Raw genomic sequence first — 243052 nt, 5'->3', positions numbered from 1 at the left:
ATAATATATATTATATATAATACAAAAGACAGTTCCCACCAACGCCATCAGTGATTGGTTAAGTTGGTTTATCACAGGCTGAAATGGTGTGTTTATCCGCACACTGAGAATAAGCCCCTATGTGGCATTAGCTAAACATCAATTTAGAAATCAATATCCTTTGAGCCCTAAGAAATCATCCTCTGGATGGACAGCTTCTGCAATAACACAAATAGCATGATATACCCTATAATATAAGCCTCTAAAATAATATGTAAGTACTTAAACTTGACCCTAAATGAGGCTGTTTCTCAAACAGGATATTAGTTTGCTTAAGGGCTCTGGTACACGGGGAGATTAGTCGCCCGCGGCAAAACTCCCTGCTCGCGGGCGACTAATCTCCCCGAGTTGCCTTCCCCCTGCCATCCCACCGGCGAACATGTAAGTCGCCGGCGGGATGGCAGACGCGGCGGGGCGATTTCGGGAAATCGCAGAAAAAGCCTCACGAGTCTTTTTCGGCGATTTGCGCAGAATCGCGCCGCCGCGTCTGCCATCCCGCCGGCGACTTACATGTTCGCCGGTGGGATGGCAGGGGGAAGGCAACTCGGGGAGATTAGTCGCCCGCGAGCAGGGAGTTTTGCCGCGGGCGTCTAATCTCCCCGTGTACCAGAGCCCTAAAGGAACAGTAACACCAAAAAATTTATATATTTCAAAGAAATTAAACTATAATGTACTGCTGCCCTGCACTGGTAAAAGTTTTGTTTTGTGTTTGCTTCATAAACATTAGTAAAGTTTATATAAACCCTGCTGTGTAACCATGGGGGCAGCCATTAAAAAGAAGAAAAGGCACAGGTTATATAGCAGCTAACAGATAAACCCTATAGAATACAATGGTGTCTTATCTGTTATCTGCTATGTAACCTGTGCCTTTTCTCCTTTTTTCCTTGAATGGCTGCCCCCATGGCTACACAGCAGCTTATTTATATAAACTATAGTAGTGTTCCTGAAGCAATCACCCCAGTTTTACCAGTGCAGGACCACAGTACATTATAGTTCAATTACTTTAAAACACTTTCATATTTTGGTGTTACTGTTCCTTTAAGTTAGTTGGTAAAAGTTCTGGCTACTTGCCTGTGTCTATTCATTTCAGAATTAGTTGCAAACAGTACTGTTTAGTCAACTAAAGAGTTTAGCATAGGGCAGCATTGGACTGGAAGGTCCCTGGCCACCAGGGCTGCCACCTCAGGGGCCCCTGCACCCCCATGGGTCCTCTGCCTCCAGGGTCGGATGGGCCGCCAGGAAGGTGGCGGGGGCAACAGACAGGTGGCGGGGGCCCCTGCAGGGGGTTAGGGAGGACGACGGTGGAGGCCCCTGTGAGGGAGTGCATGTGACTTGGCCGGCAGGGGTGCGGGGTCCACGGGGCGGTAGTCCCAGTGGGCCCTGCACCCCCCAGTCTAACCCTGCCCACCTCATTCTTGAATTTCACCCTGGGTTTCAGGCAAGGAGCTGGTGTGGGTTGAGGGGGCCCATTGTAAAGAAGCAATACAAACTTACTGTGCCATGGTTCTGCCCAATAGCAGGATAACATGATATCATTAGTTTTATTGGAGTTGCCATCCAAAAATGTGTAACTGACCTAACAGGCCTTACATGGCACTATTAATAGTAGAGATCTCCAAACTGTCTAGGTTTTCAGATAGTCTGTACAGGTACATACCATAACATAAGGTATGTCTATCTGACATAGACATTCCCCTGTTTTAAGTACAATTTTTTCAAGCAATCCAAAGCCCTGTCCAATCTTTACATATCACAGATCAACTTCCACGGGATGATACATTACTAAAAGGAATATAATTGCAACATTTAAATAGAGCCAAGATGTAGCCAAAATAAATTGCTTTTAGCACTAAGTATTTAATGTGCTGTTAAGTCATAGCTGGAAAGAGAAGTAACACGTGTGGACATGTACAAGATAAATTGTTAGGAAGTGACACAACTCTCTGCAAAACCTCAGACACTAATTAAACCAGATAAATTGCCCTATGAAATGCAGCAGAGAAGTCACTACTCCTTTGGCACTGGCAGAAATACATTACAAGGATCACAGAGAGATACCGCAGGGCAAGGAGAGGTTCCTGGCGTGGCAGCTGTTCGCTGTAGAAGGAACATGGTATACAGACTGAACAAGCAGATCCTATGTTATCTTTGATGTAAATGCTGTGCGTCAGGGTACAAGTGGGAACAGGTTTGATGTTGGCAGATGCCAAGAACAGGGCACCTCATAAAGATCTGATAATATAATACGTAAACACATGGAAATTCAGAGTCTTTCTTGCCACAGTGTATATTTGCTTTTTGCACCAAACATTAAATGACATAACATTATGGTCACTATTACACAGGGGGCTCGCTACTGGCATATTTGCTATATGTTCTGGGTACTTAGAGATCTCTAGATCAAGTACAGAATGATTTTTAGTTGGCTTCTCAACAACCTGTGACATAAATTTATTTATGAACTTGTTCTTAATAACAATCTTGGCAGTGCTATTGCTCCAGTCAATATTTGGATAATTAAAATCTCCCATTATCATTACTTGCCCTAAACAAACAGCCTTTTATGTTTGCAACAGGAGTTGAGCCTCTTCACTTAAATTAGGGGGTCTATAGTATACCCCTACCATTAATTTTCTGTCTCTTTACTATCCGTGAAGCTCCACCTATAAGGCTTCAGCTCCCTTATTTACCATCATCACTTCCGCATTAATACTGGCTTTAAAATCCTGCTTAACAAACAGATGAACCCCATCTCAATTTCTTTTACCACTGTCCCTATGAAACAAGGTACTGTATATCCTCCTTTAATTACTGCCCAGTCATGTGACTCATTTAGCCATGTTACAGCAATGCCAATTACATTGTATCTCTCCTCCAGGGCCAGTAACTCCAGCTCTCTCATTTTACCAGGCTCCTTGCATTTGTAAACATACATTTAATGGTGGTACCAGCTGGTACATTTTGCATATACAACTTGTGGTCCTCTCTGCCATTATTGATACCTTAAAGCAAGTCTTCACCCCCATTTTCCCATACTATGCCCTCTACCTCATCTAATCAATCTTTCACCAAACTACTCACTGGACCCCCCCCCCCATGCCTAATTTAAAATCTTCTCCATCCCACTAGCCTTTCTCTCCCCCAAAGCAGTTGCACCATTGTCACTGAGGTGCAGTTCATCCCTGGCAAAGAGCTTGTAGCCTAGTTTTCCAGAAACCCAAAGCCCTCCTTTCCTACACCTTTGCAGCCACACATTAAGCTCCCCAAGCTCCTGCTGCCTTCTTAACATTGCTTGTAGCACAGGTAATATCAGTGAGATAGTTACCTTGGAGGGCTTCGCCCTAAACTTTTTGCCTAAATCCAAACAATTGGATTGCAATGTAGGAATCGTTGTGTCAAGGACATCATCAATATGCCAATGTGACCCTGGATCAGACAAAAAAAGAAAACCTGCCCAATCTAAATCTGTAGGTCCATCTTAGGGCCCCATACATTGGAAAGTAATCTGAAGGGCCTGAAGTGGCATCTTAAATCTGCCCATGCATGGCCACCTTTACACTGGGTGCTTACTGCAGTCTCCCAAGAGCTATACAGGATCAGGTTTGCAATTCTTACATTAATACATTGCTCGTTAGTACATTGATGCAGTGCTGTGTGTCCCTGTGGACTCAATGGATAATCTGTCCATGGATAATCAGACCGATTTGGCAGCTTATCTGCCCACGTATGGGCACCCCCGACGGGCCTACCTAACTGACATCTGACCTAAACTTGGCCAGACTTTGATCGGATAGTTTGATTTTCTCATCAGACTGGGGACCTTATTGGCTCATTGATGCGGTCCTCAGTGCCATGGCCCATATAATTAATTAGGTGGGCATATTGGAAGAAGATCTACTCATTTGGTGACCTTGCCAAACGAGTGGATCTTAACATGTATGTCCACCATTAGTGTTACCATGAAATGGTTTAAGTTTTTTATTGATCAAATGAAATGGAGAAATGGAAAGATAAATGATGTATGTATGATTAAGTCACAGATAAACAGAGCATTAAGCCGGCGTGCACATTTACATTTTGTTATTTTACTTAGTAATCACTCCTACCGCACATCACAATGACCTCCTTTCCTCTTTGCCTCAAGGTGATTACGTAATGCCTAAATGACTGGCAAGACATGCTCTAATCCCTGATTTGTGCTTTGATTAGGAGACGTAATTGTTTTTTTTTTCATTTTCATTCATGTAAAAGGCACAATAGAACGGATAGGCTGCTTTCCAGCTGCACCACAAGCCCCCAGCCACCATCTCTAGCTGCAGCTGGATAGTCACAACTTGGTTATATGGCCGGACAATCTATTGTAGAGTCTAATTTATGGCTCTTTTCATGAGTTCAGGTATGGGGTTTTTCATATGAGGGGTCTTTCCTTGACTCTGCTAAAAAATCATTTAAACAACATTGTGCCAAATAATTAAACTAATCCAAATATAGAAGGACCGTGTTTTAAAAAGTAGTGTTTCTAGTTAATTTATTAAAAATGTATCCAAATCCCCCACTAGTTCCACCCATCGGTTCCACTTCCTGCTGCCTCCTTTCCCAGGCTGTGCAGGGGGGGCCTAAGATAGGTACCAATCAGCAGCTAGGCTGACCTGATAGGGAACTACAGCCTGTCTTCTGGCAGGGACCTTTAGGACACGCCCACCCCTCACAGACTGGGACCATAGCAGATCTATAGGGGCCTCCAAAAATGGGGGCCATTTTTGCAACCAGCACCATATATTAATTATTATTGTCTACTGGATTAGAGATTTTTTCTATTTATCCTATATGTGTCCTTTAAAGATGAATCAAAGGCAACAGGATCATTTTTAGGGATGCGCCTAATCCAGGATTTGGTTTGGGATTTGGCCAAAATTCTGCTTTTTTTTTGGCAGGATTTGGAATCCATGTGCCTGGCCAAATTGAATCCGAATCCTTAAAATCTTGTGATTTTGTAACATCAACAAGGAAGCTGAAAATGTTTCACCGCACACAAAGCGAGTGATTTTCTTTAACCCTTCCACTACCTTATTTGCAAATATAAGATTTGGATTTAATTCAGTATTTGGCTGAATTTTTCATAAAGGATTTGGGGTTTGGCTGAATCCAGAAATAGTGTATTGCAGTGGCAAAACTCCATTGTTTGCCAACAATATTGTAAGCTAATGCTTCTGCCCAAGCATAATGTACTGTTTGTAGATGCCTTTTATTATTATTTATAAATACAGATGGATGTATATAGAACATACAGATTATATACAAATATTGACAAATACAGACGATAAAGAGGCCTTGCTCAATAGAGTTTATAAAGGGAGAGAGTCACAAGGTGTGGGGGTGCCCAATCTGGGCTGACAAATAAAGGCTTATTTAGCAGTGCAAATCTTTTTTCTATTTATAAAAAAAAATATAATAAAACTAGATCAAATTAAACTGTGAAGCAAACTTGAATGCATTGAATTCATTTTCTGCTCCTCATTTTCAATGTATCTAATGTATCTATGTATGGATTTGTTTTGCACTTCATAAATATTTTGATAGAGTTTTTGAAACCATATAACTTGAATTAATAAGTTCTAGAGCAAAACAATTGGAATTGCAAAACTTGAATATGAGTGTTGATAAATCACCCCATATGGTATCATGAATGCTTGGCTAGATGAGGGGAAGAAATGTGTTTTAAGAGATTGATTAAAACCAGGGATATTGGGAGAAATGTGGGATTGAATTCAATCACTGTCCATGTCAAATTCTGTAAGCACTCGAATAAATACAACTTAATATCTGTATACCTTTTTGCCACTGAAGAAGGACATAATCTTAATGTTACAAACACACAGCACTTAACCCTGGCCAGCTGTGACTGAGTGAGATTTGGTGAGATTTATAGATCTAAATTGACAGCAATGATCACAGTAGTAGACGTTGAGTAAATATTTACTACTCCTCAGCAGATGCAAACTTGCATTGCAATGGAAGATCAGTAATTCATATTGCACTAAACCCTTTGTTTTTTTTTACTAATAACTCAAGGCAGCCGACCGCTATCAAAGGCACCTGGCTTCCTAATACTGTAAGCAGCACAAATCCTAGTTACAATAACTCTGTAAAGAGAGACATTTGGTAAAGGATAATATCATTGTTGGGCCGGGGTTCAAGTTCCCGTTCCTTCCAAAATACAACATTAGAAATTGCTGTAAAAAGCGGACTGATTATATATATATATATATATATATACAGTATATGAGGGGCTTTGTTACGTGCAAAAAAAGGTCTTTAGACTTCAAAGGGTGGTTCACCTTTAAGTTAACTTTTAGTATGTTATAGAACTGCCTATTCTAAGCAACTTTTTAATTGGTCTTTGTTATTTATTTCTTATAGTTTTTGCTCTATTTGCCTTTTTTGCAGATTTCAAATGGGGGTCACTGATCCCAGCAGCCAGAAAACTATTGTTCTGTGAGGCTACAGTTTTATTGTTATTGTTACTTTTAATAACTTGTTTTTCTATTCAGGTCCCTCTCCTGTTCATTTACCAGCCTTTCATTCAAACTGCTCCCTTGTTGCTAAGGTAATTTGGATCCTAGCAACCAAACAGCTGCTGAAACTCCAAACTGGAGAGCTGCTGAACAAAAACCGAAATAGCTAAAAAACTACAAATTATAATAAATGAAGACCATTGCAAACTGTCTCAGAATATAAACAACCCCTTTAATGAAATGCCTGCATAAATGAAGAATAATATAGAGCACACAGAAGCAATTAAGACAGCAGCTTTGAATGCTAAGAATGTAGAATAATTAAAAGCTAGAGCTGGACTAAACTGGCCAATATACTAGGAGCAATTGAACAGACACAGTGAGAAAGAAATCCTCACTCAGGTGTTGAGTCATGTAGGTGGAATGTGCCTGGGGTGGCGGGAGAGGTGTTCAGTACAATTGCACTATGTACCCAGCCATGCTGAGCAATTGAATCATACACCCTGCCCAGTGCCAGGATACAAGCCTTCCCATTGGCATCACACCTCTTTTTATTTTGTTAAAATGCTGGAATAGCTGCTGTCTGAATCCTATTAACAATATGTGTATGTGCTCATGTGTGTGTCTAAATGTAAGAAAATAGAGAAGGAAATGGCTGTGTCTTTATGTGAAATAAATGTAAAGATAAAAATCTATGTATACAATTATCAGCAGGGCTACATATACAAGAATATAGTCAAATGATTAATGATTAAGCACTGAGCCAGTTTAGTTGAAGCTATGGCTATTCTGAACCGGTATTTAAGCTTTGCCTGCAGGTATATTTATATAAAACGATTGGAATTGTTTATTAAATTATCCCGTTTCTTGTTGATCATTGTAAGATTACAGTTTGTCATGCACCATTAACTAGAATGTTTGTTTGTTTGCCTATAACCAGTTACTGTACAGAAGAAATATTTGCAATAATGTTTTTGCATTGTATATAGTGGTCAGGTTTTACGTGTAGAGGCACATTACTTTGGCTTGGAGGAATTACAATATAACCAGAGCCAAGTTAAGAGTACATATAAAAGGACATGGCCGCAGGCCAGCTACTGGTCATGGAACACCTAAGGAGCCTTCTAATATCTTGATATTTTAAAGCAGAAGTACATTATTTCTAATAATACACAAATACATGGAGAGACAGAGCCACCATAACTGGCTTTTCCTTTTACTGTGCTCCTCTGTGGGAGTGTAAAGCTGAAGCCTCTAGGCAAATTAAAGGAAGAAAAACACAATTTGCTGTGCTTCCAGTATATTCTCTTTTAACAGGTAATTCTAGTATGAGATGTGACTATTGTATTGTCCCATTCTGTGCTACACATATTGTAGACATTGGAAATGTGAGAGTGGATACCCCAGGGCCGCTCCTGCCAAGAGGCAAGGTGAGAACCTCAGGCGGCAAAAAGCCAGCTCTGCTAGTGCAGAGAGAGCAATAGCACACACTGCACCAGCAATGCGGCCCCTCTGGACCCCCTCTAACGCTAAAGTTCTAAGCATGGAGAGGGGAAGCAGCAGCCCCAGAATCACTACTGGGATACCCACATGGGTATTTGGAGTCCCCACATAATATTGCCTTAGAAAGGGTGTAGTGCTTTTAGATCAGGGATCCCCAACCTTTCTTACTCGTGAGCCACAGTCAAATGTAAAAAGACTTGGAGAGCAACCGAAGCACCATAAAAGTTCATGGAGGTGCCAAATAAGGACTAATATTGGCTATTAGGCGCCTCTATGCACACTATCGGCTTACAGGGGGCTTTATTTGGTAGGAAATCTTGTTTTTATTCAACCAAAACTTGCCCCCAAGTCAGAAATTTTAATTTGAAAATAACTCCCTGGTTTGGGGGCACTGAGAGCAACATCCAAGGGGCTGGGGAGCAACATGTTGCTCATGTGCCAATGGTTGGGAATCACTGTTTTAGATGGTATTTTACATTTGATTTTTGGGATTTTTTGCACTTAATAAATATCAGACATTTGAGAGTTTGAACCATAATTTGAGTTTTTTAGCGCCAGAAAAAGCTAAAATCCTGAAAAAAAAATCAAACTCGAACGTCGATAAACCCCACCCCCCCTTAGTCTGACAATTTTGGTCAAGCTTCTTTTCTGTCCATAACACATTTAGATCAATGGCACAGAGGGTCACATTGACCCCCTTGCAAACACTTGTCATTTGGTTGTCACTTGAAACTGACAGATGGGAGATCTGCTACTACCCCCACCAAAGCTGTTTAAAATGGATGAGGACAAATTGCCTGAATTCTGCTCTGCGCTCCATTCCCTTTAGTCTGGAAGTTCATTGACACAGAGGCCAATTCACTTGCAGTTCTTTATGATTTTCACTTCACTGGTTGTACAAACCAAGTATAAAAATTATATATATATAGGAACCGTGCGGAAGAGCAATATATGTGCTACAGTACCAGCAGCACTCACTGCTCTAGCAGCTTAAATAACATAGAAGAGGACAAGGGACAGGCAGCTCTAGGTTTCAAGAATTTATCGTAAATGTAAACAAAAAAGTTTGCATTAATTTCTGTAATCAATGTGGTTATTTTACATCCCATGCCCCTGTCCCACACAGGCCATGCCCTATTTCTGGCAGGCCCTCAGTGGGAACTTGGAACCCTTCTGTTAAGCAAACAGAGAATTATTTTTTTTCCATTCAAAAGTTATTTTATTACACAGAAGACAAACATATTGGAATACAGTGTGTACAGCAGTTTGTATAAAACTTACAATAGCATAGTAAAAGACAACATTGTATGTAACACACTTTTAAGTATTAAATCCCTAAGCTGTGTCTTGCTACCATCCTGAATGATGAATTACAGGTTTTTTTTTACAAAAATATTTTTTATAACCACAAGGCACATATAGAGGCAGTGCAGCACACTGCCACACACATACTTCATTACATTATACTGCTATTTTTTTTATTTTTTTTCATTTTTTTCAATTTTTCATCAGGCCCGGATTGGCAATCTGTGGATTCTGGCTGCTATAAGATGCCATAGACACTATTTATTGGTCCTGTTGGGGGCTGATTTGGCCTGTTTGTAATTAAAATGTTAGAAACTATTTTGAACCAGAAATTCAGTAGAATCTGATAACGGTGCTGGATAGGGTTCAGATAATCTTTATTCTGTAGAGTGAATAAACCTTGCATAAAGGGATATTTTACACAATCTCAATTCTGCTGAAATTTCTTCACTAATTAGAGGTATAGTTACGGTGGTATCATGAACATAATATATACTTTCCTGATCTGTTGAACTATCAGTTTGTCTTTTGTTTTCTTATGGCATATTGTTCAGCTTCATATAATTACATGATCTGAATATCTAGTACAAATAAATTTAAAGCATTGTTTGGTAATCATACTGGAAACCCAGTATCCATTACCATAGTGATTACCAAACAAGTCCAGTTGCTTTAGATTTATTTATACTAGATATACCATGACCTGGATGAATGAAAATCTTCATAGACATACATGATCTGAATGAATATGAGGTAGGCGCTCAAACTTTGTTAAAGGTTACTTTTAGGGCTCTGGCACACGGGGGAGATTAGTCGCCCGCGATAAAACTCCCTGTTCGCGGGCGACTAATCTCCCCGAGTTGCCTACCCCTCCCATCCCACGGCGAACATGTAAGTTGCCGGCGGGATGGCAGACGCGGCGGGGCGATTTCCGGAAATCGCCGAAAAAGCCTTGCGAGTCTTTTGCGGCGATTTGTGCGAAATCGCGCCGCCGCGTCTGCCATCCCGCCGGCGACTTACATGTTCACCGGTGGGATGGCAGGGGTAGGCAACTCGGGGAGATTAGTCGCCCGCGAACAGGGAGTTAATCGCGGGCGACTAATCTCCCCCGTGTGCCAGAGCCCTTATGGTGAGAGGTTTCAATGCTAATAGAGCAGATTTGAGCACATGAGAACAACAAATATCTATTATCCATTATAATGGACAAGCTAGAGGTTTAGAAACAAACACCAGCATCAAAACGAGATTTACCATTTCCTCCCAGAACAACTGTATTTTTGTGGTGGTGGGGTGTACAAAATCTCCAAAGAAACTTTCCGTTTTGTTTCACCTTTCCCAGCCATTTCAAACAACCCTTACATCACTGCCTACCAGTTTATTTGCCTGATTATCATCAAATATCACAGGCAGGGTTGGCCTGGGGGGGGCAGGGCCCAAGGGGGCTTCTGCCTATGCCTTCACCCCCCCCCTCCCCGCAGGGGCCGCCAACACCCGTCTGCCCCCCTTACCTGAGCATGCCTAAATTAAACTTACCTGAAACGCATCAGGGGAGGGAGACTGGTGGTTTGGGGGATTGCCCTGTGGGGATTGTGTCTAGGCCGCTGGGGCCCACCGGGTTTTTCCCTGTGCCCCGGCTAGTCCGACGTTGATCACAGGACACAGATATAAAATCTAAATACCACGTGGCACAATAACATGAAGGTGAACAGTCTTTTTGGAGTGTGGGGCAAATTCTCAACCTGCATTTATCCACAGAATTTGCCCCATGTAGCAGTGCCCTAAATCTTTGTGATATAAAAAAAACATGTTGGATTTTGGCATTACAACCAAGTAGACTTTTAGGATGCTCCCCAATCAGGTCTGGACTGGGATTCAAAATAGGCTCTGGCATTTGAAGCAGACATAGATCCAATCTATAGTCCCCACCAGCCCACTAAATAGTGACTGTCTGTTGCATCTTACAACAGCCCCTCTGGCATTTGCCAATTCACGGATTGCCAGCCTGGGCCTGTTCCCAACACAACTTTCATTTTTACTTGAATACTGTTTTGACATGTTATCCTGTAGTCGGAGCCGTAACTACTCTGCACCAGGCCCCCCATGTGTTATCCCTACGCGTCACCCCTACGCTGTGACATGTTCCCCACCCCTCCTGCTCTCACCAGCGTGGAGCAGGGAGTTACATGAAAAATGGAGGAAGCAGACCCCTCAGTCCGGGCTCCAGGGTCTACTTCCTCGATTAATATTTAGCAAAACTACATTCTATCAAACATATACTAAGGGTGGCCATACACGGGCAGATTTAAGCTGTCGATTCAAGTCCTTTAAACCATTTCGGCAGCTTATCTGCCTGTGTATGGGACCCCAACAGGCCCCCCTGATCAATATCTGGACGAATATTGGCCAGGTGTCCATCAGAAGGATTTGATTTTTCTGCTGGGTCAGGGACCGCATTGGCTCATTGATGCAGTCCTCAGTCTGATGGCTCCTATAGCTGTTGTTGTAGGGCCAAATGATTGAATTTGCCCTATGTCAAAAAAAAATTTTAGGGGAAAATTTGCTCTTTGGTGACCTTGCCAAACCAGCAAATCTTAGGGGCACATTTACTAATCCACGAACGTCCAAAAAGCGTCCGAATGCGTTTTTTTCGTAATGATCGGTATTTTGCGACTTTTTTGAGCGCTCAATACAAAAAAGTTGCGACAATTCGCGCAAGTTGTAACGGCTACGAAAAAGTCGCAAAAAATATGAAAAAGACGCAAAATGTTCGTTTTCCAATCTGAATTTTTCCCATTCGGATTCGTGGATTAGTAAATCAGCCCCTAAGTATGGCCAACTTTACTCTTACTAAAATTCTACACCTACATCTAAATGTGCCTAGTGGTTTTGCACGCATTACATGTCGAGGGTTTGGGTTTTTACTCTGTACACCTGACAGATGGTTTACAGGAGGCATTTTAGTGAGGTGGGCAATTTTTTTTACCACCCAGGAAGGAAAAGTAATAGGTCATTAACATTAGGTACAGGAAAACTGAAGATGCTTACACATTTGTGTGGCTGATATCCCTGTGTATCTTTACATTCGCAAACCTTAGTTTGTCCTTAGTTCTTGCAAAATATGCTCTGCAGGGAGAATAGTGATTTAAAGTGCTATATTTCCAAACCACGTCCAATTTGTAATTAGCTACATCAAGTAAATTTGCCCCTAGCCTTCTGAGGTATAACACACAAGCCATGACTGATAGGGGCCTTTGTAAATTTTACTTCACCTAAAAAATAAAGAATGGCGTGTGAATGATCTACAGTGTGATGCCAGCAGGGATTGGGCACTCCATAACTGGCAGAATAAAAACCCAGTATCCATGGAATAGTATGTTTACTAAACAAAATGCCACTGATTGCACCTTTAAGAGCCTTTTGTTGATCCCTCCTTCATTGCATTCTTGCTGGTTTCCTTAGAAGGATAAAGCTCTGAAGCTCCCTCCTCTCTCCACCCCCTCCTTCTGTCTCAGAGCTTCTGGTTATTCTAGCTGCTGCCAAACCAAGCTTAGGGCAGTGCAGGGGAAGGAGCTGGAGCCGGCTGCTTATAAGGTAAGAGTGCTTCCAACAGTGGCATGCCTCATAGCTTGCCTGGCATCCTGTTGTAGGGCACTTGTACCTCACAGGGAAGGAGGCAGCACTTTCTGACTGTGCTATAGACACAAGAGACTCTAAGGGACTTTGAGCAGTGATCCAATTGGGACCTGTTGCACTTATTGCAATTCCTATGCTGTTTGCGTTGCTCTGTTTATTTTGCAAATATCGTGGTCAAATGAGAGGTGATTACAGAAGTGTGGAGATCAGTGAGTTTGCGGCCAGGGTGTTTAATATTAACGGCGTGTTTTTCACGCCAGCATTTTTATCTGTGTTCTCAGCAGCACCTACATAAAACAAACATAATTGTCTATAATAATGTGTCAGACTGGAGCGAGCAAAGAAAGCATTTTTTGCAGGTTCCTACTTACATCTGATCTATATTAATTTGACTTTTCTTTGTATGTATGCTTCAACTTACATAATAGGGTGGCACAGTTATCCTCACAGGTCAATGCATTGGACACCCAATGCATGTGTACCCCCTCCATCAACATATTTGCAGAAAATTACAGTAACATTAGTGGAACAAAAATACACATTCTGGGATATTAGACAGAATAGATATAAAAGGGAAAGTGGAGAGAGACTTTAAATCCATTGGCCAATAGACAGTAATATTTAAAGCCCCCCCTTTCCCCTCAAGTGTACTCATAATAATATTTGAAAAAAGAAGCTCATTAAAATCATGGGATACCAAAACCGCTAAATTCATTCAACTATATTCTACCTGAGAAATATTTTCAATAGGAGAACAGTTCAGTTGATCCATGTTACTTACCTATCTTTTTGTATGATAGAACTTATATACAATATTATCAATGTGTTTTTTCTATTATGATTTCTATAATGATGTCCACAGCGCTCTGTATTAATAGACCCTCATTGTTCTTCCTCTAGCTCTTTGTCAGTGTTTCCTGTCATTTTTGCAGATTGCGTATCTAATATTTTAGCAATATTATACAGCATGTGTCTGGGGTGGTTAGATCCAAGCGCTCAATTATGCATCTTACTTGCTTGGAAATATTCACTACACTTGGCACTGACTTCTCTTCTAATGAGGTGATGAGAATAAAAATGGATTTATTAAGAACATAAAAGAGATAAAAGATTGGGAAAGGTTGGTTAGAAGGGAAAGGGGGTGAGAGGAGATGTATCCTGATAGATAAAAGCTGGAGGGAAGGACAAAGGATAGAATTTAGAGAGAGAACATGATAAAAGAAGAACATGTGTTTGTGGGCAATGTTACCTTATGGCCTGATACAAAGCGCCTATGGAAATGATGTTTAATGTTAGTATCTATGGCAATGCCTTTTCCACTCTCTGTAGTATAAAGTAAAACCACAGGAGAGGGCAACATGGGTCGGAGACTCAAAAGACTGGAGTAAATGGTCTGTGGGAAGCAGTTTTAAGACTGCTTACATTTATTTGATCTTATTTTAGTTGTGTTTTGAGATTCCTTAAAAAATCACATTTGCAAATAGTCTTTGCATGGAAACATCTGAGATCCAAATGTTCCTATGAGAAAAGTGATGACCTGTAATGTAGAATAGCAAGGCAGGAGGAATCACACTCTGGCGAGAATCATTTACTCTGTTATAAACTAGATCAGACCAATAACATTCTGTTATCATATATCTCTGCAACTCTGGGTACAGAAACGGAAGGAATATGTATAAGGATATCAAATATGAAAAAGATATTCTTGGCAACATTTAGTTTGGAAAGTGGGGCTAATAACTTATATATATATATAAATATTCCTACTATGTTCCTTCCTTCTTTCCTTGCCAAAAATAATATTAATACAGTTATGGAATCTATTATTGGGAATGCTTGGGACCTGGATTTTTCAGACAAGAAGTCTCTCTCTGTAATTTAGAGCACCATTCCTTAAGGCTACTAAAAACATTTAAACATACAAAACCCTAAAAGGCTTATTTAGGTTTAGTTACCATGACATACAAAGCACTGTTTTGTTATAAAGAGAAATTATATGAATTGTCTGCTTTAAGTAGGTTATAGAATGGCAATTTCTAAGCAACTTTTCAACTGACCTTCATTATTTATTTTTTATAGTTTTTGAATTATTTGCCTTCTTCTTGTGACTCTCTCCATCTTTCAAATGGGGGTCACTGACCCCAGCAGCCAAATACCTATTGCTCTGTAAGGCAACAATTGTATTGTTACTTTTTATTACTAATCTTTCTATTGAGGCGCTCTCCTATTCATATTTCAGTCTCTACTTCAAACCACTCACTAGTTGCTAAGGTAATTTGGACCCTAGCAGCCAGATAGCTGCTGAAAATCCAAACTGGAGAGTTGCTGAACAAAAAGTAAAATAATTAAAAAAAAAACACAAAAACAAAGACCATTTTTAAATTGTGTAAGAAAATTACTCTCTGCATCAAACTAAAATTTAACTCATAGGTGAGCAACTCCTTTTAACAAGATTCTGTGGAAAATGGCATCCTATATTTTCAAGCTTTCTGTATAATAGATTTCCTGATACTAGATTTCATGCCTGTAATAATTTCTGGTCAGTGTATAAATAGGCTGTAGCCATACTGTATAAGAGAACAGTGTTGCATGATTTATGACAAAATAAATGAATATATATAAAATTGTACTGAATGTACTGCTTATATCTAAAGCACCACATTAGTGAAAGGTCTTAGTAAATTCAGTAGAAGTGAGGGATAAAAAGCAGGGTAAACACATATATATAACTGATATTAGTATAGGAAAATGAGGCCTCTTGTAATAAGAACTAATACAGAACTCTATGCATAGTTTGGTTCAACATAAAGTGAAATTAAATTTGAATTCAGGTAATGAAACTGTCTGATTTAGTTTACACATTACTAAGCAGCACAAAACAGTTATATGCATGGGAGGTTTGCAAAAAAAAAAAAAAGATCAAGAGAACAAAAAAGCTTGAATAGATTGTACTAGAAAAGTTGACAACTCAAATAAACATTAAAGATCTTTCCCAGAACACGGATAATCCCAAAATAGCTTAGTATAATATCACATTTCATTTTATTAAACAATGTAGCCAAGCTAGTTAAGGCTGCGGAGCAAAGCCTCTAGCACAGACACCCTTAAGCACCCTGAGCTGTGAAATTCCCAAACATTTCCTTACTGTCGGTCCTCATCTGAATTACTGGTCTGTTACTGCTGCTGCTTATACTGGAGAGACTTATGGGGCAATCAGGAATAATGCATCCTGCCTATCTCAAAAACCAATTTTGTTACTAGCATATTAATACAGGTATAGGACCTGTTATCCAGAATGCTCGGGACCAAGGGGTCTTTCCGTAATTTGGATCTTCATACCTTAAGTCTACTAAAAAATCAATAAAACATTAATTAAACCCAATAGGATTATTTTACATCCAATAAGGATTAATTAAATCTTAATTGGAATCAAATACAAAGCACTGTTTTATTTTTACAGAGAAAAAGGAAATCAATTTTAAAAATCTGAATTATTTGATTAAAATGGGGTCTATGGGAGACAGGCTTTCCGGATAAGGGATCCCATATCTGTATATGAATTATTTCATCTGGGTTGTTATTGGTGCAAGGTGTACAGGAGTATATAAAAGTGTTGCTCTGTTGCTGACTGTGTTGTTTATATAATCCATTTGATCTCTTTCTAAAGCCTATCCTAAAGCCTATCTTTAGGTAAACAAAGGTTTTGTGAAGGCTGGTGGCATTTTGGCATTCTCTCCCTGAAGATGTTGTACTGGCAGATATATATATATATAGCTTCAAGAATGGGATGGATAGCAAGTAATTAATGGAGTTGTAGTCATCAAACCCATTGTTATGAGCTAAGGGGGATCAGCCAAAAGTATGACCATTAAGGGGGTCTGAAGGAAAAAAGTATCTGCTTCATGCACTGTTCCGAATAACATTTTGAACCTGGAGCGTGGAATATTTTCATTTTACACAATGAAGATATGTGTTTGAATTGTTTTCCACTGGATCAGCATGCATCTAAATAGGAACTATCTTATTAAAGGGTTGAACTTTATAGATGTGTGTCTTTTTTTCAACCTCAACTACTAGGTTTCTGGCAAGCTTAGATAAAGGAATACTGTCATGGGAAAACATGTTTTTTTCAAAATGCATCAGTTAATAGAGCTTCTCCAGTATAATCCTGCATTGAAATCTGTTTTCAAAAACACAAACAGATTTTTTTATTTTTAATTTTGAAATTTCACATGTGGCTAGCCATATTCTTCATTTCCCAAATGAGACTTGTGCTCTGATAAACTTCAATCAAACTTTACTGCTGAGCTGCAAGTTGGATTGATATCCCCCCCCCCCTTTCCACCTTCAGCAGCTGATCAGCAGAACGATGGGAAAGTTGCAAGATTGCAGCTCCCAGTAGGTATCAGAATAGCACTCAATAGTAAGAAATCCTTACTATTGAAGAGTCCAAGTCTGACTTGGGACTCTTCCAGTTACATAGGAGTAGGATAAACAATAGCTTATCAGAAAGCAGTTCTAATGTGTAGTACTGGCTCCTTCTGAAAGCTTAGACTCAGGCACAATGCACTGAGATGGCACCTACACACCAATATTACAGCTAAAAAATACATTTGTTGGTTCAAGAATAAAAATTTAAATGGTAGAGTGAATTATTTTCTATGTAGACAGAATCCCTTTAAATTAGTAAATTATGTTTCAGTACAATGACTTAGGGCAGTGCTGTCCAACTTCTGCGGTGCCGAGGGCCGTAATTTCTCTAGCATATATGGTGGAGGGCCGCTAATGGAAGCCAGTTTTGACCACTCCCCCTTTTTAAACCACACCCATTTTATCACAATGGTAGTAGTGCTGCAAAAACCCAAATGCTTGGTCCTCACTGAGGGGATATCAACCGTTATTCATATGTGAAATAATTATATTATGTCAAATTAAGACACCCTTAAATCCATATGCTTCTTCCTCCCCTGTGGACAGCACAGCAACCCCCAGCACATAATTACACACCTATGCTGCCTGTGTGTGCCATACTTTGCCTGCCCTATGCTGCCTGTGTGTGCCATACTTTGCCTGCCCTATGCTGCCTGTGTGTGCCATACTTTGCCTGCCCTATGCTGCCTGTGTGTGTCATACTTTGCCTGCCCTATGCTGCCTGTGTGTGCCATACACTGCCTGCCCTACCTGCCTGTGTGTGCCATACTTTGCCTGCCCTATGCTGCCTGTGTGTTCCATACTCTGCCTGCCCTATGCTGCCTGTGTGTCCCATACTCTGCCTGCCCTACCTGTGTGTGCCATACTCTGCCTGCCCTATGCTGCCTGTGTGTGCCATACTCTGCCTGCCCTATGCTGCCTGTGTGTGCCATACACTGCCTGCCCTACCCTGCCTGTGTGTGCCATACCCTCCCTGCCCTATGCTGCCTATGTGCCATACTCTTTCTGCCCTATGCTGCCTGTGTGTGCCATACAAGGCAGAGTATGGCACACACAGGTAGGGCAGGCAGAGTATGGCACACACAGGCAGGGTAGGCCTGCCTATGTGTCCCATACTCTGCCTGCCCTACCTGTGTGTGCCATACTCTGCCTGCCCTATGCTGCCTGTGTGTGCCATACCCTCCCTGCCCTATGCTGCCTATGGGCCATACTCTTTCTGCCCTATGCTGCCTGTGTGTGCCATACAATGTCTGAGGTGTGAACAGGTGACCAATGTGGGTGATTACAGCCTGAGCTTGAGGTGTGAACACTGCAGGGGGTGAACAATGCAGAGATTAAAAGGTGTGAACAGTACAGGGGATTACATATTTAAACAATACAGGGGGATTACAGCCTGAATCTGAGGTGAGAACCATGCAGGGGGCCAGTAAATCTCAGTACTGACTTAGGGGATGATTTAATGCAGGGCTGTCCAGCTGGAGGCCCACAGGCTGGATGTGGCCCTTCAAAGGATTTTGGGGCGGCCTGACCTATGGGACACAGAGATTTTAAATCTGGCCCTGTCCACACCACAAATTTTGTGTGTGTGTGTGCAATTTGCCTTTACCTGCTGTGAATCTGACCTCACCCAGATGCCATGTAGCAGTGATCCCCAACCAGTGGCTCAGGGGCAACATGTTGCTGCCCAAACCATTGGATGTTGCTCCCTGTGGCCTCAAAGCAGGTGCTCATCCTTGAATTTCTGGCTTGGATGCAAGTGTTGGTTGCATAAACCCCGGTATAATGCCAAACAGAGTCTTCTATAGGTTACCAGTCCACATAGGGGCTACCAAATAGCCAACTATAGCTCTTATATGCACCCCCAGGAACTTTTTCCATGCTTCTGTTACTCCCCAACACGTTTACCATTTGAATGTGGCTTATAAAAGGTTGGGGATCCCTGCCAACCAAACTGTCTGTCCAGATACATATATTGGACCACCAGATTTTCAGTTAGGGTATCTTGTTTTAAGTAATAATGTCTCTGATTTTTCACACAATTTCAGAACAAAATTGTTGAGGTAAAGAAAGCTTATCACAGAAACATATATTAATATTAGCAGATCTCCACTGACCTGTATCAAACCCTAATTAGTTATGTTATCCTTTTTTCAATTGTTTTAGGTTTGGAAATGCCATTCTGCAGCCTCAGGTGTCTCTACCCCAGCTCATAAACCCACTCTATCTCCCAAGGCGAGGAACTGCCCTGTTGTGCTGTTTGGAATGGGGCTCACTCTATAAACCAAGGGCACCTGACCTCTATATTTAGGATGGAGATGCTGCGACGTTCTTCAGTATTTGCTGCTGAAGTTTTTGAGGTATTTGACAGATCTCCAACTGATAAGGAGTTGGTTTCCCAGGGCAAGGCCATCTGCAGGGACTTTATTCAGGCACGACTTCAGCGAGCTGGACTTGGATGGAGCAAACCAGAACATGGGAAGTCAAATGCATCGGCTGGTCGTTTAGCAGAGATATCCACCACCTTTTTGAGGCTAGGTTAGTATCTTGGCTTCTGCAAATGGCTGTACTTTCTTCTAGAATAGCCCAATGCACTCACCAGCAAATTTAACACACTATGGTATATGCAAAAGCGAGAAAATGCTTTAATATATTTAAAACATGTATATATCAATATAGCTACATTACAAACAATTGCATATATATATATATATATATATATATATACATATATATATATATACATATACATATATATATATATATACATATACATATATATATATATATATATACATATATATATATATATATATATACATATATATATATATATATATATATATCACTAGTGTTCATAGTGCAAATTAGCAAATGTGTTAAAGCAGATACACGTAAAAAGATGAGAAACCCCTGACTAATCTTTGTTACAGCTGGCACTGCCTATCTGCCAGATCTGATGAGAATATTAGACGATAATAAGCACCTGATTAGTGCAAAGCAAATACCTTGACATATAATTTTACTATTATGAAAACTGCTACCTATATTACCTATATATTTTGACCTATATATATATTGCAGTTTAGTAATAGACCAATTAATATGTTATAAGTTACATTGGTTGGTTAAGTATTCTTTCTAGGGCTACAGTTTTCCTTTTCCAATACAATTGGTTTACTCAGTCCATGGTCTCCATTAATGCATATAAAGAAATTCCTTACTGGAGGTTACAGTGCAGTAGCTGATTGAAAACAAAAAATGCTGCCAGAATTCTTATTTACTCATTATCATATCTCGCCTGGACTACTGTAACTCCCTATTAATTGGCCTTCCCCTCCAAAGACTGTCCCCTCTCCAGTCCATAATGAATACTGCTGCCAGGCTCATACACCTCTCCAACCTCTCCTCCTCTGCCATGCCACTCTGCCAATCCCTGCACTGGCTTCCCCTACCATCCAGGATAAAATTCAAACTAATGACTCTCACATTCAAAGCAGTCCATAACTCTGCCCCACCCTACATCTCTGAACTCATCTCTAGGTACCATCCAACCCGCTTGTTACGCTCCTCTACTGACCTGCTCCTCAACTCCTCTCTCTTTCCCTCCTCACACACTCGCATTCAAGACTTTGCAAGGGCTGCACCTCTTCTCTAGAATTCGCTCCCACAATCTGTCTGACTTTCTCCCAATCTCTCTGCCTTCAAAAGATCTCTAAAAACATGTTTATTTAGAGAAGCTTACCCTCATTTAGTTAAACATAACCTTAGTAGGCTGCTAAAAGCAATAACCTGTGCCACACCTCTCACATTGCTTAATTCTGATCTTGCCCATTCCCACACCTTGTGTCTCAACACTTTCTCCTTATAAATTGTAAGCTCTTTTGGGCAGGGCCCTCTTCACCTTTTGTATTAGTTGCTTTATATGTACAGTAACTCTGTATGTCCAATGTATGAAACCCACTTATTGTACAGCGCTGTGAAATATGTTGGTGCTTTATAAATGTTAATAATAATAATAATAATATTTAAAGGCAGCTGTATTTTTGTGTGCAGGCGGGAATGGGGAAACACCTTGCAAACAGGAAAGTGCCAGTGGGACACAATTTACACGTTAATAATGAGACTAACTTCTGATAAGAGAAGTGGTGCTTGTGTTAATAGCAGCTGTCAGGTTGCTGATAACAGGGTAGGAAGTGGGACGTGTGTGCATTTGCCAGTTTCTACATGGGAATGAGCCCTGTATATTGTCAGCGGAAGAGCTTGGTTTACCCTGGGTTCATGAGTTGGTGGAAAGGTTGATAATAGTCAGAGAAGATACACCCAGTTACAGCAAGATTTTAAATTCTGATACCCAGAATCTGCTTTCATGCCATTTTATATATGTATGTATATCTTTATTTATAAAGAGCTACTTATGTACTACTTGTGTCAAAGACACAAGAGGATGGAGGTCCCTGCCCCGTAGAGCTTACAATCTATATGGGAGGGTAACTTACAGTGTAACATATATATATATATATATAGGAACAGGTGAAAACAGGCACTCACGTATAATGAAGTAATAATTTGCCTGGGTGCAGTATAAAGTGAGCATACAAAATTAGAAAGAATATGCCGCACACTCAGGTCTTAGATGCAAAAAACAAAAAATTTTTTATTTGGATCAAGGACTGACGTTTCGGCCACACAAGCAGCCTTTCTCAAAGTGCAGATGTGGCAATCAAACCCCCCTGATAAACCCAGCAGTGGCAAGCCTTGATGACATCATAGAGTGGGTGTGTCTAAACACCAGACACTGTACAGACACAATTTGAATAAAACAATTACAAAGGAAACCAAAAATGAGTAGAAAGTGCAAGAGAAGTGAATCACCCTGTGTAAAAGGAGCGGGAAATCCCAGTGAAATAAATAAAATGCAACAAGTGTGCAAAGAAAGGGCACTTGAATCACTGTGTGGCTGAACTGCAACTCCCAGTACCCGCTCTGATTCGAAGGACGCTGTGGTTATTTGTATATGTTTGTCCATACTGTTAAGTAATACGCTCATACACATAGGTAGGCTGGCGGCTTGGGGCACAAGGAAGCGATAAGAGCACCGTAAGCACAATATTGTGCTGCAGAGGGTGGCAATGTATCAAGAAAGGGAACCATGTAGTTCACATAGCGCTCCTCAGAGCGTCTAAGTATACTTATACCTCGGCATATAGCGGAGTGTACTGACATGAGTGTCATAATTGGCGCTGTGAGACAGTGCTCATTAGCGGTTTGTTGAGGTGCCTGCGGCTAGCTGCGTGCATGACCAGGAGTCCGATGTTGGGGGACCCTATTGTCAATGCGACGCAGCAGCAGATACCGACAGGCTAGGAGCGTGTAGTGCTGGTAAAAGCATAAAGCAGACTGTATAAGTCCATTCAGAAATCCTGGGGAATGCCTTGTAGAGTTATAGCGCCCAGTGATCTGGGTTAGCACCCAACTTATTGTCAGTGAGCCTCCAATAGCCAGCCAGGGGTACCAAATACTGGACCTGATATATACAGAGTAATTGAGCTGGGTAGTATAAGGGAGAAAGTGCCTACAGTCACAGGATAGCGATGTTTGAAGAAACTCCCAAGGTAGAGGGAAAAGCAGACTAGAGAGACTATAAGTCAAGTTTCAAGACAATAGTATATACATCCGAGGCACAGTGTGAAATAGAAAACAGAGTATATAACACAGAAACACATTCGTAACAGACAGAGATGCTTAATAGTAGTAGGATACAAAGTTGCAACATAGATATTATGACATTGTATTGCACAGCATATAAGGCAAAGTAAATAGCATCAAATTGATACTTAATAGTAGTAAGTACACAATTGTTATTTTAGAAGTTAGAACACTGTGTTGTACAGTGTATAAGGCAATATAGAGCATGTTGATTATTGTACACGCATAGTGAATAAAGCACATCATCTATTGGTAAAGGGGAAGTCAAAATTAGATAGAAACAGTTCATACTATTCACTTTAAGTAGAAAGGGGCATATGAGATCAGTTCATTCAGTCCATATGGGCTTAGAGTGTTCAGTCTGTGTATCCATTTAAGTTCACAGCGTAGGAGCAGTTTTTCCCGATCACCACCCCTAATTGGTGGGGGAATGAAATCAATCACCATACATCTGAGGCTCGCAAGGGAGTGTCCTTGGGACAAGAAATGGGCGGCCACAGGGGTGTCAGCTTCACCGGTGGCCAATGCTGCCCGTATTGCCGACCTATGGTTCGCCATTCGGTCACGAAATGACGTGATTGTTTTTTGCATCTAAGACCTGAGTGTGCGGCATATTCTTTCTAATTTTATATATATATATATATATATATATATATATAACTAGAAAGAGAGAAAGGATGGAGAGTATATATTATATATCATTTTGTATTCCAGACACTTATGCAAAGTGGTACCAGCCATTGTGGCTTGCTGGGCTCTTGCCCAGAATGACCTGCCTTGCATGAGCACTGATAAGGCTGTAGAAAGTTCTTCTCTGCTTTTCAGTGCTTTGCTCCTCTGCAAATAAGATAAATATTGTGCTCCATTGCTTCCCAGGGCTAATTGCTTTCTTTCTGTCTTCGCTGCATTGCAGGGGATGAGCTGGAATACATGAGACCGACTGTGTACAGGAACATTGCCCGGCAGCTGAATATATCTCTGACCTCTGAGACTATTTTATCAGATGCTTTTCTTGCAGTCGCAGCAGAAATATTCACAGCAGGTTGGACTTGTTTTTTGCTACTATATTTCAGGTTTCTTCTGCACCATAATTACTGACCCTGTTGCTTTTGGGTTTTGCACTCACTGGCTGTGGTAAAGTCCACTGTATTTAGGATGAATACAATACTGAAGTGGCTGTGGTACTTATTAAACCTGGCTTTACCCAATAATATAAATACTTGTCTGGATGGGGGCATTTTGACTGCTGCTATTTTCTGCAGAAGGGCAGCTGCAGTGCAAATGCTCAATGTACCATTAGCTTTACATCTTTTCCATGTCTGGTTCTGTTCTCTAGACCAAGACTTTTTATGCTGTGGCCCAGTTATCTGCCCTTTCACAAGTTTAGGTGACCTATTTTTTTTATAAAATAATGATGACATACAAAGAGGTATGTGGAAAACTGGCAGGCTAAGGGCAATATACAGTGGAGGAAATAATTATTTGACCCCTCACTGATTTTGTAAGTTTGTCCAATGACAAAGAAATGAAAAGTCTCAGAACAGTATCATTTCAATGGTAGGTTTATTTTAACAGTGGCAGATAGAAAGAGCTTCCTATTTCCCATTAGTTCCTTATAGTTACTCATTTAACTCTCTTTTTACTTTTTCCAATACCTATATTTTGCTCCCTTTCTTGAAACAGAAGAACTTACTGTAACTCCATTATCACTACCTTCTTTTTACCGGAATCTTGGTTTCCATTTACATAGAGAAACATTTTATCCCTGTTACTAAACGAAACCTCTTTTAAAATAGTGCACTCAACTTGTGTATCACTCAACTTTCCTGCAGTCATTTTACCTTTCCATTGTTGTTGTAGTTTCTCTCCACCTGCTCCAAACACCATGTACCAGGAGTAAATACAGCCTTTAAGTTTAACTGTAAACTAGTATTATCCGTATTCTCACACTAAGTGCTATTGTCTCTGTAGGTATTACGTGGGGTAAGGTGGTATCATTATATGCAGTGGCAGCTGGTCTAGCAGTGGACTGTGTGAAGCAGTCTCAGCCAGCCCTAGTTCTGACAATTGTGGATTGTTTGGGAGAATTTATTCGGAAGACTCTTGTGACATGGTTAAAAAGGAGAGGAGGATGGGTAAGTATCTGTTCTAGCTTGCACTGCATAATTATGCAATTTAATGTGCTGTTATACCAGTATTTCCAGCACACCAATTCAAATTGCATAATTTACCGTTCAAATGTTACCACCTTTATATTCCCTATTTATTGCTAATCCTTGCCTACTCCTACTATAACCACATACTGATTTTGAGTCTTCCCTGATGCCTACAGACAGTGTAACTTGCTCTATCACTGCCTAGAAAACTCACTTTAGAGGGACTATATACTGTACTAATATATATAGCTAGTCCTTATGTACTAAAGCAGTTACAATAAAAGGGGTGATGGGAGGGGGGTTTATACAGAGCTTATTATCACTAAATAAACTACTTAAGCTAATTACAGGGGTAATAAGTGTAAAATACAAAAAAAACAAAAACAAAAATAAAAAATATATATATATTATATAACAAAGCTGCACTGCAATGCCTCACATCTCACATTATAGCACCGATGTGATCCCAATATCCTGGTCACCCTGCAGTCCATTACTTTGTCCTGCACAGATGTTTCTGTCACATGAAAGCAGGGGGAATGCAGAATTACAGCATATTGAATAGACCTCAAAGATCAAATAAATGTTAAGCAGGATTAAAGAGCTGCTGACGTTGTTTAAATACAAAGAATGCAATGGTAACAGCTTTCTTTCTTGATAACAAAAAAAAAAGATTACTTGGTTCCTTTTACCAAGTTAAGGTCACCCAGGGACTGTTAAGAGGTGCACCAACAGGGCTGAATGCATGCTTTTTTTGCATGGACTTTGTGTTGTATAAACACCCTCCAGTGAATTTTGTCCTGGCTATACAAAAATCCAGAGTAACCATGGTCCACTATGCTATCAACATAGCATACACTTTATGCTCTTTTACATCTAAGTGCTTGCTTACAGGGATAGAGGTATTTACCTTAAGCCACCATTAAAAAACCCTTTACTGGATCACAAAACTAATCAAAACTTTTGACATTTTGCCTTTTTTCATTCATGTTTTACCTTTTTCCACCATTTATGATAAAGCAACACACTTTCAGAGAGAAGGTCTTTGCCATAGCAAAGTGAAAATACACCCTTTTTACATATAACCCTTCCACCATTATTGCTCATTATGAGCACATAGAGCTCAGTGGCAGCAGTTTGCAGCAGCTACTAGGTGTTTGGTTGGAGAATACCTGTTACAATGAGTTGGTTGGGAATAATCCGATTGCATGCAACCTCAACGTCTAGATATAAATGATTTGTTTAAGTTATATACCACAGGAAATTAGGGAAATATTCCTAAAAAGAAAACTGGCAAATAATTATTGAACATGTGGTGGCACAAAGACAGTTGGTTAACGCTTTTATAGCTCCCTTTGCATAAGCAAACTAAGGGCAGAAGAAGCAAAGGTTTCCCCCCTTGCAATGCACCTTTCTGGCGTGACACAGGCAATATTAGGCTAACAATATAAACAGCAAGGCACATATAAATATGTATTTAGTAACTAGGTACATTTCTGTAGGGGATACAATTTCTGAATACTTACTTGTGGTTCCTTTACTTTGCAGGCAGATATCATGAAATGTGTTGTCACCACGGATCCTGGCCTCCGGGCTCATTGGTTGGTTTCCAGTGCCTGCAACTTTGGTCACTTTTTGAAGGCAGTGTTTTTTTTCATTCTCCGTGAGCGGTAACCTCTGCCATCTTGGGAAACGGGCTTGGATTACGCAAAATGGATGCAAAGGGGACATCATTCGTAAAAAAGATACAACTGTCAGGCGGCTTTTCTTATCCTCCATGTTTATTCTGGCCAAGACCGGCAAAAAAAGTCATTGTAGAACTCTCCTGAATCATTTGAAACCAAAAACTATGACTCATAATAACATGCAGTGAGACAACGGTTTTAAACTACTGATTTTCCTGTGTGGACTATGTGTTCTTGTTATTACTTTGCCTTTGTTTTGTCAGTATTATATACTTGTGACTCTGGTCATTAATGTATAAATCCTACAGCATTATCACAGTATTGCCACATGCATTGGCTGGGATGCCTTCTGAAGGGATATTTATTGTGCCTTTTTATTTGCTTTGAATATGGCACCTGAAACATATTAGAAGCTTAGTAGTCTGCATGCAGATTCCTGACACCTAGGGGCCCATTCATTAAACCACAATTTTTTGTGGTTAAAATCACGATATGCAAAAAATTCAGAGTAACCATGATATCGTGGTTGCATTCCAAAAGTCACAAATTTTTCAGATCAGAATGTTTGTAAACGGCGGAAAACCTTTCTGGCTTTGAAATCTTCAGTGTATAATTTTGGAAGCCTTCCATAGGACTCAATGGCACTCTACAGGTCCAACCTGGCCAAAATATAGTTATGATACCAAAGCTTGAATGAATTCCAAAAAGGTTGTAGTCATTGCAAAAAATACAACTTTTTTGTAGAAGTTAACGAAAACCACGAAAAAGTAGTGGAATTTTAACAAAATTATCGTGAACATTACGAAAAGTTCTATAAGTTAGAAAAAATACAAATTTTTCTCAAAAAAACAAAATCATGGTTTAATGAATGGGCCCCTAGGTTTTCTTAGAATGTTTTGGGGTGAATGTACAAGAATTTCACAGGAGTAGATAGAACAAAACGGACCCCTTTTGCACTCTGTAACACTGTAGCATATTTACAATATGGTTACTAGTGAGGCATTTTCTAGCACACTGTCCATTGCTAGGTACCATGCATAACCGTGCATAACCACCCCTAGATGCAAAGGCATCAATATGCAAGCAATGGGGAGATAATTAAGGGACTGCACACACTAAATAGTGAAAGGATGCTTAACCAATTAATTTTTCAGCCACAGAATGTGAAACACAGTTTATGATTTTGGGGGATTAGCCACCCTTCCTCGTCTTTGCTGATGGAGAGTAGATAGCCCCTGAAATGTTACTCTGAAGGGAATATTTATTACAGTGTGTGTAAGCCAACGTCAAAAGTGATGTTGACCATAGCAATCAATCAGCAATTAGAATTTAACTGTCACCTACAAGTCTTTTGTATAGTAAAGTGATAGTTTTAAGCTGTAGGGCTTTTTGTTATTATGTGATTATACATTGCGATAAGGCCATAGTCACACATGGGGGCACATTTACTTACTCACGAATGTTCCGACGGCGTCCGATTGCGTTTTTTTCATAATGATCGGTATTTTGCGATTTTTCGGAAAATTGAAGCGACTTTTTCGTTGCCATTCCGAATGTTGCACAAAATCTGGCGATTTTTTCGTAGCATTAAAACTTGCGCGAAAAGTCGCGACTTTTTCGTAGCCTTCGCGCCGAGTAAGAAAGATTCGGATTCATTCAAGCTTCAGTATGGTGACTTTTCTTGGCCAAAGTTGGAGCTGCAGGGTGCCATTGAGTCCTATGGGAGGCTTCCAAAATCATGCTAAGTCTGAAAGTTTCGCCCGCCGCTTACGAGCGCTCAATACGAAAAAGTTGCGACAAGATATGAGCGCATTGTAATGGCTATGAAAAACTCGCGTTTTTTCGCGCAAATCGTATTGGTAACGAAAAAGTCGCAACAATTTCCGAAAAGTCGTAAAGGTGCCGAAAAAATCACAAAAAATACGAAAAAGTCGCAAAATGTTCGTTTTCCAATTCGGTTCGGATTCATGGGTTAGTAAATGTGCCCCATGGTGTAACATCTGCTTCTCTTCGTCTTTGTGTTGTATGTGAGGGAGAGAGTAGATCTGCTTTCAGCCTCAGTTCCACGTAGCTGCACTGTTGGCCTGAGAGTACATGGAGCAGAGATTAGGCCAAAAGACGCAAAAGTGTGACATTTTAGGCTGTTCTCCAGTCCATGTAGCTGTGGTTGACCCTGTGCCTGTCAGTGCAGCTGCAGATGAAAGCAGATATGCTTCTTTCTGCTTGCCTACAAAACGCAGGTTGAAAGAAGAGGATTGTACACATGGGGGTATATTAATCATGCTGTGTAAAAAGTGGAGTAAAGCATTATCGGTGATGTTGCCCAGGGCAACCAATGAGCACTTAGATTTCAACAGTTAGAAAACCAAATCAAAGCATCTGATTGGCTGCTATGAGCAACATCACCAGTGATGTTTTACTCCACTTCTTACACAGCATGATAAATATACCCCCATGTGTGAATGTGGACTTATGGTTACAACCAACTTTGATTTTCCATTGGCTGTTCCTTCTGCTTCACATGTGGGTTTCATGAATGTCACTTGCAGTATGCCTGATATAACTTACAACTTTTAACAAGGAAATATAATTGCAAGTTAAGATCATTGCAGAATATGGAATTTGTTTGTAGCAGTCAGTAAAGGAATAGAAAATATAATTGCGTGGGAGATACTTAGGGGAAAATGGGATAGCTTTATTTACCCATGTAGGTGCATGAGAGTTGGTGTCAGTTTTCTTTAAATTAGGTTTCTATTGCAAGGCTTCTACCACCCTCATATCATGGTATCACCCATTTTATAACTCAATCTCCCATTCTGACCTTTAATTCTGTTGAACAGGTCACATGGTATATCTCACAAAAGGCATGACAGTGATGACACCACATGAAGAATATATCTTTTATGCACTGGTGTCTGGAAATAGAGCACATTTGTTGTTATTATTGGTATGTGTTTGTAGGCTTTGGGAAGCCAGTTCAAAAGTTTTTATATAAGTGGTATTGCTGTTAACTCACATTGTAAAATGTAGAACACGCATGCTAATTGTACATTGCGATTACTCAAGTCTATGCCTTGTGTAGCTGATGCAGTAATTTAAAACACATCATATTTATAACTATTGATTATCTAGTGTTTTATTTGCCATTTAAGAGACAAAATGGGCCATACACATGGCCAAACAAATGACTTTTAGGGGAAGTTGTTCAGGGTCCACTGACACTCCAGATATGGCATATCAAACCATCTGGTATCATGTCCTTTAGTCAATAAGATTTTAAAGGGACCAGTGTGAAAAGGGCATCAGGGAGGTGGCCCGTGGTAAAGCAGAATCCCATAACAACTGCACAACCCCATTAGTTAGTACACTATCTGCTAGGGTGTCTGCAACTCAGTCTTCTCTCTTTTCTCCACAATTGAAGGCCAAGAAGTTAGGTCCTTCTGTACGTTGCCTTTGGCTAGGACTGAGCCACTTAAATAGGATATGTTATATGTCCAGAAGAAAAAACATAGTTTATTTTATAGGAAGGAAATGAATGATACAAGAAAGCTTGACCTGCTTTACAGATGACTGCCCTGGCAAGTATTCAGAAAGAATGTACTTGCCCTGAGCAATAATTGTGCAGCGCTATTGCTACTTTAAAAGGAGGAAGTATAAAGAATAACGCTTAGTCAATGTAAGAAAAATGATGTAAAATAACTGTGAGGAAACAGGCCTTCGGCTACAGAGAGCCCGATATACCATGTGGCCAGCTCAAATGACATTGGAACACACTGTTATGTTTACAGTATCCCTAACAGGTCATTACATTATTATCAGGAGAATATGTAAGCAGAGTGACATGATCATATAAAGATCTTTAGACTTTATTTACAAACATAGCTGGAAAACTGTGCAAGGGGTGATTTACAACCACACAGTGCAGTTGCAGTCATGCAGCTTTAGGTGCAAGTGTTGTGCAAAAAATACAACATTTTTAAAAAGATACTTGCACACAATTGTGCTTGGTACCACTACTTCAGTCCCACCCTCTTTTGTGCATCGCACAGTCCTTCTATTGACAGAGGAGAACCCTGGAGCTACCACCACCCTTGAAGGTGGAGGTAGCTCTAGGGTTCCCACAGCATCTAGCATCACTTTGACACTGAGTGCTAGAAATGACCACATGCAATTGCTTCTGATTTGGGTCAAAGTGCATGTGCAGCTGGGCTCATTTTAACACATCAGATGTAATTTCGTCAAAAGAATCAACCCCCGCAAGGCCACAATAATTCGGGGATTATGGCAAAAAATGCTGCATTATTAGCATTTGCAACAAGAGCTTTGTTGTCTTCTGCAACTATGTTTTTGAATTGTATGCTACACAGTGGAAAGTGTGAGACAGGTTGTTATAGGTGCAGGGTGCTTTGTGATTAATGCATCAGCAAAAACATTCAGGGGTGCAGCACCAGCTACAGAGGTTACAGGGGATGCGACTGCAAGGTAATACACATGTGAATGGACTAAGAAGCTGGACAAAAAGATGGGCATTAAATAACTGGTGGTCACTGGGAACAGAGGTGTGTGGTGATGGTGAGGAGGGTCCCTACACCAAATTCTGCACTGGGCATCTGGTATTCTATCTACAACCCTGACTGTATTACTTGTCCTTACTTCTCTTTATCAGGTGTAGGATTACATCTACACCTGATTTACAAGATTTTCAAGATTTAGTTGGATTTACAAGAGAAAATGCCATGTTCTTGCCTCCTGATTACCCTGTTGTTTTAATAGCAGAGGGCTAAGAAAATAAAGAAACATAACCTAAAATTATTTGCATTTTCAAACACTTGTTAATTTCTACATGTCTAAAATTAAGTATTTATGAAAAATATGTAGGAGATCCATGATTTGTGACTGTCCTATATGGGTGGCTGAAATGTCATTGTTGAATGAGTACCCATTCAGTTCCATTCTCATATAATATAAGGGATATTTGCAATATACCAACAAACATTCCAGTGTCATTCCCATTATCCGATATCCTTGCATTATAGGTTTTTCTTTAAAACAGAGGGTTTTAAGGAGGTAAATAAGCCTTCTACCGGGTCTGATTCAGTAAGGACACCTAGGATGTTTCACCTTGTCCAAATAAAGCTCTTAGTTTCCAGAGCTCAGAAATTCATTAATGCCTGGCAAAATTTCTACAATGAAACACATTCTTACCTGTTAGCTTTTCAAACCTGTGGGGTTGGCCTTTTATACAGGGTATAAAACTCTGAGGTGACTTCTGATATCCTCATTTTTCACAACGGGGGTACATTATACAACACACATTTTAGTCATGGCAAAGAAATAACACCACTAAAGCACTATTTATTTGCATATAATTTAAAGAATATTCCCGACTCCTGTGCACTTTATATACTATACTTTATATACTGGATAAAATAATCTTATTAAATGCATGGCTATGAGAATATTCATTTTATAAGGTGATCTTATCCAATATAAGTTTTAAAGACTTAGTCGGTGTGCCCTACATGCTATGTCTTTCTTTGGTTATTGTATAATCATATACACATTATATTATTATTAATGGTAAAGCAATTCTCCTGTTCTTATTCTTTTCTTTTTTCTTTTAAATAAACCTCTGCTTACCAGTATTTTGATATTTTTGCCCAGACAAACTATCATATCTTGTGTGTTAAAACCTTGTAAAAACCAATTATACGCCTATAATAAAGAGAATCTATAAGTAACCTGTACATTACTGTACATCACAGTACACAAGCTGTACAATATATCCTTACAAAGGATGCTTAGCTATGTCACGTGTGCCATATGGGTCACTAAAACTTGATGTAAAATATGACAATATTAGAACTTACCTTGCACTACTAAAACTCTATAAAAAATAGAAAGTGAGAGGAATACTTGTACATAGGACCTTGTGTCATTCAAATGACTGCTGTTTAATTTCCCTTTATGGACTACACAGAGCATTCATTCACCATATATTATATAAATGGGAGATGCCATTTTGCTTGCTTCAGCCTAAAAGACTGATATACAAACACAAAGTATATGGTTTCGAGATTATGGGACAGGTTTATCAAAATGTGAGTTCACAGCTTATTACATAAATACTTGCCCACATTCTAATCATTCCTATTGGATTTTAAGAAGCATATTTAACAATTGGTGAATTCTAACTTTCACCCATTTAGTACTCTACTTTTTTTTTATTTATAGGTTTTTATTTATGCTTTTACCCATTTAGTACTTTAGCACCGCTTGTAAAAAGCAAGTACTTTACTTTAGCACCACTTGATAAATAACACTAATAGTCTTATATGCACTATATCGCTTATTATTTCTCTAAGGGTTACTAAACAGAATAAAAGAAATAAATAAAACTCTACTTATATGGTTTAATATTTAATGAAATAATTCATGAAATCAACAAGCAAGTTAGTATGACAATTTGCCACTTGTAGTGTATTTGTATAGAGTACCGTGTAAGCACTTTCTAAAGTTTCAAGTGATACTGACAAGACAGTATTGAATTTTTTACTAAAGCATACATGCCAGGGCCCAATCAAATAATTATCTAGCAATGGTAGTTGAGACACATGGTTGGTGAATGGTCACTATATCTGTCACTGCCAGTGTGGCATAGGCAGAGTGCTTCCCATTCTTTTGAATGGATTATGACAACTGGTGGAAAAAAGGTAATATTCTTTCTGAAAGCACTGTCTTCTGTGCCATAGCACTAATATTATTATAGTAAGAGCAAGTAGGTTGTCCACTAAATTAGTCTAATAAAGAGAAAAAAAAATTGGCACAAAATGTGCGTTTCTGAGTAAATGATTAACTGAAATATACTGCTTCATGCAAAGATTAAAATTCTGTCTTCTCTGCCAAGAAGTCTTGCCAGGAAAAGGAATAAACTTACTTGAACTGAATATCTGAATAACTCTACAGAATAACAATACAGATTCCTTATCCACAAACTTCCATCAAAGAAATTGGTATTTCCTGTAACTTGATGAGAATGCAAAGATGATGTTATACATGCACAGAGGGGAGGGATAGTGCGGGAGAATAGATAAATAGGGCAGAAAACTGGCTAGATGGAAGCTAAGGAAAGAGAAAGAATGACTATGGCTTGAGAAATGTAATGGGAAATGCACCATGGTGCTTCCAGCCCCGAACCCGTAGCCTGGGGAGCAAATTCCAATCCAAAACGAATGTGACTTTAGTCAGCACACCGAACGACCATGGTCTTAAAACATCAACCTTTATTTATTCCCTTTAAAAACACTAGGCCTGACGCGTTTCGTGCGCATGGGCACTTAATCATACATATGCAAAAGGGCTCCAAATGCACCGGACACAGCGGCTTGCTTAAAACTCGATTTTTATTACTCCATTTAAAAACAATACTCCTGACGCGTTTCGTGTAAATATACACTTAATCATAGGCCTATGATTAAGTGTATATTTACACGAAACGCGTCAGGCGTATTGTTTTTAAATGGAGTAATAAAAATCGAGTTTTAAGCAAGCCGCTGTGTCCGGTGCATTTGGAGCCCTTTTGCATATGCGTGATTTCGCCTTCCCCAGCTACAGGTTCGGGGCTCTGAGCACCTGAACCACTTCTGAACAACGGTGAGTTCTTTGCATTTAGGATTTCACATTGTGAGAGCTGATATGATGGTGTTGGGAATTTGACCTGGATCAACTGTGAGACAGATCCGGGGTTTATACACCCGGATCTCTCTTTTGTATTTGGTACGTTTTATTTACTTGATTTCCTGACATTTGAGACATTTAGGTTAAATTAATTGAGCCATTTCTAAGTTTTGGTTACTACCATTTCTTAGTTTGTAGTTTATTGGCACTTAATCATAAGCATACACTGAGCAAACAAAGCAGGATTTAAATAGTCCATTAATTAATGACATCACACAATTAAAACCAATTAGAAAAAGGGAAAGAAAAGGAGAAGCACAAATAAAGGCAAAACGATCAATTTACCATGGCAAGCTCACTTAGAGGGAACGTAACAGTTAATGTAAAAAAAAACCATTCGGATGGCGAGTGCCTAACAAAAAAATCCATTTCACTTCCACTCTTAAAAGTCTGGTCCACATATCACTACCTCTCTCATCTGGAAAAATTCTGTCTATTACTTGAATTCGCAACAAAGAATCATCCCCATTGCAACAATTTAGAAAGTGTCTTGAAACTGGGCTATTTTCATTTCTTGCAACTATGTGTCCAATATGCTCTCGCATACTACACTTCAGTGAGCGAATTGTACAACCTACATACTGGATGGAGCAGCGGGCACAAGTTAGTAAATAGACTACATGGTGGGTATTACAATTAGCGTAAAAACGCATTTTGAAAGATCTTTGAGTAACTGAACTAATAAACTCTACGGAGCGATTAATACGGGTGCATGTAATGCATTTCCGCGCACCACAAGGGTAAGTTCCACAAGTCGTGAGCCAAGTAGGTTTGGCTAAGTCTGGCTTTAATACTGTCGGAGACAAAAAACTGCCTAAAGTTGGGGCCCTGCGTGAGACAAACTTGCACCCATTCTTCAAAATAGAAGCTAGTTGGAAATCATTATATAAAACAGGTAAAAAGCTCCGTATCACATTTTTTATTTCATAAAACTGTCTACTGTAGGTCGTTACAAAAATTGGAATATTAGATTACAAATTGTTTTTTAGCCTGATTTTTTGGTCTCTTCTTTAACAACTCAGAACGATCCTTTTGTAGGGATTTTGCAAATTCTGGAACGAGAAGATTCATCGTATAGCCACGCTCTAAAAAGCGGTCTCTCAAAAGGCACGCTTGTTTAATAAAGGCCTCTTCAGTGCTGCAGTTCCTCCGCAGTCTATAGAATTGGCCTAAGGGAATTCCCCTAAAGAGGTGACTGGGATGACATGAATCCGCCCTTAAGAGGGAATTCCCTGAACAGGGTTTCCTAAAGGTGTCGGTTTCAATAAAGTTACCAACCCCTCTCAGCTCAAGATCCAGAAACGTAACATTCGTGAAACTAAAATTACTAGTGAATTTCAAATTCAAATCATTATCATTCAAAAAATCTACAAACTGTGAAAACGCATATTCGGTATCCTTCCAAATAAAAATAAGATCATCCGCATACCTTTTGTATAGCACTATATGTGATAAGAAGGGCGAGTCACCTCCAAAGATGTGGGACTCCTCCCACCAACCCATGTAGAGGTTGGCATAAGAGGGTGCAAACTTGGCACCCATTGACGTCCCACACCTTTGGAGGTAAAAATTGCCATCAAACTTGAAGAAATTATGTGTTATTGTCCTCTTAGCCACACAGGTATGTTCTCCCAGCATCCATTTTTAACCCTCCTTATAAGAACAGTTTGTCTCTAGATGTAGGCAGGGAGGTTCCCAGGACATGGGGCAGGATTTACCTAGTGGGAATGGTTGAAATGAGATGAGGAGGGTGTGTGACTATGGCTTAGTAGCACAGGACAGTAATAGAAGCATCCCGCTGGCATTAAACCGGGACCAATAGGAAAAAAGCTGGGGTGAAAGCTGGGGACAATGGTCCCGACTTGACAAACTCTCTCTCTCTTTATCAAACACACAGCATTCCTCCCTTGAAGCCTCCAGGACCCCTAGCATGTAGGAATGCACAGGCAGAGTGCCGTTAGCTGTTCCAAGGGGTTCTCCCCTCTTTATAAACCTCCACCCCTTTCTTTTTGGTGTCCTCACATACAATGCCCAAGCTCAGGGCCAGAACTAGGGGAAGGCAGAATAGGCACCTGCCTAGGGTGCAACAGAGAAGGGGGTGCTACTAGACATGTACCTCCTCAGCTCTCTGCCTACCCCTAGCTCTGGGCAGCTGAAAGAGTTGCAATGTGATACACTCCCCACTTGTGACAATCGTGCATACCATCACCCCCGCCACTCGTCAGCCCCCCTTCTTTCCGCTCCTCACCTCTAGGTGGGGGAAAGTGGGGGGGGGGGGGGGGCGACGGTGATCCAGGACAGGGGATGTGCCTTGGGCAAGGCCCTGCCCAAGTTTTTCCCTGAGGTTTTCTACTCACCAATACCTTACATGAGGAGCTCTTACATTCAGCTCCCTAGTCTACCAATCCTGTCAAAGCCCTGCTCCCTCCTGGTCTGGCTCAGTATGTCTGCACTCACTGTAAATGGTAATAGGCCAAAGAGGAAGTGCTCTGCTATGCACCTCCTTAAAGGAGAAGGAAAGGCTAATAAAGAGTTAATCTCAAGCTGCAGGCATACCATCAGTTCTCTCAATAGTGCCCTTAAGTCTCCCCATATATCTCCCGTTCAGATGATCAGAAGCTTCATAGGAAAAAAAAATGCTGAGCTCTGTAAAGAAAGTTCCCACAATGCCTCACTCCTTCACCAAGACCAAGATCGATGTACATGTGCAGTTGGTAAGACTATGGGGCACATTTACAAATGCACGAACGCTTGGAGCGTTCATTCGAACGATCTGAGCGTATTAGCGCCAAATTTTTCGCCTGCGTGACTTTTTTGTACGCTTGCGCAAAGAAAACGGAAAGGTTTTCCCGCTGTTTTCAATAGTTCGTAACGAAAATTTAGTGACTTTAGGATCACCAATACGATATTATCGTGACGAATACAATTTTTTCGTAAGCATTTTCGTGATATTTGCGATCTTCAGAAATTTTCATATCCAATCCGAATTTATCCCATTTGGGATTCGAACTCGTGATTTGCTAAATCTGTCCCTATGAGTAAGCTTCCTGCTGATTGGCTCAGATCACACATTCCTGGGGGGGGGGGGGGAGTGAGTTGTTAGCATTCTTGAGGGAGGGTGGAGCAGGAGAGGGGAAAGAGGAATGAGCTGCGTGTCTCTAGCACAGGAAAACAAACAGACAAGAAATCCTGTATCTTTTGGAAGAGAAGTCAGTGCAGCGTTTCTGTGAGTGCTTATGGCTGTATTTACATAGACCTTTCTGATAAAGCTTACTTAGTTTTTATCTTTCCTTCTCCTTTAAATAGGCTCCTGAAGGGAACTCTTCCCACAGGCCAACCATAATGGCTGGTGCCATCACGTGGAAAAACCCCAATATAGCTGTAATTAGCTAAATTATACAATAAATTCTCATTTCACCTTACAAGTCAACAGGGAATCTACTGCAGGCCTCATCAGCTGAATAGAATCTAAATCCTATGTAAAAATATCAATATAGGTAAACCTGCAGCAAGTAGTGATGCAGATGTGAAGCAAGATGTGATATAAGCAGCACCCCGGAGTGCCATGCATAAATTTGTTCTGTGTTACAGTTTGGACTGGGGAATCCAGAACGATTCTCAATTTGATCAGTTTTGCAGTTTCTCAAAACTTTCAGGAATATTTTCCAGCAAGTCAGCCCCTTAGTTAGTGTAAAACTTCTAAGTAATGTAATTTGTAATTCAGGTCCTGTTTTAAAGAAACCAGTTAACAGGTTTAAATTCAGTCAATGCACAATTCATCTCACGAGGTTTGAGTAAATAACAAATCTAATTCAAGAACTAGCATATTCAAGTATGAACACAATCGCTAAAACTAAATTACGTGTCCAGAAATCCATGGGGTTTTAAGGGTTTGGATTCCATTCAGATGACCACTAAGTATTTGGCTGAATCTCGGGTCTTGCAAAAAGTGATGGGATTCAGCCAAATCCTAAATGGAATCTTGGCTTTGGTGCCTTTGGATTTTAGTACATTCGTAGCTAATAATTATACACTTGGCAAAGGAGTTTTTGGAAAAATATACCATTTTATTTGGATATGGAAATTCTGACATAGGTTTGCAATCAGCACAGTACAGATGTTCCTGCAGCATCATGGCCCTGAACCTTAAGATGTCACCTTCCTGTATGTTACATGCAAGTGGGGAGCCAATGACTGTGAAGCGGTGGCCATAAATACAGTCTGCTCCAGTTTGCCCTCTGGGGTCAGGCGGAACTTACGGGATATCTAAAATTTAATGAAAAAGATGGAGGAATAAATGTCAGTACCATTTCGCATAGGTTTGCATTTATATTATGTCACAAGTCTGCATGCTGAAATGTAGTGGTTGTGCAATACAAACATTTACCCCAATATGTAATAAAAGGCACTAAATTTGCCCAGGAACATTAACCCATAGCAACCAATAAGATGTTTGTTTTTTAAACAGGTGACCAATAAATGCTTCCTGCTGATCAGATGCTATGGGTTACTGCTCCTGGGCAAACATTTTATTACATAAATGTTATCAGCTAACTGAAATGAATAGGTAACATTACTGTAAACCATCCCATCCAATCCTTTTAATCACTGTTTTCCATTCTGCTTCTGTGCTTTCTTTCCAAAGTTATACCTCAGCATGGAAAGAGCTACTGCTGTGGGTATAAAGGCAATTAAAATTATGAAATGATGTGAATACTTTGTAGTTAGCACCTAACCAGCTAAACCAAGGCCATACTAAGGCTGCTTTGGCCACCCATGTGCCCCTTCCACCCAAAATATGATTATAATTGTCAGGCCTGGATTGGGATTCAAAATAGTCCATGACATTTCAAGGACACAGAAGCTGAAACAGCCCCCACCAGCCCAATAAATAGGGACTGTCTATGGCATCTTACAGCAGCCTCTCTGGCATTTGCCAGAATCCACAGATTGCCAGTCCAGGTCTGGTAATTGTTGTAGTATATCATGAAATTCCATGACCAGTAGTGACTTTGTTTCAATTAAAATATGCATAGACATCCCCAGTACCACTGGACCCTAAGGTGTGCCTACTGGCCATCCTTGAACACCTATATCCAAACACATACAAAAGAACAGCAATAACTGAACTCCTCCACATAGCCCGCAAACACATAACGAGTAAATGGCTATCAACTGAATCCCCAACCCTAAACGGCTGGAGGACACTCGTAAACCAAGCACTCCCCTATAGAGAAATTACCTATAAAAATAGAGGACACCCAGACAAATACGACAAAGTCTGGGGCCCATGGCTCGAAAATCCCCGAACAACAACACACTGAGAACTACCATGCACAAACACCCACTATATAGAAGCCAAACCTCTCCGAACGACCACGGTGTCTTGCATTACCAACCTATGTTACATTACATTTTTATGAAACATGTATAAAACTTTGTGCAAATACAAAAAACATAGCAATGTGCCTTGAAAATACGAACAATTTTTACATTGTATAAACAGAACAAACTCAGATGTCAACCCAGTTTATGTTGCTTTTATTTGTAAACTCAATAAAGTATTGAATCAAAAAAAAAAAATATGCATAGACCTTGAGATGGTCACCACAACAATATAGCAGATATTGCTGGGTGCACTGCCAGCTCCTTTACCTTACCTGTGTGACATGAGGCTCCTTGGCAAAGCTAATTCTGCTGACTGAATTTGAAGTTAGACTGAGCTGCTCTCCTTCAACTTCCCCTTCTTCCACCTCTACAACACCTTGAGACAGGAAAGGGATAAGAGGAATCCTTAGGACCAGATTTAATAAGTGTCAAATTAGAGCTCACTACAGTGAAATTCCACCACTCTCAAATACACTTCTAAAAATTCCATAGGAATGAATAAAAAGTGGGTGCATTTTTCTGAGGGGCGCTCTAATCTTCCATTTTGATAAGGCTGCCCCTTAGTGTTCTGAGAAACCAATTCTGAGCCCTTAAACGGAAAATATTCTTCACATTGTGGCTGCACCTACAAGCATTGAATCCTAATCTTGCATTTGTTGGCGGATACTAGCTGAGCGTGCCTGTACCAAGGCAAATTAAATGCTTATAAGCAGGCAGACAAACCGCCTCATGGGGTCCTACCCTAAAGCTAAGGTCCCATGGAGTGAGTTAGTGCCTGCAGGAACAAACTTTGCACAACTTTGGAAAGCTGAAGCAATGTGTTGGCCTTTCAACTGGCGACTTCTATTGTTGCCGGTGGAAAGGCATTTTGGAGCAGTTAGTCACCCCCAGAGATCTATCGCAGGCAACTAAATTACTCCATGGTCATTAGCCTAAGGGCTCTGGCACACGGGGAGATTAGTCGCCCGCGGCAAAACTCCCTGTTCGCGGGCGACTAATCTCCCCGAGTTGCCTACCCCTGCCATCCCACTTGTGAGTCTTTTTCGGCGATTTGCCCGAAATCGCGCCGCCGCGTCTGCCATCCCGCCGGCGACTTACATGTTCGCCGGTGGGATGGCAGGGGTAGGCAACTCGGGGAGATTAGTCGCCAGCGAACAGGGAGTTTTGCCACGGGCGACTAATCTCCCCGTGTGCCAGAGCCCTAAAGCACTGGACAGCTGAAGATACCAATTTCTTTAGATAAGGCACTTTTTGTTTAATTATGTTCCAATTTGCATATGCAAATGTAAGGGTTGGATTTAGTTCATTATTTGGCCAAATCACTGGCGGTAAATTTGGCACCAGCCAAATCTAAAACTTTTGGATTCAGTGCATACAGAGTTGCAGAATATGTTTGTAAATTATAAATACATGTAGAATAACATACATAATAATTCCTAGTGTGCATAATATGGAGATGCAATATCATCAGTTTTTAGGAATATCCAGAAGGCCCTAATAAAATATATATGTTGTAGAACTGGTTACCAACAAGCAAACACTTATAAAACACTTATTCAGTAAATCAATACAAAAAAACTGGTGTAAAATGCAGGAAACAAGGTATAAATTCCAGAAAAAGCACTCACTGTCATGGACTGAAATCAGTGGGACTGAACAAAAAAGTGTAATATGAAGAAGCTTAAATTTGGGGTTTGACTGTATATGGATAAAATGAAAGCTTTACAGTTTTCTTACCCTCTTGCAAAGCTTTATAATACATATACTCTTGCTGTTCCTACCTATTACTCTGTATGTACAATACAAACTTCGTATTGTTAGCATGGGTTATACCTGTATTCTGAGCACTAATGAAGGCCACGTGATTGGTACCAGGTTTGATACGGATGAACCCACACTCTCTGTGCATTGGCTTCCCAGTCTCAGCATTAGAAGCACAGAACCTGAGGGACAAAAGAACATAAGATTAAAATATTGCATTGCAAGTGTTTCAGCACAGTTTGTTATACTTGTTATTTATTACCAACCTTTTGTGTACTTCGGCAAACTTAAGGCTGAGCATGTGTATAAAAAAATAAATGCATTCTAGGGCCATGTTGTATGTCCTTATCTATATCCAATCTCTGAATGATTAAATGCTGGAGATTATTTCCATTGTCTGGGTAAGCCGCACATTTCATTTATCATCAGAAAATTGCTTTAGGTGCCGGTATCTGGAAACCTGTCATGGAAATGGCACACACAAAACATGCCCTAATTATTCCCAATAGCAGGGATCCCCAACCATGAGCCACACTCATGTAAAAAGTCTTAGGGAGCCACACAAGCATGAAAAAGTTCCTTAAGGATGACAAATAAAGGCTGTTATTGGCAATTTGGTAGCCCAATGTGGATTGCTAGCCTGCAGGAGGCTCTGCTTGGAGTAAAATTGTGTCTCTGTGCTTCCAAAACTTGTCTCCAAGCCCGAAATGTAAAAATGGGCACCTACTTTGAGGCCGCTGGAAGCAACATCAAAGGGGGTGGTGAGCAACATGTTGCTCCCGAGCCACTGGTTGGGGGTTTTCAAAACATTGATATATACAGATTAATATTTTAGAAAAACCTAGAGAACTAAAGGAGACAAAAAAATATAATGGCAAAATGGAGCATAGGTTTTTTTAGAACTGTGTCTTCATGTGACATGGCCTTTTATCAGTCTAGGGTGTTTTCTCATTTGTATTTTCTCAAGGTGAGCCTATCAGCTCAATATTTTAACACAATATTTAGGATGACCAACAATTTAGAGAATTCTTTCTGCACCTGCTATAATGCTACAATACGAAAAGCATATGTTGTAACTTCCACATGACTTCTCTTTGTGCTTATATTTCCTGCCTGGTCACTTCCTTATCTGCCCTACACATTACACTCCAACTTCCTGAGTAGGAATACTGGAGTACAAGGTAGCTTCTTTCCCACGCAGGGCTGGAACATCCCCTTTAAATCTGCCTCTACCTAACATTATTATTATTAATTATCTATAAATGTTACATAATAAATGCTGTGTTGCTCAGGTTGCTATGCTGCACAGTACACTCACATAAAGTTTAGCATTGGCTGTCCCACGTGAGTGATGGTTGCTTCCTCCATGTAGCGGAAAGGTGGAATGGTGGGGAATTGCCCCTCACCAGCAGGTTCAGACACCCAGGTACCCAACATCCAAGCAAGCTGAGAAACCACAGGATTCAGAGGAGGGGAAGCTGTAAGAGAAAAGGTTTATGAAACCATTACCTAAGAAAGTGTTGGGTATGTTTACAGGAGAACTGTTCCTAAGAACTGTAAAATATGAGGAACTTATTTATCCACAGATGATAAAATCTGGCAATATGCTCAGCACTAAATATTAAGGCGCAAGAGCCGGGGTTTAAAACAGGGCCCCTCTGGCATTTGCCAGAATCCATGGATTGCCAGTCCAGGCCTGGATTTGATGCAGTCCAACGGATGCCGTGCTGAAATTTACTCTGCTTGTTGCCTGGCATCCTTACTGCTGTGACAATTCCTCAGAGCTTAATCACAGCAACACACACTGTAGCGGAATATAAATGCTCTGCATGATTTCAAGGCAAGTCTAACAAAGCAAGTGTCCCCAGTGCCCAAGCTAAAACCTGTATGCAGCTTGAGCAGTTGGAAAGACATCACTTGTAAAATGCAGATTATAATTAATGCCTACAATAATGATCAGAAAGCTGCTAAATATGGAATACAGGTATGGGATCCCTTATCCGGAAACCCACTATCCAGAAAGCTCCAAATTATGGAAAGCCCGTCTCCCATAGACTCCATTTTAATCAAATAATTCAGAATTTTAAAACTGATTTCCTTTTTCTCTGTAGAAATAAAACAGTACCTTGTAATTGATCTCAACTAAGATATAAATAATCCTAATTCGATGCAAAACAATCCTATTAGGTTTAATTAATGTTTTATTGATTTTTCAGTAGACCTAAGGTATGAAGATCCAAATTACGGAAAGACCCCTTATCAGGCATATCCTTGGACCCGAGCATTCTGGATAACGGGTCCTACACCTGTATTATGTTAAAGGGGACCTGTCACCCACACATAAAAATCTGTATAATTAAAATCCTTTGCAAATTAAGCATGAAACCTAAACCTGAAACCTTTTTTTTTTTTTTTTTAAATTAAAACATCTAGATGGCACAGTATAATTGTGCAGACTATTGTGCATCAGGCCCCCCATTCTGGTGCACATGCAAAAAATGGTGCCTGCCTGCTTGCTCTTATTCTGAGTTCCAAGACTGAAGAGAACTAAATCATTTATACAGTGTAAGTAAAGTTTATTTTGCTCAACTAACATGATATAAACAGATTTTGAATTATTTCTTAATAATTAAGAAATAATTATATAACATAAGTACAGGGAGTGTGGAAAACTAGGCCACACATGGATTATGCACTGGCAACCAATTTGTATTAGGGCTGCCACCTTACATACTGGGATGTGTATATATCAAATGGGACACACACAAGCACATGTAATAGTACATGCAGAATATAATCTTATCGTAGATGCTGCCCTTTTAAAGGTTTCCAAACCATGTTTTGCATGCACATCACCACATGCTGTGATATGAATGATTAGAATTAACTTGAAATATGTAGATTAAACCCTAAGCCGTCTGTAACAAACACTTCTTCATGTAGAATGCATATAAAGCCAGTATTAGCTTGGATAAGGAAGCTACCACAAGGGGAATACATGTTATAAATGTATTTTTGTAATAAATAGCATGAAAATATTACAGCAAAACTTCCTGAATTTCCATTAAGACAGATACCTTTATGTTACTTTGGCTGTCCTGTACAGAGCTTCCTTATCAACTGCTTAAAACCAGATATTTAAATTTACATTGTTGCAGACTGCACAGATTTCTGCACAGATATGCAGTATGCATTTTAATTAATTGACAGTAATCAATTCAGCATATGATTTTTTTCATGTTTTTAATATTCTTTATTTTGGTTTATTTACTATAGACCAGGTATAAAATAAAGAAGGAATGGTCAAAAGAAAACGAATGGGAAACAAAGGGCTACAGAAGGATTGGCATACAATGAACTCTATATTACATGCATGGGGTTGTTGGGGGATGTTCATGGTCTCTAATGAGGGAATAAAGTCTAGATTGGTAAAGTGGAAACAATAGCTCCATGATATGAGTATTACAACAGAACACACACAAAATGTACAACACATTAGGAGTCTGAGATTCCAGAAAAGCCCTCCACAATGTATCAATTAGATTGATCCCTATATAAAGAGGAAATTTGTGGGATATGATTACCGGAAAACAAAACATATTTATAAAATTGAAATGGATCCTAATGAAACTTACCATAGTGTAAGTAAATGTGATATGGATCTTGCTATCCTACCTAGAATGTAACAGGTATCTCTGGCATCACTGTTGTGAACTGATAAATGATACAATTTCATTTAAAAACTTATATTACTGCCTACATTGGCATTATTATTATTATTTATAACTGACCTTGCAGTTTTGCTGCAGTAACTAATCAGAGTCTTTTACAGCAAATATGGCTCTATGGCTCCCCCTGATGGTTGCTTTTACTTTTTCAAACATTCTGCTGGTTTCAGGGTCACTGATCAACTGTTTGCTCATAAACACGGCAAGGCGGCTCTTTTGCCACACATTAACCAGTATTTGTTTAAACTGCACTAACCAGCCGAGTATGTAATAAGCCATTTGGAATATTAACACTTAGACCACAGCTGCGCTTGCCCAACACACATTCATATCATGGCCCCAAGGAACAACTCCACAGGAGCAATTGGGAAACTGCAATTCCCTTAACTCTTGCTGTGCCTCTGAAGACATGCTATCTAATGTTTAATGACTATTTACTGCTTCAAATTACATCTGTTACTTGCAACAGTGAATCAACAGTGCACCTCAAGGTGATTTGAAAAATAAAATAAAAATATTGTACCTGCTGCATTTGGCAAACCTGCCATACTGGTTCCCTTACTAGACAGGATGTGAGGTCATACAAAAGCAATGCATGATGGAAGATAAGAGATTCCTATTACAGAGCACTGCTGGACAGGTGCCAAGATTTAACCTGATACTTATTTCTACTCTCTGCCTGTTAGGTACCATGGATAAAAGTACAGTTCCCTGTGCCTGTCTAACTCCAATAAGCCTACAAACGCAACTGTTTTGTACATTGAGACAACCAGGCATAAGACAATCTCTGCACAGTACTATTAACTGATCTGATACTGTATATACCAACCTCTAAGTTACACAATTTTTTCTGCAAAAAACACTATTCTGTATACATGGAATCCGATTGATATGAAAATAAATAACATTTATTTAAAAAAAAAACTACAGTTCCCAGAAGTGTCTGAGAAGACAAAGATTCACTGCTAGAATCTCTGCAGCCCCATATTAGGTGTACATTTTATAACCCTTACTTTTCTATTTTTTTTCTATTATACTGTTAAATATATAAGCATAGGTTAATCTGCAAGTGAGCCTTTACCTGCACAACTGTATACATTAAAGGGGAACTCCAGCGTTCGAACCAACACCATCAGAATGTAAGCATAAGCAGTCTGCATTGATTTGTATGAACACAATTACCCATAAAAAAAAATCTGTAAACGGTGCACTGGGTGATGGGGGAGGTTGTGGCCTCAGTCTGATAGAAGAAAATCACGTAATCAGGGATGTCCTCAGTGTGTCCCATGATACTGAAAACATTACACACGTTTTTCAGGGATGCTAATGCAGCTGGAAAAAATGCAAGCTAGGGCAGCAGGATGAGGTTAGATGGATGTACTCTGCCTAATTGTGAGCTTGTAGGGCAATTTATATCAGAGCAGCACCATGGCAATGTGTAGGAAGTGTGTACTACATCTCAGATGCAACCTCCTACCAAGAATTGAGGGCACTTGGCTGGTGCTTAGGAGTTGCAACTCAACAAAACTGAACAACTATATGAAAATAAACGCTGCTTAAATGCTATCACACATTACAGAATATAAATATAGCACATCTCTCCCCAATGCTAAATTTGGCAAAATAGCAGCACACAGTTTAGAGTTTGCTGCAGCTGTTGTGTAAAAACTGTATCAGATGTCAATACTATTTTTTCTAGCTCCCCTGCCAGCTCTGGATGGGATTTTATATGCCACCAGTAGTGACTATACTCGCATATGCATCAAAGATATGCAGAGGGCATAAGCGCTCACATACAATACAGATTTTTCTGGGAACATATATGAACATATATTGGAACTCACTTGGAAACACTCAGCATCTGAGGACTATAGGATCTATCTTGAGCAGCTTGGACCTGCTAGACCTGGGTCTAAATATCTTACACTGGTGGCATTTAAAGCTATATAATGAAATAAGCATTCATTTGTGCAGGCAGATAAGGACAACATAGAGAAAGATCTGAATACAGGTGAATGTGTGGCACAATGCAATGGCATTATATGTCACAAACCAGGTATGTAGTATAAGTAATGTTTGTCTTGCTCAACTAACATGATAGAAAAGGATTTGGAATTATATCTTAGGGTGACAGATCCCCTTTAATTAGGAATATCGATACTTACACTGCAGTTCCAAAAAGGACTGGGTACAGCAATAATGATCACCTCTGTCTTTCATATTTCTCCCCTTCTTTTTTAGATGATTTCTACGTCCTGAAAGTGGTTTTGATTGAAAGCAGTAAGAATGAAGGGAATGTATGTCTTGGTAAAGGGCAGAGTAATTTTCTGGCTGAATAGGGCAGATTTGCATATCTGATTGTGAACTGGGGTCCTCTGTCTCTACTGTGGATGACTCTTTGTTTTCACAGTGAGTGTCCTCCATTGAGACTGGATGTTGTGCAGTGACAGTGTGAATAATCTGAGATCCTTTATCATTACTAAATTCTACACGACACAGATGGCTGTTGTCTGAATCTTTGTCATCAGATGGGGTAACACCACTGGTTGCATAGGGCAAGACCTCACTGGTTGGTGTATGAGATGGTTTGATGACATCCATTATTTGAGAAAAAAGGTTCACTTTGGTGCCATTCTGGGAAAGAGGTGGCTTAGCTGAACTGCTATAGGAGTGTAAGCAGGAAATAAATTTACACGCGCTGGAACTATTAGGTGACACATCATGGGTAAGGAAGCAGCCAGCGTCTTTGAAATCATCAGTAATAATAATACTGTTCTGGCTTTCAGCACAAATATTTCCACTAGGCAATTCAACAGAATTATTCCCCTGAATAAGGACTGGTCTTATTTTTGGGGCCTTTTTCTTCCTTCTTACTCCCGAGACACGAAGCACCGTTCCTCTCTTTCTCCTTCCACAAGAGTTCTTAAAGAGGGAGGGCACAGCATTTGATGTAAGAAGTGGGGTTTGGTCTGGCATACGCCGGACAAAGCTCTCTGGACTAAAGTGGTCACTGCAGAGAAAAGAATATGGTCCAGGGGTCCAATTATCACGTTGTAATGCATCTGTCCAGAGAGATAGACGAACATGATCCTTCAGAGGAAACCTGTAACAGTGAAGACCATTTAACGTATAAATGGAACAGAAATCTTTTCACTTCCTACTATATGTGGACACTGGCATAGGTTATGATTGGAAGTATGACACACATGGCCTCATTTAGTCTATGGAGGAGGTGGCAATTAAGCAGTTATTAAATGAGGGAGCTAAATTACCCAGTAGCTTGACCTTTCCCTACCTCAGTGCACTTGCTTATTCAGTAAAGAGGTTGCAGCCAGGTCTAAACTGGAATTCAAAATAGGCACTGGCAATTTAAGTACAGAGGCCCAAAGAGCCCACTGCCAGCCCACTAAATAGTGACTGTCTATGGCATCTTACAGAAGCCCCCCTGGCATTTGCCAGAACCCACAGATTGGCAGTCTAGGCCTAGCTGCAACATTAAACTAGATCGGCTTTATCACTGAGAAGCAAATTTGAGAAAATGTAATAACAGGTGCAGAATCTGTTACAGTTCTAGTAACCCACAGAAACTCATCAGCAGATAGCATTTACTGGCCTGTTTGAAAGAAAGGGTCTGGCTGATTGCTGTGGGTTACTGGACTGGGCAGATATGACACCTTTCATTACATTGCCCCGTCAGTGTGGCTGAGGCTGACTGTCAATAAAGCTGCCCTCTGGATGGTATTTTACCACTAAGAACACCTACAATAATAGTTGATATTAATATCATTAATAGGTGAAAAAGACATTAAGGGTGGCATCATTTACAGCAACTCTCCAGGTTTGTTAACTATGATGTTACTGGGTGTAGCCAAAAAGAATGAAAATACCATCCTTTCATTGTTTTTCATTATATAATACTGGCCTCAAAAGCCATTTTTGGCAACTATGCCAGTAACATATCAGATCAAAATACCAATCAGATGAGCAAATTGCTACAGATAAGAGTGAACTCAGTTCTGCTTTGTAGGACACAATTTTAAAATTGCGCTGCTTCCCACAAACATATACAACTAAATTCGTGTGATTGGATTCCGTGCAACAAACCATATTATTAATAGCTGCCTATATTGCCTTCAGGGGATAACAATAACGTTCTATTTTTAAACCTCTGCGTCATTATTTGTTCTTGAACACCAGCTCCCATACAGATGCTTATAAACTCAATGATTAAGCGGTGTTTAAGTTTTGCTCTATTCTGATTTGTCAGTTCTGACATCAATCTTCTAACTCCGCCCTTTTCAATACCCTCCCACGCCCATTAACCAGTTGCGATAGTTCCAGGTGAATTCTACTATGAGAGAATAACAACAAGCCTACCTGTGAAAGGATACGTCTCCCTTTTTTCCCTTCCCTTGGCGATTGGTACAACTCGGAGCAGCACAGCATATCACCATGACTAGCCTAATCCGTACAACAAGATGTCGTCACCCACCGAGCCGGAAACAGGCTACCTGTACGGAACACAACTGTGTAGCTGTCTAGATAGCCGAAATTAAAAAAAATAACGCGAGTTAATCCTGAAGTATTTTGTTATGATTACTTCATTATACAGTTTAAAGCTTAGTTTTTTAAACTAGCGGATGTGTTTCATACATAAGTATGGACCCTTCGTACACGCACAGCACTTCCGTCTTGTTTGCTAACATAGGTGTCAAATTGCAAGGCTGCTTCTGATTGGATCCTTTCGTATAAGCTGCCACAGCAGCAGTAAACAGGATAGGTTGATACTTTCTATATGAGTGGGTGAAGTGAAAGGAATGATGGACGCAGGTGAGTCTAGCGAGACACAGTCATAGCTTGTCTGGCCGCAACTTACCTTTTGGTGTCACCTGTAGTGAAGCGTTCTGTGGTGCTGGGTGGGTCTCATTAAATAATATTTGGTAGCTCACTCTGGTGTGCCTGGCGGGCCTCTGTAACTCCCAGCACTGCCTTATAAACAGCACTATGATGTGAGTTTATATCCTGAGTGAGATTGCTCAACATCTCGGCTGGCCACTGCTTCCAGTCATATGATGGTGAATGGTGGTCGCTTGTGAAAATATTTCTCTGGTTATTGGACTGAACTGTCTTCGTGGGAGCTTTTGTTGGATGTCATTGCACTGAGAGATTCCATCCTACAAAGGGGATGTAGCTGCATGTCTAAAAAATAGTACATTATAAATCTAATTAGTGTATAATAATAAAATAACTTATACAATGCATTAATACTTGTCACATGACTGTTGGATGGGAACCCCGCATGGTGCATTTTTATTAGACAAAATAAAGTTACTGAGAGTTTCTTACTGAAATAAAACTGTTGCGTGCAGTTGCAGGACAAGATTTTGTGGGACAAATAAGTCTGTCCAACCAAAGTCTCTTGTGTCGTTAAGCCCTAGGTCCCTAGATGTTGCTGGGCTACTAATACCCGCAATTCAGAAACATAGGAGTGTAGTCCAGCCAGATATGAAGTGCCAAGGTTAAGAAATAGGGCCTTATGGCAATGGTACATGAGATGATTTAAAACGTTTTGTAACTCAAAAATGTCCCCCTGAAATCGTCCAAATCTTGATAGGGCAGGTTTTATTTTTCCGTCGGAATGGGGATGGCATCATCAAGCCACTGTGGTCCCTGTTCTGATGGAAAATCAAACCTGCCTGATCGAGATCTGCCAACGGCTGCCATTTTACTTATATCTTTTGGCCCTAGGGCCAAATGATTGAATTAGCCGATATCACCCGCTGGTAGGTAGGCATATCAGGAGAAGATCCGCTTGTTTGGTGACCTCGCCAAACAAGCACATGTTACAGTGTATGGCCACCTTTACTCTGATGAACAGTTAAAAGCACAGGTGCTCTATGTTGACGGGGGATCTATGTTGACAGGGGATCAGCAATCTTATTCATTTCTGAGTGATAAATACTTGTCAAGATTACTTTTCATTGCTGTTAATGGGGGTGATTTTAAATACTTTGTCCCCTACCAATGGAACATCAGATGTATTGGTATTGTCAGGTGCGCCATTGCCCTTATAAGATCAGTTCTGCCCAGGTCTGTCCTATGACTATTGAACATCAACTCGGCATACACAGACAGGCAGGGGTTGTTCACCTTCAGGATAACTTTTATTATGTTATAGAATGGCCTATTCTTAGCAACAATTGGTCTTCATTTTTTATTTGTTATAACTTTTATATGATTAGCCTTCCACTTCTTACTCTTTCCAGCTTTCAAATGGGGGTCACTGACCCCAGCAGCCGAAAACTATTGCTCTGTGAGGCTACATTTTTAATGTTGTTGTTAATTTTTATTACTTATCTTTCTGTTTAGGCCCTCCTGTATTTATATCCCAATCTATCTTTCAAACCACTGCCTGGTTACTATTGTAAATTGGACTCTAGCAACCAGATAGCCCCTGAAATCCCAAACTGGAGCACTGTTGAACAGAAAAACTAAACCGATTGAAAATTGTCTCAAAATAGCACTCTCTACATCATACTAAAATTTAATATAAAGGTGAACAGCCCCTTTAACTACAGCTAGAAGGCTGCAGGATGATATTTTTGTCTACATTATTAAGGGGCACCTGCATTCGGCACTTACATGCATAGAGCCCCTTTAGAAATAATGGGATGTGTCCCTGTTTGTAACCAGAGATAGCCAGCCCTCCAGGGAAAACCACAATAAAAAGGGATTTTTGTTTCAGCATGATGTTTATTTTGAAGAGCAAATAGAATGACTCCAGCATGGACATAGTCCATTTTAGCAGGAATACATTTTTTGTCTCAGATTACATTATTGTTACCTTGCAAAAACACTTATAAAAAGTAGTAACTTCCAGGGTACATTCCAGGAAGTTTTCCCTTGTTGGGGGATTCTCAATGTCTCTGAACAAAGATGTAGTCTTGTTTAAAGTGTTCATCCACCCAAAAACTATTTTTGTATAGTGAAAGAAAATGTAAGTTTTAGCAACTTTCCAATATATGTTAATTACAATTTTTTTAACTTATTATAAAAGCTATTTGTAAATGTAGTTGCTAGTAAAAGTAGTACCTGTCTGTGATATTTATATATTTTTTGCATTCCTTGCTCTGACATTGTTTCAAGGAACTGTTGTTCAAGGTGTTTGTCTAAGAAATTTCACAAATCACATTCAGACTGAATAGCTACCCCCATGGCTACGCAGCAGCTTTTTTTTTTAAAAACAACAGTATTGTTTCTTAAGCAAGCATGCCAATTGTACCAGTGCAGGGCAACAGTACATTATATTTTAATTACTTTAAAACACATTATTTGGGTGAAGACACAAAGCTACTTAGTAGCAGCTACTTGTCACGGCTACTAAAGGCCAAAAAATACCCTGCCATAAACAATACTGAGAACTGTCTCTGGTAAACACACATAGAGACAATTATCAGTAAATGATCAGCATTATCTATTTTTGTAGCCATGACAAGTAGCTGCTACTAGTAGGTCCATCTGTCTTCACCCTTATTCTTTGGTGGTACAGGTATTGGATCCATTATCCAGAATGCTCAGGACCTGGGGTTTTCCGGATAAGGGGTCTTTCCGTAATTTGGATCTCCTACCTTAAGTCTACAAAAAAAATTATTTAAATAGTATTTAAACCCAATAGTATTGTTTTGGCTCTAATAAGCATTAATTATCTTAGTTAGGGTCAAGTACAAGGTACTGTTTTATTATTACAGAGAAAAAGGAAATAATTTTTAAAAATGTGAACTATTTGATTAAAATTGAGTCTATGGGAGATGGGCTTTCTGTAATTTGGAACTTTCTGGATAATGGGTTTTCCAGGTATTCACTATTCATTGAAATGCAATACTGACAGAGCTGATGGTCTCCATTCATGTATTTCAATGGCATTCACAGGAGTCCCTCTCATGTACACAGTTCATTCTGTTTGGGAGGAATTTTCACAGACCTTATCAGACCTCTTGGATTCAAGCCTCACTTGTAACAAAGTTACATATAATACTTGTGGCATTTGTGACCTCTGTGGTGCTCACAGGGAAAAGCAAAGCAAACACCCTTAATTGCCTATTGCTAGTTCCCATTAAAACTATAGAAAATGTTTCATCTATGGCATTGACAGTTGGGCACTGCTTGAGAAAGCATTTACAGATGACCCAGGGCATCTAGACTACCTTAGTTTTTCATGAGTGCAATATGGTGGTTAAAATTGTCGCAGAACTGTTTTTGGTATTAAAAAAACATCCTATCACTTGCTTATTTTATTCCCAGCTACACTCACTTATGATACCCTGCGCTTTGCCGATACTCCCGACTTTCCTGAAACAGCGGAGCCAGTTTGGGTGCTGGGAAGGAAATACAGTGCATTGACAGGTACTTGCTACACTGCTACATTGTTTTATTGTATTTTAATCTGTGTACCTGACTACACTCTTTCATATGCCCTGTTTATCCAAATATGGTTAGTTTAACTGTAATCCCTTTATTAGTTGGTAACTGTACGGTTCTGTGTGTGCAACCATAATCACTAGTGAGGAATTCACTCCCGTGAAATAATTGTCTTGTAGAATGCTCGTTTACTATTACCAGTTCAATACTTTCAAACCCAGTGCTTCCCAGATATAGTATTGGAACTGGTTTACTCAGCAAAAAAAACTATAATCAATCTTTATTGTTCTAGTCAATAATGCTCAACAGTCAAACTAGCCCTTAGGCTGAGAAGCAGCCTGACCGATCTCCTCCCCTCCCCTCCCCTCCCCTCTGCAATATTTCTGTGGAGCAGATTCAGCATGAAAATGCTATAGAATGCAGTTTTACAGTGAAATCTGCCCTGTGGGTCTGCATCCATAGGTTAAGAAACAGCTATGTTTGGCTTTAGCCTTACAGTAACCTGTGCTGGGTTAAGGTAGCCATACACCATAAGAATTGGCATGCGTATTGGGTTACAACGATGGCAATAGGAACCATTGAAGCAAGGACCTCATCAATGAGCTGATGCGGTCCTCGATCTGATGGAAAAAGAAAGCTTGCCCGGTCGACATCTGACAGAGTAAACTTAAATTTTATTAGGAAAAATTATTGGAGTTAAATTGAAGTCAAAATAACTGGTTCACAATCTGTTTGTGAATAGTTCTGTAAATTGTGGAGTTTAACTGTTGTTCCAGAACATGACTTCACTATTGAATTTAAAGTACCAAATTTCTTCTGAAAGATCTGACGTAAAAGTGTTTTTGGGGTTAACTTCAATTTCAGAAAGATAATAATACCACTACTACTAATATTGACTCGTTCCTTAGGGCAATGACTTTTATAGCCAGTTACTTGTCATGGGTACCAAATAGACAATAATTATCTCTACATGTGTTTTAGCAGAGACAGTTCTCAGTATTGTCTATGGCAGGGTATTTTCTTGTAGCCGCATTTGGCAATGAGTAGTACCGTGTGTCATAGCCCTTAATATGTCAGTACCACTTTAATGACCCTATCGACCAGGCAGCAGTTTAGAAATGTGTAAGTAAGATGAATAGTAGAGGGCCCAAAAAAGAAAGATAAACAATAAATATTAAAATAACAATAAGGCTAACACTATGTAAGTTTATTTTTGTTACTTTGAAATAGGCAACACAGGAATTTATTTAAACTGAACCAAGAAGACAGACTTGTTCAGAAAGGTCCATGTATAATATGCTAAAAGTTAATTCCAGTTTAATAAATGTGCTGCCTGGGCATGTGGAACCCAATGGAGTAAATGTTCTTCCCTTGCAGAGAAAGAGCAGCTCTTGAATGACATCACTTCCAGGCTCTGGTTTACCTACAGAAGGAACTTTCCAGCAATAGGTAAGAAACATCAAACACACAACCACTAAATGCAGCCCCTTGGTTGTAATCTCTGGCAGTTTTCACTATTCAGCTCTTTAAAAGAAAACAACTTATTAAACACCTTATACAACACCTATGGATTATTGCTAAATTACTAATTTCCCATGATTCTTTGTGGGCACTAAGGTTCAGATTTATTCATTTTTGCTGAACTATTAAAATTGTTCTGAATTGCTATTTACAGAGATGATACATCATTCACATTAGTCCTTGCTTACTATCTAAGGTCCCTATCACTTTCACACTATCTAGGGCCAATTTTATTAGGAGCCAGTTAACTTGTCCGTATGTGGAAAGAAACTGGAGTAGACGGAACAAAATGAGAGAAGTGGACCCTTCTGCTTCCCTGTGTGTATCTGCACTGAAAAGAACAGATTTCCGTCTGAGTGCAGGTACACAGAGAGGAATAGAGGTGAGCCTGCAAATCCACTTTTTTTCCAGCTAACATCCTCTCAATGTACCTGCACTCAAACGGATGCTGCACTTTTCAGCTCAGGTACACAAGGATGTGGAAAGGAGCAGATCCACTTATCTCAACCTGCCAAAAATTCAGTCTGCGAGAAACCATTTGGCCATGGCAACGTCAGAAAGTGCCTTGAGCCACTGGCTTAAAACAGATCTTTAATATGCTAAGGAAATTAATAATATAAGAATAGTGTTTAAATTCTCATAAATAGAACAGTTAATGATTTACCATCAAACAATGAATTATACCTTGGATGTTAAAAATATTAATCAAATATAGAATATCTTCTCTGTGTATTGCCATCTTCTCAGGGGGCACAGGGCCCACGTCTGACACGGGCTGGGGCTGTATGCTACGATGTGGCCAGATGATCTTTGCTCAGGCTTTGCTCTGTAGACACATAGGAAGAGGTAAGATGTAGTAAAATTACTGGCTTTAAAGCATTTTAGAAATGTGTTTTATCTATGTGAGGGGGATTCTAATCTTCAGTTTCAAATTAAACATGCAAACTTATTAAATGGGATCATAGGTCAGCAGTATAGAAAAGGAATTGAACTGGCTCCACTTATTCTGCTAGACAGGGAGACCAGTCTGGGGAATTACTCTGTGACCCAAAGTTAGCTTTAAAATCAATTTTGTATGTCCTTTTTTTGTCTTGATAATTGTCTGTTTATAGAAAAGGAATTTTACTTTATTAAAGTGGATTATGATGACCCATTCCAATCAGCATTGCAACCGATTCTGATTCCCAGTCCACAAGTCCTTTTCTACCAGGCTTTACATTTAGTGAACAACATGAAGGAATCTTACTAATAGTAAAAAAGGAAACATGTTGTGTGCGACAGCTCTAAAAACACTGTTGTTTCCTGAGAGAGACTTTTACATTGTATTGTTTTAGTACATCGCAAACTGTTTTTTTGGTCTGTTTTATTTTTAGACTGGAGATGGGACAAACAGAAATCCCAAGGAGAATATCTGAACATCCTTACAGCTTTTCTGGACAAAAAAGATAGTTATTATTCCATCCACCAAATTGGTAAGAGTTTCCTTGCATACAAACATAGCAGACTGATATTGTTACATTAGCAGGGTATGGCTTATGTATGGCAATATATACTGACATAAATGTATGTACAGGGAATAGCTGATTTCTTTTTAATTTATGTGAAACACCTATATGTTTAAAATGGCCAAAGGAAAGTACTTTGACCCCCTTTCTTAGTTTGCAGAAGCAAAATGACCTTATGAATATCAGAAATAAAGTGTTTGCCAGAGATCAAAGGGGCAGAGGAAATGTTACTGATATCTATGGAACATGCTAATGTTTATCATACAGGCGTTCACTGCTTGCAGGGTGGTTATTGCCATACATTCCCTTGTGTGACAGCTAAACAAGTGCACTTATAGACATGCAAAATAAGTTACCTTTTACATGTGCAATTTACCATTAAAAGTTGAAGGTATGTATAGATCTAAAAATAATTATTGGTGTGCACTTAACAATATTAAACTAGTTTTAAAAATAAGACTTAAAGTTGCATGCATATTTGACCATATTACCACATAATCTGACAACTATCTTTTTAGGAAGAGTTTGGGTCTAGCTACCTTAACAACATTCACAAATATTTATAGAATTGTTATCATAAATTACTTTTGAAATACCGTTGTTGTTCATTGTAAGACTTAAGTCAGGTAATCAAGCTGAAAGATCTCGGGTATATGTTTTGTACAATAATAGTTAAATAGGTAGGTTGGGAGGCACATGGTATAATATGGGAAGATGTTCCCTGTCTAAAAAGGGTGTGAGCAAATTGTGGCTACTGGGACACAGCAATTCCATTGTTGCAAAGTCTCATGCTGCCCATATATGTGTTGTTCATACGTCTGGACTGAGACTCAAAATAGGCCCAGGCATTTGAAGTACACAAAGGCCCAAACAGCCCCCACAGGCCCAATATAAATAACGCGTTTAGTGCAGCTTACAACAGCCCCTCTGATTGCCAATTTGGTCCTAGTTAAGCAAGGACCCTAAACTCAAACTTTAAATACAAATAACCACATTTTTTAACCCAATCATTCTGTTACAAGACAAAGGGAAAACCCCACAAAAGGAATATTATACAGTGGCTTGCAAAAGTATTCGGCCCCCTTGAACTTTTTCACATTTTGTCACATTACAGCCACAAACATGAATCAATTTTATTGGAATTCCACGTGAAAGACCAATACAAAGTGGTGTAGACGTGAGAAGTGGAACAAAAATCATACATGATTCCAAACATTTTTTACAAATAAATAACTGCAAAGTGGGGTGTGCGTAATTATTCAGCCCCCTGAGTCAATACTTTGTAGAACCACCTTTTGCTGCAATTACAGCTGCCAGGCTTTTAGGGTATGTCTCTACCAGCTTTGCACATCTAGAGACTGAAATCCTTGCCCATTTTTCTTTGCAAAACAGCTCCAGCTCAGTCAGATTAGATGGACAGCGTTTGTGAACAGCAGTTTTCAGATCTTGCCACAGATTCTCCATTGGATTTAGATCTGGACTTTGACTGGGCCATTCTAACACATGGATATGTTTTGTTTTAAACCATTCCATTGTTGCCCTGGCTTTATGTTTAGGGTCGTTGTCCTGCTGGAAGGTGAACCTCCGCCCCAGTCTCAAGTCTTTTGCAGACTCCAAGAGGTTTTCTTCCAAGATTGCCCTGTATTTGGCTCCATCCATCTTCCCATCAACTCTGACCAGCTTCCCTGTCCCTGCTGAAGAGAAGCACCCCCAGAGCATTATGCTGCCACCACCATATTTGACAGTGGGGATGGTGTGTTCAGAGTGATGTGCAGTGTTAGTTTTCCGCCACACATAGCGTTTTGCATTTTGGCCAAAAAGTTCCATTTTGGTCTCATCTGACCAGAGCACCTTCTTCCACATGTTTGCTTTGTCCCCCACATGGCTTGTGGCAAACTGCAAACGGGACTTCTTATGGTTTTCTGTTAACAGTGGCTTTCTTCTTGCCACTCTTCAATAAAGGCCAACTTTGTGCAGTGCACGACTAATAGTTGTCCTATGGACAGATTCCCCCACCTGAGCTGTAGATCTCTGCAGCTCGTCCAGAGTCACCATTGGCCTCTTGGCTGCATTTCTGATCAGCGCTCTCCTTGTTCGGCCTGTGAGTTTAGGGGGACGGCCTTGTCTTGGTAGGTTTACAGTTGTGCCATACTCCTTCCATTTCTGAATGATCGCTTGAACAGTGCTCCGTGGGATGTTCAAGGCTTTGGAAATCTTTTTGTAGCCTAAGCCTGCTTTAAATTTCTCAATAACTTTATCCCTGACCTGTCTAGTGTGTTCTTTGGACTTCATGGTGTTGTTGCTCCCAATATTCTCTTAGACAACCTCTGAGGCCGTCACAGAGCAGCTGTATTTGTACTGACATTAGATTACACACAGGTGCACTCTATTTAGTCATTAGCACTCATCAGGCAATGTCTATGGGCAACTGACTGCACTCAGACCAAAGGGGGCTGAATAATTACGCACACCCCACTTTGCAGTTATTTATTTGTAAAAAATGTTTGGAATCATGTATGATTTTCGTTCCACTTCTCACATGTACACCACTTTGTATTGGTCTTTCACGTGGAATTCCAATAAAATTGATTCATGTTTGTGGCTGTAATGTGACAAAATGTGAAAAAGTTCAAGGGGGCCGAATACTTTTGCAAGCCACTGTACCTTTTTTCCCACTAGACAGATCAAAATGGAAACATGAACACATGGAAGACATTAAACTTTTGGACAATGTTCTTTGCGAACCATGTTCCACTACGTATCTTGCTTGTTTTGTAATTTGGTTTAATGTGGATGCATTTAAAAGGTAAAATCTGTAATTTGTTTGTTTGTGCAGCACAAATGGGAGTTGGAGAAGGCAAATGCATTGGCCAGTGGTATGGTCCAAACACAGTGGCGCAGGTCCTGAGGTATGGAAAGAATAGTGGGAGTTGTAAAATCTGACTTTTGCTACCCAAACAATTACACATGCATATATTTACCTTAGTATATTGTGATGCAGGGGTAATTCCAGGCACTGAAAGTGCTGAGCTTCTAACTAGCACAAAAACATGGCAGTTAAGCACCCAAAACTGTCCCCATTAAGTTGTATGTGCATCACCTATAAGCCCTTTTGATGTTTTTCAAGGTCATTATCAAAGTGCACTTACATGCAAGCCATTTTTGGTGGTTTTGGTGCTTTGGCAATACATTTTTGTGCTACCTAAACACGCAACACACGATAAGTGCTCATCAAAACCCAATGTGCCATCATTGCCTTTGAAGAGATAATGAATCGGAATCCCTTTCCACATTCAACCTATTTCCCCTAAGCTCACATTTCAAGTGTTTGAGTAAATAGCAAGGGAAACTTACAATATGCCCACCTCTCCTTCCCTTTTCGGCAATGGCAAGTCTACTTGCCGTTACCAATTTAACTTGTATATCCTTTATGTTTATTTTGTCAGTTTTCACCTCAGAATAAAGGACTTCTTAAATAAAAAAAAAAAAAAAGTATGCGTGATTTTCTCATGTCACATCTTTCTCCATTTGTACTTTCTCTCTGAAGGAAACTTGCGGTTTTTGACCAGTGGAGCTCTATTGCTGTTCATATAGCTATGGATAACACAGTTGTGATGGATGAGATACGTAAGTGAATGGAAAGAGGTAAAATAGCCATTTCTTTTACCCCTGTGCCAGAATTATTGTTATTCCAAGCCATTTGTGCCAGAACCCTCATTAAAAAGTGACTTTATTGCAAACATGAGTGTTTTTCTGCAGCACATGAGCTTTTAGGGCTGTTTTGTTACTGCCTAAAGAGAAAAGTGCACCAAGTGGCACAACTAAAGAGGAAACAGACCCCGGCCCCCAAACAATACACCACTGGCTTCACTTTTAGTACCTTGGTACTATGTATTGGGATTTCAATACCTTTTCATTTGTATTTATTTGTGTTAATAAATCAAGGGTTGGTATATTTGTGACTTTGGTGTTTTTAAAAGGGACCTGTCACCAAAATATAAAAAGTTTCAAATAAAACTTGAAACCCAAATAGTTATTGGCTGTCAGCTGTATATTGTGTTTTTCTGTCTCAATGCCACTGGCTAGCAATCTATTTACATGCTGCATCTGACATTGCCACCTCCCTCATTTTGACCACTGCTGTTAGCGGTTGACAAAATGCTCCAGCCCACTTGGCACTTCTCTGAATTTTGTTAAATGGAGAGCTTGAATTTTTAAAATTTCCTATGTGTGACTGGCCTTATTGTGTGGGTTTTGCCTTTTGTGTATGTCTTGCTTAGTGTCACACAAGGCTGTTTCTGCCCCTGGGTGTGAAATTGTGAATTTTAATGCTTTTTAACAGATGCTGGAGAGATCTGCACTTTATCTCAAAACAGTGAAGGGTTGTTTATGTGCTCTTCCCTGACAGGCCGCTATACGAGCTGTATGAATCATGGAAGAATATTTTCTTTTCTTTAGGCAGATTATGCAGAGCTGGAACCAATGAGAGCTCCGAGGCTGGGGCCCTTTGTAATGGCTATACAGGCGTCTCTGACCCCAGCTGCTCCCTATGGAAGCCTCTTGTGCTACTCATACCTCTTCGGCTGGGACTAAGTGATATCAATGAAGCCTATATTGAAACACTAAAGGTACATGTTTAAAGGTTTTCTTAAAAACTTCATTATAGCAAACAAGTCCGTAAGATCTCAACTCAGGGCTACCTTGCAAACATAGGTGCTAAATTGCACCAGTGCCACAGATCAGATGTTTGCTTTCATATTTCTAACTTGGTGTACATGTCCCAGAGCCAATTGCTGACTGGATGTGATTGGCAATTGCACTTGTGCAGTTTTACACTTTAACATGATTTTTATGGTATACTTTTTATTTCTAAATGACACTGTTTACCCTGGGAAATGAAGAATATGGCTAGCCCCATGTGACATTTCAAAATTAAATATAGAAAAAATTTGTTTGTGTTTTTGAAAAATGTATTTCAATTCAGGATTCTGTTGGGGAAGCTCTATTAACTGCTGCAATTTGAAAAAAAACATATTTTCCCATGGCAGTATTCCTTTAAATCAGCCCCAGGGGGTGAACTATGACTTGAGAAATGTCAAATGTAACACTAGCCTAAGATTTATGTATTTTTTGTTTTAAAGTTATTTGTACATTTCTCTTGAGCTTAGGTTTCTTTAGAATGTTCCTATTTGGTAGCCAGTCAGAGAATTAAAAACGTACACTTTCTTATGCAGTAATGTGTATTCTCAGTATAGGGAGAAATGCATCTATTTATGAATATTTTCCTTGGGAAAAAAATGTCTTCTAATTGATGTCTTTGCCCACCTCACAGCACTGCTTTATGGTACCTCAGTCCCTGGGGGTTATTGGTGGCCGACCCAACAGTGCTCATTACTTCATAGGATATGTAGGTAAGGGTGCTCTGCCACTAACAGCAACACACATTTATGAAAACTCCACCACATTATCAGTACTATTAATACTGTAATTGGCAGAAAGATATGAATGAATATTCATATCCAAAAGGTGCACCCCAACTGTTTGCTTGCTTGAAGGGGCAGTAGATATACAAAATGTAGCTCCAAGGATTTTAGTTTGACTTTTGCTATACTATGGTCAGGAATCTTTAGATGTACATTTGATAGGCTCTTGAACACCATCTTTGAAAAGTTGTCAAACCCTTTGATCTTTTTACGTTGACATACCAACGTACCTAGCCAGGGGTGCCTGCTAACTAAATACATTTCAGCCCTGATATATTTAGGCCTTTCAGAGAAAATAATCTTTCAACTTCTTAGTTATTGAAAAAGGTAAAGGGCTTTTCTCATCTGAGCATCATAGATACACTTTTGCATGGCCCAGAGAGAATCCTTAACTAAAAGCTATTTTACTGCTAACAGAGAGAACAACAGGGTAGTAGCTATTATGAAAACTAATATATAATTGTGGTGAAGTGTAACAAGCTACAGTAGGACACAGCCATGCAGTGGAAAAGGAAGGAGCAGACAGCTTTATACAGTTGTTTGTATCACTCTAAACAGAAACTTGAAATATACTAACCCTCTAACATATCCCTGATGTATTAGTGTGCTTAATTTGGGGAATCTCTGGTATCCATTTTATGCTGTTTTTGACATTTTTCTTAGACATAAAAGTGGAATTTTGGTTAAGTCTTGGGAATTTTGTCATTCGAAATAGGGCCACAAGTTTATTACACTCACTGCAATGTTTAGCTGTCTCTTTTAGGGGATGAGCTGATCTACCTGGACCCTCACACTACACAGCTTGCGGTGGAGCCCAGTGACTGCTGTTTTGTAGAAGACGAAAGTTTCCACTGTCAGCACCCTCCATGTCGAATGCATGTATCCGAGATTGACCCTTCTATCGCTGTGGTGAGTACCAGGAGACCAAGAGCAGGTGTTAGCTCCAGCAAATGCAATTTCATAGAAGTGATTTCAATTTATGAAGCCTTCACACAGTATGTATATGTCTGCGAAATACACAATTCTGCTAGAAAACAGTAGCATGTTAGAAGCCAGTATCCATCTCTAACATTTAAGCTTTAAATTAATTTATTTCTTCCCAGGGCTTTTTCTGTAGATCTCAAGAAGACTTTGAGGATTGGTGCCAACAAATTAAAAAGGTTGGTGCAATTTGAGAAAATATTAACCCACATTTAATTCCTAGGATTATTGTTTTGTTTTTATAATAAATTATATATCACTTTATAAATGTAATGGGTTTTTTTTTATAACTTTGTTTTTATTTTCATGTCATCAAACATTTCTATTACAGCATTTGTGGTGATATGTTATCTTGCATTTGTATCTTGTGAGTAATGTAATGTTTTTTAAATAAAGGAATAAAATCATGTGCAGAAAATATTTATAGACATTTTTCTAGTCCCATTAGAAAAATATATAAATAAACATATATACAGATCATCATGGCTGACTATGACAACCCAAGTGGAGGCCCCTATACAGGCCAATAAGCTGCTGATTTAGTCTGGAGGGACTGAATGGGCTACTGTTCTTAGAGGGACAATATCAAGGCCCAGTTTAAAAATTGCTGGGCTGCTGGTTGCATTTGCTGTCTTTTGATGTCTGCCCAAACTGCAGCAGCTGCACTTTCTTGGAAACTTTGGTGCTCCTGCTGCCCCTTTTAGGCCAGGGCTACAAAGTCAACTAAATTGCCCATGGTTACCAGATCTGTTGTAGTTACACTGGTTTAGGTTATTAGGCTAGCATTTGGTAGCCTGTAACATTATATCCTGAAAGTTATCATGCTTCAGTGACAAATGATGTGTTTAAGCAGTACTTGGCCATTTTGAAAAGACAACACACAGTACAGCAGTACTAGAACTCCATGTATGAATGGTCAAACAGGAAGTAAGTCTGCAGGTACCACATAGTGGGCCTTTCTGCCATCAAAAGGTTGTTATTAAGTTCACAAATCAAGGCACCTTGTAGTACATAAATGGTATGGTAGCCTCCACAAATGTTTTTACTGGTGATATTACACTCTGAAAACTGTAACTCTATTTGCACAGCTGTCTCTTTCTGGAGGAGCCCTGCCGATGTTTGAAGTGGTAGATCAGTTACCTTTACATTTATCCAATCCAGATGTGCTAAACCTCACGCCAGGTAATGCATTCTTACTCTGACATTTGTGCACCATTAATAACAATAAAACTTATAAATCTGAAAAATGTTTGCTTTGAAGTGGACATGTCTGAGTTTCTTATTGCAGTGTATTTACTTATCTGCTCTGACAGAATTCAGAATTCATTGGTATCAGCTCCCACCCTTTTAATTATTGCTTATGCAGTAATGAATAATTATAACAGGGTTTAAACATGGTATAAAATTGTGTGAAAAGTAAAAGGCAAATGTAAAATAACATGTTCCTTAGAAATGATGCAGAGATTTCCTCTAGCAGTTGCCAGTTACTCAGTAGGTAGCACTGCTGCCTGGCAGCATCCTCATCTGAACTTGAGTCTGACCTAGGCACAGGCCCAGGTGTTTGAATGTTCTCCCATGTATGTGTGGGTTCACACAACTCCATTTTCCTGGTAGCATTCAAAGACATGGACCCTATTCAGCAGCAGCTGAAAAGTCACTGCTTGGCCACTGATGCTTTTATGCCACTATGGGTTATAAGAATCACCACAGGTAATTCACTCAAATAGGACGATCTAGTGAAAATACAAAAGGTCAATTTCGCACATTTACTTGACTTGAGCGTTTATCTGTGGCGATTCTCAGTACCAATGATGGCAAGGACCAGATGTGGGAGACAAAACATACATTTAATTGCCCTTATACTTCAGTACAAATTGCTTTATTGTAGCAGTTTTTTTTTTTAGTTTCCTTTAACTTATTCCCTCCAACATTTCTCCTTTGCCTTTAGATTCATCAGATGCTGACAGACTTGACAGGTTCTTTGATTCTGAAGATGAAGAATTTGAAATTTTATCACTATGAAAAGTCTGAAGAATAAAATTACCTATGGATTAGGAACACATTATATTCTACAGCCAGGCAATAGGAGAGCAGTCACCACTGTGGGCTACAGACTGCTGGATTACTTACACAGTTCCCTGCTCCTTGGGTTTGATGATGAGTTTTCCAGTTACAGATACTTCCTGCTGCATTGGGGAAATGCTGCCTATATTTTTGGTGTGGCCCCTTCAGCTGTCACTCCTGGATCTAGCTGGGATGTCAAATAACTTCATGCTTATGTTCTGTTACATTCCATAGACAGGAAAACACCACTGCTTACATCAAGAATTAGTGACAAGGACAGAAAAAGATACGTCAGGGCTCAGCATTAGGGTATGGCATGAGAACTGGGTAGAAAGGATAGGTTTTCTTAAGTAAGTGTGCAGGAATTTTGCACTCAGAATAAGGGAAAACCCAGGATGGCCTATCTATTGGTCTCTACTTGCATAAAGCAGGCATAGGAAGCTCCTGAGACATCAGTGGGTAGTTATTGTAAAGGGCATATTGTAAAGATGGGCCAACAAGCAGTGGTGTTGATCTGCTGTTCCTAAAACCATGCTGGACGTGTGCAAGTTTATGTAGGCAGACTGGAATTGTACACATTGTAGACAAATGCTTTCACATTTTTTAAGTGCAAGTCCCCCAAATACATTAAAGACAGTATGCATTTGTTTTGTTTCCTCTTTTGAAAGCAGCACTATGAGCTGAGGATGGATTCCAAAAGTCATGTATATTTACAGATAAACATGAGAAGTGGTCAGCTTCATAATGCTGTGATTTTATTTAAGCTTGACTTTTAAAAATGATCTCTGAACTACTTCAATAAAAGCAAGTCATCAAGTACCAAGCCAACCAATGTTCTCGGGAGTAAAAGGGAAATGTCTGAGGTATTCTTTGGGTATAAAAAATGTTTTTCTTTCCCAGCCTGTTGGGAGTAGGACCCAGTACGGGGGAGTATTGCTACCTCCCGCATGTGCCAGGACATTAAAGAGTTAACTGGGGTCCACCCCCTAGAGAGATAGCACCTGAATAGGAAGTGTCACTTCTATTTACCTATCCTCCTTCTAAAGATGAAGACACCTGGGACCTGCCATCTCCTATAACTAATCTTTCTTCATTCAGCTACTAACCAAACACCATTGGATGTAGGGACAGATTGTGTACTGAGCATTAATTATATGTAAACCCTTACGTGGACTGCCAAGGTGGGTGCCGGACCAGACACAGTTGCCTTTTTTTGAATGTGGTGGTGACTTTTAGGAATACCTTCAGGGAATGGGTAATAAACGGTAATGAAAGACCATCATAGGAGATTACCTATACAAAGACTTTTTTTCTCGTACGTGTATTGGGGGACACAGGAACTACTGGGTTAAGCTCCTCCTATCCGGAGGCAGGATGCTGAAGGAACAAAAACTGCTCCACCCCTTCCACCTATATATCTTCTGTGCTTAACCCCCTGTGTCCTCACATTGAAGGTTGGATCCTTCTAGCAGGAGGGAGGTACTGGAGCAACAGAGCTCCTCTTTGATGTGCAGCCGGTAGGGGTACAGTAGGTTAGTGAGTGGAGCACTATTTAGGGGCTTTCTTAGCACAACAAGGAGCATGTTTACCAGGGAAGGGAAGGCTAAGACTCCAGCTTTAGTCACGTCCCTTACATGTGCCACGCGCAACGCAAAGCTACCCAAGGGCCAAGGAGAGCCCATATTTTTATTGAAGTCTGAGCGTGCTTCATTACACCCAAGTGCAAAAACAGTGCCACAAAATAAAGTGCAACACATAGTGCAGGAGGGTGCCTGTGACTTAGTCTCTAAAGAGACTTAGTCCAATAAAAACCCCGAGGACACCGGCCAAAAGGCGCAAGTGAAAAAGGAGTCTTCAGACTCACCTTCGCCCGAAGGCTAGGGTGAGCCCCTTTATCCCCAACCTCCTCGGCCAAAAGGCACTGCAGGAGGCAAGGGTCTTCGAACTCCCTTCGCCGCAAGGCTAGGGGAGTCCCTTTATCCATCCCCCTCCCAACCGAGGCAGAGAAGGGGTCCGGACATCAATGGATCTCCGAGGAGGTCCCATTTAGAATTTGCGCCTGCTCCAGGGGCCGGTTTCAGGGAGGGAAGGAGCCGAATGGCCACACATCCCTCCCCTAGATCAGTGCATCCCCGAAGGGTAAGCACCCAATCCAAGAAAAACTGCATAAGTGCTATTAAAAAATAAATAGGGGTGGGGTAGAATTCATAAAAGGTGCAGTGTCCTGCCCCAGCCTAATGGCCAGAATTATAAAAATTGTATGCCTCAGCCAAAAGGCCAGGGACATAAGAGTGGAGAGCAAGTGAAGTGAGGATACGCTCAACCCATCTACCCATGTTTCTTCGTCACCTGCAGTAGGGCACCACAGGTTTGCAAGGCTGGGGCGCTGTCAACTCAGGCTTCAAAAGCAATCCAGCCCTTTGGCCAGAGGACCAAGTGCCTCTCTGCCCAGCAGTAGGGAGGGCCCTGATCATGCATCCCTTAGCTAGGATGCAACCCCCCCATGCCAAGAACAGATGATCTTATTATGCTCCACATGCACAGTTGTTGGGGAGCTGTCTTCCTTCTCCACTGCGCCTACATATAGCTCAGGGAACATTCCTCCAGCTACCACCTCGCTCAGGGAGACTTCAGGGGCCCATATGCTTGCTATATCATCCTCTAGCGAAGTAGCCACTCTGGGCAATGCATCTGTCCTAGTCCCTGGCAAGCCTTGAGGGGATCACCAATCTGTCTTCATCTCTAGACAGACTCTTCAGTCAGTTATCTGACAGGCTCTCTGGTATGGTTGGGGGCGGCCATTTAAATGTCAGCTCAAACATGCAGTTGAATTCCCTTTTCACGAACAGTTGGAGGACATCATCCAACAGGGGTGGGACTCCCGGAGAAGAAGTTACAACCGTCTCAACAATTTTCATGTTCCTATCACTTTCCCAAGGACTTGGTAGAGAAATGGAGCATCCCTTCCAAGGTTGATGCCCCGTTGTCACAGCAATGAATACAGCACTTCTGGTTCCTAATGCAGCGGGCTATAAGGATCCCACTGACAAAAGACTAGGATTCTTGAGGCAATATTCACTTCCTCAGGATCAACCGTCTGGCCAATAATTGCCAGAGTATAGGCGAGTAGGGTGGTGTCCGCCTGGTCCCAATCTCTGCTGGATGGTCTGAGGGACAACACCCAGAGAAGAGATATGTTCTCTGGTTTCTAAGATAGTGGATTCCTAATGCATTCCTGATGGATGAAGTACTACAGGCTACAGCTAGAACATCAGCATTTTCAGTGGCAGCTTGTCGGGTCCTGTCGTGAGGGACTGGTCCATGGACCAGAGTTCAAAAACTGCTTACTAAAGAGACAGAAAAATACCTTAGATGACCTCTCTCTTTCCTGATATTGGTTTGTAGGCAGCCATCTCAGTGCTTAGGGCAGTGGTGATTCTGGGCCTGCTGCCACCTGCGGCAGTAGCCCCATTGCCACCCCCTTAACTTTAGTGTTGGGGCGGGTCCAGAGGGGCCATATCTCTAGTGCAGGAAGCACTTATGCACACTCTACACTAGCACAGACAAATTTTCATTTTAAAAAAACTAAAATTACGGTAGTCTCTTAAAGTTACCAGCTTTTTTTTGCCACCTTAGTATCTGGCTGTTCAGCATGAGTTCTGCCATGTGTCAAGGTTCTCACCAGAGTGGCCCCATCTCAGGTCATTGTGCCTATTCCTGAGCTTTTAGAGAGCCAGCACTTTACAATGGAAATGCTATTGTCAGATTAGCTATTGTTTCTCCTACATAATGTCACTGGAGGACTTGATTTACAATTTAGTACTGTTCCCATATCTATAAAATTGCAAATGTAGAGGGCAACTTATTAAAAACAATTTTGACGGTTTACATATCCTTTAAGGTAAACACAATTGGTTTGCAATCAGTGCAGCCCAGCAGCTCACATTTATTAGAAGCATCTGATTTCAAGTGAACAAGAAACTGAGAAAATAATACAAATGCAGAAATTAGGGTACAAAATAATGTGTATATCCCAGTAGGTACATCGCTGGTTTAATTATCAAGAAGTGGAAGCTATACAAACCCAGACACTGCTAGTAAAGATCTTCCTCAAAAGTTTCTATGCATACAAGAAAGAAACCTCCACTTTAATGGGGCTAAGGGTGAAGATACATGGGGCGAATAGGCGCCGCGACTTTTAAAAATGTTGGCCACAGTGACTAATGTCGGCAACTTTGCCAGCACTGAGTAATGTACAAGTCGCTGTGACTAATTGCACCCGGTTTTTCGTTGTGTGGATTAGTCACCATGACGTTCTAAAAAGTTGCGGCGACTAATTGCCACGTGCATCTTCGCCTGTTCAGCAGCCACTGTGACTGGAGTAAAAGTACACCACAGTGTGAGTGAGGCAATGTTCTACATAATACATTTATTTTTATGTTTTTAAATAACATGCATGTACATAATCTTTCCGTTTTAAAACACAGAGTTCAGAGGAGGATGTCAGATTGGCAGCATACGGTTATACAGGTGGAACACAGGTTGCACTGTTCCATGTTTCCGTTACAATAACAAACATACATCAGCTTCAAGTTAACATTTATCCCAGGTTTACACATTTACATGTTGGTACTGAATTATATACATACAGCAAATATCGCTAAAATCACTCTTTTTTATCAAATTATGATCTGGATTGCGGAGTTTAGGAGTGTTAGGCAACAGCAGATATATTACACATCACATGATTAAATATAAAAAAAAAAGTTAAACTGGCAATACAAAAGCTTGGGGCAGTGGGTGTGGCAGAATCTTATCTGTGCCAACGGGATTTTCTGTATTTCATGTGTAAGCCAGGCAGTGCTCTAATATTTTATTTATGTTTTCAATCACATTATGATTTAAATCACCAGTACAAAGAGTTCATCTACTTATCTGAACTGGGCAACTGCTTATCTTGCAGAGACAACATTTGTTATAGGAATAAAGCAGGTAATTGAATGTACATTCAAACATATATATAAAAAAGTGTTATAAATAGTGACATTTTAAGATATTTTATATTTTTTTGTGATAAATACTTATAACACGGGTACTGTCTCAATGGACATTTATTATCAAGGTGATTCTTCTTCCCATAGCTTGCCAATCGGTTTATCTTTGGCATCCTCTATGGCCTTTTCAGTCAGCTCTTTTAACTGTCTGTGAACATCTTCGATATTCTGGGAAGCATCAATGAGCTGAAAAGGTGTCACCACATCAGGTTGTTAGTGTTTGCACAAGAACAAAACTACTACAAGTTGTAGCCTCAGCTACACAAAATGTTCATATTTCTTGAGAAAAAGATTGAAAAAACAGTTTGAAACAAGAATGCAATGAACTGTTATAGATATAAATGTTAAAGTGTGATTGGAAATTTAGATCTTTTAAAGAGTCCTCCCATTAGTGCAGGCCAATAGTTGTGAGCGCCCAAGGCAATCATCTGTCCCCAAATGTGCTGTATCCCACCCCAGTGCATTTTCTACCTACCCCTAGTTCCAGTACTACCTGCCATAGGATGGGAGTGTAGTGGGTAGCTAATTGCAATTAGATTTACTTGAAGGTCTAGCAAAACATTATCTCCTAATTTCTTTTGCACCCCCTCCCCACTGTCAGCTCTCTCCAGTTGTATGGACATTCCAGTTACACCTAGGACCTGTGCAGAGCTCTATTCCCCAGAAAGTAATAGATGTATAATACACAAGAGGCAGAATATCCTGAACTGTACTATATGTCACTGAGTAACAGTTTCAGTATCTGAAACAGAAATAGGGTTATTCACAATACTTCCACAATAAAACACTTTAGTGTTATCCTTTGGTGTAAAGCACAATCTTTACAATGTAGCAAAATTAGGCCTTGAACACCAAACATTTCAATATCCAATGGCTACCAATTATCGCTAACATAAATTGCAAAGCTTAGGGTTCATTCAGTGCCAGTAAATGCGGACAGTACTTTTTCTAATCACTGTGCCCTACCTTTAGCAACTCAACTTTGACAATAGAGGGCAACCACTGAATTCATTCATTTAATCTAAAAGTGCAGCATGTTTCCTCTATGGAACAGAAAATCCATTGTGTGCCATTGCCCTGAAAATGTTTTTATTACACAAGTTGTCAACTTTACCGTCCAGTTGACTGTCTTATCTTCCATAAGCTCAGCATAACGCTTTGATACTTTTTCTTGGAATGAATTAGTTTCATAGATCTCATTTCCAAAACCTCCGCGTGAAGCTGCAACCTCAGGGCTCACGTTCAGAAAGAGGACCAGATCTGGCTTTGGCAGTCCAACATCAGGTTGCTTACACCAATGCAGATCAAAGTTCTGTGCAAAATAACAGATGGGCTGCTTTTTATACCAGTGCTCGCTTGTAGTGGATAAAAGAAGGTGTACAAATCCAACTAATGCAATATCAGTATTGTAACAATAGTTGGCCAATGTCCTAAACAATGTTATGCTGTTTACAGCCATTATATGAGTGTTGTGAATGTTCCTAAATAGTGGGAATAGTGAAGGCACCTGTTCAACCTAAGCAGTGCACTGTGGTTTACATGGTTTAGGCTTGCATGGTTGTGCTAGTGAGCTCCTCAAATGTGATTTCTGGTCTTTATCCACTTGGATTGCCAGACATTGCTAATAACATTTATACTGTTTTATTCACATTTATTTTAGCACCATCCTCATACAAATCTGTACATACAACCCCAGTGTAAATTAGACTGACAGGAAGACACTATCTAACCTGCTTTATTATTGGCAGAAGTATTTTTATTGTCACATTAAATTGTACAACTAACCCATTTTTTCCTTTCAAATAATTCCTTTCAAGTATTCTTAATAGAGATAGATAGAGAGATGATAGAGATAGAGAGATGATAGAGAGATGATAGAGATAGAGAGATGATAGAGATAGAGAGAGATAAAGTGAAAAAGTTTATTGAAAAAAATCCAACGTTTCGAGTACTGACTGTACTCTTCCTCAGGGACAAACCCTGAGGAAGAGTACAGTCAGTACTCGAAACGCTGGATTTTTTTCAATAAACTTTTTCACTTTATTGCTAAGTCCCTGTGTGTGCGGCTCTCTGTCCATATATTCCCTCATTTTAGTCAGCACCCAGCGCCCTGGGTGCTGACTAAAATGAGGGAATATATGGACAGAGAGCCGCACACACAGGGACTTAGCAATAAAGTGATAAAGTTTATTGAAAAAAATCCAGCGTTTCGAGTACTGACTGTACTCTGCCTCAGGGTTTGTATATATATTATATATATATATATATATATATTAATATAAATATATTAATATCACAGAATTGGGAGTAACCTGAGATAACAATGTCACAGGTCATCCAAGGCCCACGCCCACCAATATAATAAGCAATGCTTATATACCAGATATATACACTTGTGAATAAAAACGCCCATATGTCATTAGTGATCCTTTTGGGTAAATCAATAAGTCTCTTCTTATAAAAAATCGCTGCCAGGAAAATCCTACAAATGATCTCTTACCTCCTTAGAACTTGTAAATGCAACCCCAGAAAAAGCATATCGGTCTATAACCAGAGTAACACCACTTCTCAACTTCTCTTTTATCATTGGACTGAAGTAGAACAGAAACAAATTTAGGACATCACAATGAATAAATAAAAGCAACATTACATATACTGTACTCAATCAATTGCAATTTTATTGGGTTTAATAATTTAACAAAATTGGCAAAAGAACACATGCATCTTTCAAAAATATCTGACCTGGATGCTATTTATATAAAGGGCTGTGCCATTTAGGATGTGTATAAATGGCCATTTTATTTTGATGTAGAGTGGACTTTTTTTTAATTCACACTACATAGAAACCAACTGTTACTTGATTTTTAATCAGTAAACAAAGCTGGCTGCAAAACTGCCATGCAGCTGAGCACACGAAAGCCCACCTTCAAGGACATCTAGCATGAGATTTGGCATTAACACTTATTTGCTGTGGACGAATGGCTTGTGCAGCAACCTTTTCATATGCTTGGAACCCTGACCAAATTCTGGATATTAAAGGGAAACTTGAATCAAAGTGCTTCAAATGCTCGCAAACCTTAATTTTGTTTTGCAGGGAAAATTAAAAGGGACGTTATGGTATAATCATGGGGGGGAAGGGCATTCCAAATGTTAGTCACCCCCCCAGTGATTTTAATCACTTACCTTGGACCATGGACTGGTGCTCCTGTTCTGTAGGAGCACCAGGTTATGATCTTCAGCTTCTTTGTTCTTGTCTGTGGCCCCAGGGCAAGTGTGCATTCACAGAATAGTGGAAAGTCAAAAAAAGTCCTCTGCACTCACCAATTACCAATATATAGAGGACATTAAAGGAACAGTAACACCAAAAAATGAAAGAGCTTTAAAGTAATAAAAATATAATGCACTGTTGCCCTGCACTGGTAAAACTGGTGTGTTTGCTACAGTAACACTACTATAATTTATATAATAAGCTGCTGTGTAGCCACGGGGGCAGCCATTCAAGCTGGAAAAAAGGCACAGGTTACATAGCAGATAACAGATAAGTTCTGTAGAATACAATAGTGTTTTATCTGTTATCTGCTATGTGCCTTTTCTCCTTTGAATGGCTGCCTCCATGGCTACATAGCAGCTTATTTATATAAATTATAGTAGACTTTCTGAAGTAAACACACAACTTTACCAGTGCAGGGCAGCAGCACATTATATTTTAGTTACTTTTATTTTTTGGTGTTACTGTTCCTTTAAGACATTCTGTGCATTGAGCTACCAAAAATGCCCCCCCCCTTTAAGCAAAACAGGGATTGTTTGTCCATATATTGGAATATATCCAAGCTGGCCAACTAAGTCATCCCCTGTTTGGGCAATCCTACATTTACTGCCATCTGATTTATTAAATGAATTACAGTAAATGTAAGTAAATTACAATACACTGTTATCTTATAGTAACTTTCCTTTTGTAGTGCCTAGATCAGCAGCATTCTTAAGGTGGACATACACTGGTGAGGTTGCCAAGCGAGCAGATCTTCTCCAGATATGCCCACATCAATGAGCCGATGCAGTCTACACGGGCAGATAAGCTGCCAAATCGGTCTAAAGGACTGATATCAGCAGCTAAACTCAGCCTATGCATGGCCACCTTTAGTTACCATCCTTAGGTGCACCTACAAACCGATTTACAATGTGGAAGAGGAACATGTTCTGAGAGTTAAAATAAAATCTAAAATAAAAATGTTTGCAAACAAAGATCCGAACCCTCTGTGGGTTTTAGTCTTACACTTGTTCCCAGCGGTTGGCAGAAAACAACAGATGAATAGTATGGTCCTCAAGGTTACTCTTCTTCTCTAAATAGGAGCCAATCAGTCGTCCAATTTCAGTTGTTCTCTCTGTGAATTCAAACAACATTTTTATGCAACCATTGGCAGAAGCATTTTACACAAGTCAGAAATATACAACATAAAAATGGCCATGCCATGAAACCAACAGAAGTAGTGTGTGGAATAACGGAGGATAATGTGACAGAAGTGGATCCACAATTGAGGAGGGGCAAAAAGAATGAGGAATGGGGGTGAGGGGGACGCAAGGGTCTTGGAGTTGAGGGGACAATGCAGACCCAGCTCACACTAGCTATAGTCCTTGCTATAAGCTGCTAGTTCCAGGCATCATTAACTCTACTGACACATCCCCAAATCTGCCTAATCCCTAAAGGCATAGCTTCTGGAAAAATTTACCAGCTTTACCCGTCTACAGGTCTGGGATTAAACACAGACCCTGGCATTTCTAGTATAAAGAAGCCCAATAAATAGTGACTGACTATGGCATTTGCCAGAACCCACAGATCCGGGCCTACCTAAGATTCCCAAATAGCCCAGTTATAGCAGGTGCTGTGTGTGTATAGACTGTGCATATGTGGTACTGGTATGTATATGGAGGAGAGAAGCGCAAACATGCTTATACCCTTGTCACAATGTTTTGTATTGCTTTATGCACCCTACAATACGGTGAGTATACATGAGCCTGGTATAGTCTGTGACACTGTTGGTATGACTGACCAAAAGAATATTCTACTTCATAAAAGAAATTTATGAAGTACTTTATTAATATTTCCTGCCCTTTATTCACGTTTTGTTTGTAACTGGGCGCAGTAAAGGCAAGGGTAAGCTATATCCCAGGTACACGGGCAGCTTCTGTGCGCATCTCTCTCGCTGCTAATAGGGAACGGAGCTGCGCATCACGTGATGAGCCACATCCCCAGCGCTCACCTGGAAATCGCAGCCCCTCCGTCTTGTAACCCCGCTCTTTCAGTGCCTCGACCAGCCGTCGGGCCTGGGTGCTCTTCCCGGCTCTGTCTGCGCCTTCTAGCACAATTAAAGCACCTCGCAGGCCAGCCATGTCAAATGCCGGATATCGCGCAGGCAAAACACATTAATGTAAAATGCAGCTTATTCGCCTCACAATTCGCGCGCGTTCATAGCTCAGCCCTCTATGCACCCTAGCAGCCAATACAAACCCACGCATTGGCGCCACTCTATACAGCGAAATTAGATTTGCCTGATAGAGATCTAAACCAATTACATCTCACTGCCTCCCCTGGGGTATCCAATCGCGACTAGCGGAGCTTCATAGGTGGGCGGTTCTAAACAAGAGCCCAGGCTAGGAGCGTTCTAGAGCGGGGAGCTGTGAGTCATCAATATGAATGTGGTACATAGCCAACCCGCCACGCCGGAAGCGCGCCGCTCATGAATAATCCAACTAGCAGTTGAGCGGGACGGTGCTGGAGAAGGAAGAGGGTCGGAGTCCGGGAACATGGCGACGGCGATGTACCTAGAGCACTACCTGGATAGTGAGTACTGACTAGGGGGATAGGAGTGGGTAATGTACGGCGCGGTTTGGATGATAGGGAAGAAGCGCAATGATAAGTTCCCGAGCGTAAAATTAAAACTGCGTCACGAACTCGGGGACGCGCACGTAAAGGCCATGGTTTTGCGTCATGTTGCAGAACGTGCGCGCTTTGGGTTTCTCATTTTCCGTATATCGCAACAATAACTTTATTGACAACAAATGTTTAGGTTTATGTTGCGGTATGGTTGCTTGGGTAGCCGCCACCTTGCAGTGTATCAGAGATACCAACTGACTGTCTAGTATCAGAGATACCAACTGACTGTCTAGTATCAGAGATACCAACTGACTGTCTAGTATCAGAGATACCAACTGACTGTCTAGTATCAGAGATACCAACTGACTGTCTAGTATCAGAGATACCAACTGACTGACTAGTATCAGAGATACCAACTGACTGACTAGTATCAGAGATACCAACTGACTGACTAGTATCAGAGATACCAACTGACTGACTAGTATCAGAGATACCAACTGACTGACTAGTATCAGAGATACCAACTGACTGACTAGTATCAGAGATACCAACTGACTGACTAGTATCAGAGATACCAACTGACTGACTAGTATCAGAGATACCAACTGACTGACTAGTATCAGAGATACCAACTGACTGACTAGTATCAGAGATACCAACTGACTGACTAGTTATTAAAAAGCTGGCATCATGTGGCCCACCAGTGCAGAGTCCAGGCACTTACCTTTCATGGCATAAGAGGGGCAATTACAAGTTTTTTGTTTCCTGTTGAGGTGATAATGTAACATTGGCCCCAAAGTGCCATTGCCCTGAATAGGATACAAGCATGTAAGGTGTTAGCCTTGTATTCTCCATTACCTGCTAAACCAGTGGGGGCAGGACAATACCTTGGAAATGACAAAAATTGGCAAATGGACTGGAGGTGCCATTTCTTTTATTTTGTTTTTAAATTTCTTCATTTACATTTTGAGAATGGGGAAGTACAAAATATCCTTGCCATGGAGTACTGTAACATATAAACATGTTTGCCTTTATGCAATAGCATTAAATGTTACATTTTCAGGAGGAGGAAAGGTGTGATAGTTGCAGGGGGAGGTCAGAAAGAAAAGCAGTGGGCCTGAAAAAGCGAGCGCTGGCGTACTTGTTTCTGACCCCCGGGCCACTTTACGTTTAGAGCTGGTAATATAAAAATTTTGGTCAACAAAACTAAGTTGATTTTTGTTCTTTCCTACCCTATTCCAGACCAAACTGCTTCAGTTATAGCTAATATTGAAAACAGAAGGAAACTTATCAGTTTTAAAGGAACAGTAACACCAAATTTGAAAGTGTATAAAAGTAGTTACAATATAATGCGCTGTTGCCCTGTACTAGTACAACTGGTGTGTTTGCCTCAGAAAGACTTCTATAGTTTATATAAACAAAACTACTGTGTAGCCATGGGGGCAGCCATTCAAAGGAGAAAAGGCACAGGTTACTTAACCAATAACAGATACAGTCAAATTACAGTCTTCAGAGCTTATCTGTTATCTGCTATGTAACCTGGGCCTTTTCTCCCTTTTTCTAGTTTGATTGTCTGCCCCCAGTGCTACACAGCGGTTAACTTATATAAACTATAGTAGCATTTCTGTAGCAAACCCACCAGTTTTACCAGTGCAGGGCAACAGTACATTATATTTTAATTACTTTAAAGCACTTTAATTTTTTCGTGTTACTGTTCCTTTAAGGTCCTTGACATTTTACATATCACACTAAAGAAACTGAAGAAACCCATGCATATATTGGGAGAACAAGTTCCTTGCAGATAGTGCCCAGCTTGTGTACAAACTCAAGACTGCCCCTCTCCAAAGGTCCAGTTAACATTCCTGTGTTTTTGAAATGTAGAAAGAAACTGCAACACCCTGGATAAACTCACACAGATAGTGACTAGCTTGGATACACACTCAGGACCAGTAGTGATAACTACCAAGCCACTGTCCCAACCAGTTAGTGTTATAAGAAGAGATGGACTTTTACATATGTTTTGCACTTGCTAATAACATTTTATGAATAAAACCAAAATTTTTTTGTAGATATAATTGAAAATGTTTTTAAGTACTTGCAATAACTTTTATTTTTGGTTCTAGGTATAGAAAACTTGCCATGTGAGCTACAGAGAAACTTCCAACTCATGAGTGACCTTGATCAAAGAACAGAAGGTCAGTTTCTCCTACAGCAGAATTAGGCCTTTGCTGCTGCAGCTGATATTTCTTAGCATTGTCTCTACAAAAAATGGGAAATTGATTTATACCTTGTATATCCTTGTAATTTCTAATTTATAAGACAGGTAATGAACTTTATTCTTGCCTGACTTGCATTGAATACCCTTATAGCTAATAAGTTGTCCCATGGGATGATCAACTAAATATCATTTTCGCTACGCACATGAATGCTAAACTCACTGATCCAACTAATCAAATTACTTGGCATGACTTCTGGTTCTTGCAGTTTGTGCCAGTTCAACTATATTAAAAATTAAAATGTAAAAATATTCTTTGTTTGTGGTCTCTAATAAACACTGACAAGCTGCCTTCACACCTTTCCTTGCCTTCATCTTTTCAAAAATAAATACCGCCCCCCCATCCTATTTCAGAGACTGAAAAAAACTATGATAGTCAATCTTTGACTTATAATAACTATTTCTCAACCCCCTTAAGCTTACAGACTCATGCAACAGCCCCCCCTTCCCTTTTCACCTTGTTTCATTATGAAGTGATGGGTTCTGGGACTTGAAGTGCCTCCTATTTTTAGAGGATCTGTGCACCATCCACTTTGCAGAGGGATTTCAAGTCCTAGAATCCATTCCAGAAAGTTTCAGCATTGCAGAAATGTGTTCCAGCCCCAGCCATAGATCTGCGTTGTTTCATGGATAAGTTGTGCATTATAACTTTTACTCAACTACATAATACCTTAAGTTACATAAGAGGCGGTACAAAGAAATAAATGATGTACATGTGTCTTGCCCAAATATGAAACATAAAACAAAGTTGGAGAAAATAGGAAAGTCCAAATAGCAGTAGATATAGATTGTCTCACAACCTAAACCCCAGTCTATAGGTTATAAGTACTGGTGCCTGGACTTTGATTGTTCTCGCTCTTTGTTTAATTTATTAAAGGAGAAGGAAAGTCATTTTGGCATTTTACTGCCAATAGATTTGCCACATTAATGCCAACTACAACAATATATTTATTCTGCAGAAACTATTACCATACCTTAGTAAACAGCTTTAGAAGCTTTCTCCGTTTGTTTAAGATAGCAGCTGCCATTTTCGGTAGCTTCCTTCCTGCAGTCTCTAGCCGTTATAGCTGAGATCACACATTCCTAAGGGAGGGGGAGCATGAGAGAGGAGAGAACTGCGCACTGCACAGACTCTGGCCCCGGGAATTAAGGCTGTTTCTGAGTGAGGAAGTCAGACACTGGAACATCATGTTTACAAAAAAAAGAGACAAGAAATCCTGTGTTTCTTTTGATAGAGGACTCAGTGCAGCTTTTCTGTGAGTGCTTATGGCTGTATTTATATAGACCAGTGCTGTCCAACTTCTGCAGTGCCGAGGGCCGGAATTTCTCTCGCATACATGGTGGAGGGCCGCTAATGTCAATAGTCATACCACTGTTGCAAAACATTTCTCTGAATGCTCCAATAGATCCCTATCCTTTTTACAAGTTATAGGGATAGACAGAACTATCCCTAGCCCTAGAGGGGGCGATACATCTTCAGCTTTAATTAGAAAAGAAACAAAGTGGATTTTCTTCCTAAAAACACGACAACCACATGGACTTAACTATGACTATGATGTTACTTGTTATGTATAATTACTTAAATCTAGCTATTTTATAATTCTATGGTTATACACCAATTTAATGTATACAATGTTTAACATATCCTTATGTAAAATCATGACTTTTTATCTACCTTCCCTAGCCATATGACCTGTCGGTCTGATTGGTTAATTGCAAAGCTTACCTCATTGGTCAAATTTGCCTTTAAATATTGTGCATTGTGTTGAATGTATCCAGCCTATGACTAAGTACCCTATGGTATGAAACGCGTAAGGCTATTTGCTTTTACATATGGATAAAATAAAATTTATACTTTTTTAAATTAATTATTCTCTACTGGCTGCATTTTTCTACTATTTTTGACGTATTGCAACAAACAACTCCGGAGTGCCTGCCTATCTTCATAATCGGCCGCTAATGGAAGCCAGTGTTGGCCACTCCCCCATTTTAAACCACACCCATTTTATCACAGTGGTCGCTGCAGGGATATGATACATCATTCATATGTTAAAGAATTATATTATGTCATATTAAGACACACCCTTAAATCCATATGCCTCCTCCTCCCCTGTGGATAGCACAGCAACCCCCAGCATATAATTACACACCTTAGGGACCATTTAATGGCTATTTCCAACTACTAACAAACTCCCACAACAAACCCCTGCCAGGTTCACCTCCCACAGGCAGCATAGGGTAGGCAGAGTATGGCACACGCAGGCAGCACCCTGCCTGCCCTATGCTGCCTGTGGGTGCCATACTCTGCTTACCCTATGCTGCCTATACACAGGCAGCATAGGCCAGGCAGTACATACAATGTCTGAGGTGTGAAGAGGGGAACAATATGGGGGATTACAGCCTGAGCCTGAGGTGTGAACACTGCAGGGGGTGAACAATGCAGAGATTAAAAGGTGTGAACAACACAGGGGATTACATTTTTAAACAATACAGAGGGATTACAGCCTGAATCTGAGGTGAGAACCATGCAGGGGGCCAGTTAATCACAGTACTGATACCATTTAAAGTTTACACAAAGGTAAACCATCAGCAAGCAGCCAGACAGGTGGGGGGCCACACAGAGGGGGGTCGAGGGCCGCCAGTTGGACAGCACTGATATAGACCTTTCTGATAAAGCTTACTTAGTCTTTACCTTTCCTTCTCCTTTAAAGCGATGTTATATACTTACATGATAGCGTCTGAAACGCTGTAAAAAAAATTCCCACGGTCCAGCTGCTCCTCTGTCGGCACCTTCTGAATGTGAGTCCCACGACGCCGCCATCTTCTTTCTTCCCTACCGGCTTGCTGGAACGCCGCCCCTGCAATAAAAAAAAAACGCTCACCTTTCAACCAATCGGCGACGGGTCCAGCGTTGCCCTCTCTAGCTTCAGTGCGCGATGACGTCATCGCGCATGCTGGCGCTTAGCAACAAGCGCGCTGATGCTTCTAGGCTATTCCTAAGCCTGTTTGACTGCGGGAGGGAGGGAGAGAGACAGAGCAGCACACAATCAGGACGGTAGAATAAGATAAGTCAGAGGCAGTATACTCACAGGCAGTCAGCACTCGGCAGTCTCCAGTCTCGAGAGAAGACACCAAGATCACGGCAGGGTCACATGATTGACAACGCTTCTCAAAGTAAGGGAAAAGGAAAGGAGGAGGCTCTTTGTGAGACTGACGTCAGCCTTGCTCCTGCTTTGACTGACAGGCTTAACAGAGACAGTCGGGTTTGGCTCACAGTCGGGTCCTGGATCTTAAGAAGCGTTTATTAAGAAAACAAGCGCTTTCCATAGAAAATGGTCAACATGTGTAATAGGTCATTTTGGAGGTAGAATCATATAATCAAATGTTTTATTTTACTGCCAGTATCCCTTTAAGTAAGATCTGGAAAGTTAGGCACTGAGCTGGCACACTTCATTTGGTATATATTATTGTATTACAGAAAATGTAATATATTAGGGTAATTTTGAGTGTTGAATGCTGCCCTGTTTTCACTCATTGATGTGCCAGAAGAGCTAACATGCATCAGTGGAAGTTATATGTGGACTATAGTTTCTGTTGAGAAAATTTCTTGACTAGATCAGTCTTTGTGCATCTTTACACTTTATATTAACACCATCATTATCAGTGTTTGTGAGTGCTTATGGTTGTATTTACATAGGCCTTTCTGATAAAGCTTACTTAGTTTTTACCTTTCTTTCTCCTTTAAGGTCAAGGCACTTACTCTTTCTCTGCTGGCGTAGATATGCCAGCAAGGAAAGGGCAAGTCTCCTCCCTTTCACTTGGCCTTGTGTTCGCACTAACAGGCACAGAAACAGCCTGTCAGCATGCACATGAAGTGCCTACGCCACTGGGAAACCACTGTCATAAGCCAAACCACTCTGCTACATGTTACTCCACCAAAGTGATGCCTGATGTCCTTCTTGAGTTTTGCCAACTGCCGTTCCACTACATTTTCAGACAGATTTTGACCCAAGAAGGGACATTACATATTGTTTTGATATAAACACCTTATATTCTGACTGACAACACTTTATTTGCTAGCACTTGTTCATACTGCTCTGCCATTCTTTACAAGTACATTGCTGGCAATTCAGTAGTAGGCCAGACTGGGATTCACACCAAAAATGATGCAGGTGGGGTAGAACATTACTTTCACCAGACTCCTCTTATAGTATCTTTGTGTATTGAAACCATGTAATGGGCCAAAGGTTATTGGGAGGTTTAAGTTGCCTATTAACTATAGCTGTACCTTTTGCTTTTTTTAATAGATAAGAAGAAGGAGATTGATGCTTTAGCAAGCGAATATATTGCTAAGGTGCGGGACTACACCCCTGAGCAGAGAGTACAGCACCTTCAAAAAATTCAGTCTGCCTATAGCAAATGCAAAGAGTACAGTGATGATAAAGTGCAACTGGCCATGCAGACCTACGAAATGGTGAGCAGCAGTTTAATGAATCCATAAATAACAAATGCCATGCATGACTTTAATAATGTCATTTTTGTGTGTAGAAATTATTATTTTGAAATATATTTGTCTGTCTAATAGGTCGATAAACATATACGAAGGCTGGATGCTGATCTGGCCCGCTTTGAGGCTGATCTTAAAGAAAAACTGGAAGGGTCAGAGTTTGATAGTCCTGCAGGACGTGGAGTAAAGAGTGAGTTACAAAATGTTGTGTATAAAAAATCTCGCTAATCTTTTCCTTCAACATTTAAAAATCCCTGCAAGAAGACCCACTCTTGCTCATTCCTCCTTCTCCCTTTACATGGTGCACTATGAATAGAGGTCCACAGAAATACTCACAAGTGGGAGAATACTGTGGCTTCCTAGCATATTTATTTCTTACCAGTGACAGGCACATCCAATGAACCAAGTATATTGATCCAAGTATATTGTATTCTGTTTAATGCGCCCCATAACGACAATGCATGTCTAACCAAACCTTATAAATGTGTTATTTATATTGTACATCGCCACCACCCAATACGTTCCACTCCCTGTATCAGATGCTCTGCCTGCTTGCGTGTTTGGCTGGCAGCTGCCACTTCTATGTTCTTACTGAGCCGGAGTTAATAACACTGCGTGAGCGCAGCAGCACATGCCCCTGTGTGCAATTAACTTGTGTGCCAAACTTTACCTACATGTGAAAGGACTGTCTGAAGGTCAAAAGCTAAGGATTGCCTGAAATGTTACGCGCGTCACATCGGTTCTGTGCTGATCCCTTAATGGTGCAGCGGCGCGTCCCATAATGGTGCAACGCTATGGTGCGTATGATGCCTTGCGCGTGCGTCTGCAAGCCCGTCCACGGGGGGGGGGGGGGATTGCACGCAAGGAGCGCATTGCATCTGCGAATCCATAGGCAACTACCGTATATACTTGAGTATAAGCCGAGGGTTACTTTTTAAGCACATTTTTAGTGCTCAAAAACTCGGCTTATATTCGACTATATACGGTACTCTGGAAGATAAATAGCAGTACATCAAAATTGGAGAAACAAAATTATTCATCCTAAAAAAACATAACTTTTTTGTTTTAAAGAGAATAGAGGTCAAAAAGAAAAACGAGGGTCAAGAGGACGCAGAGTATCTGAAGAGGACACTGTAAAGAAAAAGAAAATGAAAGGAGGGTGAGGAATTGTATCAGTTTGTTACTGTTCTAGTAACAGCGTAGACTATGTGAGACCTCTTATAGTTTCCAGGTTGAATGCCACATACACAATTTTTTTTTGCACCCTTATCAAGCAGCTGTGGCTTTAAACAAAACATTTACATAGTAACTTCCACGTTAATTGTCCAAAATATTACATTTTTCAAAAAGGAATAGATTGTGTAATATCAATAGGGCCACCAAACTGTCCTGAATAAGGGCTAAAAAGTGGTATCTTCAACTGCTGCTCCCTTATTTTTTAATGTGACTGCAAGAGCTGTGGATTTAATGGGTGTTTAAATGCAAGGGTACAGCTGTGTAAGTGTGTGAGTTAGGCTGCTGACCACTTTAAAGGTGAAGTACATTTAACATTTTTATGTTTTAGAATTTCCCATCCATAGCAATTGTTCAATTGCTGCTCATTTTTATATATTTTTTAAGTTTGCCTTCCCCTTGTGTGTCCAGCTCTCAAAAGGGGGTCACTGACCCCAGCAGTCAACTATTGCCCTTTGAGGCTGCAATTATAATGTTACATTTAGGCCTTCTCCTTTTCATGTTTCAGTCTCTCATTCCAGCCATTGCCTGGTTGTTACTGTAAATAGATTGGACCTTGGTAGCCAAATATCTGCTGACAAAAAGCTAAATAATTCAGAAACCATGCAAAAAATGAAGAATAAATTGTCTCAGAATACATTTATAGTTTTTTTAATCTGAAGCTGTTTAATGGGTAATTTACATGACCTAACTCGCTGGCTTGCTGATATATTTGTATTTGCCAGGCCTGTATATGCTGATTCAGTCCTGTCTGTGACCCCTTCGGATGTCTTGGATATGCCAGTGGATCCCAATGAACCCACATACTGCCTTTGCCACCAGGTGTCCTATGGGGAAATGATTGGTTGTGACAATCCAGATGTAAGTAATAAGTTCAGAATATTGTATGGATACATCAGTGTCCTTGCCTGGAAGTGTGTACTGTATGATTGGATTTAGAGAATAATTCAAATCCAAAATGCAATATTTTGTCTATATTCTTAAAAATTAGCAATAGATTGTTCAGCAGTTTCAGCTGATCTGCCTTGCTACAATCTGAGGATTTATTCTGTAGTGTCTTCACTTTTGCAATAGGATAACATTCTCAGAAATAAATTTCTACACTTATTCAAGAAAAGTGCAAGTGGAAATACAGGTTACATCAATGTTTTAGCCTCAGGTTTAAAACTATACCAGCATAACTACTAGAAACTAAGGTAAATTAATGTTTCAACTGGTTGGAATGGAAAAAGTAAACCTTTCAGAATAGGTTTCTGCTTTGTTTAATAAAGACCTAAGGGCATGAGAGTTGCTACAGCTTACTGATTTTATTGCACATTGTATTCTTTTCTCCTTTATTTTTGCGGTTTCTTAAGACAGTCTAATGATTATGTAAAGTGAATGTGTTATAGCCAAAGCTTATATTGCATGTAAAAGCAAGGCGGTTAGAAGTACAGTTCTATTATCTAGGAAATAGGGTGTATGTTTTTTTCCAAGGCACCTAAATGTGTAATTACTTCCTAAATTATTTGCCCACAGTGTCCAATTGAATGGTTCCATTTTGCCTGTGTGGATCTGACCACTAAACCTAAAGGGAAATGGTAAGTATCTATTGTATCAACTGAATTTTTGTTAAAAATAGGAATGCACTGAATCCAGAATTTTTGGATTCTGATGAATGCTAAATCCTCTGCAAAAGTGGAGGAATCTGAACTATAATTTGCATATTTTAATGGAGAAAAATAGAAAATGACACCTGTGAACAAAGTTTGTAGCCATCAATTACCAAGAGTTTTAATGTCATATTAGAATGATGATAAGGGTTTCAGTTTTGTTCTGCTGAAGCTCTGAATCCTTAACTGAATCCTGAATTTAGTTCATTCCTTTCATTTCATTTTAATTTTCTTGATGCAAGGACAAATTTTATTTAAAAAAAATAAAAAAAAACATAGGAATTGCTCCCCAGTGCACCAAACATTTTTCATCTATTGATGCCACCGACTGATACAGCCCACTGTCTTGGGGACTGAAGCAATTCTCACACTGAGAGTGGTGCAGCCAGGCAGAACATTTCCTGGAGCCACTGTCTGCTGCTATTTCCAAATGCATGCAGTCATTTTAGCAAATTAAAGGTGTCCACTGAACTATGCAGCCATATCTGGTATAGGATGCAATATATGGACCAAAATTGAACTGTGTATACAAGTTCTAACTGATACTAGAAGTATAGAGCTTGTATGGCTGTGCTCAGTGGAGCAGCCTATCCACATGTGGCCTCAAAAGAATTTTGGCCTGTAATTTTAGTTTCTCTAACAGGTGTCTGTGGGACACAGGGACCATGGGGTATAGAAGGTACCAGCAGGAGGCAGGACACTAGAAGAGGAAGAAGAGAACTAACCCCTCCTCCCTGCTGCTATACCCCCCAGTACTTCCTGCCTTCACCAGTTTTTTTCTAGTGTCCCACAAGGAGACAGGATCATCACATCACTCTTCAAGTATTTCTTCGGCCAGACTCATCTGGCAACAGGGGTTGTCCTAGAGATCTCCAACAGGAGACACTCTTTTCAGGCTTCCCCCTACGTGGGAAAAGTAACGGACGCTGGGGCACGTAAGTTTTTACAAAAAACTAGCCCTGCAGATACCCTGCCTCTGAACACAGAGTGCAGAAGCTGCCCAGCGCTTCCCAGTGCCATGGCCTGGCTTAAAACTGCCTCTAACTCAGTAGCCCTGCTCCCTGCAGGCTACCCAGCCCGACCAACCCCCCCTCCCCCCTTTTTTTGTACTACTCTGCCTTCTCCATTGTAGCCATACTCCCAGCACAGTCCTTACTTAAACCGCTCCCCAGATCCCCCTTAATCAGTACTGCCTTATTCCTGCCTCTGCCTCCAGCCCTGCTCTCCTCTTACCATCCATCAATGCGGCTCCTCTGTCCCTTCGATTCCCTTGCGTTCGCCATGCGTTCCGCCATGCGTTCCACCATGCGTTCCACCTTGCGTTCCACCATGCGTTCCACCTATGCGTTCCACTTCCTGCTCGGCGCGACGTCAATAATCTTCGCGCCACTCTTCGCGCGCTTCTCCTGCACTGCGCTCTCTCTCTCCTCTTCGGACCGCACGGCAATCTCGCTCTCCATCCTGAACAGAGCAAGAAAAAAGGGGCAATTCTCGGCAGAGGCTCTGGCAGTAGGGGATCACAGGGACCACGGTTTACCCTCTTATTTTCCTCTATTGCAGGAGTTAGGCGCTGGCTAGAGGGAGAAAGGCATAGAGGGGGTTGGGCAGTCATTGGGGCTGTGTGTGTGCGTGTGCATTCTTTATGTCTCTGTCTTGCTGGCTATGCATTCTCAGCATTGAACACTCCTCTCCCATGATACTTATACTTCATGTTTCTCATAATATCAAGGGGTTATTTCACTGGCATGTACTGACACCATGTACTAGACCTGTACTGGCACTGTATACTAGCTCTGTACTAGCTCTCTGTACTAGCTCCGTACTAGCTCTCTGCATTAGCTCTGCATTGCAATACTCAGACACGGGTTGTTATTACTGACTTGTACTGACACCTTTTTCGGCACAGCACTCTTACTGCGATTGTACTATTTTACCGCACAGTACCACGCTACTTGTTCTGTTCTGCATTAACTTTTCCTTCCTGCACTAACTCCGGTACTATGGCAGAGGGCAATTCAGGGGGTCCCTTTTCCAGAGGGGCTTCCAGCTCCTCCAAGGTAAAATTCCTGGCCTGCGCCAGGTGCTGTAAACGCCTACCCTCCGGCAGAAAGGAACCATTATGCTCCTCCTGCTCCAAAACTACGGCTGAACCTGCTTCCCAGGCCCAGGACCCTACTCCACCTGTCCAAGCTGCAGAACCCGGGGATGAGCCTACTCCCGCAGAGACGCAAACAGCACAGACACCTACTGTGGCGCCTATCCAGGATCCTCCGTCCTGGGCAGTCTCTCTCTCCACGGGCATCCCCAAACTAGCCGCATGTCTGGACAAGCTCCTGGATAAGCTGGATCGGGAAGACTCAGACCCTCGTCCAAGGCCCCTTAAACGCCATGTCCCCATACACACTGAGGACTACAGTGACTCCGAATCACCTCAACCTTCAGCCGACTGGGACGGACCATCACTAAGTGAGGGCGAAATTTCCGATGACGATGACCCTGCTGACGCCGAAGAACCTTCCAGATCTCCGTCAGAATCCGTAGACTCTCTCATCGCGGCAGTCATCTCCTGTCTAGATCTCAAGACTCCAGACTCTCAGACCTCAGCACAATCACTTTTCAAACGCCAGAAAAAGCTACTATCCATGTTTCCTACTCATGAACAGCTAGACAACATTATTCAATTGGAATGGGATCAACCTGAGAAGCGCTTTCAAGCCAATAGGAGGTTCCAGCGCTCCTACCCATTTCCACAAGAATCTCTTCACAAGTGGTCCACGCCACCTTCAGTCGATGCACCTGTCTCGCGCCTTTCCAAGAACACTGCCCTTCCGGTCCCTGATGCTTCCTCATTCAAGGACTCCATGGACAAAAAGACGGAAGGCTTCCTCAGAGCCGCGTTCACAGCGGCCGGAGAAAGTCTAAGACCGGTCCTGGCATCAGCATGGGTATCTCGGGCCATCCAGACCTGGTCCGACTCCCTTATCGAGGGAATCAATTCTGGCGCCCCCAGACAGGAATTGGCGACCCTAGCATCTCAAATCAAGGACGCCAACGAATACCTCTGTGAAGCATCTCTGGATGCGGCTCAAGCCATTAGCCGCACCTCAGCTCTCTCGGTAGCGGCACGTCGTTCCCTATGGCTTAAACTGTGGTCGGCCGACCTCTCCTCCAAAAAGTCCCTAACTTCCATTCCCTTCAAGGGCAAGCTCCTGTTCGGCCCTGAGCTGGACAAAATCATCAGCCAGGCTACCGGGGGAAAGAGCACGCTACTCCCACAGCCAAAGAACCGTACCTCCTTTCGTCGAGGACGCTTTTTTCGAGGAAGGCCATCCAGGCCATCATCTGCATCATCATCCAGGGACTTCCAATCCCAGTCCTCCAACAAGCCTAGATTCCAAGGCCGTCCCAAATTTTCCTGGCAAAATAAGAAGCCTCGCGGCAAGCCCTCCGACAAGTCCACCACAGCATGACTACCTCCCACAGGACAACACCCCGGTGGGAGGCAGACTTCGCCTATTCCGAGACGAGTGGCTTCGCCTCACTGCCGACCCCTGGGTACACGACATAATCTCCTCAGGTTATCGGCTCGAGTTTGTGTCCAGACCTCCAAACCGTTTTTTCATGTCAAGACTCCCTCCGGATTCAAACAAACGCAACGCCTTCCTCTCCGTCATCCAGGACCTGCTGGACGAAAGAGTGATCGTTCCCGTCCCTTCGGGAGAAAAATATCGAGGTTTCTACTCCAACCTCTTTATTGTTCCAAAGAAGGACGGATCCTTTCGGCCCGTCCTAGACCTGAAGCACCTCAACGCCTTTATTCGTTTCTCTCGCTTCAAGATGGAGTCTCTCCGGTCAGTCATCTCAGCCATGAATCCAAACGAGTTCCTGGTGGCCCTGGACATAAAAGATGCCTACCTACACGTGCCAATTTTCCCTCCCCATTGGAAGTTCTTGCGGTTTGCACTCAAAAACCAACACTTCCAGTTCACCGCACTCCCCTTCGGCCTCACCTCGGCCCCCCGGATATTTACCAAGATCATGTCGGCGGCCGCAGCCTCACTGAGGTCACGAGGGGTCTCCATCACACCATACTTGGACGACCTACTTCTCAAAGCCCCCTCCTTACCAGCAGCCACATCCCAACTCTCCCTGGTCATGCAATCTCTCACCGTCCTGGGATGGAGGATCAACACGGCAAAGTCCAGACTAACACCTTCCCAACGCATGCCTTTCCTAGGCATGGTATTCGACACGGCGGAGCAGAGAGTGTTTCTCCCACTGGAGAAGATTGCCAGGATCCAGAGCCTTGTCCGTCAGCTCCTACGCAACCCCCAACCCTCCGTCCGCCTGGCCATGCAGGTGCTGGGGTCACTTGTGTCCTCCATAGAAGCAGTTCCCTTTGCCCAATTCCACCTAAGGGCCCTACAATGGAACATCCTGGATCAATGGAACCGCAGCTCTCTTTCCCAGCCGATCAACATTCTGCCCAAGACGAGAGTGGCCCTGACCTGGTGGCTCAACCAAGCCCACCTGGAAAAAGGACGCTCCCTACAGGAACCCCAGTGGCTCATACTTACCACGGATGCCAGTCTCCAAGGCTGGGGCGCAGTCCTGGGACACCTTACCGCACAGGGAACCTGGACGGCTGCGGAAGCCCGCCTTCCGATCAATATCTTGGAAATCAGGGCGGTACGCCTAGCTCTCTACCATTGGCAGAACCAACTCACAGGGCGCGACATCAAGGTCCAATCGGACAACGCCACCACCGTCGCTTACCTCAATCACCAAGGGGGCACGAGGAGTCGACAGGCCCTCAAAGAGGTCAGCCGCATTCTAACGTGGGCAGAAGCGAGGGAAGTCCGCCTCTCTGCCATCTACATTCCCGGCCTCGAAAACTGGCAAGCCGACTACCTCAGCCGACAACGGATCGATCCGGGGGAATGGGCTCTGAACCCCGGAATATTCCAAGACATCGTAGATCGCTGGGGCCTTCCAGAGGTGGACCTCATGGCCTCCCGTCACAACCGCAATTCATGTCCAGATGCCGAGACCCCCTAGCGTTGGCAGCAGACGCCCTAACGACTACGTGGGACTTCGATCTCGCATATGCCTTCCCGCCTCTCCCTCTTCTTCCAAGGGTCATCAGAAAGATCAGATCAGAGCGATGCACAGTCATCCTGATAGCTCCTCATTGGCCAAGAAGAGCATGGTTCACCGAACTGATGGCTCTCAGCAGATCAGAACCGTGGCCGCTACCTCAGACCCCCGATCTACTCGCTCAGGGACCAATCCTTCATCCCAATCCAGCCTTCCTGAATTTGACGGCGTGGAGATTGAGTCGATAGTCCTCAGACGTAAAGGATTCTCCCGTGACGTCATACGCACCATGATGGCAGCCAGAAAACCCGTCTCTTCCAAGACCTACCACCGAGTATGGAAGACCTACAGAGACTGGTGCGAAAACACTGGCCACTCCTTTCAGGACCTATCGGTCCCTCGCCTCCTGTCCTTCCTACAATCAGGTCTGGACAAAGGTCTGTCGCTAGGCTCCCTCAAATCTCAGATCTCCGCACTCTCTGTGCTCTTCCAACAACGTCTAGCCATCCTACCCGACGTCTCCACATTCATCCAAGGGGTAGCACACATTTGCCCTCCCTTCCGGGAACCTCTGCCCCCATGGGATCTCAATCTGGTCCTTTCTGCCCTACAAACTCCTCCATTCGAGCCGCTAGCCACCATTCCCCTAGCCTGGCTATCCTGGAAGACCGTATTCCTTCTGGCCATCGCCTCAGCTCGCAGGGTGTCAGAAATCAGCGCACTGTCCAGTCAACCTCCATACCTGATATTCCACGAGGATCGAGCAGTACTACGGACCATTCCATCCTTTGTCCCTAAGGTGGTCTCGGCCTTCCACATCAACCAAGATATCACCGTTCCATCATTCTGTCCTAATCCGGCATCACCCAAGGAGGTAGCGCTACACTCCCTCGACCCAGTGAGGGCCCTTAAATTCTACCTACATCGCACCCGAGACTTTCGAGCCACAACCTCTCTATTCGTCCTCCATTCCGGCCATCGGAAAGGACACCAGGCATCCAAGACCACCATATCTCGTTGGATCCGGGAGACCATACGCAGAGCATACATCGCCCGCGGAAAATCTCCTCCCATTCACATCACAGCTCATTCTACCCGGGGCATAGGATCTTCCTGGGCCTTCAGAAACAGAGCTTCAGCCGATCAGGTCTGTAGGGCCGCCACTTGGTCCTCCATTCACTCTTTCACCAAATTCTACCAATTCGAGATCTTCGCAGCATCTGACGCGCACTTCGGTAGAAAAGTGCTCCAGGCGGCAATAAATTAGTCCTCCTATTTGACCTACTATCCGCTTCTCCCACCCTGAGAGCAAGGGACAGCTTTGGTATGTCCCCATGGTCCCTGTGTCCCACAGACACCTGTTAGAGAAAAGGAAATTTTGTGATACTCACCGTTAAATCCTTTTCTCTCAGGGTGTCTGTGGGACACAGGGCTTCCCCCCCTGGAAGCGGATAAACCTTCTGAACTTCCTTCTGCCTACATGTACATAGTTTTCAAGTTGACTGTTACCTTGTGGTTCTTTGTGACAAAACTGGTGAAGGCAGGAAGTACTGGGGGGTATAGCAGCAGGGAGGAGGGGTTAGTTCTCTTCTTCCTCTTCTAGTGTCCTGCCTCCTGCTGGTACCTTCTATACCCCATGGTCCCTGTGTCCCACAGACACCCTGAGAGAAAAGGATTTAACGGTGAGTATCACAAAATTTCCTTTTTTCTTATGTACAGTCTCCATTCTATTTCTTGTAACGTACAACATTTTTTTCCCTGCAGGTTTTGTCCCCGCTGCACTCAGGAGAGGAAGAAATGATTTCAGTAAAGTTTGCTAGAAAAGCAGTCTTTATTTTCTATTCTTGTACCATCTCTGTAATTGGTCCTGCCACTGGAAGGGTTCATATTGAAGCACTGAGGCATTGCTTCTCTCCTGTGCTGAGTGTATACAATATTTTTCTGGGGGGGGACTTTGTTGCACTTTAGGTACCACTGTCCGTTACATCAGAAACTCATAATTTTCCTTGTTATCCAAGGGAAATTCATACATCAACCAAAGTGACAAATAATGTATTAATGCTTTTTTTTCTTTTTACCTTTGTGTGTCAGATGAGCCAAATAAGTCTTGCACCTTTTATGGTTTTATAGTTTTTGTTTTTTTTCAAGGGGAATTCAATCCCCAAATAACAATTGAATGTGATGCATAATGTAATGAACATGCACATTTTCTCTGCCTCTTCAGTAAGGAGACAATTTGGTCCTTATGACATTTAACTATACAGTGAATGTAGGTCATTAAAGAGCCCCGTTTAGTTAAAATATCACATGCTGGCTTTATTCTGCATACATTGTTTTTTTGTTACTCTCCTGCTGCTCCTTTTTAGAACTTAAACTTTTCATATCCAGTAGCTAATCCTCAGCAAAAGGTCTATAGTGTTAGTAGCAGTCAGTATTTAGCCTGGATTCTTAAGCATGGATTCTTTGCCATGGTAGGGCATTTATTGTAAAGAAATTTTTGTTATATACAGGTGTTAAAATATACAGTGCTGGTAACCCAGCCTCCTGTGTGTATTGAAAAATGAACCATTCCATTTCTTTATGCTGGCCTTCTACATTAAGAACCTCATCTTTTGCATGCTGAAATTTATATACTAAGCATTTGTCTGTCCAACTATTTTGCTGATAGTTTGTAATCTGAGATGGTAAAAAGCACATATGGGGTTCAGCTATAAGATTAAGTTCACATTTTGTTATCCATCTTTTATTCAAATGGTTTTGTGCCCTACATTTAACTATTCACATTGTATTTATTCATTTTGATAAATCCATACACTATTAAATGGTTGGCTTGAATTTAGTGCCAAGGAAGGTTCCTGCTATATAAATTGACATGCAGGCTGTAGGCTTTTGTAGTAACCTGGTGCATTTACTCTAGCCAGGAAACCTATAGCAACCAATAAGAAATTTCTGAAGTCCAACAGAGAGCTGAGGTGTGTGAGCTTATTTTTATTACATAGGTCAGACTAAACAGCTCTGCATGAAGAAATGCCTGAATCTTTTCAGAAATAACTCAGAATGTCATGCAGTTGTATTTGATATAAAAATTCCTCCTGATACTGGGAACTACAACTCTGCTACATGGGCACCCCAAATTTATATGTAATTCTTAGAGACATCAGCCTTTGTCTTTATCCCACCCCTCCTTTGCTAGTGCAAGCTCGGAAATGTAGAGAAGTCAAGAGTATTTAGTGCTGCTGTAAACCAGAACTGGAGCACATGTAGAAAATGTCAGATGTTTAATAATGATAAGTCCAGTGCACATGGTGCCACTACACCCCATCCTATCCTTTTTGTTCTTCCTTGAGATTGTATATACTTTTCTAAAGAGATTATAAGTGCTTTAGCGCCTGTCATAGTCCCAATGGGCCATTATGTGTAACATGTTAAAGCCCCATTCTATGAAACAACTTTATGTAAGATCACCAAAGATAATCTCACCCAGAATATCTGCGCCTGAAAGAAAGTTCTGGAATTTAAGGTGTTGTTCAACTTTAAGTTAACTTTTAGTTAATTTGCAATTTTTCATTTTTTGTTTTTGTTATTTAGCTTTTTGTTCAGCAGCTCTCCACCATGGAATTTCAGCAGCTATCTGGTTGCTAGGGTCTTATTTACCTTAGCAACCAGGCAGTGGTTTGAACGAGAGACTGAAATATGTATAGAAGAGAGAATGAATGGAAATATTAGAATTAAAAAGTAACAATAATAATAAAATTGTTAGCTCAAAGAGCAATAGTTTTTTTGGCTGCTCTGGTCAGTGACCCCAATTTGGAAAATAGAAACAGGGCTGGAACTTGGGGTAAATACATAATGGAGACCAATTGCGAAGTTGTTAGGAATAGGACATTCTAGAATAAAAGTTAACTTCAAGGTAAACAACCTTTTTTAATGCTGGTCTAGGTGTACTATTATTTAAATATTCACTTAGTCTTGTACTGGCCTGGCCTCCCTTAAACTATTTACATAACTACAGAATATGCAGCATCCTAATGGGTTAGGCTTGACATGATGTACCCCCTGCACAAAGCTTGCTGTACCCGCCTGGCGGAATGCATTTCTGTGACAGGGAGGAAACATGTCTCTGATATTGTTTCCTGAAGCAATGTATCTAAAGCAGCCTTTCTCTTGCTCTGCTGGAAACATCACTGCCCATGCATCAGATATGCTGAGCAACAATTGAGCCAGTCCAGTAAGCACAATGAGCACGTGCAGGCCCTTCAGTGGCAGAGAGAAGGCTGACTAAGATTAGTAACCTATGGAACACAAAGGGGAGGCAGTAACACTCACTGCCATGAGTCTACTGTACCTCTGGGCTGGTACTGTGCAAGAAGTGCACCATTTGTAGCCTAATATTGTTGGTGTGCCGTTCCCAGCTTTTCTGTAAATATATATATAATACAGAAAGATATATATATATATATATCTATATATGAATATCTCAGATTGTATGTATAGATGTTATGTTAAAGACAGATTCATATGAGAGCAATTCATTTATTCAAATACTATATATAGAGAGATTTTAATTTCAGGTGACTTCTCCTGTATAGAGAAGTTTCATTACTGTTGGAACTGTTATTAAAAAAAAAATCATCCCTAATATTGTTCCCCAAAGGATTTAAAAAAAATAAATAAAATTATATATATATATTGAGGTGCTTGTTACTTCTATTCTGTTTCCAGAATTCTAGGCATGTCAACAAATTAAGGTATTAAGCTTGTTTAGTTAGATCTTGTGTAATTTACTTTGTTATTGTGTGGAAAGTTAAAATCTAAATGCTTTACACTAGAGTTACGGGATGCCTGATTCTTTCACCCTTCCATGTTTGCCATGAAGTTCTGCTCGGTACAGATAGAAATTGTTGTCGTAATTCACAATATGTCTGTCTGGTAATAAATGTCACCTGTCAGCACATGGCATTCAGGTTAGATAATGTAAGAATTAAACTGACCAAATTTGTTGTTATCTGAAGTCATTTAGAGGTTAGGGGATACTAGGTAGTATAATTGTTTTTATACCTGGAATGGCAAAATTCTAGTGGCTCGCCGCTTGTGTGACGGTAACTGGCTGAAGGGCATGGCTACTCACAGTGCTTTCACTTGTGAACAAAATACCATAGTGCCATAGCCTTTACACAGGAATTGTCATTGTGATAAAACCTCTCTGTAGGTGCTGCTTAATAAATCTGTTTGGCAAATAGTCATTTTTTTTATTTCCATTATAAAATACTTAAAGCCATATTTGTGGAGAGTTTCTTTATTTTTTCCTTTTTTTTTTTTTCTCAACCCTTTGCTGGCTGTCCAGGAATATGTTCCTTCAGTCAGAAAGGTATAAACAAATGTATCAAACGGGTAGATGTGTCAGTTCATCACAGTGTGTTTGGCCAAGAATAATATGGACAGTTGGTGGGACAAATTTCTTTAGCATGAAAAATAAATAGGCAAAGATGATTTGAACTAAAATAATTTTATAGACTTAATTGAATCAAGTCTAAAGGTGTCAATACACAGATCTAATTGGCAGCTTATTGGTCTTGTGTGGGGTCTGTCTGCAAGGATGGCATTGGCACGTTGATGTCGTCCTCTCCTAACAGGAATACATAGATGCCAATTGGATCGACCTATTATATAATATTTAGCAGCAATTGGCACATTCCTGGGATTTTCACATCCCATAGAAGCCTTACCAAGGCTATTCTATCACTAGAGAGAGCAAAGGAATTATGCAAGCTTTTGCTGTTGCAGTTTCACAATGTTCCCAAAGCTCACTGTGCAGAATTATGTAAAATGCAGTTTCCTGTGACGGGATTATTTTTGGCCATCTTGAGTAAAGCTTTATATTGTTGGGTACATTCTTACATAAGGGAAACTGCACCGTGTAGAGAATATCTAAAGACAAACCGAACTTGTATGCTTATTAACCATAGACAGGTGATTGCCTATGTTTTTCAAGTCATCAGACATTTTATTTAAAGAGGAAATGTACCTATTTTATAAGCAAAGAGTGTATTTTGTTTATTTTTGCTTAATTATTAAAGCATGATGGTTTCAGTAAACATTTCTTTTCAGCATATTCACCCTAACAGAAATACAGAAATCTGCAAAGTGCTCTCTTGCTTGCCTAAGCTTAGCCAGTGGGGCTGATTCTCCTTTGTAGGTGCTCATCTGCACCATGGCAGTTACCCTTGGCAAGCAAACTGATCTTTTCTTCCATTCTCTTACTTGTAGGTGTCTTGTTAAAACTAATTGTTAATTGGTTACTAAGTTGAACTGCACTGTACCAACTTGTAAATGAGCTTTATTATCTATAGATATATCAAAACAGCATAAGCATCTACTTTTGACCACCTCGTGGTGGCATTTGTAGATTGTCTAAGCCCTTGATCATATTTCCGAGTCTGTACAAACAAAACTGTTGTTTTTGCTACATAATGGAGAATTTAATCTTTAAGGAGACCTAAAGCTTAATAAAGAAGTAGGCTAGAAATGCTTCTTTATGTTTTGGACTTGTTTACTTGCCCAAGGCAACCACAGCCCTTTAGCCGGGAAGATCTGTGCCCCCAAAATGCCCCAGTAGCTCCCAGTCTTACTTTCTGCTGATTCCCTACACATGCTCTGTGCTGCTGTCACTTACCTGAGCTTAGGGATCACAATATACAGTACAAGGCTAATTAGTAATTCAGATTCACATTACATGAGAGCACAGAAACCAGTATATTCTGTATCAGAATTTAATAATCAGCCCTGTACCATCAGCTTCTATAGCAGACGAACTTCATTTTCTGCTTGATGATTTTCAACGACCCCTTAGCTTCGTTTCTGCACCGCTGCCAAGAACACAGTGAGCATGTGCAAGATCCAAAATGGTGAAATCCTATGGACAGTTTTAAGGCCTTAATCATTACTGCTGTAGGTCTACTGAATCTCTCTGCTGGTACAGTAAGTTTCAGTATAAAGAATACAGCATTTCGCACTACATTCTCTTTTAGACTTTAGTTCTCCTTTATGACATTTATAAATAAGCTTTATTTTACTCTCTAGGGACTGCTATTTTCACTTTTTTTTTTTCATCAGGAACCTAAAAGTACACATGTATGGAACCAGAGGCAAAGTGTGATTTTCATTGCGGTTTGTCCTGATGCTGAATGCCATTTTTGGTTTCACTGCATAGAAATCATACAGAAGGGAGACCAGTGCATGAATCCCGTAGTTAGTGTTACAGATTTATGCTGCACTGAGGTGGCAAAGAGAGAAAGAAGTATATATCATTTACTGTTGGCAGAGCTTTAAGCAATGAAGTGTCAACTTGCAAAATGTTTATTGAAGGATTATATAAAAATAAATATATGTATTTTTGGATCATGTTGTATTGGTGTATTGCTGTTCATAAATAAAATATTTTTGAGTTATCTTGTCAAGTGTTGCAAGTTCTCTCATTTCATGAGCCACATTGTTGCTTATATTTTGCTTTGCTGCTTACTCAGCCAGTCATTCAAATAATTACAGATCATATGGTTTCTAAAATTATTCTCATGTTGGGGCAAGGTGTCATACTTGCAAACCCTACAGTGTAATGTCATACACATGAAACAAAGACTTTAAATTGTCTTCTAATACTTAATCCTTTTTACACATAAGCCACATTCAAATGTAAAAAGTTGGTGAGCAACACCAGCATGAAAGAATCCCTGGGGGTGCCAAATAACGGCTATGATTGGCTATTTAGTAGCCTCTGTGTGGACTGGCAGCCTACAGGAAATCAAAAATAAGCACCTGCTTTGAGGCCACTGGGAACAACACCGAAAGGGTCGGGGGCAACATGTTGCCTCTTGAGCCACTGGTTGGCTCCCTCATAAGCTTCCTGCACATATCCAGTTGGCAATGCTAAACAGTACAGTGAAGACCACTTAGAGCAGGTTCTCGGTTGAAGTTTGGTGGACTAGTGAAACCAAGCCCAAATTCTGACCCAACCTAAAGCTGGAGAGGTGGTCTTGCCATACATTAACAAAGCTATGTATGTTACACAGATGCATTTAGGCAGCAATCTTACAGAAAATACTCATCATTCAAAGCAGTCTCTGCCCCAGTGGAGTTTTAGAATCTAGGGTTCCTATCGCATACACCTAGGGCAGGTAAGCTGTCTATGAGATACCCTGTGTGGTACCTCTATGTGTGGTGAAAAAGATCATAGTGCTCAACTGAAAGACTTTTGCAACTGAACAGATATCTTAGCCCCCCGGAATAATTGGCTTGGGTTTTAACTGCTACTTTTACGTAATTTTTTTTTGTTGTTCTTTCCAACTTCCTCTTTGATTATACTATATAAGACACAATGGCAATCTCGAAATTATCCGGCAGTGCAGCTGGCATGACTACTCTCAAAATGCAGCCCAACTAAACTGATGTGCATATGGCCTTCTGGAAAACTCATCATGTGTGACATCTGCATATACTTTCCACTGTTTAGTAAATACCTTTTTTTTTTTTTTTGTAAGCTCAATGAATAGTGCTTGTGCTAAACATACTATCTGCCTATAGTTGTAATTAAGGAATATTTATAGTTGTGTTATGTATGTTATCAAGGCTGAGTAACTGCTTCGTAGTGTGTGGTTTTGTGTTGGTGCACTATTTTGGGGTATTTCCACTTCCATGTTCATACCTAGGTGTTTGTAAGCCAATAAATAGTTGCTATCGTGCTAAGATTTTGTACTTTAGATTTTGTTGCTGAATTGGCCTTTTTTAACCTTGCTTCTGGATTACACCTTTGACTTCTGATGCTGAATTTAGCTTGCCTACTGACCATCCTGCTGTCTGTGCAAAACCTTGGCTTGTCTATAGACAATTCTTCTGCTTACATCCTGCCAAGACATTAGCCTGTCTACTGACCATTCTGCTGCTTACATCCTGCCAAGACATTAGCCTGTCTACTGACCATTCTGCTGCTTACATCCTGCCAAGACATTAGCCTGTCTACTGACCATTCTGCTGCTTACATCCTGCCAAGACATTAGCCTGTCTACTGACCATTCTGCTGCTTACATCCTGCCAAGACATTAGCCTGTCTACTGACCATTCTGCTGCTTACATCCTGCCATGACATTAGCCTGTCTACTGACCATTCTGCTACCTACAGCTTGCCAAGACATTAGCCTGTCTACTGACCATTCTGCTGCCTACATCCTGCCCTTGTCCTGACATTGTAAAACATATTCCTAATATTATCTTTTGCTTGTTTTTTTATCCTTTATAATTTATTCTTTTAATTAGTAAGAATCACCAATAACTTTCCAGTTTTGAGCATCTTCTTATTAGGCCAGCGGCATAACTGGGGCTACAGAGGGGAAAAAAACTATAGTGTGGGCTGAAGGGCTAGGGATTTTTAGTGAAAGCGCATCTAGGTGGGGAAAGAAGAGGGCAAATCTTGCTCCCAGGCCCAGCCAACAGTAGTTAATCCACTTTACCAGGCAACTGATTTACTAATATTTAAATTGCCAAACAATATTTATTTGGCACTGTTACAGAGGTACTCAGTAAATTCCAGTCACTTATGTAAGACAATCTAAAGAAATAAGCACTTCTATAAAATATATTTTGTAACATTTTCAAAATTCTATTCACAAATTTCATAATGTGAATACAATTCCAAGCATCACAGAGCATCTACTTGTGCAGCATATAGTGCACTGTCGAGAAGGTACTCTTTGTTTTTAAGAGATTTCAGATTTAGCAGGGCCTCTTTATGCATAGAGAAGGAACAGAGGTTGAAAATGAGATGAATCGAAAGAAGAAATTAGCAAAATTAAAAATTATGTAGGAAGGATGGAAAGTGTTAACTAAAGTGGGACAGGAAGGAGAAAGGGGAGTAAACAGTGAAAAGGCCGTTTCAAATTAATTCTAAATAATCGGACGCCTTCAATAAATCTGTCACAGGGAAAACATATTTTTTTTACAAAATGCATCAGTTTTCAAAATTTAATTTTAAAATTAAATGTGGGGCTAGCCATGATTTTAGTTTCCCAGTTGACCCTCAGCCATGTGACTTAAGCTCTGATAAACTTCAGTCACACTTTTCTGCTGTGCTGCAAGTTGGAGTAATATCACCCCCTCCCTTTCAAGATAACGGCTCCCTGACATCTACATTGCTAAAAATGCTCCCATGCCCCACCTAGTGGTAGATATAAGAATAGTACTAAATAGTAAAACACCCAAGTCCAGTCTGCCTCAGAATCCCATGTTATTCGTTCCATGTATTTTGTTAGATTTCGTTAAGTGAGGTGATTATTCACTATATTAAACGATATTCAGCTGATGATGCAAACAAAAAAGGAGGAGGCAGTGAAGATGGAAGGGTCGGAAGGGGCTTTGACAAGAGCTACCAGGAACACACTCTGCACATTTGGATCCTTACATTTACATAGTGCAGTTCTTCTAAATTCCATAACTCCATCACCAATGCCTTGGCACCAATGGAAACACCAGGGGACATCCTTCCTCTGTTTACTGGGGGGGATGTTGTATTTTTTGGAGTAACATTGCCTTTTCAACCAGAATTGTTAATGTAGAAATAAATACGTACTATTCTATGTTTAGAGACCATCTTGCTCTCAGACAGCATTGCCACGGCCAACTGTACCCTGAACCCCCAAACCACTGCTCAAATAGTAGCAACATCTTCCTTTACATTGAATAATTCCAATGATCTTTTCTGTTTTACACCAGAGGCAGAGAGGTAATACATGCTTGGAATATTTGGAAGTCTATTTATGTTAACATTATTTCACCACCAATAGTGGAAGCACTTACAGCACAGACCATGTATGTGAAATATATAGTGGAAACACTGTGGTGTTTATAAATACTTCCACTCAACCAAAAAAAGGCTAAAGGCATTTGTTTATACTTAGATTTTTGTTTATGTCTTTATTGCATAAAGGAAATACTATTATTTCAGAAAAATGTTTTTTTTTTACTTTTCTTTGGTCATCAGCTGAGGAGAAAGTATACCCTGGGGAGCCTTTATCTTTGTTGGAGGTCCAGAAGGACATCATCTGTCATAACAGTGTCCTCCTTTCTAAATCCAGTATAGTACAGTATAACCACCAAGGCCATCAGCTATGGAGATAACACCCACCATGTTATGAAGCTACATGGGAGCCACATCTGCTGCAAAAGCCTGGTTGCCAGCTTCCAGCAACAGTTAAAAGGATGATAACTAAAAATAATGCTATTTGAAAAAAAATTGTTTAGACAGAAGAAAAAGTACCCCAGGCTGTTGTTCTTTTGAGATCTTGGATATAACAAGTAAGGGATTTTTATTTAAGGCTGGGGGTAGCCTAACAAAGAGGCAACACTACGGAGTTTCACTTTCTTTGTCAAATTAAATGGATATATTTGATGCTTAAAGGAGACGAAAATGCATAACCACTGGGGGGGGGGGGGGGGGGGGGGGGGTGCCAAAATGTCAGGCATTCCCCAGTGATTATAATTGGGAGTCCCCAGGCCAGTTCTCCTGTTTGCTGAAAACAACACTGGCCCAGGGTACTACTGTAAAGGCACCATGTTAATATCATTTTCTTCTTCCCGTATCCTTTCCATGAAGCCAAACTTAGTGGCAACACTTTACTGAGCTTATTGAAGTAAGTGACATGTTCCTGATACAAGTGTGTCACTATGACTTCAATTCGTATATTTATTAAAAATTTACTTTTTGGGTTTAAAAAATGTGCATAATTTATAAAGGCAACACGTTCTGTTGTGATATTGATACAGAACAAGAATTTGTGAATGTTTTTTGATATGGTGACAATACACAATTGCAGGGTAAAAAAAATGTTGCAAATAATAAAAAAATAAAATAAAATAAAAAATCAGCCAACTCTGAATTAACTAACTTGTTTGAATGCTGAAAACCTGTTATCCATAATGCTCAGGACCTGGGGTTTTCCAGATAGGGGATCTTATTTCATAATTTGGTTCTTCATTCCTTAATTCAACTAAAAAAATAATTTAAACATTAATTAAACCTAACATGATTGTTTTGCCACCGATATAGATTTGTACAAGTACAAGCGAGAAAAATGAAATAATTCTTAAAACCTAGAAATATTTCTCTAAAATGGAGTCTATGGGAGATGGTGTTCTCAGAGCTTTCTGGATAATGAGTTCCAAGTGCCAAGTGCCTAGAAATTCACAATGAGGCCACCAAAAGTTAGTTGTGGCCACTGTATTATATAATATTAGTATTAAAGTATATGCCATATGTGATTTTGGTATAGTCAAGACTTAGTGCTATGCATTTGTGTATTTTTTCCATATCTGCTCTTCAGACCCCAGATCCACTGTTTCCATTATAAAAGAATGAGTATTGAACCTTGGCTGCCACAAATAAAAGCATAAGGACAGGGCATAAGGATGGAGCCTTTCTACCCAAACAATATCTCTTATTGGATTAATAGTGCAATATATTTATGCTATTTACACTCTATTTAAAGGTTCCCATTAGTTACACAGTAGTCACCTGTGAGCTGCTCGCTGGTTTGCCAATAAATTACCTCCAAATCACCTGGCATTAACTTAACACCAAGTTACTGTACACAGGTTTAGTCTAGAAAACAGGCTGCATTTGGTTGATGACTGTGACCCCCCCAAGAAAATCTTCTCCAGACTCGCATGAGTGCTGCTGATCAATAAGCTATACAACTAAGATATGAAAACCAAATGCAGATTGTCTACATCATACTAAAGCACCGCTGCTTTAAATTCTAAGGTACACGCAAACACAAGGCAACATTATGATCTCACAGTGCATGACACTTGCCAACGGAAGTTTCTAGAAGTAAGCTGAGAGAGCTGCACGGTCATTTCAGTGTTGGACTTGATCAAGTCAGCAGCACAGCTTGCGTCTGAAGACAATTTAATCGGCAATAATTATTGGATATTTTTTGTTTTCGAACTTTTGTCAAAAACTTTCCCTTGATATTGGGCTAAAATATCTCCCTTGTACAAGAGAAAAGAAGCCAATGGCTTTGTCAGTTAGCTTTTCTGACTTGGCAAATCTGTCAGTTGGCAGCCCAGAGACAGGGGCATTTAATGTCAATGCCTTGCATACTCTACTCCATGCTATTATAAGGCATTTAAACATCCAGGATGTGAAAGTCCTGGAAGATGAGACAATGCGTCTGAAAGATGAGGACAAAGATCTGGCAATGAAGGGAGGCCAAATCTTTCCCACCATTCCTATGCTTGACATGTGGGAAGTCATAAAGATAAAGAAGATGGCTGAAGCTGACAGAGATGGTTTATCCAAGGCCATGGAATTAATACAAAACATGCTCAGCATGCTGAAGAGCCTCCAGACCAAACAAATGGAAATAGAGAGCCGTCTAAACAAACTGACAGAGGAGCTGGAGAGCAGAAAAGTGGAATATGAATCCCAACTGAAAATTCTGAGGGCCAACCAGCTGGACATGGCAGCTGAACTGAAGGAAATGAGCACTTTGCGCTTACAATACCAGCTGAAGATGCTCTGTGAGTTTGAGCAGAACAAGGATGGGGAGCAGCTTAAACAGATTCAAAAGAAAATAGACCAGCTCGAGGAAGAATGTACAAAGCTCATTAACACAACAAAGTGCTTGGTGCAGAACCATGAGAAGTCAGTTGTGGAAAATGATATTTTTTTCAAAGCTTTAAAAAACCTTGATGAGAGGAAAGCAGACAAGGATGTTGTTGAGGAGCAGTTGCGTATAAAAGCAGATAAATGTTTCCTAGAAGAGACAGTGAGCCGCATCAATTTTGATGCTTATAAGAACCTGAGTAATGCTATCCAGGGGTTGCTGGGCAAAGTGGCAGTACAAGAACAGGAATGGCAGATATCACTAGATAAAATCCAGACTGAGATGCAGCAGAAACTGCAGCACAGTGAGCTGGAGTCATTGAAGAGTAACATAGAAGAGCGTTTGATAACCTTATCTCGAAAGCTCAAGGAAAGATACCCCCCCCCCCCCCCCCAGCCAAGCCTGATGAGGCTGCTGGCATTCGCAGACAACTGATTCCTATCAATAAATGTATCTCCTGCAGCCACCCTGTGGAACTGAAGGTGCTTAAACCACAACAAACATCAATTCCACACTTTCCTGCTTTCAAAAAGGTTCAACCTCTGCCACCTCTTACCCCCAAGGGTGCCCAGACACAAAGGGAGGCACGTCACAAGTTTGGCTTAAGCCATCCATATTAATGCTTAATGTGACAATAAAATGTTATTTTATAACATATGTTTTTATTGTGTAAATTATTGTACATCTGCTCTTCTTTGATAAATGGCTCATTTTAATTTTCAAAACTGTACTGGTGAATTTTTTAATATACAACTAAACTGCTGATAAATCCAAAATGGTAGCTGTTGTCTTGCACAGCAGTGTTTAGCAGTATGGCTCAGTAATCTAGACTGTGGCCCCAGTGCCAGTTACTGTATAGCCACCAGGCAAGGCAGGATAGCCTCTGGCAAATGACAGTCCCAAGAATCTTATAGATCCACAGCTGATATCAGTCTCATTTGGATACTTTTTACTGGCTTCATATGAGGGGGGTGTGGTAGTGTATGGGGTAAAATCATACCATTATATTTTACCTTTACTAGCAATAGTAGATGCATTTAATATAGAAAATGTTGGTTAACTGATAAGTCTATACAACTGTACAAACAGTTGGGATTATCAAACATCAAAGCATGTAAGAGAAGTGGTTTTCTCAGCAACTGTGGTAAAAAAAAGGATCTTAATTTCTGCAACTATAAAATATTACATGCAATATGTTCACTTCTTGCAATAGTAGTTGTATTATACTGCTAAGTCTGTAAGCAGTAACCTACACTTCCGACAGGGGTACTACAGATACTCCAAGATATCTGCCCTGGTGAGTGACATGGCTGTAGCTGCCATGATCCACTGAATCAGGTACAAGGAAGCCACCGGTGACCTGCGATGCCCATGAAATCGCAAGGGAACCCACATTTTTGCGTTGGTGGGGAAACATTTTAAGGGGGCCCTGGCTCACACAGGTACCCCACTGATAAAGGTGTTATACCATTGAATTATGGGATAATGCTTTTGGTAAAACCATAACAAGTGTTGTAAAGGTGTTACCTTTATTGGCTAGTTAAAGCTTGTCATACATGGGCTGATAAAAGCTGAAGGGGCTGAGTTGGCAGCTTATTAGCCTGCGTATGGGTCCTCTGGTAGGCTTGCCTCACCAATATCTGCCTGGAAATTTGTCAGATATCTTTAGAACATGTTGAAAAATCCTCGATGTGGCATCACTATAGGCCTGCAGAGGGATTCAATCATTGGCTCCTGGGCCAACTGTCAGATTGATCCATCTCTTTTCCTTTATAAGCAAATAATTCTAATTTTTAAAAATGATTCCCTTTTCTCTGCAATAAAAAAATAGTACCTTGTACTTGAAGTAAATTATTTTCATTCCTGTTAATGAACTTACTTTCCATGCCATTAGTAATGTGACAGTATTGTCAGTATAACAGTGTCTAGAGGTTTAACAGTTAATAATGATTGTGAGATGCAATTAGTCAGCTTGTGGTATGGTTTTGTAAGGATTCATGATGCCCTTTGGATCCAGCATCTTTTTGAGTCTTTGCATTAGTTGCACCGCCTCACTGGATTTGCTGTAGTAGATATGATCTCTCTTTTTGAAACCCAAGCCATGTTCTGCACTGATGCTGCCACTGTGTCCAGCTGTCCATTGATAAACAAAGGGCTCCAAAGCAGCCAATAAAGACTCGCTGTATGTCTCAGATGTGATATTTAAGTGCAAGTTCCCATCACCTAAAAAGAGACATATTAGAAAGCAATGGTGGGAGATATAGGCAGCCAATAATCTTTTAAGTACTTTTTCTGTAATGTAAGTACAATAATTTTTTAATGGACTTCATATAAAACCAACTACTAATCATAATGCTAAGCATGCTGCTTTTCAGTAGTACCTTAGCCATCCCCCTAAGGCAGCTACATGGATTATTCCCCTGTCCCCATGAAGGTGACAGCAACCTGCATGAAATAAAAGTTTCCAACTAAGGCCACTAGATGTCTCCCTTTCCTTTAAGGCAATTTTTCAGTGCTCTAGTAAGTTCAGGGTCTGGTTTCTATTCCCTACGGAATTCTTCTCATAAGTTTTTAGGGATCTACTCTTTAAAAGGTCTGTTTCTATATCCTCTTCTGCAGAAGCCGTGGGATGGAATGACGATGTTAAAGAAGTTATTCTAATGCAAGCTAGGAAACCCATGTTTGGCAATAGCTGTGATTCAGTTTTTGTATATTAACTTATGTTTTGTTTCATGCTGTCCTTTCTAGTAAGAGCATAAAGCTCGATGGATTATGTATACCATTCTGGAGGCTTATTCCATGCAGGAAGTTGCCTTACAGAATTTTGTGATAATTTTGTTTCTTTTGGAGCAGACAGGGGACTCATGAGAGGGACAGGACTTCATTTTTGTGTCCTCTTTGCGTTTATGTTGTTATGAATGTTTTTCTTGGATATGTGTTATCAAGTAGTTCTGGTAATAATGCATCATGGAGAGCAGAGTGACCTCTAGTGGCACAGGGAAGGAAACTTATTTATTTCAGCTCCCTGCACAAAACCAGTTTGGTCAAATAATGAACTTGGGAGGTAATAAGGAAAAAGGCAGTAAAAAAAAAAACAAAACAAAAGAAAAAACCAGCCTGGCTAAAATCCAAACCAAATTTCAGGTTTTTCAAACAAAATGAAGAAATCACAGACTGAGATTTATTTTGGTCTAAATGTGTATATATGTATGAGCCCCACTATATAGGAAATATGTTTCTCTTACCTAAATGCCCATAGCCAACCACTCTTCGAGCAGATGTGCCTAATCGAGCCCTTGTTTCTTCCACCAAGGCATACAGCTTCTCCACAGGTATGGACAGGTCATATTTGTACACATAGCCATCATGAGCAAGAGCCTCTGTGATACGCTCTCGTAGGGCCCATAGAGACTAAGGAGCACAGCATTTAGTTACACATTAATTCATATACAAGTCACTTGGTGGAAAAGTGACACTTGATTGTATAGGATTGTAATCCTATTAGTTGTATGAATGTAACACATTTTCATTAATGAAGGCAGCAAGTTGCAAATCCAGCCTGCAATGCCATCACTCAGCATAAGGAATTGCTTAATACCTACCCTATAACATAACTAGTGCTTACTGCAAAGGCTATGCTCACCTTTATTTTGCCTTGGTCCGTAGCCACTGTGCCTGATTCCACCAGTCCAGATTCCAGAGCTTTAGCCAAAAATGCATTGAGCTTCTCCTCGTCATGTTGCTCACAGGAGCCAGCTGTTTCTATTAATATGTAGAATGCACTTTCTGCAATTTTAATAAATCATGTCAATTAAAGGCCAGTAACACCATAATGTATCTGTCCAACCAGAAACTACAATAAAAACTGACCTTGGCAAAAAAAAAAAAAAAAAAAAAAGGACCTATTGAATATGAGGTGTATAGCTATGGTTGCCAACTTTTTTGGAAAAAGATACCGTCCTTTCTATATTTTGTCCTTTTTCCCTTTTAATAACATTGACATCATTTTTACTAGCTATACCTGCTAGGTGGCCACCTTATATAATGTTTCTGAGGCAAACAGACACTTTGTACCAAACATGGTATGTTATATTTATTTATGTATATTGTATTTATAACTCATTTTTGTGGATACTGTAAGGCTAAAGGAGCTTAAGCCTAAAGGTGGCCATACACGGTAAGATTTGCTTGTTGGGCAAAGGTTTCCAACCAAGTGGATCTTGTCCCGATTTATATCTCCTGACAAGGGTGGGCAGAAGAGGCAGCTGCCTAAGCCGCCCGGGGGCTAATACGTTTGGCCAACTATTGAATTGCGACGGCGAGCATAGGCGCCATCTGATCGAGGACCGCATGAATGAGCCGATGTGGTCCCCGATCCGACAGAAAATCAACAATGCGCGATCAAGATCTAGCCAATTTTAGGCCAGATATTGGTTGAGTAGGCCCTTCAGGGGTCCCCATACATGGGCAGATAAGCTGCTGAATCGGTCTAAAGTAACATGGCTACCTTAAGTTGATTTCCAAAAGTTGCAACTCTGACACTAAATATATTTTAGCTCCTTCAATTTAATGAGCTAACAAATGTTATGTCTGGCATGATGACCCATGGGATTTAGGTTTGTCACACCTGTTGTCTACAGTAATATATACCTTATTAATTACAGTCAGATAGTTTTACAATATAAAAGCACCATTATGATGAGAAGATGTCATAAGTGTTTTGTTTTGTATGAACTAGCACCTAGGTGCCAGATGTAGTGCACATCCAACAAAATGCACTTAACATACAGAGGCTTCATTTGGTTTGTTACCTTGCAGAGGGTTACTCAGCTTCAGGTGTGTCTGGACCACTCTCATAGACTCCAAGTCCTGGAACTCGTACGCAGACAGAATCTCCCCAAGGTGATCCCTGCAGAGAGTGAAGACTTGCAGGACTCTAGAGAAACTTTCACATCCTGAGAGACACCAGAGAGTGTTAAGGAACCCATTACTTTTAAAGGAGACATTGACTTTCTAAGGACTTTGCTCCTTTAAACTCTACTCAATGGACAATTCATACACCAATTATCTTAACAGTGTTATTTACCTTACTTTTCCTTAGGCCAGTAGCTTTTTCCATGTGACTGACTGATTTAGTAGGGTCAATTCAGAGAGACTACACTGCATCAGTATGTGAAAAGCTGTGCTCTGACACGTGGCAATACAGAAGGAAGGTACCATCAAATGGCATGAAAACTGATAACTGCTATGCATTGATAAGTAAAACAACAATGGGAAATTATTTGTTTGAAAAGTATAGGCGAAATTTCTGTTTTTGCACCATAGTACCATATTGAAATGATGTATTAATATATGATAAAATAAAATGACAGATCCAATATAGCTTACCCAGCAATGCTAAATTGACAGATTTGGGCTTTCGAGGGCAGAGGATGGATACAGCTGTTATTACTCCTAGAGTCCCTTCAGAGCCAATGAATAGCTGCTTCAGATCATAGCCTGTGTTGTCTTTACGCAGTGAGTTGAGGCAGTTTAGGATCGAACCATCAGGAAGCACCTGATATGAGAAAAGAAGAGCATGCCTAAGTATAGAGAAAGAACAATGTTCTTAGAACCAGTAAATTTGCAAAGACTGCTTACCGCTTCTAGCCCCAGGACTGTCCCTCTTAGTGAACCGTATCTAAGGACTCTTAGACCACCAGCATTAGTGGCTAAGTTGCCTCCAATGTGACAACTTCCCTTTGCCCCAAGATCAAGTGGCATTATATATCCTTGTCCTTCAAGGTACTGGTTTAGTGACTCCAGAATACACCCAGACTGGCAGACCAGGGTACCTGAAACACACAAGCTAAGGCTAGGTATACACTGAGCACAAGATTTAACTTGCACCATGCGTACAATATATTGCTGGGGATGCAGAAGTATCTAATATAAAGTTCCATATCTATCATTATGTCTGAGCCTTTGGTGCATTTGCATTTTTATTTACATGCATCTAAACTACCTAATGCACTCACGCCTTTCATCTTGCTTTCCATAATAAATCAGCCATGCCAACTCACATAACAATCTGTTTTAATATGTCACAATATATATATATATATATGATTTTGTAAAAGAAAAACACACTTAGATATAAATGTGAACCCAAAAACATATTCATTGAGATACTGTCTATGACATTCTAGAAACCTAATCAAAAGCAAGCAATATATTCTGAACATAAACTGAAAATTTGACTATTCTTCTTCCTCTTAAAGGAACAGTAATGCCAAAAATGAAAGTGTATTAAAGTATTTAAACTATAATGTACTGTTACCCTGCACAGGTAAAGTTGTGTATTTGCTAAAGTAATGGTACTATAGCTTATATAAATAAGCTGCTGTGTAGCCATGGGGGCAGCCATTCAACCTGGAAAAAAGGAGAAAAGGCACAGGTTACATAGCAGATAACAGATAAGCTCTGTGGAATATAATGGGGCTTTATCTGTTATCTGCTGCGTGCCTGTGCCTTTTCTCCTTTAAATGGCTGCCCCCATGGCTACACAGCAGCTTTGTTTACATAAAGTATAGTAGTCTTTCTGAGGCAAACACACCAGTTGTACCAGCACAGGGCAACAGTACATAATATCGTAATTATTTTTATACACTTTAATTTTTTGGTGTTACTGTTCCTTTAACACATATTTATAAAAAGTCAACATATTCAGCAGAATATGGGTGTATACACTAAACATACAAGACAACCAATAAGCAATAAAATATGTACAGGGGGCCCTGTGGGACCAGAGTTCTTTGGGATTAATATAAAATAACAATTTTTTAGTGTCAAACTCACCAGAAACCTGGTCAAAACTAGTGACTTGGTCCATAAGGGCAGTGGAAAGTATGATCTCATCAAACACTGGGACACTGCCTCCAACTAATCCAGTATTCCCTCCCTGAGGACTTACTGCCAGATTCCTGTCATTGCAATACCTGAAGCAGAGAAAGCACATTGCTTTAAGTAAAAGTAAAAACACATATATTGTAAGCTTTTTGGGCGGGGACCTTATCCCAACTGGAGACTTTATTACAACCATAACCCTTTGTGTTTCTGCCCTGAAAGCACTGTGTACATTTGTGGTGCTATATAAATGAAAATACTTTTGTGTGTCCCTGCAGGAACTGAAACGTCGGACTAAATAAATCCTTGCTTAATTTTTTCTATTACTTTTGACTCCTGCATGAAAATTCCTGTGTGTGCCTTCACCTCTGGCGTATATAAATGAATAAATACATACATATATATACATATTTACTAGCACTGAAGACTATACAGTCAACAGTGATTAAAAAACCTTGATCACAAGAGCTTACAATTTCTTAGAGAAACCCATGAGGGTTTTAGGGTAGTGCTGTCTAAGACAAGCCAGACTGAATCAGAGGTGGAGCTGTAAATAGCTGTAAAATTGTGGAAGTCTCTGAATATCAGTATTAAGCCTGAAATTGTGGAAAGTGGGGCAAAGCCTTAGGCTACTGTTGCAATAGGTGATTGACTGCAGAGACTGGAGATTATCAGGCAGCACCAGACCCATAGGATACGGTCAAAAACCCATCAGTAGTGGGATCTCCCAGTGCTTTCTACAAATATGAATGACAAGTGATCTGTAGCAGACTAGGCATTCTAACTCCTAGTTATATGCAAAAAATGTCTTGAAAGAGTGAGAAGGGGCTACAAAATGGGGTGGAGTAGCAGGTAATAAGTCGAACGCATGGGGCAGCTCTGAAAGTATACTGAATACACTTCCCATGACAGGGAATAGGAACCAATGGACAGGCAGTGAAAGTTGATGTCACCTAAAACCATGGGTTAGAATTGCAGATAAGTGCTCTTCTGTTTGGGAAAATCATCAACGGATGGTTAAAATCACTGTTGCCTAAGGAACAAGTAAACACCTACGCAATTCAAAGTGGATGGGATTGCCACCACTCAGAGAGCCACTTATCAATTACCATGGAAACAGGCACAATCAAGCAGAACATTTTATTTCATGAAAAAGTAGTGGAGTAGCGATGGCACCTGCAAATTCACAACAGTTCTTTATGAGCACATCGGATCTGCTCACAAGCACACTGCAATAAAAACAGGACTACTTACAATTAATCCATTTTGTACATATAAATGAAAAAGGTAATGTATGTTCATTCAGTTAAATGACATTTTTGTATTAAAGGCTCTTTATCACTTTTAATACTAACTCATTAGTTTGTGTGGAGTTATACTAGAGACCAGGGTAAATATCCTCCTGTGTAGCTGGGATGAGCATGAAAAGCCTAAAGAAAGGCCTAGGGGAACCCCCTTCCAAAATCCCTTCCTTATTTTCTCTGGGCTGGTGCGTCGCTTTATTTTTAATAAATGAGCCAACCAAAGTGTATATTCATCCAGAGCAGATGGGCGAATGCGCAGTACTGTAATCTCTGCTCTGTGCAGCAGACACAGGCATATATTGGGAAAAAAATCACGGCAAGGTGTTCTAGAGGAACATTCCTGGGGCCAGTGAGTTTTTTTTTTTTTAAGAAGAGGTGCACCGCCTGGCAGGACTATATTTACCAAATTGGCACCCATGTATCCAAACATAGGACAGCAGCTTTAAGAGGGCGTCTCACACATATAGGGGTTCCTATATGGTAAACAAAAAAATTGCAATTGCAGTTCCATCAGCCTGCTGCTGATGGTGAATATCTGCTTGTCCAGTAATCGGCGCATGAGCAGGACAGATGGGCTACAAGCACATGTGCCAGCGATGGGAGAGGGGGCAGGCTGAGATCCAGTGTCTAAAGCAGCACCGGATATAAATTGGTCTGATACCACCCTAGGCACCAGAACTAAATGCACCCCTGTGTGATTGACTTCACTGTGAATGACTTCACGTCCGGTGGTGCAAACCCCTCAACCCCCCCATGCTCCGTTGGCAGATCTCCCGAGGAACTCTGTGGCAAAGCCTTGGGGGATTTTTTATTAAAAAAGCTGCCACCCTAGCCACAGGGCCTATATATAAATGGGGAGGGGTGTCTAACAACATTGGCAGGCCCCTTTAAAGACACTCATAAACATAACAGGAAATGTATCTGCTTACTTCAAAATTTTGGAAACCTCCTCTGTATTTTGAGGCCTTAGGAGGAGCTTGCTGTTACCTAGAGTTAAAATAAAAAAAGTCTCACCAAAACCACAAGCACTTAATAAAGAGAGACTAGCTACATAACAGTAATTAATACAGGAGGTTCATTCATTAACAAAATGTTTTCTGTGAGGAACCATGCAATAATGGTATATTTAGGTATAACGTAGGGATTACTATGCTGGTCACAGAACTACTACGAGAAGCCAAGCCTAGCAGTTTCACAAGGCGCATACCTCTCACGGTGCGTAGCCAATCTATATTGTATCTTTTCAAGTCATCTTCATCAGTGACAACCCTGCCTGGAAGCAAACGCTGGAAGAAGTTGAGATCTTCAGAGGTGACATCTGGAAATGGCAAACGGGACACGCTATAATGATCTGCTGTGAAAGGGGGTTCCATGGGGCCCACACTCATACGAGGACAGCTTGAAGACAAAAAAGCAACTCCCCATGGTGACTTGTTGGTATGCAGGATTCTTGTCAGTGCCCATGCTGTCCTGCTCTTCTTGAGTGCCATGTAAAGCCCAGAAAAGGCCATTCTCTGAAAGAAACATACTATTAGAGAATGCTACAAATGTGAGCAAAACCAAAAATAAATATATATAATCCCAAATCACCTTTAGTTTTGCAGTGACATAAAGAGACTCATTAACATATGCCCCAGGTGCAAATGCTAGAGCACTAAGGGGAACAAAATGGTTAGTGCTCATTTAGTAATGAGTGTGAGGCGCTGTTGGGTGCAAGGCGGTTATGTTTCAGGACACATGGCTCCTTTGCACACTATGCTGCTATCACTCCCCGGAATGAAAGCTATGGGTCTGCATGGGGTACACCTGTGTGCCTCCTCCTGTCAATGAATACAGTGCTGCTGAATCAGGCAAAGCTGTATTCATGGGAAAATTCAGGTCCCTGTGCTGTATTCTGAACCACAGCTATGCCAATGAGCTAAAAAGTGTGAAAAATGAGAAAAGCATGGCGGCTTGCATCTGTTTTTTGCACTTTGTATCTTGCTCCATGAGTGATAAATGATCCTTGAAGCTTTAAGGGTTTTGATTCATTTCGGTTAGGCACTCAAAATTGGTCAGCTCGGATTTGGACAAAGCCCAAACTAAGGGGCACATTCATTAAAGTCCGAATAACGAGTACGATTTGCAAAGATTTGCATTAAATACGAAAATTTCTGTTTTGCGTTAATTTTGCCAAATGTCGTGCTTGTACAAAACTATTGTGGCACAATCTGAAAGTAATTAAATTTTCATATCCGAACTATCGTAAACGGCGCAAAAACCTTTCTGACTTTGAACCTTCAGTGCATGATTTTGGAAGCCTCCCATAGGACTCAATGCAGGGCCAGACTGGGCTGCCGGGACACCGGGGAAAATCCCGGTGGGCCCCTGCTCTAGTGAGTTCCTGTCGGCCCAGACCCGACCACTCCCCCTGCCTGACTGTTCCCCCCAACACATTAAATTTACGCGCTTGGGGGTAGGACGTCAGGTGGGGGGCCCTGCGAGGGGGGTTAGGGGACACCTGCAGGGCCCAAGGAAAGTCTCCCATAGGGCTCAATGGCACTCTGCCGCTCCAACCCGGCCCAAGGAAAGTCTCCCATAGGGCTCAATGGCACTCTGCCGCTCCAACCCGGCCCAAGGAAAGTCTCCCATAGGGCTCAATGGCACTCTGCAGCTCCAACCCGGCCCAAGGAAAGTCTCCCATAGGGCTCAATGGCACTCTGCAGCTCCAACCCGGCCCAAGGAAAGTCTCCCATAGGGCTCAATGGCACTCTGCAGCTCCAACCCGGCCCAAGGAAAGTCTCCCATAGGGCTCAATGGCACTCTGCAGCTCCAACCCGGCCCAAGGAAAGTCTCCCATAGGGCTCAATGGCACTCTGCAGCTCCAACCCGGCCCAAGGAAAGTCTCCCATAGGGCTCAATGGCACTCTGCAGCTCCAACCCGGCCCAAGGAAAGTCTCCCATAGGGCTCAATGGCACTCTGCAGCTCCAACCCGGCCCAAGGAAAGTCTCCCATAGGGCTCAATGGCACTCTGCAGATCCAACCCGGCCCAAGGAAAGTCTCCCATAGGGCTCAATGGCACTCTGCAGCTCCAACCCGGCCCAAGGAAAGTCTCCCATAGGGCTCAATGGCACTCTGCAGCTCCAACCCGGCCCAAGGAAAGTCTCCCATAGGGCTCAATGGCACTCTGCAGCTCCAACCCGGCCCAAGGAAAGTCTCCCATAGGGCTCAATGGCACTCTGCAGCTCCAACCCGGCCCAAGGAAAGTCTCCCATAGGGCTCAATGGCACTCTGCAGCTCCAACCCGGCCCAAGGAAAGTCTCCCATAGGGCTCAATGGCACTCTGCAGCTCCAACCCGGCCCAAGGAAAGTCTCCCATAGGGCTCAATGGCACTCTGCAGCTCCAACCCGGCCCAAGGAAAGTCTCCCATAGGGCTCAATGGCACTCTGCAGCTCCAACCCGGCCCAAGGAAAGTCTCCCATAGGGCTCAATGGCACTCTGCAGCTCCAACCCGGCCCAAGGAAAGTCTCCCATAGGGCTCAATGGCACTCTGCAGCTCCAACCCGGCCCAAGGAAAGTCTCCCATAGGGCTCAATGGCACTCTGCAGCTCCAACCCGGCCCAAGGAAAGTCTCCCATAGGGCTCAATGGCACTCTGCAGCTCCAACCCGGCCCAAGGAAAGTCTCCCATAGGGCTCAATGGCACTCTGCAGCTCCAACCCGGCCCAAGGAAAGTCTCCCATAGGGCTCAATGGCACTCTGCAGCTCCAACCCGGCCCAAGGAAAGTCTCCCATAGGGCTCAATGGCACTCTGCAGCTCCAACCCGGCCCAAGGAAAGTCTCCCATAGGGCTCAATGGCACTCTGCAGCTCCAACCCGGCCCAAGGAAAGTCTCCCATAGGGCTCAATGGCACTCTGCAGCTCCAACCCGGCCCAAGGAAAGTCTCCCATAGGGCTCAATGGCACTCTGCAGCTCCAACCCGGCCCAAGGAAAGTCTCCCATAGGGCTCAATGGCACTCTGCAGCTCCAACCCGGCCCAAGGAAAGTCTCCCATAGGGCTCAATGGCACTCTGCAGCTCCAACCCAGCCCAAGGAAAGCCTCCCATAGGGCTCAATGGCACTCTGCAGCTCCAACCCGGCCCAAGGAAAGCCTCCCATAGGGCTCAATGGCACTCTGCAGCTCCAACCCGGCCCAAGGAAAGCCTCCCATAGGGCTCAATGGCACTCTGCAGCTCCAACCCGGCCCAAGGAAAGCCTCCCATAGGGCTCAATGGCACTCTGCAGCTCCAACCCGGCCCAAGGAAAGCCTCCCATAGGGCTCAATGGCACTCTGCAGCTCCAACCCGGCCCAAGGAAAGCCTCCCATAGGGCTCAAAGGCACTCTGCAGCTCCAACCCGGCCCAAGGAAAGTCTCCCATAGGACTCAATGGCACTCTGCAGCTCCAACCCAGCCCAAGGAAAGTCTCCCATAGGACTCAATGGCACTCTGCAGCTCCAACCTGGCCCAAGGAAAGTCTCCCATAGGGCTCAATGGCACTCTGAAGCTCCAACCCGGCCCAAGGAAAGTCTCCCATAGGGCTCAATGGCACTCTGCAGCTCCAACCCGGCCCAAGGAAAGACTCCCATAGGGCTCAATGGCACTCTGCAGCTCCAACCCAGCCCAAGGAAAGCCTCCCATAGGGCTCAATGGCACTCTGCAGCTCCAACCCGGCCCAAGGAAAGCCTCCCATAGGGCTCAATGGCACTCTGCAGCTCCAACCCGGCCCAAGGAAAGCCTCCCATAGGGCTCAAAGGCACTCTGCAGCTCCAACCCGGCCCAAGGAAAGTCTCCCATAGGACTCAATGGCACTCTGCAGCTCCAACCCAGCCCAAGGAAAGTCTCCCATAGGACTCAATGGCACTCTGCAGCTCCAACCTGGCCCAAGGAAAGTCTCCCATAGGGCTCAATGGCACTCTGAAGCTCCAACCCGGCCCAAGGAAAGTCTCCCATAGGGCTCAATGGCACTCTGCAGCTCCAACCCGGCCCAAGGAAAGACTCCCATAGGGCTCAATGGCACTCTGCAGCTCCAACCCGGCCCAAGGAAAGACTCCCATAGGGCTCAATGGCACTCTGCAGCTCCAACCCAGCCCAAGGAAAGCCTCCCATAGGGCTCAATGGCACTCTGCAGCTCCAACCTGGCCCAAGGAAAGTCTCCCATAGGGCTCAATGGCACTCTGCAAAATACGAAAAAGTTGCACAAATTAACGACAATATCACCGAAAATATGCAAAAGTTGTAAACTTTAGAAAAAATTAAATTTTTTTGTAATCGAACCTGTCGTACTTTAATGAATGTGCCCCTAAAACTGAATTTGGTGCATTCTTTTGCAGCTATTTCCTTGAGAACTAAACGCATTTCTGTGACCACAGACTATGACAGTAAAACACTTTCCATTCTATTTGCAGGAACCTAGCAGCTAAGTTGATATATTGCCATGTTTTACTAAGTTAGCCTCACAGGCTTTTGGGGGATGCTGGGATTGGTAGTCCACTGACAGATTACAAGTCTCTGCGGAGCGGAGCCGGATAATGGGTACTGCACGAAACGAGAGATTTCTGCTCAGAGGACGACACGACTTTCCTACACACAAGCAAGAGACTTACAGTTCGGCGCAGAAAACTGGAGCTAGCGCCACAGTCTGGAGTGGGCGGGCACACACTGGCCTAAGGAAGGATTGCACTGATTGGCTCACAAAGGCATGAGGTACGGACCAGGGTCTAAGAAGCGGCTCAATAGAGGGGGCGTTTATGTTAAACCCCACCCCCTAACTCATAAATTAAATCCGATTGGCGAAACGCTCGGCCGGATGTTTTATTGTGCCCTTACTGTAGGAGGAAACGCTAACCCCCAGAAAGCAGAGGATTTTGGGAGGTTTCATTCGCTCGAGATGCGCTACACCTTTCCACCCCTGGGGGTCGCTGTGCCTAGAGCGCCGGCTACACCGAAGTCACCCGTAGATGTCGCTGTTTGCCAAAATTGTATCGGGCCTCAGTATAGCGCTGTGTCCCGGTGCCCGGCTCTTTGGGAGTGATGGCGGCCTCTTTGGCTGCGGTAGCTCCAGGAGCCCCAGCTGAGGAATCATCGGATAGCGAACCGGAACCCGAGCCGCAGAAACTTCGAAGGAAAGTGTCCACGTCGGGACAGATCCGGGGGAAGGTGAGATGTAGCGTCGGGAAGTAGAAAACATGCAGCTGCTGCTTGCGGAGGGTTGCTCTGTCCATTACAGCTAAGCAGTGGCCAATAAGAGCCATTGGGCGAGGGAGGCCGGTAAAGCAGTGGGCTGGGGGTCCAAAGGGGGCAGCCGGGCTATAGAGAGGCAGAGCTCATGAAAGTTGCCATATGGAGGGTGCAGAAGGGTAAGCAAGAGACGGGACAGAGGGAACAGACAGAGGGAACAGACAGACTGCAGGCTGGACCCCCAATACAATGTTAAATACACCCCCACCCCTATTGCCTTCATTTCAATAGAATACAATGTTAAGAGGTGCCAATAACCCCCCCTGCTGCTCCTGGGGTTCTCAAGCAACAAAAAAAGCTTCCACTTTAGGGGGCACCCAGCATGGTAAGAAACCCCACCAAAAGTAGCCCATGGCATGATCTCTTAGCTTTGGATGCATCTTGGGAACTGTAACCCCTACTGGTAGGTCAGGGCAATCAGACAAGTCACCTGTTTGGGGGAGAGAGAAGCAGAATGAGTCCTGTGCACAGTGTGGTATTGCTGTGGGAGAACATCAGGTATGGCAGTTGTGCCAGTATGGAATGCAGAGGGGTGAGGATGTTTATGGCTGATAGAACATCGATTCTGAGGGCTGATTTTGGCACTGGAGAAACTGGCCTGGTAAGACTGAATGTTATATGACAGGCAGCAGCAGCACTGTATTGGTGACATTTGTAACTAAAGGTCTGTGATTCTGTAAATCTTTTGTTTGGTTATTATCTGCATTGCTTTAGGTTGTATGCCCACACTTGGCTCTATGCATGATGCACTGACAACCTCCTGTCTAGTCTTTCTTATGGCTAGTGGCTCCCATATGTGTCATTTATAGGTCTTGATACCTCCCTGTATCTCTTGACCATTTTCAGCACTTCTGTATCAGACTTTTAACCCTCCAGATTGCACACAGACACATCCTCACAAACAGGGAGTTGTAATTGCAAAGCTTGTCTCATAATGCTAGGTATGTTCACTTATAAGGGTTGTTCTTGTAAAAAAAAAAATGTATACTTTTGCCTGCAAGCAATGTGATGTAGTGGAGAGCAATGCAGGTCTGGAAAAAACGCTACCTCTGAAAAATGTGCTTTCTCTGTTTTTTTTCTAATTGGAAAGCAAAACAGTTATCCTATTGTAGTGTATGGGGACTGTACTGTGGTTTAACGTGCTAAAACTGCAGAATAACCCCTTGTTTAACATGAGTGCAACAAATAGGGTTTGTGGCTTTTTAATAATTTCTTGAGTTAAATAGGGCACACGGGAAAAATAAAGCTACTTGGTCCCTGTGAGGCAGATAATAGGATTCCCAGGTTCAGATAATACCTCTGTCTAATAAAGTTCTGCTAACAAAACATTTGCAAAAAAGGGTGTTAAAAGGTGTTGGCATACTGGTAATATAATTATTTACCTTGGAAGCACCAACCTTGGCATATTTTCAGTCTCCCCATTTGACCTTCGTTTTGAACTGAGAATTGAGAATTCCATGTCCTCTATTGATACCCAGTACTGCGTGCCATAGGTAGTGCACTTCCCTTACAGTAGAATATTAGGTTCTGTTGGCAGTTTGAGGAAAGTCTCTGGTTAATGTTCCACTGTCCTTAATGTATCATAAAACAGTGTTTAGCTTAAAAACGTATTAGCTTATAAATTGTGCTAGAATTAAAAAGGATGACTGTGTCTTTTGTATTGTGTGACATGAAGCTATGTGAGGCAAGTCAGGGTTATAGGAGAAAGGTTACAGTACCGTATAGGGAACTGTATGCCATGCCTCCTAGCCTATATTAAAGGGGATTTGTGTCTACAGATAACTAGTAGATTTTTTATTGCACATGTGCACCACTGTATTTCACACACAGACAAGCAGGTGAAAGTTCTATGCAGTTTATTTACATGCATGCAGACTACACTGGATTTTATATGGTCATTCAGATGCGTCTGAATGATTTGCTAATTAGTCATGCATTCTGCATGGCTGATCTGACTGGTCTAATCTGCAGTGTGCATCTAAAGTAACTTTAAAAGGGATAGTTCATCAACTTTGCATCTCTTCTGTTAAACTTTACTTTTTTTATTATTTGCTATACTCTTCTGCCTGTTTCCAGCTTTCAAATAGGGGTTATTGTGTTAATAGTGGTGTGGTGGTCCTCCTGTGTGAGATATTGTCCGAGCACCCAAACTTCTGTATTGTTTATATTTATATACACCAAACAAGGAGGTTTTTACACCACTAAGCCCACGTAATAAAAAAAATAAACACCTGCTTCAGGGCCACTGGGAGCAACATCTAAGGATCTGGTGATCAACATGTTGAGCCATTGGTTGGGGATCACTGGTTTAATGGAGTATTGCAGTGCAATATTGTTTCCAGGGAAAGAGACAAGAGAGGCTGCATACTACATATTTCAAGGCCAGAAATTCTAACATTAGGTTTACCCTAGCGAATGATACAGTTTTGAAAATAGGATTCTGACAAAACCAAAATAGGCAAAACTACCAACTTATCATGACCAAGGGTCTGCTGAACAGTTTGATGCCCAATGTGCATGGGTTTAGCATATAGGGCCCCCAATATGAAAATACCCAGTATGCTCCTATAATTTCTGTCATTTTTAGTTCTCATAATTAACAGTTATTGCATTTTATGTGGGGTACAGCTATAAAAAAGTTAATCCCAGAAAGCCTTATATTTTCACTAACTACACATTCCAAAAATGGTAACTGTCTTTCTACTCCAAACCACCAAACTACAAAGCTTTCCTGAATTTAGCGGTTTTGACAGTTTCTGAAAATCCACCAACTCATCTCTCACATATCATTAGGTACCAAAGTAAAACATCATAAATATGAACCGCAAGGGTTTCTGCCAAATATGCATAGATGTGGCATGTACAGATAAAAATAGTACATATGAATCTTCTTGGCTGCCAACTTGTCTTTTGTGAGCAAAGCCCCTAACTCCTCCTCTGTCTGCAGACACAATTCCCACAGCTCATAGGCCCACCTAAACTTTCTGAGCCCAGCACTACTGCATTGTTTGTGCGTTTAATATTTTCTCTTCAAACAGTGTAACCCACTCAAGATAAATAAACCACCTTTATCGCTGTGTGGTACCTTCAGAAAATATGAAGATTTTTGCCAGTGCTGGAATTTACTGGTGCTGTATTGTGGCCTGTGCTTTCTGGGACAACACCTGTGGGGAACAGGTTTACACATATGAGCCTACAGTTGACTGGGATGCTAGAGGTGTAGGCAGCAATGGCAGAGAGCAGAGGCCGTAGTTTGCATCTAAGCCAGAGGTCAGATGGCTAGTACCCTAATTTGTGGATAGTTCAGGCCAAAACCAGGCAGGACAGATTAATAGCCAATGGCAGAGGCAGAACGGTGTCAGCAGGTTCTGTATCAACTAGTGGCAAGCTATATCCAAGTCTTAAACCGAAAGCAGACTTAATTCATCAGCCCTCTTGGGATATGTGCCTGGGCAACAAGTAATCACTTCCAGTCTGTTCTCACAGCAAAATGTTTAGTGCCTGTCAGTAGCAGTTCTGCATTACAGCAGCATGACACTTTCAGTCATTTGCTGTCAGTGTTAAGGAAGGTTCAATCATTTAAGAGAAAGGGTGGTATAAAAACAAACGTGGCTGTACACAGTGATCCTTGCAGAATAAACTTGGTAATTGCCTGTTAATTTTTTTTTTCCCCATGCTGTACCACTTCCTTTTGGAGACCTCTTGGATTTATACTACTTCCTTCATGTAAATATCCTTTACCTCGGGGTCCCCAACCTTTCTTACTCGTGAGCCACAGTCAAATGTAAAAAGACTTGGGGAGCAACACAAGTATCATAAAAGTTAATGGAGGTGCAAAATAAGGGCTGTGATTGGCTATTAGGTAGCCTCTATGCACAATATTTGCTTACAGGGGGCTTTATTTGGTAGTAAGTCTTGTTTTTATTCAACCAAATTCCACCAAGTCAGGAATTCAAAAATAACTACCTGGTTTGGGGGTACTGAGAGCAACATCCAAGGGGCCCCCGAGCCACTGGTTGGGGATCACTGCTCTACCTGAACAATGCGTGTTGCCACTTGCTATGATGCAACATTTACAAATTGATATAGTTACATAATTAAGTTGGATTGAAAAAAGACCAAAGTCCATCAAGTTAAACCCTTCCAAGCGAACTCCAATGCACACACATAGACCCCTACTGAGCTACTGATACACTCGCATATATATATATAAATATATATATATATATATATAGTATACAGGGAGGAGCACACCCTATACAAGTCCAAATGCCCTTGGTGCAGGTCAAAAAACAAAAATATAGTAGAAAGAGTGCCGCACACACAGGGACTTGATACAAAAGAAAAAGTGGTTTTATTGAAAAAATTCCAACGTTTCGAGCACAATCTGTGCTCTTCCTCAGGGACAAACCACTGAGGAAGAGCACAGATTGTGCTCGAAACGTTGGAATTTTTTCAATAAAACCACTTTTTCTTTTGTATCAAGTCCCTGTGTTGTGCGGCACTCTTTCTACTATATATATATATATATATATATATAAAAATTCCAGAAAGAAGGTACCGCTCGCTCAGGACTTAGAAATCCATTATAGAAATTTTATTGTGGAGACATGACAACTGACGTTTCGGCTGTAACACCAGCCTTTGTCAACTTTGACAAAGGCTGGTGTTACAGCCGAAATATATATATATATATATATATATATATATATATATATATATATATATATATATATATATATATATATATATATATATATAGACACACACATCCTGAAACGTCAGTTGAGTATACGTGAGTGCCGGTTTCAATGGTGTGTGTATATATATATATATGTATATATATATACATCCTGATGACGATCCCACGAGGATCGAAACGCGTAGAGTCGATGATCTAAATAAACACAAAGAAAATTTTTACTCTACCTATGCTGTGAGTGCTTTCTACAAATCCGCTGTTTTTCCCTTGGTTAGCACCCGGCGAATGCCTTTGGAGCGGTGAGTGCCGATTCAATTTGGACTATATATATATATATATATATATATAATACCAACATCAATACTAATTGCAGATTTCAGTATCACAGTAGCCTTAGATACTATGCTTGTTCAAGAAATCATCCAAGGCATTCTTAAAGGCATCAACAGAATCTGCCTTAACAACATCTCTGCCCTTATCATAAAAAAACATAATACTGCTTCAAATTAAAGTTCAGTTCCTCTAATTTAAAAGGGGGGCCTCTGGTGCGCTGATCATTTTTATGGGAAACAAAGAACACCCCCCTATCTGCCTATAATCCCCTCTAAATTTGATGTATGTTATGACACTGCCCAACTGGGCCTGTTTTTTTTTCTCCTCTACTTTACTGCTACCCTTTGGTCTGGCTTGTGGAAATTTTGCTTACCTCAGGGAATTTAAGAGTTTTTAGGTATGTTGCTGACTGAATCTGTGGAACCAAAAAGGTAAACTCCATCATGGGGCTTCTATTATTGGTCCCCTCTATGCATTGCACTGAACCCATTCTTAGCCATAATGGCTATTGGTGCTTTCAAGATCAAACGTCTGAGGATGGAAATAAGTTAATATTAGTTATTTATATAGCATTAACATGTTAATCAAGGGGAATTTCTGGCACATTTTCTCCTTCAAAACTAGTATTTCTTTTTCTTCTTTATTTCTATGGCACTGACACTTATTACCTTGCACTTTGACAAAGATTTTTCTTCATTCTCTGCTGCAGTGGAACTTGTTATTTTTAAAGTCACTGTCACATTCACACAATACATTAGGCTCAGTTTTATGAAAAGGCAACTTTGCTTCACAAGTTTCTATGGCACAGTTCTCTTTTTATGACTAGATTAAGAGGGTTAATTCTTCTGTAGGTGTAGGTTACCATTATACACACACTTTCTGCATGTGCATTATGGGTTCAGAGTTTAATTCTCATTAATTATTAAAAAAAGATGCAGGAGTTAAATGCATATTACCTCTGTGCAATTTCTGTTTAAGATCTTTAATTGAGCTCCAAATGCAGATATTGCTTGATTTCCTATAAAACAAGCTGTTCTGCCTTCACGGTACATGCCGCCTACATATAGAAGTAGGCGTTGTTCTCATTCCTCTGCTCCATAAAGGATTTCTGCTACCCAAGCTAAGAACTGTATTTAACCAAAGCAAAAAAAAATGTTTCTTGATAATTAGAGTCTTTTATGTTCTTAAGATCTGCCTTTTGCCCACACAACCACCCACAGATGGGAAATTGCTGGATCCTGTAGATTTAGGCAATGAATTTGACATTGTAGAATATATCTCTTATTTAGAAGGCCCTGTTCCTTGTTAATTATGGGGTAATTCAACAAAAGAGGTGGATGGTACAGTGTCCTTCCACCTTTGTGCACCGTCAGTGTCCATGGCATATCCCACATAGGAGAAGTGTTTGCGGTTGAGAAAATTGTAATTAAATATTGGAATACACAGAGCTGTTAACGCTGTGTTCTTTCACAATGATAACTTTCACAAAGATAATTCTCTGAACAAGTTCAGTCACCTCAATTTCTGTGTTAATATAAATATTCCATTACAAATGTGTTTCTAATCAGTAAGCTGGGACCAGAAAGACATCCCTCTGAATCTGTCTGTATAGTGGTTTTCAGACTTTTAAGTGGCCCATTGTGGTTGCAATTTGGTCAGGCACACACCCGTGCTGCAATACCAGGTTACATTTTAAAAACACTTGTCACAGGTGCCTGCTATATTTGCAGTTGTATCTTGCTCAGTATATAAGCATTTGCTCAGATCTTCCATAATCCATAAAATTGGCCTTCAGGGGGGCTTTCCCCAGTCTGCTGCTTTGGGCCAGACAGTGGAGAGGCTAGATAGTGTGGCACATGGGTTTGGTGAATTGCAGCGTTAAATCTCAACTCATTGCTGCCCATGCCTTAAGTTCATGATAGTAATGCCCCACTTTGTATTAGTGTTGCCTAGCCTGCAACCTATTGCCTAGCCTGCAAAGTCTTTATATTAACTAAGCCCCACCCCCTATGGCCCTTCCACAGCTAAAAGCAACCCTGACTTGCTTGTGTGAGCTGTAACTGGATGTCTTTTATAAAGGGTGGAAAACATCCAATTTACCATATACAGTATATGTCGTTCACCAATTGTACAAAAAAAGCTTAAAATTCAGGTGACCTGTTTTTATTGAAATTTCTTTATTGCTGTCTATATTAGACTGAAGGGAAGAGTGCGGTTCATCTTGAGCATTTCTGTGTGTCAGTCTATGTATAAAGAATGTGTCTGAGATGGAAGAATGTAAACATCTATACACATGTTTGTAAATATTTCATTCCGTGATTCCTAACATGGAGAGGGAAGGAGAAAACAGTCCGGGAGAAGGAGAGCTCTGAGAGAAGAGACAGACAAGGGCTTTATTTGTTTATTTGATACATTTAAAAAAAGATTCCTGGGAAATGTACTTGGGAATGAGCATGTCTCGTATGAATGTTCTGTATCATGGTGACAGAATACAGAGACAGGCAGACTTGTAGAGAGAGCATCATGCTATATGGAACACGCAGATTAGACAGGCATGGGGGGGGTTTCAGATGAGTTGAAGTGAGGGTTAACAGACTAACAGAAAGGATGACATGTTACATCACCATTTTGGGAGGGTAGCTTGACAAAAATGATACAGCAGAGAAAAAGGCTTGGAAAAGCTTTGAATTAGTCTTGGTGATGCAAAGTGCAGTCCCTTGCAGTAGTAATGGAGGGGATACATTCCTCACTAAGACACAGCTGTTGGGCAAATGTGTGATATGTGTTAAGGGCATCCAACCTTAAACAGAATATTATTGTGAATTTAGTGTGTTCCTCTCACTTTCATTTTCTGTTTTTTGGCGGTTTGAAAAATTAACAGTTTTAGGCTTCAAGTACCATTAACATAACTTGACTATCCAGTGAGATTTACACTTTGTAAGAATATACTTTGTATATTTGACTGTTAAAATGAGAATGTGTTCAGAAAATGGGAATGAAAGTAGCAGAGCATTAAGGGTATATCAGAAGATAGTAGTTGCCCTTTATAAGAAAAGGCATTTATTGCCAAGTATGTGAACCATCCTGCAGGACAGTAAAGCTCAAACAACTTTAGAAGAATCGAATAGTGGGGCTATGTTGGAAGCATGGTTCATTAAAACTTTCTTTTGGCAACAGTTTCTTGACAGCCATGAAAGTGTTGTGAAATGGCAAATAACATTATTAATAATATATCTGATCTTCGAATGAGAATCTGATTTGGTCTGTACTCAAAGTTCTCCATTCATATTTTTTTATAGCCTGCCTTCTCTTCATTGCTGGTATGTGCATTAATGCACAGTTTACTGCCCTTTAAAATGAAAGTATATTCAGTACTAGCATAGCAGTATTTTTTATTTTTAAGCCCCTTTTTACAAGTGCTTAATAGAAATCCAAAATCACTTCTAAACTGTGATAGTAACTTTTTAAAAAATAATTTTTGTATCTATGTTGCATTTGTAACCTGTGAACTTTAGACCTGTTGTGATGCATTTACTACATTATAGTGCTTTAAAATAATACTATAAAGCATAATGCCTTATAATACTCTCCACTGTGAAAAGTCATAAACAGCATAACCATGCCAGTGCCAAAAGGCACAAGTTTGATGCACCAATTCTAAATATTTGCTTATGTGTCTCCTTTCCTACCTAGGGTGCACATTGGTCCTTTTGATATATACAGTTAGCATCTAGAGCAGTAGGGGGCATATCTAAGGAAAATACACATATGTGGCCATACCCTGTATAACATTTTATTTTACATTTTTAGGCTATCATAAAGGAGGGGCACCTGCATAAGCAAACCAGTTCCTTTCAGAGATGGAAACGGCGCTATTTCAAACTCAGAGGGAGAACTCTTTACTATGCCAAGACTGCCAAGGTTTGTGTGTGTGTGTGTGTGTGTGTGTGTATGTGGGGGGTGGGTGGGGGGATGATCTGTTAAGACTGGTCAATTCCTTATCTGTGGTTTGCACATTATATAATTGATGGGCCTTAAAGTGATACTGACACCAAAAATGTTCTTTTAAATATATGAACCTAATTACAAACCTACCTATAGGTCATGTTGACTGTTTTATCCTAAAAGTCCTGTTTCTCTACATAAATCCTACTTAAGATCCTGAACCCAACTGTCTGGCAACCCGACTGTAGCTTCTCAATCTGTCAAAAGGACTACGTCATAAACTGGGAAGATTCAGCTTGCCGTTTGCTTCAAAGAGTTCCCCCTCCCTCACTCGCTCCTTGCATCACATTGTGTACTAGATAGCAGGCAGGCTTGACCTTTCCATTGCCTGCCTACTTCAAAGGGCTGTGCCCCTTCCCCCTCTGCTCTTCCCCCGAAGAATTAAATAGCAGGCCAGCTTAAGCTTTCCTGTGCCTGCCCCCCCCCCATTACACATAGACAATGGCGCTGAGCTTTGTCACACACCTGCTGAAAGCAGAAGGGGTGTTGCAGGTTTGTCATTGGGCATATTTATTCACTTTGGAGGCATTTAAATTAAAACCCGGAAGAGGGGAACAAACATGGCTGCTCCGTGGGTCTGTAATTCGTGCTACCATAATTATGAAGCGAAAAAAAGGTTTAAGCTAATGCCCCACGAGGCGTAGGGTGGATATTTTCGGCAAGCGTAAAAGCGTTTGCTGAAAATTCCGCCCTACACCTCCTACATGTGCCTGCACCCGAATGAATGAGATACGCTCGAGTGCAGCACATGTAGCCGATATACGAATGAAAACGCGAGATAATGCAAAGTCTCGCGTTTTCATGCGTATATTGGCTACATGTGCCTGCACCTGAGCGTATCTCATTCATTCGGGTACAGGCACATGTAGGAGGCGTAGGGCGAAAATATCCGCCCTACGCCTCATGTGGCATTAGCCTTAGTTTAGAAGGAACTAACAGCTGATACAAATTAAAACACAACAGCGGGTGTAAAAAAATTTTTTAATTGGCTGTCAGTATCACTTTAAATGTACATTGACTGTTCTAATCAGTGCAAGCAAGCAGATTAAATGCTGGCATGTGCAGGCACAACTAGAAGATTTTTTAGGGTTGTGACAGACGGGGAGATTATTTGCCGCGCAACAAATTTCCCTTGTTGGGGGCGACTAATCTTCCCGATATGCCATCCCACCGGTGAGAATGTAAATCACTGGTGGAATGGCATACGCAACGATTTGCCGAAGTTGCCTTGAGAGGAAACTTCGGTAATTTCTGCGCCGCGTATGCCTTCCCACTGGTGATTTACATTCTAGCCGGTGGGATGGCATATTGGGTAGATTAGTCGCCTGCGACAAGGGAGATTAGTCTCCCCATCTGTCACAGCCCTTAGGGTGAACCACATGGAGCTACTAGTAGCAGCTACTTTTTCATGGCAACGAAGTGCCAGAAAATGCCTGCACTGGGCCAACTCAATGCTTCTGTGTGCAAGCAAGAAAGAAGGTTGATACCTTGATAGGGGCTGATCCTCGCCTCTACCAAGATCAGCCCTGTGTGGAATCAGCCTTATACAGATGCTTCTCAGTGGGTTGCTGGTTGGTTTGTTTTTGCTTATTGGGCTCAGGAAGTAGAACATTTATTTTATTTTTACATTTTGCCCTGTTTAGTGTGAGAAATAACAGAAACAATATATATTTTTATTTATAATTAAAACAAGACAATTTGGTCAAGGGTGTGAAACCTTTTCCAAGAGGGTCACACCTCTTTCTGCCACACGGAGCGCATTTTGGGCCTGTGGATAAATGCAGGCAGAGAATCTGCCCCTATGCTTCAAAAAGCTTATTGATGCTTGAGCATGCAGTTAATCTTCTAAATCCACACCATTTGCTTGCCCCTGGGTCCAATGCAATAGCTCCAGGTGCAGCAAAACAATAAGCTTTCTGAAGTGTGAGGGTGGATTCTTGGTCTGGTAAACACAGGTGGAGAATTTGCCCCATGTGCCAAGAGCCTTAAAGGATGCTAAGTGGGTAATATATTAGGAAAAATCAGGCAGTCTAAAGGGCAGCATACTATATTTTCCTGTAAGTTCTTATAGGCTCTTTGCTTTCTTTATCTGTACTTTTCAATTGCTGAGTTGCTGTGTTTTTTGTACTTGTATGCATACATAGTGGATGTACAGATTTCTTTATTGGGTGTGTTGCAGAAAGTTTGACTAATCTCTCCAATCCTATTTTCTGGTGCATTGGTTATGCTTTTCTCAATTATTTGAATAGGGAGCAACTTCTGATGGGAGTGGTGTTTTGTGTTGGTGTCTGTACATTGATTTTTTAATAAGTAAGGATCTGTGTGTGCTTGCTAAGTGGCAGCTTAAACCTAAGCACAGCTTGACGTTTCAATTAAAATGTCAAGCTGTGCTGCATCTGATCACCCTTTAGGTTTTGGGTGCCCCACTACCTATATTTGCACTGACCTGTTAGATTTAACAATTTTAAGGGGATATTCTATTCGTAAATGGGTTTAGGAGGTGTTAAAAATGTGTATGCCTTTTCTTAATGTGTAAAATGATAGTTTTCGGAAATTTAAAAGATGCTTTGTTGAAACTAGTTACTTGTCTTTACTGTGCAGTTTTTTTTTTTTAGTTTTTTGTTTTAAAGAATCTGGACATACTTTGCAACAATTGAAATGAAAAAATCCTTTCAGAAATGATGTGTGATAATGCCAGCCCCATGAGTGCAATTATTCCTGCAGCTGCCACTTAGAATAGAATTCTGTAGGTAATATTAAGAACAGACAGTTACCCCCATAGCCATTTTTTCTCAGTCAAGTGGTACCTGCTGGACATATTGGGCTCTCGCATCTGCCCTAAGGGTAAAGCGGCGTACCCCAAGTTGAGGGTTGCAGTTACAAAGTTTAACATATGCCAGGCTAACTTTTGCCCGAACCATGGCTCTTTTAAGTGCCTCACTTGTGCCTCCAAGCAGTCCTCAGGCCCTAAATGGAGCAATACTCTAGGGTGCAATACAGAACTGCTAACGGGAGAAGCAGGCCCTCCATCTCCCCAAGAGGAACATGAAAGTCGCCCCCCCCCAGTACAATATTTTTTCAAGAGCCTGCTATGTCTGAAACATTCAGGCAGTGTCCTAACAGTTTGATAGGACACTAGACTAGGAGGTATGCCAAATGTTTTGAGTCCCTGGAGAGAGTCCTTTAGGCACTCAGTTGAACACCTAAGATATGCTGGTGTCTGGCAAGCCAGAGGATGGGCATATTCTTGTCATTTTGCAGAGGGTGCAAGTATATCCTCCCAGGATCCTGCAGAGGAAGTGGAATTATTGATAACAGCTGTAATCCAAACACTAAGGCCCCAAGGAGGGGGAGACAAGCTATTTTTAGACATCACAAGAAGGAAATCGGTTTCTCCCACTACAAGTAGTTAAGCCAGATTCTGCAAACAGAATTGAAGAAGCTAGATTTAAAGATATATTTGTCAAATACGTTTACTCAGTGTTTGCCTATTTTATGAAGTTTATGAAGAAGTGGTGGTCGCACCAGTGGTGAACACACCAGTTTCTAGACTTCCTAAAATAGCAACTATTCCGATGCAAGCCCTCTGTTGCCTGGGCAGTGGAGGAATTGAAGGTGATGGCAGTCTGTCATAGGCGGATTTTCAATAAGGCTTGGGGAGGCTAAGCCTCCCCAAACCTGCTTTGGCACCTTAAAACCTGGCTCCGTTTCTGCACTGCCCTGCAAATCTTCTCCGGGTTCTGCAGAAATCAACTGTGCTCTGATTGGATCTTTCTTCTTGTGGATTCTCCAATCCGAGCACAGCTTTCTTGACAGGCAGTAAAATTGACCAATCAAGGCGCAGATGCAGACAGGGATCGGGAGATTTTGCAAACTGGAGGCAGTGCAGCATTGAAGACTAAAATAAGAAGAATCTGCAGGCTGTAAACTTTACCCAAGAACCAACTTTGAACTTTTGCTACAGTTTTAATCCCACAGGTACTATACACAGGTACTATACTGTATATGTTCTAAAGACTGACCCACTAGCTGAAATCTATAATATCCCTATCCCCTACCCTAACAGATGGAGGGTAAGTTAACTTTTCCCCCTGACAAAGCTCATTGTGCTTTTATATATTTGTTATGGTTTTTTGCACTTTCTATTTTTCTTTTACTTTTGTCATTGTTTTTTTCATTTCTAGTTAGTTACAGTGGAGCCAATGTTGTGTATCCGTGCCAGTGTTATAGTGCCAGGACCTGAATATCTGCCATCAGTACCCACTGCTCCTCATGGCATATAATATGCTGGTTTTGTATATAAAGACTGCGTCTCACTGTATATAACGTGCCTGGGATGTCAGTACCTGCTGCCTCTCTCTCTATAAAGCTAACTTAGACACATCTGAAGGGGAGGTTCACTTTTAAGTTAACTTGTAGTATGTTATAGAATGGCCTATTCTTAACAACTTTGCAATTGGTCTTCCTAGTTAATTTTTTATAGTTTTTGAATAATTTGCCTTTCGCTTCTGCCTCTTTCCAGCTTTCAAATGAGGATCACTGACCAAAAAGTATTGCTCTGTGAGGCTACAGTTTTATTTTTCCATGCAGGCCCTTTAACTATTCATATTCCAATCTCTTGTTTAAACCACTACCTGGTGAATAAGACCCTAGCAACCAGATAGCTGCTGAAGTACCAAATGGAGAGCTGCTGAACAATAAGCTAAATAACCGAAAAACCATTAAAAACAAAAGAGGACCAATTGCAAATTGTCTCAGAATATCAATGTCTACCTTATATTAAAAGTTAATTTAAAGGTGAACTACCCCTTGAAGCTAACTGATCACAAACACAAATGTTTAGAGAACCCCTAACAGAAGTGCACGTATGAATACTTTTACATCCTAAGCATTTTAGGGTTAAAAAAAGCACCCCCACCCGCACTTTTGCACAGTATCCCTGGGAGTCAGTGGGAACAGCAAGAGGTAGTTGGGAAGTTAATTTTTTACACCAGCAGCGAATCCACTAAGTCTCACAATAGCTATAGGTCAGACTCTGTATGGCCCATCTTTAGCCTCCCCAAACAAAAAAGTCACCCTCCGCCTATGCAGTCTGTCATACAAGGTGCATTCACACAGGACCTCTCCATTGTAGATATGCCCAGTTTGGAAGCAAACACATGAGCACTTTCAATGGCAACCAGGTGCACCCTGTGGTGAGAGACTTAGATTCTTGGAGGACCGCCCACCAAAACTCAGACTGGGCAAGGAGGGCATTAATCAGAGAGGCAACACAGAGACTATAGGTAACCCTGAATGAGTTGCAGAGTTCCACAGCAGAGACTGGAGTATCTGTCCATAGGACCACAATAAACCATACACTTGATAGAGCTGGGCTATATGGAAGAGTGGCCAGAAAGAAGCCATTAATTAATGTTAAAAAAAACTTCAAAGTTGTAGGCATGTTCTGTAAATGAAATGGTGCAAACTCTCAAAACAATCTATTTTAATTCAGGTTGTAAGGCAACAAAACATGAAAATACTTTAGCAAAGCACTTGCATGGCATACAAGGCCTAAACAGAATCCATTCTGTAGGTCTTCCAGGATAGATTGTCTAACAGGTTGAAGTTGGCATCTCTTAAAAGAAGACTATACCTTCAGAATGAATACTTAAACCAACAAATAATGTATATCATAAGTCAGGGGTCCCCAACCGCCGGGCCGTGGGCGGCTTTCAAGTGGGCCACCTCTGTTCCTGCCCGCAGTAAAAATGCAGGCGACACAAAGCGGCGCACATATAAAGGCACAAAATAAAGCACTGTGCGTTCAAAGTTACGCGTTGCGCATGTAAAGACGCGCATAGAGACATATAGAAGGCATGCATGAACGTGCGAATGAACGCCGTGCGCATGCAACAACCCCCCGGTCCGTGGAAATAAATTTTGGCTTGCAACCGGTCCGTGGTGAAAAAAAGGTTGGGGACCCCTGTCATAAGTGACCAATTGAATAATATTGATATGTCTTACTATATACATAGAGAGAGAGAGAGAGAAAACACTGCATACACTGGGACTTAATATACAGAAATAAAGTGTTATTAGAAACAGTTCAACGTGTTAAGCACAAACAGTACTCTTCCTCAGGGACAAACTAACACGAAGAGCATTGGATTTATATATGTGTGTGTGTATATATATATATATATATATATATATGTGTGTGTGTGTGTGTGTATATCTTACTAAAGGTCTTCCCATTATCTCTGCACTCAATAACAGGTATCATTGTGTCATGGTGTTTAGCTCATGCTGATCGTTGTTGTTGTTTGTCACATTGCCCTGTCACCTAATTTTTACCATCTTTTTCTCCCCCCCCCCCCCCCCAGTCAATCATATTTGAAGAAGTTGATATAACTGATGCAAGTGTTGCTGAATCCAGTACCAAGAATCTTAATAACAGCTTCACCGTAAGTATCAAACTGCTTCCAATACTCCTGGCTGACAGAAGCCTCTGGCATACACTTATGCTTGGTGCTGTGATTTAGCAGGGTACAATTGTTTACATAAAGTAGGATTTTTCCTTTGTGGTATCTCTAATGTTCTAGGCGGCACAGTGGAGTCTCCACCAATAGATCTTCTCAAAGATGTATTTTAAAACGATTTTCTTGCTATATCTGCATAACACAAATTCCCTTTTGTATAAAATGCCATACTCGCTCAGCCTATGACACTGATGGGCCACTCGCCACCGTTTTATTTTTTCAAACATTTAATTTCTTATATATATATATATATATATATTTCCTACATATTTAGAACATTGATTTGCCTGAAAGACATCATTATGTAAGGCAACACATCTTATTACAATGAAGTAGGTTAGTATATGGGACCTGTGCTGTTTTTGGGGGATTGTTTGATTTTCACTTTATGGCTATAAGTCATAAATTTAGATTATCTATGCGCTGTAGAGAGGCATTTTGGATATATAATCTTAACTCCCTGGAATCACAAGGAGGTTTGGCGGTTCCTCTGTATTTTTGTTTATATTATGTATAATTTTGTTTCTATCTTGATTGTATATATTTTGTGTGATTTTTCTGATTTCATATATGTGGGAGGTAAGGGTTAATTTTATTAGGCAGTAATTGTGGTAGTTTGTGGGGTATATATAACCCAGTGTTTTTCAACCTTTTTTGGGCAAAGGCACACTTGTTTCATGAAAAAAATCACGAGGCACACCACCATTAGAAAATGTTAAAAAATTTAACTCTGTGCCCAGCAGCAGTGCCTCCCTAGTACACTGGTGCCCAGCAGCAGTGCCCCCCTAGTACATTGGTGCCAAGAGCAGTGCCCCCCTAGTACATTGGTGCCCAGCAGCAGTGCCCCCCTAGTACTTGGTGCCAAGAGCAGTGCCCCCCTAGTACACTGGTGCCCAGCAGCAGTGCCCCCCTAGTACACTGGTGCCCAGCAGCAGTGCCCCCCTAGTACACTGGTGCCCAGCAGCAGTGCCCCCCTAGTACACTGGTGCCCAGCAGCAGTGCCCCCCTAGTACATTGGTGCCAAGAGCAGTGCCCCCCTAGTACATTGGTGCCCAGCAGCAGTGCCCCCCAGTACATTGGTGCCAAGAGCCAGCCCCCCTAGTACATTGGTGCCCAGCAGCAGTGCCCCCATAAGTCAGTGTGCCCCGTGGCCCCCCCTAATACATTGGTGCCCAGCAGCATTTTACTCTTCGGCGGCTTCAGCAGCATCTTCCCCTCACGCACGCCGCCTCTGCACTTCTGCCTACACGCGACTGCACACAGGCGCTTTTATAACGTTGCGCCCCGTGCGTACTGACGTCACCCGTACACACGGGGCGCAACCAATGACAGGGCCCGGATTTTTTTTTTAAAGTAAAAATTGTGGCCCTGCCTACGGCACACCAGGCAACATCTCGTGCCGCGGAAGAGCGGTTGAAAAACGCTGATATAACCCCTCCTCCTTAAGGACTGTTACTGCTTCTGAGAAAGTGGCGGGATGCCACGAAACACGTAAAGCGTAGGTCCTTGTTGTACATGTGTCTTTTTAGATGACCTAATAAAGACTGTTTTTGATTTTTACTCCGTGGTGCTCTGCTATATATATTTCTACTTAGTGTAGAGTAGTGGCCTTTAGAAAGTTTCATTCAACTGAGTTGAATGTATGGATACGTATTGTATACAGTAACCATGGTATACAATTTATTATTTACAAAACAGTGCATGATAATATGGCCTTTGTAGTCTGCAACAAATTTCAAAGGAACAATTGTGTGATACACAAGTATGGAAACCTCTTTAGAAGGAGTAAGTTGAGTGATAGAAGGCCTTAAACTATGATTTCTTTAGCGTGAGCAGTTTGCTCCCATCCAAATGGGTTTCCTGGAGCAGCATAATGTATGGTTTCGCCCGCTTAATTACCTTAAATGCCGGGCCTCATTTCACCTGTTCACCTAGGCCCTGAACATTTCATGATAATAGTTTTAAGTCAGCCATACCTCACAGGTCTGTTAGAAACTTGGGGGAGTGTCCCGTGGAGGTGTGAAGCACTGCATAGCAAAGATTTTATTAATAGAGAAGGGGAAAAGGAGTAATAGGTATGTGGATAGAGAGGTGCTGGTTAATAGAAGGGCTACATGGTAGCAGTAGACATACTGTCCCACCCCACCTGCTCTTCCCCCATTGAGCAGGTCTTTGACCCATAACTAGTGAACATTTAAAAAAGTGGGGGGAACCGAGGTTCAGTCACTTAGGTCCTCTGTTCATTGCAGTAGTGAAAACTTGGTAGCTTGTGTCGTAATTCTATAAAATGTCGTATTTCTATAATGGCTCGTATCTATACTCCAATGATCCTCCACTAGGGATATATGATTCTTGCCCACAGTGAGTAAGTCACTCTTGGATTTAAATAAATACTTACTCAAATCGAGCCTGGCCCATAAGTTCCCCCTGGGCCTGACTTGAATCATTCAGATTCACAAAGGATATTAACCAGATGGCTTTATTAGAGGTATACATTAATACAGTATTACAATACAGAGTATTAAATAATAGCTCATACATCCTGAAAGCTCGTGAGGATGTGAGGGAACAAATTCAAGTAAAAAATGTTGCCATTTAACCATTTCTTCCTACATGGGCTGATCCCATGGCAGCCAATCATTAGCCTTGTTTTAGCATAACTGTGTCTCTCTGCCTATCTTTAGGAAAGGATTAAGTGTCTCACTGTCTCAGCACAATAGCCCAAAAAGGTATCTCTCTGGTAAAAGAAATCTTCTACATCAGTGCAGTGTCCTAAATGGTATTTGTGCAGTTGGTGTTTCTGAGACTATTTGTGACATTCTTAACCTTGCACTAGGGATACTTGTGACAGGAGACATCAGATGGATTCCTTGTTCTATGTAAACATTCTAAGGCCCAAGTACAGTAAATAGAATGATCTCTGGTCTTGATGTCTAAAATCGGCCTACAGTTGCAGTTCTGTGCCTGTGTCCTGTTCTAAATCTTTGTCTTTTGATAATAACTAAAATATATGTGTTTTGTAGCATAAATCTAAAACACCAATATCTACAGCTTGTAGAAAAGAGTCTTTTCCGGGAGTCCTGGGATGTTTTTGTTTTAGGCTATTAGGTAGGCATTGGCGTCTTGTGTGAGTCGCATCACTTTTCTCGGGGGTAGGTGAATCAGGATCTCCCAGGTGAGTGTTGAGGGTAAAGGGAACCACAACTTGCATAAATACAGATATGTGGAAATATTATGTTATTTCATGAGACCAGACCCTTATGTTCCTGTTAAAGTAATAACACTGCAAGAACACTGCAAGAAACTTCCCAAGGATGGTGGCAAGTTTACCGCAGGTACATCACCTAATCTTATTTGTTGTAAATGGTGATACCTACAGGTCTTCTTTTAGCACTAAGAGGACCTCAAAATGAATTCTAAGTGTTATTACTGTAGTTATAAACCTATGTTAAAGAAAAGTAACACTCAACAAGAGATGAGTACCACCGCTATTGTGTATGAACCCTATAAATCATCAAACTGAGCGTAAATATACGGTGTGTATGCCTCCTAAGGTTTCCTATGTACGAGTATACTTTGAGACTAGTGATGAGCGAATCTCTCCCGATTTGGTGAAAAATCTGCGAAATGCGTTTGTCGTGCGTGTCTTTTTTGCCTCCCCCATTTTGACGTTACCGCAGCTTTTTTGTTTTTTTTCACGAAGTTTTGCGAAAACCGGATATTCGCTCATCAATATTTGAGACTGCTTAAAGCCCGCGGGCTGAATCCGTCCCGCCTGGCTGTTTTATTTGGCCCTTGGTGAGTGTGCCTGACTGTCCAGCGTGATCCATTTCCATTTTCCTCACATAGTAACTACATAGTAACTAATACTAAGTATCTTGATAAAAAAAATTTGGCCCGCGACTACAGCCTGATTTTGACACCCCTGGCTTACAGAGTGAATATTTAGTATATATTCTTTCTGTTAGCACAGTGCTGTCCAACTTCTGTGGCACCGAGAGCCGGAATTTTTCCGGCCTCTGTGGTGGAGGGCCGATAATGGAAGCTAGTTTTGACCACTCCCCCTTTTAAAACCACACCCACTTGAAACCACACCCATGTTATCGCATGACCAGAGCCATATTAATGGTGGTAGTACAGCAAAAACCTGCAATACTCTGCTTTCCCTACCCTGCCTGTGTGTGCCATACTCTGCCTTCCCTACCCTGCCTGTGTGTGCCATACTCTGCCTGCCCTATGCTGCCTGTGTTTGCCATACTCTGCCTTCCCTACCCTGCCTGTGTGCGCCACACTCTGCCTGCCCCACCCTGCCTGTGTGCGCCACACTCTGCCTGCCCCACCCTGCCTGTGTGCCATACTCTGCCTTCCCTACCCTGCCTGTGTGTGCCATACTCTGCCTTCCCTACCCTGCCTGTGTGTATGGCACACACAGGCAGCATAGGGCAGGCAGAGTATGGCACACACAGGCAGCCTACAGTGACACAATGCTGCCACTGCTCCTACAGAGTGCACAATAACTATATATTAAAAAACTTTTTAATTGCAGTACCACCTCAGTATATGTTCTTTTTATAGTGGGCAGGGTTTATTTTTGGGTTTCTACTGCTCCTACAGTCTGTCTGAGGTGTGAACAGGTGAACAATGTGGGTGATTACAGCCTGAGCCTGAGGTGTGAACAATGCAGATGATGAACAATGTAGGGATTAAAAGGTGTGAACAACACGGGTGCTTACATTTTTAAACAATACAGGTTTACAGCCTGAATCTGAGGTATTAACCATGCAGGGGGCCAGTACTGATACCATTTAAATCTTACACAAAGGTAAGCCATCAAAGCAGCCAGACAGGTGGGGGGCCACACAGAGGGGGGTCGCGGGCAGCCAGTTGGACAGTACTGTGTGAGCATATATGTTTGTATAAATAAACTGTTTTGTGAAAGCCAGGCTGGTTTGAGCTTAGCTTTGCAGCACTATCATACCGCATTAAATGCATCCTGCCCAAACATTTGTGTTCATTAAATCTATCCGTTTAAACTTCAACATAAGCCTGAACTATGCAGAATCCAACGTCAGAGAACTGAAACCTCTTGGGGGGGGGGGGGGGGCTACATTAGATTGTATAATGTGGCAGTGTCCCTTAACAGTGCATTAGAAGGTAAATTAGGCAATATAAAATGTACTCCCTCCCCTGGCTGGAGGTCTTTGCACAAAAGGAGTGGTTTTATTGCCTTACATAACTATTTTATACCTCTTGCTATTGCTCAGAGAGCGTGTGGTTAGTAAGGCAATGTTTTACGGGTTGCGAGCAGGATGTGGGGTAATGGCCTGAGGGACACAAGATGCATAAGGTATAAATAATTTATATATTCGTAGAAACTTCTATACTTGTGGTGTTACGTGCAAGGCTATTGCAACAGTGATCCACTGTCAAATGAGCTTGCTAAACCCATTGACAGAACAGTCTTGCCGAGTTTCATCTACCAGCCAAAAAGCAGGGAAAGTATCACTTCACCTCTTGTATCGGTTATTGATTGCTTTATATGTTACTCTGTATGTCCAATGTATGAAACCCACTTATTGTACAGCGCTGCGGAATATGTTGGCGCTTTATAAATAAATGTTAATAATAATAACTGAAGGAACCTACAGTAAAGCAGGTTTGAAATTGTGCACAGCAACAATTTAAAGCAATAAGTTTAAATAAAGCTGCAAACAAATATTATTCACTTTCTGTTCTTAAATCATTTTGCATAATAATAGTTTGTGCAGAACTGTATATATGAGGAGCATGCTAATAGGGGGTATTCATAGGGTTTATATTTCCTCCTGTTTAGTAGAAGATTAAAACAAAGGTTCAAAATAAGACCCTTTGTATCCCTGAGGCAGTTATCGAAGTGGACATCTACATATCACTAAGGTTTGGGCAAGAAAGAAGATTTTTTTTTTCTCAACATTTAGCCCAATGTCACGTGTGCAGACTTGTAGCTGCTTACAAATTTGTTTCTAATGTGACTGTTTTTGCAAAAAAGCATAGTTTTGCCCATACAGGAAACCATTAGTTTAGATAGCCTGCAACCCTACTCATTTTCTCCGTTGATATTTATCCTTACATCCAAGAGACATTTGCAGTAAAGACTTGCAATGACCCCCCGAGGATCTGCCTAGGCTGCAGCTGCATTAAAAAAGTGTTTTGTTTTTTTTTGTTACTCTTATACTGCCAGTTTTTAGCCTATAACTGAATTGCTATCTGCTTGTATGGGGTCAGTGACTCCAGCAACCAAATAGGGAAAACAAAAAAAAAACAGATCAACAATTGAGTGTACACTTTTTTTTTTTCTACCTATATTTAATATCTGTCTTTTTAGGCCCTAGCAAATATTGGGGACTAAACATTGATTTTTCAAATTGTAACACTTCTCCGCAGCTTACAGACAGCATGTAGGAACTACATAACCCACAATGCATTGCCCTGTGATGTTCCTTTCCTTATTGACATTACATGTGTATGGAATTGTGGGTTTTGGGGGATGCAGGCTTGGGACAGTCAAATACTGTTACATTTTATTTGAGCCTCAAAGCAGTCAGCCAGATCAGCAGCAGAACAGGGAACTGATATGCATTGCAAAGTTGCTTGAAATTATGTTAGCTTTTCAAAAAGTTTAAATTGTGTTTAGATGGAATTCCCCTATAATGTTATGTTAAAAATTGCATTAAAACCAAAGCCACATTTGGCATACAGCCTGCTTCTCTCTTCCTGCGTTTTGTGGGCAGGCAGAAAGAAGCAGATCCACTCTCACCAAAAGCGCCATATAGTTGCACTTACAGGCACAGTGTTGGCCCGATTGCAGCTACACAGAGTGGCTATCAGCCCTGAAATACATGCTGTAAAATGCTTATCACCACAGCAAGTACCTGAGATTTGGCCAGGGCTCAATGGGTCATTTTGAAGCTTGGATCAAGGTGGTCCACAGGGCAGCTTTTTTAGGTGAGATCCATATTTCAGTTCAGGTTCTTTTACCACCCAGTTTTGCAGTTTCTGAAGAAAATATTTACAGACAAGCCTTTGTTTGTCGTTCCAGTGCCACCAAGAGCCCCAGAGGGCCCTTCCCTTGACAAACAAACATTTTCAAATGACAATCGTTTAATTATAACTCCACCTTTATGTCCCCTGTCACCTGTGGCTAACTTGGCCCTTCCTTTTTCTGTACATGGACCTCTCCCCCCTCCCCTCCCTCTGATCATGTGCTTCTCCTGATTCCAGGTATTTACCCCCTTTCGGAAACTGATCCTCAGTGCAGACAACAGAAAGGACATGGAGGAATGGATGGCAGCACTGAAGTCTGTGCAGAACCGTGAACTCTTTGAGGTACTTTCCTGTACTTGTCCCATTAGATCAAGGGCTACAACACCAAGCTAAACAATGGAATGTATTTTTTTATACTCCTGTCTCATTCTCTATAGCCCTGTGTCTTTGCCTTGGGTCTCAAGATGTTGCTGGGCTACAACACGACTAGTTTTACCTTTATAAAATGTTTGAGAATTTTGGGAGTTGTAGTCCAGCTGCATTTATTTACCTTATGTTAAGCAGGCAGAGCACTGCTGCTGCTTTTTATTGTACATATCTTTTTATGTTTTGAATCCATTTGCTGAATTATACTCACATATAAGCAGAGTTTTTTTTTAATTTTCCCACTAATCTGGGACATTTTGCTCAGTTCTGGGAAGGCGCATTGTCCCATAATCTGCAGTGATCTTACCTCTCCTTATCTGCATAACAATGAGAGAAGGCAGGACACCTCCAGGGACTAGACTGACCTGCTGATTTCAGCTTCCAGGTGCTTACGTGTGCACAGATCAACTGCATTCTTTTTTGTTTTTGTTTCAGTCAGCCCAGTACAGCATGGACCACTTCTCGGGAATGCATAACTGGTATGCTTGTTCCCACGCGCGACCCACTTACTGTAATGTATGCCGTGAAGCCCTTTCTGGGGTTACCTCTCATGGACTGTCATGTGAAGGTAAGGTACAAAGAAAATCTTCTTTTCTGGAGATCTTATATAACAAACACTTGCGTGCTCTACCAGCAACCTGTTGCTTTTTCCTCACATACCATATTCTGAACTAAAATGACATATTTTCTAAAAACAGATTGTGAAAGAGAGAGAGAGAGACAGAGTTAAGGAACTTGGTACAACAACCTTCCAGCCAAATTTCTTATGTTTGTCTTAGTCACATGCCCTGTCAGTGAGGTTTGGCCTCTTGTGTAGAAGTGTGTACTTTCCCCCTGGATAATTCTTAGGTAACCAGAGACTGTTCTAAACTGGCATTTAAAGAAAAAAATCTTAAAGGAACAATTCCATCTTTTGACTGTAGAATAGAGAAAGTTGGTGAGCCATTTGACCACCTGTTTATAATATATAAATAATTTTCAGTCTGAAGGCATGATCCTTTATTATATAATTGACTGAAACTCTAAACTAAGGCAACATTTCACGCATAATGTAAAAAATAGACTGGCAATACTTTCATTCTGTATTCTGGGAAAAAAAACATTTTCTTGTCTCATAAAAGATTTGAATCTACATTGTGAAAACAATGCCTGGTTTCTACAACAGCAGTCTCTCATTGTGCAGTGTTGCTTAGAGAAACTCTAGAAGGTGTCAGTTATTTGTGAAGGTGTGCCTCTTTTATTATTTTCCTTAAGTCATAAGCTTGTCCAGCATAACAGGATTTGTGCTCAAAAGACTGGTTCTTATTCAAATGCAGTAAAGGAATTAAAGGGATAGGTAACTTTTAAGATAAAGGAAACGAACATAGTTTCTTAATGCATTTTTACCTGTTTTTGCATTGTATTGAACACAAATGCAGACCATGCTGACTTCACCTTAGGCTGCTCTGCCTTTTGATAATTTAGAGGGACAGGGGAGTCCGTATAGCTCCCACCAAAGTTGTCAATACACACAAAAATCTGCTTATTTTGTGAGGGTGCCAGACAGGTGTATCTTTGCTGGATATTGGTTGTACAGGCTGTCATTTTGATCCACTATGCTCCCCACGCACTCTTGTGTGGCAGTGTTGTCATGGCACAAGTCACAGAAGTCATTAGATATTGGGGCAGATTTAGCAAAATGTGAGATTAGAGCTCACCCAGTGTCTGATACCTTGGGAGCATAATTAAAAAAAAAAATAAAAGCATAATTATCAATGGGTAAAGTTCACTATTTGATGAATGCACTTCTAATGAATAGAAAGTGGGTGAATTTTTCTGTGGGGAGCTTGATTCTCGCACTTTGATAAATAAGTTTCTTTTAATGTTCTAGTTCTTGAGGAACATAAATCTAGAACAGTCAGTTGCTTCAGATTATTACACTTTATACAGCATTGATCTGTTTGCAGAAAGGTTTTTAAATTTAAAAAGCCTCTCATTGGATCTGCATTAAAACATTTTAAAAAGTCAGTGAAGGTTTTTATCAAGGTACTCATTCAGTAATGGACCATAGCTATTTCTGTGAAAAAATGTAATCTGTACATTTTTATTTCTTATGCCTACATGAGCATCTTGCATTTTATCCAGTGTTATTGAGCAGATTGAGATGAACACCTAGACTGAGCCCACATTAACCCTAGGACAGCGCTGTCCAACTTCTGTGGTACCGAGGGCCGGAATTTTTCTGGCCAACGCTGTAGAGGGCCGATAATGGAAGCCAGTTTGACCACTCCCCCTTTTTAAAGCACACCCACTTAAAACCACACCCATGTTATCAAAAGAGCTTTTAAAGGAACAGTAACGTAAATAAAAGTGCATAAAAGTAATTACAATATAATGTATTGTTACTCTTTACTGCTCCAACTGGTGTGTTTGCCTCAGAACATTTATATATATATATATATATATATATACAAAGCTTTTATCTGTAATTCGCTATGTAACCTGTGCCTTTTCTCCATTTTCCCAGCTTAAATGGCTGCCCCCATGGCAACACAGCAGGTTATTTATATAACCGATAGTAGCGTTTCTGTAGCAAACACAAAACTTTTACCGGTGCAGGGCAGCAGAATATTATAGTTTAATTGCTTTAAAATACTTTCATTTTTTGGTGTTACTGTTCCTTTAAGATTATACCCACATTAATGGTGATAGCGCAGCAAAACCCCAAATGGTTGGTGCTCACTGTAGGGATATCACCCTTCATTCATATGTGAAAGAATTATATTATGCCATATTAAGACACAACCTTAAATCCCTATGCCTCCTCTTCCCCTGTGGATAGCACAGCAACACTCAGTACATAATTACACATCTTAGGGACCATATAATGACTATTTTCAAATGCTATCAAACTCCCAGAACAATCCCCTGCCAGGTTCACCTCCCACAGGCAGCATAGGGCAGGCAGAGTATGGCACACACAGGCAGCATAGGGCAGGCAGAGTATGGCACACACAGGCAGCATAGGGCAGGCAAAGTATGGCACACACAGGCAGCATAGGGCAGGCAAAGTATGGCACACACAGGCAGCATAGGGCAGGCAAAGTATGGCACACACAGGCAGCATAGGGCAGGCAAAGTATGGGACACACAGACAGCATAGAGCAGGCAGAGTATGGCACATGTGTCATACTCTGCCTGCCCTACCCTGCCTGTGTGTGCCATACTCTGCCTGCCCTACCCTGCCTATGTGGTCCATACTCTGCCTGCCCTATGCTGCCTGTGTGTATGACATAATGCTGGCACTGCTCCTACAGTCTGAGGTGTGAACAGGGGAACAATGTGGGTGATTATAGCCTGAGCCTGAGGTGTGAACACCGCAGGGGGTGAATAATGCAAGGATTAAAAGGTGTGAACAGTACAGGAGATTACATATTTAAACAATACAGGCGGATTACAGCCTGAATATGAGGTGTGAACCATTCAGGGGGCCATTTAATCTCAGTACTGATACCATTTAAAGCTTCCACAAAGGTAAATTATCAAAGCAGTCAGACAGGTGGGGGCCACACAGAGGGCGGCCGCGGGCCGCCAGTTGGACAGCCCTGCCCTAGGACAAAGACCTGAGGCTTACTCTGCAGTGTTTCACATATCTTGGCAGTCACTGTGGAAATTGGCAGGTCCTGTTGAGTAGTAGGAATTAAAGCTGCAGTGTATAGACAACAATAGCAACACTTACAATTGTCATAAACAATACGCTTTTATCCATGTAGCAGGAATGTTCTGTGCTGACAGTATGCTATAAATCTATGTTCTTGGTTCTAATCCTTTTTATAATATTATGCATTTTGTTTTAACAGACATTACAAATGTGTGCATGCTTCTCTTTGTATAGCACTAGTACAGGTTTTAGGATCCGTTGCCCAGAAACCCATTATCTAGAAAGCTCAGAATTACAGGAAGACCATATTTTATAGATTCCATTTTAATCAAGTACTTAAATGTGTTTCCTTCTTCTCTGTAACAATAAAACAGTGCCTTGTACTTAAGTCTAATAAGATCTAATTAATTGTTATTGGTATATTTGAAGTTTTTGAAGCAAACATTTATTTTTATGCTTGTATGAAAAAATGTATAGATATACTTGTCTAAAAACACAAATTTTTAAATTCTTTTTTTTTTTCCCCTCTCTCCCCCGCACCTTTGTGTGTGCCTTCAGTGTGTAAATTTAAAGCTCACAAACGGTGTGCTGTACGGGCCACCAATAACTGTAAATGGACTACCTTGGCATCTATTGGCAAAGACATTATAGAAGATGAAGATGGGGTAAGTTATTTTCACAAAATGGAATTCAAACACTAATTAGGTTATCCTCAGGCAGTAGAAAAGAGACCTTGGGCAGCAGCTTTATAACTGGCTGGCCACTCCCATTCTCCAACATTTTAGTTTAGAATCCCCTTTTGGAGTTGGGCTTTCCTAATTGCATTTTTTACTTAACCCTTTGATAATTTTGCAGGTATCAATGCCGCACCAGTGGCTGGAAGGTAACCTACCTGTGAGTGCAAAATGCACAGTATGTGAAAAGACCTGTGGCAGTGTGCTCCGTTTACAGGACTGGCAATGTCTGTGGTGCAAAGCAGCGGTAAGACCAGCAATTCTTCTATTCTTTTTTTTTTTTTTTTTTCTTTGCTACAAGTGACTGCAACCGAGAAACCTGAAATAACATAATCCCTTCCTTTTGGGTTAGTCGCATATCCCTTTCGTTTTTTAATAGGGATTCACTGAACAATATTCCGCTGAATCCATGGTCCTGCCTGAACCAAATCCTTAAAATCATTCATCACATAAACACATTTTTGTTCTTTTTTCCCCTTCGGTGGCTTAGTGTGTGTGTGTGGAAATTATGATTTCAGTTTGGTATGCTCCTGAATCTTTCACGAAGGATTTGGGCTTCGGCCAAATCCCAAAATGGTGGATTCGGTGCATCCCTACTTTTTTGCTCCTGAATTGTGGTAGGGCCTGCCAGAAAACCAGTTATGTTGAAATTTGGTTTATCGACTTCAATATTACCAGGTCTCACTTAAAAAGATAACAGAGCTAATGGGGGAGGAGCAACATACCAAAATACCTTTTGGCTTAGAAGTTGTTCCGTTTACACCTTTTTTTTTTTTTTCCCTCTTCGAAGGTCTTGTGGGTAATTTACTTTTAAACCTACTTTCAGATTATGACCGTTTATTTTCTCAGTGGCAAATGACTATATAACACTTTTAAAATATTCATTCTTCTTTCAGGTACACTCATTGTGTAAAGATCTCCTCCCTAAAAAGTGCCCTCTAGGCCAGTGCAAAGTTTCAGTCATTCCTCCCACGGCTCTCAACAGCATTGACTCAGATGGTATGTCAGTTATGTTATCAGGGTTCTACATCTCCACAGACAAGATAATGTAAAATTCTGCAAAATCTTTTTTTCTTTTTTTTTTAACCAGCAGGCTGTTTGGGGACAAGGGAGGCGTTAGAGGTGGAAAGGATTTTGCTCTCCATGGCTTTTATAATAGACAATGGAGAAATGGAACAATCTAGATTAGCACACAGTTGCAGGATACATACACCAGCCTGTTTTCAGAGTTAACAAGTAAAAGTACATCACATACAAACAGACGTTAACATCATCTGTGTTTGTGGAAATCCTATTTAAGGACCAGTAAGAAAATCTGCTTAAAGTGAAACTGCATGTTATAGGATGTAGTAACGGGAATGCTCTTTCTACATGCTGAGTGGAAAGGAGTGGTTACGTAAATACTCATTCCTCTAACATTATTTTTTGTTTGTTTTTCAAACTGAAGCTAAGAAACCTGACAAAGGCTTACAAAGAGCATTTATAGTTGTCATGGCCTGAGATTTAAGATGCTACTGCCACCATAAGTAAAGCTTTCTGACCACTCTATAGAAATATTTGAATATATGCTGTACATATTAGTCCGTGTCCAATAGAGGGGGCAGTGATGGTTTCTGAGCTTGAAGGCTGAAAGTACAGATGTTGGGGCACTTAGCCTTTTCTATTATTTCTGCTGTACAGATCCATGTGAGGAATTTATGGTTTGGTGTTCTAATCACAATCAAAAATGGCACCCCAATAATGCTTCAATAGCTAATATAATTATCCATTCATACTAAGCATATTACCTTTTTTTTTTTTTTATAGGTTTCTGGAAGGCCAGCTGCCCACCATCCTGTACTAGCCCTTTACTTGTTTTTGTCAATTCAAAAAGTGGGGACAACCAAGGGGTGAAGTTCTTACGGCGTTTCAAACAACTTCTGAACCCAGCTCAAGTTTTTGACCTCATGAACGGGGGGCCGCACCTTGGGTAGGTAGAGGGTTTTTTTTTGTTTTTTTGTGGCGTTATACCCAATGCTAGCAACCTCCTGTTACTAGTAAACTTGTGCAAATAAAAAAACTTGAATACTCAAATTTTTGAGTTTCAAACCCAAACAAAAGTCATAGTTAACATATCACTTGACTTATCCCATTGACTTCTATAGAAACTTGCAAGCTTTTAGATGGTGAAGTTTTACATTCAAGCTTTTGTTTTTTTGCACATATTCAAATTTTCTAACCATAACCTGAATTCGAGGTTTTTTTTTCCGATAAAAAAAACAAACAAAAAAAAAACCTCGAATCGAGGGAAAAAAAAACAGTCAACCCCCAATCACCCCTTAAATGTTATACACGTGTAACATCTTATGTAATTCCATGTAAGAAGTACAACCATGTAGAAGCAGTTTGATGCAGGCTTGTACTTGTGTATTAAAATATGCAATATAGAGAAGTCCTTTGTCTAGATCCATTTGTGTGCACTACAATCATCTTTATTCCTTTTTTAATAATAAGGTTTATGTGTGTAGAAGGCCAGTAGGTAAATCTAAAGGTGGCCATACACTGGCCAATTTCAGCTGCCGATATCTGTCCTTCAGATTGCCTGTGTATGGGCCAGATCTCGATTGGGCAGGTTGGATGTTTGTCAGATTGGGGTCTGCATCAGCTCTTTGATGCGGTCCCTGTACTGACGGCACCTATGCCCACCATTTTAATTAGCCCGTAGCCCACCCATAGGTGGGCATATTGGAAGAAGATCTGGTCACTTGGTGACCTCTCCAAAAGAGCGGAGCTTACAGTGTATGGCCACCTTAAATACCATTTATTAAGTCAATAACAAGCTAAATCCACTTGTAAATAACCGTGATAGCCATCAAAGCTTAGGAAAATAAACATTAGAATTCACAGTATTATATATTACTGACTTACTGTATCCTTTTTAGTTTACGATTATTTCAAAAGTTTGACACATTTCGAATCCTGGTATGTGGTGGTGATGGAAGTGTTGGATGGGTTCTCTCTGAAATAGATACACTCAATCTTCACAAACAGGTAGATAAAGAGACTTGCACTGGTGATATATTCTCCCTTCAAGTGTTTTTTTTCTGCCATATTTCTAATTAAGCTTGAAGAGGGGCATCTGCTTCTTTAGCAGCCTTTCTAGACTGACTTCTTTATGTGTTATCATTTTCAATTACCAACCCACTCTCTCTCCCTTAGTGCCAACTTGGAGTGCTGCCCCTGGGAACTGGGAATGACCTTGCTCGTGTGCTTGGTTGGGGTTCTGCTTGTGATGATGATACTCAACTCCCACAAATCCTAGAGAAGCTGGAGAGGGCAGGCACTAAGATGCTGGATAGGTGAGGCTTTTGTAATCCCTCCTAAAGAACAAGATAGTGACTATGGAGAGCTCTACATTTATAAAACATACTTGGAGAAAATTTTCAAAAGCTTGTGTACAAGGATGCTTATGTACTTGAGGGTGTCTTGTCGGTAAAATAAAGAGAATAGACACTGACTAACTGCTGCTTTTGCTGTAATGCCAACCTTAGAAAACAAGTACATTCTATTGTTTTATAGATGGAGTATCATGGTGTATGAGACTAAATTGCCAGCTCAGTCCCCAGATTCTTGCACAGCTCCAGAAAACAATGAGGATTGCGAGGTGGGTGCACTTTATTTTATTTGTGTCACTTCTTGTAAGTATCAGGTGATGGGAAAACTAAATGACTGACCTTTGTTCACCGCCTGTATTTCAAATAAATGGGAGACTCCGGTGTCTGGGCTGATGCTTCTTTTAAATGAGACTGCACAGAAGGGTATTGGGACTTTCCTGCCATCAGAAGTATTTGACAGCATAATGTTACGTCATGGACCTAAATGTGTTTTAATTCATTCTCCTTTCGTTTAAGCTGTGCACTTCAAGGGCATTCATTTTATTTCAGGTGCAACAAATCCTGTGTTATGAAGACTCCGTGGCAGCTCATCTATCTCAGATCCTCAGCTCAGACCAGCACTCTGTGGTTATCTCATCAGCCAAGTAAGTTCCAAGAGCTAGATTTTGCAATAATTACCAAAATGCTAACTATTGGTTTACAGGGCAGTTAAATTTGTTGCTGGTACAGTGTGTCAGTAAAAGTGTGCGTAAGAGTTGATTGCTGGGGATTTTCAAGTTATTTTACGGACATAACGGGTGGTGTCGCTGCCCCTAGAACTGAGGCTGAGGAAAAAATTTATCTATAATTAGTAATGTCACACATTGTACTGTTTTCCTAGGGTTCTCTGTGAAACTGTGAAAGACTTTGTTGCTCGAGTTGGAAAAGCTTATGAGAGAATGACTGAGAGCTGCGAAGAATCTGAGGCCATGGCAGGAAAGGTATTTGTTTATTAATCAGGATTAAAGTTTCCTGATTGTAGCAGCCCATAATTTTGTACTGTTGTAAGTTATTAATAGAAAGGTGGGACAGACGTGTTTTATTTTAATTATTGTATTTCATTATTTGTGTGGATTCTGGTTGGGAATATTTGTAGTCTGCACAGGCATCCCCTCCTGTCTGCCCAGCCACACCAAGGACATGCCTTAGAATGGTCTTGCTCTCCTTTACCTGTGCTCAATATAGCTGCACCATGGAGTTAATGGGGCACCTTGTCTGGGCTTTTGACTTCCTGTCTCTTGCTCTTTGAAGGCAATTGGCAACCAAGAGCTTTTGCATTTGAAGCTAGTAACATAACTGACTTCAAGTGTGTGGGCTCCTGGCTGCCTTTTCTCCCCAGATTGGAGAGGGTATGAAGTCAAGTGGCAAGACATGGCAACTGCCAATTCTGTTGTGGAGCACTAAGTTTTCAAAATGGTTACAGTGCCATTCTGTTGGTGTATTTTGCAGTTTTTAATGTTTGTTTATGGAGCACTGTTGTGACTTTGTTCTATAATCCCCACTGTGTCTCATTCAGTTGAATAAGAAACAACTGTCTGTAATGAGAATGGCACTTTTTAGCCCAAACAAGTTCTAGTGAACATTTTTGGGCTATAAAAGATCCAGTAGGCTCTGGCAGCCATTTCCAACTAAAGGGAATAGGAGGTGACAGGACTAATTCAGCTAAATGGAGAAATGCCCCATGCAAATAAGAAGTCTATATTGTTACAAACAAAAACAACTTTATTGTTACAAGCAAAAACAACTTTATTATTGTGTTGTTTTTTTTTTTTTTAGTGTTCACTTTTGAGAGAGAAATTGGATTCACTCCTGAAGACCCTGAATGAGGAGTCACAAGCTACCTCAGTCATGTCTCAGCCCCCTCCTACCATTAATGAGGAGGGGGAGGAAACGGAGTCCTGTTCACCAAATATGTCTCCATCACCAGCCCGCACACAAAGTTTTCGCCCCCGGGAACAACTAATGCTTAGAGCCAATAGCCTAAAGAAAGCTATCCGACAAATTATTGAGCAGGCAGAGAAAGGTATGTGAGTGATCAGAAGTGTGTGAGTCCAATAAGCAAGATTTTAAAATTTGTACCCACTCCATGTCTAGTCTTTCTTGCTGAATATCAATTTATTTTTTAAAGCTGTAGATGAACAGAATGTACAGAATGCACACACTGAAGATTTCCTACTGTCCTTTTCCTTTGATTCTGCAAAAGAGAAAAATTCATCAAGTTCCTCAAACTTGCAAAGTGCAAATGCGCTTCCCAGGATAAGGAGCTCAAATAGAGGTATAACCCCTCTTCTCTCCTACCATTAAGTATAACCTATTTGTAGCTGCATTTCCTATAGTTCTGGCCTGCTCTATTCCTTTTCATATTTCCTCTCATTACTTTTTGTATTGGTGCAGTTCTAAATGTTTGTGCAGTGCTGTCTGTCCTTGCATGAACACTGTTGTGTACTGTATTCTGGGGACAATGGTTCAAGCAGAGGGCCCCTTTGTTATGAATGATGTTTAGTTAATCCTATACAGTTTACATTATCAATCACTATACCCATGTCTCTAAGATACAGAACATCTACTTGTGCTGAAGGCAACAATAATTCATGTTCTTATACCCAGTCAAACCGTGCTTTCTGCATGCAGAGTTTTTAACCCTTGTTACTGAGTGCTCATTGTGCATGTTTCTGGCTAGTAACTCACTTTGCATAGTTTGGCAACTGACAATTCTTTACTCCTTGTGTGGCTTTAAAAAGGACATTCATTTGACTTTCAAAGCTGCATCACTAGTGTGGTTTCCACTCTCTCATAGTGTCTCCTATATCAACGTTACTTTATATATTTGTATTTTAATTGTTACAGTTGCCAAGACTGAGCAAATGAGCAACAAAACCAGCCTGACTGCAGGAGCATCTGCATCTCTCCCAGCCCCTTCCTCACACAGAGATAATTTACCAGTGCTGAACTCCAAAATACTCTACTCAAGTATGTTTCCCCACTGTCATGAGCGTGTAGCCCACAAAAGACATCAGTATCTTTTTAAAATTGCATTTTCACCTCTTTCTCTTTCTCCTAATAAAGATATGAGAGCTGGGATGTCTGGGTCTTTGCCTGGAAACTCTGTCATTAGCCGTCTGTTAATTAGTGCTGACCCCTTTGGTTCAGAACCAGATAATGTGTAAGTATATAAATATGGGGTTTTTATTGTTGAAGTCACTTTAGGTTTATAGTAAAAGGTTTGGTAAAGTTATATGTGACTTACCAAGTCCTTTTTGTACACAGGGACTGTTACACAGAAAAGTGTGTGATGAACAATTACTTTGGGATTGGGCTGGATGCAAAAATTTCCTTGGATTTTAACAACAAGAGAGATGAGCACCCAAAAAAGTGCAGGTAAGAGATGGTTATGTGAGACTGAAAGTGTGACTGGCCCCATATGTAATCTGTTATCTTACAAGCTCTACTTTTCTTCTGGCCGTGGCAGGAGCCGCACAAAGAACATGATGTGGTATGGAGTGCTAGGAACAAAGGAACTCCTCCAAAGGACGTACAAGAACCTGGAACAGAGAGTTTTACTAGAGGTGAGCATCTGTATGCATCTTTTGCATACTATTGCCTGCCAGTGTATGTCTGTCCTTTTTATCTACTCTGTTACTCTTCGCTCTGCTGTGTTGCTATTTGTTTCCTGCCTAACACTCTTCTGGGGAAAAAAAAAGTGTACAGGGTACTTCTATCATATAGTTTTAAGGGTGAAGAGACACAGCTACTAGTAGCAGCTACTTGTCATGGCTACAAAAATTGACAATGCTGATCATTTATGGATAATTGTGTCTACGTGTGTTTATAGCAGAGGCATTTATTGGTATAGTCTACTGCAGGGTATTTTCTGGCATTCTGTAGCTGCTACTAAGTAGCTCCATGTGTCTTCACCCTTAAGGGCAAAGACTCACAAAGCTACTTAGTAGCAGCCACTAAGCACCAGAAAATACCCTCTGGAAGGCAGTTGTAATCAGGATTTGTTGGTGGAAATAATGCTAAAAAATAAAGATTTAATACACTGAAGGATTTTCAACAGTATTTAGTCTACAACCGTTTGTTAGTGGTAGATATTAAATCCATAGTCCTTCAAACAGCAACCATGGCCAACCAAGCTCCCCCCATCCCCTAATATGTCTTCATACAGTCAACAGAAAAAGCATGGCTGTTGATTTTACCTATAGAATTGTATGTGCCAAACTTAACTGGCATTTCCTGTGAATATTACCCTGCATGTTAAACCACTTCCTGTGGTTGCTTAAGGGCACAGTTCTGTAATATAGTTACGCCATGCATCATTAATAAATGATCCCTTAGAGCAGTGCTGTCCAACTGGCGGCCCGTGTGTAATTATGTACTTTGCTGTGCTTTCCACAGGGGGGGAGGAGGCATATGGATTTAAGGTTATATCTTAATATGACATAATATAATTCTTTCACATATGAATGATGGTTGATATCCCTACAGTAAGGACCAAGCATTTGGGATTTTGCTGTGCTACCACCATTGTGATAAAATAGGCGTGGTTTTGAAGTGGGCATGGTTTCAAAAAGGGGAGTGATCAAAACTTGCTTCCATTAGCGGCCCTCCACTATGTATGCTAGAGAAATTCCAGCCCTCGGCACAGCACTGCCTTAGAGAATGGTGGCCTGTAGAAGAAGGAATTATATCCTGTTGTGGTCAGTTCAGTATTTATAGTTTATGGTGCACAGCATTGTTACAATTGGAACCTGCAGTTCAGGGTTTAGTCATGAAAAAGTTATGGGCTTATCAATTTTTCAGTTTGTGAATTCAGATTTATTTTTCAAATTGAATAAACTTGCATATTAAACTTGAATACCTCAAAGTTTTTTTTAGTTTACAAACTTGAATCTCGAATAACTAGAAAAAAATTTCGTTTGTTTTTTTTTTTAAATGGCTAAATTTTATATTTGCACTTAATAAATATTAGACATTCGAGTTTTTGAATTATAACTAGAATTCGAGTTTGTTTGTTTTTTTATGTGCAAAAAAACCTTGAAACTTTAAACAAAATTAGACTCGTTAATAAATCTTCCCTTAAGTGTTAACTGGCTTCCATACTGCTAAATCCTCTTACATTATAAGTCTACTATGCTCTCCCAAAGACTGAAAATCTAGAAAATGTAGACTTTTTTTTTTTTGTTCATGTTCTACCACATGTCCGTTTTATAAAATTATATCTGTGTTTGGAAGACCTGTTTGTTAGAAGACAATAGTTTCTCTGATACTATATTGCTTATTTGATGGTGCAAATGTCTAAAGCTAAGAAAAATGTTGATATCAGAATATGGCTGATATGGTTTCCATGTTTAGCACTATTAAATATGAAGTCTTGGGCTAATCCTCCTTGTGATTCTGTAGCACTATAGCTGTTTTTTAAGGCTAGCTGGGAACTGAACCAAGATCTGTTAAATAGAAATCTCCTTAATTATGTTGGCAGCATAGTGTACTGTCAAAGAACAATTTTTTTTTTTTCCTTGCTCAAATCTAAATATACAAATGAGGGTTTTGATTCTTGTTAAGTCAAACGTAAAAACATGGATTCAGCGAGTCCCTATTACATTTACTGCCATTCCCATTGTAAATTGGGTTTCCCACAAATCTCCCATACCTTTCTCTGTATCACTTTTTGCTTTGCATGTATGTATCTGTGTTGCATGATAGCCATGTGCATCTTTCACTGTGTATCTCTCCTTGCCTCCCTGGATGTGTATGTCTCTTTGTCTGTCTCTAACACTGGTTGTGTCTGTCTCTTCTTTTAGATGTCTGTCTCTTTCTTTCTCAGTGGATGTGCGTATCTCCCTCCTCTTACCCACATGTCCCCTGCAGTGTGATGGGGTTTCTATTCCCCTGCCCAGCCTCCAAGGCATCGCTGTGCTGAACATTCCAAGTTACGCGGGGGGCACTAACTTCTGGGGCGGCAGCAAGGAGAATGATGTAAGTTGACTCGCTTAGAATTGGTTTCTGCACAGCTGTATGCGCTTAGGGATAGTTCTACCTAATCGTTTTCTTCTCTCTCTTCAGACTTTTGCTGCCCCTTCTTTTGATGATAAAATTCTGGAAGTGGTTGCTGTGTTCGGCAGTATGCAGATGGCTGTGTCCAGAGTCATAAAGCTACAGCATCACAGAATTGCACAGGTAATGACTTGGTGAATACTTGGCTAGAACTTTGTACCTTGTTAAAAAACCTGACAGTGTGTGGACTCAGAAGCTTTTTTTCTGGTTTCCATTTTGGGGTTGCTATATGATCAATATTATAGTGCTGTTCAACATATTAAACTAAATGTATTCTATATTCTAATACTGTGTGTATCACTGCACCTTATTTTTATGGTGTTATGCTCCTGCTCTTCAACATATTTTTTATGTTGTTGCCATTACAATACAAGGTACTGCAGAAGATACTTATTCAGTTAATGGTAACCTCTAACTTTTTACACATTTTATAGCATGTTATTGCCTTGCAGTTCTGTCAACCCTAAGTAAATTATGAACACTGAAGAATGTCACTTAACTAGAGGTTTATGTGAGAATTATTTTGTGATATCTTGCACTTAACACAGGGTATTTTGGTAAAGGATTTTGCTTTCTGGCTGCTGAGCCTGCTTATGTCCTGTTGTGCATTTCTTTCCTTAGTGTCGCACAGTGAAGATTACAGTGCTTGGTGATGAGGGAGTTCCTGTGCAAGTGGATGGAGAAGCCTGGATCCAGCCACCAGGGTTTATACGTATAGTACATAAGAACAGAACGCAGACACTCACTAGAGACAGGGTAAGCAAAGCAGTGAAATGATATGGGTACTTATTAATATCTCACATGAGTTTCAAAGTTGAATAGTTGCTGTGTTTTTAGTGGTAGAGATTGAGAGACCTGCAAATGCAAAGAAGAAAAGTCTAGTAATGATTTATCATTATTTACTTCATTCTGATTCTTTCAGGCTTTTGAAAGCACATTAAAGTCCTGGGAGGACAAGCAGAAATGTGACATTCCTCGCCCACCTGTATCGCCTGTGTCTCCCACAGCTTTGCAGCCTGAGGAGCTCTCTGAAGATGAGACTGCTCAAGTATCCCGGTTTGGCCACTCTGCCAGTGCACTTATTCAAAGGCAAGAGTTTGAACTGTCAAGGGCACTAGCTGAATTGCATTGATTAAATCTTATATGGTTTTTGACCAACAAAATACTGTACCATCTGTTCCCTTAACTGAATTAAATTTCTTGTTCTTCACCTTAACTTCTTCAAAAGTCATATTTAGATGTTAACCATACAATGTATTTTGAAATCTAATATAATTTATCAAACAAGGGTTACAGAATTAAAATGAAATGGGAGGGCCCTGTTTACAAGAACTTACAATCTAACATATCATTACCCAGGAGAGAAAACAACAATGATGATGAGGGAAAGGGAAAAAAGAGGAACATATATTAGAACAAGAGATAGGCTAAAAAGCATGGGGATTTAAAAAGATTAGTTGCTGTGGGTTTCTGCCCAGTTTTATTAATAAGCTTCTTGGGTATGAAAGAAAGCAAGATGTGACAGAGTGAGGACTGGAAGTGGTTAACTATAATGACAGTGGCATAAAAGATTTTACAGAAGAAATACATACCTGTAGCGCACATTTCACCTGGCCTTGAGCAGCCACAATAAGCTCATCAAGCAAGATAATGATTACTATGAACATCATAAAACCTTGTATCTGTACCTAAGTTTATTGCCCTGTTCTTGCTGTGTGTTCATACTGACTTTATTGTTAACTTGTGTAATGCTTTCAAATGACCTGGGCAATCAATTGAAAATTGGACCATCCTCTACTAAAGAATAAAGAGAAACTCTGTTTAAGGCATAAAGCAGCTTGACCAACATGGTTCTCACAGGGAGATCTGGCTTTAGGAACTTTCCATTTTAATAAGTGGAGCAGCTCAGCCTATTAAGACTGAGAAGAAGGTTTTTGATACTACCATGGCCATAAAAACACCTTGTGTCTCATAAGTAGCCAGATTACAGTAAGCCTTATATAATGCTATAGGATAGAGTTGTCAGTGAGACACTGGTACATAAGTTTAGTTTTTTTTTTTAGGCTATGAGCTCCCTATATTAAGATCAGTATTGCACTGGAGATTTTCTGCTGTATGTTTATGTAATATCAAATATTCCATTCTCTCTACAGCATTAAGGAGATAGCTGTTACCCACCAGAGCATGGAGCAGGAGCTAGCTCATGCTGTCAACGCCAGCTCAAAATCTATGGAAAAGGTTTATAAGGACTCTGAGGTAAAGACTGCTGGTTCATTGAATGTAATAGGGTTAATAGAAAGGTGTGGCAATTTTTGGTTTTAAATCGCTAAGTGGTTAGCTCTGGGTTCCCCTTTTTTTTTTTTTTCTTGTGAGCCACATTCAAATGTAAGAGTTGGGGAGCAACACAAGCATGGAAAAGCTTCATGGGGGTGCCAAATATGGGCTGTGATTGGTTATTTGGTAAGATCCTATCTGGACTGGCAGCCTACAGGAGGTTCTGTTTAGCAGTATACCTGGTTTTTATGCAACCAAAACTTGCCCTAAGCCAGGAATTTATAAATAAGCACCTGCTTTGAGGCCACTGGGAGCAACATCAAGGGTTGGTGAGTAACATGTTGCTCACGAGCCACTGGTTGGGGATCGATGGGTTAGCTCATCCTAGTTAATCCATATGCTTTTGTTCCAAGCAATGTTTGCAATCTTTATATACAGTGACATCATTTTTCTAACTTTTCTATCCAGTTATTATGCCAGCTCACTATAATAAAGCAAAGTATATAAAATACCAGGGCTTTATTTAGATTAAATGGATCCCAGTGTATGTGTGTTTGTGATTAATAGGAATATCTGTTAATAACCACTACTACAGGGGGCTGATGTAAATTAAATAGCCCTGTGCACCATTTTATTTCTATATAAACATGGGATAATGTAAGATTTGTATGTTTAATTTCAGAGAAAAACCAATAACATCACATTTTTTAAAATTTACAGACTGCAGTCTGATGCTTTCAAATGTTACATAGCTTTTGGCATTTTTACTGGCTGTAGTCTAAGTAAAAAAACATGCTGTCTTTTTCGTTCTTGTGTCCAATTAGCAGAAGTAATTCAAATTACCACCAGCTACCTGCTTTACACCTCAAGACTGAAAAACCACAAGGATTGTGAATGAGATTGAAACAAGGATTTATTCCTTTCAGATTTTGTATTCATACAGTAAAAATACTTACGTTATGTAAAATACATTCAAAGAGTGTAATTTTGAAACACTGAAAAGTAAAGGGGATTAAAAAGCATAATATTTTTTTACCTTTTCATATTTGATAATCAAATCTATTATGAGCTGGGTAACGGTTCTCCTTTTTTTTGTAACTTTGTGCTTTCCTTCCCGCTCACAGGGCCTGAGCTGTAGTCATGTTATGGAGATGGTTACAAATGTTCGAGCACTTCTTAATGAAACAGAACTACTCCTTGCAGGGAAAATGGCATTGGTGAGTAAGACTTGTGAATACACTCATATATAAACTATATCTTTCTCTGAAGGAGACATTACAGACAAGCTGCATATAATTATTGGACAGTGTAATGGCTCATATATACTTCATGTTTCAGCCTATTTGCTTGTATGGATTTTTCTTTCTGAAGCCCATCTTTTGCTTTAGGTGCCAAATAATTGTTCTGTTGCTGAAGTAAAACTAAGAAGACTGGCAGATGTGAATATGTTGCTCGCTTATGAGGGTTTTGCTACCTCCATAGATTACAGCTCAAAGCATTGAAGGAATTCTCAAAAAAAATTGTTCTACTTTTCATTTGTTGAACAGATTTTTTTAAATAAATAATGGAAAACCTTAATGCTGTCATACATGTGCAGAGGTGTATAATAATCTGCTATAGGATTGTCCGGTTATTTTAACTAAATTATTATCTTTACAGCTGCTGGATCCCCCTCAGAAGGAGCAGCTAGTGACATCCCTTAGCAACACAGAGCAGGAGCTGAGAAAACTGGGTGAAATCCCTCGACTGTGGCAAACTAATGAGGAAGAGGTATGAATCCCAGCATGGTACAGCAGACCCTTTTTGGGGCCAAGGCTGAGTAAATATTTGTATTTCCGTAGCAAAGAAGAGCCAACTTGTCTGTAAAGGGCCAATTGCTTCTTCTCTGGTGTGTCATTGTTTTAATAGATCACTTCCCTCTTATTCTTAGCCTAAACTTTCCAGTGGAGTTGTAACAAGCTAGAATGTGTATTCTAATTGACATAAAGCATCTGTCATTATCTCCATATGCTTAACACCTTTTTATTTTAGGTGGGGTAACACGGACCTTTTCTTTTTAGTAAATAGTCAATTTCCTTCACAGGGTACCCTAGACTTTTCCAAATTAAGAAGGAGTAGTCGGTTTCGACTGGTAAACAAGTTTAAAAAGGAAAAGAATTCAAGGAACAAGGAGACTCGAAGCAGTACAGGGCCTCCAGGTAACTAATAAGCTAGTTGTTCTCCTGCAGGTGGCAGTATACCAGGTTGTTACTGGGCATAACATATGCATATACTGTATGCATGTGTGTATCAGTCAGCTCAGTCTCTAAAATGTGTGTATTGTGACTGATTTAAAAGTTACCTACATGCAGTGCCTTTATTTTTACTTGTGTCAGTAGCTGCTTTATTGCTAAATTCTGTAAGGGGCACTACACTATTTGGTATGGTGCGGGTAGTGATATTCTAAGTCAGTATGCAATTGTTTTTTTTATACTCCATGGCTACCCAGTCTGGGACTGGCTAACCAGCATGAAGCAGAGAATATATTGCTTAATATGTAGAAGAAATGCTTGAATAGATAGTAATTTACATTCATTCAACCAATACAAATCTACCTTAAAATGAATCTTTCTGCATAGCAGTTTAACATTGCATGTTGGGGGAGGTGTAATAAATGTTTGTTTGTTTTTTAATTGGAAACAACCGTATGTAAATATATAATTGTGTTCATCATTCTGGATAGCACCTCCTAGCACTCTCTTGACTCTTTACATGGATTTACATGGAAGGGTGGTACTAGGATTAATAACCGGGTTGCTGCATATTTGGGGTGCATTGGTGTTGGTCTCTTTCCCTAATGAATCATTTGCCTTCTGTGCCCTTGTGGCATGTCTTCACTTTGGGGAGTGGTGTCTCATTCTTTCTCTCTCTCTGCTTTGGGTTGTGGTTTCTTACTGCGGGCCTTTTTCTAACAGCTCATCTTTGGGGGACGGAAGAGGTGTCTCTGTGGCTGGAGCGGCTCAGCTTGTCTGAGTACAAGGAGGTCTTTACTCGCCATGACATCAGAGGCTGTGAGCTCCTACATCTGGAGCGTCGAGACCTCAAGGTATCTCTTGCAGACATCGGTGCTTCCAAAACTGAACTTAATCTGGCCCTAACGGGCTCCTTTCTTTCTGATTGTGCTTCTGCAGTTCTTTCCCTCCAGATTAGAGCTTGATTATTTTAAGCATATCCTATTTGAACTGTTAAAAGTGTTTGAACTGTTAAAAGGGTCTTTAATTTAAAGGGAGAAATAAACACTGAATAAGTAGGCTCAGCATCTCTCCTTTTTCAATATAGACAATGATGTAGGGTTTTTAGCACAAGGTATATTTTTATCTGCATATTCATGTTTATAGGAGTGGCAGCTTCTCATAAGGTAATCTCGTTCAAAGATGCTAAGGAACCTGCAACCTCAATTTTTTCTGAAAACTGATGGACCCATGCAGTTGGAGCAGGGTCATTTGTAAATGACCGTACTAAAAAGCCCTATCATAACTGCATCATGCAAAACTGAAGATGTGCCACATAGCCAGCAGACCTAACTAAAGCTAACCATACACACACACCAATATTGTCTGCCACCTCTGCCAGTCTAGACAATCTGTAAGCAACATGCCGCATGTATGGGGTCAAAATGACAGCCAGCCTTACAGATAAATGGCCGATCTCCAGCAAGAAAGACTGGTCAGGTCTGATAATCCTGTCAGGCAAGGACTGCATCAAGCCCCTGTTGTGGTTTAATTGCAGCTTAGGGGCAGAGCAGTTACATTAGCCGTGTTAGACCCATTTTTTTTTTTTTTTTTTTTTGAAAGTACACAAAAGTTAATTTTTGTCACATGGAAAAAATACAAACACTCTTTGTAATGTATTGCACTGTACTGCTTTGTCATACAGGTTATACACAGACTATAAGCCTAATCTTTTAAGACCTATGGCACACAATGGCGATTCTTTGGCATTTTTCCATTACATTTTCACTGCCCTAAAATGCCAAAAAGTTCCCCTTCCTTCTCACAGGGGCTGAATTATTAAGAGTAGGTAAATTTGTATCTGGGCAGCCAATCAAATGTTTTATTTCATTATTCTACCTGCAGCTGTGACAGATGTTTTGATGAAGGTGTTTCAGACACGGCAAACTGTGTTGGGGAAAATGCCTTAAAATTGCCCTGGGTGATTTTTGATACACTTGAGCCAAAGTTGTAAAATAGGGATTGTATGTATATCAGAGGCACAGTTAGATTTGTCAGTGCGATTTCCACTGGTGTGAGTGTTTCTGTTCCCCTGCAAGTACAGGTATGGGATCCCTTATCCGGAACCCTCTGAATTACAGAAAGCCTGTCTCCCATAGACTCCATTTTAATAAAATAATTTAGAATTTTAAAATGGATTTCCTTTTTCTCTGTAGTAATAAAACAGTACCTTGTAGTTGATCCCAACTAAGATATAAATAATCCTTATTGGTAGCAAAACAATCCTATTGGGTTTAACTAAAGTTTTATTGATTTTTTTAGTAGACTTAAGGTATGGAGATACAAATTACGGAAAGAACCCTTATCGGAAAACCCTTGGTCCCAAGCATTCTGGATAATGGGTCCTATACCTGTATCTACATCCAATCATAACATGCAATGCACAGGGATTCCTGTGATTTCACCATCATCCTCTTATCCCTATTTTATGTCATTGTTTTGGCTTGCTGATTCTTATACTGATTTTTTTTTAATTTTTTTTATTCCTAGTTTATTTTTTTCTGTATTTAGCTACAAAGCTAGAACAGCAAGCCCCCAGCCTTTAAATAAAATGCTTAATATTGATTGAAAATGCAGCAGAGTTTTTGTTTTTTATTTTTAGTTCAGCTCTCATTCTCACTCCTCTTCTATAGGAACTGGGTGTGACCAAAGTGGGCCACATGAAGAGAATCCTTCACGGCATCCGGGAGCTGAGTCCGCCTCCTATCAATGCGGATTAGGATCTGTCTTCACTTCATGTATCACCCAGTCTGGGTGACTTGCCACAAACAACCACTGTTTTGATTCCAGTTCAACCGAGAACATGGTTGTGGTAACTGCAGCCAATCTCGGATGTAACAAAATACCATGGTAGCCATTTATTCATAAAGCATTCTATTGCAGCCAATCAATATGTGCCCAGATGTGTGACTGTATGGCTGCACCATTTTCAGCCTTGGGAATATTTGTAGCCAGTCAAAGGAGATGTCTACACATGGAATTTATACAACAAGGTGCTCCCTCTCCCATTTTTCTGTTCTATGTTTAATTATTGGCATTGGGCTTTGTTTGGCATAATAATGATTTGTGCTTTCAGAGTCCTTTTTCCATGAGCCGAGAGAATATATATATAAATAATATATTTAGCGTCAGACTGATAGAGTGTTAAAATATGCGTGCTACCTCATGTTCCTTGTGGCAGAGACACCACTACTGCCATTGTAGGAATAGCACAAAATTCATAACAGGTCATGTTTGCCTAAAAATTCCACTTATAGACTTGAAATCCTCAGACTGCACATTTCTTCTGGGTGGCTCTTCGCATGAAAGCATCTACCACCTACCACTCCTCTAACCATTCATTTAATCCTAGTTTTTGGGGTTTTTTTTAGTCACTTTTACTTTCCCCAAAATACAGATTTATAAAGAATTTCCATAGTATTTCTGCAGACATTCAGCACACTGGCTGACCTGTTTAACTCATGCCAGTATCCAACTCTGTCCCATAGACGAGACCCGCAGAAGGTATCCTGGAACAGTAGGGAAATCTCATGCTTAGTGGCAGAGTTGGACTTTAGCAAGCACCAGCCATGAGGTGAAAGCATTGCACATCCAGCTTTGGTATTTGAACAAATCATTGTTTACATTTCTGTAGGTACATTTCTAAAGCAGGAACTGATCTCTGGCCAAAATGATTAACCTCTTGGCTGCCACGCTGGGCACCAATTTGTCACATCCTTTGCCATGGAGTTAAACAATGTGTAGGAGTTCCCTGAAGCTTTTGGATTGTGGTGTGGAGCCCAAGTCTATTTCATCTTTCTGCTGGGCTCCTGTTTTTTTTTTTTTTTTTTTTACTCGCTTAAACCTGGGCAGGTCCCTTTCTTCCCACTTTTTTGTCTGCGGTGGGTGGATAATATGTCTGTTCCCTCAGACTCTCCCTGACTTCCCATATGTGTGTATTTATTGTCCTGTGCCTTAATACAGTCCCTTCCCCCCCCCCTCCTTTTAAAACTGATGATAATGCTTGTAAATAGCAGTTGTTGTAAATTACAAACAGTAAATGATGTATTAATAGTGCCTTTTGTTCTTTTTATTGACTCCTTATTTCAGTGTACCTTTACATTTTTAGGTCTGTACATCAAACCTCAGTTTGTTGCCTTTATACTGCAGAACAAAATGTTCATTAAGGGAAAACTATACCTCCAAACAATGTAGGTCTCTATAAAAAAATATATTGCATACATAAGCATATATGTAAAAACCTGCTTCATCTAAATAAACCATTTTCATAAAAATATACTTTTAGTAGTATGCACCATTGGGTTCTCCCAAATAGAAAATTGTCATTTTAAGAATTAAGTGCCGCCCCCCTGGGATCATATTATTCACAGTGCACACAAACAAGCCAAGGCACACATACATGCTAGGCCCCATCAGCCAATTAATGGACAGAGTTCTGCCTTTTGCTTTCACACTACTTCCTGTTAAGGTCCCTATACACGTGAAGATTCGCTCACTTGGCAAGATCGCCAAGCGAGCGGATCTTCAACTGATATCCCCACCTACGGGTGGGTGTTATTAGGGAACGTGTTGGCAGAGCATTGCTTATACATATCTAAAGAAAGTGGTTACAGATGAATAGGGGAATTTTGACCACTGGTATTTTACTGTGCACCCTTAATGGTTAAATACCATGTGTGCCATGGGTCTAAAGTTGGCCATACATGCACATATAAAATCAGTTTTTGTGAGTGTATAGAGTTGGGCTGATCCTGAGCAGTACTGTGGATAACAGACAGTTCAAGGAATGGCTGGTTTTAAAATTGCATTTGATTCAACAGCATTCCTGCTGTTTTTAATTGCTTGAATTTTTGCCTGAGCATTCATAACCGTAGATGGTGACCATGGTATGTATGGGCCTTCCCCCCCATAATATGCTCTGTCCAGACTTCAGGCACTAAGGTGTGTATTTGTTACCACAACCAATCAAATCTTTTGTTTTAAAATTTGTAGGTGACTGTTCAAATCTTGTTGCCCAGAGCAAATAATTAGCAATATCAGCGGGGAATGTTAATAAATATGCCCCATAATGTAATGTAATGTTTCACACAAACTTTTTTTTCTGGGAAGTCGGCCAATCAGCCACTATACAATTTGTTCCTTATTTGGATTCTAAGAAAGTGAAAGTGCCATACAAAGAATTTGAAGGACTGCAGAAAGCCAGACATTGAGGATTTTGGGCCTCCAGTTGGAAAGCCTTGAGCCTATAATATAATATTACACCTATGGGTAAACACCACCCCCTAGTGGGGAATATAGGAACAGAGTCTCACTCATCACATTCAAGTTATAGCACAGGAAAATCCTACTAAGTCAAATATTATTTCAAAATATATGGCTATGGATAGGGAAACAAACCCTGAATTAATTATTTTGCTGCACTTGTGATGGAGTGTTTAGCATGGTGAAAATGCACCTAATGCCCAGAGGGGCCTAAAGACAATAAAAAAAAAAAATTAAAGACATTCTGTATACATTCATTCTTATTTGGTACAAGATCACCACAGTGTTTTAGGAGAAAGCTGCAATGTGCTATCACTGTGCCTCAAGCCACATATTTTTTTGGGTCATCCTAATAAAGCCCCAGTTGGGCTCCCGAACTGCTGACATTCAGTTGGTTAGCCTTGATAAGGCCCATGGTTGCTTGCCACTATTTATGCTAGGGTACCACACTTTTACACACAGCTCTTATTAACAGTTTATGTAACAGAACATATAAAGCCTCAGTTACTTATGGTAGTACTGTGATAATCACCATACAGAAAAAAAAGCTTGCACTTTTGTCATTCTTGCATCTCACGTCAATGGTTCCGCTAGGAAGGACCTTCTTCTTAGTTATAACAGAGGTCTCCATTCTCAGATTTGTTCACCATCTTGCCAAAATACTGGGGCCAAAGGGCATTACAGGCAGCTATGCATTACAAGTGGGACTATACTGGCCACCCTGTTCTAACTTGTATGAGCATTGCAGGGAATTCCGCTTTCAGAGAACCTTAAAAATGGTGGCACGTGCCTATGGTTTCTAACGCTTGCCAGGCCCCTACTCCTTTTTCCACAGAAATCAGTAGGAATCTACAGGTTTGTATTGCCACCAGTAAAATCTCTAGCAAAACAAAAAATATATAACAGTCTGTTTTTGCACAATCATGTTCTGTGGCCTTAACAAGGAGATATAGCAAATAAAGGGAATGTGGGTTCACCACTAGATTAGGCTGGGGTGCAATAAGACATTCTGTGCAGTGCACCAAAAATGTCCTCCCCTTTAAATAAAACTGGGATTGTTTATCCATATATTACAATATATTCAAGCTGGCCAACTACATCAAAGTCATCCCCTGTCTGGCCTGCCCTACACTCACTTTTATCTGATTCATTTGCAATTCTGCTGATTTATAAAACATTTTACACAGGGACTTAGTTTTACCTGCAACTTACTTGCTTTCAAGGTTAAAACCCCCAAATGGTTGCCCTTTTATTGGCCCACTGGGATCACCTGACAGTAGCTAAGGATGGTGGGAGCTACAATATGGAGCTGACCACAAGAAGATTAGTCGCCTTGCTACAAATTTCCTTTTGTGGTGGTAACTATTCTACCTGAATATAAATTGCCGGTAGGCAAACGTGTGGCTTTGGCTTTCTAAAGTTGACTCGCAAGGAATTGTCGGGTGACTTCATAAAGCTGAAGCAACACATATGTTTTCCTACTGGTCGCTTTACATTCTCGCCGTTGGGAAAGCATTCAAGGAGATTAATTGCAGGGCTACTTGTGTGTAATCACCCTAATCTATAGCAAAAAAGGGAAAGTTGTGCTCACCACTAAATTCTTAAAGGAACAGTAACACCAAAAAATTAAAGTGTATAAAAGTAACTAAAATATAATGTGCTGCTGCCCTGCACTGGTAAAAGTTGTGTGTTTACTTCAGAAAGTCTACTATAATTTATATAAATGAGCTGCTGTGTAGCCATGGAGGCAGCCATTCAAAGGAGAAAAGGCACAGGCACATAGCAGATAACAGATAATACACTATTGTATTCTACAGAACTTATCTGTTATCTGCTATGTAACCTGTGCCTTTTCTCCTTTGAATGGCTGCCCCCGTGGCTACACAGCAGCTTATTATATAAATTATAGTAGTGTTACTGTAGCAAACACACCAGTTGTACCAGTGCAGGGCAACAGTGCATTACATTTTTATTACTTTAAAGCTCTTTCATTTTTTGGTGTTACTGTTCCTTTAACGATTAGGCGGAGGTGCAGTAAGGCTGTGACCACAAAATTCATGCAGATAATGAGAGAGGTCCTCTGCAATCACCCATTAACAATATATATGGGACATTAAGACATTCTGTGCATGGAGCTACCAAGCAATGCCCCCCCAATGCAAAACAGGGACTCTTTGATCATATATTGCAATAAATTTAAGCTGGCCAGCTACAGTCAGGAGATCCCAATGATGTCTAATAAAAACTGCAAATATATGAGAGCTTTAACTTTAGGCTAATGTCAGACCAGGCATATGGCGTATATTTTCGGCAAGCTGAAAACCGCTTGCCGAAAATACCGCCATCTGCCTCCTACCTGTGCCTGCACCGGAATGAATGGAATACGCTTGGGTGCAGGCACATGTAGCCGAAATACGCATAAAATACAAGACTTTGCATTCTCTTGTGTTTTTCTATGTGGATATCGGCTACATGTGCCTGCACCCAAGCGTATTCCATTCATTCCGGTGCAGGCACAGGTAGGAGGCAGATGGCGGTCTGACATTAGCCTTAGAAACTTGTTTCTGTGAAAAATGCATAATAATGTACAGGTATAATAAATAAACAGAATTCTTAATGAATCAGATGAAAGTGAGTGTAGGGCTGGCCAGACCAAGGATGACTTTGATGTAGTTGGCCAGCTTGGATATATTACAATATATGGACAAACTATCCCTCTTTTGTTTAAAGGAAAGGGGGGGTGGGTGTGATGGAGCAATGGGGGTTGTATATTTTGGTATCTTAATGCGCAAAAGGTCTTTAGCATATTGATTGGTAAGTGCAGAGGATGTCTTGTCTTTATCTTTTAATGTAGATACCGAAATCAGTCAACATAAACCAATCCAAAATAATATCTGTCAAATCAGTGGGAAAAGTAGAACATATCTTTATACACACACAACAACAGTAACAAAATAACCCATTAAAGATGTTGTGCATCATAAGAAATAATGTAGCTCCTGCATAAAATACCAATAGTCACCACTGAGTTCCATGGTTTTTTAAGGTCATGGAACCCATGGTTTATTATTCGTTCATTTAGAAAGCAACAATATGTTTCGTTATGATTGTGTAGTATCATGCAGGGGGTGCAGCCTGGCCTGCTCTTGCAGTATTTTGTAGGCGGCCTTTTGTTTGCACACAGATGGACAGAACACACTAAGTCAATATTTGAGGTTATGGATTAACCAGAATTCTGACCCACTGCTTATGGCTGAATCTGTAGACTCCAAACAAAGTGACAGAGCTTTTAGCTCCCAGTACTAACAAGGCACTATCCGGATACATGCAGTCATGAACTGTAAGTATTTTATAGGAATTTCTAGCCTTCTAGAAAACACAGAGCTCTTATGTCAGTAATTTTTATATTATATGTGTTTATAACACTGTAATTGCCTTTGATTAAATATGGATTAGCTGATTAATATGGAGCCCATATATGTTTATGCTCCCTGTTTTACTTGTTTCCCGAGTGCAGATCAAATGTCATTTTATTTAATATAGTAATACATTACTTATGAAGTTAAAACTCAGAAGTTAAAACTATCAGAATATAATCTTCTGTGACTGATCTTGTTATGATGTTACAGCTTTGACATCAGACCTTTAAGATAAGTTGCAGTGTGGTTCTACCAACACATTGTGGACATTAAACTCACTGGCCCTGCTGGCTGAGCAACCAGTCGGTCATCTGGGTATTGGTACAACCTGTCTACCCACATGAACAGCCAAACTGAATCAATCATCTGTTTCTTATCCAGTGGCATAACTATATAGGAAGTAGATCATCTGCATCTGCAGTAGGGCCCATATTTAATGACCAGTTTCATTATATAGTGGTAAAACCGGTCGACCTCTGAACCCCTAAAATAAATGTGATGTGGGGGCCCAGTGACTGGTAATTACTGCAATGATCCCATCAGTCAGATTGGTACAAAGAAGTGCTTACCATACAGTTCTAGACTGGTCAGTAGCTTTATACACAAGTTGGGCCAGTTTGAAATTTGGCACATTAGCTATAATTTGGTTACGGCAGAGTTTGGCTGAATTGCTCAGCAGGGGATGCACAGACTGCCAAAAGTCCACTCAGCAATTGGTCTAAATCTATGAAATATTGATGATTGCTTTGTAACAAAGTACTAACACATAACTAATTATTTCCCGTGTCATAGCCATACCCAAGGGCCAGTCCCTTCATTTATCAACATTTAGGAGACCAAAGCTTTACCATTATGCAGGACTATATTTCATTATTTTGATGCCAGGTCCTTTTTTTAATGCCCTGTGGCCTTTGTTGTGCTCATCACTAGCCAGTGAATGTATCCACACTTTGTCCCTACCCACAGGTCTACCCCCCTGCCGAATATGGTGGCCTCTTATTTTTTACTTCATTCTGGTCATTTGGGAGTCTCCAAAAGCTAAAAGCAGCCCAGGTAAGTGCCAGTGGGTGGTGAGGTGACTGATAAATGACTTGTACAAGGGGACTTGTCATTTACAATAAATTCATAAAAGGGAAGATAAGACCTGATAGATCAGCATAGGGAAGCCCTGGTCTTGTACCAAATGATGCTGGGAAAGTGTTTGTCCAGCAAAGAATTTCCTGCTGATTGCTTAGCAAGATATTTGGTAGGCCTGCCAGAGCCTTGCGTGTATCGGTGAATTTCCTACATATTGGAGTTTCTTTTCTTATAAATGAGTGTATCTATTTTGCCACCCACTCATTTGTTAGTCAGTGCATGTTACCCAGAACCCACTGGCAGCTAAGTGTGAGGGATGTAACATTAAAACTCACTGAAATGTTGCAATGTGTTGATTAAATAAAAGGGTCACTGACCCTAGAAATCAGAATGTAATGTGAACGCCAGGATGGTTTTTTTTTGTAACATTTTATTTGTGTGCTTTTAGTCCCTTATTTTTCATTTGTGTCCTCTTTCTGCTTCAAACAAAGGAAATAAAATGTACCCCTGCTTTAAATTAACTTCCCCTGCAGAACAGATTGCTAACTTGCCTGCTGGGGGCCCCTCCCTGGGTTTATCAGATATATTGTCCATTTTCAGTGTTCTCCAGCAGACAGGAGGCCAATCATGTGCTGAAAGTTCGGAAGCGTGCTTATAACTTTATGGAGGAGCTGAAGCCGGGCTCCCTGGAACGGGAGTGCATAGAAGAGAAGTGTGATTTCGAGGAGGCCTTTGAAATTTTTGAGACTCGGGAGGACACAGTAAGGAATCCCATAGATCCACTGTGTTATCTGTGTTTTGTTTCATTTCAAGGATAAAGATTACAGGGTTGAGGAAAGTTATATATAGGGCCCTATAACTGACCAAAGACAACGAATACTGAGTCATATGATCATTATTAGTTTCAAAAAAGCGTAAGAAATTCTATCTTTGGATTGGGGTTATTCTGCTAGACAAGGTCAGTTTATTTATGATTCTGTTATGTAAGGCAGCCGCCATATTCCTTGATCTCTACTTTCATTCCCATATTTTGCAACAAAACAGTGGCCTCAGTGCCCACATTATTATGAAATACAGAAAAATGGATTTAAAGAGTAGAAACTTATGAACTACACCTGTCTCAGACAAGAGTGCAATGGCCAAACTGCTGGAATAAATGTAAACACATGGTAGACTGAGCGGTTTTGGGCCTTATTGTCAGAATGTGATAGCAATCTGCCTGTGACTGCCCAATATGCCATCAACCATTTTCAATATCATTTGAAAGGACAGACAAGACACAGGTGATTGCCGCTACTTTCCTGAAAATGTTTATTATCATGTGACAATCACTTATCCATGCATTTATTGTGATTGTCATAGGGGCAGTAAAGAATGATTTGGGGCACTTTAGATAGAAAAGAATGCAGCAGGCAAGATGCCCTGTGTGTCAATATAGGCAGATTTAAACTGCTGGTTTTGCTCCTTCAGACCTAGTTGGCAGCTTATCTGCTTATGTATGGGGCTCTCCAACTGGCCTGCCCAACTTATATCTGGCCAAAATCAGGCAGGTTTAAATATCCCATCTGGGCCAGGATTGTATCGTATTGGCTAATTGATGCGGTCTCTGTCCCCAAAGGCATGCATTCCTGTTTACCAAATGATCGGATCAGTCGGATATCGCACATCTCAAGGTGGCCATAATGGCGACCTTGCCAAACGAGCGGATCTTGCAGTGTGCGCCCACCTTTAGTCAGTTTTTTATTTGATTTGAAACATTACTTTACAGGTTAATCATTCTTTTTTTTATGCATCTTAAATGTACAGATAAAATGTACAGAATATACACACAATGGCTTTTTTCAAAACCATATAGAGAATGGGCTCTTTATAGAGCCCCAAGCCTTTATCCAGCATTGGATTTAATGAAATAGTTCAATATCCAGAGATGGTCTATTGCAGTGCCACAGCTTATCTGTTTGTAACTTATATGATTCTCTTTTTTATTTCTAGCTTAACTTTTGGGCAAAATATTTTGGTAAGTAGGAACTGATGCTTAAATATAATACTGGGTCCTAATGGGAAAAAAAAATGTCCTTCGCTCAGGCAACCACAACCCTGATCTTCCCTGGTCACTTCCCAAATTCTAGCAAGAATCTGCCCATGTTCCACCCAACCCCTCACCAACTTTCACAATCAGCATACTGCACTTTTCCATCTCTGGGGCCCTCTGTGCAACAGGGCCTCTGACTGCAGTACCCCCTGTACCCCAAGATGGCAGCCCTGTGCGTCCATCAAGTTCAACCATTTGGTCTAAGTAAAACCTGCCTAGTGCTAGTTAAATGTCATCTTATATGGCAGGGTGCACGTCTACACTTGTGACTCCAGGCCTTATTAAACAAGCATTTCCAGAAGGTCCAAGTAGCTGTTGGGGGATGATGGGAGTTGTAATTCCTTATGTGGTTACTGGAGAATTAGCCTAGACTTGTATAAGAGGCATAGATAATTGAATATCTAGGAATCTATTGGTGCAATATCTCAATGTGTATGTAGTAAAGCCAACTGTTGCTTTAAACCCTTCAGACAAGTAGAGGGTAGAATAATACTGTATATAAGGATATCTCTTGAGTGATGGCTTGCACTTTCAGACGGGGATCAGTGTCAGTCCAATCCATGTGTCAATGCTGTGTGCAAGGATGGAATTGGAAGATTCGACTGCATCTGTAATGAGGGCTGGGAAGGTCGCCTGTGTAAAATTGGTGTGTATTTGAAGCAATGCATCCTGGTAATTATGACTCTTTCTATTCTAGTGGAGTTATGAGGTAACCTAATATCATACTTAATAATGCAGGTAAGAGGTAATTAGTATTGACGTTTGCATAATAGATTTAAATACAAATAAAAAAATAGAACAATTTAGGCCACATCCCCCAGCCACAAACAATCATGCCCTGGTCTGCCTGAAACCCCGCCCACTTCCCACCATGACAATACCTCTTGGGGGGGGGGCTTCCTCTGTGCTTTTGGGAGATAGAGTTTGTTAGCATAAGTTTCCCAAACAGATAAAAATAATTATTTTGTTATCTTTTTCCACTTTCTCATCACTGTTGTTTATATGTCCTTTAATGGGGTAAAATGCCATCTTATGTTTATTATAAAGTCAGTTTTTTTAGTGTATACAGTAACTGCCCTTTAATGCCATACTGCTAAACACTGCCGTGCAAGACAACAGCTACCATTTTGGATTTATCAGCAGTTTAGTCGTATATTAAAAAATTCACCAGTACAGTTTTGAAAATTAAAATGAGCCTGTGCCATTTCTCAAAGAAAAGCAAATGTAATTTACACAACTTTACACAAGAAAAACAGTATAAAATAACATTTTATTGTCACATTAAGCATTAATATGGATGGCTTAAGCCAAACTTGTGACGTGCCTCCCTTTGTGTCTGGGCACCCTTGGGGGTAAGAGGTGGCAGAGGTTGAACCTTTCTGAAAGCAGGAAAGTGTGGAATTGATGTTTGTTGTGATTTAAGCACCTTCAGTTCCGCAGGGTGGCTGCAGGAGATACATTTATTGATGGGAATCAGTTGTCTGCGAATGCCAGCAGCCTCATCAGGCTCAGGGTCTTTCCTTGAGCTTTCGAGATAAGGTTATCAAACGCTCTTCTATGTTACTCTTCAATGACTCCAGCTCACTGTGCTCCAGTTTCTGCTGCATCTCAGCCCACTGTATGGGCTATATGAGCAAGACTGATGTATGATGCTAGTGAGCCCAAGTCAAGGATCTCTTTCCTTGCCCCCCTCCGCAGCCATCCCAATAATTCAGTGATAGTACTATCCAGAGCAGGTCAACTAGAATATAAAAAGTAGAAGTGGGGTCCAGGTGCACCACCCTGGACTGACAGCCATAGGAGCGGAAAAGCTATAATTACAATATAGGAAAAAAATTAAAAATTGCACAATTCTATTTATTGAGTGTTCTGCCATTTTAGGGGGTTGCTTCAGTAAAAAGTTAAAGCAGATAAAAGGTCTGATGGTGGTCCCTATGTCCCCCAATATAGTTGCCAGTAAATTTGTAATACCCTTAATCTGAGCCCCTGGTCTGCCCTGATCTACCCCAATCTTTTTATAAACCTTTTTTTCTTCCTGAATCCACTCCATAACCCGCCCTCTGTCCGTCAGTGCACCACCAGCTGGTAAGAACATTTTAGAAAGGTGGCAACCCTATCTTTGGGAGATGGCCTTCCCATAATTTGGAGTTTTCTGGATAGCAGAATAAAACATTTTTCATAATGTACATTGATTCTGCATATCAGTCAATGCCTGGGGCTCCTCTGTAGTAACATTCTTGTTTCCTATATGTCCTTTCATTCACCACCAAACCTCAAAATCACCAATCATATATGTTTGTCTGGCAACTGCCTATGTACATGCACACTGTCTACTACATAATCATATGTAGTTTGGGGTGTTTCTGAGCTGCATGCTGCCTGAGGTAGCCAACTCAGTCAGTGGTCTTACTGGGACAGAAGGCGGCACATAACTAATGTAGAGAAAGCCTCTGGCTTTTATAAATTATCCCCAAATATTAACCACAGAGGCCAGGAGCAAATTTATCTATTTATTTATCTCTATATGTCCTTCCCTTGGATGACATTTTCTTTGAACTTTCAGTTTCATGCAGATTCCCTATACCTAACTAGCACCTAGTGACTGAACTTTCATAGAGCTCACAACCATAAGCAATAATGTACTATTTACCCCTCTTACACTCCCCAGTCTTTAAATATAGAACTTTCTTCATTGATTACTATTTTAAAATATACTAAAATCTTCTAATTACATTGACACTTTGTCAATAAAAATATAGTTATGTCTGAAAAATGCAAAGAAAGACAGGGGGTTGATACACTGTTTCCCTATGAAGAGAGCACTGCCTTGCCTTGGATAGGGTATCAAAGGTGAAAAGTCACTAGGGGCTCCAAGAGCAAAATCACCTGCCCTTTATCTGAAAGACTTTTACATTAGGTTTTTACAATGCCAGGGGTGGTCTGCTTTAGCTTTAACAAAAAAGAAAAATATAAATGATTTTCTGAATGTCTAATTTGATAGAAAATAACATACAATAAATAAATATATTCTGATACTATTTTAAAATGTCCTTTATGCTCAAATTATCTTCAGGAGTTGCTGTCCTGGTAATGCAATTTATTTTCCAAAATAGCCCTAAAAAGGTGATATAAAAAGATATAAAACTTCTGATGGGCTTTAGGGTTATTTTGGAAAGTGTCATACTAAGGACCAAGTCCTAGGATAGAATAAATGTCCAAAATTATAAATCCCTTTAATACCTATGTAAATGTAATGACAGTATCCCCTTAACTCGTCCATTATTTATTGGGATGATTTTTATGATGGAGGAAAATCAATATAGGTATGGGACCTGTTATCCAGAATGCTCGGGACCTGGGGTTTTCTGAATAAGGAATCTTTCCGTAATTTGGATCTCCATAACTTAAGTCTGCTAAATATCATTAAAATATTGAATAAACCCAATAGGATTGTTTTGCCCCCAATAAGGATTAATTATATTAATAAATTACTATCTTAGGATCAAGTACAAGGTACTGTTTTATTATTACAGAGAAAAAGTTAATTATTTTATCAAATGAAAATGATTTGCTTATAATGGAGTCTATGGGAGATGTCCTTTCCATAATTTGGGACTTTCTGGATAATGGGTTTCCGGATAAGGGATCCCATATCTGTATTTTCTGTTATGACATCTTGTGTTTATTTTTTATTTATTAGAGGTTGAGTATTCCAACTGCTCATTGAATAATGGAGGATGTATGCACTTCTGCACTAATACAGAGAATAGCACAAGCCGTGTGTGTAGCTGTGCCCAAGGCTACCGGTTAAATGATGACTACAAGACGTGCCAACCAGCAGGTATGCTGTACCAGATTGCTGATGCCACTGGAAGTCATTTGGCTGCACGGCTGGAAATAGGTTTAGCGTTTGCAGAGCGGCGTGGGTATTGCTGCCTGCAGCATTCTCTGACCCTTGGAAAACTCTACAGGGTATTTATAGTGACTTTCACATTTAGAATTTAAAAGTTGTTGTTCACATTTAGGCCTTTCATATAGTGTAGACAATGATATTTTGATATAATTTGCATTTGATCTTCATTTGTTTTTTCTTTTGAGTTTTTGAATTTTTTCATTTTTGATGATTTTTTTGAATGCATCAGTATAATTGTATCCACAGGCAGTATAATAATAAAGGAAATATATAATGTGTGTAGAGCATAGGTGCAGCAATATAATGGCAGGTAATGATATGCTATGTACAGTATAATAACAATATGATTCAATATGGAGTGAATATGCAGTACTTAAACTGGAGGTTATAATAGAAGGTAATATTTGTAATGATCATATGGTACATGGTCAGTATGAGAAGTGTAAATGCAATACTGTTACAAAAGATGATATGGAGTATGGTGAGTAGATATAAAGCTGTACTGGAAGAAGACAATGGGGCAGATTCACAAAATGTTGAAAAAAACGAGTGTTATAGTGTTATAAATATTATCACTTCTTATATTTTGAGAATTAATGATCGATTCACAAAAAGGACACTTGTCTGAATTAAGAAGTGATGTTATTGTTGTTATTTATGTTGCAATGACAATATTTTAAAGCATGCAATATATTTATGCGTTATTTCATAGCATGTGATATTAGCGCACACTATAACGCATGTAACCGTTAATCTTAAAACTACCGTTCTGAAAATGACAGGTTCCCGGAAAACTCCAGGATGCATCACTCTAGGGTAATCACATACTTGATTCTCTTCTTCAGAATCCAACAAAAATCCGACTGCAAACTCCATCTTGTTACCACAAACGCTCACAAACCGCAATGTTTTTTTAGTAATGCCCACTACTAGGAGGTGTTAAGTTTCACAGTAATTATCGCAACATTTTATGCTTTTAACGCTTCAAATATGTCTGTGAATTATGCGTTAGTATTATTTCTATTAGATAATTATTGCAATGTGATGGACATAGCTTTGCGATACCTGAGATTTTTGCGCATGTGATATGACTAGTAACACATGCAAAATGACTTTGATGAGTAGTTACTTAATTAAAGAACACTTTTTAAACGCATAAAACTATGTGTTAAGTGTTGACGACCTTTTGTGAATCAGCCCCAATGATTTAGCTGCATGATTCATAAACAATGATATGGTGTGTAGGTGTAATGGTAGAGTGGGAGATTATATGGTGTGTAGGTGCAGTGGTAGAATGGGAGATAATGGAGTATGTAGGTGCAGTGGTAGAATGGGAGATTATATGGTATGTAGGTGCAGTGGCAGAATGGGAGATAATGGAGTATGTAAATGCAATGGTAGAGTAGGAGATTATATAGTGTGTAGGTGCAGTGGTAGAGTGGGAGATAATGGAGTATGTAAATGCAATGGTAGAGTAGGAGATTATATAGTGTGTAGGTGCAGTGGCAGAATGGGAGATAATGGAGTATGTACGTGCAATGGTAGAGTGGGAGATTATATGGTGTGTAGGTGCAATGGTAGAGTGGGAGATTATATGGTGTGTAGGTGCAATGGTAGTGTAGGAGATTATATAGTGTGTAGGTGCAATGGTAGAATGGGAGATTATATGGTATGTAGGTGCAATGGTAGAGTGGGAGATTATATGGTAGGTAGGTGCAGTGGTAGAGTGGGAGATTATATGGTGTGTAGGTGCAATGGTAGAGTGGGAGATTATATGGTATGTAGGTGCAATGGTAGAGTGGGAGATTATATGGTAGGTAGGTGCAGTGGTAGAGTGGGAGATTATATGGTGTGTAGGTGCAGTGGTAGAATGGGAGATTATATGGTATGTAGGTGCAATGGTAGAGTGGGAGATTATATGGTAGGTAGGTGCAGTGGTAGAGTGGGAGATTATATGGTGTGTAGGTGCAGTGGTAGAGTGGGAGATTATATGGTATGTAGGTGCAATGGTAGAGTGGGAGATTATATAGTGTGTAGGTGCAGTGGTAGAGTGGGAGATTATATGGTAGGTAGGTGCAGTGGTAGAGTGGGAGATTATATGGTATGTAGGTGCAATGGTAGAGTGGGAGATTATATGGTAGGTAGGTGCAGTGGTAGAGTGGGAGATTATATGGTATGTAGGTGCAATGGTAGAGTGGGAGATTATATAGTGTGTAGGTGCAGTGGTAGAATGGGAGATTATATGGTATGTAGGTGCAATGGTAGAGTGGGAGATTATATAGTGTGTAGGTGCAGTGGTAGAATGGGAGATTATATGGTATGTAGGTGCAATGGTAGAGTGGGAGATTATATGGTGTGTAGGTGCAGTGGTAGAGTGGGAGATTATATGGTGTGTAGGTGCAGTGGTAGAGTGGGAGATTATATAGTGTGTAGGTGCAGTGGTAGAGTGGGAGATTATATGGTATGTAGGTGCAGTGGTAGAGTGGGGGATTATATGGTGTGTAGGTGCAGTGGTAGAGTGGGGGATTATATAGTGTGTAGGTGCAGTTGTAGAGTGGGAGATTATATGGTATGTAGGTGCAGTGGTAGAGTGGGGGATTATATGGTGTGTAGGTGCAGTGGTAGAGTGGGGGATTATATAGTGTGTAGGTGCAGTGGTAGAATGGGAGATTATATGGTATGTAGGTGCAATGGTAGAGTGGGAGATTATATGGTAGGTAGGTGCAGTGGTAGAGTGGGAGATTATATGGTGTGTAGGTGCAGTGGTAGAGTGGGGGATTATATGGTGTGTAGGTGCAGTGGTAGAGTGGGAGATTATATGGTGTGTAGGTGCAGTGGTAGAGTGGGAGATTATATGGTATGTAGGTGCAGTGGTAGAGTGGGGGATTATATGGTGTGTAGGTGCAGTGGTAGAATGGGAGATAATGGAGTATGTAGGTGCAGTGGTAGAATGGGAGATTATATGGTATGTAGGTGCAATGGTAGAGTGGGAGATTATATGGTAGGTAGGTGCAGTGGTAGAGTGGGAGATTATATGGTGTGTAGGTGCAGTGGTAGAGTGGGGGATTATATGGTGTGTAGGTGCAGTGGTAGAGTGGGAGATTATATGGTGTGTAGGTGCAGTGGTAGAGTGGGAGATTATATGGTATGTAGGTGCAGTGGTAGAGTGGGGGATTATATGGTGTGTAGGTGCAGTGGTAGAGTGGGGGATTATATAGTGTGTAGGTGCAGTGGTAGAGTGGGAGATTATATGGTATGTAGGTGCAGTGGTAGAGTGGGAGATTATATGGTATGTAGGTGCAGTGGTAGAGTGGGAGATTATATGGTATGTAGGTGCAATGGTAGAGTGGGAGATTATATAGTGTGTAGGTGCAGTGGTAGAATGGGAGATTATATGGTATGTAGGTGCAATGGTAGAGTGGGAGATTATATAGTGTGTAGGTGCAGTGGTAGAATGGGAGATTATATGGTATGTAGGTGCAATGGTAGAGTGGGAGATTATATGGTGTGTAGGTGCAGTGGTAGAGTGGGAGATTATATGGTGTGTAGGTGCAGTGGTAGAGTGGGAGATTATATAGTGTGTAGGTGCAGTGGTAGAGTGGGAGATTATATGGTATGTAGGTGCAGTGGTAGAGTGGGGGATTATATGGTGTGTAGGTGCAGTGGTAGAGTGGGGGATTATATAGTGTGTAGGTGCAGTGGTAGAGTGGGAGATTATATGGTATGTAGGTGCAGTGGTAGAGTGGGGGATTATATGGTGTGTAGGTGCAGTGGTAGAGTGGGGGATTATATAGTGTGTAGGTGCAGTGGTAGAATGGGAGATTATATGGTATGTAGGTGCAATGGTAGAGTGGGAGATTATATGGTAGGTAGGTGCAGTGGTAGAGTGGGAGATTATATGGTGTGTAGGTGCAGTGGTAGAGTGGGGGATTATATGGTGTGTAGGTGCAGTGGTAGAGTGGGAGATTATATGGTGTGTAGGTGCAGTGGTAGAGTGGGAGATTATATGGTATGTAGGTGCAGTGGTAGAGTGGGGGATTATATGGTGTGTAGGTGCAGTGGTAGAGTGGGGGATTATATAGTGTGTAGGTGCAGTGGTAGAGTGGGAGATTATATGGTATGTAGGTGCAGTGGTAGAGTGGGGGATTATATAGTGTGTAGGTGCAGTGGTAGAGTGGGAGATTATATGGTATGTAGGTGCAGTGGTAGAGTGGGGGATTATATAGTGTGTAGGTGCAGTGCAGGGCCAGTCTTATAGACTGTGGGGCCTAATTGGGACCATTTTGGCAGGGCCCCCTACACAAGGTGTTGCCAGCTGACACATGGTTCCAGGGCTGGGTGGGAAAATAGTCCCTGCCTCTTGCTCTGTGGCTGATGTTGTAACCCTGCCTTTTCACCTCTTTGTTTTGTTCCATCGGCCCCACATTTTATGGCACTACTTTGCCCCCAAGCACTGGACACTGACATACCAAGAACACTATACACAGTGAAAGACCTTTGATAGCGGTTTAAATGCAGTGTCTACTTTGTGTTTAATGTTCCAGAACACCAGAACATAACATTATTGGGCAATCGTTTTTTGGGGCAGGCTAGAAAGCTTTATGTGCTTATTCCCCCTGGTGCGGGGCCCTATTGGGCCCAATAGATCCAGTTGGAATAAGGCTGGCCCTGGTGCAGTGGTAGAGTGGGAGATGATGAGGTGGTGGTGTAGTGGAAAATCATAATATAATGTAAATATACAGCTGTGAAATGTATGTGCTGTAGTGTGTCTCATGCAACTTACTTACAGTTACATTAGCTACCTCAGTACTGTAAGGCAGCGTTTTTCAACCACTGTTCCGCGGCACACTAGTGTGCCGCAAGATGTTGCCTGGTGTGCCGTAGGCAGGGCCGCAATTTTTACTTTCAAAGGAGGCCCGGCGATGCTACAGTTTTTCTTAGTAGCTCGGGCCCCCTTTAATAAAATCCGGGCCCTGTCATTGGTTGCGCCCCGTGTGTACGGGTGACGTCAGTACGCATGGGGCGCAACGTTATAAAAGGGCCTGTGTGCGGTCGCGTGTAGGCAGAAGTGCAGAGGCGGCGTGCGTGAGGGGAAGATGCTGCTGAAGCCGCCGAAGAGCAGAAGTAAAATGCTGCTGGGCACCAATGTATTAGGGGGGGCCACGGGGCACACTGACTTATGGGGGCACTGCTGCTGGGCACCAATGTACTAGGGGGGCTGGCTCTTGGCACCAATGTACTAGGGGGGCACTGCTGCTGGGCACCAATGTACTAGGGGGGCTGGCTCTTGGCACCAATGTACTAGGGGGGCACTGCTGCTGGGCACCAATGTACTAGGGGGGCACTGCTCTTGGCACCAATGTACTAGGGGGCACTGCTCTTGGCACCAATGTACTAGGGGGGCACTGCTCTTGGCACCAATGTACTAGGGGGGCACTGCTGCTGGGCACCAGTGTACTAGGGGGGCACTGCTGCTGGGCACAGAGTTCAATTTTTTAACATTTTCTAACGGTGGTGTGCCTCGTGATTTTTTTCATGAAACAAGTGTGCCTTTGCCCAAAAAAGGTTGAAAAACACTGCTGTAAGGGCACACCAATCTTGATTTAGTGACACCATTATGATGGTTCCACCATCACCAGCATAAGATTCAAAATAAAAGCCCTTCTAGATTTGGGTTCAAGGCTACATTGTAGTTCTTACTCTGCTACGTAGATTAGCCACACTGACTGGCAGACTCTGGTAGGTGGTAACAATTGGCAACGCAGACTTAAGCCCATGTGCCTTGGGCATTAGAGTACCTGATCATTAATCAATGATATCAGAAACAAACCTTGCTCCAGTGGGTTTTGAATGTTCGGCTAACAGAAGTGCCCTCCTTCTTGCAGTGGAATTCCCCTGTGGGAAATTAAAAATTGTAGACTATGGATATTCCGCTCGTCTCACTGGAGCAAAGCAAGGACGCAAAGGGGATAGTCCTTGGCAGGTAAGGATATATTGCTTCATTAGTAGGGGTGGGGCTTAGGGTGCTTAACCACAATTATTTATATAAATACAGCAATATCTCAGGGTGCGGGCTCGTAATATTTATGAAAACCATTTAGTTTACTTAAAATGTCACCTTTCACTTTCTGTTACATGGGTTCTGCCCCAGTAGCTATAGCTCTGTCTCTACCAGTTTCTCTAGTTTAGGGCTGTTCAGTTGAGGACAACTGATTTCCAAAGAATTTCTATGGGCCCAGACCACACAAGTGCACTACTGACCTCCCAGGGTGACACCATTATTATTTGTTATTTAATTTATTATTAAATCTGGGCCCCCAAGCTTGTTACTATAGTAAATATCTGCCACACTATATGGAAGGAGTTGGCTGCTTTAGTTCTTAAATGTTCTGTTCAGTGTTCTTGTCTGTTTCTATTTTCTGTTATGACCCAGGATTCCTGCTTGTGTTTGCCCTGTAGGCCATGTTACGTTATGAGAAGAAGCTAAAATGTGGAGGGGTCCTGATTCATCCTTTCTGGGTTCTGACTGCAGCTCACTGCGTTACACATGCTGGAAAGTACACTGTCCGGCTTGGTAGGCATCTCTTTGGGTGTCAAGGCTCACAGACTTTCATGCTAAAGGGGAACTCCACCCAAACACAACTTGAGCTTTTTGAAAAGTAAACATAATTTCAAGCAACTTTGCAATATATTGTACATCAATTAAAAAATATGCAGCATTTTCGTAATTTTTAATGTTTTAGTACCTCCTCCCCGCCAGGATTTCAAATGATGCAGAAAGAGAAGAACTGTTTTACAGTTGGATTTCAGCATATGAAAATGGTATTTATTCACACTTTTTAAAGAAAGAGATTACAGTGATAAGTATATTAGAGCTTTCTGCATTGTGTGGGGCTTTTTAAAAATTTTGGCTTGGAAGCCAGAGTTCCCCTTTGGTGATGAATTTGTATGGGAAATAGATTTATGTGCAGTTCTTTCTCCATTTTGTACATGTATTTGAGCATTCTTTTTCTATAAACAAGGCTTTATTTTTCCTTTCTGCTCATTCCTGCATCTCTTTTGCTGCACCCGCTGTAGGTGAATATGACATTCGCAAGCTGGAGGATACAGAGCAGCAGTTTGCTGTGATCAAGATCATTCCCCATCCTGAGTATGAAAGTAACACAAACGACAATGATATCGCCCTACTGCGCCTTGTACAGCCAGTTGTCTATAACAAGTATATCCTGCCCATATGTCTGCCCAGTGTAGATCTTGCTGAAAGTAACCTAACGATGGATGACACTGTAGTCGCGGTTACTGGTTGGGGGAGAGAAGATGAAACGGCCTTAAACTATTCCAGTGTGCTTAGCTACATACAGATCCCCATTGCCCCACGGAATCAGTGTGCTGAGACTCTGAAAGATGGAGTGTCTGACAATATGCTGTGTGCGGGACAGCTGGGACATATACAAGATGCCTGCTATGGTGATAGTGGTGGACCTATGGTCACTAAGTTTGGAGAAACCTGGTTTCTGGTGGGGCTGGTAAGCTGGGGGGAAGGCTGTGGGAGACTTAATAATTTTGGTGTTTATACCAAAGTCAGCCGTTATCTGGACTGGATTGCACAAAAGATGGTAGAGTATGAAGAAGCCCAACGCCTCTCTGCGGCATCCCAGACAGAAAAGCAAAATGTCAACAAATCCCGGAAAATCCGACCATAGCTTAGGGGAAACTAGATGGCTACCCAAGTTGAAATGTATTTTTTCATGCCCAGTAAAAGAACATTACAATGGTAATAATGAATCTAGAAAACAAAAATGCTTTTCTTATTGGGAAGAAAAATATCTCCATGTCTAAGTTTTGCTGTGCTTTAAATAAAAGGCTTGGCAAAACCTGGCACGTATTCCACCATTTTTATGAACGTATGGTTACCAGAGAGTTTTATCTGAATCCATGCATGAGATCTGATTTTAAAAAAATATATGGCAGTTTCTAAATATAAATAAAATGTAAAGAGCAGCTTGCAAATATGGTAAACTGTCTTTTTATTTCTGCCACACTAATCCCAACAAGCCAATAATCTTTTGAGAAATGATGATAGTGGGTGTGACTGGGTCGTTGAAAAATAAAGCAGGAGGGTGTCGGACCCTTGGTATCAGATAAAAGTAAATTGGTTGAAGAAAACAGGGAGAAAGCAGAGGTTTTAAGATGCATTTTTCATGTTTACATCACTGAGATACCAATGAGTTATTACTTGCTTTTCAATAGTCCTAGTTCAGTGAAATTGAGTATTGGCTTATAGGTCCAAGACCTAATGGTACTGAAGAGCTTAGCTCTGTAGTTGCCAAACATTTTCATTGGGCACCAGAATACAAAGTGTTAAGTTTCACCTGAACACAATGTGAAATATAAGTTTAAATAGCACAATATTGGAAACAAGTGTTATAGTTTACTGCTTTAAACAAGCTTGAATGGGAGAAACGACTTCCTGGTACACATCTAATTCATACTGTTTACAACAACAGAGGCCTATCTTGTGTTATGGCAGGGTACTTCATATATACACATCGGATCAGAGCCTGTGTCACATGGGACTGTGACATAGCCTCTGATGGTTCTCAACACTTTTAGTGCACTGCTCCTTGGAATGCCTGTGGTTGGCTTATTTATGTCCACAAGAGCAGTTGCGCATTTTCCCAGCAGTCAGTTGCATATAAAACCACTTTCATTAAAAGTGCTTGTGCCTACTGATGCTGAGGAACCCCTAAGCGGTATATCCTGTAAGTTGGATCTCCATATTTTGTCTACTAAAAATAATTTAAACATTAAACAAACCTAATAGTTGGGATCAAGTAACATAGTAAGTTAGGTTGAAAAAACACTAATGTCCATTAAGTTCAACCTTTTATGCCTATATATAACCTGCCTAACTGCTAGTTGATCCAGAGGAGGGCAAAAAAACCCCATCTGAAGCCTCTCTGATTTGCCGCAGAGGGGAAAAATACCTTCCTGATTCTCGGATGGCAATCGGACCAGTCCCTGTAGCAACTCATATTTTCTCCCTTGCTAAAAAGCCATCCAGCCCCTTCCTGAAGCTATCTAATGTATCAGCCAGTACAACTGATCCAGGGAGAGAATCCTACAACTTCACAGCTCTCTTTCCAATCACTTTCCAAATATTTAGACACAAGCTCCTTTCCTCTAATGTGTCTGCTGGAAGGACCTTCTGGTAAATAAAGCATTAAATATATAATTATATGATCCCTTTTCCAGCGTAAACAACTCCAACTTGGCCAGTCTTTCTTTATAACTGAGACTTTCTGTACCTTTTACCAGCTTAGTGCCCTTCTCTGGAAACTTTCTAATTCATTAAAGGAACAGTAACACCAAAAAATGAAAGTGTATAAAAATAATTAATATATTATATACTATTGCTCTGCACTGGTAAAGGTTGTGTGTTTTCTTCATAAACACTACTACAGTTTATATAAATACCCAGCTGTGTAGCCATGGGGGCAGCCATTTAAATTGAAAAAAGGAGAAAAGGCACAGGTTACTAAGCAGATAACAGATAAGTAGCAGATTCCCATTGTATTCTACACAGTTTATCTGGTATCTTCTTATGTAACCTGTGCCTTTTCTCCTTTTTTCAATTTAAATGGCTGCCCCCATGGCTACACAGCAGCTATTTCTATTAACTATAGTAGTCTTTCTGAAGCAAACATGCAACTTTTACCAGTGCAGGGCAACAGTACATTATATTTTAATTATTTTAAAACATTTTTATTTTTTAGTGTTACTGTTCCTTTAATATCCTGCTTGAGAACTGGAGACAGGTGCATAACCTTACATTTATCAACACTAATTATTATTTGTCACTTAGCCCCCACAGATTGCCATTATGTAAAGATCCTGGAATTAATTGGGCTGCAGTGTTTTGTGTCATCTGCAAACACTGATACATTACTTACAATACTCCCCCCAAAGTCACTAATGAAGAAGTTAAAAGAGGACCTGTAAGGAGGTGAAATTATTACTCATAATTGGTTTGGTCACTAGGTGGCAGCAACCAATAAGGTGGACCAGTAAAGTATTTCTTAAAGAAATATTAAGTAATAAAGTTGATTAAAACAAACGGAGGATAGAGGAAACAGGAAGTGGTAGTGAGGTGGCCATTTTGACATTGAGTTAGGGACAGAAGCTTATGTGATGAAGAGAATAATTTTGCCACAAGTTGTTGATGTTAAGAGGCTTCAAGAAATAAGAGCTGAAATCTGGTTAAACAATGGATCTTTCATATCTTTCATTTACTTGATTTTTACAGACCCAATACAGAATGCTGAGGGACCCCACTGAGAACCTTATTCCAAGTAGAGAATGTACCATTAACAACCACCCTCTGTACCCGATCCTGTAGCCAGTTTTCTATCCATGTGCAAACGGCTTCACTAAGACCAATAGACCTTAGCTTAGAAAGCAGTCGTTTGTGGGGAACGGTATCAAATGCTTTGGCAAAATCCAAATAGATTATATCTACTGCATCCCCACTGTCCAGCTCCTTACTTACCTCATCATAAAAAGCAATTAAATTGGTCTGACATGACCTGTCCTTCATAAAGCCATGCTGATTACTGCTCATAATGCCATTCTTCATAACATGATCTTGAATGTAATCCTTAACAAGCCTTCAAATAACCTGCCCATCACGGATGTCAAATTTAGTGGCCTATAATTGCCAGGCTGAGATCTTAATCCCTTTTTAAATATTGGAATTACTTTTTAAGGGAATAAATTTAGAACTGTTATGATTTGATATTTTGGATGACAACCATTTCTGTTTTGTGTTTTTAGCAAAAAAACATAAAAAATAATTTTTTTGTCAGAAAGGATATTGAAATAGTCACAAGTTCCCAGGAAAAACACTTCTCCATCCAAGTTAATAATTTCTTCAAAAAGTACCAAGGTGCCCTTGCAGCAGCTTAAGGTGGCCATACATGGGCAGATTTTAGATTTTTTTCTTACAGAAATCTGAGTCAGCAGCTTATCTGCCCGTGTTTGTGACAGGCCCACTTGACCCATATCTGGCCAAAAATCAGGCAGATATTGATTGAACAGGTTGAGGGGCTGAGACTGCATTGGCTCATTGATTAGATCCTTGCCCCAGTGGCTTTTGGACCCATTGTTGTGATCTGATTGTTTTGCCTTAGGGCCTCAAGGTGGTTAAATCAGGGAATGATCCACTTGTTGTGTGACCTTTCCTAATAAGTGTATCTTTCAATGTATGGCCGTCTAAAGTCTGATGTATGGCTGTAAATTCACTGGCTTGTCCCCTGTGCCTTCTTGCTGTCAGACACCAAAGCTGCCCACCTATTGCTGGAGGCCAGTATCTGTGAGTGCATGTGTGGGTGGGGGAGCCCAGAAAACTGAAATAGAAAGGGGGCAGCTCCTGATTTTTACTTTTCTGTGTAAAATTCACCAGCTATGTAAAGGGTCTCCGTGTGGGAGGCTAAGGTGCATTTATATATATTTCCACTGCCACTTGTGTAACATTCATTTTTGAGAAGGTTTTTTTGAAATTCTATTCTGCATTTTCTGTAGAGTGTTTTATCACTGCTTTGTGTAATCACTGTCAATATTTGCTTGGCATGATGATTAACCAGGGGTGCTCTACAGTGCTACCCACTCACAGTGTGAAAGTACATTTTCTTACGTCCACACAGAACACTATCCAACCCCTTACACCAAGACCTTCCCAGATATAGTCCTGTCCATACTCTAAACGAGGTATGTGCTGCAAATAATATATATTTTATTAGTAGCCAACACCTCAATGCAGGATAGCAGGTGGGCTGTGGTTCTGAGATAGCAGGTATAGTAGGGAGAGATGGTGCCTATAGTAGCAGTGGGGGGATAATAGCCTCTGGGAAGGGACTGTGGTTGTGGGATAGCAGGTATAGTAGGGAGAGATGGTGCCTATAGTAGCAGTGGGATAATAGCCTCTGGGAAGGGACTGTGGCTGTGGGATAGCAGGTATAGTAGGGAGAGATGGTGCCTATAGTAGCAGTGGGGGGATAATAGCCTCTGGGAAGGGACTGTGGTTGTGGGATAGCAGGTATAGTAGGGAGAGATGGTGCCTATAGTAGCAGTGGGATAATAGCCTCTGGGAAGGGACTGTGGCTGTGGGATAGCAGGTATAGTAGGGAGAGATGGTGCCTATAGTAGCAGTGGGATAATAGCCTCTGGGAAGGGACTGGGGCTGTGGGATAGCAGGTATAGTAGGGAGAGATGGTGCCTATAGTAGCAGTGGGATAATAGCCTCTGGGAAGGGACTGGGGCTGTGGGATAGCAGGTATAGTAGGGAGAGATGGTGCCTATAGTAGCAGTGGGATAATAGCCTCTGGGAAGGGACTGTGGCTGTGGGATAGCAGGTATAGTAGGGAGAGATGGTGCCTATAGTAGCAGTGGGGGGATAATAGCCTCTGGGAAGGGACTGTGGCTGTGGGATAGCAGGTATAGTAGGGAGAGATGGTGCCTATAGTAGCAGTGGGATAATAGCCTCTGGGAAGGGACTGTGGCTGTGGGATAGCAGGTATAGTAGGGAGAGATGGTGCCTATAGTAGCAGTGGGGGGATAATAGCCTCTGGGAAGGGACTGTGGCTGTGGGATAGCAGGTATAGTAGGGAGAGATGGTGCCTATAGTAGCAGTGGGGGGATAATAGCCTCTGGGAAGGGACTGTGGCATAACAGGTATAGTAGGGAGAGATGGTGCCTATAGTAGCAGTGGGGGGATAATAGCCTCTGGGAAGGGACTGTAGTTGTGGTATAACAGCTATAGTAGGGAGAGCTGGTGCCTATAGTAGCAGTGGGGGGATAATAGCCTCTGGGAAGGGACTGTGGCTGTGGGATAGCAGGTATAGTAGGGAGAGATGGTGCCTATAGTAGCAGTGGGGGGATAATAGCCTCTGGGAAGGGACTGTAGTTGTGGTATAACAGGTATAGTAGGGAGAGATGGTGCCTATAGTAGCAGTGGGGGGATAATAGCCTCTGGGAAGGGACTGTGGCTGTGGGATAGCAGGTATAGTAGGGAGAGATGGTGCCTATAGTAGCAGTGGGGGGATAATAGCCTCTGGGAAGGGGCTGTAGTTGTGGTATAACAGGTATAGTAGGGAGAGATGGTGCCTATAGTAGCAGTGGGGGGATAATAGCCTCTGGGAAGGGACTGTAGTTGTGGTATAACAGGTATAGCAGGGAGAGTTGGTGCCTTTTCAGCAGGATTTGGATTTGGCCGAATCCATGTGCCTCACCAAACCGAATCCTTAAAATCAGGTGACGTCACATAAACACAGAAGCTGAAAATTGTTGACGGTGTGACAGTGCGTGCCTCTGTTTAACCATTCTATGGCCTTATATGAATATGCTAATTAGGATTCGGTTTGATATTTAGCCAAATCTTTTACAAAGGATTCAAAGTTTGGCCAAATCCCAAAATAGAGGATCTGGTGCATTTTATTGTCTTTTACTTTGCTATGAATTTCCTAAAGATTGAGTAGCACAATAAGATATTATATACAGGCTATTTCAAAGTTTACAAATATTTGGAAAGACCTTGAGATAAAATACTTATCTGCGGTGGTTCAGGTTGCACAATGTGATTGTTTAGGACCAGGTTGTAACTGAGAGGAGGCAGAATCTGCAAAGAAGTTTGTGAGAAGTCTCTACAGATGGAAGCTCTTGGCACTTGGGTGCTCTTTAAATTAAACATTTACCACTTCATCTGGCAAAATGGCTTGTGAGCCCGTAGACAGAAGTGTCGCCACCAAAATTATTGAACCAGGAATGTCCAGGAGTGTAATGAAAGGCACCCGCCTGTGTTTACTGCTTTATAATTGATTTTTGTTACGTAAGGTTACCCATATAACATTATTGTACTCCGGTTCAGATATATGGTATATATGTGTAAAATGAATAAAAAAATGGAACTGCTCTATTACTCTGTTTGCCAGATATTAGTGGGCATGCAACATAAGTCATGCGAAACATTTAAACTAAATCATGTCCAGCCTGTGCTGTATAATATTCCCCAGTGTCCCTAAATCTGCCAAAATGCTTTCAAATAAATCATGTAACAGTCTATCTACTGTACATGTGAATCTTTTATAGATAAAGTCTTGGATGGAAAGCTTCCACTAACGGATTGGTTTTGTTTTGTGCACAGGCTCTGAACACTGACTGTACCCATAAGAGGGTACTGGAAGAAAAAGATGTCTCCAGATATTTAAGAAATAAACAAAAACTTCCTAAGGTACGTCCACAAATGTCTTATGTACTCCTTAACTGTGTTCCCCAGACAAAACAAACCCAAAACCTTAGGTAAAAAGAAAAAAAAACAGTATTCATTGGAAATATAATCCAAATAACCAAACCAACAAAATCTGTAAAAAATGATTCCTTAAGTAACAATAGTAAATAACAGTAAAAGGACAGTCCCCAGTATCACAAAATACATCTCCTACTAACAATATATCTGACAAGGATAAGCAAGGCAATACCTCTGCCCTGGACAATACAAAAAGAGCGGCACTACATAGTTAAAGGAATATAGATAGCCTTATGCATTTCATCATTTACATGGTTCATCATGGGCTATGTAAGGCATGAAATGTGTAAGGTATCCTTATGTGATAGCCCAATCAGAAGGGGTATCCAGACGTTCGGATGCTCATGCCCCAAAAGTTGCAGCATCGTGAGTGAATATCACCCAGAGTATAGTAAAAACGCAGGCACTGACTGCTCCACATAGTTAAAAGAAAACAAAACATTAATTAGAAATTATATCCTAAATAAGGAAAGCCTTACATGGGCCCTTCTTCACTGGCTAAGATTAAGGGACTATATAAATTCATTTATTTTGGACATAGACATGAACACCAGGACCTTTATGATTTATTTAAAGGTATATTGTCATGGGAAAATATGTTTTTTTTCTAAATGCATCAGTAAATAGAGCTTCTCCAGCAGAATCCTGTATTGAAAGCTGTTTTTTAAAAGCGCAAACAGATTTTTTTATATTCAATTTTTAAATTTCACATGGGGCTAGCCATATTCTTTATTTCCTAGGGTGCCACAGCCATGTGACCTGTGCTCTGATAAACTTCTATTTAACTTTTGAATACCAAGTTATTTGTCTGGGCCCCCCTCCATGAACCCAAGCTATGCTGCCCCCTGAGGGTGGCCTTTGCGTTACTATCCCTTCCTGGCTTCTCTCTTCTTAGGAAAACTATACCCCCAGAATGAATACTTAACCAACAGATAGTTTATATTATGTTAAGTGTTAAAGAATCTCGCCAAACTGGAATATATATATCAGTAAATATTGTCTTTTTACATCCTTTCCCTTAATCCACCATTTAGTGATGGGCTGTGTGCAGTGAATCCTATGATTCCAGGAGGCGGCCATTAATTCTTAAAATTACAATTTTCTATTTAGGATTACCCAATAGCACATACTACTAAAAAAGTATATTTTTAAGAAAATGGTTTATTTATATGAAGCAGGGTTTTACATATGAGCTTGTTAACGCAATATATTTTTATAGAGACCTACATTGTTGGGAGATTAGCATCAGAATCGCTCCTAGGGAAAGTGACTTACAATAGTACCCATCTGCCTTTCCCCCTTCCCTGCATGAGATCACCTTTCTGTCACAAGGGACAATGAGCCTTACGGGCCTCCATTTATTGTATTACTGGATGCTTTTTCATTTCACCCTCTTGGAAGTGATCAAAGTCTCCTTCTTTTTAGATAATACAGGAAGAAGATGTTTGCAGTCTATCTTTACACAGCGTTATTGCTGCTCTCCAGTGTATCACATGGCTCAGGTATTGTTTACATTAAAAATGACCTACTTTGATGTTTCCATATCACTTCATTTTGCTTCATCTGCCTACAGTGCTGTGTCCAATGTTCCGTATATAGCTTGTGCACACAAATTTTGAGGCCAGTGCACACAACTAACTGGGGTAGGCACAAACAAACAACACAACATTTTGCATTTATTCTGTTCTGAGCACACAGTGAGACAACATTGGCCGTGTTTGCTATAAGCTTTGGAGCAATGACACATGGGGTAAGTCAAGGCATGTTGTTGCCCAAGCAATATTCAACAGTTTCTGGAATTGTCCCTTATTCATTCCAGTGGCAATCATGGTTATCACTTGAACCCAAGTGTAAATATGTTGCCACTGGATCAAATTCGGAGAAATTTAAAGTGTTTTGTCATCTGGCCACTGAGCTGGAAATTGCTTGGGCTAGAAACCGCCCTAAATAACCCCATGTGCCATTGCCCTAAGCTTCTGGATTCATGTCTATGGAACACTGTAAAATCCTGTATTGGAAAGAAAAAACTTCCTATAACCTGAAGTTAAAAAATATGCTACTATATATTAATATCCTTATAATGAGTGTGCTGCAGAACAAAAAACTGTTAGTCAAAAAAACCACACAAACTTTTAAAAAACTGACTTCATACCAGGGCTGTGTCATGGGTCTAGGGTAAAGATCTTACTGGTGGAATTTCACAGCCCCAAGAATTTTAAAATAGAACCAACCTCAAGCAACCTAAATATAATAAGACAGGCAATAAAGAAATGGTCTGTGCTTGTTACTGATGTAGATGTGGCCCAGGTGTGCCTTTCTGAACAAACAGCTTTGGAGTGGATAAACCATAATCATACAATGGGTTGGGTGCACCACATGACATCTCCATTGATGAAATCATCCTTTTAACCAAAAGATCACTTTGTTCCAATAGAAAGTTAAAGTAAAAACAAAAAAGTAAAAAAGTTATCAATATTGCGTAAGTCTATTGTGTAAGTCTCTTTCTGTTAGTAATTATTTGTGTGAAAACCTGCGCTTAAATAACATGCAATAAAGTGCAAAATCTATGTGCAGCAGTGAGACTTTCCCTTTAAGGAGCTTCTGTCTTCATGCAAGGAAGGTACAACTGCCCATTTACCAATCACTGCAAATCTGACATCAACAATGGAAGAAAATTGACTCATCTATGTGTACCACCAATCTTCAGAAGTGCAGCTTTAGTACATAATGAAAAGCAAATATAGTGTAGCTCCAGGGATATTCCAAGTCAATAGGAGAACTGTGCATGGTGATTCACAAGGGGAGGCAGAATGAAACAGTGGCACTGAGCGTAAATATTTGGAAGCACAAGGTTTTGGACACAAATACATTTAATACATTTTGTATATTTGCGCAACGACTGCAGCAAAATTTTCTACACCACAACTGCGCTGTGTGGTTGTAAATGACCCCTAAAATGCATTGATTGTGAAGAGAATTGACTGAATTTTACCATTTGCCTCAGAAAGCGTGTTTGTGTTACCAGGAAAGAGGATTCTATTAATATTGATACTGACTGAATCCACTTAAAAAACTAAAATATATTGCCAATAGATTTTTATGGTCTGGGATAACAAAATCTCAAAGGCTCAGACAATGATAAATGTTGAGTTTGACTAATTTGTATTAAATGATATAACCAGGGTGATCAGTTGGATCTGCCAGTTTGATCAATTTCATGAAAGCTTGAATGTCTATTTGCCAAACCTTGATAAATCCCATTGCATTTTGCAGTGAAAACTGGAAAAGGAAGCATTTAGCAATACCACACATACAGTATTACTTTTAATACTATTGGAATATGGGAAAAAGCAGGGATTTAAGAAGCCCATATGTAAACTTATGTAAAAATATAATCATCCCTTCTATTGGTGCAAGTGTTCCTACAGCGCCAGAGGGCTCACCACATTCTAAGGAAGCGTGCCAATCAGTTCATGGAAGAAATACGTCCTGGCAATCTAGAGCGGGAATGCTATGAAGAGACTTGCTCCAAAGAGGAGGCAAGAGAGATTTTCAAGTCCCAGGAGAAAACTGTAAGTGGCCTTTCCATCACAACAGTATTCCATTGTGATTGGTTATTTTCCTTGTTTGCCTCTGTAGCAGACTCATTTTGATTGTAATTGCTCTTCCTGTTGCAAAGATACAGCTCCCAGGGTCCCAAGTTGCTTTGCCATTGTAATAGTTCTAAGGCACAAATCCTTTTCATGCTGTGTTTATACTGGATATGCACTTTAGTTCCATTCAACATTTCAAGAGTATCTGGAGGGCCTTTAACCATCCATAGGTTAATTAACTGTTTTATATAGGATTCACAATCCATTATGTGGAAGACACATTATCCAGAAAGTTTAGAATTACGGGAAGCCCATTTTTGGAAAACCCCAGCTCTTGTCTAGGGCCCCCTTCATGAGAAAGTTTTAAACATCAGCCATAAAGCCTTCTATCTAGGACAGTGATCCCTAATCAGTGGCTTGTGAGCAACATGTTGCTCACCAACCCCTTGGATGTTGCTCTCCATGCTCCCAAAGCAGGTAGTTATTTTTGAATTTCTAACTTGGTGGTTTAGGTTGAATAAAAACAAGATTTACTACCAAATAAAGCCCCCTGTAAGCTGATAGTGTGCATACAGGCTACCTAATAGCCAATCTTAGCCCTAATTTGGCACCTCCATGAACTTTTATGATGCTTGTGTTGCTCTCCAAGTCTTTTTACATTTTACTGTGGCTCATGAGTAAGAAAGGTCAGGGACCCCAATCTAGGACGTTAAATGTGTGTGGCCTTCTAGGATCTAGAGCAGAAACATGCATTTTACCCAAACATCTCTTCAGCCTGGGCCCCACTAAACCAAAGTTCAGTGCTCTGCTAGGTGGGAAGCCAATAATTTGGAAACCATTGCTCTAATGGGAGCAGAGAAAATGGTACATGTTGCTGTGTTAATGCTTTGTTTTCTGTATTTGCAGACAGAATTTTGGTACCATTATAAAGGTGAGTTACAGATGTAACAATTACACTGCATAGAGAGAATAGGAGTGATAATTTGTAATAAAAAAGAAATAATATACACTTGGTAAGCAATTATCCTGCTGATTTGGTTATTGTCATTGCAACCTTCTTCTGTCTGCCTTACCAATAATTTGTGCTGATATATACCTAGCTGCTGCTAATCTACAAATGGTGATTGGGGGGGGGGGGGGGGGGGGGGGTATGGCCATGCATGGCAGGTTGTGATTAGTCCATCATGTATTGAATGAGTTTCCTGTCTATTTTGTAATCATGTATAAACTTTCTGGTTTCCTATTCATCAGTGGTTGTTTTCAGAGGACACAGGGGTTTCCCCTGTGGTTCAAAAAAATTAGGAGAAAATAGGAGCAAAAACTTTATTACCACAAAATTTGTAAGTATTGTGTGTTTCTGTACCTTAAATACTCTCATCATCTTCTACATTTAGATCTCAGCCCCTGTAAAGAAAACCCATGCCAAAATGGAGGAATATGCCAACAGTACCACTACAGCTACACATGTCTGTGTCCTCCAAGTTATAGTGGGAGATACTGTGAAAACGGTAAGGTACAAACAAACCAAAAGCAAGCGATCCCTGTACTGGGTGCAGGACAGCCACTAGGGGGAGCCATGACCAAGTGTTAGTGTCCAATTTATAGACAACAAAAGGGGTGGGATTTTTGAGGATATGGTCAAGGTTTTTAAAGTTTAAAGTGAACCATGTGGAACCTCCAGTCTAAACTGGCATGGTGGGACCACAAGGAAACCTTAGATACAACTCCCACTCACCACTATCCTTCTCTTGTCTTTATTTTCTCTTTTCCCTTCTTCTGTTGGGGCTTTATCATCACTTTCCTCTTTTTTCCTCTCCTGTATTCTTCATTCTATAAAGTGTTGCTTCCTTCTTTGCTCCTTTTTTTTATTTCTAATTGCTTCTCTGTTTATCTATCTATATTTCCCATCTCCAACCCTATTTTTTCTTCTAAAATCTATATGCTTTACTTCAGAAAAGAGCTGTTGAAATGGTTTGTGAGCTAGCAGGGCCACCATCAGAAACTTTGGGGCCCCCATACAAGTGTTTATAGGGCCCCCCATAAAGATGAGAACACAGTATCAAATTTTTTGGCCCCACCCCTTTTCTGTGCAATATTAACAGCTGATGTTACTCTATACTATCATAAACAGTTCAGTTACTTTAATTAATGCACTAATTAATAATCAGTTCATTGGGGTCAGCGGAGTTTGCTCTAAGTTTAACCCTGCACTCCTTCCTGCCCTGCTCTGGCTGTCATTTCTTGATACGGAAGTATGTTTTTGCATAAGTTATACTGGGCAGGTTTAGGGGCCCAATTATTTTGTTTTGGGGCCCCAGTAGTAGTTCATAAAAACAGTAAAAACTATTTATGTGCTAATGAGGGAGTCTTTTTTATTATGGGAGTTTATATGTAAGTTATAGAGTTTCAATAGAGTTTCAATAGAGTTTCTAGGCAAGTTCTGCAAGTTTCTAGGCAGTTTTTGTGGAAGTTACATAAACTGCATACATTTCCCGTCATTTTCTATGTAATTTAACAATTTGTGTAACTTTCGTGATGCGGCCGGGCCCCAGTTGCGAAGATGAGATAAAGACTAGACTAAAACCTAGAAACAACTCAATCACTCTATAAAAAGTCAGGAGACAAGACAGAAGTATTTAATTTTAAGCTCTACAATAAGAGGAAACATTGCTCTATGGTGATAAATCCATGGAATAGATGTAGTAAGTAGTTGTTCAGTATAGTGTGTATCAGGAAATAACTTATAATCAGTGTCGGACTGGGACCCCAGGGCCCACCAGAAAACTTTAGACCATAGGCCCACTCTCCAAACTATTTTTCCTCCTTTCCCCACCCAACCTCGTTATTCTCCTAGTCTCTTTTATTTATATGCAAACATCTATTTTTCCATCTATTTCTCCTTTGCTCCCATTCAGAAATAGGGAATGACCATGAAACAGGCCAAATTATCAGGAGCAGGAGGGCCCACTGACACCTGGGCCCACCGGGAGTTTTCCTGGTATCCTGGTGGGCCAGTCCGACACTGCTTATAATCTATAGGTTCTCACAAATGCCACAATGGGCTGCTGTAAGATGCCATACACAGTCACTATTTGGTGGGCTTGTAATGGGGATGTTTGGACCTCTGTGCACCAGAAATGCCAGGGCCTATTTTCAGTCTCAGACCTGACCTGGTATGTATTTTTTCTTTATTTATGTTTTATTTTATTTTTTTTAAACAGGTTATACAGATAATTGCAATTCTGTAAGTTGCTTAGTTATGAAACAGGGGAAGGAAAGGGTTCAAAGGGTAAGAAGAGATAGGAAAGAGAGGAAAAAGAGGGGGAACAGTAAAAGTAAAAGTGAAGTTAAAATAACATCCACATTGCCAAAACATGAGATACCAGGTACCAGATATTTAGGTTTACAAGGGGGTCCGGGGGTCCTTTTCTACTTTGCCCATGGGTGGTCTTTTGAAGAAAGTGTCGGTTGTGAGTGGGTCACTCTCCTTCATTTGTGTCTTTGTGGTCATTTCTCCATTTAGGCTGAGGGGTCTGAGGTACCAGTTTGCTCTGCTAGTGGGTACAGTAGGTCCCATGATAGCCAAATTTTGTTAAAAGCCACAGTTCGGGATTGATGGAGGGCTGCTGTATATTCCATACGGCATATGTCCCAGATTGCAGTTTCTAGTTCCGTTTTTGTCGGGGGGGTTGTTTTCTTCCAGTGTCGGGCGATTAGTCTCTTTGCTGCTGTTAGTATTAAGTTGGCTAATTTCTGCAGATGATTTTTGGTTTTTGGGAATGGTAAGCCCAGTAGGAATGTCAGGGGGTCTGGTTGCAGGTTTCTGCCTAGTAGTGATTCCAGAAGGGTCAATACCTGTTTCCAGTATTCTCTTATGACTGGGCCCTGGTATGTATTTTAAAATGCATGAAACAAAACTAAGGCTATAGTAAGAGTAGGCATAAAAAATGGAAACTTAAAATCCTGGTAAAAGTCTTGTACGGAATGTGTAATAACCAGCGCCTTTCTCTCCGCAGAGCGCTATGAGTGTTGGTACAAGAATGGAGGATGCTGGCAGTACTGTACAGACACTGCTCAGTCACTGAGTGTCAGCTGCTCCTGTGCACAAGGGTACACTCTACAGGAGGATGGCAAAAAATGTGCCAAGTCTGGTAGGTGAGCCTGTTTAACAATAACAAGCATGGCTATAGCAGGTAAAGGTGTAAAATTCACATATTTTGGATACATCTGTAGGGACCCATAGGTTAATATGGATTTAAATCCTACCATTTCCAAATTTCTTGTTACCAGGCAGAAGCCTATGTATCTATTTTTATTTACATATTTTTAATTATTGGCCCATAGGTATGACCACTTCCTGCCTTACTATAATGTTGTGTTTGGTTAGGGGTGGGCCTTCCTTCTTGGCCCTCAGCAGTTTATCTGAGTGGATGTGTTACAGGAAGCCTAAGAACCACACGGCCCAGAAGTGTTTTCGGGCCTAGATAAAGCCACCATCTCTAGTGAAGTCAGGGAGCAGGGATCCCTTAAACAAGGATTTAGCAAATGCAGAATATCTTTTGTAATAGCACATTCTAGGAAAGTGGGATAGTCCATTAAAGCTAGAAAGAGCAGCTTCTTTGCTCCAACTAGGATAGCTGGGAGTATTCTCCTTAACAGGCTCAGCTTAGCTTTGTTCTCCCTGATCCATGTCTGCTGTATGGGATCTGGTCCACTAGAGGTAGAAAACCTAAGGACATTTTTTACTGCCCAATCTACCCTTCACAGTGGTGCATCATTATTTTGCTTGCTCTGCAAATCTGAACCTGCCAATCCATTGATACTGCATCTGCATTTGTCAGTATCTGTGCTGAACCCTGCATTTCAATTCATTGTCTTGGACAATATACCCAGTTGAGTTTTGTTGCTAAGAGCTTCTGGCCTTCATTTTACTTCATTATACTCTTCCACACAGTGAAGGCCCATCCTAAGAAAGAGAATCCAATGTGCCCTATGCTCTAATCCATTCTAGCTATACTTGTCTGTTTTACAGCTATAAAAACATCCATATACTAAATCCAAACCCTAATTGCATAGTCATTGAGCAAAATACTCAATAAATGCATCATTTTATAAAAACTGGTGAGTTCAATAACTAAACTGATATTTTGAAATGTCCCAGGATTCAGTCCAGTCCTGGGTTTGTCACATCTTTCATTATACGATGGCCAATGTACCAGCCCTGCCCAAGCTATCTTGACTTTTCAAAGGTCAGTTTAGAGAAATTAGAGATATTATGGATAAAAGGGAGGTTATTTGCACTGGGAACCTTATATGGAATCTGGGTTAATGTTTAGTTCATTTCCTGTAAAGCTAAATTGTTTATGTTCAAAGAAAGCTGCCTGTGGCCAATGTAAAGAGGCAGTGGCGCTCAGTTATGTGAAAGTGGGTAACACAGCCCTAGGCTTTGTCTGATGTAGTTATTCCTGAGAATACTAGGGTATATAATAGTATATTGTATGTATAATAATACATACAATGGGCATAGTTGTGCTGCCACAACTACAGGCTACAGAATTCTAATACATAGGTGCATTAAGCCCTTAATTGAGGACTTGGTTTAATTGCTACTCTGTATTCTGATGAGTACGTGGTTCTCTATATTCTGATACTTTATTTGGAATTCTAAAAGAAAAATGTACAATTTCAGAGATAATCAATGATATTCTTTAACTCTTCACAGCGCCCTTCCCATGTGGTTTGACAGCCAGTTTAACACGTTCCCTGTTCGACCCTGTTCTAGACTCCACTGATCCAGTTGCTACCGTAAGGTCTCTTTTAGATAAACCTACCTCCTCTAGAGAAGGAAACATGGGTAATGAGAATGGAAGAATACTGCAGGACAGAGAAAGTGCAAGGGCTCACAGCAGTAATGAGACTTCCGAAAATCGGACTGACACTCCACTTGCCTGGACAGACAATGTAGGGAATGTTTCTGCGGGAGGAGACAGCATGGGCAGCACAGCTTTTCCATCTGTAGACAGAAACATCAGTACAAACAGAACTGAGGAGACTGAAGGAAAAAGCCAAGGCAACAGGACTATTGAGGCCAGACCCACAAACAGATCTGCTGAAAGCAATGCTGACACAGGTTGGGCACATAACAAGACAGATACATCTGAGCGACAGAGTAAAAATGAGAGTGCTGAATCTGTATCCAGTCAAAATGAGACTACCAAAAGCAGACAGGTAGATGAGAATGTATGGATTCAAAGCATGATTAGGAATTCTACAAAAGCTCCTGATACTGAAATACTGAGTACAAACTTGGGGGATAAACCAACTGAGACGGGAGGAATGAATAGCACAGAATGGGGGCAAGGTGATGATCCTACTGCTGAAAAGAAGCCTATTAACAAGACCAGCTTAGATCATAATGAGATTGGTGCATCTGTAAGAGCTGCAAGAACTGGGACTAGTAAATCAGTTTGGGAAGAGAACCATGGCCTGGCCTCGGTGGAACCTGATGATTACAATACACCTGATGGGGACGTCCGCATTGTGGGAGGGATGCGCTGTGAACTTGGTCAGTGCCCCTGGCAGGTGTGTAATGTCCCTCAACTGCAAAAAGTCTGTTTTAAGTATGGTACAGGTACAGACAGTGTATATGGCACAAATAGTTTGGAACAATGCTTGTCTGTATTCTTTAGGATTTAGCCAATGGCTGTGTAGCCCAACATTAGAAATGGTTATTTAATGAGCTGTGTTACAATGCAAAAGTGTAAACACATGTATAGAAAATATTCTCCTTGTTATAACTATACAAGATGGCTTTGTATAGGCAGTTACCTGGCCATCTGCAGACACAGAATTTATTTGTATTCATCTGGGACACCAACAACAAGGATATAGGCTGTCGGAACGAGGATCATATCAGCAAGCCCATGTGGTCCTTGATCCAACAGGAAAATGAAAAAAACTGCTCAATTAACATCAGGCCAATTTTGGTCCAAATGTCAGTCAGGTAGGACCATCAGAGGGCCCCATACATGGGCAGAATCAGCAGCTTAGATCTGCCTGTGTATGGCCACCATTACTGATTCAAAGATTAAAGTGATTCTGTTATCATATTTATGGTATAGTTTTTATTACTATATTACACTGTTTACATTGCAAATAATTGATTCTACCATTAAAAAGTGTATTGAACCAATAATGTCTTTTTTTCGCTGTAATATTGGTGTGTAGGGAGCCATCTTAGTGCATTGTACCTGATCCTGAACTTTCACAAGGAGCCAGTCCTGCACATTTCAGATAAGCTATTGTTTCTCCTACCCAGTGTTTTTTCAGAAAAACAAACAATATAATATATATAGTATAATTAGAGTAACAATCTAAAAAAAAAAAGCTCATGTGCTAGCCTGCTTTTTGGTGTGTGCATATACAGTAGGGATATGATTGGAGTTTAGTCACTTATGGACTTTATGTCCTAGTGAATCTCAGCCATTTGGTTAACTTTTATTCATTAACCCTCATCATCTTCAGTATCTCTACTCATGACTCACTGGCTTTGTTCCCTTTCTAGGTTCTCATTCGTAACAATCGTGGGTTTGGTTTCTGCGGTGGGAGCCTGATCAGCAGCCGGTGGGTACTTTCTGCCGCTCACTGCTTTGAAAGCCAAATTCCCCATCATGTAACCATTGGTGAGTATTCAGTAATAAACAAATATTGTACTTGCTTGGCCCATGCATGCCCACTCAGATTCAAGGCAGAATTGCTAAATAGAATATTGCTAAATCAGCCCCATAGTGTCATGTTACCCTATTATTAGAATGTAACACCTCCACCTATAATCACATTTATATTTGTCTTAGTTATCCTTGTTGTATCTAACAATATATAATTTTCCAGGGGATTATGACACATACCGGCGAGACATGGATGAACAGAAGATTGCGGTGCTCCAGGTGTTTTCCCATCCAAATTATCTGGCAGAATTCTACGACCACGATATTGCTCTGCTTTTCCTGCGCAGCCCTGCTATGTTTGGGGAATATTCTCGACCCATTTGCTTACCCAACCCTGGACTTGGGAAAATGCTAACTCAGGAGGGACAGACAGGGCAAGTAAGTGGTTGGGGGGCTACTCGTCAGTTTGGCCCCTACACTCGGTTTCTGCTGAAAGTAAGACTGCCCATTGTGAGCCAAGAAACATGCATGGCCTCCACAGAAAACATATTGACTGGAAACATGTTCTGTGCTGGATACAAAGAAGGAGTAAAGGATGCCTGCAGTGGGGATAGTGGAGGTCCATTTGCTGTTTTATTCCATGACACCTGGTTCCTTGTGGGAGTGGTGAGCTGGGGTGATGGCTGTGCAGAAAAGGGAAAGTACGGGGTGTACACAAGAGTAGCCAATTATATGCCATGGATAAAGGAAACAATTGTGGAGATTGAGGAGGGCGAGGAGTATTTAGTCAACACATTATAATAGCTAGCTATTGATGTAAAATAGATATGTGGTTGAAACTCAAGATAGCCCAAAGTAACTGGTCAAAGGCAGTAACTTGTGTGATCTCACACCTGTACAGTATATAGAACTTACTAAGGCGCAGGCTTTGAGATACAAGTACTGTGGCCTCCTACATTCATAAATACATATACATTGTCATTTTACAAATGGTACCTCGATTGGCCTTTATAGTTTGAAGGCTATTCAATCATTTTTACATGCTTAATAGTCTCATAAAATGATAACGTTCCTGGAAGTCTATTTATTATGCAGATTCATTTTTACAATGTTTTATAATTAATACTGCTATGTATTACAGCATGTGTGATCTAGAAAAGGTAGGGAGTTGTTCTATGAGGAGTTCCACTTTGCTCTGTTGGCCAGGCCATATTTACATAATATCATGCCCTCTGAAATCTTAGGCCGTAAGGATTATAACTAGAGATGCACCGAATCCTGAATTCAGTTTGGGATTCAGCTGAATCCTGGCTTTTTTTCAAGGATTCGGTTTAGGCCGAATCTGCGATCCCGGCTGAACGGAATCCGAATCCTAATTAGCATTAGGAAAGGGTTAAATAGTCAAGTGAAATTTTTTTTTGCCACGCATGGTTTTTAACCCCTTCCGATTCTAATTACCATATGTTAATTAGGATTTGGATTCGGATCAGGATTCGGCCGAATCCTTCAGGGTGGGTTCGGCCGAACCCAAAAAAGTGGGTTCGGTGCATCCCTAATTGTAACTACTATAACTCAATAGCAGGTGTGATAACACCTAAACATAAATACAGGAAAACAAATTTGTTGTTATAGGGGCCTGCTTGTATATTCTGTATAGACTTCTTCTCTGTATGTGAATATGGCTTCAGCATTCTTATTGCCAATGGGCCATACAGTCAATGATATGAGCCCCACTGTGGGCACAAAGGAATGTCAGGCTGTCCAGTTTTTAGTTTGATGTTAGTATTTTCTTTTTCTGTTCAGAGATAGAATCCTTTGTATGTGTTATATTCAAGAGAAACACATTCTCTTGGGCAGAAAGATAATAGCAAGTTATGAAGGAAATTATATCTTTCAACATGTGACCTCATTTTATTAAACATGGTTTGATGTTTACACAAGGACATAGTAACAGTAGAAATATGAAACAAAGAATAAAAGATCTATTACATTTAGAGATTGCTTTGTCATGTACTGAGGCTGTGATATTGCTCATCTGTTGCTTTCTTAGTATTTACCTATGGCAGGAAATACTGGGATGCTCCTGACTTACACAGAAGAAAAAAGCTACATACAGAGTCATAGAATTAGGTCTGAACTGAGATTCAATAGGCCCTGACATTTCAAGTACACATAGGCCCAAACAGCCCCCGGCCAACCCAATAAATAGTGACTTTCTAAGGCATCTTACAGCAGCCCCTCTGGCATTTGCCAGAATCCATAGATTCCCATTTTATGCCTGCATAAGGCTGATGCCACACGTGGCGTTTTTACGCTGCGTATTTTCTAATTCTCTCAGCGGCTGAAAAACGCCTGATATCATAATCCAAAGAAATAACTTGAAAAGACTAGAAGCAAACCACACAAATGCGTAAATACGCTAGAAAACGCCTTAGCACGGATTTTTCAAGCGTTGGCTGAAATACGCCAGTATTTGCACAGCAAGCTATTCCTATGTATACACAAAGGCAGCTGCCAGACCTAGCTGAAATACGCTGCGTTTTTTACTATTTTGCACTATTAGCACCATGGAAACGGGATTTGCTATGTCACCAGTACTAGGCTGAAAAACGCCATAGTCGGGGGCTGTGTGGTTTGTGTGGCGTTTTTAGGCTGAGAAAATACGCAGCGTAAAAACGCCACGTGTGGCATCAGCCTAACCTTCCGCTAAGTATACAGGGCTGATTTGGCAAAAAATATATGAGAGGGAAAGATGTGAAACATGCCATATTGCCAATATGCTGTTTGTTGGGACTGTGGAATATGAAGCTTTCGGTTTCGGTCAGTCCTTACATCAGATGGACACTCTCCCCCACACTGATCAGAGAGATGAAGAGATGCTTCTGGCTGGCTCACAGGTAGACAGAGTGGCACAGGAAGGGCTCATTTACCTGTCCAAGCAGAGAACTAGTCAGCAGCACTTGTTCCTTCCTGATCCTTAGGCTACTGGCATGTGGTGCATTTTCTTCGCTGGCAGCTGACAAATAAGATCCAGTTCCAGTGCAAAAGTGCATTTTCATGGAAGGCAGCGGATCGCTTTTTCTCTGCTGTCATATCTATGCCTGTGATAAAACTTGCCATGTATAAGTACGCTTGACTGCTCCATTTGCCTCCCACAGCAGAGGCTGGAACCACTGAAGGGCTATCTATACACTTACATATGTACAGTAAATATATTACAAAAGCCTTGGATATTATGCTTGTTTGTGAAGTTAAGCTGGCCATACACGTAGCAATTCCGATATTTCCTGCGACCATCGAACAGCTTTACCCAAGCCATTTTAAAGGCATTAAACCATCTGCAATCGCAACCTTTCTGCCCTCAAGAACCACCTTCTGCTTCAAATGAAAGTTCTGTTCCTCTGGTCTAAAGTTTTGTTCTTTGATCTTTTCTCCAGCTCATTAATATCCTTCTTAAGGACTGGAACCCAAAACTGCACTACATAGTATAGAACTTATAGTCTTGCTCAATTTAGGATCATCAACAATAAGAGAAAGTACTTACAGAGCCCACCTCAAGGTCCACTGATTAAAAAGCGAAGGACCAAGGACAGACCCAGGCAGAACTCAACTCATTACACTGGTAAAACTAGCCCACTATTCTTCTTCCTTGGCATGGGGGCACATGTGCTCAGTAGAGTGAAAAGCCAAACAATATTTTTATTCTAGTGCAAAGTGACGGGCTCAGGGGGTCATAGAAATAAAGGGTGGAAGAAGTGGATTGCTCTGAAGCCTGTGGTATCATGTAAGTGATCAAAATTATTGGGTGGTGCCCAACAACTAGCTTTCCTTCCTTTTAAAAGCATGTTTCTTTCTTACCAACCTAAACACCAATTCTTCTATCAAACCATAAAGGTTTTGATTTGCAATGCCATTCATTGCTTACAAGGGCAACATACTGACATGGATATTTATTAAGCAGCATTTAAAAGACATTGCATTTTCATTCTGTCTGTAAAATCCTTTCCTTAAAGGAGAACTAAACCCTAAAAATGAATATGGCTAAAAATGCCATATTTTATATACTAAACTGACCACCCTAGCTTTTAAGTTTCAGCATCTCTATGGTAGTAATGATACACTGTAGGTCTTAATGCTTGTCACAGGAGCTTCCTATCTTGGATTACGTCAGAACTGTCCGGGACACTGCACATGCTCAGTGTGCTCCGAGCAGCGGTTAAGAAGCTGAGCTTAGGGATTGTTACAAATTATCAAGCAGAAAACGGGGCTAATCTGTCATACAAGCTGATGCTACATGGCTACTTATTCATTTCTGATGCTAATTGCAGAGCTGCAATATAATAATTACCTGTATTAATCACTAATTAGCTTAATATTGTGGAATTTTTATTCTATATATACAGTATATTGTGAGTGGGTCCCTAAGCTCAGGTAAGTGACAGCAGCACAGAGCATGTGCAGGGAATCAGCAGAAGAGAAGATGGGGGGCTACTGGGGCATCGTTGGGGGCACAGATCTTCCCTGCTAAAGGGCTGTGGTTGCCTCAGGCTGGTACAGAAAGCAAAATATTATGTACAACATTTCTAGCCTACTTCTTTAGTTAAGCTTTAGTTCTCCTTTCATATATAGGAGTTCAGTATTCAGCATTCAGCTAAATCCAAAAAAAATTGAGGGATTGGTACTAAAAATAATTAAAACATATGCAGACATTACGCCTCTAGGCGTTTGGGAAAAGGTTTGAAAGCTGTTCTGCCTTGTGATGTCACAGAAGGTTTCAATCTGCAGCTATAAAAGATCGGTCATACATATGGCACATTTATAATGTATAATTACAGTATAAAATTCCATCAAATAATATTTCCATAGAAACATTTTAATCCTTTCATCATGTTTGGCAATGCAGAAATCAGATGATTATTTACTAGGGTATAGGTCTTTACCCATATGTGGGGTGGCTTCTAAGCCATTGTGTTCTTGGTGCCACCGAGTATGTTAAGGCTACGGCTGCAATGTCTCTCTGCCATATTTCCAGCCATGGTCCTTAATAGCCAGAAACTCTAAAGAACAAATGTTTACTTGCCAAGATTTATATCAGTTAGTATTACTGGTTATATATATATATATATATATATATATATAGTTTATGTATGTGAGTGTATAGATTGGTTAGTATAGGTTGTGTGCTGGGTTTACTTGGATGGGTTGAACTTGATGGACAATGGTCTTTTTTCAACCCTATGTAACTATGTAACTATATCCCTAAATTGTTAAAACAACAAAATGAAAGATTTGTTGCTCGCACATAAATGTGACAGAAATACTCTTGCGACTGATTGGGTTTTCCCTCCTTCTGGTTAATCAAGTGATGGGTTTTAGCGATTAACATGATCTGTTGCATCCCAGACTTGGCAGGATCAGTTCACAGAGTTAGAAAACAAGATAGAATTTTATTGTCCAATTTCCAGACAGTGAGGTACGAAGAAAATTGATCTGTACAAACAGCATTAAATACAGCCTGGAAATAAGGAGCACAGTTTGTCTTCTGAAAGGAACCACCTGGGAAGCAGCATCGGCTGGCTCCTCTGGAAGGCTTTTAACAAATTTACACGGAGGGGAGGGGGGGAAAAAGAAGTTTAAAAATGTTGGGAAGTGTCTCCAAAGAGTCCAGTTACATGATCTTAGCAGGACTAAGCCCCGAAGCTAAGACACACTTGTGAGGCCATGCGGGGGACAACCAGCAGTAAGTGTCACAAGGGCATTTTATTCCCCTCAATGCTGATTTTGACGGCATGACCGAATCGATTCTTCTTCTTGATGTCTACAAACTTCCTCATCTGTTTGTCCAGTCGGCTCACCCCCTTTTTAGAACTCCCCTGATACTGGAAAGATAAATACAGAGACAGTTAGAGAAGCATGACTGGGGGGACACTACCCATGCCTGTGGGTTGTTTAAAGCACTCTAAAACCTTTAAGTAGTTCCCCTTTATTATTAAGGTAACACACATACTAAGAGGTAAATGTATGATGTTGCCATGTCACAAAGATGCTAACTTCACAAGTAGTACAATGTCCCTAATAGTTTGTTAGGTGGTATGGTTCTCTAATATTGGAGGTGTGGTCTAATGTCAATGGAGGAGTGGCTAGAATCAAAATAAAATTTTTTTGAGAGCAGACAAATGTATAACAACTTTATAGACAGTTGGTAAAGGTGAGAACCAATAACTGTGTATGCATTATTACCCCATGCACAGCTCAGTTAAGCAATACTTACACACTGGTTTCAAATTTGTGAGGAAAGTGTGGTTACAACTCCTGCATCTCCCTCAGGGTGCCCAGATTATTGTGTGTTCTGGGCTTTTTATACTCACTGAATTCACTCTGGCATGCAAATATCTTATTATCCAGATGCAACAGTAAACACTGCACTTATCATTTGCTTACCAGTGCAACCACTATCCATTCCCCCTGTACACAAAACATCCATGTGTATTAAGAAAATGAACACATCTCTATATTATTCACAAGCCAGAGAGATACGTTTAACTTACTGGCCTCTGGTTGCCATTAAACTGCAATATGCAGGACAGCTGAGAAGCTGTGATATCCTTCTGAACTATCAGCAATAATGTACTTAAAATTACACTTTATGAAGTATTTGTTGTCCAACTTGCAGTTTGCCCAATGTGCTGAAATACAATTCTCTAATAGCAGGAGGGATGTAGAATGGAAATCTTTGTACAGGCATAGGACCCGTTATCTAGAATGCTCAGGACCAAGGTTATTCCAGATTAGGGGTCTTAATTTGGATCTCCATACCTTAAGTCTACTTAAAAATCAATAAAACATTAATTAAACCCAATTGGATTGTTTTGCCTCCAATAAGGATTAATTGTATCTTAGCTGGGATCAAGTACAAGGTACTGTTTTATTATTACAGAGAAAAAGGAAATCATTTTTAAAAATGTGAATTATTTGATGAAAATTGTTTCAATGGGAGACAGGCTTTCCATAATTTGGAGCTTTCTGGATAACGGATGCCATACCTGTATCACACTTTTCTCAACTCTAAAATTGGATTTCCAATCTTTAATATGGACCTGCCTGTAACCTTTTCCTTACTGAACAAGTCTGCAGTTTAACTTTAAGAGCAAACTGGAATTATTAGTGTTCTGTAACAACCTCTTATGTATAATGATACAAATGAACAGAGGTAGTAAACAGAGTCAGGTTAAAATGACTGCTAATTAGCAAATACTTTGCAACAGGGGTAAATTACCTATTTAATTTAGTATATAAATGTATCCAGAAATAAACAAAGCTAAAAGGCTACTAAAAAGATGCAATCTTGTATTTAGAATATTTGTTGTGAGTGCTTATTGAATGCAATTTCTTAATAGTGCATTTATAAGTGTTTTGAGCTACTCAGAGCTTTGGGGTCTTTAAATAAATATCCCCTAGTGACCAGGCATTATTTGGGCCACAACCAATGTATTTTAGAGCAGGTTTCACATTACATCATTTATGTGACTGTTGGAAGGACTGATAACCTCTGCAACAGTGATACCCTGGATCAGCTTGGGAGCACAAGAACAGTGGGTATAACTTCTACCACACAGCTGCGGGGAAATAAAATAATTTCCTTTTTCTCTGTAATAATAAAACAGTAGATGTAGTATAGAGATCAAAAATTATGGAAAGATCATTTATCTGGAAAACCCCAGGCCATGAGCATTCTGGGTAACAGCTCCCATACCTGTATATTTTATATATATTTTATGGAGTGTGAGATTTCAGATGTCCCCTATTTTTATTTGGTTGGATCCCATCTTAAGGGAGTCTTTCAAATATTCCACTGATGATGATGACCAGGGTTATATTTCCCCTCCTCCCTGTTTTGCACTGCTCAGGGATTCTGTGCCCATTCTCCTAGTCACATGTCCCACGTTATATTAAGTAGTTACCGACTGTCTGGACAAAGCCCTTTTTTAAAAAAATGTATTTATACTGTTTCTTCATTATAGCTCCAGTTGTTGAGAACAGGCCCTACTCGGCTTAGATACAACAGCTTTCCCTAAATTTTGTGCTGCTTTTCATTATAATGATTAGATGTTATTGTCGCTATATCTGACAAGCCAAGCAGGATAAGCTGCTGAGTTAGTAGAAATGGCTCATATCTGAAGCTATCAGTGCATGCACAGCACACACAAGGCCTTAACTCACACCCGGAGAGGGGGCTAACGGAGGATACCTCTCAAGCAGACCCAGAGGTTTCCCGATCACACCTCACAGGGGCATTCTATTCCCCTCAATGCTGAATTTGACAGCATGAGCAGTTTTCGTGAGCCTTTTCTGCTCAGCAAAACGTCTCTTATGTTTCTCCAGGCGGCTTATCCCTTTACGAGCACCTCCATACTGAGCCAGGAACCCACCAAACAGTACAGAGAAAAAAAAATGGAAAAAGGAGGAGAAAGGAAAGGCAGAATATGAGATAGTACAGAATGGGAAGTATGAAATGGTTTCCTTTGTAGGGTTCATAGTTCCATAAAACAGAACATTTCCACCAAGAGATGAAGAAGAGAAACAACAGGAAGATACATTAATAGATGTATGTATACAAGTTCAGATCAGGAGGTCTCAAATCAACCTAAAGGTACATTTAAAAATGCAACTCACCCGAGCAGATTCCATTTCCACGTTCCACTTCGGACGAACTACATAATCTTTGTTTGAAGGCAAAGGAACTCTGGCACGAGCACAGAATCCTGGGTCACCTGGTCTCAGAGCTCTAATATAGACAAGGATTAGACAATGCATTTAGCAAGAGAACATGAAAAACTTCATGCCTCTTCTACAGTGCATACATGTTCTACTGCGTTGTGCAAACGGTACATACCTACACTGCCAACGTCTTGTAACCAATTGGATTTTTAAAGGTTCACCAATTGCTTAGTTTAGAAAACAAACTTGGATAGAATTGTAAACAGCAGCGTACACCCCTTGCTCAAAACAAGTTTAATGAATAGGGCTTGTGCTAAACACAATTTCTGCCAATTGTTTTATTTAAGACCTTTCTATGGTTATTGCACATACTGGAATGAAAGCAGTTTCACTTTCCACCTTCCTCTGGAGTGTGAGTAAATGAGGCAGGAGAAGGCAGTTATTTAAATGACCAGTCCACAGATAAGCCCTATGCAATGAACACCTATTTATCTGAATGCTTGACCAACTGCATTTAGGGACGGGAACGGGTTTTAAACAGATCTCATTATCTTGAGTAAAAAAAAAAATATCCTCCTTACAGGAGGACGTGGAATTATAGGTAAAAATGTGATCCATCATTGCTCTGTAATAATAAAATGACAGGAAAAGATTTATTTTAATTAAAAGTATGGGTAGAACAAATTTTCAACACAAATCATTGTTCTGATGTGAACCAAATGTGCAAGAGTGTCCCTGCCATCAAACTTACTTCTCTTCTCCTGTCAAAACTTTCTCCAGATCCCGGCGTGGTGTCTGTCCCCCAGAACTGTAGAAAATGTAATAAACGAAGGAAAAACCTCAATAATTTAAACACAACCTTTAGAAGTGAATATGGTTTGACAAAAGGTTAAGGGTGCATAATATTACCAAACTAACTAAAGGAGAATTTATGCTGAACAATGAAGGATTTAGATTCTATTACATATTGTGTAGGACCCAAGTCTGAAATAACCTTGGATTCCTTTGGTGATACAAAATTTTCACTGAGGGTGAGGTCAGTAATTTCAGGATATAACAGTTCCTGCAGGTCTGTATTACTGGCACATTTTACCTGCTCATCCTTCGGCGCTGTGGCATTTGTTCCAGATCTCTCTGCTCTCTCTCCTCTCTGGTCATTCCCTTATAGTTAGACGTGAGCCCAAATATGGGTCGGGACCATTCATCTGAAAATGTGGACACATTACTTTGTAGAGAATTCTGGAAGCATAACAGCCTACACATAAAGCTGACAGGCTATATTTGTAGCATACAGTGCTTATTAAAACCACTGTTTTTTCTGTGCATCTGCAACTTTATAGTGGAATGACCTACATCCACACAGGAAAGAATAATTTCCAATGAGCTGTGGTAATTTGGTTTAACCTATGAATATAACAAAATGAGCCTCAATGCATAAATTTAACACACCAGCTATTAACCAACAAATAGGGTTGCAGTTAATGAAGCAGACAATTGCAGGTTGACTGACCACACTTTAGAATAAGCCAGTAGTTTCATGGTTATCATCATACATGTAGAGCCTTTGTACATACTTATCAGCTTGCCAGCAATATCTTTATTTGGTCTTGATTCTTTTGGGTGCTTGTAGAGATACATGACAGCTCTGCCAATGCCACTGTGCTTTAAAGTTTCCTGGCTCACACTAGGTAGCTTAAGGATGAAAGCAAACACATCGCTGAAGGGAAAAGCATTGTAAAAGAGAAAGGGTGCAGCAAAAGAAAAGATAGCAAAAGCTACCCTTCTTGAAGAATGAAACAGGCAAAATGTGCTTACCTCTTGAAGTATTTTGAGAAGCTCCTCTCTAATTTTTAATGCTGGCAGACTCCGATCTGGGAGGGGAGTGAGCCATTCTTTAATGGCAGACATGACACCACTGTCAATAAAGGTCTCCTTCAAATCTTGCCTGCACAAAAAGTTAGGTTTCATCATATTAGAACTGATATTTCAGATCCATACATAGAAAAATAGTAGCAAACTTTCAAACTTTTCAAAGCTCCGTAAAATAAGGGTAACCCTCAATCAAAAATAGAAAAAAAAAAAAAAAGACATACAGCCTTAAAGAGGAAACCACAGCACGGGGAAGGAGAGAAGGATATAGATGTTAAGAAAACGGTAATCTACAATGTGTCTTAACCAATCATCTATTAGTTCTGATGAGTTACATACAGTAAAACTAATAAAAAGCATTTAGATTGGCTACCCAATTAAGCCACCCATACACCTTGTTGGCTGTGGATCTCTGCCTGATTAGGCCACCCATGTTCTGGGAAAACTAGGATGATCCAATTGTTGGCCCAGGGGGCCAATGATCAAATCATACTGTGATCCCACCTGCACCTGTTAAATTTTAGTGCAACAGTTCATTTACACCTAAATGTCATAAAACAGCATTTCTGAAAATGTGGCAAAGCTACCTTAAATAAAAAGTCTCTCACATACAGCCATATTGGTGGGTACTTACTTTTTGAGGTGCATCACAACAGTTGGAAGCAAAGTCAGTTTCTTTAGTGCAGGTTTCTTACTGGAGTTTAGGTTTCTGTCCTCCTATAATACAGAATTGTGACATTAAGGTTGCTTGGAAATAAAGAGAAACCTGTATCCATCTGTTGCCAGCTAGCTGAGTAACTTTTTTTTTTTTTAATAATGGAGATTAATTTAATAATGGAGATAAAGAAATGGAAGGGGAGATAAAAGCAAAGAAAAGTACAAAGGTATCATTTTAAATATACTTCAATTTTAGTTCCGTATAGTAAGCCATGCCCCAATGACTGTAGTTACAAATAGTAGTAGTTACAAATAGTATTTAAAAAAAAACATTTTATGCTAGCTGTTGACAGGAGGACTAGGATAGAAAATAAAAAGAATTAAACAGTGTTCCCCAGAGGCTTACAGATTCAAAGCTGAAGTCTTAATGAATTTATCAGTTAAATATTTGGCACCCTCCTTAACATACTGGCGAACAAGAATCTCATTTAATCCAGTCATTACAACTTCACATGTTCTGTGCAATAAAGGTCAGATAAAATGAAATATGAACTAAAGATATTGGACCCCTTATCCAGAAACCCATTATCATTGGAAAGTTCCGAATTACAGAAAGGTCATCTGACAGACTCAATTTTAATTAAATAATTCACATTTCTAAAAATGGTTTCCTTTATCTCTGTAATAATAAAACAGTACCTTGTACTTGATCCCAACTAAGATATAATTAATCCTTATTGGAGCAAAAACAATCCTATTTGGTTTAATTACTGTTTAAATAAAATTTTTTAGCAGACTTAAGAGATGAATTACGGAAAGACCTCTTATCGAGAAAACCCCAGGTCCTGAGCATTCTGGATAAAGGGTCCCATACCTGTACTAAAAAATACAAGATAGTCCAATACAAAATGAATATGCCATAAACACTCAAAATTTCTAAATGGATTTGACTTTAGGTCAAAAACAATGTGCCTGCTAATGAACAATGACTACAGAAAATGGCCCTCTGAGGCTACAATTAAGATCATGAGACCACTTAAGCTTATCCAGTCCAATCAGGCAGATTTAGTACGGCACATTAAAAGTTCTAATGAAACCAAATACAGTAAAAAGGGGTTTTCCTTTGAATTAACTTTTAGAATGACATAGAGAGCTATATTCTGAAGCAAATTGCAATTGATCTTCATTTATTATTAATGGTTTTCCAGTTATTTAGCTTTTTCTTCAGCAGCTCTCTAGTTTCGAATGTCAGCAGCTATCTGGTTGCTAGGATCCAAATTTCCCCTAACAACCAGGAAGTGTTTGAATGAGGGACTAGAATATGACAAGGAGAGCTCCTGAATAGAAAGACAAGGAACAAAAACATAACAACAGCATTGCAGCCTCACAGAACAATAGTTTATGGTCTTCTAGGGTCAGTTCCTCCATTTGAAAGCTTGAAGTGTGGAGAGAAAAAAAAAATGAAGACCCACTGAAAAATTGCTAAGAATTGACTATTCCATAACTAAATGATAAGCTGAAAGTGAATTACCCCTCTAAGTTTATAAAAGGATGCCAAAATGTAGTAGTGCTTAGAAACGTGTGTGCATCATGTAAGGTAATATTAGCAAGGTGGAGAGAGAACTGTACTGAGCATCAAGATATTCTTCCCCCAATTCTCCTTTTATCCTTATGCTGCTTTCAAGCCTTACATTTTGTATGAGATACATTATTTAAAACTAGAAGCAGGAATGAAATATCCTGAATTATCACCATGTACCACCCCTTCAGCATAGTTTGTTCATGGTTGATGCTTGCTCAGAAAATTCGTCCATTCTTTATATCAAGGGTACAACAAATAACTCACCTCTGCTGCTTCATTCATCTTCATTATCATTGCATTAACTACATCATCAGCATCACTGATAAATGTGCCACCATCACGGTTTCTCCTCCGCTTGCCACTCATGCTCTTCTTTCTCTCTAACATGATTTCAAAATCTGACTTAAAATCACCCCTGGAAGGGAAAATAGAATTCTAAGCATCTCTAATGCTACAGCCCTTAAAATGTTCATTACTTTTATGCCAGTAAACAAATCCAGCAAAACAGAATCTCATCATTGTATATTTAGTAAGCATAAAAGGTGGCCAGAATACTTTTACTAAGGAACCATATTTTACAAGGCAGGAAGCACTGTATAAAACAAGTTCATAACTCCACTATATGCCCTTGCACCTTACATTTTGCCAGGTTTCACATCATCATCATCAGAGTCTGAATCTGCAGCGGCAGCATGCTGCTTGTTAGCTGAAGTCACAGTTTTCTCCCCCTCTAGATCTTCTTGGTTGAAGCCCTTAAGAGAAAATAGTAAATTGTAAGTATATGCTGAATCTTTAAAGTCAAACAAGAAGTTTAAGAACAAAAGAAGTGGGAAAAGGAGGAGAAAAATATTAATGAAATAAAAGCACAATTACTGCATGTATTATAATTAAAAGTAGAAAAGATAACTAGAGATTATTCTCTAATAATGCTTATAATACTGCAATATAAGAAAGATGGTTACCGTAAACTCCTCCTCTTCTTCATCCCCAGACTCACCAAAAATATCAGCAATTAGATTCCTGGGAAAAAAACAAATAAATAGAAACATCAGGCTCCGACTGTCTGATTGTATTAAAGAATGGTAAATGCAGCTACAAGTCTCCAAGAGACTAAGGCTGATAGATGGCACAACAACAAAACTGTTGCTGATTTTTCCAGTTTGGCCACAAATCTGCTTTCTGGAGGAGCCAATACATGCAACTGTGGTTGAGTAATAATTCTTCCTTTTTGGCCACACTATTGTTAAACTGGCAAGGCAACATAAATGTCAGGGTACCGTACAAAAAAAAAAAAAAAAAAAAAAAAAAATCATCTTCATAGCAATACTCACTCTTCCTCATTTCCAGAATCACTTTCACTGCCAAACAATTTATCTGCATTTTTGGCCTCTGTTTTAGATTTTAGTTCATCTTCCTCCTCACTATCTGATGAAGCCAACTTCTTCTTCTGCTTTGGTCTATCAGAACCCGCATCACTGTCAGAATCATCTCCATCGGACAGGATTCGACTTTTTTTATTGCCTGCATTGGAAAGATCAGAGGGTTGGTTAATATACCCAAAATGTATTGATTCTTCTATTTTCTTCTAAGTTGAAAGCAAGGTTTCACAGCCTATGGGTTTAGGCCCATATATGGGTGCAAATGCTGTTTGGGGTACTTCTCTATAACATCCTTTAAAACCATGACATTTCTTCCTATTAAAAACAGCTATCTTTTGGACATTCCTACCAAAAGGAAACATTTCCCAATATATTCTTAATTTAACAAAAATGATATGTTTGTAACATATAAATAAAATAAGTGCCTATCAGATACCTAGGTTTTGGTTTTCCCTTCTGAAGAAGGGTAATCCAGGGTGTACTCTTCTCTGCAGATGATCTATACCTCACATTGCTTTAATGATCAGAAAATACAAATACCTGATGTCTGCTTACATCCTGCCTTTTATTTGCACAATATGGTGACATACAGAGATTATTCAGCACCAAACCATACTATGAAATCAGCCATGCAGGTTATGAATTTAGTGGTCTCTATAAAGGTTTGAGGCGGCAATGTTGAAGTAGACATCTTTGCAAACTAGACAGATCCTTATGCTATAGGGGTGTTATAGTCTGTTAAGGAGAACATGGTATAACAAAATGTAGAATGGGCCGTGCTCTATACAGTCCCTGTGTGTTGAAAGAATATTAAAATAAATACCAGACTTATTGGCTGCATCTTCATCTTCACTATCAGAAAGGATGGCGGATTTCTTCTTTGAAGCTTTCTCTTCCTCCTCATCACTCTCTGATGCCTTACGTTTTTTGCTATCCACTTTGTCACTGCTGTCACTTTCCGAGCTTCGCCGTGGTGACTTCTTTTTTTTCTTCTGGAGAGGTTTTCGGTCAATCTCATCATCGCTGTCGTCAGATGACACAATTTTTCTCTTCATTCGTGGAAATTCATCCTCTGAGTTGTTGGCTGCAGCCTTAGCTGGTGTCTCCTCTTCTGAGTCACTGGGTTGTTGTTTTGATGGAGCTTCATCTTCCGAATCACTCGCTTTCCCTTTAGGATGAGTCTCTTCTTCAGAGTCACTAGCTGCACGCTTAACTGGAACATCCTCATCCTCATCATCTGAATCAATAATGGCTCGTTTACCACGGGCTTTATCTTCTGAATCACCAGATGATTTCTTGGATGATTTCTTGGAGGCACTGAATGCTTGCTTAGATGGAGCTTCATCTTCTGAGCTACTAACCTTACGCTTAGCAGGAGCCTCGTCCTCCGAGTCACTGGCTGCACGTTTAGGTGGAGCTTCATCCTCCGAGTCACTGGCTGCACGTTTAGGTGGAGCTTCATCCTCCGAGTCACTGGCTGCACGTTTAGGTGGAGCTTCATCCTCGGAGTCACTGGCTGCACGCTTGGCTGGAGCTTCATCCTCGGAGTCACTGGCTGCACGCTTGGCTGGAGCTTCATCCTCGGAGTCACTGGCTGCACGCTTGGCTGGAGCTTCATCCTCGGAGTCACTGGCTGCACGCTTGGCTGGAGCTTCATCCTCGGAGTCACTGGCTGCACGCTTGGCTGGAGCTTCATCCTCTGAGTCACTGGCTACATGCTTGGCTGGAGCTTCATCCTCGGAGTCACTTCCTTGATGTTTAGCTGGAGCTTCATCCTCAGAGTCACTAGCTGTATTTTTTTTGTGCCGTTCATCCTCTGAATCGTTAGCCTGCTCTTTACGTGGTCCATCGTCTTCAGAATCACTTGCAGAGTGTCTAATAGGTTCTTCGTCTGAGTCACTGGCAGCATCTTTCACAGGAGAACCCTCAGAATCACTGCCCTTCTGCCTACGCACATCATCTTCTGAATCGCTAGCAATGTGGTTGCGGCTTTCTTCATTCTCTGAATCACTTGCATCGTGATTTTCTAAATCACTGGAGTTGTGGGGTCTGTGCTCATCTTCAGAATCATTATGTTCTGCCCCTTCCTCATTGTCAGAGCCACTGTCACTTCTGTGCTTATTGTCTTCAATATCACTATGCTCATCCTGCAAACAGTAGACAGAATTATTCACCTTATTATTTATGGCTGCCAAAAGCTTAACTTGAGGAGTTAGTCAATTACTTATACTAGAACAGAAATATACTGGTAGAGAATAATTCTAACCCTTGGAATGCCAGGTATGAACAATTTGTCATCACGGTATTGCTATTGCACCACACCAGATACAGTATATTATCCCTGCCCTTTCCAACAATTTACCGCTCCACTAAAAAAATATGATTTATTCTCACTTCTGATCCAGCCATAAATATCTTACTGCTGACACGACTACTTCCTACACCACCAGTAAACTAAACCAGTGTAGTAGCAGAGTGCTCACTTAGTGCTCAAAACTAATTGGCAAATTGTAGAAAAGTCCCTTGCTAATTAAATATGAAACTAAAATTCTCTCTTATTATAACATCCATACCTGTTATAAGTGTATTTAAAAATCTTAGTTGTCAATCATTCATTGCCTGCACCACCTCTATGCCTTGGACATAGAGGGGGGCAGTCAATTACTTTCATTTTCTATTTAGCACTTTCTAGCTGTGACTGCACTCCTTGCATTCCCCATCCCTCCTTATGCTCTATAATTGTGTAGCCTGGGCACAGGCATGGGCTATACAGAAGACATAAAAAATGCTGTACTCTGCCAAGAACCAGCTTATAATAGGCTGATATCATATGTCTTGGCATATGGGTCTAACGGTTAAATCTTAGAGGACAAAAAATGAACTGTTAAGAGCCCTTTGCCCTGTCCACATATATCCTTAAAGTCTTCTCCAGGTTAAAAAAGTGAAGCACCCTTCCCCATCAGACATAAGACAGGGATAAAAAAAAAAGATACAGTGTCCCATTCTTTATTTGAAAACTAGCCCTTCAGCTGAAAAAGCAGACATGCTTTTCTAACACAGGTGCTCAACGGTACAAATACAGTAGCCCAGTGATGTCCAACCAGTTGCCCACGAGCAACATGTTGTTCCCCAACCCCTATGATGTTGCTCCCAGTGGCCTCAAAGTTAGGTGCTTATTTTTAAATTTCTGACTTGGAGGCAGGTTTTGCAGGCATAAAAACATGTGTCCTGCCAAACAGAGCCTTCTTTTAGACTGCCAGTCCACGTAGGGCTACCAAATAACCAATCACAGCCCTACTGGGCACTCCCTAGAAACTCTTTCCATGCTTGTGTTGCTTCCAAACTTTTTTGATATTTAAATATTGCTCACAGGTAAATAAAAGGTTGGGGACCCCTGCAGTAACCAGTAGAAGCCAATCTAGTAATTCAGTTTGAACAGACTACTACGAGATGGAAAATTCAAATAAAGACTGGTTGCTATTGGCAAATGCATTTGTGACAGAGAACAATAAAAATCAGCAAATAGGTTCTTTGGGTGCTAGTGGTCCCTAGATAAGGGCCAAAGTGTGTTGGGGAAAGGGATTTGGAACCAAGCTAGAGGAAAGGGCTTGAATTGCTGATATGGAAGAGGTAGCTGCTCTTTGAGAATAACTGGGATAAAAAAATGGATAAACCTGATATTTTGCAGAAGGAGCTTGCAGATAAAAAATAACAAAATGGCACACTGTGAAAGAGAGGCTATGGGGCAGTCCTGAGCAAAGGTTGGACCTCCACTGAGAGACTGAGACAAAAGTATCTGACAAACACCACTGAAACTAAAACAGGATGGAACTGTCAGAAGTGTGTGATTGAAAAATGTGCCTTTTTAAAAGGTGAACTTTCCCTTTGTAATATGTATAATGGAGAATCAGAGAAAACTTGTAAAGCTGTAGCGAGCAAGCCTGCACTGATTTCCAATTAATACTGACAACCAACAATGACCTTGGCCCATTCTGCCAGTGTTGCTCTACACTAGTGATCCTCAACCAGGGCTCGTGAGCAACATGTTTGCACACCAGCCCCTTGGATGTTGCCCTCAGTGCCCCCAAACCAGGTAGTTATAAATAAAAATAAAGCCTCCTATAAACTGATAGTGTGCATAGAGGCTGCCTAATAGCCAATCATAGCCCTTATTTGGCTCCTCCATGAACATTTATGATGCTTGTGTTGCATTACAAGCCTTTTTACATTTGACTGTGGCTCATGAATAAGAAAGGTTGGGGACCCCTGCTCAACCACTGTCTCTAGGCCAAAATAAGCAGCTTTATTTCACCGTTAGACGAGGGCCACCAATAAAATATTGAATTACACAATTAAATCACCTCCCCTCAATGTATGAACTTTGTCTCAGTTGGTTGTTAATTCTACTGCAATCTCTAACCTCGGACTGGCGCTCAGGGCTTCCTGGTTCCGATCTTTGTTCACGCTCATTTCCCTCGTCATCGGAGGCAGAGTCCCGTTCATCTTGCACTGGGGTTGCACCACCATCATCTGCATCTTAACAAATTTTGCAAACTGATGAGTTAATTCACAAGCTGTGTATCAGCCTAACCACTGCTGTTCTAGAGCAAACTCACACTCATAATGCTATGCAATCATCCCCCAAATATTATATTGCAAAGACTTGAGAAATGTTAAGCAAAAAGTGACATATTTCTCTGTTTACTGTGTTTATCTACAGTCATTAATAAATAAAATCTGCAAGTGGCCAATACATATTAAGGCATTCATTAAAAACCACTTGCACAAGAGCTTTGGTGCCACCCAGGGTTGGACTGGAACATAGTGGGCCTATTGGTGCTGTGACCTAATTGTCACAGATCTCAATGGCCACCCCGACCCCTCTGCATCCCTTTTATTTTTAGGAGAGTGGGTTTGGGCAAGGGAATGGGGAAGAAGGGTGGTCTGGGCAAGGGACAGGGAGCGGCCAAGGCAGGGAGAGAAGGCTTGGGTCAGTGGGACTGGGCCCACCACAACCCAGTTGCCACCTTTCAAACTACTAAAAATTGCTTGACCCAAAAAACCTAAAATTTCCCCACAAGCCCATGTCTTTAAGCAAAGTCCTTTTTCCTCTGCCACTGGTATAAAGTTCATCCTGCACCACCATTTCTCCAGCTGCCGGCTTCTCATAACATTGGTATTCCCTGTGCCAGAATGTGCCGGGCACCCACATGTCCCACAGCAGAATACGTTGCTACAAATGCCCCTGCAGCCCAGTCCTGTACATTTTCTGTACAAAATAACCAACCCGATCCAACCTTGGCATTTGGATTGAAAATCCGCTTGTTTAGAGGCTTAGTTCTGATACATTTAAACACAAAATTCACTTCTCACACAGTATATATTCATTTGCTATTATCAGTTTGAGGGTAAGAGAGGGCAATTGTACTGGGTATATATTTAGCAAATACAGTGAAGGTTAGAGTCTTCCAGCTGCAACTCCCAGCATGCTCTCTTGGGGAACAATGCCACCCAAGGGGTTACCTACACAGCTTATAAATACAAAGGAAAGCTATAGAAGCAGGACACACTGGAGTGAGGCAGGCCCGGTTCCAATCAGTACAGATATTCTGTGAAACGTCATGTGACGAAGCTGTAGCATTCATATGAAACGTGTATCAATGTGCCGGGACTCCCGGTAGGTCTAATCCCAGCCAACCCACGCACTTTACCATCCATCGCTCCCTAAACACTCACAAACACTGCGCTATTATAGAACTACATCACCCATCACCCCCAGCAGCGATCATGTGCGCCGCTACTTCAACAGCGCCTAACAGGCAGCAGTCTGGGCACCCCAGCTAGTGTCCCATGCACCCCTATTCTTCCCAGCCTTACAGCACGCATTGATCACTCTCTGTTTACCTGAATGTTCCGGGCTATAATAATCCGCCTCCATGGCTCACCTTTACTGAGCCGGCGTATGATAAAATTCCGATTTCCCACGCGAAACTAGTAACCCCCCAACGCTAATCAAAATCTTCACTACACTTCCCTTTACTATGATTCAATGGGGAGCCATTAGGCCGCAACCAAAGAAATCAATACGGCGCATGCGCGGGCGATTCGGCAGCGTAAGGGTCATAAGGAGATGGGCGGAGCTACAAAGCGCAGGCGCGAAATCCCACGTAGCGTCAGGTGATGCGCTCCTGTAGGTGAAACTTCACCAAAGCGGGAATTTTAAACCGACATGGTTTTCATTGTGTAACTTGGCCAATCACTGGTATCCTTAGTTTCTTTTGGCGCTCGTTTCAGGCAGGCGTTGTACATTATCCACTCCAAAGTCAGTGTTCCTTTCAGTGAACAGTTTGGCTATTGTTGTGGCGCTTTATGAAATTGTGTAGTTTTGCACAAACACACATATGTAGTGATAGTTGTGAACTTTAGGTGAGAAGAAAAAGCCGACGCATCCCATCCCTGGGCACTCTGGCAAAAACATTTTTTGGGAACCCTTCTCCACTACAGTGAAATACTGCCTAGCTCCTCCGAAATGTGTCATAAATCTGTTGGGCAGATGTAACAATCTCCTCAGGATGAGGACCAGCTTGATACTGTCTTGTTAAGGCAAGGCTTTCTCATATGGTCCTGGCCCTGGTGTCTTGCATTACTTAGATTGTAATTGGGGGCCAAACTATCAAATAAAAGCAAATTGTTAGGCTAATGCCGCACAAAGGGGCACATTTACTAATCCACGAACGGTCCGAATGCGTTTTTTTCGTAATGATCGGTATTTTGCGATTTTTTTGGAAAATGTCGCGACTTTTTCGTAGCCATTACAAATGTTTCGCAAAATGTGGCGACTTTTTCGTAGCACTACGACTTGCCCGAAAAGTCGCGACTTTTTCGCAGCTTTCGCGCCGAGTACGAAAGTTTCGGATTCATTCAAGCTTCAGTATGGTGACTTTCCTTGGGCCAGGTTGGAGCTGCAGAGTGCCATTGAGTCCTATGGGAGACTTTCCTTGGGCCGGGTTGGAGCTGCAGAGTGCCATTGAGCCCTATGGGAGACTTTCCTTGGGCCGGGTTGGAGCTGCAGAGTGCCATTGAGTCCTATGGGAGACTTTCCTTGGGCCGGGTTGGAGCTGCAGAGTGCCATTGAGCCCTATGGGAGACTTTCCTTGGGCCAGGTTGGAGCTGCAGAGTGCCATTGAGCCCTATGGGAGACTTTCCTTGGGCCAGGTTGGAGCTGCAGAGTGCCATTGAGCCCTATGGGAGACTTTCCTTGGGCCGGGTTAGAGCTGCAGAGTGCCATTGAGCCCTATGGGAGACTTTCCTTGGGCAAGGTTGGAGCTGCAGAGTGCCATTGAGCCCTATGGGAGACTTTCCTTGGGCCAGGTTGGAGCTGCAGAGTGCCATTGAGCCCTATGGGAGACTTTCCTTGGGCCGGGTTGGAGCTGCAGAGTGCCATTGAGCCCTATGGGAGACTTTCCTTGGGCCAGGTTGGAGCTGCAGAGTGCCATTGAGCCCTATGGGAGACTTTCCTTGGGCCAGGTTGGAGCTGCAGAGTGCCATTGAGCCCTATGGGAGACTTTCCTTGGGCCGGGTTGGAGCTGCAGAGTGCCATTGAGCCCTATGGGAGACGTTCCTTGGGCCGGGTTGGAGCTGCAGAGTGCCATTGAGCCCTATGGGAGACTTTCCTTGGGCCGGGTTGGAGCTGCAGAGTGCCATTGAGCCCTATGGGAGACTTTCCTTGGGCCGGGTTGGAGCTGCAGAGTGCCATTGAGCCCTATGGGAGGCTTTCCTTGGGTCGGGTTGGAGCTGCAGAGTGCCATTGAGCCCTATGGGAGACTTTCCTTGGGCCGGGTTGGAGCTGCAGAGTGCCATTGAGCCCTATGGGAGACTTTCCTTGGGCCAGGTTGGAGCTGCAGAGTGCCATTGAGCCCTATGGGAGACTTTCCTTGGGCCGGGTTGGAGCTGCAGAGTGCCATTGAGCCCTATGGGAGACTTTCCTTGGGCCGGGTTGGAGCTGCAGAGTGCCATTGAGCCCTATGGGAGACTTTCCTTGGGCCGGGTTGGAGCTGCAGAGTGCCATTGAGCCCTATGGGAGACTTTCCTTGGGCCAGGTTGGAGCTGCAGAGTGCCATTGAGCCCTATGGGAGACTTTCCTTGGGCCAGGTTGGAGCTGCAAAATACCCTTGAGCCCTATGGGAGATTTTCCTTGGGCCAGGTTGGAGCTGCAGAGTGCCATTGAGCCCTATGGGAGACTTTCCTTGGGCCGGGTTGGAGCTGCAGGGTGCCATTGAGTCCTATGGGAGGCTTCCAAAATCATGCTAAGTCTGAAAGTTTCGCCCGCCGCTTACGATCGCTCAATACGAAAAAGTCGCGACAAGATACGAGCAAATCGTAACGGCTACGAAAAAGTGGCGACTTTTCGCGCAAGTCGTAATGGTTACGAAAAAGTCACGACAATTTGCGAAAAGTCATAACGACGACGAAAAAACCCCAAAAATACGAAAAAGTCGCAAAATGTTTGTTTTCCAATCTGAATTTTTCCAATTCGGATTCGTGGGTTAGTAAATCAGCCCCAAAGTGTATGGAGTGTATGTCGAAAAACACTTGCTGAGAATATGCTTCATACGCTTATAAAATGCCCCTGCCTGTGCCTGCACCCGAATAAACTGAATATACTCAGGTGCAGGCACATGTATTTTATACAAAGTTCACTGACAATTTTTATTTTTAATGATTATTTTTTGAGTACAAGAGACCCCTTGCTGCATGGTGGAGTCTCCTCCTATCTGAGGGCTATAGCCATTTATGTTGAGATAGAAACTTTATCTGTGTTTAGATCAGGCTTCTGTATCCAAATAATGCTTAGTAACCCTAGTAAACCTGTCCCATCCCTGGTGTGATCCAGAAGATGCAGAATCCACTATGTGATAATCGACATCTCCTCCTAGCCTTCCTTTTGTACAGGCAAACAAATGACTTCCAGTTTTGGAGTCGGGCTAGGAGGAGATGCCGATCATCGCATAGTGGATTCTGCATTTCTGGATCGCCATAATGCCATATTTAAATGACCGGAAGCAACGTTTTACAAGGTATTTTCTAATATAGCATTCAGAATAATAAAAGCTGGGAAGAATAGGGCAATTAATGGAGCAGGGTAGAATAGATTTTTTACTTAAAAAATGTAGTGTTACTTTTCCTTTAAAGGAGAAGGAAAGGCTATTAAAGAGTTAATCTCAAGCTGCAGGCATAGCTTCAGTTCTCTCAATAGTGCCCTTAAGTCTCCCCATATTTCACCTGTTCAGATGATCAGAAGCCTCATAGGAAAAAAAAACGCTGAGCTCTGTAAAGAAAGTTCCCATAATGCCTTGCTCCAAGACCAGTGTACATGCTCACTTAGTAAGACTATCAGGAAGCTTCCAGCTGATTGGCTCAGATCCACATTCCTAAGGATGGGAAAGGGAGTTCTTAGCATTCTTGAGGGAGGGGGGGAGCAGGAGAGAGGAGAAAGCTGCGAGGAAAACAAACAGACAAGAAATCCTGTATTTTTTGCAAGAGAACTCAGTGCAGCATTTCTGTGAGCCAGAATAGATAGAGGTCACTGACATTATTTTCTAAATATTTGTTATAATTTGAAATTTTGCATTCCCCTGGGTGTCTCTGAATGTACTCACCTTGGAGTTCAACTGTAATGTCCCTTGGACCGATTCGGCAGCTTATCGGCCTATGTAGGGGCAGAAATGAGGGGCATGCCCGACTGATATCTGGCCTGAAATTGGCCAGATATCGATTGGCCAGATTAAAAGATTCAGTCGGATCGGGGACTGCATCGGCTCGTTAATGCAGTCCCCGAACCGACTGCCCCATTGCCGCCTATATAATTCGATTGTTTGGCCCCAGGGCCGAATTTAGCCTACACATTCCCTGATATCGCCCACCCGTAGGTGGGGATATCAGGTGAAGATCCGCTCGCTTGGCAATCTCGCCAATCTTAACGTGTATGGGGACCTTAAAGGAACAGTAACACCAAAAAATGAAAGTGTATAAAAGTAATACCAATATAATGTACTGTTGCCATGCATTGCTACAACTGGTGTGTTTGCCTCAGAAAGACTACTATAGTTTATATAAGTAAGCTGCTGTGTAGCCATGGGGGCAGCCATTCAAAGGAGAAAAGGCACAGGTTACTTAGCAGATAACAGATAAACCCCCATTATATGGGTGTTCTGCCTTCATACACGTTCTCACAGTGTGCAATCCAGCATTCAGCTTAACCATCCCTGTCTTCCAAATAAGCAGACCGTCTTGTAATCTAACTTGTTTATTGATAACAGGTTGTTTGATCGTAAGTGGTCAGTTGCAATTAGAAAACAGGAACACAGATGTATGTGCGCATGTGTGTTTGCGTCTGTGTGTGTTGTGTGGTAAAACAGATATGCTGGCTGTAGGATAATGGAGGTTTAAGAAGCAGGAATGTAAAGAGAGCTATGCAATATATGTTGTAGACAATATGGTGGCTTCCTTCTCCTTCCCAGAATGCACTAGCTACCCACAATGCACTGTAGTTGCATACTGAAGAACAACTTTAATTATACAAATGTGAGAAACATAAATCACAGTGGATTTCTATTGCCAGTAGATGGCGATGTTACGTAACTACTATACAGATTCTAACTTGTTGAATAGGAATGATTCTTCAACCCTTGATGTGGGGCAGAACACTCCCCGCCTGACGTCAACGGACGTCACTACTTGTCTTCTCAGGTGAAAACAACAACACAAGCTCTGTGGTTGGTCTGAGGAATAGTTTGCACTCGCCAAGCTTCCAGATTTTGACCTCGGCTTTACGTACACTCCCATCCTTGCTCGGAAACGTGTTGGTGATGAGGCCCATTGGCCACTCATTCCGATGTGATTGGTGGTCTTTCATGAGCACAACATCCCCAGGTCTGATGTTCGGCTCGTTAGTTTGCCACTTCCTTCTTAACTGCAAGGTAGAGACATACTCTCTTCTCCACTTGTCCCAGAAGACATTAGAAAGATTTTGCACCTGCCTCCATTGACGTCTATACAGGTCTTTTTCAGTAAATTCTCCAGGTGGAGCACTCATGGTGCTGGTCTTCTGTGTGAGTAACATGGCAGGGGTAAGGATCATCAAATCTTCAGGGTCACTGGAAAGGGTAGTCAACGGTCTTGCGTTCATGATGGCTGAGACTTCTGCCAAGAATGTGACCAGGCTTTCATGTGTGAGTCTTGTACTCCCTACTTGCAAGAAGATGGAATCCAAGATTTTCCTTGCTATCCCTATCATCCTTTCCCAGACACCGCCCATGTGGGAGGAATGAGGTGGATTAAAGGTCCATGTGCATCCTTGCTCATTTAGGTATCTGTCCACTTTGGCAGTATCCAAGTTGGAAGGAATTTGGAGTTCTTTTACTGCTCCAACGAAATTCGTGCCTCTATCTGAACGAATACATTTCACGGGTCCTCTAATGGCGATAAACCGTCGGAATGCATTTATGAAGCTGGAAGCATCCATAGATTCGATCACTTCTATATGGACTGCCCTGCTGGACATGCACGTAAACAGGACTGCCCAACGCTTTGCACCGGTGTGAACGCCTCTTGTGTGTCTGGTAGCCACTGACCAGGGACCAAATACGTCTAAGCCAACGTTCGTGAAGGGAGGATCTGTGTTGAGCCTTTCAGCTGGGAGACTGGCCATTTTTGGGTTCCGAGACACACCACGAAGTTTGCGACAGGTGATGCAGTTGAAAATGACCTGGCTTACACGTCTCTTTGCTCCCACAATCCATATTCCAGCAGCTCGTAGATTCCCTTCAGTAAACAATCGTCCTTGGTGTTTTGCTTGAACATGGTGATGTCGTATGAGTAGGGTCGTAACATGGTGATGTCCTGGAAGTACTATAGGATGTTTTTCTCTGAATTCTACTTTGGCCTCCTGAAGACGGCCTCCTATTCTCATCAACCCATTCCGGTCAATGACGGGATCAAGCTTTCTCAAGGCACTGTCTTTGGAGACTGTTTGGCCTTTTCTGAGGTATTCTATCTCCTTAGTGTAACATTCAGATTGAATTGTGTGGATTATTATGTCCTTGGACTTCTCCAGATTGGAAGCAGTAAAGGCGTTCTTGCAGTGATGCCAACCTTTACAAGGTTTCTGACTCACAGTTACTGTAGATGTGTAGGACTTAGCTATATGAATCAAGATGGCTATCGCACGGACCAGAGACATCCAGGTGGAGAACCTGCTGAAACGGTGAGATTCAAGTTGATGATCAGAAGTCACTGTGTTAAGGACAGACACTTCAGGTCGGATCTCTTCATCCGCGTCTGGGTCTATCAATTCAAATGTGTCGTATCCGATATCGCAAGCAGTTGAACGGTACAGGAACGCAGGACCTGTGAACCATGTTGTGGCTTTCAGGTGGCAGGCTGCGACGGATCTGGTCGCGTGGTCTGCAGGATTATGTTGTGTAGGCACGTAGTGCCACTGTTGAGGACTAGTGGATCTCCTGATCCTCAGCACCCGATTGGAGACGTAGACATAAAAGCGTCTAGTTTCGTTGCAGATATATCCTAGGACTACCTTACTGTCCGTGTGGAACTCGACTTCTTTGATTTCTAGGCCTATTCCTGAAGTTATAAGTTCAGCCAACTCCACTGCAAGCACAGCAGCACAGAGCTCCAGTCTGGGTATTGTGTGTTCGCGGAGAGGTGCCAGTTTGGTCCGACTCATGACGAATCCTACATGGCATTGTTCTTTGTCATCAATGGTCTTTAGGTATGCTACAGCAGCGATTGCCTTGATTGAAGCATCGCAGAAGATATGTAGCTTTTGTCTCTTGACTTCTGTAGATGGTATGGAAGCATAGGGTTGTGTCACATGAAGACTGGTCAAAGCTTCAAGAGACCCTTTCCAAACTGTCCATAGGTCTTTTTTCTCTGTGGGGAGCGGATCATCCCAATCAGACATCTCTGTGGTGAGGTCCCTTAACATAATTTTGCCTTGAATGGTGACAGGTGTTACAAATCCCAGAGGATCGTACAAGCTGTTTATCGTGGACAGAACTCCTCTGCGTGTGAAGGGCTTTTCTTCTTTGCTGATCTGGAAGGTAAAGGTGTCTGCCTTCAAGTCCCAGAGCAAACCAAGACTCCGCTGCATGGGAAGGGAGATCCAAGTCCTTAAGGTCACTCGAATGGTCTTGGGTTGAGAAGGCTTCCATTAACTCACGGCTGTTGGAGGCAATTTTGTGTAACCTCAGATTAGATAAAGCGAGCATCTCTTGAGTCCTTTTTAAGAGACTGATTGCCGACTCATTCGTAGGTGTGGATTTCAAGCAGTCATCCACATAGAAATCTTTCTCTACAAAGGATCTGACATCTGACCCATACTTTGCTTCACCCTCTTGAGCTGAAAGTCTGAGACCATAGGTAGCGACTGCAGGTGAAGGACTGTTTCCGAAGATGTGCACCCTCATACGGTACTCTACGATGTCTTCATTAGGGTCATTGTTGCAGTACCAGAAGAACCTCAAGTAATTTCTGTGCTCCTCCTTGACGAGGAAGCAGTAGAACATCTGTTGTATGTCGGCCATGAATGCTATGGAATCTTTACGGAAACGTAGAAGTACCTCTAGAAGTCTGTTGTTGAGGTCTGGACCAGACAGTAAGACATCGTTTAATGATATACCTTCGCACCTGGCACTTGAGTCGAACACTACTCGTATCTGGCCTGGCTTTTTAGGATGATATACGCCGAATGTGGGTAAGTACCAACGTTCCTCTGAGTCTCGGAGCGCAGGTGCTATTTCTGCATGGTTGTTCTGGAATATTCTTTGCATAAAGTTAAAGAAATGTTCTTTCATCTCTGGTGTCCTCTGAAGTTTGTGCTTAAGGGAGATGAATCTTTTGTAGACAAGTTCTTTATTGTCAGGTAAGCGTTGTCTTCGGGGTCTAAATGGTAAAGGTGCAACCCAGCTTTTTGACTTGTCCTTTGTCATTCCTTGATCCATGATCTCTAAGAACAGCCTGTCTTCTATGGACATTGCGACCTTGTTGTCTTCTCTTGACCTATGGAAAACTGTACACCCTAAGTGATCTCGTTCACCCTCGCAGGCGTGGTCTTCGCTAGAAGGATCCATGAAGGGACAAGGGACAGGATCTCTGTGTGGCAATTCTTTTATCAGGAAACTGTTCTGACATGGTTGGAATAAGGAGGGACGTCCATTTTCAACTGTGCTGGTGAGCATGCTGTTGACAGAGATTGGCTTGTGCACTCCTCCTAGACAGACATCTCCTATGATGACCCACCCTAGGTCAAGTCTCTGGGCGTATGGAGCGTTTTGGGAACCATTAATCTGTCCTCTAGCTTTGTGAACACGTAGTATGTCTCTTCCTAGGAGTAAGGCTATTGGTGCTTCTGGATCCAGTTCTGGTATCTGGTGAGCTATACGCCTCAGGTGGGGGTGGTATGCTGCTACTTCTGGTGTAGGTATCTCAGAACGGTTGTCGGGAATTTGGTTGCACTCCAGTATGGTTGGCAGTGATAAGCAGGTCTGCCCGTCTATGGACTCTACCTTGTATCCAGTTGCCTTCCTCCCCGCCGTCTCAACGGTACCTGCACATGTCCTTAAGGAGTAGGGAGAACCGGGTCCTATGATGTTGAAGGTGTCAAAAAAGGTGGATTTTGCTAAAGAACGGTTGCTTTGATCGTCTAGGATTGCGTATACCTTAATCGCTTTATCTCGGTGACTGGCCGGGTAAACTCTGACAAGGCAGATTTTTGAGCAGGACTTTCCTCCTGCCACTCCTTTACAGATCTCGGTACACTGAGAAGTGACTACTGTGTTGGTTTTGTCAGTGTTTATCTGCTTCTTTTGATGGTCCTCTGTTTGGTGTAATGCCTGAGAAGGTGGCCCAGGGTGTAAAGCCGTATTGTGTTCTTTACTACCACATTCTGCGCATGACACACTGACCTCACAGTTCCTTGCTAGGTGCGATGTTGTAGTGCAGCACCTGAAGCAGATGTGGTTGTCTTTAAGGAACTCTTTGCGGTCCTCTAAAGTCTTTTCTCTGAAGGCTCTGCATTTTAGTAAAGAATGTGGTTTCTTGTGCAGGGGGCATTCTTGGTTAAGATCTCTGTGTCTGTTCTCTTCTTGAGAAGACTTAGATGGTTTGTATGGAGAACCTGTGGAGGCAATGTTAGTTTTGTGGACTGCCACTGGTGTTTTATGAGGTCTGACACCAGGGGCAGTGGGACATGACATTGTGAGATCAAAACTGGGATCATTTCTGATTCTTGCCTGTTCACTGACAAAGTCTACAAACACCTTGAAGGGGGGAAATGGTACATTATGAACCCGTTTATAAGTAGAACCATGTGTGACCCACTTCTCTTGTAAGTTATAAGGGAGTTTTTGAACAATCGGATTAACCCCTCTGGCAGTGTCTAGGAATGCTAACCCTGGTAGATCTCCTTCTGCTTGAGCAACCTGTACCTCTCTTAACAAGTCACATAACTCCCTGAGCTTCTGGTAACCTTTACCCACTATTCTGGGAAAGTTATCGATCCTTTTGAACAAAGCATTTTCAATGGCTTCTATGGACCCATAACACTCATTAAGTCTTTCCCACACCATTTTTAGGCCTCTGCCAGGATAGTTTATGTTAATGTCTCTGATTCTTTTGGCATGTTCAACAGACTCGCTTCCAAGCCACTTTACCAGGAGGTCTAACTCTTCCTGATGGGAAAGGTCTAAGTCTCTTATGGTGTTTTGGAAGGAGGCTCGCCATGACCTGTAGTTCTCGGCCTGGTCGGTGAACTTTGTAAGTCCTCTGGTAACCAGCTCCCGTTTAGCAAAGAACTTCGCAAAGTCCATGATGGCCCAGTTAGCATCAGTACTACCTGGTGTGCTATGATGCTGCATGTGTGGTGTATCACCATACCTTTTAAGAGCTTCTTGTTTAGAGCAGTCAGTATAATACCGTTCTGATGCAAAAGGTGTTCTTTTCATTCGAGGCAAAAGTCGTAGTCTCTGCTCCGTAGGGCAGTAGTTGTCAGCATCGTTTGGTCGCATATCGTCCTGCCTAAGGTACTGTGGTTGAGGGTAGGATCTTTGGCACTCTGTGTCAGCTGGCTGATGTGCTGGCTCATAGTTGTCCTCTTTCTTGGGATGTTGGTGGACGTACTCTGAGACACGCTGGGCTGGATCTTGTTCGTCTAGGTCTGGCACAAGTACTTGGCTGTGTTTCTCGGATCCGGAAAACTCCAGGGCTTCCAGGTATTCGGCCTTGGCTATTGCGGCTGCCGCTTCTTTCTCTGCGGCGAGTCTTTCTAGTGATGCTTGCAGATCTACTCGTTCTTTTTCTAGTGATGCCTGCAGATCTACTCGTTCTTTTTCTAGTGATGCTCTCTCTTTTTTTAGTTGCATCTCTCGTGCAGCAAAGGAAGACTTTACTTTTGCAGCCTCAGCTTCTGCACGTGCGAGAGCAGCCATTTCTTTTATGGAGGACTTGCTAGAGCAGCTTGCTCGTGATCTGGGTTTGTATGATGATGCTCGGCTAACAGACATTGTGCTTGTTCTGTTGGCTGCTTAATGTCTCTCTGTGGACTCAGTCTATATGGGACCGCACTTCAGCGATCTGGATCGTGTTGAGCTGCAACTCTCACTTCTTGTCACAGACCGTGTGGCAGAAGCTGCAATCGTGTACGCAGGACAGCGTGTGTGATGGCAGCTGCGTTTAGTCGCATCCACTATCGTTGCTGACCAGGATCTGTTTTACTGTTCTGCCTTCATACACGTTCTCACAGTGTGCAATCCAGCATTCAGCTTAACCATCCCTGTCTTCCAAATAAGCAGACCGTCTTGTAATCTAACTTGTTTATTGATAACAGGTTGTTTGATCGTAAGTGGTCAGTTGCAATTAGAAAACAGGAACACAGATGTATGTGCGCATGTGCGCATGTGTGTTTGCGTCTGTGTGTGTTGTGTGGTAAAACAGATATGCTGGCTGTAGGATAATGGAGGTTTAAGAAGCAGGAATGTAAAGAGAGCTATGCAATATATATTGTAGACAATATGGTGGCTTCCTTCTCCTTCCCAGAATGCACTAGCTACCCACAATGCACTGTAGTTGCATACTGAAGAACAACTTTAATTATACAAATGTGAGAAACATAAATCACAGTGGATTTCTATTGCCAGTAGATGGCGCTGTTACGTAACTACTATACAGATTCTAACTTGTTGAATAGGAATGATTCTTCAACCCTTGATGTGGGGCAGAACAATGGGGCTTATTTACTAGTTATCTGCTATGTAACCTGTGCCTTTTCTCCAGCTTGAATGGCTGCCCCCATGGCTACATAGCAGCTTATTTATATAGTAGCTTTTCTGTAGCAAAAACACCAGTTTTTTGCAGAGCAACAGCACATTCTATTTTAATTACTTTAAAACACTTTAATTTTTTGATGTTACTGTTCCTTTAAGTCTCACATTAGCTTTAAGTCAGTCTATGTATGGCCCATCTTTAGCCTCCCCAAACACAAAATTCACCCTCCGCCTATGACCCCAGTGACTGTAACTTTTCTTCTCCTTAAAGGAAAAGTAACACTAAAAAATTTTAACTAAAAAATCTATTCTACCCTCCCCCAATAATTGCCCTATCCTGAAAACCATTTGTTATTTTGAATGCTTTAGAAGAAAATACCTGTTAAACTCAGCTTCCTGTCATTTGAACAAAGGGGATACGGCATGCCGGGGAAAGTATCGGGAGATGCATCAACTATGCGGCGATCAATTGATCGAGCCTAGCCTGACTCCTTCTTATACAGAAGTCAGGCTAGGCTCGATCAATCGATCGCTGCATAGTTGATGCATCTCCTGATACTTTCCCCGACATCGCCATATCACCTTTGTTCAAATGACAAGAAACAAAGTTTTTTACAGGTATTTTCTACCAAAGCATTCAAAATAACAAATGGTTTTCAGGATAAGGCAATTATTGCCACACGAGGCGTAGGGCGGATATTTTCGGCAAGTGGAAAAGAGCTTGCTGAAAATTCCGTCCTACGCCTCCTACATGTGCCTGCACCCGAATGAATGAGATACGCTCGGGTGCAGGCAAATGTAGCCGATATATGCATGAAAACACGAGATAATGCAAAGTCTCACGTTTTTATGCGTATATCGGCTACATGTGCCTGCACCCAAGCGTATACATATATATATATATTTCTTTTGTATCAAGTCCCTGTGTCCCTCTTTCTATTATATATATATACATAGAATCTTGTTATCTATGGTAGTGAAAGGGGTTGTATGGAACCCCTGAGTGCAGGAGTTCTTATTCCTAGTCACACAAAGTAATTGTGCACACGTACAGCTCTCAGCTTGGACCCCTACTGTGCACTGTAGAAAATAATGCAGCAGGTGTGTGATTTTGTAATAAACAGATGGAATGGCAGGCTAAAGCTCAGCACCTTTGAAAACACCTAGGTAGATATTGCAGTTGGTTGTACCCTATGAACTGCCAAAATCTAAACACATATAAGAATTAGATCTTAATCTAACTCAATTTACACCATTTGTGCCTTTGTATTACAGGTATGGGACCTGTTATCCAGAATGCTCGGGACCTGGGGGTTTTCTGATAAAGCATCTTTCCATAATTTGAATCTGCATAACTTAAGTCTACTAGTAAGTCAGTTAAATATTGAATAAACCCAATAGGCTTGGTTTGCCTCCAATAAGGATTAATTATATCTTAGTTGGGATCAACTACAAGGTACTGTTTTATTATTACAGGGGAAAAAGGAAATCATTTCTAAAAATTAGAATTATTTGCTTATAATGGAGTCTATGGGAGATGGCCTTTCAGTAATTCAGAACTTTCTGGATAACAGATTTCTGGATAAGGGATCCCATACCTGTAATAGGTTTGCAAATGAAAGTTACCAGCGTGCGGATAAACACCCAGTGTATTTAACTATTGACAACTGTTATTGAGATCTTATGCACATAGGAGACAGAGATGTATTGTAAGTATCCTTATGAGCTTCCACTATTTGGGCAGTTTTTGTTACCCTTTCAGCAGAACTGTACCAAGTGGTGTTGGCACCCAAGGCAGTGCTACTTGGCCAACACCCTACAAGCCAGCCTGAGCACTCTCCGCTTCCACCTCCCACAGGTAGCTGCCGCTGTCATTGTTGCCACTTCTGCACACCTCCTCAACCAGTCTGAGCAGTGAGCCCTAGACAGGTACCTATCCTGCCTTCCTATAGTACTGGCTTTGCCTTTAAAGGCAAGAACAAGAGTGTGTGACAGGAAGGGGAGCCTAACATTGTTAACTGTGACTGGGGACAGCTATATTTATTTGTTATTGGAGTGTGAGCTCTTTTCTTCATCTTGAGCAACATATTCATTGTTGACTGCCAGAGAAGGTGGTAATGGCTCTCTTTTGCCCCTTTGCCATACTGTGAGTTCAAATAAACTAATTCATGCAGGTATAGGCTTATCCTAATCTTCATGTGGGTATAAAGCACTTTATAAAGAACTTATATGTTTAATAGAAAAGCATAGTACAGAACTCAATGGGAATACTTGGGGAAGATCTAAATTTATTGAAAATAATCCACTAAATCCACTAAATCCATTATTATGATATTTCTTCTACTTGTATTTGAAGGTACTCATTCATCCATGGTATATCTGTAATAATAAGCCAAATCATCTGGACTTGCTGTGTTTTTCTTGCAGATGTTGAGGGATGTTTCGCCACAAGGTTTTTCAAATACATCATTTCTAAAATACGGCAGTCTCAAAACAAGTTATTATAGTTTGAGCATGGGGTGTTGATTTACTGAATAGAACAGTGAAAGACTGTATAGACTCCTATATTTATATGAGTTCAGGTATGTACAAGCATATTAGCCAGAAACCCATTCAAAAACCCATTCAAAAAACTGTGAGTGATTGCTGAATACTTTTTTAAAACCAGTTAATGGAAGTGCTTGAAAAGTAATGTGCTCACTATCACTCTGACTTAAAATAAAGTGCTTGGGTGCAAAAAGAATAAAGAGTGTAAGGGCTCTGGCACACAAGGGAGATTAGTCGCCCACGACAAATCTCCCTTGTTGCGGGCGACTAATCTCCCCGATATGACATCCCACCGGCGAAAATGTAAATCGTTTTTTAATTTGACACACCATTTTCAGTGAGTTTTAAGGAGCTTGTGCTTACTGCTAATGTGCTCATTACCATGTGTGTCCCCAAGAGGGGACAAAGGCAACTGAAAGCAACCTAGACCAAACCTGCATACAATAACTATGCACTAAGGAAATATTAAGTTTGAAAAATTATTTGTATGAAATTAATGAATTGGCAAAATGCAGCAAGCCAATCACAGTTTACATAACTAGGGGATCTGTTTAAGGAAAATGTATAAGTAATAAATATGAGTAATATCATTTGATAATAATATATCCCATTCCTGTTATTTGTGGAGCAGGAAATACATTTTATTTTATAGCGTTAAACAGAGGATCTTATTGGGATACATAGGAAGCAGGGCTGGCAAACAGGAAAAGAACCGCCAAATTTAGTATATAGATATATATGTAATGAAAATGGAATTTAAAAAAAAAAAACAGACTTAATTGTTTTGCTGGCGCTGTTTTATATTTGCCCTATTTGCTAAAATATTTTTAAGGGGCTGATTTATCAATGTTGAAATATGAATTTTATCCACAGTTACATTTTTTTTGTACTAAAACTCCCAAATTCACATTAGGGATTCCAAAATGTGAATGTTTAATATTTATTAGGTGCAAAAAAACAAAAAACAAACTTAAATGTAAAACTTTGCAAAGCTGTCACCTCCCCCTATAATGGCGGGAGTTACGCAAGTTCACTGTCCCTCCCCCGGTCTCCCGATGCTATAAGCAATTCCCCAAACTTTTTAGAATTTCCTACAAAAAAAACTGGAAATCAGGTAGTGTGCACGCTCAGCAAACATTCCCAAGCACTTGGTAAGCTTTTGCACATGCGGGATGTCATGGAATTACTTCATTAGGCCATGCCCCCCAAATTTGCAGCACCGTGCTTTGTGCAGCACATTACTGCCAGCCATCAGCACTTATAAATCGACAGCTCTGACTTTGGCATCTAAAAGCTTGTGAGTTCATGTAGAAGTCAATTGGAGTTGTCCTAGGTGATTTTTTTCCATTTGCATTTTTTAACAAATTTTTGAGAGTTTGTAGACCCACTTAAATTGTAAAATTACAATTCTGATACAATTGAGTTTTTTTCATCATTTTATTCTATCAAGTTTTTTATAATACATTTTTTAAATAAAAAAGCAGACATTAAAGTTTGGTATGATTTTGAGTTTAAAACTCCAAAATTCACAATTTTGACATTTGATAAATAAGCCTCTCCATGTTACATCAGATTTTCTTAAATCATTTTTTGCAAGCCAGGTCTGAGAAAAACGAAATCCATAGATTTTTCGGTCAAATTGTTGCAAATTTGAAAAGCCTTGGTCAAAAAATTATGAAAAAATGTCAACTTATGTGTGACAAATTCTCACAGTGGACAGCTGAAGGAAATTCATACTTGGCAAGAAAATATTTTCTTGAGCCTTCTGTCCAGTAATAATAAATGGCCATAAAAATGGAAATAAACATTGTTTTTTTCTTGGCAACAAAAAGTAAGTAATGATTGAGAAATGTTTACAGTATTTGACTTAGGGCTCTGGCACACGAGGAGCTTTGTCGGCGGCGATTTTTAAAAGACCGATTTGGCGACAAGACAAACGACAAGACGCCAATGCTAAACCAATGGAAATCGCCAGCGTCAAAACATATGAGGCTACTTCAAGTCGCCTGCTGTTTCAAATCACACACAGACCCTTTTCTGAGCGACTTGAGTAAACATGTGGGAGGGGTAACTGTTGAGTGGTACCATGGGTAGCAGATCGCCTGGAGCTCAACTCGCATGAAATCTCTTTGTGTGTATTGTCGTGGCGACTTGTCGCCAAAGCGCCGGGGGGAAAAAACGCTGTGCCAGAGCACTAAATCTGCACCTAGGGTTTTTATCTAAAAGCAAAAATGTTGGAGATAAGGACAAAATACAGAGTTCTTATCCAGTAACTTATTGTCATTGTTTATGTGACTGTGAAGGACTTCTAATGGCAGTGGCACACGGGGAGATTACATGTGTCACTGCCCTAAGGGGGAAGACACACTGAGCTACTAGTAGCAGCTACTTTTTCACGGCTACTAAACTCCAGAAAATACCCTGCCATAGACAATACTGAGAATTGCCTTTGCTAAAACACATGTAGAGACAATTATCAGTAAATATTCAGCATTGTCTATTTTAGTATCAGCTGCTACTTGTAGCTCAGTGTTTCTTCGCCCTTTATAAAAATGACTATTGCGCATACAATGGCTTCTTTACAAGAATGGAAACTCTAAAGCTGGCCATACACGCACCGATAATATCGTACAAAACCTCGTTTCGTACGATATTCGGTGTGTGTATGGCAAGTCATGAGGCGACCGATATCGCAGGAGGCTGCTGATATTGGTCGACATGATGGCCCTCGGGCTCCATAGACTGCTCTGTATGATGTCATCACTTTGATATAATTTGGCCCACAAACATTAATTTTGTCAACTAACTGGCCCATTACATGAGAGGAGTGGGAAAGCAATGATTATAGGTCATTTGTTGTGGGTGCTGGAGGCCCTTTCCAGAGGCCCGTTGAACAAGGAGTACATCAAGTCACAGATGTAGTCTTTGCTGATGGAAGGAAAGGACCACATTGGCAAGATCCCTTTTTGGGTCTCCAGATCAGGATGGTCCCATAAATGTGTGTAGGGGTGTTAATGTATAACATTTACAATGTGCAATTACTGAAATAAGCACAAATAAACACTGCTTAAAAACACAAAACACATTCATCACAATGAAAGAGTTACCACAAGGATGAGCTAATAAATAGATGTTTTTATTTTGCGTGAAAACATATATTTATACATTTCTGTTTTTTAGGTGTGCGTTCATCTGTTCAGTTTTTAAGATTATTATTTTGCCTTGAATGCTGTGGAGTCATTACTAGCTGTACTATGCTTAATCTCTCCCTGTCTGACAATAGGAGGGGGAGGAATGTCAGAACATAATGGGATTGTTCGTAGGGGAGAGTGACCTGCATCTAGATTCCTGGGTAAAGAAGCTTTTGCCGCTTAGCACAAGTGAGTAAGAATGATATTATTGGATGCAACACCATTCATCTGCCCTGATCAGTGACAAATTCCTCTCATTTTGCCACATGAATGTGCAATGTCGGGAGGTAGGTATATGAACATCTAATTTCTGTATTGTAATGCAGTAACAATGCAGTCTTATCTCTATTTTATGCTTTCTATGGAGTCTTGCTTCAATCACTGTGTTGTAGTTTAAGATATGGTAAATAAAAATATTTGATCTTAAACACTGACAGACGACCACTTTAACTTTCAACTGAATGCATCTCCTGGGGGCAAGCATACCCAACCTTTGCTGTTTCTCTGACTTTGCAGTTAATCTGTGTTTTATCACTTTTTGTGGTGTGGGAGATATTATTTTATTAAATGGGTTGTTCACCTTTGAATTAATTTTTAGTATAAAGTAGAGCAGTGATCCCCAACCAGTGGCTCAGGGGCAACATGTTGCTGCCCAACCCCTTGGATGTTGCTCTCAGTTCCCCCAAAGCAGGTAGTTATTTTTTAATTCCCAACTTGAGAATTTGGTTGAATAAAAACAAGATTTACTACCAAATAAAGCCTCCTATAAGTTGATAGGGTGCATAGAGGCTGCCTAATAGCCAATCTTAGCCCATTTTTGGCACCTCCATGAACTTTAATGATGCTTGTGTTGCTCCCCAAGTCTTTTTACATTGGACTATGGTTGGGGACCCCTGATGTAGAAAGTAATATTGTGAGACAATTTTCAATGGGTCTTCATTTTTTATTAGTGTTTTTTTTAGTTATTTCACTTTTTGTTCAGCAACTCTTAAGTTTGGAATTTCAGCAGTTATCTGGTTGCTAGGGTTCAAACTTCCTTAGTAACCAGTTAGTGATTTTAACAAAAGACTGATATTTGTAGCAGAGGACCTGAATAGAAAAATAAGTAATAAAAAGTAACAATATCAATAAATGTGTAGCCTCACAGAACTACAGTTTTTGGCTGCTGGGGTCAGTGACCCCCATTTGAAAGCTTGAAAGAGTAAGAAATAGAATACTCCTATTCTGACAATGTCTTGCGTGTTCCATGAATAGCAGACTTACAGAAGGAGGTTACTAAAGTGTTAAAGAATGTGATTCTTGACAAACGCAGAGCTGACGATTGCTGCAAAGTTGCATTTGTACATGTAGACAGGAGGCAGCAGTGCAGAGAATAGCAAAAGACAGATACTGTTTTTGAAAGCAATTACATTGACAAATTCAAAGTTGAATTTAATGTGCATATTTACACATATGTAATCAAGTAAATATCTAGATTTACCCCCATATATATTAAAAGGAAAAAAGTTTGCCCAGGTGAATAATCCATAGCAACCAATAAGATAAACAGGTGACCAGTAAATGATTCCTGTTGATTGTTTGGTAACTAGCCCTGTGACAAATTTTAACTTTTTATTTCTTAAACCCATTAGTATATAGCATCTCTATATGGGCATAACAATGCAAACAGCATACCAGCAGAAGTATATAGTAATTTAAACATATGCGTGTGTCACATAGACACAATGGACTCACCTAAGGTAGGGGTAAGGACAGGGCTGAGCTGTGCCTCCTGATGCTACTCCATGCACCAAGCACCCGGAGAGGCCAACAACCCCAAGACCACAAATGATCTGTAAGTGAGCACTGACTTGTAAATGACCCCTTGTATCTTAACTGGTGTCTGTATCTGTGGGATGCTGAAAGTGAAATATATTTCACTCTGCAACTCATTTTAAAAGGTGACATTTTACACTATGAAATGATACCTAATCTTTATCTCAAAACAAAAACTGTAGTACTGTGTTAGCCAGTGTCAAAAATAATTAAAAAAAAATGAAAAAAACACATATACAAGAGTATTGTAGAAATGATACCTGTATTGGCTAACAATAAAAATACATTGCAAGCTTTCTGAGCTCTAAGGCCTCTTTGTCGGGCAAAATACAAATGAAAACTGGCATGGCACAACATTTATACTGTTAGATCAGAGAGAAGTGTTCACGAGCAATAAATTAAAAAGTTACAGATAGATAAAGATAACTTGTGAAGATAATAAAAGTAATTAACAATCATTTTCCTCAGACGGGGAGGTTGTCTATAGGACAGAAGAGGTAGTTCAGGGAATATCTCCTTTAGTCTCCTTTAGTCCTTTAGCCTGACGAAGGGGCCTTAGAGCTCCGAAAGCTTGCAATGTATGTTTTAATTATAGCCAATATAGGTATCATTTCTAATCTTTATCTAAAACCTTCTTTGCATCATTCTTTTGGAATCCACGATCACATAAAGCAGGCAGGTACCATTTTGAAGAAGTTGTTATTAGGACAAGCTTTGCATCATTCCGAAATCTTGTATATGCACCAGAAAGATCTGACGCCCTCGACCAAGCAAAGGCTGTATGAAATGTGTATATAAGGAATGTGAGGAGTTGATGGGAAGTGTAGTAATACAGATGTGGGGAAGGCAATATGTGATTAACAGCCAGGATCCTTAAATGCATTTGTATATGGTATGGATGTTTTAAAAATATTTGGGTTTAACATGAGACACTTTTTGCTGGCTACAAGATTATTAAAATTACCACAGAGTTGATCCAGGACTAGTCTGATTTTGTCTTTGGAGTCACAATGAAGGCACATAGTAGACATGTTCAGATGGGTTTTTTTTGCCTTGCTCTAGACTGACTAGAAATTAGGTAGGTTGTACATGAACAAGTTGTTATGCCTCTGATTAACTTGTTCTACTATGTAGCTATGTAAACTGGATTACACAGTATGTCTCCCCTGGTGTGTTGCCAATACTATGAGATATTCTTCTAATGCTAATCAATCTTTTTGCTGTATTACCAGTGATATGAAGCACATTCCACATAAAATTTTGTCTGTAATAAGGATACAAGCCATTACCATGGATCAGTCTATTAGTAAGTAATGAACAGTGAAATCATTATATTTCATATGAACTTGTATTGCAATTTGACAAGTCTTTTTTTCTAGGTAAAGGATTCATTTAATTACTTCTATCTACTTTTATTTAGCTTGAAACTTGAGCATGAAACTTGTACTTGCTATGCTTTGTTGAATAAAAAAGATGTTTTCTACTTCTTTATGCCCTGTGCAGACTCCTTGAGTGCCTACCCATTGTTTGATTGTGTATCCATTCAGCCACACTTGCCACTACTGACTAATGACTTTCCCAGTTAATCTTAGGGCCATGGCAAGTGTTTTGCCCTATTATTCATTTTTTGGTCCTAAAACCTTCTGTACCAGCAGTGTAAGACAGTCCCCATTCAAGTCACCATTGCACAATATCACCCACACCATAGCCATTATAGAGAACTTAGTAACATAGTAACATAGTAAGTTGGGTTGAAAAAAGACATACGTCCATCAAGTTCAACCATAATGCCTATATATAACCTGCCTAACTACTAGTTGATCCAGA

At 40.9% G+C, this 243052-nt stretch overlaps 11 protein-coding genes across 23 annotated transcripts; 7 read left to right on the top strand and 4 right to left on the bottom strand.

The window, feature by feature from the left end:
- Positions 1-12846: 12846 nt before the first annotated feature.
- On the top strand, positions 12847-27183 carry bok (BCL2 family apoptosis regulator BOK). Its single transcript, XM_002936609.5, has 5 exons — positions 12847-12953; positions 19590-19961; positions 24046-24174; positions 25104-25267; positions 26837-27183. The coding sequence occupies exons 2-5, from the start codon at positions 19736-19738 to the stop codon at positions 26960-26962; spliced, it is 645 nt and encodes a 214-aa protein (XP_002936655.1). The 5' UTR covers positions 12847-12953; positions 19590-19735; the 3' UTR covers positions 26963-27183.
- Positions 27184-38756: 11573 nt separating this feature from the next.
- Positions 38757-50094, bottom strand: thap4 (THAP domain containing 4). Of its 2 annotated transcripts, NM_001079353.1 has the most exons (6): positions 49965-50094; positions 47753-48690; positions 43178-43337; positions 41932-42041; positions 40371-40474; positions 38757-38976 (listed from the first exon to the last, which is right to left on the bottom strand). In NM_001079353.1, exons 1-6 carry the CDS (start codon positions 50039-50041, stop codon positions 38857-38859), a joined length of 1509 nt encoding a protein of 502 aa, NP_001072821.1. In that variant the 5' UTR covers positions 50042-50094; the 3' UTR covers positions 38757-38856. The 2 variants fall into 2 exon arrangements, with proteins under 2 accessions (NP_001072821.1, XP_012826029.1); XM_012970575.3 differs by lacking the exons at positions 47753-48690; positions 49965-50094 and adding an exon at positions 46111-46253.
- On the top strand, positions 50022-66378 carry atg4b (autophagy related 4B, cysteine peptidase). 3 transcript variants are annotated; one of them, XM_012970551.3, is made up of 13 exons: positions 50022-50100; positions 53889-53990; positions 55383-55454; positions 56274-56372; positions 56900-56998; positions 59868-59940; positions 60579-60658; positions 61490-61659; positions 62364-62442; positions 63278-63423; positions 63618-63674; positions 64584-64677; positions 65444-66378. In XM_012970551.3, the coding sequence occupies exons 1-13, from the start codon at positions 50040-50042 to the stop codon at positions 65515-65517; spliced, it is 1206 nt and encodes a 401-aa protein (XP_012826005.1). In that variant the 5' UTR covers positions 50022-50039; the 3' UTR covers positions 65518-66378. The 3 variants fall into 3 exon arrangements, with proteins under 3 accessions (XP_012826005.1, NP_001072464.1, XP_017949429.1); NM_001078996.1 differs by lacking the exon at positions 50022-50100 and adding an exon at positions 50396-50417; XM_018093940.2 differs by lacking the exon at positions 50022-50100 and adding an exon at positions 50417-50503.
- Positions 66379-69474: 3096 nt separating this feature from the next.
- dtymk (deoxythymidylate kinase) lies at positions 69475-76154 on the bottom strand. Its single transcript, NM_001006833.1, is given in 5 exon segments — positions 69475-70799; positions 71728-71925; positions 73114-73204; positions 74887-74995; positions 75872-76154. Coding segments are annotated over 5 exon segments (651 nt in total). The 5' UTR covers positions 76002-76154; the 3' UTR covers positions 69475-70676.
- Positions 76155-76350: 196 nt separating this feature from the next.
- Positions 76351-98706, top strand: ing5 (inhibitor of growth family member 5). Of its 2 annotated transcripts, none has more exons than NM_203536.1 (8): positions 76351-76452; positions 78609-78680; positions 83068-83234; positions 83346-83457; positions 84339-84426; positions 85226-85361; positions 86019-86080; positions 93014-93553. In NM_203536.1, exons 1-8 carry the CDS (start codon positions 76416-76418, stop codon positions 93048-93050), a joined length of 711 nt encoding a protein of 236 aa, NP_988867.1. In that variant the 5' UTR covers positions 76351-76415; the 3' UTR covers positions 93051-93553. The 2 variants fall into 2 exon arrangements, with proteins under 2 accessions (NP_988867.1, XP_031757455.1); XM_031901595.1 differs by lacking the exon at positions 76351-76452 and adding an exon at positions 76671-77407 and having other exon boundaries at positions 93014-98706.
- Positions 91094-92874, top strand: LOC116410921. Its single transcript, XM_031902546.1, has 2 exons — positions 91094-92260; positions 92312-92874. Exons 1-2 carry the CDS (start codon positions 91194-91196, stop codon positions 92514-92516), a joined length of 1272 nt encoding a protein of 423 aa, XP_031758406.1. The 5' UTR covers positions 91094-91193; the 3' UTR covers positions 92517-92874.
- Positions 98707-105541: 6835 nt separating the features above from the next.
- Positions 105542-118893, bottom strand: d2hgdh (D-2-hydroxyglutarate dehydrogenase). Of its 4 annotated transcripts, none has more exons than XM_002936608.5 (10): positions 118715-118893; positions 114298-114604; positions 114020-114077; positions 111739-111878; positions 110542-110735; positions 110290-110458; positions 109713-109856; positions 108545-108687; positions 108147-108312; positions 105542-107124 (listed from the first exon to the last, which is right to left on the bottom strand). In XM_002936608.5, exons 2-10 carry the CDS (start codon positions 114599-114601, stop codon positions 106865-106867), a joined length of 1578 nt encoding a protein of 525 aa, XP_002936654.1. In that variant the 5' UTR covers positions 114602-114604; positions 118715-118893; the 3' UTR covers positions 105542-106864. The 4 variants fall into 4 exon arrangements, with proteins under 4 accessions (XP_002936654.1, XP_031758404.1, XP_004917918.1 ...); XM_031902544.1 differs by lacking the exon at positions 118715-118893 and adding an exon at positions 118569-118701; XM_004917861.4 differs by lacking the exon at positions 118715-118893 and adding an exon at positions 114681-115464.
- A 58-nt stretch (positions 118894-118951) lies between these two features.
- dgkd (diacylglycerol kinase delta) lies at positions 118952-164802 on the top strand. Of its 4 annotated transcripts, none has more exons than XM_004917864.4 (30): positions 118952-119267; positions 128194-128304; positions 134754-134834; positions 142170-142274; positions 142794-142926; positions 146557-146663; positions 146854-146979; positions 147629-147731; positions 148539-148701; positions 149654-149762; positions 149931-150070; positions 150291-150375; positions 150656-150750; positions 150987-151086; positions 151922-152168; positions 152274-152420; positions 152993-153115; positions 153212-153308; positions 153413-153523; positions 153615-153711; positions 156017-156124; positions 156212-156325; positions 156824-156958; positions 157125-157291; positions 158356-158458; positions 159601-159693; positions 160136-160246; positions 160560-160674; positions 161431-161561; positions 163380-164802. In XM_004917864.4, exons 1-30 carry the CDS (start codon positions 119142-119144, stop codon positions 163464-163466), a joined length of 3570 nt encoding a protein of 1189 aa, XP_004917921.1. In that variant the 5' UTR covers positions 118952-119141; the 3' UTR covers positions 163467-164802. The 4 variants fall into 4 exon arrangements, with proteins under 4 accessions (XP_004917921.1, XP_031758401.1, XP_031758403.1 ...); XM_031902541.1 differs by lacking the exon at positions 118952-119267 and adding an exon at positions 119872-119949; XM_031902543.1 differs by lacking the exons at positions 118952-119267; positions 152993-153115 and adding an exon at positions 119872-119949.
- Positions 164803-169275: 4473 nt separating this feature from the next.
- proc (protein C, inactivator of coagulation factors Va and VIIIa) lies at positions 169276-184519 on the top strand. Its single transcript, NM_001015759.1, has 9 exons — positions 169276-169348; positions 170394-170480; positions 171105-171265; positions 172497-172521; positions 173132-173242; positions 176297-176437; positions 182395-182492; positions 182969-183083; positions 183587-184519. Exons 1-9 carry the CDS (start codon positions 169342-169344, stop codon positions 184210-184212), a joined length of 1371 nt encoding a protein of 456 aa, NP_001015759.1. The 5' UTR covers positions 169276-169341; the 3' UTR covers positions 184213-184519.
- Positions 184520-188207: 3688 nt separating this feature from the next.
- Positions 188208-204122, top strand: proc.2 (protein C, inactivator of coagulation factors Va and VIIIa gene 2). 2 transcript variants are annotated; one of them, XM_012970082.3, is made up of 10 exons: positions 188208-188275; positions 190707-190793; positions 192294-192370; positions 194286-194440; positions 195368-195392; positions 195856-195969; positions 198478-198612; positions 200184-201043; positions 202026-202143; positions 202352-204122. In XM_012970082.3, the coding sequence occupies exons 3-10, from the start codon at positions 192310-192312 to the stop codon at positions 202927-202929; spliced, it is 2046 nt and encodes a 681-aa protein (XP_012825536.1). In that variant the 5' UTR covers positions 188208-188275; positions 190707-190793; positions 192294-192309; the 3' UTR covers positions 202930-204122. The 2 variants fall into 2 exon arrangements, with proteins under 2 accessions (XP_012825536.1, NP_001120289.1); NM_001126817.1 differs by lacking the exon at positions 188208-188275 and having other exon boundaries at positions 190708-190793.
- A 3433-nt stretch (positions 204123-207555) lies between these two features.
- iws1 (IWS1, SUPT6H interacting protein) lies at positions 207556-222479 on the bottom strand. Of its 2 annotated transcripts, none has more exons than XM_031901739.1 (14): positions 222238-222479; positions 220754-220863; positions 217157-218480; positions 216286-216475; positions 215917-215974; positions 215594-215706; positions 215219-215369; positions 213350-213432; positions 212662-212791; positions 212421-212538; positions 211940-212051; positions 211598-211654; positions 210802-210913; positions 207556-208007 (listed from the first exon to the last, which is right to left on the bottom strand). In XM_031901739.1, the coding sequence occupies exons 1-14, from the start codon at positions 222269-222271 to the stop codon at positions 207876-207878; spliced, it is 2724 nt and encodes a 907-aa protein (XP_031757599.1). In that variant the 5' UTR covers positions 222272-222479; the 3' UTR covers positions 207556-207875.
- Positions 222480-243052: the final 20573 nt, after the last annotated feature.

The sequence above is a fragment of the Xenopus tropicalis genome, chromosome 5, assembly GCF_000004195.4.
Source record: "Xenopus tropicalis strain Nigerian chromosome 5, UCB_Xtro_10.0, whole genome shotgun sequence".
NCBI lineage: Eukaryota > Metazoa > Chordata > Amphibia > Anura > Pipidae > Xenopus > Xenopus tropicalis.
Note: the sequence above shows the minus strand (reverse complement) of the source record. Positions and strands in the feature narration are given on the sequence as shown.

Bases quoted from the DNA above. Each gene is read 5' to 3' on its own strand.
- thap4 (NM_001079353.1), bottom strand. From the start codon at position 50,041: ATGGTGATATGCTGTGCTGCTCCGAGTTGTACCAATCGCCAAGGGAAG. The intron at 40,475-41,931 runs GTATAACCCATG...TCCTGTCTCAAG, and splicing joins CATTAGTGCTCAGAATACAG to GTGTTGTAGAGGTGGAAGAA. The intron at 38,977-40,370 runs GTAAGGTAAAGG...ATTAAATTTTAG, and splicing joins AGGAGCCTCATGTCACACAG to ATATCCCGTAAGTTCCGCCT.
- proc (NM_001015759.1), top strand. The intron at 176,438-182,394 runs GTATGCTGTACC...TCCTTCTTGCAG, and splicing joins CAAGACGTGCCAACCAGCAG to TGGAATTCCCCTGTGGGAAA. The intron at 182,493-182,968 runs GTAAGGATATAT...TTTGCCCTGTAG, and splicing joins AAGGGGATAGTCCTTGGCAG to GCCATGTTACGTTATGAGAA.
- dgkd (XM_004917864.4), top strand. From the start codon at position 119,142: ATGGCGGCCTCTTTGGCTGCGGTAGCTCCAGGAGCCCCAGCTGAGGAA. The intron at 147,732-148,538 runs GTATGTCAGTTA...TTTTTTTTATAG, and splicing joins CAACAGCATTGACTCAGATG to GTTTCTGGAAGGCCAGCTGC. The intron at 159,694-160,135 runs GTGAGTAAGACT...TTATCTTTACAG, and splicing joins TTGCAGGGAAAATGGCATTG to CTGCTGGATCCCCCTCAGAA.
- ing5 (NM_203536.1), top strand. From the start codon at position 76,416: ATGGCGACGGCGATGTACCTAGAGCACTACCTGGATA. The intron at 83,235-83,345 runs GTGAGCAGCAGT...TCTGTCTAATAG, and splicing joins CCATGCAGACCTACGAAATG to GTCGATAAACATATACGAAG. The intron at 84,427-85,225 runs GTGAGGAATTGT...TGTATTTGCCAG, and splicing joins AAAAAGAAAATGAAAGGAGG to GCCTGTATATGCTGATTCAG.
- proc.2 (XM_012970082.3), top strand. From the start codon at position 192,310: ATGTTTGCAGTCTATCTTTACACAGCGTTATTGCTGCTCTCCAGTGTA. The intron at 195,393-195,855 runs GTGAGTTACAGA...TTCTACATTTAG, and splicing joins ATTTTGGTACCATTATAAAG to ATCTCAGCCCCTGTAAAGAA. The intron at 195,970-198,477 runs GTAAGGTACAAA...TTCTCTCCGCAG, and splicing joins TGGGAGATACTGTGAAAACG to AGCGCTATGAGTGTTGGTAC.
- LOC116410921 (XM_031902546.1), top strand. From the start codon at position 91,194: ATGCCGAGACCCCCTAGCGTTGGCAGCAGACGCCCTAACGACTACGTG. The intron at 92,261-92,311 runs ATCTCGTTGGAT...CGCCCGCGGAAA, and splicing joins CAGGCATCCAAGACCACCAT to ATCTCCTCCCATTCACATCA.
- iws1 (XM_031901739.1), bottom strand. From the start codon at position 222,271: ATGGAGGCGGATTATTATAGCCCGGAACATTCAG. The intron at 218,481-220,753 runs GTTAGAGATTGC...TACTGTTTGCAG, and splicing joins GCCCTGAGCGCCAGTCCGAG to GATGAGCATAGTGATATTGA. The intron at 213,433-215,218 runs GTGAGTTATTTG...TCTGTATTATAG, and splicing joins AGATGAATGAAGCAGCAGAG to GAGGACAGAAACCTAAACTC.
- atg4b (XM_012970551.3), top strand. From the start codon at position 50,040: ATGACTAGCCTAATCCGTACAACAAGATGTCGTCACCCACCGAGCCGG. The intron at 55,455-56,273 runs GTAAGAAACATC...CCATCTTCTCAG, and splicing joins AAGGAACTTTCCAGCAATAG to GGGGCACAGGGCCCACGTCT. The intron at 59,941-60,578 runs GTATGGAAAGAA...TTCTCTCTGAAG, and splicing joins ACAGTGGCGCAGGTCCTGAG to GAAACTTGCGGTTTTTGACC.
- bok (XM_002936609.5), top strand. From the start codon at position 19,736: ATGGAGATGCTGCGACGTTCTTCAGTATTTGCTGCTGAAGTTTTTGAG. The intron at 24,175-25,103 runs GTTGGACTTGTT...TTGTCTCTGTAG, and splicing joins AGCAGAAATATTCACAGCAG to GTATTACGTGGGGTAAGGTG. The intron at 25,268-26,836 runs GTAAGTATCTGT...TTTACTTTGCAG, and splicing joins TAAAAAGGAGAGGAGGATGG to GCAGATATCATGAAATGTGT.
- d2hgdh (XM_004917861.4), bottom strand. From the start codon at position 114,773: ATGAGCACTAACCATTTTGTTCCCCTTAGTGCTCTAGCATTTGCACCT. The intron at 108,313-108,544 runs GTGAGCATAGCC...TGTGCTCCTTAG, and splicing joins CGGACCAAGGCAAAATAAAG to TCTCTATGGGCCCTACGAGA. The intron at 107,125-108,146 runs GTAAGAGAAACA...GTCTCTTTTTAG, and splicing joins GGTTGGCTATGGGCATTTAG to GTGATGGGAACTTGCACTTA.